The sequence below is a fragment of the Amblyraja radiata genome, chromosome 4 (genome assembly GCF_010909765.2).
Source record: "Amblyraja radiata isolate CabotCenter1 chromosome 4, sAmbRad1.1.pri, whole genome shotgun sequence".
In the NCBI taxonomy this organism is placed as follows: domain Eukaryota; kingdom Metazoa; phylum Chordata; class Chondrichthyes; order Rajiformes; family Rajidae; genus Amblyraja; species Amblyraja radiata.
In genome coordinates, this window is record NC_045959.1 from 26,255,727 (window position 1) to 26,477,639 (window position 221,913).

At 42.7% G+C, this 221,913-nt stretch overlaps 3 protein-coding genes across 7 annotated transcripts; 2 read left to right on the forward strand and 1 right to left on the reverse strand.

Moving 5' to 3' along the window:
• Positions 1-18,352: 18,352 nt before the first annotated feature.
• Positions 18,353-59,159, forward strand: snrk (SNF related kinase). Its single transcript, XM_033019109.1, has 6 exons — positions 18,353-18,485; positions 33,664-34,374; positions 47,442-47,583; positions 48,162-48,374; positions 52,886-53,017; positions 56,157-59,159. The coding sequence occupies exons 2-6, from the start codon at positions 33,786-33,788 to the stop codon at positions 57,334-57,336; spliced, it is 2,256 nt and encodes a 751-aa protein (XP_032875000.1). The 5' UTR covers positions 18,353-18,485; positions 33,664-33,785; the 3' UTR covers positions 57,337-59,159.
• A 3,931-nt stretch (positions 59,160-63,090) lies between these two features.
• On the reverse strand, positions 63,091-105,764 carry ano10 (anoctamin 10). Of its 3 annotated transcripts, none has more exons than XM_033019111.1 (13): positions 105,660-105,764; positions 103,592-103,744; positions 99,778-99,960; positions 99,124-99,258; positions 97,249-97,368; positions 93,207-93,776; positions 89,340-89,395; positions 87,744-87,818; positions 86,119-86,298; positions 83,436-83,627; positions 81,234-81,362; positions 70,618-70,734; positions 63,091-63,605 (listed from the first exon to the last, which is right to left on the reverse strand). In XM_033019111.1, exons 2-13 carry the CDS (start codon positions 103,734-103,736, stop codon positions 63,528-63,530), a joined length of 1,980 nt encoding a protein of 659 aa, XP_032875002.1. In that variant the 5' UTR covers positions 103,737-103,744; positions 105,660-105,764; the 3' UTR covers positions 63,091-63,527. The 3 variants fall into 3 exon arrangements, with proteins under 3 accessions (XP_032875002.1, XP_032875003.1, XP_032875001.1); XM_033019112.1 differs by lacking the exon at positions 105,660-105,764 and adding an exon at positions 105,580-105,601; XM_033019110.1 differs by lacking the exon at positions 105,660-105,764 and adding an exon at positions 105,484-105,565.
• Positions 105,765-106,421: 657 nt separating this feature from the next.
• Positions 106,422-138,852, forward strand: abhd5 (abhydrolase domain containing 5, lysophosphatidic acid acyltransferase). 3 transcript variants are annotated; one of them, XM_033019114.1, is made up of 7 exons: positions 106,422-106,444; positions 120,638-120,723; positions 122,035-122,407; positions 128,398-128,552; positions 129,031-129,145; positions 134,750-134,936; positions 138,143-138,852. In XM_033019114.1, the coding sequence occupies exons 1-7, from the start codon at positions 106,437-106,439 to the stop codon at positions 138,230-138,232; spliced, it is 1,014 nt and encodes a 337-aa protein (XP_032875005.1). In that variant the 5' UTR covers positions 106,422-106,436; the 3' UTR covers positions 138,233-138,852. The 3 variants fall into 3 exon arrangements, with proteins under 3 accessions (XP_032875005.1, XP_032875004.1, XP_032875007.1); XM_033019113.1 differs by lacking the exon at positions 106,422-106,444 and adding an exon at positions 115,992-116,136; XM_033019116.1 differs by lacking the exon at positions 106,422-106,444 and adding an exon at positions 116,084-116,136 and having other exon boundaries at positions 120,643-120,723.
• Positions 138,853-221,913: the final 83,061 nt, after the last annotated feature.

The window sequence follows — 221,913 nt, forward strand, 5'->3', positions numbered from 1 at the left end:
TCTCCAGTCTCACCCTCCAATGGACCAACGTTCACCTTAGCCACCCTTTTTCTTTTTATATAGCTATAAAAACTCTTACTATTAGTTTTTATGTTGTTCGCTAAATTCCTTTCATAGTCTATTTTCCCCGTCTTAATTAATCTCTTAGTTATTCTTTGCTGACCTTTAAATGCTTCCCAATCCTCTACCCTCCCACTATCTCTGGCTACCTTATATGCCCTTGCCTTCAGCCGAATACTATCCTTTATAGTTTTACTGAGCCATGGCTGACTGTTCTTACCCTTACCCCTTTTTTTCTTCATAGGAATAAATTTTTCTTGAAGGTTATACAGTAGATCCTTAAACGTACACCACTGCTCATGTACCGTCTTATTCTTGAGTCTGCTATCCCAGTCAACTTTGATCAGCTCAGTCCTCATACCTTCATAATCCCCCTTATTTAGACTAAGCACCCTAGCCTGAGTTTCAACCTGCTCCCCTTCTATTTGAATATGGAATTCGACCATATTGTGGTCACTTGTTCCCAACGAGTCCCTAACTATGACATTTTTAATCAATCCTGCTTCATTACACAGGACCAGATCCAAGATTGCCTCCCCCCTTGTCGGTTCTGTGACATACTGTTCTAGGAACCCGTCTCTAATACATTCTATAAACTCTTCCTCTAGTCTACCCTGCCCAGTTTGGTTTGCCCAATTAATATGAAAATTGAAGTCCCCCATGATTACAGCAGTTCCCTTTTTACATGCGTCAACTATTTGCAGATTTATGTTCTGACTAACAGCGTCACAGCTATTTGGAGGTCTATAAATTACACCCACTAGTGTTTTTTTCCCCTTGTTATTCTCTATCTGTACCCAAGCTGTTACACTATCCTGATCCTTCAACGCAATATCCTTCCTCTCTATTGCCGTTATTCCCTCCCTTATTAAAAGGGCCACCCCTCCTCCCTTTCTTTCCTGTCTATCTTTTCTAATTGTCGAGTACCCCTCTATATTTAACTCCCAGTCCTGATCCCCTTGCAGCCATGTCTCCGTAATGGCCACGATATCATAACCATATATACTTAATTGCACCGTTAATTCATCTATCTTATTTCGAATACTCCGTGCATTTAGATAAAGCACTTTCAGATGATTTTTACTACCCTTCCTTTCCGTTTTTGCCCCTTTTACATCTAGAGCTTTATCTTCACACATTCTGGATCCTCCTGTCACATTTTGATTTTCCGCTTCCCTAGCCTCCCTAGATGAGCCCTCCAATCTATCCTTCCAAAGCACTGCTGTAATATCTTCCCTGACTAGCAATGCAACACCACCACCTCTTGCCCCTCCAATTCTATCACACCTGAAGCAACGAAATCCTGGAATATTTAGTTTCCAATCACAGCCCTCCTGCAACCATGTTTCACTGATCGCCACAACATCATACTTCCATGTGTCTATCCAGACTCTAAGCCCATCCACCTTTCTTACAATGCTCCTAGCATTAAAATATGCACATTTAAGAAACCCCCCGTCTCTTCTTCTCTGTTTATTTCCTTTTTTTTCTTTCTCCTCTTGTGTCCGAGTGCTTCCCTTTTCTGCTTCCTGCCTCCCATTCGGTCTACTAGCTTTCTCTATTTGAGTCCCTCGCCCCAACCATTCTAGTTTAAAGTCCCCCCAGTGACCTTTGCAAATTTCCCCGCCAGGATGTTGGTCCCCCTCGGGTTCAAGTGCAACCCATCCTCTCTGTACAGGTCCCACCTTCCCCAAAAGAAGTCCCAATGATCCAGAAACTTGAATCCCTGCCCTCTGCACCAGTCTTTCAGCCACGCATTTATCCTCCACCTCGCTCCATTCTTACTCTCACTGTCGCGTGGTACAGGCAGTAATCCTGAGATTGCTACCTTTTTGGTCCTTTTCCTTAACTCTCCTCCCAACACCCTAAATCCTCCCTTCAAGACCTCTTCACTTTTTTTACCTATGTCATTTGTACCAATATGTACCACGACCTCAGGCTCCTCTCCCTCTGATTTCAGGATATCTTGGATGCGTTGAGACACGTCCGAGACCTTGGCACCAGGGAGGCAGATCACCATCCTGGTCTCCCGACTGCGTCCACAGAAACGCCTATCCGACCCCCTAACAATAGAGTCCCCAATTACTATTGCCCTCTTCTTTTTTTCCCTACCTTTCGGAGCAACAGGGCCGGTCTCTGTGCTGGAGGCCCGTCCACTGTCGCTACCCCCGGGCAGGCTGTCATCCTCATCCGTACTCAAACAGGAGTACTTATTTGCAAGGTGTACCGACATTGGAGTACTCCCTCGTTCCTGCCTCTGCCCCTTCCCCTTCCTTAGTGTGACCCATATGTCTCTCTCCTGTGGTTTTGGAGTGACCACCTCCCTATAACTCCCCTCTATGACCTCGTCACTCTCCCTGACAAGACAGAGGTCATCGAGCTGCTGCTCCAGGAACCTAATACGGTCCCTTAGGAGCCCCATCTCTCTGCACCTGGTGCAGATGTGGACGTCTGGAGGGCCATCCGACACCATGACCTCCCACATCTGACATCCAGAACAGTACACTGCTCTGACTGTCATTCTCTCACCTTACCCTGGATCCGATACCAGTACAATACGATAGAAACTGCTGGGAGAAATCAGCAGGTATCTGACTCACAACAACTGCTCCCTCTTGCCCTTTAAACTGTACCTTTATTATATAAACAAAAAGCACTGTACCTTTAGCCCACTGTACCCTTAGCCCACTTTACCTTTACTAAAGCACTGAACCTTTAACCATAAAGCATAAATGCTAACCTGAGGGCGCACCCAATCAGCTGCTTCCTCTAGTCTGCTTCCACCAATCAGCGGCTTCCCCAGAAACCCTCCCTATGGAGTGTGGAACGTTACGGGATTTGGTAACCGCCCTGACCCTCCTCTGCTGTCTCCAACGGTCCCGGGCCTCTGTGAAAACAAGCCCCGTGCCCGATTTAAGTACTCACCGCCCTGACCCTCCTCTGCTGTCTCCAACGGTCCCGGGCCTCTGTGAAAACAAGCCCCGTGCCCGATTTAAGTACTCACCGCCCTGACCCTCCTCTGCTGTCTCCAACGGTCCCGGGCCTCTGTGAAAACAAGCCCCGTGCCCGATTTAAGTACTCACCGCCCTGACCCTCCTCTGCTGTCTCCAACGGTCCCGGGCCTCTGTGAAAACAAGCCCCGTGCCCGATTTAAGTACTCACCGCCCTGACCCTCCTCTGCTGTCTCCAACGGTCCCGGGCCTCTGTGAAAACAAGCCCCGTGCCCGATTTAAGTACTCACCGCCCTGACCCTCCTCTGCTGTCTCCAACGGTCCCCATGCATGCATGGTGGGGATTCTTGAAAGATGCTGCCTTCTTGAGGCAACACCTCATGTTGCTACATTTGATGGTGGAGAAGATTGTGCCAGTGATAGATTGCACTGTATCCACCACTCTCCAGCATTCCAAGATTCTCCTGTCCGAGAAAGGCATGTGCTTACTTTGCAATAAATTTCCACTACATGAACTGACAACTCAATAAGGGTCTCAACCCGAAACGTCACCCATTCCTTCTCTCCAGAGATGCTGCCTGTCCTGCTGATTTACTCCAGCATTTTGTGTCAACACTTAATAATACTATTTTTTCCATGTTTTTCTGATTTAAAATGTTCAAAATTAATGCGGAAAACGTGCAGGGAAAACAAAGTTCATTTGAATGACTTATCAAGCGGTAATTTGTTTACATTTTCCAGGGCATTCACTAGTTGCAATGTCATTCAAGGGCACCAAAGACCACCACGATTCTGACATATTCAGATGCACTCTGATGGAACAAGCTAAAGTGAATTGCAGAAATTGGGACCGAGAGACTTGTGCTGCAAGACGTGCAATGGGATGAAGCAGGCTGCAGGGTATGACAAAGCTGTGTGAATTCTAATAGATGATTGGCCCCATTATGTCTGTTTGAATCAACTACATTTAGTGCAAAATAAGTTTAGCAGGAAAATGGAATATTGCCAAATGTTCTGTGGTGAGAAAGTCACACAGTTACATCATTCCCTCACTCTGCGGTTGACAAATGCACACTTTTATTTATATTACATTACCTTGGGTTGACAGCACAGAAAGATCATTCAGCACCACAAACACCTTTTCTACCGTCTGTGCTTCACATTAAACATTCTCCATTTGCTTCATTTATTCCATCCTTTCATTCCTTTTGCCTTCATGCACCCCCCTGAAATTGATCTTTGGTATTCATCTCCCTCACTGACAGAATTTCATATTGTCATCATTCTTTGCCAAAGGAAGTTTTTCCTCCAATTCCATACTGGATTTATTGGCAACTATATTCAACTTATGCCCCGCTAGGTTTGGAACCAAAGTACTGAGGTAGTTTGTGGTAAGAGAATTTAACAACTGCAAATAGGCGCAAATTTAAAAAAAAAATTAATCCTAACAAGCGAGAAGAATGAAAACGAACTCAATACTTAATAGGAGATTAGGGGATCCTGTATCAAGTTACATAATTTCTGGAGGGGAATTTTTGAAATTTTTTCTAAAATACTTAAATAAAGTTGGACCCCGACACAGAATTGATGACTCTAGGTACGTCTGTCAGAAGCCTGCTCTGAGCTAACATTATTTCAAAGATGTTTCCTTAACTATGGCCTGATAATAGCAAAAAAACTAATACTTAAATTTTGGAAAAACACATCAGTCCCTACTGTGAAGATGTGGATTACAAACATGTCCGAGACACTACATTTGGAAAATATTAGGCTTGTCTTGGCAGAAAAACCAGATCAATTTTTCAAGACATGGACACCCTTTACCGAATTCTTACAAGGATAGTATGGCGCAACACAAATTTGGATTTAAATCCGATTCTGGGTTGGGCGGGGGGGCAGGTATAACCATATAACCATATAACAATTACAGCACGGAAACAGGCCATCTCAGCCCTTCAAGTCCGTGCCGAACACTTACTCTCACCTAGTCCCATCTACCTGCACTCAGACCATAACCCTCCATTCCTTTCCCGTCTATATACCTATCCAATTTATTTTTAAATGATAAAATCGAACCTGCCTCCACCACTTCCACTAGAAGCTCATTCCACACAGCTACCACTCTCTGAGTAAAGAAGTTCCCCCTCATGTTACCCCTAAACCTTTGTCCCTTCATTCTCAAATCATGTCCTCTTGTTTGAATCTTCCCTACGCTCAATGGAAAGAGCTTATCCACATCAACTCTGTCTATCCCTCTCATAATTATAAAGACCTCCATCAAGTCCCCCCTTAACCTTCTGTGCTCCAAAGAATAAAGACCTATCTTCAACCTTTCTCTGTAACTTAGGTGCTGAAACTCAGGCAACATTCTAGTAAATCTCCTCTGTACTTTCTCTATTTTGTTGACATCTTTCCTATAATTTGGCGATCAAAATTGTACACCATATTCCAGAATTGGCCTCACCAATGCCTTGTACAATTTTAACATTACATCCCAACTTCTATACTCAATGTTCTGATTTATAAAGACCAGCACACCAAAAGCTTTCTTTACCACCCTATCTACATGAGATTCCACCTTCAGGGAACTATGCACAGTTATTCCTAGATCCCTCTGTTCAACTGCATTCCTCAATTCGCTACCATTTACCATGTACGTCCTATTTTGATTTGTCCTGCCAAGATGTACTTATCAGCATTAATCTTCATCTGCCATCTTTCAGCCCACTTTTCCAAATGGCCTAAATCTCTCTGTAGACTTTGAAAATATACTTCATTATCCACAACACCACCTATCTTAGTATCATCTGCATACTTACTAATCCAATTTACCACACCATCATCCAGATCATTGATGTATATGACAAACAACAGTGGACCCAACACAGATCCCTGAGGCACCCCACTAGTCACCGTCCTCCAACCTGACAAACAGTTATCCACCATTATTCTCCCATTCAGCCACTGTTGAATCCATCTTGCTACTCCACTATTAATACCCAACAATTGAACCTTCTTAACAACCTTCCATGTGGAACCTTGTCAAAGGCCTTACTGCAGTCCATATAGACAACATCCATCGCTTTACCCTCATCAATTTCCCTAGTAACCTCTTCAGAAAATTCTAGAAGATTAGTCAAACATGACCTTCCAAGTACAAATCCATGTTGACTGTTCCTAATCAGGCCCTGTTTATCCAGATGCTTATATATATTATCTCTGAGTATCCTTTCCATTAATGTGCCCAACACTGACGTCAAACGAATAGGTCTATAATTGCTAGGTTTACTCTTAGAACCCTTTTTAAACAATGGAACAACATGCGCAGTACACCAATCCTCCGGCACCATTCCTGCTTCTAATGGCATTTGAAATATTTCTGTCATAGCCCCTGCTATTTCTACACTAACTTCCCTCAATGTCCTAGGGAATATCCTGTCAGGACACGGAGACTTATCCACTTTTATATTTTTCAAAATGTCAGTACTTCCTCTTCTTTGATCCTCATAGTTTCCATAGCTACCCTACTTGTTTCCCTTACCTCACATAATTCAATATCCTTCTCCTTGGTGAATACCGAAGAAAAGAAATTGTTCAATATCTCCCCCATCTCTTTTGGCTCTGCAGATAGCTGTCCACTCTGACTCTCTAATGGACCAATTTTATCCCTTGTTATCCTTTTGCTATTAATATAACTGTAGAAATCCTTTGGATTTACTTTCACCTTACTTGCCAAAGCAACCTCATATCTTCTTTTAGCTTTTCTAATTTATTTCTTAAGATTCTTTTTACATTCTTTATACTCCTCAAGCACCTCATTTACTCCATGCCGCCTATAATTATTGTAGATCTCTCTCTTTTTCCGTACCAAATATCCAATTTCCCTTGAAAACCATGGCTCTTTCCAATTATTACTCTTTCCTTTCAATCGAACAGGGACATAAAGATTCTGTACTCTTAAAATTTCACCTTTCAATGTCCTCCATTTCTCTACTACATTTTTCCCATAAAACAAAATGTCCCAATTCACTCCTTTTAAATCCTTTCGCATCTCCTCAAAGTTAGCCTTTCTCCAATCAAAAATCTCAACCCTTGGTCCAGTTCTGACCTTCTCCGTAATTATATTGAAACTAATGGTATTGTGATCACCGGACCCGAAGTGCTTCCCAACACATACCTCCGTCACCTGACCCGTCTAATTTCCTAACAGGAGGTCCAGCACTGTCCCATCCCTGCAAAAACTATCCTGCACACATTTTACAAACTCCAAACCATCCAGCCCTTTTACAGAATGTGTTTCCCAGTCTATGTGTGGAAAATTGAAATCTCCCACAATCACTACCTTGCGCTTACTACTAATATCTGCTATCTCCTTACATATTTGCTCTTCCAATTCTCGCTCCCCATTAGGCGGTTTATAATACACCCCTATAAGTATTGCTACACCTTTCCCATTTCTCAGTTCCACCCAAATAGCCTCCCTCAACGAGCCCTCTAATCTATCCTGCCAAAGCACTGCTGTAATATCTTCCCTGACAAGCAATGCAACACCTCCACCTCTTGCTCCTCCAATTTTATCACACCTGAAGCAACGAAATCCTGGAATATTTAGTTTCCAATCACAGCCCTCCTGCAACCATGTTTCACTAGTCACCACAACATCATACTTCCAGGTGTCAATCCAGGCTCTAAGCTCATCCACCTTTCTTACAATGCTCCTAGCATTAAAATATACACATTTAAGAAACCCACCACCTACCATATAACCATATAACCATATAACAATTACAGCACGGAAACAGGCCATCTCGGCCCTTCTAGTCCGTGCCGAACACGTATTCTCCCCTAGTCCCATCTACCTGCACTCAGACCATAACCCTCCATTCCTTTCCCATCCATATAACTATCCAATTTATTTTTAAATGATAAAATCGAATCTGCCTCCACCACCTTCACTGGAAGCTCATTCCACACAGCTACCACTCTCTGAGTAAAGAAGTTCCCCCTCATGTTACCCCTAAACTTCTGTCCCTTAATTCTCAAGTCATGTCCTCTTGTTTGAATCTTCCCTACTCTCAGTGGGAAAAGCTTATCCACGTCAACTCTGTCTATCCCTCTCATCATTTTAAAGACCTCTATCAAGTCCCCCCTTAACCTTCTGCGCTCCAAAGAATAAAGACCTAACTTGTTCAACCTTTCTCTGTAACTTAGTTGCTGAAACCCAGGCAACATTCTAGTAAATCTCCTCTGTGCTCTCTCTATTTTGTTGACATCCTTCCTATAATTAGGCGACCAAAATTGTACACCATGCTCCAGAATTGGCCTCACGAATGCCTTGTACAATTTTAACATTACATCCCAACTTCTATACTCAATGCTCTGATTTATAAAGGCCAGCACACCAAAAGCTTTATTTACCACCCTATCTACATGAGATTCCACTTTCAGGGAACTGTGCACAGTTATACCTAGATCCCTCTGTTCAACTGCATTCCTCAATTCCCTACCATTTACCATGCACGTCCTATTTTGATTTGTCCTGCCAAGATGTAGCACCTCACACTTATCAGCATTAAACTCCATCTGCCATCTTTCAGCCCACTCTTCCTAAATCTCTCTGTAGACTTTGAAAATCTACTTCATTATCCACAACACCACCTATCTTAGTATCATCTGCATACTTACTAATCCAATTTACCACACCATCATCCAGATCATTGATGTACATGACAAACAGTGGACCCAACACAGATCCCTGTGGCACCCCACTAGTCACTGGCCTCCAACCTGACAAACAGCCATCCACCATTACTCTCTGGCATCTCCCATTCAGCCACTGTTGAATCCATCTTGCTACTCCACCATTAATACCCAACAATTGAACCTTCTTAACCAACCTTCCATGAGGAACCTTGTCAAAGGCCTTACTGAAGTCCATATATACAACATCCACTGCTTTACCCTCATCAATTTCCCGAGTAACCTCTTCAAAAAATTCAAGAAGATTAGTCAAACATGACCTTCCAGGCACAAATCCATGTTGACGGTTCCTAATCAGACCCTGTTTATCCAGATGCTTATATATATTATCTCTAAGTATCCTTTCCATTAATTTGCCCACCACTGACATCAAACTAACAGGTCTATAATTGCTATAATTGCTACCTCTTATTCTCTGTTTATTATCTTTTTCTTTTTTCTCCCCTACATGTTGGGTCTGAGTGCTTCCCTTCTCTGCCTCCTGCCTCACGCACTGTCTACTTGCTTTCTCTATTTGAGTCCCTCCCCCCAACCGTTCTAGTTTAAAGTCTCCCCAGTAGCCTTTGCAAATCTCCCCGCCAGGATATTGGTTCCCCTCGGGTTCAAGTACAACCCGTCTTTTTTGTACAGGTCACACCTTCCCCAAAAGAGGTCCCAATGATCCAGAAACTTGAATCCCTGCCCTCTGCACGTCCCTCAGCCACGCATTTATCCTCCACCTCACTCCATTCCTACTCTCACTGTCGCGTGGCACAGGCAGTAATCCCGAGATTGTTACTTTTGCGGTCCTTCTCCTTAACATTTTTTTTTTGTCAAAATGTAGTCCTGTAGGTCTGTGTCCAAGATGACTACCGTGAAGAGAGAGTGGACGCTGGCGCGCTTTGGCTGCCGCTGCTCTCTTTTCACACTGTTTTTGATTTTCTGTTTTTGGATTGAATTCTGTTTTTAATTTGTGTCACTGTGATGTCTTTAATTACTTGTTTTATTCCGATTATATGTTTTTATTCCGATTACTATGTAAGGTGTCCTTGAGATGTATGAAAGGCGCCCATTAAATAAAATTTATTATTATTATTATTAACTCTCTTCCTAACTCCCTAAATTCTCCTTTCAGGACCTCTTCTCTTTTTCTACCTATGTCGTTGGTACCTATATGTACCACGACCTCAGGCTCCTCTCCCTCTGATTTCAGGATATCTTGGACACGTTCAGACACATCCCAGACCCTGGCACCAGGGAGGCAAACTACCATCCGGGTCTCCTGACTGCGTCCACAGAATCGCCTATCTGACCCCCTAACTATAGAGTCCCCTATTACTATTGCCGTCCTCTTCTTTTCCCTACCCTTCTGAGCAACAGGGCCAGTCTCTGTACCGGAGGCCCGGCCGCTGTCGCTACCCCCAGGTAGGCTGTCCCCCCCAACAGTACTCAAACAGTACTTATTGCCAAGGTGTACAGCCACCGGGGTACTCTCTCTAGTCCCTGCCTCTGCCCCTTGCCCCTCCTAAGCGTGACCCACTTGTCTGCCTCCCGTGGTCTTGGAGTGACCACCTCTCTATAACTCCTCTCTATGACCTCCTCACTCTCCCTGATCAGACGAAGGTCATCGAGCTGCTGTTCCAGGTTCCTAATACTGTCCCTTAGGAGCCCCATCTCGACGCACCTGGCGCAGATGTGGACGTCTGGAAGGCAATCAGACTCCATGACTTCCCACATCTGACATCCAGAACAATAAACTGCCCTGGCACTCATACTCCCCCTTACCTTAATTAACGGGGGAGTGCAGGGAGTGCAAAAAGGAACTGCAGATGCTGAACCCCGGAACAAAATACAAAGTGCTGGAAGAAATCAGCAGGGCCAGCAGTATCTGGGGTTACTCCCAATCAGCTTCTTCCTCTACTCCACTTTTTTCTTTTTTTCCCCCTCTCATATCTTTATTCACTCTTTTGGCCACACTACTTTGGTAGTCTAGGGGTCTTATCTTTTCACTTTTCACTTTTTCCCTCTCTTATTCTTTCTCTCTTCTTTTCTCTCAATTTCAGGTTAAAAGGTTAAAATTGTACGATAATTGTATAATTTTACATGCAAATTTTTTATTCTTGTACAATTGCTTCTAATAAAAATAATTAAAAAAAAAAAAAAAAACTTTAAAAAAACAAACTTAATAGGAGATAATGAGAAATCAAGGAATCAGAGGGTACATGTTTCACATCCACATCCTAACAAGGAGCTTTAGATATCAGAGAAACATATGAATCATTTTTCCAGATGAGCCAAAGCAGAATATTGTACTTAGTAAAATAGTTTGCAAGATCCAATTTCACATTTTAAAAGATAAATAATATGCCAACAAAAGTACATAGGTGCTTTAAAGGGTTAGTTTCATGTGGCTTTGAGTGTGGCACAAACAGGTTGGAGCAGCAGCAACACAATTGTTCTTTGTGCTTGCATGGTTCTGCATCAGCAGCAGGATACAATGGCCCCCCCCCCCCCCCCCCCTCTCCGCACCAGATATAGAGGAGTCTCCACTGTACCAAGAGCGGCCACTGTCCCAGAAATGTTCCCTCATCTGTATTGTAAACCAAGTATTATGCAACTTGTGAAGCGTCATGCGATGATAGTTACAGATGTTTCCAGTCACCCAGGATGTTTAAAACCATGGTTGCTGTCTTCAAAGAAGAGTATGGACATTCATGATGAACAATTGGGGCAGTGGAGGCACATTCTTTGATTACAAGTACAAAATAGAGATTTCTAGACATTAAACAGACATAATGGATATATAGAAAATTGCACTATGGCAGATGATCAACCATGATCTCACTAAATGGCAACTTTTCATTGTTGTCTGGTATGATCTTGCACAGTCTGATATTAACTTTGATTAACAACACCAACCAGTAGAATAACTTAGCAAGCATTTGCAAATTCAATTAAATCTGGCTAGTCTTAGTTAATCGCCCACCCATCTGCCTATACAAGCTTCCCTTGTATCCACCTATCACTTGCCAAATATAGACACAAAATGCTGGAATAACTCAGTGGGTCAGGCAGCATCTCTGGAGAAAAGGAATAGGTGATGTTTTGGGTCGAGGCCCTTAATTAAGGCTGAGAATCAGGGGAGAGGGAAACTAGAGTTATCAAAAGGTACAATGAATAAATGAATGAAGTATGAAAAGAACAAATCAAAACTAGCAACGATGATCAAGGAAAGGCAGAGCCTACAATGGTCCATTGTTGGCTGTGAAAAAGGTGATGAGTAATAATATATCTTTTATTGTCATTGCACGTCAGTGCAACGAGATTTAGTAGATACAAACAGTGAAACTAAGCGGGGTGACAGTGAAACTAGTAGGATGACTACTACTGGCTGAAGGAAGGTGAGTTTCAGTGAGGGAGTTTTAAAAAAGTGCACCCGGTACAGCTTTGAGCAATTAACGTGAAGGTCAGCAGAGGAGCAGCAGCCAGACCAGATTACCTCAGGCAGGGAGTTACTCCACCAACTTGGGTCTCTCTTTACATTCAGCAGCTGGATGTGCAGGCATATTGCTTGGATCACTGGGCCCTCAAAACAAACACTTAAACCAAGCAATGTCAAAGTTTGAGATTACCAGAAGGATAGAAACAATTCAGAGATTTTCTCAAAGATTCCTTGAAAAATTATCTTTAATCGAATTCCAGGAACTCTAGCCCTAGATAAAGAGCAATTGCCTTGCCTTTGAAGACTACAGGTTCCTTTATCAGAAACAAGTAGTCTCTCATACTGCCTATATATCAAGCGTCTCCAACTTCACCCATGGCACAGTGGACAATCTCCACATCAGTCAGCACTGAATCCATAGAACTGAAGTCAGCAATAACTCCCTGGTCAACTCGTCCCATCCCACCCAAACCACCCCCTCCCCAGGTACTTTCCCCTGTAACTGCAGGCGATGCAACACCTGTCCCTTTAGCTCCCCCCTCGACTCCATCCAAGGACCTAAACAGTCTTTCCAGGTGAGGCAGAGGTTCACTTGCACCTCCTCCAACCTCATCTACTGTATCCGCTATTCTAGGTGTCATCTTCTCTACATCAGCGAGACCAAGCGCAGCCTCAGCGATTATTTCGTTGAACACCTCTGCGCAGTCCTTAACCTACCTGATCTCCCATTGGCTCAGCACTTCAACTCCCCCTCCCATTCCCAATCTGACATTTCTGCCCTGGGCCTCCTCCATTGTCAGAGTGAGGCCCAGCACAAATTGGAGGAACAGGACCTCATATTTCGCTTGGGTAGTTTACACCTCAGTGGTATGAACATTGACTTCTCTAACTTCAGATAGCCCTTGCTTTCTCTCTCCATCCCCCCCCCCTTCCCAGTTCCCCCACTAGTCTTACTGTCTCCACCTAATTTCTATCTTTGTTCCACCCCCTCCCCTGACATCAGTCTGAAGAAGGGTCTCGACCTGAAACGTCGCCATTCCTTTTCTCCAGAGATGCTGCCTCACCCGCTGAGTTACTCCAGCATTTTGTGTCTACCTTCAGCAATCCTCACACTGAGAACTGCCTAGGAAAGCAAATGTTATAAACATTCAGTAGTCAGAAAGCACGTGGAAGGGGAAACCTAAAACATTTCACTAGATCACTTTCCTCAAATGATGCTTAATCTGCAGAGTGCTTCCAGCAAATTCTGTTTTTATTTAAAACACAAAGTGCTTGAGGAACTCAGCAGGTCAGGCAGTATCTGGGGATGGGGGGTGAAATGGACAGGTGACATTTCGTGTCAGGACTCTTCTTTAGACTGATTGAAGGGGGAGAAAATTGGAAAAGAGAGGTGGGAGTAAGGAAACGTCTGCGAGTGATGTGTGGGTACAGATGAGTGAGCTTCCTGTCTTTGGCCTCCTCCATTGCCAGAGTGGGGGTCACATTAAAACTGCAGGAACAGCTCCTCATATTCCTCTTGGGTAGCTTACATTAAGTAATACATCCCCCTCCCCTCTTTCTTTCACCTTTATCCTAGTACACTTCCAATTTATCCCCCTCCCCCCATCTCATCCTGCTCCTTCACACACTAATCTCCCATACCTCTTCCACATTTCCTTTCTACCCGCCACGTGCCCTTCCATCCACATCTTTCTGGCTTTACATTTCACCCCTCCTCTTCTTATCTGAGACTTTTTAATCTCTTTCTCAGATCCAACTTGTCACCTACTCCAGCGATTTGCCAATTCAACCAACCTCACCTGTATCCACCCATCACTTGGCTCGTTTTGTTCTTCCCCCCACCTCCCTTTTCCAACTTTCTCTCCCCTACTGCATTGTCGACCAGAAAGGTCGCTTGTCCATTATTCCCCAGATGCTGCCTGACCTTCTGAATTCCTCCAGCACTGTGTTTTGCTCAAGATTCCAGTACCTGCAATCTCTTATGTCTTCTGTTTAAGAAGGAACTGCAGATGCTGGAAAATCGAAGGTAGTCAAAAATGCTGGAGAAACTCAGCGGGTGAGGCAGTATCTATGGAGCGAAGGAAATAGGCAATGTTTCAGGCCGAAACCCTTCTTCAGACTGATGTGAGGGTGGGGGAGGGGGGGGCCGGGAAGAAGACAGGAGGAGGTGGAGCCAGTGGGCTGAGGGAGAGCTGAGAAGGGGAGGAGAAAGTAAGGTCTACCAGAAATTAGAGAAGTCAATGTTCATACTGCTGGGGTGCAAACTGCCCAAGTGAAATATGAGGTGCTGCTCCTCCAATTTACGGTGGTCCTCACTCTGGCCATGGAGGAGGCCGAGGACAGAAAGGTCGGATTCGGAATGGGAGGGGGAGTTGAAGTTGTCTTCTGTATTTGTTTCTGAGTTTAGTAATGGTATATTACCTGTGCGGACCAACTGGCTGGAGTTTTCAACCTCGCACTTCTGAGGTCTGAGGTTCCCACCTGCTTTAAAAGGGCATCAATTATACAGATGCCCAAGAAGAGCAAGGTGACTGTGCCTCAATGACTATCGACCAGTGAGTGGCACTAACCTCAGGTGGTGATGAAGTGCTTTGAGAGGTTGATCATGGCGCAAATCAACTCCTACCTCGACAAAAACCTGGACTAACTGCAGTTCGCTTACCACCACAACAGATCAACGGTGGATGCAATCTCGCTGGCTCTCCACTCCGCTCTGGACCACTTGGACAACAAAAACTCATATGTCAGGCTGTTATTCATTGACTACAGCTCGGCATTTAATACAATCATCCCCTCCAAGCTGGTTACCAAACTTTCAGAACTGGGTCTCTGCGCATCCCTCTGCAATTGGATCCTCGACTTCTTCATTCACAGACCACAGACTGTCCGTATTGGTGGAAATGTGTCAGCCTCAATAACAATCAGCACGGGAGCACCTCAAGGCTGCGTGCTCAGCCCCCTGCTGTACTCACTCTATACTCATGACTGCGTAGCTGGTCATAGTGCGAACTCCGTCATCAAGTTCGCTGACGACACCACTGTTGTGGGACGTATCACTGATGGAGATGAGTCAGAGTGTAGAAGTGAGATTGACCGTTTGACCAAATGGTGCCAGCACAATAACCTGTCTCTCAACACCAGCAAAACCAAGGAACTGATTGTGGACTTTGGAGGATGGGGACCCATAGTCCCGTTTATATCAACGGGTCTATGGTGGAGAGGGTCAAGAGCTTCAAATTCCTGGGTGTGCATGTCTCGGAAGATCTCTCCTGGTCTGAGAACACTGATGCAATTATAAAGAAAGCACATCAGCGCCTCTACTTCCTGAGAAGATTACGGAGAGTCGGTATGTCAAGGAGGACTCTCTCGAACGTCTACAGGTGCACAGTAGAGAGCATGCTGAGCATCGTGGCTTGGTTCGGCAACTTGAGCGCCCAGGAGCGGAAAAGACTGCAAAATGTTGTAAACACTGCCCAGTCCATCATCGGCTCTGACCTCCCTACCATTGAGGGGATCTATCGCAGTCGCTGCCTCAAAAAGGCTGCCAGCATCATCAAGGATCCACACCATCCTGGTCACTCACTCATCTCCCCGCTGCCTTCAGGTAGAAGGTACAGGAACCTGAAATCTGCAACATCCAGGTTCAGGAACAGCTACTTCCCCACAGCCATCAGGCTATTAAACTCAACTCAAACGTAACTTTGAACATTAATAGCCCAATGCACTATATCTGCTTATTTATGTGTATATATACATATATTCAATGGTATATGGTCACACTGATCTGTTCTGTATTTATTTATGCCTACTATATTCTGTTGTGCTGAAGCAAAGCAAGAATTTCATTGTCCTATCTGGGACACATGACAATAAACTCTCTTGAATCTTATATCTTTTGAAAGTCATCATGAACGATGCTTTTAGGTTTGCCATTTTACCATAAAACACTTGGTAAAGTATCATTGCCATTTTCCCATAAAACATTTTACCATAAAACACATAAAACAGCCTCCTCTTGAACATCAAAAAAACTAAGGAGCTAATCGTGGACATTAGGAGGGCACATCATCCGAGGACGTACACACCATTGGGGATAAATGGGGATATTGTGGATAGGGTGAGCTGTTTTAAATATCTGGTTGTCCACATCTCTGAGGATATGACATGGACATCACACGCCGCAGCACTCGTGAGTAAGGCAAGGCTGCGCGTTTACCACCTCAGGCAATTGAGGAAATTCAGAGTGTCTCTGAGGATCCTCCAGTGCTTCTACTCAGCGGGTGTGGAAAGCATCTTGTCCGGAAATATTACCATCTGGTTTGGGAATTGCTCTGCCCAGGACAAGAAGGCTCTGCAGAGAGTAGTGCGTTCGGCCGAACGCACTATGGGAACTTCACTCGCCCCCCTGCAGGAACAATACATCAGGAGGTGCAACTCCTGAGCCAATAAAATCATGGGAGATCCCTTCCAACCCTGCAACGGACTGTTACAGCTGCTACAGTCAGGCAAACGCCTCCGTTGCCATGCTGTGAGAACGGAGAGGTTGAGAAGGAGTTTCTTCCCAGAGGCCATTAGGACTGTAAACTCCTATCTCACCAGGGACTAACTTTTACTGTACCACACTACTGCTTTTTTTTTTTAATTGCTGTTTTTTCCCATTTTTCCTTCCGCCCACAATATTTAATGTAAAAGAATATATGATTCTGTTCCATTCTGTTTGTAGTTTGTTTGGTTGTTTGTTTGTTTGTCTTTTTGCACAAAGTCCGCGAGCATTGCCACTTTTCATTTCACTGCACATCTCGTATGTGCATGTGACGAATAAACTTGACTTTGTATAAAAGTTTGCGGACAAGACATAGGTATGTTACAATACCTACCTTCAACGGCGCTGCAGTTCTGCCACTGGCCGTGTGCCCGACTTTGGTGCCTTTGAGAGGGGGGGGGGGGGGCGGGTTTAAAATGCCGTTTTCTCCAGCCTGTTGAAATCGATCTTTGTCAGGCTGTTTAGCTGCTGAAGAATAATCGCTCCGAAATCAGTTTTATCAAATTTTTTTTAAACTGCGTTGGATAATTAAATAGCAGGAGTAAAATAAAATTTGACTTCTAAAGCCGTCAACGCCGACAACGGGACGGATCTCACGTATGGGACAAAGCAAGGTAAGCCGTTTATTTTTACATATAAACGTGCTTCTTTAATCAAAATTTCACGTTGCGAAAAGGTGATTTAGGCAACGTTTCAATCGATCGCGTTCCACAAAATCCCACTCGCAAGATGATTTAAATGGCCATTAATTTACGGGAATTAAACACTAAATTCCTTCCATTTTCCCAATAAATTCATGACAATGAGATTTTAAAATCATGTTATATTGTGAATTCTTGTGTGAATGTTATTTGGACACTTAGGCTATTTAAAAATGTTAACCTTTTCTTAAGAAATGGATAGATGTTTAGATCTAGTAATTGAATTTTGTAATTAGCTTCAATTAGGTAACTAACTAATTATATGCTTTAATTTCAGGTCATCCAAGTAAGATTGTTCCATATTTGTTTAAGAATGCTTCAATCTATAATAACTGAAAATTTCATTCAGTTTTCTTACTTTTTAAGAAAGTTATAGGCTTTTGACTGTCGATCACAGCTTTTGAGTTATGTCAATGGAAAAGCAATAGGGAACAAGATGCTAATTTCCGAGTATGAAAATGGTCATCACTTTTTTAATACTGAAGATATGAAAGTGAATTAGGTGTCAAATTAAACTTCTTTTTATGCTTTATCTGATGGGATAAATTGCAGACTTGATTTTTTTATATCTTAAAATTTTGTAACATTGCTACAAGACAGGAAGCATTTTTTACATCAACCTTTGGCGTTTGCTGACAGGAAACGGGTTTTGTTAAAGATTGGCATAATTTTGCAGATTTTATCTGACTTCCGTATGGTAGTTAAAAATTATTCATGCCAAAAGCGTGTGAAGGCAAAACCTTTACTCGTCGCCTTGGCTACCTGCTCCCTCGCCTTTGCAGGTTAGTTGGTCTAAACCTGCTGCCTGTCTTTCACATCGATCTCAAAGCCCGAACCAACCACGCTGTGACGTAGCGGAGCACACGTCATAGCCCCACCCCCGTCCCGAGCTGCCTTTGACGTAGAACGGGCTGCGCAATGGAGCAGTGCGCATGTTGCTCGAGCGCCGCCCGCCCGCTCGCTCGCCTGCCCGCCCGCCTGTGTTTGCAGCTGTCGGTTTGCGCGGCCGGCGGACAGGACGGGACTGACTGACTGACGGAATTGTGCCGGTAAGGAATTAAAATAATTCGCATCAGAGGCCGGGAACATGCCTGCGCCATTTTGCTCCTCCTCACGACCGCTGCGCGGTTGAAGCGGGAGAGGATTAAATCGAGCAAACGCTAACTTCGATTCAGGTGAGCGGGCGCGAAGCTGTGCTCGGAGCCAGGTGAGGGGGGGAAGTGTCGTTCCTCATCACCTCTTGCTCGCATCTCCTGCTCGGTTGCAGCTTTTGATTCGGCGCCTGTTGCTTCTGGGGAAGGGGGAGAGAGAGAGAGCATCGCCACCTTCGTCGTTCACCGAACACTACGCGAGAGAGAGTCACTCGCCATCCGGGGCCTGAAACGGCCCCTGCGCCGCGGGCAACGGAGCACCCGGAGGCTACGGTCGCCACGGCAACTGGTGCGATCGGGGGGGGGGGTGTGGGACTGGGTCTCCCAGGCTTGTTGTGGACATTCAGCTGAGGGACCCATAATACAGGGGTTTATATGGCACAATTTAAATGATTCGTTTACCCCCATCCAATCGCTGGCCCAGGCATTTCAATGACGAAAACGTATGAAAATATTTCATTTTCCTTAAATACATCTTGTCTTGATACAAGAGCCAAACATTTGAATAATAGTCATCGGCCTACAGATGCCTACTGACTATCCTCAGCACTTTCTGTGTTTATTTCAGATTCCGAGTATCTGCAGCTTTTGCTTTCTATACTTTCCCAATCTGTTAGATGAGTCTGACTCATAGCATCGGAGCATAGCATAGTTCAGTAGCAACGCTGACCTTCGTCTTCCTTGGCTCGTCATTTACTGAAAGTATCTTCGATGCCATTATTTTTGCCTGATTAATACATTGTATTCCTGACCTGCCTCCCTTGTCCTACTCTTCATGTAATTATGCGCAACTATGCTATGTGGTACCGATCCCTGATCACTCATCAAACCCATGTTCATTGACCCACATTGCTTGCTGGTTAAGTAGTGCAGTAGATTATCTTATAAACTCCTGCTGGCCTTATCCTTTCTATTTTTTGCAATCTTCACAATATCTTTCGAAGATATCTCCAATTCTTCTGTTCTCTTGGACAATCATAATTTTATTCCTTTTCTATTGGTGATACCTTCCTTTGCTAATGCCCTAAACTCTGAAATGTACATGCTCAACCATGACAGACAGTGGTAAATTAATTTTCATTCTTTAGGAAACAGGGGTTCCCCTCTTCGACTATAGATGAGGCTCTTACCAGGGTCTCCCCTATATCCCATAGCTCTGCTCTCACTCCCCATCCTCCCCCACTCATAACAAGGACAGAGTTCCCCTTGTCCTCACCTTCCACCCTACCAACCGTCACATACAACAGATAATCCTCCGACATTTTCGCCACCTCCAACGGTATCCCACCACTGGTCACATCTTCCCATCTCCTCCCCTTTCGGCTTTCCGCAGAGACCGTTCCCTCCGTAACTCCTTGGTCAATTTGTCCCTTCCCACCCAAACCACCCATCCCCTAGTACTTTCCCTTGCAACCGCAGGAAATGCTACACTTGTCGCTATACCTCGCCCCTCAACTCCATCCAAGGAACCAAGCAATCTTTCCAGGTGAGGCAGAGATTCACTTGCACCTCCTCCAACCTCATCTATTGCATCCGCTGCTCTAGGTGTCAACTGGATTGCCTCAGCGCAAAGGGAGAGCAAGGAGGGAAGAGACAATGACATTGGGACTTTAAACTGTGTTGAGTGTTTGTTTTGTTATTTATTCTATGTTATGACTGCAGGCTGAACCATTTCGTTGCACTGAAAAGTGCAATGACAATAAAATTGAATCCAATCCAATCCAAACTGCTCTACATCGGTGAGACCAAGTGCAGGCTTGGCGATCGCTTCGCCCAACACCTCGGCACAGTTTGCATTCTCCCTCCTTCCCCTCCCCAGCTCTACCACAGCCTACTGTCTCCGCCTCTTCCTTTCTTCTTACTGCTCCCCCCACCTCCACCCCCACATCAGTCTGAAGAAGGGTCTTGATCCGAAACGTCACCTCCATAGATGCTGCCTCACCCGCTCAGTTTCTCCAGCATTTTTGTCTACCTGTGGTAAATTAACAAATCATTCTTATCTTTAAAATTTCTTTAAAATCTGCAACTTTAACAGCTAGCTTGGTTTTTGAAATTCAAATCAAGTCAACTTTATATGTCACATACATATACAAGATGTACAGTAAAATAAAAGTGGCAATGCCTGCGGGATTGTGCAAAACAACAGAACAGAACCAGTATTCACATTTTTTTTTTAAAAGACACAACAGTAATTGCGCCCCTCGGTGAGACCAGAGTTTACAGTCCTGATGGCCTGTGGGAAGAAACTACGTCTCATCTTCTTTGTTTTCGCAGCGTGTCAGCGGAGGCGCTTGCCTGACCGTAGCAGCTGGGACAGCCCGTTGCTGGGGTGGTAGGGGTCCTTCATGATCTTGCTGGCTCTGGATCTGCACCTCCTGGTGTATAGGTGCTGCAGTGGGGGTGGGGGGGGGGGGGAGTGTATTTCCCGTGTTGCGTTCGGCCGAACGCCCTACTCTGCAGAGCCTTCCAGTCCTGGGCAGAGCTATTGCCAAACCAGATTGAGATGGTTCCAGTCAGGATACTTTCTACAGTATCCTGCAGTAGAAGGATTGAAGGATCCTCAGAGAGACTCTGAATTTCCTCAGCTGCCTGAGATGGTAAAGGCACTGCCTTGCCTTACTCACCAGTGCGGAAGTGTGTGTTGTCCATGTCAGATCCTCTGTGATGTGGACTCCCAGGTATTTAAAGCTGCTCACCTAGTCCCATTTATCCCCAGTGGCGTGTATATCCTCGGTTGTTGTGGTCCTTAGTCAGCTCCTTAAAGCCCTGTCCCACTGTACGAAGTCATTCAAAGAGTTCTCCCGAGTTTGCCCTGATTCGAACTCGGAGATTTACAGTAATGGCCGCTCGCAGGTGCTCGGAGCTCTCGTGGACATTTTTCAACATGTTGAAAAATCTTCACGAGTCTTCCTGAGCTTACCGCGTTTTCCGAGTACCTTCCGTTAGCGTAACCAGCCGCTAAGAGACGTCCCCGAGCTCCGACGTACCCGCTACGTTCATTCTACGTGCCTAACACGAGTTCGATTTTTTTTTAAAACTCGGGAGAGCACTTGAATTAACTCGTACAGTGGGACAGGGCTATTAGTTTTCGTGACATTCAAGAGGAGGCTGTTGTTCTGACACCAGAGTGCCAGGTCAGCTGCTTCCTCCAGGTAGGCCTTCTCATCGTTAACAGAGATCAGGCCCACCACCACTGTGTCATCAGCAAACTTGATGATGGAGTTGGAGCTGAACCTGGCCACACAGTCATGTGTGTACAGGGAGTACAGTAAGGGGCTGAGGAAGCAGCCCTGGGGGGGATCCTGTGTTCAGGGTGAGGGGTTGGAGGTATATCTCCCCATCTTGACCACCTGGGGCCTGGTAGTCAGAAAGTCCAGGACCCAGGAACACAGGGGAGTGTTCACTCCCAGTTCCAGCAGCTTATCAGCATTACTGCGAAGCATCCTGAATTTATCATATTTCAAATGCTTACAATGAATATGATGTTTTCTTCTGCATTAAATTAGTTTACTTTTTTGTAACTGATATTTCCTAGGTCAGTTATGGCATTGATTATGTTGTGTGATCAGCTATTCATTTTCCTGGTGCATTACTTACAATAATTCAAATGTTGCATCAGTCATGTCATGTTATAAACGCATTATGTGTTTTGTGCCCTTTTCTGGCGCCAGAATTTAATTGCATTGCAGTCTCAGCTTTAAAAGAGTAGTGAATCTCTCCTGATCCATGCCACTGATGTTGCACATTTGTCACCTTCCATACTTCATGTAACCCCCAGAACAATTATTTTGAATTAACATAAGATTCTGGTGCAACTTTAAAGCAACTGCTGATTTATTTTTTAATTTAAATTAAAAAAAAATTTTTTTGTATAGTTGTTACTGATTGTTGACAGGATCCTTTAACCAGCAGGTATAGTGGCTCAGCCCAGCTGTAAAAATAGGCATACTTATCTACTGTTTGCTTCAGCCTATGATGCTGTATAATTGCAACAATGCCAAAAGGATTTTCACACGAAAGTCAAAACAAATAATGAAGGAAACGACACCCTTCAGCATCTGTGATATGAAGCCAGGAATGCATTCTCAGCTGAATTACTGAAAAAAGAGGTGGGGCGCGATCTGTGGTTTAATCAGTGAGCAATGGAAATGATCTGTTCATCATTCAGACATGGCTGAACTTTGCTGCCTTTTATTAAATATGAAGATTTGACACTTTGATTACTAAATCAGTTTTACAAATGTACCAATGGCTTTAATTTGAAAAATAATCAAAATGTTTATTGTGATTGGGGTATAGTTTTCTGGCAGTAGTTTGTGTTAAAATAAGTATGTAAGAAGGAATTATGTCAGAGGCTGATATTTTACCTCCGAACTGTTACATGTTCAGAGATAAAATATCAGCTTGCTGCCTGAACTAATCCATGTGTTTCTTTATGTCCATTTTAATATTACTCATTGCATTCCTATAAAAGCATTTTTCAACTTCAAATGAAATCATTCAAGATTCAAGATAGATTTAATTGTCACATGTGCCAGATGGCACAGTGAAATGAAATTCCCATACAGCCATACAATAAAAATAAAGGACACAACACACTATAGAATTTAACATAAAACATCCCCCCCACACAGCAGAATCAAAGTTCCCCATTGTGTGGGAAGGCACCAAAGTCAGTCTCTTCCTCCACTGTTCCCCGTGGTCAGGGCCTCCCCAAGCCCTCCGCAGTTGCAGCTACGGGCGGCCCGATGTCCAGGACCGCTCGCCGGGGTGATACAAGTCCGACATCGGGGCTGCGGGACGTCCTCAGCGGCGTGGACGCCAGAGTCGGCCCCCTCCTACCGGAGTCGGCGGCTTCCAAAGTCCGTAGGCCGCGCCGGATGGAGACCCGCTGCTGCAGACCCTCTGCAAGGCGCCCCAGGACTCCTCGATGTTGTTCAGCGCCGCCCGCGTTGGAAGCTCTCCGCACTAGAGCTCCACGATGTTGGAGCAACGGCTCAACGCTCCGGAGCTCCAGACGACGACCCAGGTAGGCATCGCCCGCTCCGCAGTGACTCCAGCGCTGCGCCGCCGCTGTAGCAGCCCTGGTCCGGTTCCCGGTCCCCGGCAGGAAAGGCGGCTCCGATCCAGGTGGTAAGCCGCGAGGTGGGGGGCGAGGACGCGACTCGGAGAAATAGTCGCGTCCCCGCCAGGAAGAGACTGGGAGACGGTTTCCCCCTTACTCTGCCCCCCTCCCCCACATAGAAAAGTTAAAGTTTCCCCCTAAAACAGACTTTGGACTAACTGAAAAAAAAAAAAAAAAGATAGAAATGACAGACAGGCTGTAGGTAGAGGCTGCTGCCTCTACCTGTGGACTAATTTCCATATAACTACACTGGCAAATGAAATTGTATGGCGATTTCTTAAATCAATTCTGTAGTCAGGTCCGTGTCAATATTCTGTGGTATTATGTACACCTATGCACCCTGGACAACGTGCTTTTTGGGCCAAGTTAAGTCTCTACTATTTTAACATGGAACCATGAAGGAGAGAATATGGTGCTGAAAACATGCCGACTTTTGTGTGCTCTCTTAGTGTGATCTACTATTCTTACACTCTTATACTTTGATATGATTGTCTGTGTCCTTCCTTGGTTACCGAGGGTTTGCATTCTGTGAAAAATCTTTAATGAGTTTTCTCGAACATTTCTGAAAGCTACAGTATTGATGATAAATTTGGACAATACATCACATGGTAAAAATTGATCCAGTTCATTTCAAAGTGAATAATTTTGAAAATCTCAGTCTTACATTTCATCAGAATAGGTCAAGAGACTAAGTTTATCTTTCATAATGATATTTATCTGGCAAAATAGTAATTAATCTCGTATTGTACACTTTTCATCTGAGAGCATGGAGTTGCTTAGTGATTCTTGAGAATACAATTCTGACGTGTGTTTTGAAATTGTCATGTGAAATTTCCATTGGGCTTTGTAATGTTATGTTACAGAAACATTTAATTTTTAAAATATTTTATTATGCACACATTAACAAGCAAACCATTTTGATATGTGGCCTATATGCTAAGAGCTGGCTTCTTTGAGTTTAAGACCAATCTTATTATTTTGCCAAATGTATTATGATAATTGCTTGACTCTTGGGCAAGCATGGCTAATTTTTTGTGAACATTATAAAATAAATGCTTATATAGGAGTAATTCTTGATTTTGGATAGTGAGAAATGTTTTTTCCTTTATTTTAAGTCATTAATTGCAAAGCAGTAACGTGATTATGACAATTTGTGTAAGTGTAGAAAATAAATGATAATAAAACATGTAGAGCTAAGACCCAAGATACTTGAGGAAAAACATGACAGAATCATGCTAATAAGTTATACACATTTATGAAGGTACATTGCCCTCCGTAATGTTTGGGACAAAGATACATCATTTATTTATTTGCCTTTGTACTCCACAATTTGAGATTTGTAGTAGAAAAAAATCACATGTGGTTAAAGTGCACATTGTCAGATTTTAATAAAGGCCATTTTTATACATGTTGGTTTCACCATGTAGAAATTACAGCAGTGTTTATACATAGTCCCCCCATTTCAGGGTGCCATAATGTTTGGGACATGGCTTCATGGTGTTTCAAAGGTTCTTTATTAGTCGCATACACCAATTGGTGTAGTGAAATCCTTATTGCCAATGCAGCACATAAAAAAAGAATACAGACATAACAATAATAAAGAAATTTAAACATAAAAAAACATCCCCCCACAATGGTTCCCATTGTGAGGGAAGGCACAATGTCCAGTCCCCATCCCCATGTCCACCCATAGTCAGTCCTATTTTGGCCTCCGCAGTTGACTTTACAGAGGCCCAATGTTCCAGGCCCTTCTTGCCGGATGATGGTGCTCCGGCGTCGGGAGAATCCTCACAGTGGCATAGGAAACCTGGAACGGCTGCTTCTTACCGGAGACCGCGGCTTCCAAAGCCGACAGGCCACGCTGGATGGAGCTCCACCACTGGCGATCTCGGTGAGAGATCCCAGGCTCTCGATGTAAAGTTCAGCGCCGCCGCCCGCGGCTGTCTGCTCCACAGACCTGCAGCTTTGCAATGTTTTTATTGGCGGTCTCAGCTCACTGGAGCTCCTGCGTGGCGAATCGGGCAAGGCATCGCCTGCTCCGCGATAGAGCTCCAGCGCTGTGCTGCCACCGAAGCCGAGGTTCTGGCCGGTCCCTACAGGAAATGCCGCTCCAGGCCCGCTGGTAGGCCGCGAGGACGGGTCGAAGGAACTGCCCGGAGAAAAGCCGCCTCTCCGACCAGGTAGGGACCCTGAAAAGCAGTTACTCCCTTCCCCCCACCCCCCACATAAAAAAGACTAGAGCTCCAGAAACAAAACACTTTAACTCACTAAAAATTCAAAAAAGAGGTCAAAAACGGACAGCTGCAGGCTGGGCAGCCATGCCCATACGGCGCCCCCTATTTGTTCAGGTGTGCCTCCTTAATGCAGGTATAAGAGAGCTCTCAGCACTTGTCTTTCCTCCAGTCTTTCCATCACCTTTTGGAAACTTATTGCTGTTTATCATCATGAGGACCAAAGATGTGCCAACGAAAGTCAAAGAAGCCATTATGAGACTGAGAAACAAGAATGAAACTCAGAGACATCAGCCAACCCATAGGTCTTACCAAAATCAACTGTTTGGAACATCATTAAGAAGAAAGAGAGCACTGGTGAGCTTACTAATTGCAAGGGGACTTGCAGGCCAAGGAAGACCTCCACAGCTGATGAGAGAAGAATTTTCTCTATAATAAAGGAAAATCCCCAAACACCTGTCAGAAAGATCAGAAACACTCTTCAGGAGTCGGGTATGGATTTGTCAATGACCACTGTCCGCAGAAAACTTCATGAACAGAAGAAGCAAACCACTGGTTAGCCGCAAAAATAGGATGGCCAGGTTTCAATTTGCCAGGAAGTACTTAAAAGAGCAACCACAGTTCTGGAAAAAGGTCTTGTGGACAGATGAGATGAAGATTAACTTATATCAGAGTGATGACAAGAGCAAAGTATGGAGGAGAGAAGGAATTGTCCAAGATCCAAAGCATACCACCTCATCTGTGAAACACAGTAGTGGGGGTGTTATGGCCTGGGCATGTATGGCTGCTGAAGGTACTGGCTCACTTATCTTCATTGATGATACAATGGCTGAGGGTGGTAGCATAATGAATTCTGAAGTGCATCGACGCATCCTATCTGCTCAAGTTCAAACAAATGCCTCAAAACTCATTGGCCGGCGGTTCATTCTACAGCAAGGCAATGATCCCAAACAAGGTACACAAAAATGCTGGAGAAACTCAGCGGGTGCAGCAGCATCTATGGAGCGAAGGAAATAGGCGACGTTTCGGGCCGAAACCCTTCTTCAGACTGATGGGGGGTGGGGGGGAGAAGGAAGGAAAAAGGGAGGAGGAGGAGCCCGAGTGCGGGGGGGATGGGAGGAGACAGCTCGAGGGTTAAGGAAGGGGAGGAGACAGCAAGGGCTAGCAAAACTGGGAGAATTCAACGTTCATGTCATCCGGACGCAAGCAACCCAGGCGGAATATGAGGTGCTGTTCCTCCAATTTCCGGTGTTGCTCACTCTGGCAATGGAGGAGACCCAGGACAGAGAGGTCGGATTGGGAATGGGAGTTGAAATGCTGAGCCACCGGGAGTTCAGGTAGGTTATTGCGGACTGAGCGGAGGTGTTCGGCGAAACGATCGCCCAACCTCCGCTTAGTCTCCCCAATGTAAATCAGCTGACATCTAGAGCAGCGGATGCAGTAGATGAGGTTGGAGGAGATACAGGTGAACCTTTGTCGCACCTGGAACGACTGCTTGGGTCCTTGAATGGAGTCGAGGGGGGAGGTGTGCCTGCGGACTCGGGAGCTGCGGACTCCGGCTGCGGGAGGCGGCTGATCAGGAGGTCCGGGCCGCTGAGGAGGAGGATGTTCACTGTCGGGGATCGGCGTCGGCGTTCCACCAGCCCGGCGTGAGGGCCTGAACATCGGGCCGCCCGGTGCGGCGACTGCGGGTGCTCGGAAGGCCCAGACCAAGGATGAACATCTGGGAAGATCGGAGGGGAGGCTGGCTGGACTATGGTGCCTTCCTCACCTTGGTGCCACTGTGTTATGTTGTGTCGTGGAATTTCTGTGTTTGTGCTTTTCTTTTTTTAACTCAATTTCAATTTCAATTTTATTTTTAATATGTTTCATTATTTATTATTTATTTATTTTTATGATACTGCCTGTAAGGAAAATTCATTTCGTTGTCTCTAATTGAGACAGTGACAATAAATTTGAATACAATACAACAATACAATACAAAGGTGAAGGGACAGGTGTTGCATTTCTGGCGGTTGCAACGGAAAGTGTCCGGGGAGGGGGTGGTACGGGAGGGTGCGCAATTGACAAGGGAGTTGCGGAGGGTGCGCAAAAAGCAAAGGAGTTTTTGAAAGCTAAACAAGGGTCAGTTCTTGAGTGACCAAGTCAATCATCTGATCTGAACCCAATTGAACATGCCTTTTATATGCTGAAGAGAAACTGAAGGGGAATAGCCCCCAAAACAAGCATAAGCTAAAGATGGCTGCAATACAGGCCTGACAGAATATCACCAGAGAAGACACCCAGCAGCTGGTGATGTTCATGACTTCAAGCAGTCATTGCACGCAATGGATATGCAACAAAATACTAAACATGACTACTTTCATTTACATGCCATTGCTGTGTCCCAAACATTCTGGTGCCCTGAAATGGGGGGGGACTATGTGTAAACACTGCTGTAATTTCTACATGGTGAAACCAAATGTATAAAAATGGCCTTTATTAAAATCTGACAATGTGCACTTTAACCACATGTGATTTTATTTTCTATTACAAATCTCAAATTGTGGAGTACAGAGGCAAATAAATAAATGATGGTTCTTTGTCCCAAACATTATGGAAGGCACTGACGTGTCAAAAATTGTAATTGCACTCCTCCCACATTACAGTGAGAAAATAATTACTGAGTGCAAATAGTTCCAGTCTATTGGCAATAGGACAAGGATATTCAGAAATATTTGGCCAAGAATAGTGACCTATAAGCCACCCTCATCTATAATTAAAGCAAATTTCATGACTAAACCATATGTGTAAATATATGCATTTGTATTACTAATTTTGATTTTGTTATGAGGAATATATAACCAGTTCATTGAGAAAGATTACAAAGTGTTGTTTATGTGTAGATTGGCTTAAAATCTGTGTGGAGATAAATATTTGTTATTTCTGAAAATAGTATTTTGGAATGTGGAGAGTTTGATTATCGCACCACTATTCTTCATGAAAGTGCTGGTAGTTCCTTGAGTCTGCTTGAACATTTGCAAATGCTCTTAAGAGGCAAATGTTCATTTTCAGGTAAATGTGGTAACTCATGAAAGTAATTGAAAAATATTTCTAAATTGGTTGGCAATATACCAGCTCATTATTTGTAAATCTGGAATTGATAAGGATCCAAGCAGCCTTAAAACATGAAAGGACCTGATGAGCAAGTTATTCACAATCGGGATGGTGGTGAGGAATGGGCTTCTAGAGGAAATGGTAGAGGTGTGTGTACATTTACAACATTTAAAAAACGTTTAGATGGATAGGAAAGGTTTGGAACAAGGGTTCCCAACCTGGGGTAAATTTTGCCTACCCGGGGGTAAATTTGTTGATTCTGGATTTGTACATATTTTTTCTCATTGACAGACTGTTTGGTTCTGGTATACAGGTGCACAACCTTTTATCCGAAAGCCTTGGGACCAGACACTTTTCGTAATTCAGAATTTGTCGGTCTTCGGAATGGATTTTTTTTAGCGTAGATTTTAATGGCTGGCTCAGTGGTAGAGTGCTCGGCTCATATCCGCAAGGTCGCGAGTTTGCGCCTTGATCCCGGCAGTAAACTCGGTCGCGAGTTTGAGTCTTCAATGTAGTTTTTTCTTGCAGAATAAATGTTTGTATGAAATACAGTGTAGGAGAGGTGTACTGACTGTGTGGGCAGAACTTTGGAAGTGATTGCCCACCAGTCTAAAAAGCCGCTGTGTCTCCCTGTCCCTGGGATAGCAGGGGGCGATCAAACAGCACAATACCCCCCTCCCCCTCCAGAGGAATCCGCTCCCCGATGGGCCGCTACGGCGACAAGTGGCAGTTTGCCCACAGCCCGAGCTGCGCCCCCTCATCCGCCACCCCAAGAACAAGACGCACCTTGCACACCATCAGCTTCTGCCCCTACGTGTTCCTCTGGAGTTGGAGCGGGGCTGGGCTGGAGTTGCTGCTGGCTGTGGGTCTCTGGGATCTCCGTGCTTGCAGTGGGCCTGGGGGTCGGTGTCCCGTTGGTCCTGACGTCTCCGGCCACCCCCCTGGACTGGAGCTGAGACTGGGAAATGTACCGCCCTTGACCCCTCCCTCTGTAACTGCAAACAACCCCACTCTCCTGCAAGGGCGGTACAGTTCCTGGAGGATGGCAGGTGGCCGGAGACATCAAGACCAACAGGAACCCGCTCCCCGATGGGCCCCTACGACGCCCCGAGCTGCGCCCCGTCATCCGCAACCCAGGTTCCTCTGTAGTTGGAGCGGGGCTGGGCTGCTGTTGGCTGTGGGTCTCTGGGATCTCCGTGCTTGCAGTGGGCCTGGGGGTCGGTGTCCCGATGAGGGGGCGCAGCTCGGGGAACGGCTTCTGGTGGTCCTGACGTCTCCGGCCAGTTTGCAGTTTTCCTCTGGAGTTGGAACGGGGCTGGGCTGCTGCTGGCTGTGGGTCTCTGGGATCTCTGTGCTTGCAGTGGGCCTGGGGGTCGGTGTCCCGTTGGTCCTGACGTCTCCGGTGACTGGCACGGTCCTGCTGGTATCGCCGACTTGAAGACAGTGCAAAGCCCCCGCGCCGGTGCAGAGGGGAGGGAAGGGGTCACACACATGGCCGGGAAGCAGAGGGGTGTAGGTGGGGTGAAACTGAAGCGAGCGACAATCTGCTGCTGCCTGCCCCGCTGAGTTAAAAAGTTCCCACGCAAGACTCACGATACACTGTGTATCGTGAGTCTACCGTGGGAACTTTTTAACTCAGCGGGCAGGCAGCAGCATATTGTCAATTATTAACCCTCCCGCGCAATATACCCTCACCTTCTCTTTTATGAATGGGGATTTAGTTCCCCTTTCTTCGAGGACCGACCGGAGGTTCCGCTGTCACCTCTGCGGGCCGCCCTCGGTGAACGTTTTTAAGGACCTTTCTTCAAGGACCGAAAAAATGGCCGCTATTTGGAGGTTTTCGTTATTTGGATCTTCGGATAAAAGGTTGTGCACCTGTACCAGTATCTGTTCATCATTAGTTGTTCATAAATAAATGAAATAACATTGTTATGTGCTATTAAATTTGCCAGGGCTAAACGGGATGAAAAAGGTTGGGAACCCCTGGATTAGAGGGACATGGGACTAACTATGGAAGGCAGCTTGGTCAGTATGGACCGAAAGGGCCTATTTCCGTGCTGCATAACTTCATGACTCTGATTTAAAAATTCAATTTCTGATTTGAGTGCTATACCATTTAGTATTTGTGCTAAATAGCAATTTCAGTGGAAGAACTTTAAATAACTAGAGTTAGGAAATTCAAAGTGATAACAGATGACGACATTTAACAGAAAAACAAACCAAAGGAAATGTGGTTCTGATGTTTCAACATCACTTGTGCAGATTGCTCGATGCAATTATTTTCTCAAATTATATTAGTTAGGGAACTTTATATGGTGTTCCTTATTCTTGGTAAGTTCTGTGGCACCTAAACACTATTCATAATTGTAATCTTAAATTGTAAAACCTGAAAAATAAAACATCATTGGTGATGTCAACATTTTGCTATGAACTGATCCTTATCAAGACTAGTAACATCGTAGCATGCATCGGGTGGTAAATCTGAATTGTTTTAATATCCTTGATAACTCTTCATTTTTTAAAGTTTTTCATTTGAAATCCATTTACTATCTGACAGATACTCTAAAGGAAATAAACAAGTTCAGTACAGATGATATTCTGTTCTTTGATTTAGACTCTTAAAGCCCTGTCCCACTGTACGAGTTCATTCAAGAGCTCTCCCGAGTTTAAGAAAAAAAATCAAACTCATGGTAAGCACGTAGAATGAACGTAGCGGGTACATCGGAGCTCGGGGACGTCTCTTAACGCTCGTAACGCTAACGGCAGGTACTCGGGAAACGCGGTAAGCTCGGGAAGACTCGTGAAGATTTTTCAACATGTTGAAAAATGTCCACGAGAGCCCCGAGTACCTGCGAGCGGCCATTACCGTAAATCTCCGAGTTCGAATCAGGCCAAACTCGAGAGAACTTTTGAATGCACTCATACAGTGGGACAGGGCTTTAAGATTTACCGCAGGAAATGATGCAGGGTATGTCAGAGGAGTGATCCTGGTGATTATTAGATCTTACAGAAATTATAGTACCAAATGTTGCCTTGGTAGAGATAATTCCAGAAAAAAGGCGCCGAGGAACAGGGATGGGTGTAAACGAGTCGAGGGGAAAAAACAGTTTGGCAGAACTTCAAACCAAAAAAGCATGAAATAAGTGAGATTGAGAAGAGACTTGTAAATTAGGGCAAAATCTGACTGGAGCTATTGGTGCTTGGGGTGAACGATCTAAATCCGTGTGCACAGGCCATGTGCTAGGATGTTTTGAAGTGTCTTCATTTGGAAATTTGCATGAAAAAAATATTAATTGGGTTATCTGGATAAAAATTTTGTTCCAAAATTCTTTTTTCGTGTATCAAATCACATTCCATTGTTTGTGAATTAACACTTAACATCTGCTGGGGTAAGTGATTAGGATTATAAATTCATTTCTTTTTTAGTGGTTTTTCAGGATGAAGGTGAACTTCCTTCCCCACAGGTGGTAAATCTGAATAGTTTTGAGGTGCCTGCTGAGGGCAGTTTGCCACAGTTGGAGTTGTGTGACTGCACGCTGAATGGTATTTGTGATTTGTGTGCCTTTGGTTTTTAGGCTGGGCTTTTGTATGCTTCTAAAAATGGGATGGGATTAAGGACCTCAAGACCAAGTGACTTCTACAATTTAAGAGGTCATGGGCAAGGGGTTTCCATGAATTGGGAGCACACCATAAATAACAGAAGAACACACCACCTTTCATACTATCGCTCGTCTTTTCACACTTTCGCCCACCAAAGATTGAGTCTGCAGTTCCTACATTAACCTCATTAGCTACCTTACTACAACACCAGTTCTGTGGGTTCTAAGTCACTCTTGATTCGAGGGGACTGCCTGAGAAGATAGCCATTTCTAAACCAAGCTCTTTCAACATTAATTCAAGAAAATTGAATGAAATGTGGAGTGTGGCCAGGAGCATAGTTTTCAGGCCATCGAGGTGGCAGTTGTTGCATAACAGTAGCTTTTTTCTCTATCAATTATGGTACCAGCTCCAGTGTTTAATCATGATGAATGGTCAATAACCTGAAACGTTATTTGTGGGAAGATAAACATATAGTCTGATCTCCTGAGTATACCCACTACTTTCTGTTTTATTGCAGTGTTGCATAATGGTTTGTAATTTTTACATCACAAGTTTTGTGCCTGACGAATGCAGCGTAGTAATGATTTGGATGCCATTCCTGCGATTAGAGCATTTGATGTTTCATTTTCATTTTTGTTGCATTACCTTTCTTTTGCAAAATGTATAGTACTTAATAGTTTCCTATTACATTTCAGTACAGAATATTATATGATACTACGGAGTAGCATTGTTTTTTGCAGCTTAGTTTGCACAGTCAGTAATATAGATTGAAACTTTGATCAGGTAACTTTTTTCGGCACTATTTTATTGTGTGCAAGTATATACATTGTAAAATACATAATTGTGAAATAAATTATCTTGTTTTCAGATAAGAGTACAATGAATTGAAAAGTGCATAACATTTTTAACCTGGAATTGCAATGTTTCTATTGCAGACATTGATGATATTGTGCTGTAGAGCATTCATACAGTGCTGCAATAGTATTTACATGTGAATTAACAATGTTTTCCTTCTGTATTGCAGGGTTCATCATAATAAACAGCAAGGAAAAAATGGGTCCTTTCGACATTTTTAAATGATTGTAAACTAACAGATTTTATCAACTACTGGATATAAACTCTTCCACTGCCAATTTTCAAAACAGAATGGCAGGTTTTAAACGTGGATATGATGGAAAAATTGCTGGGCTATATGATTTAGATAAAACATTGGGCAGGGGTCATTTCGCTGTTGTAAAATTAGCACGACATGTTTTCACCGGAGAAAAAGTAGCAGTGAAAGTCATCGATAAAACAAAACTTGACTCTGTTGCTACAGGGCATTTGTTCCAGGAAGTCCGATGCATGAAACTGGTGCAGCATCCCAATATTGTCCGTTTATATGAAGTAATTGACACTCAAACAAAACTTTATCTTATTCTGGAATTAGGAGATGGAGGTGATATGTTTGATTACATCATGAAACATGAAGATGGTCTCAGTGAAGAACAAGCAAAAAAATACTTTGCACAGATAGTCCATGCCATATCTTATTGCCATAAGCTGCATGTTGTTCACAGGGATCTGAAGCCAGAAAATGTTGTTTTCTTTGAACATCAAGGAATTGTTAAACTTACAGATTTTGGGTTTAGCAACAAGTTTCAACCTGGAAAGAAGTTAACAACAAGCTGTGGGTCACTTGCATATTCGGCACCAGAAATTCTACTTGGAGATGAATATGATGCACCTGCAGTAGGTATGTTCCTTTTAAATGGGGGCTTTTAAGATTTTTTTTGTGATTTGAAAATCACTTTAACCATTATGAGCTGTTCAGTTTTGATTTGGTGGTGCTTCTGGTATTGAAACAATACTGGGGGTGGGGGATGAAAAAAAATCTGTTGTTTAATGTTTACCATTTTCAGTCATGATGCTTCTACAGTATTTTCTGATAAAGAGAAATGGGTAACCATTTGGTAAATTCAGAATCCAGGAAATACTTTTAACCATGAAAGGCAATTGGCAACCTGTACCTATGGTGACTGGTATTACTGGATCCACATAATGCTACAAATTAGAAATTTCTACAAGCAGGGACTTGCCTGGCTTCCTTTTTCAACTGTTTTAAATATGTGATCAATCGTTGATAAAGAAGAGGATTGAAGCGAGTACTTGACAGTGATAATTTAGCAGTGGAGATCCAAATAGATTTGCCTATCCATCTGTGATTAAAATATGGAAAATAATCCAAATGGCTTGAGGAATGCTGGCCTTTTCCGTATCTATCCCATCCCATTCAAATCATATATGGAGTAACTGAACAGGTCTCATCGCTTCACTTCAAGGGCCCTTGAAAATAGTGACACAGGCACTCCTATATTTATCGGTCAGGGGATTGAGTACAAGAGTTGGGATATCATGTTACAACTGTATAAGTCGTTGGTGAGACTGCACTTGGAGTAAAATTAGAATGTTTAAAAGCAATTGGACAAGAATATGTCTAAAGGATCACTGACAGGAGGACTGGAAAAGAGAGGGTAGAAAAAATAACTGTAGGTCAATTGCTTTAAATTTGGCTTTGGGCATACTTTTTGGAATCCATTCTGAGGAATGGTATGGTTTCATTGTGAAAGACAGTTTTTGGAGACAGCAGCAATCAGCTAAGGTGGGGTCATATCTACTAATTGATTAATTTTCCTTGGTATCTCATATTGAAAAAGTGTAGTTGATGCATTTGATGTGATCTACTACAACTCAGCAGGTTTTTGACAAGACTTGGCAGGTTGATCAAAACAAAATTCAAAGGAGAGTGGATCCAATTGGTTCCGTTTTTTGTGGTTGGAGGCAATGGGTAATGGTTTACGTGTTGGCTGGAAGGCCATTATCAGTAGGAGTCAGTACTGTACTTTTTATAATATGATGATTTCAAGGTGTCACGGTCAGTTTATTGTCACATGTACCAATTAAGGTACAGTGAAATTTGAATTGCCATACAGCCATACTAAATGAAAAGCAGCAACACACAACCACATAAATGTTAACATAAACATCCGCCACATTCCTCACTCTGATGGAAGGCAATAAAGTTCAATCTTCTTCCTCTATGTTCTCCCGTGGTCGGGGCAGTCAAATCATCCGCTGCCGGGACCATCAAAGGCCTCACAGCCGACGATCGAAGCCCCCGTCGGGGTGATCGAAACTCCCGCTTCGGGGCGGTTGAAACTCTCTGCGGCATGGAGCTCCCGAGTCGGCCTGGTCTTACCAGAGACCGAGGGCTTCACGATTTTAAAGTCGACAGGCCCGCGGTTAGAGCTTCGATCCCCGGCAAAGGGATCGCATGCTCTGCGATGTTAAAGACCAGGAGACTCCCGCGGCTTGGAACGCCCGTTGGTCTCCAGGAAAGGCTTCAAACTCCACTATGTTAAGCCCCAGTGGAGAGTGAGATACGATACAGAAAAAAAATCGCATTTCCGTCGAGGTAAGAGATTGAAAAAAAGTTTCCCCCAACCCCACTCCCTCCCACCCCCCACATAAAACAAACGAAGGAACACTAAAACATTATTTTTAAACCCCGCCCTCCACATACAACAAACCAAGGAACACTAAAACATACTTTTTAACACATACTAAAAATAAGAAAGAACAGACAGACTGTTAGCGAGGCAGCCACTGCTGATGGTGCCACCCGGTGTTTAGAGGTGTATGTAGGAGCAGAATAAATACTTTTGTGGATGATAAAACAATTGATTGTGAGGAGGGAAGTTCTAAACTGTATGGGAAAAGTGAAAGAAGGCAAAGGAATATACAATGAATGAAAGATGAAGGAACCGAAGAACCTTAGCATGAACATCCACGTATCCTAAAGATAAAGTTGCCAAAATATACAGGCTGCTTTCCTTTTACAGACAAAGCATAGAATATTATAGAATCGATGTTATGGTGTAACTTTGTACACACTTTAGATCACAGCTTCTGTATTGCATGCAGTTCTGGTCACTACTTCATTGCTTTGAAGTGGATGCAGTAGAGATTTCTGAGGATGTTGATTCTCTAAGATTGTAGCCTAAAGTAGGTACAGGATACTGAGTTGGATGATCAGCCATGATCATATTGAATGGCGGTGCAGGCTCGAAGGGCCGAATGGCCTACTCCTGCACCTATTTTCTATGTCTATGTCTAAGTAACAGTTTGTATAAGTAAAAATTGTTTTCAACTTGTTTGATCAACTTTTAATATGGCCTTAAAATATTAGGTTATATGAAATCTAAAGATTGTTTAGAAGCATTGCTTGGAATATTCTTTATTGGATTTTTGTAGCTGTATGCACTCAGCAAATAAAACAGTTGCCTCGGGTCAAATTCTTGGATCAGACTACACTTGACTGGCCAATCCAGCTTGCATCCATCAATTTTATAAATTGGTCTGGGCATCTGTGTTGCCTTATAACTGAGATAATGTTATAACTAGCGCATGTTTGTTCTTTTCATTCTCTGCTGACCTGTAAAGTCAGTTACAAAATAACGTGACGTCTGTTCACACTGATTATAGCCACTGAAACATTATTGTGGGGTACAGATATATTTGGGGAATGCTGTTGGATCATGCTGCTTCAGGATTAAATATATTAAATGCAGTTCCCTGCTCCAATCCATGGTGTTATTATAAAAATAGAACAAAACTATCTTGCATTTTCGCCAGTCTTACTTAGCAGTGAACCCAAGCACAATTGAGCTATAGTTTGAATGGGTCCAGCGTTGCTCAAATAAAAAAAAAAAAATTTGAGTAGATGTTATTCCTTGGATTTCTTTGCAATTTTTTAAAGATCAAGCTAAATTAATATCTCGTTTACTAGTATGCTCTAATATTAACAGTAACCATTCTTGTTGTTTAAGTGTATGTTTGGTCAACAAATATTTCCATTCATTAACTTGGCGATCTGAAAATGTCAATAGTCGATAGTCAGTTTTATTCATCACATACACATATAAGTGCAGTGAAGTAAATTTGCCAGTAGCGGTACAATTAAAAAAGAACACACAATACACAATAAGTTTTAACACAAACATCCACCACAGCTTTCTTCACTGTGGTGGAAGGCACAAAGTTCAGTCAGTCCTCCTCCATTGTTCACCCGTGGTCGGGGCCATAAACCTCCGCAGTCGCCGCTGCGGGCGGCCGGATGTACAGGCCCTCTCGTCGGGACGGTCGAATACACTCTGCGGCTTGGAGTGTGCCGGAGACCGCGGCCTGAGAATGTTGTAGACCCCAGGCCGGCGGTCGGAACTCTTCTCTAGCTATCCCCGGCGAGGGATCCCATTCCGGATGGTAAGTCCAAGCGGCGCCCGCTGCTAGAAGCTCCGCAGACCGCAGCTTCAGGATGTTATAGGCCGTGGGCCAATGGTCGGAGCTCTTCTCTGGGGATCCCCGATGAGGGATCCCTGGCTCCGGACGCCGCGCCCACGACTAGAAGCTCCGCAGACCTCGGCTTCATGATGTAACAGTCAGCGGGGCCAGCGGTTGGAGCACTCCCTTCTGGCGACCCCGGCAAGGGCTCGCCCGCTCCGTGATGAAAAGTCCACGCTGCACCAGCTGCTGAAACTCCGGGCCCGACTCCAGGAAAGGCCGCTCCAATCCATGGTGTTAGGCCGTGAGGGAGGCGACATGGAAAAAGTCACCTCTCCGTCGAGGAGGCGACTGAAAACGGATCCCCCTCATCCACCCCCCACACAAGACACACCGAGAGACACTAAAACAAACATTTGGACACACTAAAAAAAATAATAAAAGTAGAAATAACGAACATGCTGCAGCAGGGCAGCCGTCTCGCAGCGCCCCCACCTATTGTGATCTTTGTACCATTTTTCTGCCGTGCACACAAAAGTTTAAAGCGCACAAGTTATAAATGAGTTAATAAATCACCTGCCCAACTTATTACTTATTGGCTATTTTGTTTATATCTTTGTCTTATAAGTTAACCTTTTTTTCGATGGATCAGAGCATTTGTTTGCAGCAAGAAATTGAAAAGGGGACACATTCAGCTGTGCTTGTTCCTGTTCCTGGTAAATAATTGAGCCATATAAATAGGAAGGTCACATGTTCAATTGCCAGAATGCTAACATAGCTGATCTTGGTCTATGTCATTGGTGGGCATGAACAAGTAGAAGGGTAATATTGCTGCTTATTGCTAGAAAAAGAAACTGCAGTTGGACACAAAATGTTGGACTAACTCAGCGGGTGAGGCAGCATCTATGGAGAGAAGGAATGGGTGACGTTTCGGGTCGAGACCCTTCTTCAGACTGCTGTCAGCAGGGAGCGGGACAAAGGTAGAATGTAGGCGGTGACAATAAGACTAGTGGGAGAACTGGAAAGGGGAAGGAGAGAGAAAGCAAGGGCTATCTGAAGTTAGAGAAGTCAATGTTCATACTGCTGGGGTGTAAACTACCCAAGCGAAATATCAGGTGCTGTTCCTCCAATTTGCGCTGGGCCTCACTCTGACAATGGAGGAGGCCATGGACAGAAAGGTCAGATTGGGAATGGGAGGAGTTGAAGTGCTGCGTCACCGGGAGATCAGATAGGTTAAGACGGACTGAGCGGAGGTGTTCAGCGAAGCGATCGTCGAGCCTGCGCTTAGTCTCGCCGATGTAGAGAAGTTGACACCTGGAACAGCGGATACAGTAGATGAGGTTGGAGGAGGTGCAAGTGAACCTCTGCCTCACCTGGAAAGACTGTTTAAGTCCTTGGATGGAGTCGAGGGGGAAGGTAAAGGGACAGGTGTTGCATCTCCTGCGGTTTCAGGGGAAAGTACTTGGGGAATGGGTGGGATGGGGCAAGTTGACCAGGGAGTTACGGAGGGAACAGTCTCTGCGGAAAGCAGAAAGGGGTGGAGATGGAAAGATGTTGCCGGTTGTGGGATCCTGTTGGAGGTGGCGAAAATGTTGGAGAATTATATGCTGTATACGACGGCTGATGGGGTGGAAGGTGAGGACAAGGGGGACTCTGCCCTTGTTACGAATGGGGGGAAGGGGAATAAGAGCAGAGCTGTGGGATATCGAGGGGACCCAAGTGAGAGCCTTGTCTGTAATGGAACAGGGAAACCCTCGTTCCCTAAAGAATGAGGACCTCTCCAATGAAACTGGTATGAAACACCTCATCTTGGGCGCAGATGTGGCATAGAAGGAGGAATTGGGAGTAGGGGATAGAGTCTTTACAGGAAGCAGGGTGGGAAGAAGTGTAGTCAAGATAACTCTGTGAGTCAGTAGGTTTGTAGTAGATGTCGGTCAAAAGTCTGTTTCCTGTAATGGAAATGGTGAGATGGTCCAAGTGAATTTGAGTGCAGGATGGAAATTAGTGGCGAAGTCGATGAGGTTGGTGAGTTCTGCATGGGTGCAGGAGGTAGCACCAATGCAGTAGGCAATGTAGCGGAGGTAGAGTTCAGGGATAGGGCCAGTGTACGCCTGGAACAGGGATTGTTCGATGTACCCTACAAAGAGGCAGGCATTTCTAGGGTGAGTGCCCATAGCTACGCCTTGGATCTGGAGGAGTCGAAGGAGAAGTTGTGGAGGGTAAGGAGCAGCTCTGCTAGGCGGAGGAGAGTATTGGTGGACTGAAATTGGCTGGTTCTGCGGTCTGAGGAAGAAACAGAGGGCTTTAAAACCCTCCTGGTGGGGGATGGAGGTCTAGAGTGACTGGACATCCATAGTAAAGATGAGGGAGTGGGGCCTGGAAAACGGAAGTCTTTGAGGAGACTAAGAGCGTGTGAGGTGTCTTGGACATAGGTTGGGAGAGATTGGACCAGGGGGGATAGGATGGAGTCGACAAAATTAATTTGGTGGGGCATGAACAAGCAGAAACAATGGGTCTGTCGGGACAGTTCTGTTTGTGGATTTTGGGGAGGACATAAAACGGGCCGTGCGGGGCTGGGGAACGATAAGGTTGGAGGCTTTGGAGGGCAGAGAGCCGGAAGTGATGAAGTCAGTAATGCTGCTTGAGATTAAGGCTTGGTGCTCATCTTTTGGGTCTAAGGATAAATAGGAGGAGATGTCTGCGAGTTGTCACCTGGCCTCAGTCTGGTAGAGGTCAGCGTGCCAGAATACCGCAGTTGCTGGTTTACAAAAACATAAAGTGCTGTTGTAACTCAGCGGGTCAGGTACTGCCTCTGGAGATATGGATAAATTACATTTTGGATCGGATCTTTTCAATTTGAAGAAGGGTTCGGCCTATCCATGTTCTTCAGGGATGTTGCCTGACCCGGTGAGTTACACCAGCACTTTGTGTCTTTTTGCCGCTTGTTGCTGTTTGGTAATCCCAGGGAGTTGTGCGTTTCGGCTTCAGTTTGGCGTACAATATAATTCTAATGAGTTGCATTCCACGATTAAAAGACTAATATCTAGAGGGCACGTACTGGAATATAGTAGCTCGGATATTACAGAAGGCCGGGTACTGGTGGGAATTATGAAATTGGTTATTTATTCAAAGGAGATGTAATGTAATGTCACTCCTGTCTATGTCAAAGTATGTATAAGTGAATTCCAGAATCTTTCAATTATCTGAATGAGGAAATTCAACTTGGTCCTTATGTTAGGGTTCCAAAACATGTAATATCTAATTGTGTGTTTCTTTGCTTGAGGTATTGTTAGGGGTGTGGTTGGAATGTACTATAGACATGTTTTCATTTGTTGCAATGAGAGCTTTTGTTCTGTATGACTGTCCTAACTTGTTAAGATGCCATGGGTGTTTCTGACTACATACTTGCAAAGGAAGGAATGCTGAACATAGCTAATATAACCTGTTGTCCCACATTCTAAAAATATTCTTAAAACCTTTTTTCCCTTGTTTGTAGCAGTTGTTACTAATTATGATTTTTGTATGCAGTGTTCAGTTTTTAATGCCAAAAGCATTGGCGCCTTATTCATCTTATCGGAATTGAACACTCCCATATCAAAAATGAGGTGCAGTGTGCAACTGACGTGTGCTTCACCTGAGTCATGGAACACGTTCTGATTAATCAGTGTGGAATTGAGCTGTTATTAATAAACTATGTATTTTATTTAAGCTAAACCCACAATTTCCCTTTCTCCAGATAAGGAAAACTGCTTTATAACTGACAGTAATATAGCTAGGAAATAGGACCTTTTTGTCCTATGTTATCCTTGGACATGTACACCTAAGTTCCTTACATCCTTGCATTATTGTACATTACCAGGCAGTAATTAACGGCTCTTCTAACATACGTCATGCTGCATTTTGCAGAATTGAATTCCTTCTGCCATTGATTGTCTATTTTACCAATTCTTAAGATTATTCTGAAGCCGAGGGCATCATCCTCGTTATTGAAAACACTACTAATTTGTTGTGCCACCTGCTATTCGTACCTACCTTCATATCTATCTCATTCAGGTAGATAGCAAACAGCAAGGAGCTCCACATCAATCATTGCAGTATACCATCAATCGCCGTCTTCTAAAATCTCCAAGTCATTTTTAGATTGCACTAGTGAAATAGCCCTGGATCCCATGGCTCTAACTTTTAGCCCAGTCACCTATGTGTGATTTTTCTTTTTCAAAACCGTACTAATGTACTAATGACAAATTACTATCCTCATCTACCTGCCATAAAATTTGATTAAATTAGTCATACATGATATTCCCTTTACAAAGCCATGCTATCTTTGATAATTCCTCAAGAATCAAGTCAAGTGCGTTTATTTGTCGTGTGTACCGAAAATGGGGGGAAATGAAATTCTTACTTGCGGCAGCGTAACAGGTCTGTAAACACAAAACTCATAGATAACACAGTAAACAATAGAAAGTTCAATAAATTAAAAATGAACAATATTAGTGCAATATAAAAGCCCCAAAGCCTTGGTGCAACCAAAACAGTTCGTAGTTTAGATAGTGTTTGTCATGTTCACGAGCCCTTTGGTTGTTGGGAAGAAGCTGTTCCTGAACCAAGACGTTTACAGTCTCTTGTATCTTCTTTCCAAAGGCAGAAGTGAAATGAGAGCTTAGCCAGGGTGGTGCGTGTCCTTGATGCCTTTTTGAGGCAGCGCCTCCTATGATCCATTTGGTGGTGGAGAGATCAGTGCCTGTGATGGACAGGGCATTGTCCACCACTTTTTATAATGTCTTTCATTCCTGGGCATTAGTTTCTGCCTTTCCAAGTGTTGCTCATAATATCTTCCAGTAATTTCTGTTCTTCTGACGTTAGACACCAGTTGTGGTTGCTGCTTTATCATTGCTACCCTTATTAGAATAATGGCATATTTTCTGTCCTCCAGTCATAGACACCGCTTCTGTAGCCAGAGAAAATTTGAAATGTTGAGAGTCCTAGCAATCTCTTCCCTTGCTTCTCTTTGCGGCCTAAACACAATTTATCCATGCGTTATTATTGAGACTTTATGCAAAATAATTTCCTTCTTTCCTTTCATATCTGACTTTCAATTGAATGAAAGGGATGAAATAATTTATGAAGTTTTAGACCTAAAAAACTTGAGTACCTGAAGAAATTAAAAATCTACATTCAGTATTGAAAATACCATTTGTGGTACACTGGAGGACACATTTCTTTTCCCCTCTTGGTAAAAGAGATAAAAATAGTGTGGCTTTGTGATGTATACTCTTTTTTCATCCTTTACTTGAACAAACATTTTGTTAATGTATGTATCCTAAGAAATGTCAAGACAAAATTACAATGCAAATACATTTTGGATGATAGGAGAAATTGATGGTCTGATCAGGAGAAAGAAGGAGGTATGGGTAGGATAAAATGTAGGAAGGAACGGCAAATGTTGGTTTAAATCGAACATAGACACAAAATGCTGTACTAACTGTGGGACAGGCAGCATCAGTGGAGAGAAGTTTCGGATCGAGACCCTTCTTCAGACTAGGATAAAGGCAGCTGTGATCAAGTATATTTCTGTTGGAGTAGAGGGGATCGAGGAGCAGACATAAGGAAATCAGTAGGGCAAAAATGGGTTGTGAGATAGCCCTAGTTTCCCAGTTATTATATTCCGGACAGCAGAATGAAGAACAAGACTTACTGGTTGCCTGGATCATGAGAGAGAGAGATTTATTACCCAGCATTCCCTGCTTATATTAAACACCAACTCATTAACATACATATGAATATGTATCAATATATTACACTAGAGTCCTTGAATATTTCTGATCTTTCTTCATATGTCCAGCAGATCAGATTAATCCAAAAAGTTTTTATTTTAAGGGGAAAAAGGTAACTAGAGATACAATAGATCACCTCAGAAACCAAAGTGCATGCATGAAATAGGCAAGATCCTCAATGAATATTTCTTGTCCATTTCTACTATGGAGAAAGAAGTGATGACTCAGAAACTTGAAGCAATTAATGGTGATGTCTCAAGGATGGTCTGTATTACAGTCGAGGAGGTGCCTAAGACCTATGAAGGTAGATAAATCTTCTTGGCCTGATCAGAGATATCCAAGGACACTGGGAATCTAGGGAAGAAATTGCAGGAGATCTGACTGAGATATCTTGTCCTTTATAATGCTTTTCACTGACTAACCAAGGTGAACTTTTGTACATTATATACTTGTAAGGAGCCTTTTTCAAAAAATAAAATGACCATGGAGTTTTGTTAACTCATTGGGTTACAATTGTGGATTGATGGTATATTTTACGTTATTGACATTTTAAACTTTACAAAAATCACTTTTCAAATCAGTTTTCCTTGTGCCCTGCCCGTCAGCCGCATTCAACGTCACAATCACGTCACAATGGGATCCTGATTCTCATTTACATACAAAAATCTTGATTTAATAAAATTTAATCAAATTCCTCCGTTTTCATTAACATTGTGTTTAGGTGATTTTAAAGAACAATCGCGATTTTCATTGTGGGGATGGGATGGGGGGGGGGGCTTCATTTTGGAAAAAAAAACCACAATTTTCATTGGGGGGGGGGGCGTGTAGGGGGGTTTCATTTAGACTAACTGATTTTCATTGTGTTTTATGGGGAGCAGGGGGATAGAGGGAAAGGAGGGGAGTGGGGAGAGGAAGGGGAAAGTGGGGGGGATAGAGGGGGTGGGGAGGGGGATAGAGGGAGAGGAGAGCAGTGGGGAAGGTGAGGTGGGGGAGTGGTATAGGTGGGAGGGGAAAGTTGGGGGGGAGGAGGGGGATAGAGGAAGTGGAGGGGGTGGGGAGGGGGATAGAGGGAGAGGAGAGCAGTGGGGAAGATGAGGTGGGGGAGTGGGATAGGTGGGAGGTGAGGAATGTGGGGGGGCAGGGAGACAGAGGGAGAGGAGGAGGGGAGTGGGGTTATGGAGGGAAGGGGTGACAGGGTAGCGGAAAGGAGAGGGAGTAGGGGAGGGGTGGAGGAGAGGGGAAAGAAGAGGGAGGGTGAAGAGGAGAGGAGGGAGTGCTGGGGATGAGGGGTAATGGCGGATGATAGGGATAGGAAGGGGAATGGCGAGGCGCAGTTAGGGAGGGTTTCCCTGACTTGCGTCACAACGGGAACCCCTCAACCGTACCTGCGCAGTTGGGGTCTATGGGTGAGTGGTGGAATATTGCATTGAGGGAACGGGTCCCATGGATCCCGCTTGGTTTAGTATTTAATAAACTCGGAAGGATAACAAAATACTTGCAAGAAGTGTACATACAACAAAAATATTGGAAAATATCCAGTATTTCTAGTCAAACTAATGCCACCTGTCTGAGACGTTCAATTCTGGACATATTGCAGGAAACAACTATTTTGAGCATTTGGGTTGCCTGTGGAAACTAACTTTCAGTTCATGCAAGAGTCAGATTTTAGAATAAATAGATACAAATATAGTTTTAACCTCTTGTTTGATGGGAAACTAACTAGAACAGCTATGTCTGGTTTTTTTATTTCCCTTGAAATCAATTTAAACTAAGTTTGAATGGAGGTGTGTTTATTTTTAAACTGGCAAGCAGACCCAGTTGGTTAGCTCTTGCGCCTCTATTACTGCTATAGGAGTCTCAACTCAAGCATTTTACTTGTTCTCATCAACGTAGAGATCACTGGAGAGTAATAATCAGATGTGAATAAAATTGATCATTACAGTAAATTGCAAGAAAACTTAATCAGCTGAGCTTAATTAACAAATATTGAATTCAAAACCTAATGGGGAAGAGGTAGAAACATGCAAATATAAATGTTTATATGTTGGATGAACCCGGAACAAAATAGGAGCAGTCCAATTTTATCACAGATCTTCAGATCTGCTTCTGAAGTAGAGGGAACAAATATTCTGAACTAATTGTCTCATTTTTAACTTTAACTAGACCAAGTGCAGACCCGTTGGGTCTGTTCCCCCAACATGCGGTTGAGGAGGGGGGGGGGGAGTGGGTGGCATGCGGCATCACACACATTAACCACCCCCACACACACACACACTAACTCCCCCCGCACATACGCTAACTACCACCCTTGTTAATATATTAATATTATTAATTTGCTCCTTTTACCCCATAATCGCCTTATCTACTGACGCATAGCCCCCAACTCGCAGGCGCGTCTAGAGAGGGAGGGGGGGTGTAGAGAGGAGGGGGAGGGGGATGGGGTGGGGAGACGGAGGGGGCATGGGGGAGGGGGGGCGACAGGGAGGGAGGGGGGAGAGAGAGAGGTGGGGGAGAGAGAGAGAGGTGGGGGGAGAGAGAGAGAGAGGAGGGGAGAGAGAGAGAGAGAGAGGGGGGGTCGCAAGGTTTTTTATCAAAGGACTTGCGAGAGGCGCGACTGCAGCACTTTGGGTTTGCAGAGAGAGGGAGCGGGGAGAGGGAAGGAGGATGGGGAGAGAGAGATGGAGAGGGCGGACCTGAACTCGGTGAGCGGGCGGCTCTGGCGGCGTGGAGAGCCTCGGCAGCTCTCGCGTGATGATTCCCCATGTCCCTGCGATCAACGGAGGAATTTCAGGTTTCCCAGAGTAATGGGAGTAATGCCCCGCGCGACAATAACTGCCGCCGCCATGTTCAAACCGGTGACCGGCTGTGACCTCCCGATCTGCAGAGCATTTTGAGAATGGGGGGGGGGGGGGGGGCAGGCGGGCGTGGGAGTCCCGCTGCAGGAGGCATGCAGGCGGGTGTGGGAGTCCAGCTGCGGGAGGCTTGGCGCGAGCGTACTGGGGCTGGGCGCGGGGCTTTAATCCACTGCGGCGGGGGGACGGCGCCTGGAGGCGGGTGGGCCTGGATTGGTCGGCATGTGGGCATTGTGACGTCAGCAGCTGGTGAGCGCCGTTTAAATTTAAAAAAATTGTGTTTTGTGATCAGTTTTATTCAAAATCTGGGGAAATAATTGACCAAGGAGTGGATTTCTGAACTCATAAGTTAAATCCTTATCGAAATATCATAAAAATCTCAGCATTTTGCGTCTGGTTTTCGAGAAGATACGTTTCACATGCAAAATAACACACACACACACACACACACACACAGTTTATAATATACATATATATGAAGACAACTAATTTAAACATTGTGGATTTATTTTAAGAGGAAATGAATGGTCCCTTTTACTGCTAAGTAAAGTTTGCAATGTTTAGAATCAAGGGATTTGTGGAGAAGGCAGGAACGGGGTACTGATTGTGGATGAGCAGCCATGATCGCATTGAATGGCAGTGCTGGCTCGAAGGGCCAAATTGCCTCCTCCTGCACCTATTGTCTATGTATCTATGGAATAGTAATGTAATTAAGTATTCTGGAATGTGTATTTAGGCAAATATTACACAAATCCAAGTGCAAAATTCTATGAAAAAAATTATATCAAATTTAGACATGGATGTGTTTTTATATATGTAAGTTTACAGTTTAGAGTTTTTGTGCGCTATTTTTACAGATATCTGGAGCCTGGGTGTTATTCTCTTCATGTTGGTATGTGGCCAGCCTCCATTTCAAGAGGCAAATGACAGTGAGACTCTCACCATGATTATGGACTGCAAGTATACAGTGCCAGCCCATGTCTCCAAAGAATGCAAGGAGTAAGTCATTGGTATTGTTTTTATGAATACTATTTTGTAAATCTTTACTAATTCTAAATAATGTAAAATAAGATTCTACATTTAAAACATCTGCAACACATCTGTGCAACGTGACAAGGAGATTACAAAGCAATAATTTAAAATAAATACGACATGATGTCAATAGATATCCTTAGATATTATTTTTCATTTATATATAAATGTTGGCTCACTTCTTGATTAGTCAGAGTGTCAAAGTGAGAAGGCAAAAAATGAGGTTGAGAGGGGTAAAATAGATCAGCCTTAATTGAATGGTGGAGCAGACCAGATGGGTTGAATGGTCTAATTCTGCTCCTATGTCTTATGATCACGGCAGGTTTGGGCACACATATCCATTTAATACAGTAACGTAAGTCTCTCAGGAATGGTAATGAATAGAACATTGAACACAGATTTTCTTGAGAACTTCTGAAATCTAGTTTCATTTAAGGCCAAAACAATAGTTTAGATGTCTTCTTCTCTCAATCACTGAAGGCAGTGATTCCAAATAGTTTAAACGGCCACAAGTTAAATGATTTTTTTAATGTTATTTCCATCAGTCTTATCAATCGCATGCTGCAGAGAGATCCAAAACGAAGAGCCTCACTGGAGGAGATTGAGAATCACCGCTGGCTGCTAGGAATTGATCCTTCACCTGCAACGAAGTGCAATGTACCTCTTGTCTCTTACAAGAATCTATCTGATGAAGAGCACAATGGCATCATCCAGCGCATGGTGCTTGGTGATATTGCAGATCGGGAAACTATAATTGAGTAGGTATAGTGGAACCCTCCACACAAGAAGCAAGTAATTATCAATACTGGCTTTTTTTCCCAAAGTATATTATGAAAATACTATTTAATTGAAGTATAAATTTCTTCTTGAAATACTATTTACTTGAAAAGTATAAAATATATTAATAGATACTAAACTTTTAAAGGAGTTAAACATTTAAGTATTGAAACCTCATCACCACCAAATATATTTGCATTTCAGGATAACATGTTAAAAACGTTACCACTCTACTCATAAAATATAATTGCCGATCTTCACAGGTGGATAGAAATTAAAATAGTCATTAGAATAAAACAAAAAATGCTGAAAATACTCGGATTAGGCAGCATCCATAGATATAAAGGGTTAATACATCAGTTTGTTGATAAGGTTCTGGAGTTGGTAACTTCAATGACTTTCAAAAATTGCAATCTGGTTTCACATGTGCAATTGAAAACATTGAAATGTCATTGAATAATAATTAATAATGCTCAGTGCATTATGCTCGAGTACCTAATGTGTAAAGTATTATGCAATTAATAGAAAATCAAAAAATACAGCACAGGAACAGGCCACTTCGGCCCACAATGTCAGTGCAGAATATGATACCGTGATAAACTAATCTCTTCTAGCTTGTACAATATCCATATCTCTCCTTTCCTTGCATATCTATGTACCAGTTTAAAAATCTCTTAAATGCTACTATTGTATTCGCTTCTACCGCCACCTTTGGCAGTGTGTTTCAGGCACTCTTCACCCTTTGCCTGAAAAAAACCACTCCACACATCTCCTTAAACTTTGGTCCTCTTACCTTAAAGCTATGCCATCTAGTCTTTGACATTTCCACCCTGGGCGAAAATGTTCTACCCTTTGTATAATTTTACATACTGCTATCAGGTCTTTCATCAATCTCTCATGTTTTCGGGAAAACTATCCAAGTTTGTCCATTCTCTCCTTATATCTCCCCTAATCCAGGCAGTATTCTAGTAAACCTCTACTGCACCATTTCCAAAGCCTCCCCATTTTAAGACCACTGACTCTTTAGATCACATTTGTAACAAAATGCAATATCAAAAATATTAAAGTTGTGGACAGATGCATGTTTGTACAAAAACACAATATGCATCTCAAACTTTTTGCAAGATTCTGTAGCATTATGTTCCAAATGGCTAATTGTCCTCAGTTTTGAGAAGGGACCTCTCGGCACTTGATATTGGCCACTTTTGACCTGAAGGCAGGAACATGTCAACTTACCAACACACTCAATCAGCACACTGGCTTAATGGACCAACACTGGACTAAGGAGTGAACCAGATGCCAAATCTTCTGTATTTCTGATTATTTTTAATATTTAGCTTTGTTAATGCCAAATGTTTTATTTATATGTTACTATTAAATGTATCTAGAAAATCAAGATGCTGTGACACTATGGTGAAAATACATTAACTTTGACAAAGATGTGACTCAGTGTGCCATCAGTTGATTTCCACATTTCCTTCTGATTTAGAAGGTGGTCACGTGCCCCCAAAGGCTATGCTGGCTCTGGCTCTAACCTACCCTCTCTCACTTGTTCATTAACACTTCCGCTGATTTTCCCACTATTCACTTAAACTAGTGTTGATTTGCTGTCATCCATTAATAGTATAATCAGTATGTCATTGGGATGTGGTAGGAAACTGCAGTACAACATTGAACATAGAACGATGCAGCACAAACTTGTTTTGGCCCACAGTGTCTATGCTGAACTTGATGCCAGTATAAACTTACCTCCTCTGCCTGCATGTGATCCATGTCCCCACATTCTCTGCACATCCATGTACATATTTAAAACCTTTTTAAATGTCACTATCGTATCTGCCTCCACCATCACTCCAGCCGATGCGTTTCAGGCCCCCACCATTCTGTGTAAAGGGAAGAAAACCATGCCTCACACCTGACCGTTGAACTTTACCCCTCTCACCTTAAAGCTATGCTCTCTTGTCTTAACATTTCCACATCGGGGGAAAAGGTTCTGACTACCCTATCTTTGTCTATCATAATTTTACCTAGAAGGATACACATGCAATCATAGGGATAGCAGCCAAATTCCACACAGAGCACTGAAGGTTTTGGTTCATGTTTATTGTCATATTAACAAGTATAGTGGGGTACAGATGCAATTAAATTTTGCAACAACATCACAGGCATATAGACTCCAGATAAATCCAAGAATATATTATACATAAATGACACATAAATTGAACATATCATAGTAAAGTAAAGAAGTGTGCAAAATAAACAAGACCATAGTGCAAAATACATAATTAAGAAACAAAAACTGATATATAGTAATGCATAAGTGCTAATATTCCGTTGTCGAGATAAAGTTAGGGTTGTCTAAGCTGCTTCAGGAACCTGGAAGTTGTATGAAAGTAGTTGTTTCTGAACCAGGTGGCATGGGATTTAAGGCTTCTGAACTTCCTGCCTTATTGTAGCTATGAGAAGAGGGCATGGTCCAAAAGGTGGGAATTCTTGATGATAGAAGACTCATTCAAGCCCCGCAGAGGTGTTTTCAATGGAGGGGAGGTTGGCGCCCGTAATAGGCAGTGCTGAGTGCACCACTTTCTGAAGCTTTTTGCATCCCTGTGCATTGGAATTGCCTAACCAGGCCATGATGCATCCAGTCAGGATTCATTCTATAGTATATCTATCAAAGTTTGTTTGAGTATTCTGAGACATACGAAATCTCTCTAAACCTCCAGGAAAGTGGAGGTGCTGGTGAGCCTTCTTTGCGATTGCATCTCTGTGCTGGGCCCAGGGCATGTCATCTGAGATGTTAACATCCAGGAATTTGAAAAGGTTTCCAAGATTTTCTTTGGCACCGATGCCTTTTGTAGTGGCTGAGAACCTCCGAGCACACCACTGAGCAGTTAACGATTTCCTGATACCATTTGATCTGTACAGGACTCTAGCTCTTTGGACGCTTTTCGTAAATTCACCATTTTAAGGATTCTCTAACATCGGCCTCAGCGACTGAGATCATGGAGTTGGCAGGGGCTCTGGGAACTCACATAGGTGTGGCATTGTTTTCCCTTCCAAAGTGTGCATGGAAGGTGTTCAACTCATCTGGAAGAGATATGTCATTACCACTTGTGCTACTTAGTTTAACCTTGTAGGAGGTGATGGTGTGGAAGACCTGCTATAGCTGTTGAGCATCCGTCTGTGATTCCAGATTAGCTCACAATTATCGATTAGCCATCGTCAGGAATTCATACTTGGATTTCTTGTCTGATGGATTGCCAGTCTTAGACACACAGAATTAGCCCATTGAGTCTCCTGGTTCCTCCAGGACTTACGGTTGGGGAAAACTAGGAATATTTTTGTAGGTACATACTCGTCCAGACATTTCTTTATGAAGTGACGACTGTGGCATGTTTATTTAGATTGCTGATGAGTTGATCATGGCCCTGTCCTCAAACTAGTCCTGAAACCACTCCTCCTGTCTCCTTGACTAGCTCTTTGTAGTCCTCTTCACCAATGCTGTGCTCTTCTGTCTCTGTCTGCAGGCTGGAAGGAGCTCAGTAGGTTGTCAAATTTTCCAAAATACAGGCGAGGTATGGAGGAATAGGCATTCCTGATGGTGGTACAGCAATGGTTGAGTGTTTCGGTTATGTGTTAATGGTAGTTTGGCAGATACATTTTCAAGCTAGCGTGGCTGAATTCCCCATTGATGAAGTGGAAGGCACTGGAATAGGTTAATTTGTGCCCGTTGATCATGGTACCCAATTCTTCAACTGCCAGCTTGATGTCTGCCTGAGTAGAAATGTAGACTGTGGTCAGGATGAGAGTGGAGAACTCCCTGAGAAGGTAGAATGGTTAGCACTTGACCATCAGACATTCAAGGCAGGAGGAGCAGGAATGGGACATGATTGACAATGCCAAACACCATGAAGTGTTCAATAAGAAGCAGATGCCGCTGCCTCTTTCATTTCTTGACTCCGTGGTCCAGTCAATGTGGATGGAAAAATCCTTGGGTTGGTGTGCCCATGTGCAGAGAATTGGGGGTGAGTCATGTTTCTGCAACAGAGTACACAACAGGCTCTCATGTCTTCTATCTTGTTCGTGTGACTAATATTGGCCAGAATGATGCTCCGGAGGGGGTAGCATGCCTCGATGCTTGTCTTACCCAAAGGCCTCCTCATTGTCCGATCCAAACCCAGGTTGCTGACGTATGAGACTTCTCTACCTGCAGACCACAGTGTGCCTATATCAAACTATATTTGATATAGTTATTTTTATTTGTGAGAAGGAATTTTAAATAAATAAGTCTTTTGCAACCTACCTCAAATTTATTTGTAAGATAATGGACATTAATTTCTATAAAATCTATTTATATTCGGGACATCCAAAAACTCTTAAGTAAAACATGGGTGTTTAACTACTTTTGAAATGTGGTCACTTGTGTTGTAGGGGTTTCTCAAAGGATATGCTGAATACGTTTCTTATTCTAAATAGTTGTTTGTTCTTTTAGGTCACTGGAAAGTAATAAATACAATCACATCACTGCCACTTACTTTTTGCTGGCTGAAAGGACCTTAAAGGAGAAACAGGAGAAAGAAGTCACCCGTTCTTCCAGTCCAAGCCACATCAAAGCTCAGTTCAGGTACAGATACGTGGGCTGCACTTGTTGGTTAACATATATATTTTGAACTTTGAGGCAAAGTGTATTTTTAATGTAAATATAAATTCCTTGTTTCTAGATCTGTCATTTTCTGTGGCGTGGGACGTGCATATGCACATACACGTAGTAACATTACCTGCAACTTAGTCACATGCAGTTTTTAAAAAATTGGACACTGCCATAGAATGGGAAGGATAAATTTCCTCGGTGAAACTGCTTCCCTTTGCAGTCTACTAGAGAGAGGTGTCTGTTTTGGAGTCTGAAACACTTACTTCTAGGATACCTAAATGTTATGCAGAGGTAGACACAAAAAGCTGGAGTAACTCAGCGGGACAGGCATCATCTCTGGAGAGAAGGACTGAATTTAAACCAGCATCTGCATTTCTTTCTTACACATGTTATGCAGAGGTGTTTGAAACAGCATTTTTCTTCCAGTTTAGACGAAGGAGCTTCTTTGGAAAGAGCTAAATGTACCTTCTACTATAGGTTCAGGGGGAAGGAAAGTTGAGTAGTTAGTTTTCACCTGAGGAGTCCTTTTCTCCGTGAGTGCTTATCACCCTGCTCCATGAGCGAACCACCCAGTCCGCTCCGACCAGCGATCCCCGCGCATAAACCCAACCCTACACATACTAGAAACGATTTTTACATTTACACCAAGCCAATTAACCTACAAACCTGTACGTCTTTGGAGTGTTGGAGGAAACCGAAGATCTCGGAGAAAATCCATGCAGGTCACGGGGAGAACGTGCAAACTCTGTAGAGACAAGCATCCATGATCAGGTTCTAACCTGGGTCGCTGGCGCTGTAAGGCAGTAGCTCTACCGCTACCCTGGTATATAAAGCGCTTAAATCTTGGATTAAATTAAATCAAAATTTAAGAAATAAATGTATACCTCTAACTCGTGTATCTTTTAAAATCTAGATGGAGCTTGGTGATAAGCATTTTGAATACATTGCTTGAAGGCAGAGTACATGGACTGATTTAAGATTTCCTAGGGTGGTTGCATGTGGATTGGTGATGCAGAGTCTGGTTCAATGTCCATTTAGCTTGGAGATTGCTTTCTAACTCCATAATTTGTGACTCCATGCCCAAAGGCATGTTTTAAGCAAGTAATCTAGGTTGACTGGGACATAATGTATTTTTTCAGAGATGCTGTTTTAAATTTAACATAGGTTCTGATTTATTCACAGGATGTCATCTATGTCAGGACAGTATCGGAAGAGTAGGAATGTTAACAAATTAATTTGGACCTTCAAGATTTATTGCTCATGCAAAGATCAATATAGAAGTGAACAGGATCGCCTCATTCTGTGCATATAAACTTTAGACAATTCCAAGGTTGTGCAAGGCACCATTAAAAATGCCACAGCTTGTTTTAAAAATACTTTTGCTTTTGGTATCAAAGTTTGGGATCTAATGTGGTCTTATTTGTTGTATTCCCCGGGATGGTTTCAGGTGTCCTTACTTGTCTGTTTTGGTTTGTTGTGTGGTTGGTCTGGACAGGTGTTCTGTTGCACCAAAGGCAGAAAGGCCCAAATTGCATTAGATTGGGTTTTTTCATGTTGGTGCTGGAGCTACATGTTTGATATGGAGGATGTTTTGGTGTCCCCAGCATCCGAAAGATGCATCTTTACCCTGGCTGTCTGTGTTTTCCACTGAATAGAAAAGGCCTTTGAGGTTTGACCCTGAGATCAAGCCAATAATATGCTGGAGCACAAATAAAAACTTGATTATGTCAGTATCTATGTACAACAGTTGGATGGAGTAGTAATGCATGTATTTGTAGTTGTGGGTCTTCCTTGGCTAAATGCATGGGATCCTTTTTTTGATCTTGGAGACATTCTTATAACATGCAGTGCATGCATTGTGAACCCAGGGGTTTGCACATTGAGGGTTTATCAAAGGCCCCCAATCAATCTAAAGCTCATTTCGACAGCCAGTTTTCACAGTAGAACTTGGTTTGCATCTGTGAAGATCACAGATTTACAACCTTTCAGAAGATATAACATGGAAGGGATAAATGAATGGAACTATTAAATATGGAATGCCGTAGAGTATACTTCAGAGACCAGAAAGGTTTGTGGTAAAGATTGACAGGCTCGGACTGGAAGAACAAAAAACTGGTCGAATTCTAGAACTACAAGACCATAGGACCAGATTCTGGTGAACCTTTTTCTCTGTAAGTTTTGTTTCTGAGCTTTCCCAATTTAATTTGCAGGTGATAATGAGATTCTCTAAATTTCAATAATCTATATCATTGTGTCTTGTTTCCCCAAAACAGTTGATTCAGTCTTGCATTACTTTAGGCTGAAAGATGACTTTAAGTCTTGTAAATGCATTATCATATTTTCATATTTATGTTTTAATTTATTCAGTGCAAGCCATAGCCACATCTTATTGCGCCTTCCGATTTAGCTTGTAGCTTTTTCCATGACTTGTATTTGTGAAAATCTCACTTCAAGAATGACTCCTTTATATCAATGACCTTCACACTGTTCACTGAAACTGAGACAACAGTATCATAATTGTCATCGGTTCCAGTCATGGTATTTATCAACATTTTAAATGGTAATCTCATCGCACCAGATTATGTAGAGTGTTTCCTCTCCATTTGTGGGTGCATTAGTCGCACCTAGATTAATCATATAAAGAGACTGGTTGTTACAATTTTATAAATAGCATTATCGGGCTGGGAGCTTTTGATTCTTTGCCACCTAAATTTTGATCTTTCTGAACTGGATAAACACGATGACTATGGAAGAGACCTCAAGGTATTTTCAACTGTTGTGTCTCAGTAGGTGTATTTGTACCATGAATACCAACATTAAGTGTCCCTTTGAATTTGGGAATCGTTTAAGTAGTTATTCAGTTCTTCATGTTTTCTTTATTACCTGCATAACATTGAGTTTTAGCACAAATAAAATTTCTGATGGATTTGCTGTAAGAAATAAGCAGGCTGGATGTTTAATAATAAACATTCTGTTGGCATGAATTCTGTATTAAATAACTTTTAACTAATAAACCCAATTTTACATTTATTACCATAAAACCTCATAGGAAATTAAAGAAAGTGACTGAAGATTTTGTTTCCCTTTTTCTCTTCTTTGTTTTTGAAATTAGGCAGTCCTGGCCTACAAAAAATGAAGTGGCCAAAGATATTGAAGACATCACATCATCACCCATTATCCATCCTGTGTCAATTACTGGAGTCTGTTCCTCAGCCCGCACTGTGGAGTCCACCATTAATGGGCACCGAATGAAAGCTGGTGAGCCAGCGAAGAAAGAAGAGTCATCAACAATTGGAACAACTGGAAAGCCTGCTGCAAACAATAGGACGTGTCTATTCAGAGTGGAAGAGGATGAAGAGGATGATGAGGATGATAGAAGTATAATTCCTCTTCCCACTCCAGTGGTTTTGCGACGTAAACCTTCCATAACAAACCGGCTTACCACCAGGAAGAGTGCTCCTGTTCTTAATCAAATATTTGAGGAAGGAGAGTCTGATGATGATTTTGACATGGATGATAACCTACCACCCAAGCTTAGTCGATTAAAGATGAACATAGCTTCGCCAAGTACTGTGAATAAACGGTACCATAAACGGAAAAGTCAAGGCCGTGGATCAAGTTGCAGCAGTTCAGAAACCAGTGATGATGATTCGGAAAGTCGCCGGCTTCTTGACAAAGACGGTGGGTTCACTTACTCCTGGCACCGCCGCGATAGCAGCGAAGGGCCTCCAGGGAGTGGAGGAGATGGAAGCGGGCAAGGTAAATCAAGTGATGGGAATGCTGGTGTTGACAAGAGCAGCCCAAGTGAAGGCAATAAAGGTGGTAGTAGCCCTTCCAATGATCCCAGTGGGAGCACCAACAACACGGGAACAAGAACTCGCAATTGTGCAACCCAAGGACATTCTACCCAGTCACCCAAAGCGGCAGAGGATTTGGTAGAGAGCCTGAAACTGATGAGCCTATGTCTTAGTTCCCAATTACAGGGAGGCATCAGTAGTAGATACATTATTGAACCAACATCTGGGACTCGAATTAATGAGAAATCAACCTGGAAAATGTGCATCACCTCGAGCAATGTTATAGAACGAACTTCTCCCTTGACCAAGTCCTATTCTGACCAAATGGCTGATCTGCTGAATGTGCTTGAAATGTCAAAAGAGAACAACATGAACTTGAAGAATAATGTTCTACAGCTACCTCTTTGTGAGAAAACTCTTTCTGTGAACATTCAACGGAATCCTAAGGATGGGCTGTTTTCCTCCAGTCAAACCAGCTGCTGTCAAGTTATTTAAATATATTTAAACTTGATTTAACTGTTATTCTTGCTGGTTACACTTTGACTTTCTTAGCAAAGTGAAATTATTTTAGTCTTGAGCTTTCTAAATGGACTTCCAGAATTATTTATTGCAATGTTTGAATTGGTTTGCTCAATATCTTGACAATGCATGGTCTTTGTGCATGCTGCTCGCTGCTGCTTTAATTTTCCAACAAGAAAAAAAAACTGGGGCAGATTTTTAATTTCTTGGGAGTTTAGCATCAGCCTTTAGGCTGTATGTTGTTAATGGAGCTAAATGCAGTTAAGTAAATTGTTCACTTTGTAGCTCTTTATGTTGCACATGAAAGGATAGAGTACATCTATATGGTTTAAACCATTTGATCAAAGAGTATTAGGTTTTATTACATACTCTAGTGTACGTGACATAAAAGAACCAAAGCAATAAATGAAATATTGCAGCTCTTGTGAAAACATTTCAATATTCCAAGCCTGGTGAAATGCTCTCTAAAATAAATAATGGAGAGTCTTAATTTGTTGAAAGATTGCAGAGCGCTCACTTTAGGGCGGGTTAGTCTATATTGACTTAAACTCAGGATAAGGCAAACTTGAGCAAGGTGCTATCATTGGACAGGGTTGGGTTGAACTAAGTTTTCTGGTTATTAGTGTCCATGACACAATGTTGCCCCTTTAGTGAGAAAGCACTGCACTTAGGCTAGCTTGTTTCTTCATCTGTATATATGTTTGGATCTATTTGTTCTGTCAGTTCTGTGGGATAGGCCATGGTGTAGTGATTGGAAATAAAGCAAAATTGCATTGTCCTTTGCAGGCCAATAAGATGCTTTTGTTGGAAGGACAATGTTAGAGTAGCTATGATTAAAATGTGAAGTACTTCTGCTTCTGACCTGCAGTGTGAGATTTGAAATACTACCTGCTCTCTTCTTGCAATTGAAGGGTCCTCCACTGACGCAGAGAATCACATTAATGCTTCAGATGAGGAGAGATTTTCAATGTTGATCTATAATGGGAACTTGTCTTTTATTAAAAATGGTTTGTGAATGGTTTCTATTAAACTGTAGTTTATGAAAATTTTTAAACCTTTCCTATTCCATAGGTAAATCAGCTATGCTTTTGTCAATAGGGAGTATTTATCCTCTAATATTGAAAAGCTTCCTTGAAATATAGATCTGAATAGCACTGGCAATCACTTTCCATCCAGTTATTTGGCAGTATATGTATATTCCAAATTAAATGCTGCAGGAGAAATTGGGTGGGTTGGGGTATTTCAAGTTGCTCTTAAAGTATATTGGCATTCCAGTTTTTAATGATTTGATTTTCATTGTGGGAAATAACAAATAGTGTACGGAATTCATAGCAATTGTGTAGATGCAGTTGTTTTTGGATTATTGTAAATAGTTTTGTTTATATTTTATGTATAGCCTTGTGATGGCACCTTTTAGAACTCGTATCTTGTGTATTTGTACAAGAACTGTAAATTTGTGTATACACAGTACTGGAGAATTACAGTGGTGTACAGTTGTCAGATTGAACTAGATTAATGTCGGTGGAAACACCCACTGTTTAACTGTCTGTATTCTATATATTCTAGTTGTCCCAAGTGAATGACCGGTAATGTATTGTATGTTGTGCAGCATCGTTTGGTGCAATGAAAGAAAAGAGTAACCACTACTTATGAATGTTATTGGACCAAATAATGTAACAGTCTGAAAATGTGACATCCCATGGCCAACTTGTCTTCAAAATGGTAATTTCATGTGTAATAAAATAGTGGCTGATTTCTAGTCAGTTGTAACTTTCAAACCATTAAATATGTTAAATTAATTGAAGTAGAAAGAAAACTGAGCTCATTTTGGGATTGACTCATTACATGTGTAGATGACAACAAAACCTTAAACTACCATATTTACTTAATAGTTTAAGGTTATTGTTATCTCTCTGATAACAATTGGTATTGTTTAATTATAACCATGGGTTCTGAGATAGTGAAAACCTTTGTTTTGTACTCTATTCAGGCATATGCAAGTACAATCAAAGCATACACAAATACAGCTGGTAGTACAAAGAGCAAAGTAAACAGTGTATAATATAGTATTACATTGCAGTGGAATAAAAGTACAAGGGCTGCAACAAGATGATAGATTAGAGATTGGGAATTCATCCCTAGTATACAAGAGGTCAGTTCAACAGGCTGATAGGGGAAGCAGCTGTCCCCGAGTCTGGTGTTCAAGCTTTTGTACCGTCAGCCCAATGGGAGAGGGTAGAATGGGAAATGATCGGGTTATGAGCAGTCCTTGATTATGTTTGTTGCTTTCCAAAGGCAGCATGAATTGTAGGTGGAGTTAGTGGGGAGATTGTTTTTGCGAGATAGACTGGGCTGCATCCACAACTCTATGCAATTTCTTGCGATCCTAGACCGATGAATTGCCAAACCAACTTATGATGCAAATTGAGTTATATTTGCTCCTACATACGCTCCCGACCATCTCTACTTTAGCACCATTGATGCAGACCACCCCGTCTCGTGAACTCTTGTTTTGCTGAGATTGCTTACACTAGCTCCTTCCTCGACTCTGTCTCATCATAAAAAGTCACAGACTAGTTCCTTCCCTGTTGCTACCCTGGTATTTATGAAAACATCCCCACTTTTTTGGCAGGAGGTAGCGGCTGTTTAAAGAAAGGAAATTGTGGAAATTATTTAGACAATTATATAACCATTAGAGTAATCTGAACAAAATCCAAACCTGTCATTTTTCCTTCAACCGCTGCATGACCTATTGAGTTCCTCCAGCAGTTTGTTTTTTGCTCAAGGATGCCAGTATCTGCAATCTCGGGTCTGCATTAGAGTGATCTGCACAGCTCCCCTGTGCCATTAGTCTTCCAAACTCAAAATGGCATTACCACAAATAAACTAGGAACTTTAAAAAGCAACCTCTGCACATTATATCTCTCCTACCTGTTCCTGAAATCATATTGCCAGAGGGGGGTATGGTGTTATTAGATATCAGTACACCATGACTGTTTTGGAGGATCTGTCCTCACTGCTGATATCCCTTAATGAGCTGATCCAGCAGGAGAAACATGTCAAAGTTTTATGTACCAAAAATGGTATTTTAAATGGAGACTCGACTCACTATTTTTGCAAGGCATTCAAATCAATCCTTCAGGAAACTGTGATGCTTACAATAATTTAAAGATTGTATATTTCACCTACAGATTCTGCTGAGGCAGACATGAGCATGCTCAATCTTATTTGCTGTTTCCATAAATGAAAACTTCAGTTCATCCAAAACCCTGATAATTGTATCCAAATTTCATCCTATCAGCCTTTGAGTTTGTACTGAACCTGGCAATTTAAAAATGTCATGCTTAATTAAGAACTGTTCCCTGGCCTCTATTCCACATACAACCTTTATTTAGTTTTTAACTACAAGATCAATGGCATTAAAGAATCATTTATCAGGCCTCCATAGACATCTAGAAAGACTTCAACTACCCTGCCCCAAGTTTTGGAATTTGCACCCTAAATCTCCACCACATCCATTTAAGACTAAACTGCATTTATCTTCTCCAATAGTGTTAGATTTTCATTAATGTTGCTGGTGCAAGCCTCGATATCTTTTGTCATCTTACTGGTGATTAAAAACTGAAAGTTTGAGACTGGGATCTTCACCAAAATAACTGCAGTGGAACCAGCACATGATACAACTAGTCAGCTTGAATGGGAGATGATCGATGCTAAGCTCTAATTGTATAACTGAATGATCTAAAGACGTTGAATTGATGGCACGTTATTCATGTAAAACGTTAGCTCTTCTGTTCCATTTTACTTACAAGTTTCAAATCTGTACATTAGGTTAAAAGCTGTTGTCATTTGGTAGAGTTAAGAAAGTAAAGACCTGCAAGCCATGTGTCCTCTAAAGCTTGTAACCATGCAAGACTCCCTTTGGCCCAGCTGAATATGAAATGTTCACCGCTTCCCATTTTAACCTTTTTTTGTATCAATTTTTTTTCCTTTGGGTAAGTAACTTAGTTTCCACTTCTGAACTAGCTTTTACTATTCTCCTTTATATTCTTGGCTAGCTTACCTTTGTACCTCATCTTTTCTCCTCGTATTGACTTTTTAGTTATCTTCTGTTGCTCTTTAAACATTACCCAATCCTCTTACTTCCCACTCATCTTTGCTACATTGTACTTCTCTTTTATTTTTATACTGTCCCTGACATCCCTTGTCAGCCACGGTCACCCCTTACTCCCCTTGGAATCTTTCTTCCTCTTTGGAATGAACTAATCCTGCACCTTCTGTATTATTCACAGAAATAGCTGCCATTGTTATTCCACTGTCATCCCTGCTAGGGTATCTTTCCAGTCAACTGTGGCCAGCTCCTCCCTCATGGCTCCATAGTCCCCTTTGTTCAACTAACACTGACACCTCCAATTTACCCTTCTCCTTCTCAAATTGTAGATTAAAACTTACCATATTATGGTCACTACCTCCTAATGGCTCCTTAACATCAAGTTTCCTTATCAAATCCGGTCATTACACAACACTAAATCCAGAATTGCCCTCTTCCTGGTAGACTCCAATACAAGCTGCTCTAAGAATCCATCACGGAAGCACTCCACAAATCCCCTTCCTTGGGTCCATTACCAACCTGATTTCAACCTGCATGTTGAAACCTCCCATAACCACCGTAGCATTACCTTTACTACATGCCAATTTTAACTCTCGTTTCAACTTGCACCCTATATCCAGACTACTGTTTGGGGGCCTGTAGATAAGTCCCATTAGGTTCTTTTTACCCTTACAATTCCTTAGTTCTATCCATACTGACTCCACATCTCCTGTTTCAATGTCACCCCTTGCAATACTGAATTTCATCCCTCACCAACAGAGCTACCCCACCCCCTCTGCCCACCTGTCTGTCTTTTCAATAGGAGGTATACCCTTGAATATTGAGTTCCCAGCCCTGGCCCTCTTGCAGCCATGTCTCTGTAATTCCCACAACATCATACTTGCCAATTTCGAACTGAGCCTCAAGCGCGTCCACTTTATTCCTTATACTTCGCGCATTCATATACAACACTTTGACCTCGGTATTCACCTCCCCTCTTGCACCGCTTACAATTGGCCCTGACCTTACTCTCTTATCCCTTCTCGAACTTTCCTTCCCATTAATTTGAGAATCTTTTGTAACTTTTCCTGTACTCACTTCCCCTTCAACTCCATCTTTATACTCCCAATTTGTCAATCTCTCTTTCCCTTCCCCACCCCCCCCCCACTCCACTATTTAGTTTAAACCCACAGATGTAGCCCTAGCAAACGTGCCTGCCAGAACGTCGGTCCCCCTCCAGTTAAGGTGCAACCCGTCCCTTTTGTCACACCTACCCCAGAAGAGATCCTAGTGGTCTCTAAATCTAAATCCTCGCTCCCTGCACCAGCCCCTCAGCCACACATTTAGATCCCCTCTCTCCCTGTTCCTGTCCTCACTAGCATGATTATGTTCTTCATTCTTTGTAAATAAATGTCTTAAGATTCCCTATCACCATTATGGGGATTCCACAGTGGCACCCTCAATACAGAACTGAAGCAGAACTAGCTCAAGCTGCTCAAATGAAAGTGCATGGGTAACTTTGAGGTCTACATTCACATCTGCATTAGGAAATTGTCAAAGTTGTTAACAGTTTTATATGCAGATTTAATTACGGCAAACAACCTATAACGCTGAACAATTTGGAGCCAGAATGCAATTGCTTAGTGCACAATTTGAGGAAAGTTATAGGGCGAGAGGTGCAGTCTCATTTATTGTATTCTATACAAGGATTTCTCTTAAACCCAAGCTTGTTACATAGTTCAAGACAGCAATTTTTATACACATGTTATCATTCAACTGTGGCACAATACCAGTGACTGAGAATTACTCCAGCTATATCAAAATTATGCCAGGTAGATGTAGTTCAAATGTTAATCTCAAATTTTCAAATATTTCTCCACCCTGTTCTGGTATATGCTTTGTTCTGTGCCACACAACAAATTATCCTCATGCAAAATCACATCGATTCATGCAAGACTATTAATGGGATACATTTAACACCATGCTGATATTTTCCTGCTAAATATAATGTCACATCTATTACAAATTTTAATCTTTGTATATGGCTTAATCCACTCAAGGCCAATCACAGATCTCTTCATATTTTTTTCTTTCCTTCCCATGTTTTTTCAAGTTGCTCTTCCATTTCCATTGATTCATCAGCTTCCTTTATTTGCTGTGGGAACAAATATCAGATTATTAAAAAGGCACAACATGTGGTGGTGCCTGCCTTAAGCAGGGCAAGGATATCTCTTACATTGTCTTACAACCAAAAGGTAAGTAGATCTTGGAGGAAACACAGTAGAACTGGTGTTCCACCTCTGCAACATTTCACTCCACAATCAGTCTGAAGAGTCCCAACCCAAAATGTCACCTATCCATGTTCTCCAAGATGCTGCCCGACCTGTTGAGTTACTCCAGCACTTGGTGCCATTTCATGTAAACCTTGTTTCTACTGTTGACAAGCTGGATGCCAAGAGGCCGTTTCCTCAACCCAGAGATTCTAAAACTAGGAATCACTGAGGATAAGGGGTCAGCCTTCTGGGACCAAGATGTGGAGATATTTTGAAAGACTTTAAATCTTTGTGATACTGTGCAAAGGCTTATAGATAGTTGGTTGTTGAATATATTCAAGTCTGACAATAAGATTTTGAACATTAAAGGAATCTGAAGATGGAGACGAGATAAAATGGATAAGACAGTAAAGCAATCTCAGGAGATTGTATGGCCTAGTTCTTCTATGCTTATGAATGCAAAATGAAATCTATTGAGACCAAAGACTTGCTTGTTTACAGCATTTTTCACTGCCTCATTGTATCCTGCACCTCTGAAGTACACGGAGGAGATCTGAGTAAATGAACTGATGATCTGAGCCCATTATTGCCACATAACTTAGTATTCATACCTCAACCCTTCTTTCTTTACAAAGTTGCTAAACACAACTAAAGTGGTGCATAGAACACGCAGTAAATTAGCAGATTTGAAGAGAAGCAACGACACACAGCAGGTAAAATAAAACGTGAACATTGAGGAAAGCATCATGGTGGAGGATTGAGGGAAAGATTGGGGGATAAAATTGAGAATGAAAGTCCAATTGGTACACATACACAAAGGGTCATTGAACTCTGGTCTAAAATGTTCATTTATGTTTACCGACACTAATACAATAAATGCTACAATTATATATATGCTGAAGATTTAAGATTCAAACAATTCCTAATTTAGGGAATAATGCCTGTGCTGTGTTTTGTTTTCAAGTCTGTTGCATCTAAATCAAAGTATCTTGTATCTCCTATCTCAGATGAGTCCAAAACCTGTATTCCTGACCAACACTTTACCGCTACTGACCAGCTTCTCAATCCACTAAGAATAATGCTACCACGCCCCACCAGTGCGACAAAACACTCCATTCACACCTCAGGACCAAGAACCCCTATCCCAACACTTCACAGTGGTGTAAATAAGAGGATTCATCCAAAGTCATTCAATTGGCTCCTTGAGCCTACCCCTGCAATCAATCTTGGATGATCTAACATTGGACTCAATTCTGCATTCTTATCTCTTGTTCATAACCTTGATCTGTTTACACACCGTATTAACTTAAAATTCGGTCTTCCGTCTTTCCATATTGCTTGGTGTGAAAAACCACATAACCCGCCCTCATTAAGCCTCGGCTTGTCCCACTGATACAAGTTCCATGTTTGTTTTCATAACAGAATCCAGCCTGATACTCCAGTATGTATTAAGGGAGCAGTGCAACGTCACAGACATTTTTTAAATTATAGATATTAACCTATGATCATGCTTGCTTTTTTAATGTAGATGAAAAATGTACAGAGCAGAGTTTAAGAGGAGTAGTTATTCTCCTCGTCTTAACCAAAAAGACTTCAGCCAATACATTGGTGCTTTGTTGAATGCAAGAGTCTGCTGCACACAGGTTAATTGCTGCATTGCCTCCATCACCATGGTGACAAGACTTAAAAAAGTGCATCACTGCATACAAAACACTTTCAGGTGTGAAGTTGGAATAGGCATCATATAACTTCAAATTTTGTTTATTCAATTCTATTAAACTTGCGTTTAAAACAGAAATGCAATGTTGCAAGTAAATTTTAAACATTAGTTATAAAACATCCTTGTTTGTGCAAGATTGGTTTCACTCCTTGCCATATAAAGTGGCCTGATTGTGTGCTCCATTCATCTCATTGCCTCTGTTGGTTTGGCCCAGTTTCATAACGTATCACGCAGCTGCATTACTGAGAAGCATTTGGAGGCTATGGGTAATGTGCAGGAATATTGAATAGTTTCATTTGGTGAAATGACTCCTACCCTAAACATTGCTCGTCTTGCAGGTTCTGGTTCTGGGAAATAAGGGTGCCATTATCAAAATGCAAGTCTACTAATTAAGGATTATTTTTAGGTCATTATAATATGATATCCTCATTAAATCTAATAATAAAAAAATCAGTTTACAATATGGTTTTTATAAGATGGTAAAAATGAATTCACTGCATAGGTGCAAGGAGTGAAACCAATCTTGCACAAACAAGGATATTTATTATGTAAAGGTATATGTGTGTTATGATTGTGTTTATAGTTTGTTTGGTTGTTTGTCTTTTTGCACAAAAGTCCGCGAGCATTGCCACTTTCATTTCACTGCATATCTCGTATGTGTATGTGACAAATAAACTTGACTTGAATTGACTAGGTATGTCATGGGTCAGACTACCACATTGCCTTTCTCCAAGAGTTTTGAGTCAACTATGTTGGTGTGGAAATACAGCCACATTCAAGGCTTGAATGGCCAAGGAAAGCAGAATTCCTTCATGAAGTACAGTAACGAGTTGAATCTTTATAACCATTTCAATATTCCTTTCTGTAACATTTTTCCCCAACTTAGATCACTATCACTCATATTCTCCAATCACTGAGAAACACAACAAATCTGCTAGCATCCTGACAAAGCAACTATTCCTAAATTTCCACTTACAATGAACAGAAGAGCTTCTGATAGTTTAAGAATATACTAAGTGCATAATCCTAATTAAGACCCACCTATTATAAATATCACAGATATCAGGCAGCTTTGAATTATTTACAATCCCCTACACCCTGCAGCAGGACTCACACAGCCTGATCACACTCATTTACAAACATATTATACACAATTATCTATTATCTCAGAACCTTTATCCTACAGAAATAAAATAATGAGATACAAGGAACTGCAGATGCTGGTTAAATACAAAAAAAAAGACAAAGTTCAGGAGTAAATATGCAAGTCAGGCATCATCTCTGGAGAACATGGATAGGTGAATACAGATAGACAGATGGGGTCCCTGGATGGATACGGGGGAGGAGGTATAGGGATAGGTGCTATATCTCCTGAAATTGCAGGGGAAAGTACCTGGGGATGGGGTGGTTTGGATGGGAAGGGATGAGTGTACCAAGAACGAATGAATGAATAAGTTTATAGGCCAAGTATTCACATACAAGGAATTTGCCTTGATGCTCCGCCCACAAGTGACAACATGACATACAGTAACAGTTAAGAATGATACATAAAACATTAAACAATAATAAAACATTATAGAAACATAGAAAATAGGTGCAGGAGTAGGCCATTCGAGCCTGCACCGCCATTCAATATGATCATGGCTGATCATCCAACTCAGTATCCCATCCCTGCCTCTCTCCATACCCCCTGATCCCTTTAGCCACAAGGGCCACATCTAACTCCCTCTTAAATATAGCCAATGAACTGGCCTCAACTACCTTCTGTGGCAGAGAATTCCACAGATTCACCACTCTCTGTGTAAAAAATGATTTTCTCATCTCGGTCCTAAAAGACTTCCCTCTTATCCTTAAACTGTGACCCCTTCACATAATTCACACAAACATGTGAATTAAATAAAATACCAGTGCAAAAGGAGGCTACAGATTTTTGGTTATTGAGTAGAGCTACTACTCGTGGAAAAAAGCTGTTTTTATGTCTGGCTGTGGCGGCTTTGACAGTCCGGAGTCGCCTTATAGAGGGAAGTGATTCAAAGAGTTTGTGGCCAGGGTGAGAGGGGTCAGAGATGATCTTGCCTGCTCGCTTCCTAGCCCTTGCAGTATACAATTCATCACTGGAGGGAAGGTTGCAGCCAACAACCTCAGCTGATCAGACAATTCGCTGCAGCCTCCAGATGTCGTGCTTGGTGGCTGAGCCAAACCAGACCATGATGGAGAAGGTGAGGACAGACTGTACGATGGCCGTGTAGAATTGGACCATCATTGCCTGTGGCAGATTGTGCTTCCTCAGCTGCCGCAGGAAGTACATCCTCTGTTGTGCCTTTTTGACTGTGGAGTCGATGGTAGCCCCCCACTTAAGGTCCTTGGAGATGATGGTTCCCAGGAACTTAAAAGACTCCACAGATGTGACTGTGGTGCTGTTGATGGTGAGTGGGGTGAGGGGAGGGGGAGCTCTCCTAAAGTCTACAATCAATTCCACTGTCTTAAGAGCATTGAGCTCCAGGTTGTTGCGATGGCACCAGGATGCCATTGCAACAAGAAGTTGCAAAGGCAATGATCCCCCCAGAAGATGGAAAAGGGGTGAAGGTGGGAAGATGTGACTGGTGCTGGGAGCACGTTGAAGGTGGGAGAAATGTTGGAGAATGTGTGGTATACGTGGCATGAAAGGCAAGGACCAGAGGAACTCTATCCTTGTTCCATCCGGGGGGAGAAGAAATAAGAGGATAACTACAGGACACAGAGGAGACACAAGTGAGGAATCCAGATAAGATAGCAAGGGGAAACAACGTTTACATCTTGGATGTCCTAGAACGGAAAGCCGATGCTTTCCTAGGGAGCAGATGCGGCAGAAACAGAAATTAAGAGTAAGGAATAGTGTCTTTGTAAGAGGCAGGTTGGGAGGAGGAGTAGTAACTGCAGGGGTTGGTGGCTTTGTAGTAGATGTCTGTTGATGGTCTCCTTCACAGGGGACAGACTGAGAGATCAAGAAATGGAATCGAGGTATCAGAGATAATCCAAGTGAATTTGATGGCAGGGTGGAACCTAATTGTAAAGCTACTGAAATCAACGAGTTCTGCTTGAGCGCAGCAGGCAGTCCCGGTGCAGTTGTCAATGTAGCAGATAAAGAAGGGGAATTATGCCAGTGTACCTATGGAACAAAGACTTTCAATGTAACCAACAAAAAGGCAGGCCCATGCGAGTACCCATGGATACATCTTTAACGTGAAGAAAATGAGAGGAGGCAAAAGAGAAGTTGTTGAGGGCGAGGATAAATTCTGGTAGACAGAGATAGTGTTAGTAGAGAGAAACTAATTATCTGTTCAAAGAACTGGAAGACCTTGAGACGTTCCCGGTGGTGAGTGGAAGTGTAAATGGTCAGGACTTTCAAGGTAAAGATGTTAATAGGGGCCGAGGAACTGAGAGTTAAAGAATTGAAGGACATGCGAGGCATCGCTGATGTAGGGCAGAAGGGACTGGGAATGGGGTGATAGTATGAAATCACTGTATTTGGAGATGAGTTCTGTGGGGCAGAAGCAGGCAGAAATAATGGGTATGCCAGGGCAGTCGTGTTTGTGCATGTTGGGAAGGAGATACAAGTGTGGGGATGGGGAACTATACAGTTGGAGGCTGTGGTGGGGAGATCAGCAGAGGTAATGAGATTAGTAATAACCTGGGAGATGATGGCCTGGTGTTCGGCTGTGGGGTCACAGTCAAGGGGTAGGTATGAAGAGGTGTCTGAGATTTGGCATCTGGTGGAGGTCAACCTGCCAAACTCCAATGGCACCTCCCTCCTGATTTGATACCAACGTTGGGATTGTTGCTGTGTGAATGGAGGGCTGTGCATTTAGAGCGGGCAAGACTGGAGTGGGCCAGGAGAGTGGAGGTCAGGCAGTTGATGTCACTCCAGCAGTTGGAAATTAAAAGGATCAGAGAGGGTAGAAATAATATTGATTTAGTACAACTTTGCACATAAATAATTAACATTTCCACTTAAGCAGCATCTCATTATGTTGAAAGTCTTAAAGTTTCTGATAGTGAATCATTCTGAAATGCTGAGTATGAGCCTTTCAGTTTTTGTGTCTCCCTATACCTTTTAATTCTGATCCAAAAATTAATTTAAGCCAGTCTGCACTCAACTATTTCAGTCAAAAGGTTTTCTGCTGGGTCGGTGATTTAGTGAACAATTTCTCCCAAGCCACAACTAGCAGTTCCAGCTCTCCACTAAGTTACCTTCCTCCTATTTATACTTTAAAATAAAAAATGAATTGTTCATTTCTGCTAGCTTTTTCAGAAAATGAAATCATGAAATCAGAAAGAATGACTGCCAGCCATTCCCCTCAGCAAATATTTTTATGTAGCAAACTTCGATGCTACATGAATAAATGTTGATATTTCTAAATGTCAGCAAGCCATATTTCAAAGGTCATTGATCTTCACGCATTCTAATCACAAAGTATGGGGAATAGTGACATCATAAGCAACATCAACATAGCGAAGGGCTTCTACTGCCCAAATTGCAGAGTATGTTGACTTCCAGTCGGTGCTTTAACTGAGAGACTACCTGCCCTTCTGGTGGCAGTATTCAGAGGCACTGGTGCTGTCTGCACTGTCCTGGTCAATACAATGCAAGAGTTTCTCATTTCTATTATGAAACACTTCAGCAATCACATTTTCCATCTTATTATTCTGACTACTTGTTTAAGAAGGAACTGCAGATGCTGGAAGATCGAAAGTACACATAAATGCTGGAGAAACTCAGCGGGTGCAGCAGCATCTATGGAACGAAGGAAATAGGCAATGTTTCGGGCCGAAACCCTTCTTCAGATTCTGACTACTTGAACTGTATGGCCAACTGTCCAGAAAACAATGTCATTGAGCATTTAGAAAAGTCTTAATAAAATGCATATAAACTCTTTTCACAAATAAAAACGTTTGCATTTAACCAAGAAATTTGGTGATCTACTAACTCCTACAGCACTCAGTTCAAGCTCAAAGTCCACACTTCACCTGGATAAGTGGTCGTTTGCCACTGCCATGGTAGACTGTGCAGAAAAAGGAAAAGAAAGCCTCTACTTATGCCAAACATATATGCGATAGAAATGCATGATAGAAATAAGCTGTAACATCTTAAATCTAATTCATTATTAACTATTGCAGCCAAACTCCTTCCTTACCTTTCGCTTGAATGCCTCCAAGGACTCAAATTCCATCTTGGCCACTTTGGTACGGATATCACTGGGTATGTCAGAGATAGCAAGTGCCAGGATAAATTTCAAAGCCAACAAGGCATGCTGCAAAATGTAATTTAAACATTAAACATTAACATGAATGGAAATACTCTAAATTAAAAAGTAAAATTTACAATTACATATTTAAAATTATTCCACAATATCCAACATGCAAGAACATGCACACTTTATTTCCGATCTCAACAATGCCCTAAATAATTGTAGCAGGACATGCTTACACTTGTACTCAAATCCTCATTCAATAAAGATCAAAACTCCATTTACCTTCTTAAATGCTTGTTGCATCTGCATGTTACCTTTCAGTAAATTGTGCACAAGAATAACCAGATCTATGAATATTTCCCAATCTTTTGCACTAAAAAGATACTCCATATCTTTTGTTCTTTTGCCAAAATGCATGAGCTCAAGTTTTTTCCATGTTAAGATACATCTGCCAAGCTGTTTCACACAAGAATGCCTCTTCCGGCACCCGCTGTTAATCTTTGCTCTTAATCACAGAGCGGGGCGAGGAGAATAAAGCCCTGGAGGCGGGGCTAAGTCCACATGCCCGCTGTGAGTCCCCATCGCATCCCCAACCCCTTCCCCTCTTGTCCCCCTCGCTGGATCCTGCCCCCGTCCCCCGTGATACCGCATCTCCCCATGGCTCTCTCCCCCACACCCGAACCCGCCTCCCACACACCCCTCCCTTCCACACAACGCTCCCCAAACCCCACCCTGCCCACACATACCCCCCCACACACACACCACCCCTCTTCCCACACATACACCCCCCCCCACAACCCCTCCCCACCACAATCGATCCCGGCCCACACACCCTCCCAAAATGCACCCCCCCCCCACAATGCCACACTCCCCGCCCACACACCCCCCTCCCCCCCACACCTCTCCCTCACCCACAAACCCCTCCTCCACAACACCCCCTGCCTACAACCCCCCCCCCCCGCCCACACATACACTCCTCCCCAAACCACCCCCTCCCACATCCTCCTCCCCTCCTCGCAAACCCCTCCAGCCCACATATGCACTTCCTCACCCCCCCCACAATGCCACACTCCCTTATACTCAAACACTCAAATATACCACATATTATAAATTCCAATGATTTTCCAATGACCAATGTCAAGCTGACAGATCAGAAGTTCACAGTTTTCTCCATCCTTCCTTCCTTCAATATTGGTTATAATTGCAACAATCTAATCTGCAAGAACCAGTCCAGAATCCATAAAAAGTTGCATAGTGATAACCAGAGCATCAACTACCCCCATGAACACCACCTTAAAACCTCTAGAATGTAGATCATCGGCTTCTTGTAATTCATCAGTCATCAGGCAGATTAACCTTTCTAGTTGTTCTGAACTTCACTGATACTACTTTCTTTACTTTCTCATTTGTAAGTATCTTGGTTCTCCAGTTCATCTAGAATGTTTTTTATACTTTCTTCTACGGAAAACAGTCAAAAAGTTTTAATTTCTCTGCCAACTCTTTATTCCCCAAGAGAAATATTTACTTGGGCTAGCACTGGACAAACCAACATTAAATTGAGCAAAAGTTGGTGATGATATAGAGACCACAATGAGAATGAGAGGCTGAAAGATTTTAAGGATAGGATAAGGAGGGGTAGGGGAAGGCTGCTGTGGAGCATGGAATTTCTTGAGTCAGAAGGCTGTGGAGGCAAAGTCAATGGATACTTTTAAGGCAGAGATAAATAGATTCTTGATTAGAATGGCCGCCAGGGGTTATGGTGAGAAGGCAGGAAAATGGGGCTAGGAAGGAGAGATAGATCAGCCATGGTTGAATGGCAGAGTAGACGATGGGCTGAATGGGCTAATTCTGCACCTATCACAGGAGCAGAATTCTGAAAGAATTTCCTTATAGAAACTTACAAAATTCTTAAGGGGTTGGACAGGCTAGATGCAGGAAGATTGTTCCCGATGTTGGGGAAGTCTAGAACAAGGGGTCACAGTTTAAGGATAAGGGGGAAATCTTTTAGGACCGAGATGAGAAAAAAAAATTTCACACAGAGAGTGGTGAATCTGTGGAATTCTCTGCCACAGAAGGTAGCTGAGGCCAGTTAATTGGATATATTTAAGAGGGAGTTAGATGTGGCCCTTGTGGCTAAAGGGATCAGGGGGTATGGAGAGAAGGCAGGTACAGGATACTGAGTTGGATGATCAGCCATGATCATATTGAATGGCGGTGCAGGCTCGAAGGGCCGAATGGCAACAATGAAACCTATTTTCTATGTTTCTATGATCCTTATGACAGGAGAAGAATTAGGCCGTTCGGCCCATCAAGTCTACTCCGCTATTCAATCATGGCTGAGTATAAGGGTAACAAGCATTAAGCACTTTAGGCCAACCCAAGATAGTAGAATTCAGCTAATTTATCATAACTTTTACCAAAGCTACCAGACTACCAGCTGCAAACTTAACTCATTTTGGAAACACTCACATAGGAGCAACCAAAAAGCTCCAGGGCCAACTAAAGAAATTGTCCTCATCACGTAAAAAAAATAATATATATATATACCTTTACACAAACCTTCCCAATTTTAAGGTTTCTCAAGTAGGTTTTTTTTTATTGAAGAAAAAAAGGAAAATGAACAAAATTAAGGTTAGTCTGTTAAAAATGGTAAAGTCAGCATTTCCATGGTGGTTAACAGGCACCTCGTGGGCAGATCTTTTCACATTTAGGTTCATATGATAATTGTACACGAGAAATTTCAAGGCACAGGTGTTAGTATAAGATTTCTAAACAAATGTTGAATGAAGCTTATGCACGGGGGAGTCCTTGCTGCTGGCAGAACCTGCAGGGAAGGATTTGAGGACGTGTACCACAATATTATGATGAAGATACTGGATACTTGTATTCAGAAGACCAAAACCCTCCAACAGTGACAAATCCGAATCCCACCAGTGAAATTTAATTCAAGAAATTAAATCCAGAATTAGAAACTAATATTAGTAAGGGTAAAACCTCTGTGGTCACTGAAGTTCTCCTGGGGAAGAAATCACCGTTATCACATACTTTGGCCCACATGCTAGATGGGGTTTACTCTGAACTCTCCAATGGCATGACATGGCAAGCTCCTCAGTTCAGAAATAATTAAGTTTGGACAATAAATGCCAGTGATAACCACATGCCATTAAATAGTCAAAGAGATAATTATCATCGCATCAAAGCCAAACCAATAAAGCATGAACATTTATCCCAATGCTTTCGCCCACAATCCTCCACATTAGATTGGAATGTACACCGTTACTTTCCCTGTCCATTCATGACCAAGATTGCTTCAGTGAGGTATCACAGCTTCCATTTCCAGTAACTTAAACTAAATCAATTATTAAACACATTTTTCAAGGCCAAGTCTAACATTGAACATGAGCAACTGGATGCCTTACTACAGAAAAACCCACATTCACTAATGACATACTGTAGTGATCCCACGGCCCCCTCTGCTGGCAGCAAATGTGTTAGTGGGTAAAATAACAAACTTTATCACAACTGAAAGGAGTGCGCTTTATTATTCTAGTGCTAATGTCATCATGTATTAGGGAGGCAGTTGGTCGTAGAATTGATACTCAAAAATTAACTACCATGAGGCACAGACCATAAAAAAACGATGAGCATGATGTCTCAGCATTTTACAGCCCAATTAAACATATTTGAAGCGTAGTCACAACTGTAATTAGACAAGTACAGCATAGCAAAATCCTCCATAGCACAGTGTGACAATAGCAACAAGATAATCAATTTCTGGTGATGTTGAAGTACAAATACTACCCAAAACACCAGGGAGGACTTCTAGAAACATAGAAAATAGGTGCAGGAGGAGGCCATTCGGCACGTCAAGCCAGCAACGCCATTCATTGTGATCATGACTGATCGTCCCCTATCAATAACCCATGCCTGCATTCTCCCCATATCCCTTGACTCCGCTAGCCCCTAGAGCTCTATCTAACTCTCTCTTAAATCCATCCAGTGACTTGGCCTCCACTGCCCTCTGTGGCAGGGAATTCCATAAATTCACAACTCTGAGTGAAAAAGTTTTTCTCACCTCAGTCTTAAGTGACCTCCCCTTTATTCTAAGACTGTGGCCCCTGGTTCTGGACTCGCCCCACATTGGGAAAATGTTTCCTGCATCTAGCTTGTCCAGTCCTTTTATAATTTTATATGTTTCTATAAGATCACCCTCATCCTTCAAAACTCCAGTGAATACAAGGCTAGTCCTTTCAATCTTTCCTCAAATGACAGTCCCGCCATCCCAGGGATCAATCTCGTGAACCTACGCTGCACTGCCTCAATCACAAGGATGTCCTTCCTCAAATTAGGAGACCAAAACTGTACACAATACTCCAGATGTGGTCTCACCATTTCTCTGCCATTTTTCAAAATGGTGTCATGGATCTATCATGTCCACCAACCCAATATGGGCAGAATATAATGAGAATATTAGTGTCCAGAAAAGTGTATCCAGTTGGTTGTAAAGGTATAGGTCACTCAACCTCTCAAAAGCATTTCCCCAGTCCAATCGTGGCTGAATTATTTATCAGTTCCCTTGATAACTAAAGATGATAACTATCTTATGATCTCCATTCCAATCCAAATTGATAGCCACCATCTACAATCTTTTGAGGTTAGCTTCAAAATTTCTAGTACAAGACAATGTATTTCCCGATTGTTCTGGCAGAAGAAAATCTTAACAGATTCTACAGGTATAATAAGAGTAATAGAATAACAAGGCACATAATAGTCCCTGTTAAGTATAAGCATGGCTGTCTGTGTAGGAAGGAATTGCAGATGCTGGTTTAAACCGAAGATAGACACAAAAAGCTGGAGTAACTCAGCGGGTCAAGCAGCATCTCTGGAGAAAAGCAATAGGTTACATTTTGGGTCGAGACCTTTCCTCAGATTGAGAGTCAGGGGAAATGGAAATGAAAAATATAGACGGTGATGTAAAGAGATACAGGAGATCGCCCAGTTGCCAAACACTTTAATCCCCCTTCCCATTCCCACACTGATCTTTCTGTCCCAGGCCTTCTCCAGTGTCAGAGTGCGGCCAAATGCAAATTGGAGGAACAGCATCTCATATTTCGCTTGGGCAGCTTGGGTGGTATGAATATTGATTTCTGTAACTTCAAGTAACCCCTACATTCCCTCTCTCCATCCCTTCCCCACGTCATACCAGTTTTAAAGTCATCTTGTCGAGTCTCATGGTCTGTACTCGTTCTCACCTAACAAATAGCTAACAATGACCCATTTCCTTTATCATCATTACTTTTTTGCATATCTTTCATTCATTTGTTCTATATCTCTCAACATCAGCGTCTATATTTCTTGTTTTCCTTTCCTTTGACTGTCTGAAGGATCTTGACTCAAAACGTCACAGTTTCTCCAGAGACCCTGCCTGACCTGCTGTTAACCAGCTTCTAGTGTCAAACATGGCTGTCTAACCATGGGAGCAGGGATAGGAGGTAACTAAATTATTTTTAATCTGATTTACTGAAGAGGGGTCAAGGAAGCAAAGAAACTAAGGTAAATTAGTTATCCAAGATAAATTTAAAAGTGAAGGATCCAGTGGAATATTAAAGTGGATAATTCCTCAGGACTTGGGCCCATGTGTATTCTCAAACACTGTGAGAAGAAATTGCTCAGGCATTGGCAGAGATATTTGCATCACCTTTAGCCACGGCGGAAGTAGTGGAAAACTGAAGGATGCCGAATGCTGTACCTTTAATTAAGAAGGGCAGAAGGACAAGCCATAGAACAGGTCAGTGAGCGTGACATCAGTGACAAATAAATGACTGGAGCGGACTCGGAGGGACAGGAATTACCAGTATTTGCTTAAGCAAGGACTGATGTACAGGACTATGTGCATGGAAATTCAAGTTTTTACTTTGAAGTGTTCAGCAAGAGGATCAATGAGGGCAGGACAGTAAATATTGTCGATATGGACTTTAGCAAGACCTTTGACAAGGCCCCACATGGTAGATGTGATCTAGCCAACTGGATTCAAAATTGGCTTGTTGGAAGGAGGAGGGTTGTTTTTCAAATTGGTGAGGCACAGTGGGGCAGCTGCCGCCCGAGAGTGCCAGAGCCCAAGGTTCGATCCTGACCTTGGGCGCTGTCCAAGCTCCACAAAGCAAAGATCTGTGGTTAATTGGTCTCTGGAAATTGCCCCCAGCGTGTAGGGAATGGATGCAAAAGTGGGAATAGTGTGAATGGGTGATCGATGGTCAGCATAAACTTGGCGGGCTGAAACAATTGTTTTTATGATGCATCTCTAAGCTAAAATTGGAGGCATGTGAGTGGTGGTGCGTTACAGCGATCGTTGCAGGGTATCTTGCTTGTCCATCTATATTAATGAATTGAATGACAACGTGAATGATCAGAGTCTTTTTCCCAGGATAGGATCCAGGGCTAGAGGATATGAGTATAATGTGAGAGAGGAAGGAGCAAGAGAGTTCTTCAGTGTGGAAATTCAGCCCAACTTGCTCACGCCGACCAACATGCCCCATCTGCCTCAGGTTGGCCTATATCATTCTAAACATCCTATCCATGTACTTGTCCAAATGTCTTTTAAACATTGTCATTGTACCTGCCCCAACTGCCTCCTCTGGCAGCACTTCCCATACACCCACCACCCTTTATGTAAAAAAGTTGCCCCTCAGATTCCTATTAAATCTTTCCCCCCCCCCCCCCCCCCCCACCTTAAACCCATGTTATCTGGTTCTCCATTCACCTAGAAATAAATACACTGTATTTACCCTATCAAATCCCCTCGTGATTTTATATACCTCTATAAGATCACCCCTCATTCTCCTATACTGCTCAACCTCTCTATAGCTCAGGCCTTTGAGTCCTGACAATATCTGCGCAAATCTTTTCTGCGCCCTTTCCAGCTGAACACCATCTTTCATATCCAGGGTGATCAAAACTGAACACAATACTCTAAACGAGGCCTCGCCAATGTCTTGTACAACTGTAACATAACTTATTTCCACAAAAGAAGATAAGACACGAAATGCTGATGTAACTCAACGGGACAGGCAGCAGCCCTGGAGAGAAGGAATGGGTGACATTTTTGGGCCAGGCCCTTTTTCAGACTGATGAAGGCCAATGTGCTGAAAGCCTACTTGACCACCCTATCGACCTGTAACAACACTTTCAAGGAAATATGTAGCTGCACTCCTAGATCCCTCTGCTCTACAATATTCCCAGAGCCCTCATATTAATTGTGAAGGTCCTGCCCTGGCTTGATTCCCCCAAATGCAACACTTTGCACTTACCACCCTCTAATTAAACCCCATTAACCATTTCTCAGCCCACCCACCCGAGCAAGATCCTGCCACAATTTGTGCCACAAGAGAGGGGGGGGGTTTAAATGTGCATATTTTAATGCTAGGAGCATTGTAAGAAAAGTGGATGAACTTAGAGCCTGGATTGACACCTGGAAGTATGATGTTGTGGCGATCAGTGAAACATGGTTGCAGGAGGGCTGTGATTGGAAACTAAATATTCCAGGATTTCGTTGCTTCAGGTGTGATAGAATTGGAGGGGCAAGAGGTGGAGGTGTTGCATTGCTTATCAGGGAAGATATTACAGCAGTGCTTTGGCAGGATAGATTAGCGGGCTCGTCTAGGGAGGCTATTTGGGTGGAACTGAGAAATGGGAAAGGGGTAGCAACACTTATAGGGGTGTATTATAGACCGCCAAATGGGGAGCGAGAATTGGAAGAGCAAATATGTAAGGAGATTGCAGATATTAGTAGTAAGCACAAGGTAGTGATTGTGGGAGATTTCAATTTTCCACACATAGACTGGGAAACACATTCTGTAAATGGGCTGGATGGGTTGGAGTTTGTAAAATGTGTGCAGGATAGTTTTTTGCAACAATACATAGAAGTACCTACTAGAGAAGGGGCGGTACTGGACCTCCTGTTAGGAAATGAGATGGGTCAGGTGGCAGAGGTATGCGTTGGGGAACAGTTCGGGTCCAGTGATCACAATACCATTAGTTTCAATATAATTATGGAGAGGGACAAAACTGGACCTAGGGTTGAGATTTTTGATTGGAGAAAGGCTAACTTTGAGGAGATGCGAAAGGATTTAAAAGGAGTAAATTGGGACAGTTTGTTTTATGGGAAAGATGTGGAAGAGAAATGGAGTACATTTAAAGGTGAAATTTTAAGAGTACAGAATCTTTATGTCCCTGTTCGGTTGAAAGGAAATCGTAAAAATTGTAAAGAGCCATGGTTTTCAAGGGAAATTGGACACTTGGTTCGGAAAAAGAGGGAGATCTACAATAGTTATAGGCAGCATGGAGTAAATGAGGTGCTTGAGGAGTATAAAGAATGTAAAAAGAATCTTAAGAAAGAAATTAGAAAAGCTAAAAGAAGATATGAGGTTGCTTTGGCAAGTAAGGTAAAAGTAAATCCGAAGGGTTTCTACCGCTATATTAATAGCAAAAGGATAACGAGGGATAAAATTGGTCCATTAGAGAGTCAGAGTGGCCAACTATCTGCAGAGCCAAAAGAGATGGGGGAGATATTGAACAGTTTCTTTTCTTCGGTATTCACCAAGGAGAAGGATATTGAATTATGTGAGGTAAGGGAAACAAGTAGAGTAGCTATGGAAACTATGAGGATCAAAGAAGAGGAAGTACTGACACTTTTGAGAAATATAAAAGTGGATAAGTCTCCAGGTCTGGACAGGATATTCCCTAGGACATTGAGGGAAGTTAGTGTAGAAATAGCAGGGGCTATGGCAGAAATATTTCAAATGTCATTAGAAACGGGAATAGTGCCGGAGGATTGGCGTACTGCGCATGTTGTTCCATTGTTTAAAAAGGGGTCTAAGAGTAAACCTAGCAATTATAGACCTGTTAGTTTGACGTCAGTGGTGGGCAAATTAATGGAAAGAATACTTAGAGATAATATATATAAGCATCTGGATAAACAGGGTCTGATTAGGAACAGTCAACATGGATTTGTGCCTGGAAGGTCATGTTTAACTAATCTTCTTGAATTTTTTGAAGATGTTACTCGGGAAATTGATGAGGGTAAAGCAGTGGATGTTGTGTATATGGACTTCAGTAAGGCCTTTGACAAGGTTCCTCATGGAAGGTTGGTTAAGAAGGTTCAATGGTTGGGTATTAATGGTGGAGTAGCAAGATGGATTCAACAGTGGCTGAATGGGAGATGCCAGAGAGTAATGGTGGATGGTTGTTTGTCAGGTTGGAGGCCAGTGACGAGTGGGGTGCCACAGGGATCTGTGTTGGGTCCACTGTTGTTTGTCATGTACATCAATGATCTGGACGATGGTGTGGTAAATTGGATTAGTAAGTATGCAGATGATACTAAGATAGGTGGGGTTGCGGGTAATGAAGTAGAGTTTCAAAGTCTACAGAGAGATTTATGCCAGTTGGAAGAGTGGGCTGAAAGATGGCAGATGGAGTTTAATGCTGATAAGTGTGAGGTGCTACATTTTGGCAGGACAAATCAAAATAGGACGTACATGGTAAATGGTAGGGAATTGAAGAATGTAGGTGAACAGAGGGATCTGGGAATAACTGTGCACAGTTCCCTGAAAGTGGAATCTCATGTAGATAGGGTAGTAAAGAAAGCTTTTGGTGTGCTGGCCTTTATAAATCAGAGCATTGAGTATAGAAGTTGGGATGTAATGTTAAAATTGTACAAGGCATTGGTGAGGCCAATTCTGGAGTATGGTGTACAATTTTGGTCGCCTAATTATAGGAAGGATGTCAACAAAATAGAGAGAGTACAGAGGAGATTTATTAGAATGTTGCCTGGGTTTCAGCAACTAAGTTACAGAGAAAGGTTGAACAAGTTAGGGCTTTATTCTTTGGAGCGCAGAAGGTTAAGGGGGGACTTGATAGAGGTTTTTAAAATGATGAGAGGGATAGACAGAGTTGACGTGGAAAAGCTTTTCCCACTGAGAGTAGGGAAGATTCAAACAAGGGGACATGACTTGAGAATTAAGGGACTGAAGTTTAGGGGTAACATGAGGGGGAACTTCTTTACTCAGAGAGTGGTAGCTGTGTGGAATGAGCTTCCAGTGAAGGTGGTGGAGGCAGGTTCGTTTTTATCATTTAAAAATAAATTGGATAGTTATATGGATGGGAAAGGAATGGAGGGTTATGGTCTGAGCGCAGGTATATGGGACTAGGGGAGATTATGTGTTCGGCACGGACTAGAAGGGTCGAGATGGCCTGTTTCCGTGCTGTAATTGTTATATGGTTATATGGTAATAACCTTCTTCACTATAAACCATCCCGAGTTGAGTTAGAGATGGCCAAACACAGTTTAATCAGACATGATCTATTTAATGCTTCCTGCTTGTCCACGTGCCAAGTCTATCCGTTCCAAGTGAGATTTGAATAATCTGTTCACAGATGCCATTAATCCTTTTTCTTTCTCGCATTAATTAAATAACAAAAATGGTGGGGGAGAAATTCCTCAATGAATATATACAGCACACTCCATCCCATTTAAGTCCATGAGTAGCAAATGTTTAACTTACCTCGATAGCCACAATGAGCAAGACAAGCTCTATGCCATTTGTATGAAAAAGATCCTTAATTTGGGGAGATATTCCAATCAATGCACAATTCGTCATCACCGAAATAATTCCCATTGTTTCAAAGGCTATCTACAAAATTAGGAAAATGTTCAATAAAACATACAATATTAAAATGGCGTCACACACACACAATGGGGGGGGGGGGGGAATAGGGAGAGGGGGAAGTAGGGGGAGAGGGGGAGAAGTGGGGGGAAAGGAGGGGGGGGAAGGAGGAGGGGGCAGAGGAGTGGGGCTGGAGGGGAAGAGAGAGGAGGGGAAGAGGACGGGGAGAGAGGGGGGGAGAGGAGGGGAGAGAGGAGGGGAAGAGAGGAGGGAAGAGAGGAGGGGAGAGAGGAGGGGAAGAGAGGAGGGGAAGAGAGGAGGGGAAGAGAGGAGGGGAAGAGAGGAGGGGAAGAGAGGAGGGGAAGAGAGGAGGGGAGGGGAAGAGAGGAGAGGAGGGGAAGAGAGGAGGGGAAGAGAGGAGGGGAAGAGAGGAGGGGAAGAGAGGAGGGGAAGAGAGGAGGGGAAGAGAGGAGGGGAAGAGAGGAGGGGAAGAGAGGAGGGGAAGAGAGGAGGGGAAGAGAGGAGGGGAAGAGAGGAGGGGAAGAGAGGAGGGGAAGAGAGGAGGGGAAGAGAGGAGGGGAAGAGAGGAGGGGAAGAGAGGAGGGGAAGAGAGGAGGGGAAGAGAGGAGGGGAAGAGAGGAGGGGAAGAGAGGAGGGGAAGAGAGGAGGGGAAGAGAGGAGGGGAAGAGAGGAGGGGAAGAGAGGAGGGGAAGAGAGGAGGGGAAGAGAGGAGGGGAAGAGAGGAGGGGAAGAGAGGAGGGGAAGAGAGGAGGGGAAGAGAGGAGGGGAAGAGAGGAGGGGAGAGGGGTGGGGGGGAGGAGAGGCAGAGGGTGGGAGGTGGAGGAGGGAGAGGAGGGAGAGAAGGGGGTTAGAGGGGGAGGAAGGGCGACTGGGCCTCGGGCGGGGCGGGGCGGCGCTTGGAGCGCTGCGGACGGCAGGCCGGTTGACTGTGAGCGAGAGGAACCATTGTGACGTCATGCAACTTGTTAGATTTTTAAAAGATATCAGATCGGTGAACAATTTTAGTAAAAAACTCAGGAAATAATTAATCAAACTTGAGGTGATTTTTGAAATCTCTACCGGAATATGTAAAAATGTCACCGTTGCTGCGTCGTGTTGTTAAAGACAATAAAGCACTCAAAGTAAATAAGTTGCAAATATGTTGTTTAACTTTAAATCTTGACAGTGAGTATCGAGTACAAATAACAGATTAAAGTACATTTCGTTGCATTTGCTCTGATCTGCCTCCCACAACATGACAACCTTGTAAGTTACTTCTTGGGTTTTAAACTCTTGTAACATCACCAACTAACCAGTGGATGAAACAATGCTCACATACAACTAGAACTTAAGGATTTAATAGTAAAATCTTGAAACATCATCTGTGCCAAAGCATGGGAGGTTTCAAAGGGGTGAAGGAAATTGCAGTCATATGTCTTGCAGGCCGACAGTGTGTGGACTATTTGTTGAACACAGCTTGAAGAATGTTAGTCGTGGAGTGCATTATTTTATTGTTCATAGCTTCTGTTTGACAAAGTAACATAATCCTAAATTTGAATTGATCTAAAATACCAATATATAAGTATAAAGCAAGAACAGTGAATAATGGAAACAACCAGCATGTCAAACAACGGCTGAGCGTTCCAATGAAAGGTCATCACCCGAAATGTGAACTCAGTTTGAAACAGAATAGAATACAAGAACATAAAAATGGAAGCATTCATGAGTTATTTGGTTAAACAAGCCGTTCCATCATTCATAGGGGCCCTGCTTTGTGTCTCACCTACTTGGATTCCTTAACGTTTTTTAATGCCCAAAGTTCTATCTGTCTCAGTTTTAAGTATACTCAAATGGCATTCACTATGGGGCGAAAAGTCCCAGCGATTCACTATGCTCTGCATAAGAGGATAATTTCATTAATGCTTAATAACCACCCCTTTTTTTGAGACCATGATCCTGTGACTCCAGGCTCTCCAGTCTGAGGGAACAACCTCTCAGCATCGATCATGTGTCAATCCGTCCCATAAGCAAACTTATTTCAGTGTAAGCACCTCTCATTCTTCTCAAATACACCAGGAAAATAGCAAGCTGTCAACTTACCAACCATACTCCTATGTCAGCTACAGGCTCAGAGAACGGCCGTTGAAAGACGGAGCACATTTTAAGTGCATCAGAGTAGACTTCAGTGATATTGTTCAAAACTGCCAATATGGCAGCAAGTGGATAGACGCATGAGAAAAGACTGACAAAGCCAAACTGCTGAAACAATTCCAAGTAATCATCAAATGTTCCCTGTGAGAAAGTAGAGAAAAATTTTAAAACACATTTACTGCACATGCCTCAGAAGATGACACTACAACCTGAACTACAAGTGTTTAAGCCTCATTCTCGACAGATCCCGTGCTGCATTGGAGTAAAACAATTAACAACATTATCAAGCAGGAGGTTCCAAGGGTACACAGGGAGTAATTGCTATTAGGCAAGTCCACATCCGACAGGCGGGAGTCATTTAAAAGATGCATTGAAGAAGTTCAGAGCCAGCATATTCCAGTAAGGAGGAAGGATAAGGGTGGCAAAACAAGGGAACCTTGAATGACCAAAGAGGTTGTAAATGTGGTCAAAATGAAAAAGGAAGCACTTGCAATGTTTGAGAATAGAATCAGACAAGACCTTTGTGGAATATAAAGAAAGGGGGAAATAACTCTTGTGGGCAATTGGAGAGGCCAAAACAATAGCGTTGATGTGTCAGATGAAAGAAAATCCCAAACCTTTTTATACCTAGGTTAAAGACAAGAGGGTAACCAGGGAGAAGGTAGGACGGCTCAAGGATAAAGGAGTGAATTTGGAGACTGGGGATACTAAATGGGTACTTTATTTCTGTTGTGGAGAATAGTAATATGCAAGGGCATTTTTAGAATAAGGTGGTGGTGTTGGGGCTCTTGGTGTGGATAAATCCCCAGGAACCGATTGTGGATTTTGGAAGAGGAAGGATGAGGACCCACAATCCTGTTCATATCAATGGGGTGATGGTGGAGAGAGTGAAAAACTTCAAATTCCTGGGCGTGCATATTTCCGAAGATCTTTCCTGGACCCAGCACACCGATGCAATTATAAAGAAAGCACATCAGAGCCTCTACTTCCAGAGAAGATTACGGAGATTCAGTATGTCAAAAAGGATTCTCCTGAACTTCAACAGGTGTGCAGTAGAGAGCATATTGACTGGTTGCATCATAGCTTGGTTCGGCAACTTGAACATCCAGGAACGGAAAAGACTGCAAAAAGTTGTGAGCACTGCCCATTCAATCAATGGCTCTGACCTTCCCTTCATCGAAGGGATTTCTCGGAGTCACTGCTTCAAAAAGGCAGCTAACCATCATCAGAGACGCACCTGGGCCACACACTCATTTCACCATTGCCATAGGGGAGAAGGTACATGAGCCTGAAAACTGTAACGTCCAGGTACAGCTTCTTTCCTTCAGCCATCAGGCTATTAAACACAACAACAAATAAGCTCTGAACTACAACAGACTACTATTATTATTATTGCACTATAATTGTTTGTTTTGAGTATGCGTGTGTACGTGTATACTTACATACACACACACATATACACACACACACACACATATATACACATATACACACACACACACATAGTGAACTTTTTTTCTCTCATTTATGTAGTATGTTTACATATTCTGTTGTGCTGCAGCAAGTAAGAATTTAATTGACATATGACAATAAAGCACTCTTGACCCAATGTGATATATCGCAGGTTATTGAGAGGGGCAAAAGAGAAGATTGCAGAAGCCTTAATGGAGATCTTTGTGTTTCTCTAGCTAGTGGCGAGGTCCGGGAGGACCAGAGTTGAGTTAATGCTGTTCTTTTAAGAAGTAGAGATAATCCATGGAATTGCATGCTGGTGAGCCTCACGTCAATGGTAAGGAAGCTATTGGAGAGAAATTGGGATATAATTTACTCCTATTTGGGGGTATTAGCTACAGGGAGAGGTTGGACAGGCTTGGATTGTTTACTCCTGTAACAATGAGGTTACAAAGAGGTAGAACTGATAGAAGTATATAAAATTACAAGAGACATTGATAGACAGTCAGAACCTTTTCCCTAGAAAGGAAAAATCAAATACTAGAGGGCACAATTTCAAGGTGAGAGGGGCAAAGTTTAAAGGAGATGTGCAGGGCATTTTTATTTTATTACAGCGGGTGGTGTGCATGGAACATGCTGCCGGGGGTGGTGTTTGAGGCAGATAGGATTGTGGCATTTAAGAGACTTTTGGATAGACATATGGATATGAAGGGAATGTATGGATGTGGATTGTGTACAGGCAGATAAGAGATGGTCTTGACATCGTGTTCAGCATAGACGTAAATGGCTGAAGGGCCTGTTCCTGTGCTGTTCTATGTTCCACACAGGCAATTGTGCCATTCTTACTCACATGATGTCAATTTAAACTCAGCCCAAGATTCCTTGCATACAATATCAGAACTCAATATTAATAATAGAGACAAAAGATTGCAGATGCCGGAATCTAGAGTAACTATCTGGATGGAAAGGAATATTTGAATGATCAGACTGGTGCAAGGTTTCGACCTAAACCATCGACCATTCCTTTCCATCCATAGATCCTACTCGACCTGATCTCCTCCAGCAGATTGCTTGTTGCTCAATGTTAACAATTGGCGTTAGCCCGGAGGTAAAAATCATTAAGAATCTGATGGCCATTGATGAAACTTTGCACAACTTTATAATTGTGACAGATACATACCAAATATTGTCCCATTTCTCCTTGCATTTGGATTTGATCGGCCAATGGAAGTTTTTCTATACTTGTTATGTGAAGTTTCTTCTTGATCCTTCTGATACGATGTTTTTGTAACCAATAAGGAAGCACTGATTCCATAAATTGATTGAGTATCTGTGAGGTGATGAGTAAGGCAGCCAGATTCTATAAGCACAAAATAAATCAGGGAAGTTATTGAGTAATTTACATTTTAGTAAAGATCTATTTTGTTTTATAGAGCTCTTTCCCTTTGACCTAACGAGGTCCAGACAAAACTGGGTGGCATTGTATAAATCAGCCAAGCAGCAATTGTTCACAACATATACTTGGTTGCATGCACATGGCACTAGTTCTCTAATATCATTAGATGGAAGACTTCACATAATATTAATTTTATGTGATCACACAGCATAGAAACATAGAAAATAGGTGCAGGAGTAGGCCATAGGAGGCTGTTGAGCCCATTTTGTCATTGTTCTTCTGTGAAAGCGCTGCATAATTTATGCCTTCCATCAGTTCATTCCTTACAAACATGCAAGCATGTAAATTCTTATTTTGAGGATGAATTGAATTCTAATTTGAATTTTTTCCTTTTATTCTGCTTTCATCACTTTCAGCAGCACAGCTAGTGGAAATAGTTTCTCATTTGAAACCTCAATTCAAATCTCCTTAATATTTTTGCTCCTGTCCCTCCACATAACTGAAGTCTCTCATCACTGGTATTATTCCGATTTATTTTCACTGTCGGATCTCCAAAATCTTAAGAGCATTTTTAAACTATAGGCCAAGAATCAGATACTACGCCATTTGGGCTAAACCAGTAACTGATGAAAAGTTTACCATCATTTCCTTGCTTTTATTTTCTGTGCTCCATATGTGCAACCAAAAATCAGGTTTTAGCTTGTACCACTTTCTTCAAAGATTTGTAGAAATTAATTCTGAATCCCATTGTTCCAGCATTAATTTTTCAATTGTACGCAACACAGAGCAGGTTAGATCTAGGAAGCGAATTGTGAGCCAGTTTTTAAAATTCCCCAGCATTAACCAAATCAGAGGTGATACCTTAGATTTGTTAAAAGGTCTGGACAATGTGATGAGATAAAGATTGTTCCTATCAGCTGAAGAGTGAGGATAGTCAGTGGCAAACGACCAGGAGATGAAAAGAGTTGAAATCTTTGCACACAACAGCTAGTCATTGATCTGAGTGGTGGAAGCAGTTCAATGGCTGCTTTCCAAAAATAAAATTAATAAAGAGAAAATTTTGCAAGAAAAGAGAAAACAAATTGGGTTGTCCTTGCAGAGAACCGCCATGGCCTCAAGGCAGATTTCCTTCAAGTTTTGATGGTTTTGATAATATGATTCTAAGAGAGGAAATTATTGGGGATATGTACACTTTGACTGTTATTTACCCATTAGGATAACTAATGGCCTAAAACGACAAATGTGGAGGGAAGCCACTTTTAGCAAAATGTTGAATAACTATGGACTATGCAACACAACTGAAGTTTTTATATACTCCTCACGTACACAAATCCAAGTTTTTATTACTTGTCCAGCCATGACACTCAACAACCAAATTAGTCAAGTCACTTACTTTCAAAATTATTTACCTGCCGTAGAAGTTTCATATCCTGAAGAACAAATGCGATGTAGAAGAGGGATGCAAAACAGTTTATGAAATTGAACTGCAAAGATGAAAAATGTGTGTAAGTAAATAAATGAAACAGGATAACAGAATTCTAAATTGGAATAAGTTAACACTTTAGTTCCTCATCTTTATTTTGATGGTGGTTACTTTGATACTGTTGCTTCAGCAGCAGAGATTAGCAAAAATTAATCCTATCAACGAAAGTTCTAGCAATTATGAATGCTTGTTGAAATATCAGATTTTTTGGTGCCTCCATATTTCCCGTTATTCTCCCTCTGCATGATTTGTTAAACCTTCCTTTTATGCAACAAAGTGGGCAGGCATTTTTTTTTCAGGATAACCAGTAATGGAGCTTTACCCCTTGAGATGATGCCTGGCTAACTCTGTTTTGAGATGTTATTTGGCATCACCAGTTACATTCATTTCCTGTTTTTCTTTCCCCTCCTAGACATTCACTGCCACCTCCTTTCACTTTTGTCCATCGATGATAAACTCCTCACGTACTCAAATAATATTCCTACAGAGATTTGTAAATACCTGAAAGCTATATCACTGTGGTACCCAAGACCACTACTGTCAATGTTCAACATGAAAGTTTGGTCACTGACAAATAGATAGAAGAGAAGGAAAGCTGTTAACTATTTAACCACTCCAGTTTACAACTTGGGGAAATTCAGGAAACACCATAGCTGTTGTAATTCTTACATAGATTTACAGACAAAAATCAGGCCATTCAGTCTAATTTTAATCCAACAGTCCATTCTGGTATTTACACTCCTCTTTGTCTAATGCTAAGAGCACATTTATCTAGTCATTCCTTCACTGTGTTAATGTAGTTCCCAGTTGAAAGCCACAAGTTTTTAACTTCAACTCTTCCATTTTCATAATTTTTCAAGCAGTTTCTCTTTGACTTCCTTATTTGATTTATGCTTGACTAATTTACATTTTGATCCCTTATATTGGATGACTCGATATCTAACCCATCAAACCCCTTCATAATCCAAAACCTCCAATGTGTTCTTCGACGGCAGAGGCACAGCTGAACTGATTTTATTACAAAAATGTAGAGCTAGGTTACCTAAAGATGATCCATGAAGGGTGCAAGTATAAATGATGCACTGCCAACAGATTAAACATGCATTCAAAACTTCCTAACTTGCCAGCAGCCAGTTGAGATCAACTGGTTTTCTCCACTCAGGGGGGTCAAAGAAATATTAAACCTCTGCTGCAATTGAATAAGATGATGACTGATGTGCACCTTAAGTCTGCACTCCAGCCATAGATTCAAATTATATTATTTTATAAACCACGAAACATCAACCAATGTCCAATTTAAAATTGATCGACATCTAACATCTACTGCATCTTGTGGAACACAGTTCCATTCCGCACTTTTTATAAAGAAACTTTTACTCATCAATCTTTTCAATAAAATCACCCTTTTAACTTTTCACACAATGCTAGCCAATGTAATATTTCTTCAATCCAACCCTCAGAGTCTGGGTCTTTTGAATACTGTGTGACATTTGATGAAACATAGCACTTTTATTAAACTTACCACTAATACTTTGAGAACCAAATGATTCTGATACGATGATTCGAGCCTGTGGTTTTCTACAAACACAGAATATGTACATCTATCAACCGTACAGTCAAATGGCTGGCAAACAATTAAAACCCGAGAAAACGTGGACAAATATTTCTTCCTGAAGAACAATGATAGACCCACATCGAATATATAGCACAGAAACAAGCCATTCAGTCCACAGAAATGGCGTCTCTCCTCCCATCCCTTTATCTTGAGCCTTTCCCACATCTTTCAATTTATTTAATGTGTCAACCTTCATCTGGTTTACTTCTAAAATCAGTGCTGTTATTTATCTCAATTGCAGCTTGTCCCCACATTCTAATCAATTTCCATGCACAGTGATACATTATTGATTACTTACATATTCAAGATCAGGTTTAATTGACTTATCATTTGTGATGCCATCCATAGCTCACCTAGTTGCATTTTTACCTCAAAGCTGAAAGATTATGGGTTCAAGTTCCTTGAGCACAAACATTGAGTCTGATATTATCAGTGCAGCACTGAAGGGGTGCTGCACTGTTGTAGGTAGTGTCTTTCAGATGAGATATTAAGCCTGGGGCCTTGTCTATTCTCTCAAGTGAACTAAAATTATTACCCAATATCACACACATAATGCCTGGTAATTTCTCAAACCGTTATCATGAAATCCTTTTCTGCAGAAAGAACTACTGAAATTAAAACGGTGACTGTTTTAATGGCTGCAAAATGCTCTGTGCTATCCTGAGATCAAGACAAGCTCTGTAAAAAAGGTGCACAAAAATACACGAAACCCTTGTTTTCGGCCCGAAACATTGCCTGTTTCCTTCGCTCCATAGATGCTGCTGCACCCGCTGAGTTTCTCCAGCATTTTTGTGTACCTTCGATTTTCCAGCATCTGCAGTTCCTTCTTAGACACAAGCTCTGTAAAAATACAGCTTTGCCGATCCTAGATGTTATTAGTCAGTTAATATTGGATCTGCACAATTACTGCTCCAAAGGTTCATGAAACAATTCCAAAGATAACAAACTATAGAAACAAACAAACAAACGGAACAATGCATTCTACGCACAGTTTGAACAGAAGGTTGGTGGTGGAATGCCACCCACCCCACCCGTCTCAGATACGGGGTTAACGTGGCAGATGCAAGATTGACTTTCCCGAGTGTGAATCAGCAGAAAGCAACTGTTCCGAATGGAGTCCCTGGCCAAGGCCTTTGCACATCATCTGGCAGAAGTATTCACAGATATCTTGAATCTCTCACTACTCGATTCCAAGGTTCCAACCTGCTTCAAAAAGACCACTGCCATCCACGTGCCAAAGAAAAGTAAGGTTGCATGCCTTAATAACTACTGTCAGTGGCTCTGACATTCATCATCATAAAGTGCTTCGAGAGACTGGTGACAGTGCACATTAATTCCAGCCCCCCAGTTAGCCTTGATCCACTGTAGTTTGCTTAACGTTGTAACAGTTTACAGCAGACATCATCTCCCTGGCCCTAAACTCATGTCTGGAACAACTAGATAACAAGTGCTACATTGGACTCTGATTTATCAACTATAGGACTGCCTTAAGTGCCATAATCCCATCCAAACTTATCTCCAAACTCTGGGACTTAGGAATCGGTTGTCGTCGTCCCCCAACTCCACCACTGTATCCTCGACCTCCTGACCCACAGACCCCAATCAGTGAGGAGAGGTGTCAACACCACTCCCACAATAACTCTCAACACTGGTACCTCGCGAGGATGCGTTGTCAGTCTTCTACTATACCGTCTTCGCTCACGACCGTACGGCCAAAGACGGCTCTAATTCCATTTACAAGTTTGCAGACGACACCACTGTGGTGGGCCAAATCAAAGCCAATGATGAGATGGAGTACAGGAAGGAAATGGAGAACTTAGTGAAATGGTGTCAGGACAATAACCACTCCCTCAAAGTCAACAAGACAAAGTTATTGACTTCAGGAAGCATGGAGTACATGTCCCAATCAGCATCAATGGTGCACAATGAGAAATGGTGGAAAGCTTCAAGTTCTTTGTCATTAATATTATTATCATGATCTGTCGTGAACCAACCAAATTGATGCAATAGCCAAAAAAAGCTCCCCAATTTGTTACAAAAACCTGAACTATTTTATTCAATAGCAGCATATTTAAACATTTGAAGATATTATTTATACTACCAATTGTTAAAATTCTTTCAGAAATTCTAATGAAGATGCAAGATTTCCCATTTCATGGCAACCCTCCAGCAGAAATGGCATCAGCAATTCACATCAGGAAATGAAAGTTCTATTATTAAAAAAAACAGGAAGTGCTGAAAATATTTAGCAAGGCAACAAGCATCTGCAGAGGAAAATGGGTAATTTTTTACATCGATTTTCATCAGAAACTTCTAAAAGGGACATTGCATTTTGACATCTTTTTTAACTGGAGCATGGTCCAAAAGTTTGACAGGCAACAATGTTAATAAACTGGGAATGCTGTCTGAATGCAGTAAGTTTGTTTTAAAGTGACATCAGTGCCATCAGTTCAGAACAATCGATAAAAATCTTTAATTAGTGCAGTGCCGTGAGACCTATTCACAAATGAAGGCAGGATTTTGATTTAACATCCACAGAACAGCACCTGGCAGACTTTATGTTCATTAGTACAGCATCAAATGATTCATGGATGACACCTCAAAGCCACATTTAATAAACTCTTGTCTGTCGAACTATATTCAATCACCTTCACTAATATTCTGTGCACTCATCTTCACCTCAATCCATGTATAATAATTTAATTCGTTTATGATAATCTGTTAGAGCCAATTGAAGAGGGTGCAATAATATCTTAGCTCTCATCAGATCACATTACAACTTAGATTGACACAAAGCCTTTAACTTAGTAAATTACCAAAGCATTTCATAAGAATCAAACTTGTCTGAAAATGACGTTATGAAATATTACATGCTACCCATCATTACCCTGTACTGGTACACTGTAATATTACTCTATCCGGTCTCTTTAAATTTCCCCTCTTCTGAATGCTCCTTCCACTATTTAGATCAAAGTGTTATCTACATTCCCAGTTTGTCAGTACAAAAGCACAGATCCATTGGAATGATTTGCCTCCTGCATGTGTTGTGATTCAGTTTAATCTCTTGCAATGGCTTACGTTCTCATAAATGTTTCCATATTCTGGAACTAGTATATAGCAAGTTGACTGGCTGAGGGTCTCACTGATTGCTGAGGCAGTAAATCATTTATTTCATAAGTTCATAAGTGATAAGGTATAACTAGGCCATTCGGGCCATCAAGTCTACTCAGCCATTCTATCACGGCTGATCTATCTCTCGCTCCTAATCCTATCCTGCTGCCTTCTCCCCATAACCCCCGACACACATTTCTCCAATGTTCTTAAAATGCTTTTTTCTCCCCAATCCAAACATACAAAGGACAGCTGGGCAAACTATGATTGGCAGCACATGAGATAAATGTGAACTTCCTTCCCAAGATCTCCACATTAGCAGTCAATCAGAGTAACATATGGCATTGGACACCATTTGGTATCCTGGTGCTTATACCAACTTTCTCAAACAGCCAAATAGTCCAACTGCCACAGGTCTGTGGTGTTTTTCCCTACAGATGTTAATGACTTTCTCTTTTGAAAAAGTGTTTCTGCCACCCTATTCAGTAGTGTGGAACAGATCATAAACTGTTAGGCGTCCCATCATCTTGCTCAGTTTTGTCTGTTAACCACCTTAGGAATTACTGACTCCTTCAAATAACGTGAAAGCTTTCAGTGAAGATTTTAACATGTGCAAGAACTGAGCGTGAAGTGTTTAGGTCATCGATGCGGATGTACACTTACCCCAAGAGGTTAACCATTCAGCAGCATACTTGTAGATGCGATTCATAACTTCAATGACTACTGCGTAAAATATACTGGGGCAAAATATCAAGATGGAGCTAAAATGTGATTGGACCTCATTATTATAGACTCTGGCTAGGTCCTCCATCAGAAAGTAGATCATCATAACAAAAATGCTGATGTAAATGCTCAGACAGACAAAAGGCACGGAAATAAGATAGATGCGCAACTGCCTCTTGTAATTTGGGTAGGTTGGCTCCTTTCTCCCGGTTGCTGGGTTTAGTCCCAATTGTCCATGAAAACCAGGCCGAGGTTCTTCAAACTTTCTCTTCATCAACAGCGTCCCCCAATTGTAGGAAAGTTTAGCGCACCAACGTTTCCACACTTCCAGGACAATGGTCGACCACAGGAGGTTGAAGGTGGCAAATATTATATACTTATCATAATCTTCCCAAGCAAAGATATAGTAAGGCACTCCAATTAGGGCCATTGGAAACAAGGCAATGGTGAAATACTCCAAAAATGCAAAATAGAGTGCAATGTTCTGTCCAAAATATTTATCGATGTCATCTACAAGAAAAAAAAGAAAAAGGAACAGAGTTATTGCGTCTTGATCTGCTAATTGTTTCTGGTTTATTTCAGATTTCCAGCATCTCTATTTTTTTAAATTTCAGGAAAGAACATACAGTGCCCTCCATAATGTTTGGGACAAACACCCATCATTTATTTATTTGCCTCTGTACTCCACAATTTGAGATTTGTAATAGAAAAAATGTATTAGATTTTAATAAAGGCCATTTTTATACATTTTGGTTTCACCATGTAGAAATTACAGCAGTGTTTATACATAGAGCCCCCATTTCAGGGCACAATAATGTTTGGGACACAGCAATGTCATGTAAATTAAAGTAGTCATGTTTAGTATTTTGTTGCATATCCTTTCCATGCAATGGCTGCTTGAAGTCTGCGATTCATGGACATCACCAGTTGCCTTCAGTTTTCTCGTCAGCATATAAAAAGCATGCTCAATTAGGTTCAGATCAGGTGATTGACTTGGCCACTCAAGAATTAATCATTTTTTAGCTTTGCTTTAGCAGTATGTTTTGGATCATTGTCTTGCTGTGGATTGAACCGCCAGCCAACGAGTTTTGAGGCATTTGTTTGAACTTGAGCAGATAGGATGTGTCTATACATTTCAGAATTCATTATGCTTCTACCATCAGCAGATGTATCATCAATGAAGATAAGTGAGCCAGTAACTTCAGCAGCCATACATGCCCAGGCCATACATGCACAGATGATGCGGTATGCTTTGGATCTTGGGCAGTTCCTTCTCTCCTCCATACTTTGCTCTTGCCATCACTCTGATTTAAGTTAATCTTCATCTCGTCTGTTCACAAGACCTTTTTCCGGAACTGTGATTGCTCTTTTAAGTACTTCTTGGCTAACTGGAACCAGGCCATCCTATTTTTGTGGCTAACCAGTGTTTTGCATCTTGTAGTGTAGCCTCTGTATTTCTGTTCATGAAGTCTTCTGCGGACAGCGGTCATTGACAAATCCACACTTGACTTCTAAAGATTGTTTCTGATCTGTTGGACAGGTGTTTGGGGATTTTTCTTTATCATAGAGAGAATTCTTCTTCTGTTGGGGAGATCTTCCTTGGCCTGCCAGTCCCTTTGCGATTAGTAACCGCACCAGTGCTCTCTTTCTTCTTAATGATGTTCCAAACAGTTGATTTTGGCAAGCCTAATGTTTGGCTGATGACTAACAGTTGTATTCCTACCTGCCTTGCTCCTCCCCATCCCATTAAACTTGCTGTCATTGACTTCACCACAAACTACCTGCCTCCCACCTGTCTCACTATTGCGTTGAATCTAATTCCCCTGTCAATCTAGTTTAAACTCTCAAAAGTTGCACCAGCAAACGTGCCCAGCAGTTCAGGTGCAACCCATCCCACTTGTACATGTGACTTATGCCCCTGAAGAAATCCCTATGGTCAAAAAGTCTGAAACCCTGCCCACTGCAGCACTCCTCAGTCACACCTTTTCCCTCATAGATTATCTGTCAATGAATGAGCTCCAAATATTCTCCCGGATGCAGTTTCACTCTCTTCAAACTTTCACACTAAAATGATCCCAGTTAATCCAGGGGACACTGAAACACCCTACTACCATAACCCTATCATTCTTACACCATTCACTGAACTGCACAAATGCCTGCTTTATTTCCAGCTGACTATTTGAGGTGCAGAACCCGCCCTGTCTACCCACCCCCACCTCCAGCAAGTGATCACTTTATTCTTGTATCCCAGCTCTAACTGTATGACCTAATTTGAACGATCTTCTCAAACATCCTCCCTCATTACTGTGGTAACAGACACTTGATCAACAGTGCAATACTACCACCTCTTTTACATTTACCTTGACATGCCTGAAGATTCTATATCCTGGAAACTTAAGTAGCCATTCCAGCTTTTCTTTCAACAATATCCACTGCTGATCAACCATCACAATTATAAGTGAGATTCCTTGCACAAAAATAGATGCAATTTAGCCTTCCATTCCTCCCAAGTGCCTTGTAATACCTTTATACTCTGATTTTCAGACTCAGGTTTTATTTCTATATTTAACTGTTCATAAAGTCACTTGCAACCTGCAGACAAGGAATTTATGCCACTAGTGCTCCATATTCTGAGAATGACAAAAAAAACAACCCGATTGTGTTAAGTATTGGCGAGATAGAGCTGCATGCTGGCAAAAAAAAAGAAATGGAATGACGGAGAGGCCACATACAGACAAAAATCACTCAGCAACTCTAATCTGGGGAAAGAAGACAGTGATCTTGCTAATGTACAGCAGGAAGGAACGAAGACACAGGACAGCCTCATGGTGATATTTGTGGAGGGGACAGGGCTGTTGACTGTTTTGTAGTAGTCGGTGCAGAGGACTAGCCACAGTTGGTGACAATTACATCACTGGCAATTACGTCATTAAAACCTCTCAGCATATCATTCATCCTCTTCATTTCATAGGCTACCTTGGCATTGAACTTCTTTAGCCAAGGAGTTTAGCTCCTTATTGTGGCCCTAGCTGCATGTACTTGTCAGTTAATATTTCATTGTTTTTTCGTATGTAGCAATTCCTGATCAATGAGACCACAAATCAAAGTTGCAGTCCAACATATTAAGTACTGACAACATGGTGTCAGTCAACAAGTTATTGCCAAGACATGCAGCAGGACTAACAGCAAACATTTTATTTTATAAAGGGGTCTCCACAAATGTGTTCCTTGTGTTCTGGAATAAATAAGAGACATTTGTGAAATGCATTAAAGAGATCCAAATTAGGCCCAGGACAATCGTTCTAGATACAATCTGATGTACATCGAGATTGATCTGGAATGCATGGTTTGACTAGTAATTTCCATAAGGGAATGGAGGAAATATTTGGAGGAAAACATTTGCAGGTATTGGGAAAAGGACATAGGTATTCGTACTAATTGCAGAACACTTTAAACGAGCCAGCAAAAAAACAATGTGCAAACGGTGACCTCGTGGGCTGTAACATTCCAGCCAAAGTAATATAGAGGTCACAACCAAATTATTGTAGACTTTGTGATAAACTGATTTCTGAAGAAACATGTCACAAATTGAGTACAAAGGATGTAAATCATCAATGCAGCAACTATTAAGATTCATAGAACCATTCAGTACTTGAGATCTGACGAAGAATCAATTCCAATTACTTAGAGCATTGCAATTTCACGAACATTTCATCTTTAATCTAGCTGTAAATTGTGATCCCATTCTGTACAGTCAATTAAATATCAGGAAAACAAATGCCAGTTAGCAGATCACAGTAGTTCCTGGCCAGAAGCAGAGGGCAGCAAATCAGCTGTTACAACATATTGTAAAAAGTGACTGTCTGACCCAAGGAACAAATGCTCATTCAGATGCATCTGGCTGCATAATTGGTGGCATCAGGCCGATTATTTTAGACAAACGCAAATAGGGATTTACCATTTACCAAATTTATGGACTTACTGAGTGGCTGCAAGGCAACATGAAAGCGCTTATACCAGATGCTGCTGAGCTTTTCCAATTCTATTTTATTATGCAGTGGATAAAGCTGAAGGAGAAGTCCACTGGTTTGTAAACGGCGAACTGGATGAAAACAAAAATTACTTTTAATGCATAAATAATTTATTTGCAAATTTTCACTGAGAAACTCAAAATGACGCAGTACATAAAACTCAGAAAAAAATCCATTCCTCTGGTGCCGTTCTAAATTTTAGGATACCAGAAAGCAGTTTACAGCGAACATGCCTTTGAAGGGTATTCATTTTGTTACGTAGGAAGTATATTTTTGCAGCTAATTTGTGCTACAAAAGCTTTATGAACACGATGAAGATTAGTTAGTTAACATTTTATTTTAAGATAACAATATTGCTGAAATAGTGAAAATATTGACTGGGATTGATATATCTAGAGCAGTAGTGCTGCTCTTCAAAACAACCTCATGCAAACTTATACAACCATTACCAGAGACCTGACTGAGCTTCTATTTAACATCCCAAACTTTTGAATTTGCAATATTATCAGACCCATGCAGAAGCGTCAGGCTGGACTTTTGTATGAAGCATCTGAAATAGGATTCGAATGTTGTGACCCGAGTCATGCCAGACACCAATTTTGCACAGACCATGGAGTTGATTGTTGACTTTAGAAGGCCAAGGATCCACAAACCTGTCTTCATCAACGGGTCAATGGTGGACAGAATCCACAACTTTGAGTTCCTGGGCACGCATATCTCGCCTGGACCCAGCACATTGATGTAATCATAAAGAAAGCTTATCAAAGGCTCTACTTCCTTAGAAGGTTAGGAATTGTGATGAATATTCTCATGTATGGTAGAGAGAATCGTGACTGGTTGCATAACAGCCTGTTTCAGCAATTCGAACAGCCAGGAATGAAGGAGATTTAAAAAAATAAAATAAAATAAAAAAAGTGGATGCTGCCTGGACCATCATGGGTACTGACCTCCCGACCATAAAAAGATGTATACCAAATGCACACTGCTTCATCAAGGACCCTCATCACCTGACCATGTTCTCATTTCAATCCTGTCATTAGGAAGAATGTAAAGGAGTCTGAAAACTGTAACCTCCAGGTTCAGGAATGCCTTCTTCCCAACAGCCATCAGCTTATTATTAAACATTACAAACACCAACTAAACCTCGAACTATCTTGGTTGCACTAAAGACTTTGGGGTTTTGTTTTGCACTATATCTTTTTAAATGTATTTAACTTTTTTTGTTTGCTTCTATTATCCATTCAGTACTGTGCTTACAAACCTGTTGTGCTGCGGCAAGTAAGAATTTCATTGTTCTGCTTTGGTACATTTCACCATTAAACACTCTTGAATTTATCAAGACTCCAGCAGGAAACTGCAAAGTAGTTTTTATTAATAGACAATAGGTGCAGGAGAAGGCCATTCGGACCTTCGAGCCAGCACCGCCATTCAATGTGATCATGGCTGATCATCCCCAATCAGTACCCCATTCCAGCCTTCTCCCCATATCCCCTGACTCCGCTTTCTTTAAGAGCCCTATCTAGCTCCCTCTTCTCCCAAACAGGGGGAATTGCATGTTTGAAATTCCTTTGGGGTGCCATCTTCAGCACACTATATGTTATCTGTAAACACCTCGGAAGCTATCACTCATTGGTAATCCCTCAGAACACTCCAAAACTGAGGTGATTACACAAACCCAAATTTTCTATTCAATGGATCAGAGATGGTTGAAAATTACACAGGTGAACATGGATACCTAATCCATGTTGCATTATTCATCTTCCCCATCCCCATTTTGTTATTCCCGAGTGAGAAATTGATAAAAATCGTAAATCAAAGTAACTTACTGATTGATTTCCCAGGATACAGTTTTGCTTGTGGGTGACCAGGAACCATAGTTTCATCTATTGCCCTCAGATTTTCTAATTCACGTTTGATAATGTACTGACGTTCGGCCATTGTTAGAAAATCATAGCTGTCACCTGTAAAAAAACAATTTGGATTTATACATTGCCTTTGCCATGGTTCAATTTCACGTTGGTTAAAAAATAAATAAACAAAATGTAATACTGAGCCATCTATGCTAGGATAAGGAAGTGAATTATCAAAGAGGCAATTATTTAAAAAAAAGCACCATTCACAGGAGTAAGAGGGAGATATTGTGATTTATGTAGGAAATTTCAGATCTGTTCCTGTGCTGTACTTCTGTCTGTTCTCTTGGAAGACTGCTGATATCTTGGATGGTTCTAATAGCTGCAGAAGATAATAAATAGCAAAAAGTGACACCGTAAAGAAACTTGAAATCAAAGACAAGAATTTTTAAAACAGCTGTATTGCCATACATGGATGGAATACCTCAATTGCCAATTATGGTATTTCCACGAGAATTCAGTTACTACGCAAGGGTAAAGGCACTGGCTAAATTATTTTCTACAGATATAATCTTTCATAATATTCAAATTGATTTGCAACTTATTATATTGTTTTAATGATAAACTTACCTGAAAAGTATTTGTAGTCTTCTTTGTTCTGGTAAGTAAAGGCTCTCATAGACCCATCCTGATACTCTTTAACTAAACCCAGGGCTTCCGCTCCCACCAATAACCTTCTCCAAGATGCTCCAAGAAGATATACTTGAGAGTTTCCAGCTTGGTCATCCATAGGTTTAATTTTCAAGTGGGCTCCTTTGAAATAAAAGGTATAATCCTTAAACATGCAGGGTCTTAATGAAAATGTAGATGATGAACGGAAAAGTTTGAAGGGCTGGAGGTTCAGACACAAATCCCAAAGGATTTAAGCATATGTCTGAGAAATGTTAACTCAAGAAATAAAGGTCCTCCTAGGTACCAACCTACACAATGAAGCATAGGGCTAAAGGAGAATAAGTCTTGAAGGTTAGTGAGGACTGCAGCTTCGTAACAGTTGAAGTTTCGAGCGCAGATGGCTTCAGTAATACATCGGCAGAGTAGGGGCAGCCGTTGCCGCAATGGTAATTGCAAAAATAAAAAGTCAATCCACACGGAGTGGCGGGAAAGCGCCCGCATTGGGAGCACCTTTCGCAATATCAACCAAGCGAAACTGTGCAGAACAGTGTTAACGGGGCAGACGGCTGATGAGGAATGGGATGGAAAAGGGTGTAACCTCACGGGATGTCAGAGATTTTGCTGGGGAATGTGAAGGGGGCCAAAAACCTCTTGCGGGGAAGATGGGCGTGGGTTTGGAGGAACACCAACTGAACCATCCAGTGGATCCCTTCATTATTTCCAGCAGCGAGGCAGTCAGGCGTTGCAACAACAGTGGCCTTGCTCACCCACTATCAGAACACTCACCCCATTGTAATGAAGGAGCAAGGACTCTATCTGAGCAATGGCGTGGCATCACAGGCTGCTACCACAGGGCACAGCAACACACGGTCTTAACATAGATGGTCAATCAGCTGATTATAATAGCTGCAATCTATTAAATTATTTTGTTTGATCAAAGTCCAAATGCAAGCAGAGACATGTATTGCCCAGGAATTGAGTGTTATAGGGGTCTTGAATGATTGGAGCAGAATTAGGTAATTCGGCCCATCAAGCCCACTCCTCTATTCATAATCATAATCGTGATTTATTAGTCAAGTATGTTTTGCAACATACGAGGAATTTGGTTTGCCATAGTCAAACCAAAAAGCAACAAGACACACAACTACGTCATTAAAATTTGACATAAACATCCAGCACAGCGGTTCCTCCCCATTCCTCACTGTGATGGAAGGCAATAAAGTCTTATCTTCTTTCCTCCTTTTCTCCCGCGGTAGGGGGGAGTCGAACCAACCACAGTTGGGGCGATTGAAGCTCCCGCAGCCGGCGATCGAAGCTCCCATGTTGGGGCGATCGAAGGTCCTAGAATCAGGGTGGTTGAAGCTCACACGTTGAGGCAATCAAAGCTCCCACGTCGGAACGAGCGAAGCTCCTGCGGTTGGAGCTCCCGAAGTCGATCGCTAAGCAACTCCACGTTATTAGATTCAATCATAGCTGTTCTACCTCTCCCTCCTAACCCAATTCTCCTGCCTTCACCCCATAACCCCTGACACCCGTACGAATCTAGAATCTATCTATCTCTGCCTTAAAAATATCCATACTGCTTTCTGTGGCAAAGAATTCCAGATTCACCACTCGGACTAAAGAAATTCCTCCTCATCTCCTTCCTAAATGAGTGTCCTTTAATTCTGAGGCCATGACCTCTAGTCCTAGATTCTCCCACGCGTGGAAACATCCTCTCCACATCCACTGTACCCAAGCCTTTCACTATTCAATAAGTTTCAATGAGGTCCCCCTCATCCTTCTAAACTCCCGCGAGTACAGGCACAGTGCTGTCAAATCTCACTCATTCCTGAGATCATTCTTGTAAACCTCCTCTGGACCCCCTGCAGAGCCAGCACACCCTTTCTCAGGTATGGTGCCCAAAATTGCTCACAATACTCCAAATGCAGCCCAACCAGCACTTTATAGAGCCTCAGCATTACATCCCTATTTTTGTATTCTACCACTCTTGAAATAAATGCTAGCATTGGTTTGTCTTCCTTACTACCAATTTGACTTGCAAATTTACTTTTAGAGTATCCTGCACTCCCAAGTCCCTTTGTACCCAATTTCTACATTCTCTTCCCATTTAGAAAATAGTCTATGCCATTATTCCTACTACCAAAATGCATGGCCACATACTTTGCTACACAATATTCCATCTGCCACTTCTCTGCCCACTCTACCAACCTGTCCAAGTCCTTCTGCAGAGTTCCTGCTTTCTCTACAATACCTGCCCCTCTACCTATTTTCGTATCATCTGCAAACTTGGCCACAAAGCCTTCAATCCCCTCATCCAAACCATTGATATACATCGTGCAGAGTCGCGGCCCCAGCATCGACCCCTGCGGAACTCTGCTAGTCACTGGCAGCCAACCAGAAAAAAAAAACACCCTTTATTGCCACTCTTTGCCTCCTGCCATCCAGCCAACCTGCTATCCGTGCCAGTATCTGCCCTTTGATACCATGGGCTCTCATCTTCCTTAGCAGCCTCACATGCAGCACCTTATCAAACGCTTTCTGAAAATCTAGATAAACACCTGCTGACTCTCCTTTGTCTGTCCTGCTATTTACTAAAGAATTCCAGCAGATTCATCAGGCAAAATCTCCCCTTCACAAAACCATGCCGACTTTGGCTTATTTTATCAAGTACTCCATAACGTCATCCTTTATAATGGACTCTAAAATCTTCCCAATCACTGAAGTCAGACTAATGAGCCTATAATTTACACTATTCTGCTTTGCTCCCTATCAAGACCTGGAGTGCGGCCTTGCATCGCCCGGCGCGGCTTTAATGGCCGCGGGACTTATTTACCATCGCCCGCTGGGGGCTTTGACTTTTACATCGGGAGGAGAATGGGGAGTGCAGGGAGAGATATGACTTTGCCTTCCATCACAGGGAGGAGGTTCGCTGTGATGGATGTTTGTGTAAATTCTGTTGTGTCTTGATTCTTCTTCTTGTTTGTATGACTGCAGAAACTAAATTTCGTTTGAACCTCTGGGTTCAAATGACAACAAATAAAATCTAATCTAATTCTTGTACAACAGGATAATATTTGGCAATTTTCCAATCGTCTGGAACCCTTCCGGACTCTAGTGATTCCTGAAATATCACTATCTGTGCCTCCACAATCTCTAAAGTCACCTCTTTCAGAACCTTAGGTTGCAGTATAACTGGTCCAAGTGACTTATCCATCTTCAGCCCTTTCAGCTTCCCAAGCACCTTCTCCTTAGTAATAGTTTAGAGAGGATTGGATTCCTTACAGAGTCAGCCATCTTAATTGTCTTCAAAGCCCCAGTTTATCCATTCATCACTGTTATACATTATGAAAAGGCGAGGTTCAAGCATCAGTCCCTGCAGCACTGCACCAATCATGGCCTTGCAACCTACAAGTGACAAGTTTCCTACCCCAATTATTATCACCAGTATATTATCCTCAATACCATGTGTTCTCATTTTGTTTAATAATCTATGCGACATCTTATCAACTTTTTTTTATGTGTTAGTCATATCTTTTGGTGTTTACCTTTAATGACGATCACAAGCTTACTCATTCTACTTCCTTTCTTTATCAATGCCTTAAAAGGAACCAGACAAAGGCTTTTAAGGGTGAGCTTCCAGATACAAGGGCCTCAAAAGTAGATGATATGGTTACCAAATCTGATGTCTCTTCAATATGAATAATAATCAGCAACAGCTGCAAAAAGTTTAGTAATTCAACAGCATTGTACACATGTGCTGTTTACTCACCACCCAGGTGCTTTTTCTCTTTGATTCTTTGAGTGAACCATTCTATTGCCTTGTCGTTTGTGTCTTTCGCAAGTTCCAGAACTACTAGTGGGGTGAAAATAAATTCAATGTCTTCAGAAACAGAGCTGTGTCTTTTCATCTTCATGCCACTTTCTGAAAAGGTAAATAATGGCAGTTAACAAACTCCATAATGATGGTGGACTATTCCAATTACAGCAGATTCCCATAACTGAGGGTTTGCTGCTGGGCCATATTGTTATGGGGTGGCACTCTGGGGAAAGAGCATGTGAACAAGAATGGCCCTCAATGAGGTTGATCATTGCTTGCACTCAAATAAACCTCCATTATAGCACCGGCACATCATGCTTCCAACCGTTATATTTAAATCTTGTTTAAGACTAAAGTAAAGAACTAGCGTTTCAGTGTTAATATCTCCTTTTTTTCATGGCATGAACGATGTGCAAAGGTTATACCTATGCATCAAGGGTGAGCTCATTGAATGAGATAACCTTGGAACTCCTGGTGTACTCGGGGATGGAAACTATTTGAAAACTAAAGATGTAATCAAAGAGGGAAAAGGATTACAAAAGCAAGATCATGTGGATGCTAGATACCTGAAATAAAAATACATGAGAACACTCAGCAGGTTAGGCAGCATATGTGGAGAGAGAGAAAACAGAATTAATGCTTTAATTCAGACCTTTCAACCTCAAATGCAAGTTTTTTTTCCACCAGATAACTCATGTTCCCTGTATCTTCCCAATACAACATCTGAGTTTGAGGCATTGCCAAGTTCATCAATTACTCCAAATGAAAAGCTATTCGACAACTTCCCCAAGCAACCACCAACAATAATGAATTGCAATTATATTGCATGTTGTGAACCAGGACACTTCTAAAAGATTCAAGGCTAATGCAATTGCTCAAAGCTAGAGATTAGGATGATAAGACTGAGATTGAAAGGCTGAGTTTTAAAGTGGTTCAAAGGGATGGGAGAAATAAGAAGTGCTTGCAAAGGGAATTAAAGAACCAGGGTATTAGTCATTGTTTTGCAGTTACCAAGGTAGATAAAAAGGCAGTGCATGTGCAAATGACTCAAAAGAAAATAAAAGTTTAAAGGACTGGTTTAGACACAAATCCCAAAGGAATAAGCATATGTCTGAGAAATGTTAACTCAAGAAAGTAAGGTCCTGGGTATCAATGTACAATGGAGGGTAGACAAAAATGCTGGAGAAACTCAGCGGATGAGACAGCATAGATGCTGCCTCACCCGCTGAGTTTCTCCAGCATTTTTGTCTACGTTCGATTTTTCCAGCATCTGCAGTCCTTTCTCAAACAAATGTACAATGGAGCAGAAGGCAATAGACGAATAAATCTCGGAACAGGTTACAGTGAGGGCTGCAACATTTTGTAACAGCTGAAGTTTCGAGCGCAGACGGCAAGAGTACGTGCGGCCGTTGCCACAATGGCAATTGTAAAAAATAAAAAAGTCAATCCACAGGGAGTGGCGAGAAAGCGCCCGCATTGGGAGCACCTTTTGCTATATCAACCAAGCAAGCGAACTTGTGCTGAACTTTGTTAACGGGACAGGCGGCGAATGTACCGCAGAAGAGGAATGGGAGGAAGCGTGTATGACCTAACGGGATCACCATGTCAGATATTTTGCAGAGGGGTGTGAAGGGGCCAAAAACCTCTTGCGGGGAAGTTGGGCGTGGGTTTGGGGGGGACATCAACTGAACCATTCAGTAGATTCCCTTCGTTCACTCCAACAGCGATGCAGCCAGGCGGTGCAACAACAGCGGACTGTCAGAACACCCACCCTGCTGCTGTTGTAATGAAGGAGCAAGGACTCCCACTGAGATAGTATGTGGCGCGGCATTCCAGGCCCCTACCACGCCGCACGGTCCGGTCCTGTCCAGCCCTGTTCACTACCGATAAATCCCAGTACCAATTATCCATAGCCTCGGGTCAACCGAATTACGACCGACTTTCCCCGTTACCACAAGACAGGGTGGCACCTGTCGCCTTTACTGTCCAATTATGGATGGTATCGCAGCGCTCCACTCACCGGGGAGCCCGACGCTCAGCCGCTCAACACGCCCGGGGCAACGTCGCCGCCGGCGGCAACGTCACACCCCACCCACCCTCGAGAGATCTGAGTACGTCAGTCATGTAGCCCCGCCTCAACGTGTCATCTAGACCCGCCCCTCCATCCACAGCCGTCTCACGGCCCGCCCACCCCCACCTCAACGTCAGTCATGTAGCCCCGCCTCAACGTGTCATCTAGACCCGCCCCTCCATCCACAGCCGTCTCACGGCCCGCCCACCATCTCCACCTCAACGTGTCATGTAGCCCCGCCTCAACGTGTCATCTAGACCCGCCCCTCCATCCTCAGTCATCACCAAAGATTATAGAGCTCCTCTAATATCTTTGGTCATCACGGCCCGCCCAGTCCCGCCTCAACGTCAGTCATCTAATGTCCCTCCCACTCCCGTATCTAGACCAGCCCCTTCAATCTCAACGTCGATTCTGGCCCCACCCACTTGCGCTTCAGCGTCAGTCGTATTGCCCCGCCCCCCGCCACCACCTCATATACGTCAATCCTTCACGTCAGCCAACTCGGCCCCGCCACCCCCCCACGCGCCTGTACGTCAAACCCCGACCCTCCCACCGGCAACGTCAGCCGTCTAGCCCCGCCCCCCCCACGCACCTCAACGTGAGCTGGATGATGAGTTTGAAGTCCAGCAACAGGGAGATGGAAGGAACTGCAGATGCCGGTTGATTTAAAAAAAAGACACAAAACGCTGGAGTAACTAAGCGGGTCAGGCAGCATCCCTTGAAGACATGGAGAGGTGAGGATTCGGGTCGTCTAGCGCTTCCCCACACGTCAGTCGTCCAGCCCCGCCCAGCGAAGCGCAGTCTGCTGACCACAGCCAGCGCTCAAAAGGATAGGATGTGCTGAAGTAAATTAGACAATAGACAATAGGTGCAGGAGTAGGCCATTCGGCCCTTCGAGCCAGCACTGCCATTCAATGTGATCATGGCTGATCATCCCCAATCAGTATCCCGGTCCTGCCTTCTCCCCATATCCCCTGACTCCGCTATTTTTAAGAGCCCCATTTAGCTCTCTCTTGAAAGTATCCAGAGAACCTGCCTCCACTGAGGCAGAGAATTCCACAGACTCACCACTCTGTTTCCCCATCTCCGTTCTAAATGGCTTACTCTTTATTCTTAAACTGTGGCCCCTGGTTCTGGACTCTCCCAACATCGGGAACATGTTTCCTGCCTCTAGCGCGTCCAAGTCCTTAATAATCTTATATGTTTCAATAAGATCCTCACTCATCCTTCTAAACTCCACAGTATACAAGCCCAGCCGCTCCATTCTCTCAGCATATGACAGTCCCGCCATCCCGGGAATTAACCTTGTAAACCTACGCTGCACTCCCTGAATAGCAAGAATGTCCCTCCTCAAATTAGGGGACCAAAATTGCCCTATGCAACTGCAGAAGGACCTATTTGCTCCGATACTCAACTCTTCTTGTTATGAAGGCCAACATGCCATTTGCTTTCTTCACTGCCTGCTGTACCTGCATGCTTACTTTCATTGACTGATGAACTTATAGAGGTGTACAAAATCCTGGGAGGAATAGATTAGATAGATGCACAAAGTCTATTGTCTGTTGTCTACTGTCTAAATATTTTCCCCTTCACCTTGAACCTATGTCCTCTGGTCCTCAATTCCCCTACTCTGGGCAAGAGACTCTGTGCATCTACCCGAGCTATTCCTCCCATGATTTTGTACACCTCTATAAGATCACACCTCATCCTCCTGCGCTCCGTGGAACAGAGACCTAGCCTACTCAACCTCTCCCTATAGCCTGGCAACATCCTCGTAAATCTTTTCTGAACCCTTTCAAGCTTGACAATATCTTTCCTGTAACATGGTGCCCAGAACTGAACACAATATTTTAAATGCGGTCTCACCGACGTCTTATACAACTGCAACATGACCTCCCAACTTCTATACTCAATACTCTGACTGATTCAATACCAGAAGCCTACCATTTACTATGTTGGTCCTGTTCGACGTCCTAAAATGCAACACCTCACACTTCTCAGTATTAAATTCCATCAACCATTCTGCTGCCCACATGGCAATCGATCCAGATCCTACTGCAATCTTTCACAACCATCTTCACTATCTGCAAAACCACTCACTTTTGTATCATCAGCAAACTTGCTAATTTTGCCCTGTATGTTCTCATCCAAATTATTGATGTAGATGACAAACAGTAACGGGTCCAGCACCGAATCCTGAGGCACAGCACTAGTCACAGGCCTCCAGTCCGAGAAGCAACCTTCCACTATTACCCTCTGCTTCCTTCACATGGAGCCAATTTGCTATCCATTCAGCTATCTCTCCTTGGATCCCATGCAATCTGACCTTCCAGAGCAGCCTACCATGCAGAACCTTATCGAATGCCTTACTGAAATTCATGTACATATCTAAAGCTCTGCCCTCATCAACCTTTTTGGTCACGTCTTCAAAAAAATCAGCAGAGTTTTGAGACACGACATCCCACGTACAAAACCATGCTGGCTATCCTAATACTTGCCCATCCTAATGCCTGTATAACCAGGGCCGGCCTTAAGCCAATTGGACCAATTGCTCCCAATTGGGCCCCGCGCCTAAGGGGGCTCCGCGCCAGAGTAATCCACTCTCGGCTCGGGTAGATCTACCCCGGGTGGAGGGGGGTGAGAGGGGTGGAGAGAGAGTAGAGAGGTGGAGGGGGAAGAAAGGGGTAGACGGGGAGGGGGTGTGAGGGGGAATGGAGAAGGGGGAGAGGGGGACGTGGGTCGTTCCCTCACGGTCCCGGAGCAGCGATCCTGATCTCCAGTCGCCGTGCTTCACGCACACAACCCCGGCTCCACCCCTCTCTCTCCCTGGGGAGACGTAGTGAACAATACAGGGAGGGCCAGGCCGGGGATTGGAGCAACATTTACAAACCTCGGCCTCAGCTCACACCCGTCCGCCCGGATCCCGGCATCCGCTCCTGCCGCCAGCCCTCTCCCCTTACCTCCCCTCCCTTCCCTTCTTCCCTCCCTCCCTTCTCTCCTTCCCGCCCTCCTTCCTCTCTCTCTTTTCCCTTCTCTCCTTCCCTCCCTCCCTTCTTCCTCTCCTTTCCTACGTTTCCTACGTATGCAATTTTATATTAAAATATAGCTTAGTTCTGTTTGGTCCATTAACTCGCAGGCACTTTTTAAGCGCACATTTTGATTACTTTCCATTCTACCATAGAGATATAAAGTCTATAATAGACTTTATTTCTATTTCTATGATTCTACAGACCTTGGCTGGGAACCTGGGGCTCACCAAATGTTTTGCCAATTGGGCCCCGCACCTCCTAAGGCCGGCCCTGTGTATAACCTATCCCTCAGAATACTCTTGTAACTTTCCAACTACAGATGTTAAGCTCACCGGCCTATAGTTCCCAGCATTTTCCTTGCAGCCCTTCTTGAAAAGAGGCACAACATTTGCCACCCTCCACCTCTCCTGTATTTAAGGACGACTCATAAATTTCAACCAGGGCTCCCGCAATTTCCTTTCTAGTTTCTCGCAATGTCCTCGGATATATCTGATCAGGCCCCGGAGATTTGTCTACTTTCATACACGACAGTACCTTCAGTACTTCTTCGACGGTGACACTGACTGCTCTCAAGACACTTCCATTATCTGCCCCAAGTTCCTCCGCCCTACTGTCTTTCTCCTCGGTGAATACAGAAGGAGAAATACTCATTGAGGACCTTGCCCATCCCTGTGGCTCCTCACAGAGGTGACCGCTTTGATTCCTGAGAGGCCCCACTCTCTCTCTCTGGTTACCCTTTTCCCCCTTATGCATTTATAAAATCTTTTGGGATTGTCCTTAATGCTACCCGCCAGAGCTATATTCTAGCCCCTTTTTGTACTTCTGATCTCCTTTTTCAGTTTACTCCTTAGCTCCCGAAAGTCCTTCAAGGATGCACTTGATCCCAGCTGCCTATACCTGTCCCGTGCATCCTTCTTGTTTTTGACCAACGCCTCAATTTACCTCGTCTGCCAAGCGGTCTTTCTTTTGTTTGCCTGCTTTGCTCTTCACTCTAACGGGGATGTAAAATATCCTGAGCTTTCATCAGCACACTTTTAAAAACATCCCACTTGGCCGAACATTATAGAGACATAGATTAAGTGAGTAAGCAAAATTGTGGCAGATAGATTTCAACACAGATAACTGGGAAGTCTTCTAATTTGAATAACATTTATTTTTAATTAAATTGTACAATGCTCAGAAGAAGGGAGGTTCATAGTAATTTAGCAGTTTACGCACTCATGTCTTGAATAAGGAGCAGTCAGCTACGACAAATGTCAACATTCTTTTGGAATGTTAGTCCATAAAAAAAAGGGCATATTAAACAGAGATAAAATATAAAGAGATAAGGTATTTTTCCCTGGAGCACAAATCTCCTGTACAATGTACACAGTTATAAAAACAAACAAATATGCTGCAAAACCCTCAGGAGGTCAGGCAGGATATGTGTTAAGTGAAATGGACTTAACATTTCCAGTTAAAACTCTTTGTCAGAAATGGGAAAGGAAGAAAATAATAAAAAACAAAAATATGTAGATGTTGTAAATTTGAAATAAAAACAGAAATTAATGGAAATAGTCAATGCATCAGGCCATATCGGTGGAAAGAGAAACAAAGTTAGTTTCACATCGAGTTTCAAGAGATTTTCCCTCTATCCTATTTATTGCTCCTCACCTTTCTAAGTAGGTAGGAAGCAATGGATAGGACTAAGGGAATATTTATGATAGGTTAAGACCAGGATAGGAATAGGATTAGAATGTTTGATAAAAGCAGTATCATATTCAATCAGCACAAACTCTTCTCCATTCCTTTCACACAATGCTAACATAAAAGTTGGACATGACTGGCAGTCATTAAGATGTGAAATCATGTAAGACATGTTACATATTGTTCACTTGGGTACTATGTGCTCTCGTGTTGAACATGTGGTGTCAGCTATGACTCGATGTTATCACTATTTTGTTGTATCATCCAGCCTACACCTTCCCCTACTCCTGTCCCTTCCCCTATCAACTCTATCTACACTTCATGCTGTCTCTGGAAAGAAGCCAATGTAATCATGGGCTAATTACGTCAGGAAGCATTTTTGGAGATGACGGATAGGCTTCATTTTGGATCGGGACCCTTCTCCAGACTGAAGAAGTCTCAAGTGGGATCCGGACCCAAAACATTGCTAATCAATATTCTCCAGAGATGCTGTCTGAGTTACTGCAGCAATTTGTGTCTGTTTTTCTAAACCAGCATCTGCAGCTCCTATATCTACCAATTATACCTCAATCATTCCCCTTCTCTCATCTCCCATTAGACAGAAGGTAAAATCAAAGCTTGAAATCATATACCTCCAGATTCAGGTGGCCATTGCTATCAGACAACTGAACAGTCCACTCATAAGCTTTGAGTATAGAAGCTGGGATGTAATGTTAAAATTGTACAAGGCATTGGTGAGACCAAATCTGGAGTATGGTGTACAATTTTGGTCGCCCAATTATAGGAAGGATGTCAACAAAATAGAGAGAGTACAGAGGAGATTTACTAGAATGTTGCCTGGGTTTCAACAACTAAGTTACAGAGAAAGGTTGAATAAGTTAGGTCTTTATTCTCTGGAGCGCAGAAGGTTAAGGGGGGACTTGATAGAGGTCTTTAAAATGATGAGAGGGATAGACAGAGTTGATGTGGACAAGCTTTTCCCTTTGAGAATAGGGAAGATTCAAACAAGAGAACATGACTTCAGAATTAAGGGACAGAAGTTTAGAGGTAACATGAGGGGGAACTTCTTTACTCAGAGAGTGGTAGCGGTGTGGAATGAACTTCCAGTGGAAGTGGTGGAGGCAGGTTCGTTGGTATCATTTAAAAATAAATTGGATAGGCATATGGATGAGAAGGGAATGGAGGGTTATGGTATGAGTGCAGGCAGGTGGGACTAAGGGAAAATTATTGTTCGGCATGGACTTGTAGGGCCGAGATGGCCTGTTTCCGTGCTGTAATTGTTATATGGTTAAGCTAAGGATGTAGACTCCATTTCCCAACCTACCTCATTGCGGTCCTTGCACTTAAAAAAAAACACTTTCTATGCAGCTGTTACACTGTAATGCTGCTATTTGTTTTATCTTTGCAGTACATGCTGTACTTCCATATTGCTGGATTGTATTCATATATGTAATAATTGTCTGGATAGCATGGATATATAGCTTTTCACTATATCAGTACACATGACAATAATAAACCAACATCAATACCAATTCTGGTATTCAATACTTTTCAATTAAAGCGATGAAGGTGCTGACTCATGCTGGAGTATAGTTCCTCCAACATTCACCATCTTCTGATACTTCCACCTGGTGACTTTTCTTGAGAATCTGAAGATTGCTGCTGACCTACCCATCCCCTCACTTGCCAATAAAGCCAATTGTCCAAGCTGAGATCAATTGGTTCCTCATAACGCAGGAGCCTTCTTGTTGCATGGTGGGCTTAATTCTACAATAGATGGTGAACAAACAATGTTAGAAATCTCAGAAGAAGATCATGCAATTTCTAAGTTCTAAATTCATTTAGTGCATCATCAAATGATATTATTTTTCTGCTCCAGGAATTACTCAGCACTTACAGTGCAGTCATCCATTACTTAATTCCCAGGGGATGTCTGAAAGACGAAATGGAAACAATCCAGCAGTGCCAACTGCTAATCACTCACTCAATACTAATGAGATAGCTCAAATGATATTTTAAAATATCTGTTGTTAAAAGTGTCCTTTCTGGATTGGCTAAGAGAAATAGCCTTGCAATTCTATGTTTAATGTGTCATGACCACAGATCAGACAGGCAATCGGAAGAGTATGAGACAATTGGAACAAAATAATCCAATGGTTAATTATTCCTAATTTAATTATTCATGGAGAAATAAAGATTTTTTTTTCATTCATGGGATGTAAGCATTAATAGCAAATCCAACATATATTGCCATCCCAAATTGCTCTCCTTAAAGGATAAGGGTTCAGTGTGTTTTTACCCTCTAACACTCTCTATTGCAGATTGTGCTGATTTATACCTGTGACACACAAGGAGCTGAAAGAAAGTGTGTGCAAATTGTTCAACGGCTCTTTCCAAATTGTCTCTGGAACTTTCTGTGAACATTGTTACAGCTCCCATAGCAGTTATATGCCACAACCCCTAAAGAGCAACAGTCAGTAATGATTAGATGTGTAGGAAGGAACTGCAGATACTGGTTTAAACCGAAGATAGACACAAAAAGCTGGAGTAACTCAGCAGGTCCGACAACATCCCTGGAGAAAAGTAATAGGTGACGTTTTAGGTTGAGACCTTTCTTCAGACTGAAGAAGGGTCTTGACCCAAAATGAACCCTATTCATTTTCTCCAGAGATGTTGTCTGACCCGCTAAGTTACTCCAGCATTTTGTGTCTATGGTCAGCAGTGATCGTTGTTTACAATAAAAACGACCACCATGTAACAGCAGAGGGAGAGGAAGAGAATCGGGTTACCATCCTTGAGAGCAGTCCATATTGTGATTTTCAGTAACATACAGCTGTGTCATCTGCATGCATTAAGAAATGTGAGTTGAAATTAAAAAAACAAATTATTTCACATATATTCTGTGAGAACAAATGTAATTCCCTATCTCAAATATTTAGGTAGTGATTTGAGAATTCTGTTACGGAAAATTTATTTTATTTGAACGGTGATAATGCAGGGGTGGCCTGGACAACATATACTGGATTCCTAAATTACTCCAGCATTTTTTGTCTATCTACATATACTGGATCCTTGAGAAGATGGAGGGTAGCTGTGAATTGTTGTAATCCACACGATAATCCCACGGTCCAATAATGTGGGGAACATTTGTAAGAAAACAGAGAGTTCTACGTTTTTCAGTTTTCACCATTTAGGTTGTGAGCAAAAACTGTCTTTCCATTAGTTAAGCTACCAGAGGATGTAGATGAGGCAGGCAATATAAGAATAGTAAAACAATATTTGGGCAGGTACATGTATAGGAAAGGTTTAGAGGGATTTGGGCCAAAATGCAGGCAGATGGGACTAGTGGAGGGGCGTCTTGGTTGGCATGGGCAAGTTGGGCTGAAGGGCTTGTTTCTATGCTGTATGACTATCACTTTAAGATGGCTGCAAAGTATGCTAATAATTTGTGCCAACCCTCTATATAATTAAGCTTTGCGTTTTAGCCAAACAGGTCATAAAATATAGATCATTGCAGGCATTAAGGCATACAGATTTGTTGAACCACTTCAAGGACACCTAGTTAGCACAAAAGGCATGCCATTCCTAGTGTAGGAAAGTTTTACATTTGTTCAATATGTTCCTGAATAATGCACAAGATTCAGACTATATTAAAGAGAGAAAATGTTAGTTGTGCGAGCAAACAAACAACTAACAAAACAATAGCACCACCATCTGAAACACAGTGCATCACTATAGTTTTTGTGTTCTCTGTTAAATACAAATTCCAGGGAACTGAAGGAAATTCTGATACTTTGTGGTGCTTTCTCTGATTTCACAAGTAATTTAAAACTTACTAGAGCTGGACCTAATCTCCAAATTCTGAGCATAATAGAAAATACATTTTATCAGAACAAAACACAGTATGGCTAAGCTAGGACAGTCCTCTCTGGATCAGAGAAAGATGTGGTTAGATGTAATAGTAATGTTATGCAGATGCTGGTTTAAACCGAAGAAAGACACAAAAGCTGGAGTAACACAGCGGGACAGGCAGCATCTCTGGAGAGGAATGAGTGACGTTTCGGGTCGAGACCCTTCTTCAGACTGGGTTTAGCTGGCAAAGGAAAGAGGATGGGTGGGAACATTAAAAAAAATTACAATATGTGCACTGTTGAAATTCAATCAGAATATCAAAAAGGTAATAGATAAATGCTTAAAAAGGAAAATAATTGTAAGGCTACATTAAAAGTACAGAGGAAGGAGTCTGATTGAAGGGGTCTTCAAAATGTCACGAAAAGCCACTCAAATTGTTTTTTTTTCCTGCTGTAGGGTCCTCATGCAAAACATCGCCTGTCCAACCTGGGTTCCACCAGTACTTTTGTGTTTTGCTCAAGATTCCAGCATCTGCAGTTTCTAGTGTCTCCAGAAAGGAGAGATTGTATTTGCTATAGTTGTTTTCTTTGCAACTGTGGAGGCTGAGGGAGACTTAAATGTACAACATTTTGAAGGGATCATTTTTAATTAAGATGAAGGAATAATTTCCATTAACAAAGGAGCTAAAGGTCAGATTTTAAAAACCAGAGAGAATGCGAGGAAAATAACAGTCATCCAGAGTGCAGAGATAACTGCTCAATGGCAAAAAGCAACCGTCACGCTTATTTGAGTGTAGTTTTTTGTCACGTATACTGAGGTACAGTGAAAGCTTTTGCTGCGTGCTAACCAGACAGCGGAAAGACAATACATGATTACAATCAAGCCATCCACAGTGTACAGATACATGATCAAGTGGATAACGTTTAGTGCAAGATAAAATCCAGTAAAGTCTGATCAAAGTTTGTCTGAGGGACGCCAATAAGGTAGATAATTGTTGGTATTTGTTGGCAGAATGGTTCAGTTGTTTGATAACAGCTGGGATGCATTTTCAAACCTATGCCTTTTCCCTGATGGGAGAAGAGAGAGTGGCCGGGGTGTGATTGGTCCTTGATTATGCTGGTGGCCTTGCCCAAAGATCTTATAGCTATAAGATCTTTGGCCTTGCCGAGGCAGCGTGAGGTGTAAATGGAGTCAATGGAAGGGGTGTTAGTGTGTGTGATGGTCGGGGCTACCTTTACATTTACTTGGGTGAGAATTTGAAGAACTGTGACATTCAGAAAATGAAGTTGTTCTTTGTTGACTTGCAGACGCGATGGGCTCAGTGGACCATCGCCTGCACCAGTCACCATCCCTTAGCTGGACACAGCGATGCTGGATTTCAGGGAGCGCCACCGCAACAGGTTGGAGAAGGGGGGGGGGGGGGGGGGGGGGTAAATATAATGACAATTGAAGGGAAAGACCAGTGAAAACCACCGCATTTTGTCAATTTTCTGAATAGATCGAACATCCGAGTAGTACTGAGAATCGACCTGACAATTACATTTGAAGGTACACAAAAAAGTGGAGAAACTCAGCGGGTGCAGCAGCATCTATGGAGCGAAGGAAATAGGCAACGTTTCGGGTTTCTGCCCGAAACGTTGCCTATTTCCTTCGCTCCATAGATGTACCTTTTGTGCACCTTCGATTTTCCAGCATCTGCAATTTCTACTTGAACAAGTACATTTGAATCCTCCCGCGCTGCCCCTCCAGTCCCTCTGGTCACCTCCTTGTTCTCGCTCGGGCTCGGGGTGACGTCACTGGGCGGGGCGATGACGACAGATGCCGGACAATATGGCGGCCGAATCGTCGGGAGCGGGATTGTGAGTAAACAGAGGGTTTGTTGTGCGGCAGCGGACGCCTTGTTGCTCTGATCCCGGTGCTTACACGATCCATTCTAGCTTAGCGGGCGGAGCTGCGGCTAAACGGGCAGGCAGAAACTGCCAGCGATCGCCCGGTGCAGGTTGAGCCGACGCCCTTTATATAATGTACAGTAACAGCCATGAATTGGGACCGGCTTTATGCACTTTGCAACGTACAGTGCCACAACACATTTGGATATGGGACATACACATTCTTTATACCATGTACAGCCGCATCGTGTACAACACAACACATTTGGACATAGGACATACACATTCGTTATACCATGTACAGCCGCATTGTGTAAAAGACCATCGTATAATATTAGATTCCTTTATTTGTCATTCAGACCTTTCGGTGACCATAGTGGGAGTGACCTATGCTATTTGTATAATATATATAGCATCGCAGTTGGTTGTTCTCAGCTTATGCCCCCTTTAATGTATAGTAATACCCACAGAGATAGAAATAAGACTTTCATAAATATGTAGTGATACCCAAAGTATATGCCCTGCATATAATATACAGTAATTGTTACAGAGTGAGTCTATACCATTCATATTATACAGGGTAAATACCCAGAGCATGGGACTGAGCACAAATCCTTTATAAAATATGTAGTATTACCTACAGTGGGAATAAATATATACCTTTTATATAATTTGCAGCGTTCTCCAGAGAATGAAGACAATTGGTTTTCCTTTGTGCAATTTACAGTAATACCCAGAGAGTTGGACTGAGTGTGCACCTTATATATAATGCAGAGTAACACCCAGAGCATTCGAGTGCACTTCTGGTATAATTCATTAAATTTATTTTTTGAACCACCATTTATTATACATTGTTATATGGCCATGAGAAAGTGGTGGTGAACCATTGTGTATTGGTGCTTGTGAGTATGAATGTTTATAGTGGTTAATGGGGTGCCAGATGAAATATGTAGGAAGGAACTGCAGATGCTGATTTACACTGAAGATTGACAGGCAGCATCGCTGGAGAGAAGGAATGGGGACGTTTCAGGTTGAAACGCTTCTTCAGACTGAAAGTCAGAGGAGAGGGAAACTAGAGAAATGGAAGGGTACGGAGAGAATGTAAGGTGTGAAAATGACAGATCAAAGCAGACGATAATCAAGGAAATTTAAAATGGTTAATTGTTGGCTGAGGTGAAGGTGACAACGAGGTATACAAACAGTAAAATTAATCAGGAGAACAGTGAAACTAGTCGACGAATTAGGATGGGGAGGGACGGAGGGATAGAGGGAAAGCAAGGGTTACTTGGAAGTTAGAGAAATATAATTAACACTGTTGGGTTGTGAACGGCCCAAGAGATATTTGAGGTGCTGTTCCGCCAATTTGCATATAGCCTCACTCTGACAACGGAGGAGGCCCAGGACAGAAGGTCAGTATGGGAATGGGAGGGGGAGTTAAAGTGTTTAGCAACCAGGTGATCGCATAGGCCTACTCAGACTGAGCGAAGGTATTATGTTACCGTTGTTCAAGACATTGGAGAAGCAATACTTGTGATATTGTGTTCAATTTTGGTCACCCTGCTGTAGGAAAGATACCATTTAGAAAGGGTGCAAAAAATACTATTGAGGATGTTACTGAGACTCGAGGGCTTGAGCTATAGGGAGTGATTGGGCAAGCTAGGACTTTATTTATTGATGCGCAGGGGGCTGGCGGCTCAGTCACTCAAGCCTGTTGTGCTGGCAGCTCACTCACGGCTGGTGGGCTGGCAGTTGACTCACGGCAATTCCTTGAATTTCCATTTCAAGCAGAGTGCAAGGTCACTAAAGACAGCGAGTTGTGACCTCTCCCTCCTCCATCTTGCAGAGACTGAGCCACGCCCACACTACTGGGTTTTATAGTCCCTTCCCCTCCTACCAGAAGGGGCGTGGCCTTCATGGCATGATTGACAGGATAGAGAATCTCAACATTTTTTAAACACTAATAACTCTTTTATTTTTAATCGATGGGAAAAATCCTCGGCACCTGATGAGCGGGGGGGGCTCTGAGTAAGATGGCCAAAAATCACAGCTGTACGTGGTAGCGTTTTTTCTAAAATCAATATAAAGCGCAAACAGGAAGTGGTCAAGATTAGACATTTAATTATATATAGAAGGCAAGGCAACTTTAATTAGGCAAGGCAACTTTAATTAGGCAAGGTAACTTTAATTAGGCAACACAGCTTTAACATTTCCAAACCAAAGGCAACACAGGTTTAGCATTTCCAAACCAAAGGCAACACAGCTTTAGCATTTCCAAACCAAAGGCAACACAGCTTTAGCATTTCCAAACCAAAGGCAACACAGCTTTAGCATTTCCAAACCAAAGGCAAACAGCTTTAGCATTTCCAAACTATATTTTCAAACCACCTTAAAGGCACTGACAGGTCAGTAAAACCACTCACAGTTTAGTAGACATGTGTTCAGTATTATTCACAGATCAGACTGAGAGACGTGACCCTCCCGCTCCCCCATCTTGCAGAGACTGACTGAGGCACTCAACACTTCTGGGTTTTATAGTCCCTCCGGAAGGGGCGTGGCCTTCAGGAGAGAGAATCTCAACAGTTTTAAACATTAATAACTCTTTTATTTTTAATCAATGGGAAAAATCCTCTTGTCCTGCTCAGCGGAAGGGGACTCTGAGTAAGATGGCCAAAAATCACAGCCGTAAGTGGCAGCGTTTTTTCTAAAATAAATATACAGAACAGCAGGAAGTGGTCAAGTTCAGACTTTTAGTAATATAGATAGATAAACTCATGAGAGGAATAGATAGGGCGAATGCATAGAGTCTTGTTCCCAGGGTAGGTGAACCAAGAACTAGATGGTGCAGGTTTAAGGTGAGATGGGAAAGATTTATCAGGAACCAAAGGGGCAAATTGTTCACAGAGAATATAGTGGGTGTGTAGAACGAACTTCCAAAGGAAATAGTTGAGGCAGGTACGATAACAACTTTAAAAATACATTTGGATAGGTACATCTATGGGAAAGGTTCATAGGCATCTGGACCAAACACAGGCAAATTGAACCTTAGATGGGGCAACTTGATCGGCATGGATACATTGGGCCAAAGGGCCTTTCTCTGAGCTGTATGACTCTACTGTCCAGAGAGTGAGACCTCAAATTATCCCTGTTTTCTATGCACATTTAGATGCAGGTATTGCAATTGATTGCATTCTTGAAAAATGTACAATAATATCAATGGAGTGGTACTAACCATGAATGCGACTTTCCTGAACCCCGCTAGCTCGGCTCGGGCGCCCCCGCTCTGTCAGCCTTGCTTTTATTCAGGCCCCGCTCATTCATTTTATTCACTTGCTCGGGCCCCGCTCGCTGGGCTCGGCCCGGGTTGCGTTGGAGGAACGGGTGATGGGGGTGATTGGCTCCGGGGCGCCTATCTCCAGGGTGAGCGCCAACGCCGCGTTCGGAGACCAGACCTGCTGTGTTATGCCGCGCTCCCCCACCCCCCCCCCCTGACGTTTAGGGACGGGACCCAATGGGTCCCACTTGGTCTAGTATGTAGTAAAACTGAGAAAATAGAACTTCACACTCTATAATGTAATGTAATACCCGGACATTCCGACTAAGTCTGTATAAAAGGGACTGTGCTCCCTTGTTACAGTACACCTGTTAATGTCCATCTAAGTTCACACCCTGAAAGTAACCTTCAACAACTGACACCAATTTCTTTAGATGCTGTCAGGCTGCACCAGTACATCTATGGATCACCTCCACATAAGTTATAGGAGCAGAATTAGACCATTCATTAAATCTACTCCACCATTCAACCATAACTGATCTATCTTTCCCTCTCAATTTCATTCTTCTGTCTTCTCCCCGTGACCCCTGACACCCATACTAATCAAACCCGTACCCACCCCGTCCTCTTTTACTACCATGAACATGTTTCTATTCTGCTTTTGCACTGTCTTTTTATGTGGCCTTTTTCTTTTCACTGTCTTGTATAATTTATGTATAATTATGTTATGTTATGTTATCTAAGTCTATGTACCTGTGATACTACTACAAGCAAGCTTTTCATTGCACCTGTATCTCACTGCACCTATGCACATGACAATAAACTCAACTTGAATGGAGGAAGTTATAGGCTATCTGTCACTATTTGCAATGTTGGCAGAGTCAGTGTTCTATATCCCAGGTGGGTTCAGATTGGATGAGAACAGTTGTGTTTTTGATAGTGGAGGGATGGATGGTTGTCAATGTTCAATGTGTACAGCAGGATTGAGATTGGACCCTCGTTGGAGTTATCAAAATAACCAGCATTCCATTAGTTTGTGATTGTAATCTTCAGTTGACCCTCCTGCCTGTTGAGACCAATCTGTTCCCATAACGATGATTCTCAGTTTTAGGCACATAGAATGTATAACAATTTAAGTGGCCAGTTGCTGTTGAATACGATATATTCATATTTCTCAATTATTAATTTTATTTTTGTTAGGTTAGGATGGCTTGTTAGTTGGCTGCCAACTTGGTGTCCCACATCGTTATCCCTTCTCAAGGATGCAGAGAATAAAATGTTGCAGGGTAAGAAACAATTGTTTAATACTCCAGCCTATTTAATATTCTTCTTTTGCTTTTTACTCAGTCCTGCACTAAAAGCACCAAGGATTAAGAACAGAAAAGTAATACGTTCTACAGCAGTTATATGTAGTTAGCTCAAATTTGGATTATCGTGGAGAGAAAAATGGAGTCAACATTTCAGGTTGATGACTTTCAGAACGAATAAAATTAGAAGGCGAACATGCTTTAAGTTTCAGAGAAGTGGGAGAGTTCGAGAGAGAGCAGTAAGAGTGCCTCAATCAAAGAAAGGACCATGATCTTCTCAGCACTTGTTACTGCAACTGTTGGCCAACTACCAGGAATTGTGGCCTGGAATCTGGGCTGCACAACCCAACTCATTTCCATTCTCTTGTAATTTCCACCCCCATCACGGACATTTGATTTGATTTCTAAGTTTCATCTGGAAATCCGCATAGCACCAGATACCTGGGTTCAAACCTGACCTTGGATGCTGCCTGCGTGGAGTTTGCATGTTCTCGCCGTGACCGCCTGGGTTTCCTCCCGAGTATTCCCGTTTCCTTTCACATCCCAAAGATGCGTGGACTCGAAGGGCTAAAGGGCCTGCTTTATGCTGTATCTTTCAATCAATCAATATTTGTCTCTGTTCCATGTCATCTAATCTACCTACCCTGAATGTTTTGAGGATCTTTTACTTTGCATGACGAGGGCGGCGAAAGGATAAGGACAAACTGTCATTTGGCATCAAACTTCAACTGGTTTAAAACACTAGTTTAAAACACGACATCATCAGTGAACATCAGATCTAGGTTGGTGTGATGTTTGGCACTACTTTGAATAAATGAAATCTCCAGGACTTTCCTTCAATACCTTGTTTAGTTGGTCTTTTCGGTCTCTTATTCATTTAAATTAACTTTGAGTGTTTCAGAAGCATCAAGGAAATTGTAAGTTCCTTCAATGTCCCAAAGGCATATGAAGGAAATTTTCAGTACATTAAGGAGTTCAATATCTCTCACACAAAATAAGAATGATATTAGATGCAAGACTAAGGTACTATATTTCCAGGGAACTTAGTAAAACAAAATGGCCACATATTGGTTGCACTGAATAAAATGTATCAATCATTACTAATTCATTTTAGTATCCAAAAGGACTTTGGGCCTAATGGGTTTTAAATAGACTAAATTAGATCAAGTCAAAGGTCTGAATTTATGATGGATTGTTGATTCATCAGCATGTTTACGGCAAATGTGCTAAATTAAGAAAGTGTTTAGATAAGCAAATCAGATTGATTTGTATACCCTTTATATTTTGCAGGTGTCCAAAGTAATTTTACGAAAGCGTATGTTTTGGTACCAAGTGGCAACAAGATATGGACATTAATATTTAGTCAGGATACTCCAAACAAAACTCCACTTGTTCTGATACATGGATTTGGAGGAGGTGTTGGACTATGGTCTTTGAATTTTGATGCTCTCAGTCTACAACGCACTGTTTGTGCTTTTGATCTTGTGGGATTTGGTCAAAGTAGCAGGCCACATTTCAGCAATGACTCTGCACTGGCAGAAACTCAGTTTGTGGAGTCTATAGAGGAATGGAGGGAAAAGATGGAAATGGAGAATATGATTTTATTGGGTCACAACTTTGGAGGGTATTTGGCAGCAGCGTACACAATTAAATACCCGCAAAGGTAGGTAGCAAACATTTTAGATAAATAACAGCTTGGAAGAATGAGCATGAAGAGTCGGAGTTGAAGGATTCAGCAAATGGCTTGCTAATACAAGTAGTTCTGTTATAATACAATAGTTGCATTCCTAAGAAACATCATGTTATAGAAAATCACTTTATGTGTCAATTGGGTAAAGGTTTAGGGGCATAAGAGTTCCAGAATTGCAAAATAGTTACTTTTTAATAGCAACAAGTTCACTTTTGTTACCACAAGATAAAGATTATAAACCCTGCCTGTTATATTATTTATTAAATAATCTTTGCACAAGTGACAATAGGTTTGTCAATTTCAGTGACCGTCCACAATGGAAGGTAGTCAAAAATGCTGGAGAAACTCAGCGGGTGGGGACGCGTCCATGGAGCTAAGGAATAGGTGACATTTTGGGTCGAGACCTTTCTTCAGACTGATGTGGGGTGGGGGAGGGGGGGTGGGTGGGAAGAAGAAAGGAAGAGGTGGAAACAGTATGCTGTGGGAGAGCTGGGAAGGGGAGGGGAAGGAGGGAGAAAGCAAGGACTACCTGAAATTGGAGATCATACCACTGGGGTGTAAACTACCCAAGTGAAATATGAGGTGCCGCTCCTCCAAATTGCGGTGGGACTCACTCTGGCCATGGAGGAGGCCCAGGACAGAAAGGTGAAGTAACAGTGGTGTTCTTAAGGCACAATGGTGTCTGATTACTATGGGGAGGTTGCATGGAAACAGTTTAGCCCCCTTGTACTGTTTAAATATAAGACAGCTTTTTTTTGTATTCGTCAATTTCCAAAGAAACAAGCGACTCTAGTTCCTGATCAAAAATGCATTATAACCAAATCAGCCCATGTATTGCAAATAATGTTCCTTCATTATTGATTTATGTTATATCCATTTGTGCTATGATAATGTGTGTTAAAGCAGAACTTCCTATAGTTACCATCAGTTCAAAAGTCAAAGTTACAATTTTTTTTCTGATTTAATGTTCTGGCAACTATTGTTGCTATCAGCAGACAAGATACTTCAGTCGTAAGTGTGACTTCAGTTTTCACTTTATTATCATTTATTGGCCATATGTTTCTCCTTATTCCCAGACTCTGGGCAGCTGATCTCCCCACATTCTCAATCGCTGTGTGACAGACCTCTCCTCATTCCCAGTAACTGGGCCATAGGCCTTTCCTCAGTCCCAGTCAGTGGGCTTCTGTTCTCACTTCATTTCTGATCAGGTGGTTCTGCCCTCTCTTCATTTCCCGTCACTGGACTACAGGTTTCTCTTCAGTCCTGGTATATGGTGCAGGTCTCCCTTCATGATCATATTGAATGGCGTTGCAGGCTCGAAGGGCCGAATGGCCTATTCCTGCACCTATTTTCTATGTTTCTATGTTTCATTCCCAGTCAACGGGCCTCAGATTTATTTTCTTTTTCAGTCATTTGTGGAAGGTTACCTTCCTTCTCAGTGAGTACTACACATTTCTCCATAGTCTTGGAAAGTGTTGACCACTGCTTTTCAATTATTATTCCAGTAGCTGTTTTTCTATTTTGTGATGAATTGAATAATTTTTGTTTTGTTTAGAGATACAGTTTGGAAACAGGCCCTTTGGCCCACCAAGTCCGCACCAAACAAAAAACCAATACATTAGTTCAACCCTACGCGCTAAGGACAATTTACAGAAGCCAATTAACCTGCTGGTCTTTGGAATGTGAGAGGAAACCAGAGCACCCAGAGAAAATCTATACGGTCACATGGAGAACGTACAAACTGTACAGATAGCACCCATAGTCTGAATCTAACTCGGGTCTCTGGGGTTGTAAGGCAGCAACTTTACCATTGTGGATCAATGGATATTTTTAAGGTAGAAATTGACAAATTCTTGATCAGTACAGGTGTCGGGGGTTAAGATGGTAGGAGAACATGGTTGAGAGGGAAAGGTACATCGGCCATGATTGAATGGCGGAGTAGACTTGATGGGCTAAATGGCCTACCACTTATGAACTGTGCCGCCACAAATTCTGAAAATTATTTCTAAGTCTGCTTGCTGAAATTAATTACATGTCAGAACTGTCTTATCAAATATTTTGGCTGCACTGAATTTTATCTGAGTATTAAGTACTGGGAATAATTCTGTGACTTTTAAATTCACAGGTTTGTTTACAATTCCTTTCATAGCCTCACCTCTCCCAATATCAAATCTTCTTCAACCCTATAACTTCCTGATTTCTCCACTCCTCTACTTCTGGCCTCTTTTTAATTTTAATTTTAATTGCTCCACCATTGGCAGTCATATCTTCAGCTCCATATGTCAAAGAATTTGCTGTTTAAATCTTCAATTATTATCTATTCCTTCATATATTCCCTTAAACCTAGCTTTTGGTCATTTTCCAATATCACATTATGTAGTTTGTAACACAACAGTAGGAGTGGGCCTTAGATCCCCCACAGTTCTACGCAGATATATATTTTCATTTCTAAGTGTATGACTGCTTGGCTCTCTACCCCTTATTTCAAGATTTTCCTGTTGGAGGAAACTGTTTCTTCGCATCGAACTTACCAATACCTTTCAAACTCTTGCACATCTTATTGAGATCACTCTGAAGATAGACAAAAAGCTGGAGTAACTCAGCAGGGCAGGCAGCAACTCTGGAGAGAAGGAATGGGTGACGTTTCGGGTCGAGGTCTTTCTTCAGAATTCATTCTCTGATAAATAATTCAACTAATTTTTTACCAAACCCGTCTTCAAGGGGCCACCCACAGGTCCCAGGAATGAATTTAGTACCTTATCTTCATATTAGTTTAATTTCACTCCTGTGGTTTTATTATACTGTCATGGATACCCACAAGTTGTGTTAAAGAATGATGCATAAAATGTAGTAACATTCTGACTCGGTTCCTGTGGAATGATTATACCTACGATTATCACATATGATATTAGCAAATAACCTGAGTTCTAGCTTGTACTGACATTTTTGTTGTAGTCATACAGCAAGGAAAAGGGCCCTTCAGCCCACTGAGTCAATGCTGACCATCAATCACCTGTTCACACTAGTTCTATGATATCCCACTTTCCCATCTGCTCCCATGTACACCAGGGACAATGTACAGTGCCCAATTAACCTACTGCCAAGCATGTCATTGTGAGGTGTCGAAATAAACCAACTGGTCACAGGGAGAATGTGCAAACTCAACACAGACAGCATCCGTGGTCAGGATTCAATCTGGGTTTCTGGTGCTGTGACGCAATGGCCCTACCAGCTGTGCCACCCCCCAAAAAATATTTCTGTACTTGACGACTTGATGCCTGTTGTGAAAGGTATCCATGCGCTGAAGAGTAGGAAAATGCATTCAAAATAAAAATGACCACATTTCAGTTTTTTGGTACATTTTAATAGTAAAATAAAATACAGCTACTTTGAATGAGAGTTTTTGTTAGTACAGGTAACACAGAAATTAATGTGAGTCAGGAGAGAATATTTGATGCTTGTGGTCCACATTAGAGTTGCAATTTGCCATTTAGTTAACCCGGGCCATACTGAATAACCAGCCAACATGTTCAAAGATCTGATTATTTCCATGGAAATAGCCTAAGTAATTATGTTTCAGACAGCAGCATGAGAAGGTAGGGGGGGGGAAATATCTTGTATAATCACAATAACTATTAATTAGTTAATTTATTTACAGGAGAAGGCAAATAATGAATTATTTACTTGCACAGTAACAAAATCTTGCAATTTGATTTGGGAGGTAGAACAGTAAGGAGGTAACTGAGAATGAGAGGTTTGGGGAAGATTAAAACAAGTAATTGTAATTTAAAGTTTTGTAACAGGAACAATGAACAGTGTTACTGATATTATTTCTGCCTATTAAAACTAATGCATTTCCATTAATGACTACTCTTCCCTCTCCTTTGCTCTCACCACTTAGGATCTCGTGTTTTGTCATTGGCATCCATCTCCTTTCATGGGCATGGTATCTTATGTCAATACCAGCACTCACACACACAATTGTGTTTCCAGCTCTTTCTCGCCTCATGCCTCGACCCCACTGACTATTTAAGTTATATCATACAACATGTTTGCTACCAATTTCCAGACAAGTCACTGTCCTGCAGCTGATTAGTCAGGATTGTCATCTTTGGTCACCTATTCTTAACTGTGCTTCCCTTAACTTTGACTCCATTGTCATTCTGTTTGTATTAAGTAGACTAGGTACTGTACTGTCCACTTACCCAAGCTTTCAATCCCACTTCTTATACATTAGGGCAAAGCCTTTCAGGGACAAAATCAGTTCACATCTTTTTCACACAAATTATGGTAGAACAATGGAACTCCAAGCTAAGTACTGGCTGAAAAAAAGTCTCTAGTTCCAATGCAATAAATCAGTAATAATTTAAATTTCTGGAATGTCATCACAGTTATAAAATAAGTTGAAAAATGAACAATCATAATGCCTCAGCAAATGGCATATTAAGCTAAGTGCACACTTGTATTGGTGACTATTGCATTTGTGCATACCTGAAGTGTGAGTTCTTGTCACTGCTGATGCGATCATTAAAACATAAGACATAATGGACAACCACAAAGCATAGGACCATTTCTAATCTGTACAACATCACCTCTAACATAAGGTTTAAAATGAAACTGGAAAATGTAGATCGCCTTTTATACCTTGGTGGCCACTTCTCAGCAAAGACAGCCATCAGTGGTGAAATTCACCACTGCCTCAAGTGCTCTAGCATAGACTTTGACCATTTGCAGAAAAGCACATTCAAAGACCAAGGTTTCGAAAAAGCCACTAAAGTTGTGATCTACTGAGAATCTTGCCCAATCGTGTACATTTTGGAGCTGAACTATTTGCAGCAGGTCGCTTGAAGCACTGGAGAGGTACCACTAATGCGATCTCTGCAGAACTCTTCATTCCACTCATGGGAAATCATTATTAGTGTTCTTTCCTAGACCAATGTTCCCAATATTGAGGGGCTAATTTCGCTTAGCACCTTTCCCTTATGTTCTGATTAGTGGCTTATATCCTTTTCATGTTTAAAAGGATATTGGGATGAGGATAGGTGATTGTGAGTGGGATATTTGTTGTACTGATTGTATTGAGAAGGGTGATTATAGAGTGATGGGTTGTATATATGACTAAGATACTGTATAGTATATGAAAGTTTTTTCTTTTCTTTTTCTTTTTTTCTTTTTTGTATGGCTTTGTAAATATTTGATTAGTGTTCAAATGTAAGTAATTTGGTGTACATATAGTGGCTGGTGTACATATGGTGTACATATAGCTGCTAAATTTTTATAAGATAATTACAAGCAGTTGAATAAGGGGTGGGAATTAATAAGCTTTGGCTTCTTCCTGCTCCTTTTCGGACACATGATTTCATTTATTTATAGATATTGTTTATGACACTTTATAAATATTTTTGTTTTGTTTTTTGTATGCCGTTTCACACTTGCTTTTTATTCTTTTATTCTGTTCGAAATAAATAATAAAATAAAAATAAAAATAATAATAATAAAATGCCTGACCAGACCTCTGAAACAGACGGGCTACCCTGAAACCTACATGGATAGATGAAATAATTTAATGATTTTCTCAATGCCTTCTTGAAATAATGTTATATTCTCACAGACACAAAGGAATTATTGACCCTGGAAAAAAACAAAATGAAGAAGGAGGGAAAGGCAGTGAGCACTTTAATCCCTTTGTCGGGAGCACACATAAACTCAGTGAAACAGCTTCAACAGCTATCACAGCACCCAAAACGGGAGAGAAAGCAAATCATCCTTAACCCAGCAGAACTGCCTGAGAAGAAAATGATTAAACACGGAAAAGAGTGCTTCAAACAGTTTCCATCATTTGATTTCCTTTTTTGTGATTCTTGCATGTTTCTTTACCCCAACTAATCAGTGAAATCAATATGTAGGAAATAGCAGCCGTGATATACAACAACTAATGCATTTAATTTATGTGCTGCTTTCAGGGTGAAGCACCTCATTCTAGTTGAGCCATGGGGATTTCCAGAGCGACTTAACTACGGTCAGCAGGAAAGACCAATGCCAATGTGGATAAAAGCCCTGGGTGCAATCCTGAGTCCTTTTAACCCATTGGCAGGTCTGAGATTTGCTGGGCCCTTGGGTAAGGAAGACTTACTGTTCAATCATAAGCATTGAATATCTATGATCAGTTGAGACAATGTTATTGGTTAGTATTGCCGCAGTGTACATTTAGGTGCAATTAATTATATTGTAACTTCATTCTGCAACATTCCCCATAGATAATGCAGAGTTTTTTAGATAGTTGTAATATAATCTATGTTTGGGCATAATTTATATATATTTGAATACAGTCATTAAAAACAGACTATGTAGTCTAAGCACAAATTGTTTGCCACATTCCCTACTTCAAAAAGTATTTAATTGACTATAAAACACCTTGAGCTATCCTGAGGGCTTGAAAGGTGTTGTACAACTGTAATATTTTAGATACCCCAAAATCCCCATTAAATGCAACATTAGATGTTGACAATCACCTACTTTCATTTGGCAATATGTAAACACTTGTCTGTTGGAATGCAATATTTTTCAGTGATGCTATTTCTTTGCATTTATCACAGGTCCATTTCTAGTTCAGCGATTAAGGCCTGACTTCAAACAGAAGTTCTCTTCTGTATGTGAAGATGAAAATACTGTCACAGAATACATTTATCACTGCAATGCACAGACTCCAAGGTGAGCACTTAAATCAACTGTTGTGCTTTTTCATTGAGTGTTTTATTAATGTTCTACTCTGATGTAGTTTGCACAAATCAACTATTGGAATTAACAATAAATGACGACTGCATAATATAATTACCGGTAGTCACTTCATCTACCTCAGTGACCTTGGTTAGGAGAGTGGGCAGAGAAGGGTCTGATCAAATTCAGTGTAGCAAAGTGCAGAGTCATGCATTTTGGTAATAAGAATAAAGGCATCGATTGTTTTCTAAATGGAGAGAGAATCCAGAAATCAGAGGTGCAAAGGGACTTGGGAGTGCGGGTACAGGTTTCCCAAAAAGTTAATTTACAAGTCGATTTGGTAGTAAGGAAGGCAAATTCAATTTTCCCATTTATATCAAGAGGATTGGAATGCAAAAACGAGATGTAATGCTGAGGCTTTATAGGGCGCTGGTCAGGCTCCATTTGGAGTACTCTGAGCAAATTTGGACCCCCATATCTGGGGAAGGATGTGCTGGCTCTGAAGAGGGTCCAGAGGAGGTTCACAAGAATGATTCCACGAATGAGTGGGTTAGCATATGATGAGCGCTTGACAGAACTGGGCCTCTACTTGCTGGAGTTTAGAAGGTTGAAAGGGGACCTCATTGAAACTTACAGATTAATGAAAGGTATAGAGTAGATGTGGAAAGGATGTTTCCACTGGTGGGAGAGTCTCAGATCAGAGGTCATAGAAACATAGAAAATAGGTGCAGGAGTAGGCCATTCGGCCCTTCGAGCCTGCACCGCCATTCAATATGATCATGGCTGATCATCCAACTCAGTACCTGCCTTCTCTCCATACCCCCTGATCCCTTTAGCCACAAGGGCCACATCTAACTCCCTCTTAAATATAGCCAATGAACTGGCCTCAACTACCTTCTGTGGCAGAGAATTCCAGAGATTCACCACTCTCTGTGTGAAAAATGTTTTCCTCATCTCGGTCATAAAAGATTTCCCCCTTATCCTTAAACTGTGACCCCTTGGTCTGGACTTCCCCAACATCGGGAACAATCTTCCTGCATCTAGCCTGTCCAACCCCGTAAGAATTTTGTAAGTTTCTATAAGATCCCCCCTCAATCTTCTAAATTCTAGCAAGTACAAACCAAGTCTATCCAGTCTTTCTTCATATGAAAGTCCTGACATCCCAGGAATCAGTCTGGTGAACCTGCTCTGTACTCCCTCTATGGCAAGAATGTCCTTCCTCAGATTTTGAGACCAAAACTGTACGCAATATAGTCAGCCCAGTGTGGTTGACTGAGATTAACTATGACCTCATTGCTGGGAATATTGCACTGGGTGAAGGTGCTGATGTAATTCACGTATTTCCTGTCAATTTGAAAGACTTTGTGAAGCCGGTATTCTTAGTACCTTTCCAGCGTTTTGAGATGCTTGTGAGCAGTCCGGGGTCTCAGGAGCATATCGGAACGGGATTACTGCTGATTAGTAGATCTATAAAATTTATAGCATAAGATTTATGCCAGGCCTGAGATCATGATTTGCAAATACCCTTCACCATGAGATGGTGTCGATAAATGGAAATTGGTCCACATTTCCAGGGTCTTATTAGATGGCAGTATGGTACAACAGGAGCAGGTTGGTAGAGGTATTAAAGAGAAGGTACTAACATGGATAGATTGGCTGAATGGCAGAAGACAAAGGGAATAAAGGGGGCTTTTTCTGGTTGGCTGCCAATGACTAGCAGTTACCCGCAAGGGTCGGTGTTAGGGACACAACTCTTCATTTTGTATATGAATTATTTGGATGAGGGAATTGAAGGCTTTGTGGCAAAGTTCACTGATGATACGAAGATATGTGAAGGGGCAGATAGTGTAGAGGAAGCAGGAGGTCTGCAAAAGAACTTGGACAAGTTGGGAGAGTGGGCAAAGAAGTGACAGATGGAATACAGCGTAGCAAAGTGTGCAGTCATCCACTTTGGAATAAAGATGGAGACAATTTTCTATATGAGGAGAGGATTCAGAAATTGGAAGTACAAAGGAACTTGGGAGTGCTGGTGCAGTAATCCCAAGAGGTTAATTTGCAGGTTTAAAAGGTATAGAGTAGATGTGGAAAGGATGTTTCCACTGGTGGGAGAGTCTCAGATCAGAGGTCATAGAAACATAGAAAATAGGTGCAGGAGTAGGCCATTCGGCCCTTCGAGCCTGCACCGCCATTCAATATGATCATGGCTGATCATCCAACTCAGTATCCTGTACCTGCCTTCTCTCCATACCCCCTGATCCCTTTAGCCACAAGGGCCACATCTAACTCCCTCTTAAATATAGCCAATGAACTGGCCTCAACTACCTTCTGCGGCAGAGAATTCCAGAGATTCACCACTCCCTGTGTGAAAAAAGTTTTCCTCATCTCGGTCCTAAAAGATTTCCCCCTTATCCTTAAACTGTGACCCCTTGTTCTGGACTTCCCCAACATCAGGAACAATCTTCCTGCATCTAGCCTGTCCAACCACTTAAGAATTTTGTAAGTTTCTATAAGATCCCCCCTCAATCTTCTAAATTCTAGCGAGTACAAGCCGAGTCTATCCAGTCTTTCTTCATATGAAAGTCCTGACATCCCAGGAATCAGTCTGGTGAACCTTCTCTGTACTCCCTCTATGGCAATAGCCTCAGAATTAAAGGATGCTCTTTTAGAAAGGAGGTGAAGAGGAACTTCTTTAGTCAGAGGGTAGTTAATCTGTGGAACTCATTGCCACAGGGGGCTGTGGAGGACATGTCAGTGGATACTTTTAAGGCAGAGATAGACAAATTCTTGATTAGAATGGGTGTCAAAGGTTATAGGGAGGAGGCAGAAAAATGGGATTAGAAGGCAGAGATCAGCCCTGATTGAATGGCACAGTAAATTTGATGGGCTAAATGGCCTAATTCTATTCCTATAATTTGTGAACTTGCCATTTGTTAATTTACTCCAACATTTGCTAATTTACTTAAAAACTTGTTATTGCTTTAATTAGAACACCCAATGTGGCCAATATTTTTTATTTCCATTCTGATTTCAGCTCATGTGAATGGTAAACTGCACCTGAAGCTGCTCTTTATTTACTACCGAGGGGGCGCCGTCGAGTATGGCTGCCCAGCCTGCAGCTGTCCGTCCTTCCACCCTTTAAATTTTTTTTTAGTATGTTAAAAGTTCGTTTGGAGGTCTAATCTTTTTTATGTGGGGGGGGGAGAGGGGGAAACTATTTTTCTCAGTCCCTACCTGGTCAGAGATGCGACATTTCGCCGGGCTGTATCTTCGCCCCTTCCTCGCGGCCTACCACCGGGACTGGCCAGAACTTCGGTTTCGGCGCAACGCTGGGACGCCATTGCAGCGGGCAGGAGATGCCTTACCCGGATCGCCGTGCGGTAAGCTCCGGAGTGCTGAGACCGGCGACTCCCAACATCGCGGAGCTGTCGTTGTGGAGCGTCCAGCCGCGGTGGCGCTGTCTCTGAACACAGCGGAGCCTGGGATCTCTCGCCGAGATCGTCAGTGTCGGAGCTCCGACCAGCATGGCCTGTGGACTTCGGGAGCCGTGGTCTCTGGCAGCAAGCGGCCGTTCCAGACGCTCCAAGCTGCTGAAGAGTGTTCTCCCGACGCCGAAGCCCGAACATCGGGCCGCAGTTGCGGCGACTTCAATAGGCCCGACCATGGGTGAACAAGGGGAAGAGGACTGGACTTTGTGCCTTCCCTCACAGTGGGAACCATTGTGGGGGGATGTTTTTATGTTTTATGTTCAATTCTTTTTTAATGTGGTGTCTTACTTTTATTGGTGTGCTGCAAATGGCAACTAAAATTTCACTAGACCAGAAATGGTGTGCGTGACAATAAATGTCCTTTGTATTTGAGCTGAACTATTCTCAATTTGAAATGCTCGATTGAGACAATTATTTTTAGTTTCGACACTTTAGTTTTCAAGAACAAACTTTATTTTTGCCAGCCAATTGACAAGCTAAATCTAAATTGAGGTGTTAAACTTCCCTATACTTTCACAAATGTTCCGTTATTTCTTACAATTATTTTTCTGTTTTAAATGGTTAATTTATCCTCCTGCTTTTCCCTGTGAAGCAAAAGGTCATGATATTTTGAAATGAGGCTACAGCTTGTATGGTCATTGTTATGCTCACTCAAGTTAACAAATGAATATTTGTTTTCCTCTAAATAACAAAAATATAATTGCATTTGAAAAGCTTCGATGGACCGACAAAATTGTTCAAATTAGCCCATGAACCATAAATATTTCTATGTATGGCACAGTAATTGCCTTGCCAGGCTTTTCTTTATTTAAATAATACTCAAAAGGAAAAGCCAGAACTCAGACTGGGTTGTATCATGTGAAATGTTAAAGTGTTACACTGCAGTTACACATTATGAGAAAGGATATTGGCTAATACACTTCTCAACCAAATGTATTAATGTAGAACGTCTTAAACTTAAGCAAGAGCATATATTGTGTTTTTTCCAAATTCCTGGGGTCTCATACATCAGTGAGATACTTGATGAAACAGAAAGATTGTTGTGATGTTACAAAAACAGCAACCAATATTAACAGCTGTGATAAGCACATGTGTATCAATAGTGTCTCAAAGAAGTACCAAAAGATTGGCTTATTATTTGGTGAAGCTCCATTCATCCTTTTCAGATGAAGTTTAAATATTTTAAAAATGGTATACGATATAATTGAATGGATTTATAACCGACTCTAGATTGAGTAGAGTAATTGAGGGGAGCACTTCCACAGCTAACACAAAAACTGGGATAATGTGAAGAACAGTACAAAACACAATAAAGGACATCAAAAAAGTTGCACAATACTTTGTTTATTCTTAATGTAATATGACTTGAAGTTTTTCAACTGGGAATGGTGCAGCAGCTGAGCGGGTCCACAATGATCAGAGCATCAGCCAGGAAAGTGACTGGCTTTCTCAGGACTCCAGGATAGGGTGACCCACCTCAGGCTCCATTGAGGATTCTGGCAGACCGTTCGGGGGCTCCAGCCCTTTACAGCGTCATACAGAAGTGATTGGGTTCATAGGTGATGATGGGTGGGAGGTGGGACATGGGTGAGATTCTTGGGCAGCACGATTGATCCAGAAATTGGATAAACTGCTGGTCTGAGTCTGAAGAATGGTCTCAACCCAAAATGTCACCCATTCCTTCTCTCCAAAGATGCTGCCTGTCCTGCTGAGTTACTCCAGCATTTTATGTCTCTTTGGATAAACTGCTGAGTGGAGCTATATACTTGGATTTAAAATGAAATGACAACTTCAAGCAGAAAATCATTGAATTGAGTTTCAGTGCATTATATAACTGGCAAGAAGCTCACTAACCTTGATTTGCTTTCTTAAGTTATTTTGATGATTTAAATTTTATAGAGCACTGTGCATTAATTTGTTTTATCTTGTGAGATGGGTAAATTTGTACAGTTTAACATCCTATTCAAATTCCTTGTATTGATTAAATTGCATGATGGCAGCAATAAAGTGTTGTTGACTTTGCAGCTTTCTTCAGCTGAATAGTAGTTTAAAAAAAATGGGATGGAAAGAAAACTGTAGGAATACTCTAATACCTTTCCCCCCTGTGTTTTAGTGGTGAAACGGCTTTCAAGAATATGACCATTCCTTTCGGTTGGGCTAAGCAGCCAATGCTTTTGAGGATGAATCAAATTCAAGAGGACATCTCCATCACAGTGATTTATGGAGCACGCTCTTGCATAGATAGCATCTCCAGAAAACAGATAAAGGCATTGCGACCAAAATCCTCCGTTGATGTAGTAGTAAGTAAATGAGACCATTCATTCTTAATCAGGCTCCTGTATCAATGCTTCCAGAAATTGGACGATAAACGGGAACGTATCAAATTAACATTCTCTAGGCCATCTGTCCCATTTTTTTTATCAGTGGAAAGTTGGATTTTTGGAACTATACCAGGAATGTCGAGTAAAATTATCATGAAGAAGCAGTATTGTTTATGTATTTTCCTGCTTTAGTGCAGAGACAGACTCTTATCTATTCACCTAATAATCCTTGAAACTACACTCACGAGGATGCTTACTTTACTTTCTCTGCTCATTCATTCTTGCATACAATCAATAAACATAGAGTTGAGCTTTTAAAGCTTATTAAAGTCTCAGTCTTCAAACAGTTTCTCATTTCAACAGCTTGCTACATTCGATATGCAATTTGCCAGATTTCTCAATCTTTTGCAACCTCATTTCTTTCTGTCATTCTCTGCACAATATACTCTTAACAAGTGCAAAGAAACCAATAATTTAAAATATAATTAAATTAATAAAATAAAATTATTTGATCAATGTTCTGAGGTGATTTTGTTCTGATAACTCCTGTTTTAAATGGCATTCATTTGGGCAGGCACATGTTGGAAATGTTTAATCAGGCCTCAGAGTTGGGTTAATTGTTTCATGCTTCCTGCATATGTCTTAAACATATTAGAAAAAGAGCAGTTCATTACAGTCTTGCCTCCAGAGAAGATAGTTTTAGTTACATGCAATTTTCCCTGGGAATATTCTCATGGTCGTAGAAACATAGAAAATAGGTGCAGGAGTAGACCATTCGGCCCTTCGAGCCTGCACCGCCATTCAATATGATCATGGCTGATCATACAACTCAGTATCCTGTACCTGCTTTATCTCCATACCCCCTGATCCCTTTAGCCACAAGGGCCACATCTAACTCCCTCTTAAATATAGCCAATGAACTGGCCTCATGTTATTGCTTTCGAAGCCTAGTTGTTTAGGGAAGTGACCTTGGTTATCTGAATATTTTAGTTCAGCTACTAGGATCACATGCCACTTCTGAAGTACTTTGCTTAAAGACCTTTGTTGGAACTTCACTGTAATCATACTTTTAACTCTAGATTTTTCCAAAGTGAAACTAAAACATTATTTTCAAGGACATTATCACCAAAATACATTATCAATATCTGATTACATAATTAATCATATATCAATATTTATTAGCTATGAATGCATGATTAATAACATATATTATCAATATATTGAGAAACAGTTTCTAAATAACAATGTCTGTATTTATGGTATTGTTATATTTTTGATCCTTTTGAAGTTTCTTACTGTAGTTCATTTTGGTTTCTTTATTTCAGACTACTCTTCCCAAATTGGCATATCTTTGACTGCTTCTCATCCTTTGTCTCTAATAGATCTGATTGTAGTCTTTAAAAGTGACAAAGCATTATATCAGATCCATTTTGTCCTTACCCACCGTTGGCATACTGGGCATCCTATTTGCCTGCACTTGGCTCATAACCCTCTAAAGAGTTCCTATTCATCTATATTTCCAGAAGATAGACACGAAAAAGTGGAGTAACTCAGTGGGTCACATAGCATCTTGGAGAATAGGAATAGGTGATTCTTCTCCAGAGATGCTGTCTGACCCGCTAAGTTACTCCAGTTTTTTGTGTCTATCTATAGTTTAAAGCGGCATCTGCAGTTCCTTCCTATGCATCTATATTTCTAAATGTCTTTTAAAAGTTGTAATTATATCCACTTTGAAGGCTTCCTCTGGCAGCCCATTCCAAATACAGAACACCCTCTGAGTTAAAAAATTGCCATTGTGGTCCCTCGTGATCTCCCCCCTCTGAGCTTAAGCCTATGCTTTAGGCTCTTCACCCTCTGATATAGGATTCGATTTATTGATGCTTCTTATGGTCTTGTACACCTCAATGAGATTACTTCTCAGCTGCCCACGCTCCAAAGGAAAAAGTTGCAGCCCATCCGACTTCTGCCTATAACTCAAGCCCGCTAGCTCAGGTGACATCCTGGTAAACGTCTTCTGCACCCTTTGCAACTTAATGACATCCTATCTATAGCTGGGCAACCAGGACTGTACACGGTACTTTAAATGTGGTCTCACCAAGGACTTGCATAGCTAATTCATGATGTCCCAACTTTTGTATTCAATATCCTTCCCAATGAAGGCAAGTGTGCTGAAGACCTTCTTTCCCACCTGACTCACCGCTTTCAGGGCCATGCACGTACTCTTAGAACTCTCCATTCTACAACATTCTCCAGGGTCTACCAGCATCCAGATCTTGTATTGGAATTATAATACAAAGCAGATCGAGGGAAAAAATATATTTGTGGGGGGAATAGCACTTGTAGAGGTTATCAATGTAAGTCTAATACAAGATATGGATGGAACTTGGTGAGGAATTAAAGTGGAAAGGATCAAACCTCTAGTCCATTCATTCATCATCATTGAAAACATTAGCAACGCAGTGGTGCTGGTTTCCGACAGGAACGGTGACGGACGCACCACACATCTCTGTCCTCCAGTTCCTGCAGACTTCCGCCGCTGGAAGTATAGGATTTTGATGTGTGTGCTTTATCATAATTCCTTACAATGCTATGTACGACAGTGATCACCACTTCTACTGAATAGTGGATGGCTTTTGGCTCTCTCGAAGCTCATCGCCCTTTGACAGGTCTTATTTTTGGTCCTACAGGGGTCCACAGCCCCTCCTCACCTGGCAAACTAGGTGGGGGAGACGGTTTAGTCGCTGACTCCCTGACCATGGAGCAGATAGCACGGGTTTACATGGTACCCGTGGCGGGGGAACCCCACCTCCCCGCCCCCGATCTGACCTGTCCTGAAGGGTGCAAAACAACACTGATACACAATCTTATTCGGACTGCTGCAGTAACTCATTTGCTCTCACCACATTAGAGATATTCCTTTTGTTCCACCAATCCCATCGTCAACTTCTTTGAAAACAAACTTGTTGTTTTGCTCTTTCCCAGTTCTGATATAGGTCTTGTCCCTGAAATATTAAATCTATTTCTCTTTCCACCAATGTGGACTAACTTGCTGAATAGTTCCAGCAATCGCTTTTTTATTTCAAATTTCCTGCATCTGAAGTTTTTAAAATTTTCAATAATTGTTCTACATACTTTGTTCAAAATAATTGTTCAACATAACACATTTTTTATGCTTTACTCAATAGGCAATTCGAGGTGCTGGGCACTATGTTTATGCTGATCAACCAGAAGACTTCAATCAAACAGTAATGAGAATCTGCAGTACTGTAGATTAGTGACCAGTCAGGATTATGAATGTGCAGTACTGTAGTAATGTCCAGCATAGGCAACACCAGATGTCTAATGGACTAATAGTTATGGAGTACCAGAAATCTACAGTACTGTACATTAACAGATTCTACTGGGAATTTCACAGTTCTGTGGATCATTAAGCAGGCAGAAATGGATATTTACTGTATTGCGTACTAATAGTCGCGTAGTACAGGGAAAACTGCTGTACTGCTTATTAACAAATCAACAGCACAAAACATTGCACATTAACTACACTGAATAGTTTCAGTGCTGTTGACTAATTTATAATTTTTTAATTCAAATGCAATAAATTCAAATAAAAAATTAATATAAACTATTTTAGTTCAGAAACAAAAGTAAAATATAAGGATCTTTGCAGAAAATTTGCAATTTAACATGATGTCAGTACCTTCTAGCTTTGTAAAAATCAGTGCTTTTTTAGTATTACTATACAAAATGTTATTTTTAATTGCCTCTACCATAAGTATTATATTGTGCAATAATACTGATAAATCATAACTATTTAATGATGTTTGCATAATTTCAGTTCAAATGATTCAAAATATATGGTTTGATGGAAAATATAAACAATATTGAAAAAATATCAATTGAAATTGGCAATTGACCTTATTTTGGGTGACTATTTTTGATGGTTGTTTTGCACTAGTGTTATATTCATTATTCCTATTTTTTTCCTATTATATTGCTGCACTCCAGAAAGTAATTGTGGAATACTCAGACACCTTGAGTGGTGTGATCAATTGCAACGCTTCCTATCAAAACTCTATCAAAAGTTATTCAGATCTCTTCACCAGAGATGTTACAAGAAACTTTACATTGGTACTTTCCTTTGTTGCATTTTTTATTGACAGTTTAGTAATAATTTACTACTGGATTAACAAACAGGACAGAAATTAAAATTATAACCGCAAATATTAACATATCACAGAAGTATTAGTATAACCAGGAAGAAGATAAATAGCGGATAGATATAAAATGCTGGAGTAACTCAGCATCTTTGCATATAACCATATAACAATTACAGCACAGAAACAGGCCATCTCGGCCCTACAAGTCCGTGCCGAACACTTATTCTCCCCTAGTCCCATCTACCTGCACTCAGACCATAACCCTCCATTTCTTTCCCATCCATATACCTATCCAATTTATTTTTAAATGATAAAATCGAACCTGCCTCCACCACTTCCACTGGAAGCTCATTCCACACAGCTACCACACTCTGAGTAAAGAAGTCCCCCCTCATGTTACCCCTAAACTTCTGTCTCTTAATTCTGAAGTCATGTCCTCTTGTTCGAATCTTCCCTACTCTCAATGGGAAAAGCGTATCCACGTCAACTCTGTCTATCCCTCTCATCATTTTAAAGACCTCTATCAAGTCCCCCCTTAACCTTCTGCGCTCCAAAGAATAAAGACCTAACTTATTCAACCTTTCTCTGTAACCTAGTTGCTGAAACCTAGGCAACATTCTAGTAAATCTCCTCTGTACTCTCTCTATTTTGTTGACATCCTTCCTATAATTGGGCGACCAAAATTGTACACCATACTCCAGAATTGGTCTCACCAATGCCTTTTACAATTTTAACATTACATCCCAACTTCTATACTCAATGCTCTGATTTATAAAGGCTAGCATACCAAAAGCTTTCTTTACCACCCTATCTACATGAGATTCCACCTTCAGGGAACTATGCACAGTTATTCCTAGATCCCTCTGTTCAACTGCATTCCTCAATTCGCTACCATTTACCATGTACGTCCTATTTTGATTTGTCCTGGCAAGATGTAGCACCTCACACTTATCAGCATTAAACTCCATCTGCCATCTTTCAGCCCATTCTTCCAAATGGACTAAATCTCTCTGTAGACTTTGGAAATCTACTTCATTATCCACAACACCACCTATCTTAGTACCATCTGCATACTTACTAATCCAATTTACCACACCATCATCCAGATCATTGATGTACATGACAAACAACAGTGGACCCAACACACATCTCTGGAGAGAAGGAAGCTATTTCGGGTGGAGACCCTTCTTCAGACCTGACTTCAGAAGATAAATAGCAGCATTTTGTATCTGAATTAATATTTCACTCATATTGTCATAACTAATTAATGGGCAGTGATCAGTAGTTACGCAGCCTTGTCGCCATTACTGCCATTAATCCATGGGAATGCATTGCATTATATGGGCATGGCAAGGAAACCGTGGTATGTTAAAATTGTAAACCAACTTTTTGGGTTTGTCATGAACTATTGTACTCAATTATTTTATAAAGTAATACATTATGGATAATGGTTTTGGATGTTTTGCACATCCATTAATTTTATTATTATTCTCACCCTCGTATGTACATGCACTCTCAAAAGGTTATGCTTAGATAGGCAGCCTTTAGGCCCATTAGATGTAGGCTGGCTCCATGGGAAAATGCTGTTTCTCCCACCACCTCTCATTTCCCTGTATTCCTGCAACCAGAACTCTCCTTTTGTCACTTCCTACACCAAAGGGCAATATGCAGTCGTCAGTGAACCCACCATCTTACCTTTGCGATTGCGTAAAGAAACTGGAGCACCCAGAAGTAACCATGTGATCATGAAGGAAATGTGCATTGTATAATCAGACAGAAATACCAGGGCAAATTTGAAACCGAATCCCTGGAGCAGTGAAGCAGCAGTATTAGTTGTTGCACCAGTGAAGCACAGTGGCATGTGGGTAAGTCACAAGACTAAAAAGCAAAAATCTAGTCCATTGATCCAGAGCCATGAGTTCGGATCCCACTATGGCAGCTGAACAATTCAAATAAATCTGGGCTTGAATAGAAAAAATCTAGTCTCAGTAATGGCAACCATAAAACTACTGTTCTTTCATTGAAAACATATCCATTCTCTTATATAGAAGGAAATCTGCAGTCCTTACTGTTCTCAACATTATGTAACTCCAGACTGACCAATATGCTTGACTTTTATCTACGTCCTAACTTCAAATAAGGATAACTTCTTGGGCAGAGACTCATATCTACATACACTGAAAACTTGTACATGTTTCCTTTTAAACTTGCAAATACATTTGTCCAAATATTACTCTAGAAAATGTGCAATTCTTTATTCACCTGCTCAGGATTCAGCCTTAGTGTTGAAATGATTAAATTCTGTTATTGTAGTTCTAGACAATAGGTGCAGGAGTAGAGTATTCGGCCTTTCGAGCCAGCACTGCCTTTCAATGTGATCATGGCTGATCATCCCCAATCAGTACCCCGTTCCTGCCTTCTCCCCATATCCCTTGACTCCGCTATCTTTAAGAGCCCCATCTAGCTCTCGCTTGAAAGTGTCCAGAGAACCGGCCTCCACCACCCTCTGAGGCAGAGAATTCCACACTCACAACTCTGTGTGAAAAAGTGTTTCCTCATCTCCGTTCTAAATGGCTTACCCCTTATTCTTAAACTGTGGCCCCTGATTCTGGACTCCCCCAACATCAGGAACATGTTTCCTGCTTCTAGAGTGTCCATACCCTTAATAATATTTTATGTTTCAATAAGATTCCCTCTCATCCTTCTAAATTCCAGAGTATACAAGCCCACCATTCCATTCTCTCTGAGGAATTTGCAAAATTAATATTTTATCAGCTACTTTGTTTTTCTTTTGCATTTTATGGATGCTTCTGAGGTAGGAATAGAAGTATGTGGTGAGATAGTGTATATATTGCAGTGAACAAACCCTGCATCAGAAAAGGTACGTCATGTTAAACCATATTTGAATTAGAGCGCATAATCTGCAGATGCCTTTTTACACAATCCTAGGCATCCTGGCTATAAATATCAGGCCATTGCAACGACCGCAACAGGCCTCAGCCCAGTCTTTGGCGGTACCTACATGGCCTTTGCGATTGCAGGTTTCAGAAACATCAATTTATAAAGAAAATTATCTTTTTGTTGACAGTTTTTAACAGTTTGCTTGTGAGGAGCTCTGGTCTCAACAAATGCACACTTTTGGCAGCATTTGAGCGATTCCAAATTTGGCAAAAGTTCTTCAAGTAGATATTAGCTCACTCAGGAAATGTGAAAGTGCATTAAAATGTTTGGATAAAATGGTTAGTTTACTATCCTCTGCGCATCATAATTTGGCACCTTACGCACAAACGTAAAAAGTTATTCTATTTTGATAAGTCTTAGCCTAGTAACAAGTGAGTCTCATCATTCTACCTCACAGAATCATAGTGATACAGTGTGGAAACAGGCCCTTCGGCCAACTAGCCCACACCAGCCAACATGTTCCAGCTACACTAGTCTCACCTGCCAGCATTTGGTCGATATCCCTCCAAACCTATTCTATCCATGCACCTGTCTAACTGTTTCTTAAATGTTGGGATAGTCCCAGCCTCAACTACCTCCTCTGGTGTTCCATACATCTACAACCCTGTGTGAAAAAGGCACCCCTCAGATTCCTATGAAATCTTTTCCCCTTCAACTTAAACCTCTGGTCCTATATTCACCTACACTGGGCAAGAGATTCTGTGCATTTACCCGATCTATTGCTCTCATGATTTTATACACCTCTATAAGATCACCCCTCATCCTGTTTTGCTCCAAGGAATAGTGTCGCAGCTTACTACACCTCTCCCTGCAGCTCAGACCCTCTAGTCCAGGAGTCGGCAACCTTGTTCTGCATAGGGGCCAGGACCCATGTCTATGAGCCACATCTATCGCCATAGTGTGACACTTGGTGTTGTTTTTCGCATTAGTTTTCATGTTTTTCAATTAATTTGCTTCAGTTCCCAGGTCGGCTCGCCTGCCCTGGGACCGACTTTAGCGCCCAGGTCGGCTCCCCTGCCCCGGGGCTGGCTGTAGCGCCCAGGTTGCCTGCGTGACACAGGACTGTCTGCAGTTCCCAGGTCGCCTGCGTGCCCCGGGACAGGCTGCAGTTCCCAGGTCGGCTCGCTTGCCCCAGGTCTGGCTGTAGTGCTCAGGTCGCCTGCGTGCCCCAGGTCTGGCTGCAGCGCCCGGGTTGCTTGCGTGCCCCAGGTCTGGCTGTAGTGCTCAGGTCACCTGCGTGCCCCGGAATTGGCTGCAGTTCTCAGGTCACGAAAACAAAATGGAAAAAAAAATACACCTGCGAACTGGGTGATTTTGGGTTACGGGCCGTAGGTTGCCGACCCTTACTCTAGTCCTGTCAATAGCCTCGTAAATCTTTGTACCCTTTCCAGCTTGACATCTTTCCTATAACACGGTGCCCAGAACTGAACACAATACTTGAAATGTTGCCTCACGAACATATTATACAACTGCATCATAACCTCCCAACTTCTATACTCAATACTCTGGCTGATACAGTACCTGTAAAACAATCATCTCAACTCGCGTCTGAAGAAGGGTATCGACCCGAAACGTCACCCATTCCTTCTCGCCACAGATGTTGCCTCACCCGCTGAGGAACTCCAGCATTTTGTGTCTACCTTCGATTTAATTCAACATCTCAACTCGCATACACATTACTGCAGATTTGGTAAGTTACAACAACAACAACAACAACTTGTATTTATAAAGTGCCATTTATTAAAATGGGCAAAGAAGATTTGCAGAAAATAACCCAACATAAAATGAGTTATTGGGGCAGATGACCAAATCTGGATTAAAGATGAAGAAGGCCAGGTGGAAAAGTTTAGGGAGTAAATTCCACTTAGGATCCAGGTGGCTAAAAGAATGACTGACTGAACAAAGTTGGACAGTAGCAGGATTAGACAGTCAGGAAGACCATTACCCACCCTTCAAGCAGTAGAGTGCAGAAAATATTGTATATACTTGCCTTGCTAATTAACTTCACAGCTAACATATTTACCTTTTTTACCCTCAGTGACAAATAATTTACATTTCATCATTTTCAGATGATGAATATTATTTTCATACTTTTTCCGCAGTAGGAGGATTGGATTCTACAGAATAAACACGTTTGAACCAGAAGTATCTTGAACAAAGTTGTTATTAAACCAGTGTTTCTGATAATGGAATGTATTGTCTGAAAGAGCAGTGGAAGCGGATTCTGGAAATTTTTGAAGGGAACTGGACAACCAGTCAAAAGCAATATAATTACAGCACATAATCCTCTGACATTTTCGCCACCTCCAATGGGATCCCACTACTAGCCACATCTTCCCATCTCCACCTGTTTCCGCAGAGACCGTTCCCTCCGCAACTCCCTGGTCAACTCGCCCCTTCCCACCCAAACCACTCCCTCCCCAGGACTCTCCCCAGCAACCGCAGGAGATGCAACACCTGTCCCTATACCTCCCCCCTCGACTCTGTCCAAGGACCCCGACAATCTTCAGGTGAGCCAGAGGTTCACTTGCTCCTCATCTACTGTATCCGCTGTTCCAGGCGTGGACTCCTGTATATCGGCGAGACCAAGCGCGTAAACCTACCTGATCCCCTGGTTGCTCAACACTTTAACTCCACCTCCCATTCCCACATTGACCTTTCTGTCCTGGGCCTCCTCCATTGTCAGAGTGAGGCCCAGAGCAAATTGGAGGAACAGCACCAAATATTTTGCTTCGACAGCTTACACTCCAGAGGTATGAGCATTGACTTCTCTAACTTCAAGTAGCCCTTGCTTTCCCTCTCTCCATCCGCTCTCCCTTCCCAGTTATCCAACCAGTCTTACTGTCTCTGACTACATTTTATTTCTGCACCACCCACTCCCCTGACATCAGTCTGAAGAAGGGTCACCCATTCCTTCTCTCCAGAGATGCTGCCTGTCCCGCTGAGTTACATCAGCATCTTGTGTCTATCTTCGATTTAAACCAGCATTTGCAGTTCTTTCCTACACAGTCAAAAGTAATGTTGGTTGGATAATGAGGAACAAGTGGGATTGATTGGTACGTCTGCCAAATATTCAGCACTGGCACTCCATTTTTAATTTAATTTCTGTCTTAGAGCATTTCACCTTGACTACGTTATTTGTGGAGACTGTGAGTGTATAAAACATGTTTAATGAAGGTTTCTTCAGAGTATTGCAAGTTGAGGCCAGCATTTTTGTACAATTTCCATGTTTTATTTTACACAAGGCACAGAAGAAATCTTCCATTTATTATTATTTTGCCCTTGAACATCTTAGCGAGATCTCTTATTTCTTCCAGTTGTAAATCTTGTTACAGCTTCTGGAATCTTTGTAAAGTGAAGTCATTGGGTGCAGTTAGTTGAGCTTCAATCGGCCTTCTGGAAAAGGCCAAAACATGCCTGAAGTTGATTTGAAGCGTCATATTTCTTCAGGGTGAGCTACAGGAGCTGATTGATTTTTCAATCTATTTTTAATTTCAAATAACGGTCATTGGATACATTTAGGAAAAACCATTACATAAGCCAACCAGGTTTCAGAATGCTAGGGGAGAGGGTGGGTGAAGGGATGAAGATGGTCAATCCTCTTTGCTTTAGTTCCACAAAAAGGTTATTTTTATTTATAATGATTACAGATTTTTGAGCATGCATCATTCCCTGACTTCAGTTTATAAATGAGTCCTTCAAAAGCATCAGTCTCAGCATTATCATGTTTTTAGTGGCTTAATGCCTGTTTTTATGGGTCCTTCAAATTTATCTGCAGGCCACACATGCATGGCTCAGGCATAGGCTCTCGGACATCTAAATAGCCTTTTACACATTTTAAATACATGCTAATTTCTACACCAAAATAAACCTAATATTGTATCACAACTAGAATTATACAAATTAACGCTCTGCATACATTTGTTATCTTCTTAACCTCTATGCTTCACCCATCTTTGACAAACTCCCCAAGAAAGTGCAATATCGATATCCTACTAGTCAAAGAGAACTTCAGGTTTGAATGAGAAATGCCAGTGTGACTGATCTTGAGTAATTCCTGTAGTTGGTGCTAATGGTAAATAATGATGGGATTGGCTATAAATAGTTGATTTGATTCATTATTTTGCAAATATCTGCATTGAGTTTCAAATCCAATGTAAATCTTTCCGGCCCAACATCAGCTATGTTTTATGTTAAGGCTATTTGGAGACCAATTCAGAAAGAAAGAAATAATCTTGGGAAGCGAGCTAGAGCCTGAACAAATGGTCAACAGTTGTGAGCTTGATTGTGGGGAAGAACAAAGGAGAAACAAGAAAGCAGTGTGGGATTTATTGACTCTCCAATTGACTTTGACCCATTTATTGACCTCTCACTCCAATTGACTTTGGGTAGAGAGGTTATGCTTGCAAACAAGTGAGATGGTTCAACAGATTTGACAATCAATGTCAGATACTCTGATGTCAACAATCCTCCAGATCTGAGGGAACAAAGATTTACCAGGAAGATTATCAAGATTGTGAGTGTAATGTTTAGAAACATGGAACTGCATTTGCTGGTTTATAAAAAAGACTTAAAGTGCTGGAGTAACTCAGCGTGTCAGGCAGTATCTCTGGAGAACATGGATAAGTGAAGTTTTGGCTCTGGCCCGAAAGGTTGTGACCTGAAACGTCACCTATCCAGAGATACTACCTGACCCGCTGAGTTGCTCCTCCACTTTGGATAGAAGCTGTGCTGTGACATCATTTCAAGTTGTCCCTTCAGAACAATATAGAACACAGTACATTCAGGGGCACAAATCTACAAGAAACAATCAAATTGCTTCTCTGCACCTTTAACACTTGTGTATATTGATCTGAACTGACACATAATAATGAAAATTCATGTCAATGTTCAATTTTTCTACTTTTTGTTTCCGCAAATAAATGTAAATTATAATCATAGTGCTTGCTTTCCTTTTCACTGACCTGTTTTAATGTTAATAAAAAATCCAGATCTAAGGATTCTCCTGTAGTTGCAAGTCAGTAAATGTCACACTGGCTGCTAAAATCTCGGTAACTGTGAAAGACTGACTGGACTATTCATCTGCCTCTCAGGACTTTGGGAAATGGGGACATTACTGAAAAAGAGCAAGATTTCTGTTGGATAAGATTACAAAGGAATAGTGATCGAAGGGTGCTAATTAAAGTGTAAATCTACAATAATGTGATTTGCAAAAAGCAGAAACAAAATGCTTTCTTTGTATGTACCAAGTGCCTGCTTATTTTTTTCTAACTTTTAATGATAATCTGTACTGATGCTGTAGTTTGAATCTTATTATCTTATTTATTGTTTTGGATGATTTCCTATGCTGGACATTTTTTCTTATTATTTTCATTGTCATCCATTTTCTTTATCTATACTGTGCAGAAATTATTGCTGAAAGTGTGCTTTATTCAAATGAGAGCAGGTCTTTTTACTCAATGTCACACTTTCATGCCATATCTACTTTTGACGTGAAAAGAACAGCTTGTTTTGTTGACTTGATCTGAAGTAATTTCCAATGAATATTTTGTGCATGATAGAGAGGAGATTGACTTCCATTTGCAACTCCTTAACAAATGATTTGCTTATGCAGGCATTCATCAAACTTGAACTGTATTCAGCCAGGGGCTGATATGTGCAAACATCTTTAGTGCCACGAAAGAGCCAGGCAATAATCATCTCAAGAGAAAGCATCTGACCATTTAACCCTGGTGTTCAACTCAGTTCCTGAGTGTCAATCATCAGCATCCTGGGGATCACCATTGACCAGAAACTCTGAAAGAAGAAGCAGATAAGCAGGACTTTAAAAAAAATCTCCAGTTAATGAAGGTAGACAAAAAAGCTGTAGAAACTCAGCGGGTGAGGCAGTATCTATGGAGCGAAGGAATATGCGACGTTTTGGGTCGAGACCCTTCTTTAGACTGATGTCGGGGGGGGGGGGGGGGGGGAGGGGGGAAGGAGGAGACGGAGACTGTAGGCTGTGGGAGAGCTGGGAAGGAGGGAGAAAGCAAGGACTACCTAAAATTGGAGAAGTCATTGTTCATACGGCTGGAGTGTAAACTGCCCAAGCGAAATATGAGGTGCTGCTCCTCCAATTTATGGCGGGCCTCACTCTGGCCATGGAGGAGGCCCAGAACAGAAAGGTCGGATTCGGAATGGGAGGGGGAGTTGAAGTGCTGAGCCACCGGGAGATCATGTTGGTTATTGAGAACTGAGCGGAGGTGTTGGGCGAAGCGATCGACAAGCCTGCGCTTGGTCCCACCGATGTAGAGCAGTTGGCACCTGGAACAGCGGATGCAATCGATGAGGTTGGAGGAGGTGCGGGTGAAACTCTGCCGCACCTGGAAAGACTGCTTGGGTCCTTGGATGGAGTCGAGGGGGGAGGTAAAGCGACAAATGTAGCATTTCCTGCGGTTGCAAGGGAAAGTACCAGTGGAGGGTGGTGGGGACGAATTGACCAGTGAGTTACGGAGGGAGCGGTCTCTGCGGAAAGCAGAAAGGGGAGATGGGAAGATGTGGCCAGTGGTGTGATCCCGTTGGAGGTGGCGAAAATGTCAGAGTTGTATACATGTTGTATGCGACGGCTGGTAGGGTGGAAGGTGAGGACAAGGGAGACTTTGTCCTTGTTACGAGTAGGGGGATGGGGCGTGGGAGTGAGAGCAGAGCTGCGGGATATTGAGGAGACCCTGGTGAGAGCCTCATCTAAAGTCGGAGGGTAACCCCCGTTCCCTAAAGAATGAGGACATCTCCGATACCCTGGTTTGGAACACCTCATCCTGGGTACAGATGCGGCATAGATGGAGGAATTGGGAGTAGGGGATAGATTCCTTACAGGAAGCAGGGTGGAAGAAGTGTTGTCCAGATAGCCATGGGAGTCAGTGGGTTTGTAGTAGATGTACCTTGACTGCAGAACCAACCAATCCCCGTCTACTAATACTCTCCTTCGCTTTGCGGAGCTGGTCCTTACCCTCAACAACTTTTCCTTTGACTCCTCCCATTTCCTCCAAATCCAAGGCGTAGCTATGGGCACGCGCATGGGCCCCAGCTATGCCTGCCTCTTTGTAGGGTATGTCGAACAATCATTGTTCGAGGTGTACCGTGGCCCTATCCCCGAATTCTACCTCCGCCACATTGACGACTGCATTGGTGCTACCTCCTGCACCCATGCAGAACTCACTGACTTCATCCATTTCACCACTAACTTCCATCCGGCACTCAAATTCACCTGGGCCATTTCCGACATCTCCCTCCCGTTTCTAGACCTCACTATCTCCATTGCATGTAACAGACTACTGACCGGAAAAAATAAAAACCACTGCCCCCCCACACACACACACACAGTTAATGAGGTGAGTTTTAGAGGGACTAAATGCATTCAGCATCCTGGAGTGACTTCTCCCAGTGGGTGAATAACAAGATGTCACTAGTGGTGCAGCTATGTGGAAGTGCCAGATGTCTGGAGGGTGGCTAATGTGCTTCTATTTAAGAAGGGCAGCAAGAGAAAGCCTGTGAACTATAAACCAGTGACATCTGTGGTAGGTAAGTTACTGGAGAGGATTCTGAGGAATAACACAAAAGCATTTTGATAGACAGAGGCTGTTAAGGAATAGTCAGCATAGGTTTGTATGTGGGAGATTGTTTTTTTTGAAAGAGATAACTAAGAAGGTTGACAAGGGCAAGGCCGTCAATATGATCTATATAGACTTCAACAAGGCCGTTGATAAGATTCCCTATGGTAGTCTTCTCTGGAAGGTTGGGACACATGGCTGTCTGGATACAGAATTGGCTTCAAGGAAGCAAGCAGAAGGTGGTGGTGGAAGGTTTTTCAGATTGGAGGCCTATGCCTAGTGGTGTACCTCAGGGATTGGTGTTGGGCCCATTGCTGATTATGGTTTACATTAATAATTTAGATGAGAATGTGCCAGGCCCGATTAGGAAGTTTGCAGATGACACTAAAGTAGGTCATATATATATATATATATATATAACCAAGAGTCTGAAGGGTCTCAACCTGAAATGTCAACCATTCCTTCTATCCAGAGATCCTGCCTGACCCGCTAAGTTACTCCAGCATTTTGTGTCTACCTTCGATTTAACCCAGCATCTGCTGTTCTTTTCTACACACACATATATATATATATATATATATAAAATATCTACAGCGAACATATCAGACAGATCACTATCCTCCCCCTTCATAAATTACAGCAGGAGCTTGATTAACTGGGCAAGTGGACTGAGGAATGACTGATGGAGTTTAATGCAGATTAGTGAGGTGTTGCATTTTGGGAAGCCAAACCAGATCAAGGACCTTCACAGTATTGATAGGGATCTGGGTAGTGCTATAGTGAGGGATCTAGGAGTATAGGTGCACAGTTCCCTGATAGTAGTGTCACAGGTAGACACGGTGATTTACCTCATTACATTTGAGGTATTCCACTATCGATAAGGCAGAAATCAAGAGCATAATGGAATATTCACTATTTGCACTGCCAACATGTCTCAAAAGCTTGACACTTGGAAACACTAAAAAGCTTTCTTTCAAACCTTTGAGCTCTACTATCAAAAACAAGGGTAGCAGGCACATGGGAAGACCATTATATGCTGGTTCCCTCAAGGTGCCCACCATCTTGACTATTGAAATATATTGTTGGTCCTTCATCATTGCTGGGTCTGAATATGGAACTCTCTCCTGCACCTCAAGATCGCCTTCACGAGAAGGACTGCAGTGTTTCAAGAAGGCAGTGCCTTCACCTTTTCAAGGGCAAGTGTACACGGGCAATAAATGTTGGTCTTGTCACTGATGCCCAGATCCTGAAAATAAGCATTGACAAAATATAAAGGTTGACCGCTGCTGTAAAACAAACTATCAGTTCCATTGAAGTTTTTTTTTAAAGAGAACAGTTTCAAAACCTATGCTGAAGCCAAACTATTTGATCCAGTGCCAGTTTCTAAGATTTGTTTAGAGCCGGCCAACTGAGTATTTGGTCTGTCGTGCCAAATCTAAATGTTTGTTTCCGATCAGGCAATTTACAGAAACTCTCAACCCTGATTAAATATTTTGGAATGTAGCAAAAATATCATTGTGAGAAAAGAGTTTTAATATACTGGTATGCGGTAGTAACCTGCATAATCATAGATTTCAAATTTAAATATTTATAAAATACAATTGAAATTTACAAGGTAGACAAAAATGCTGGAGAAACTCAGCGGGTGAGGTAGCATCTATGGAGCGAAGGAGGGTATGATGGTCTCGACCCAAAACGTTGCCTATTTCCTTCGCTCCATAGATGCTGCCTCACCCACTAAGTTTCTCTAGCATTTTTGTCTACCTTTGATTTTCCAGCATCTGCAGTTCCTTCTTAAACATAGAAATTTACAAGGTATTTTTAAACACTTTCATAGTGAAAGAGCCTCATGGAGCCACTTAATTGAAAAGTTTCGGTTCAAATTGTGAACTCATCACTTTAGTTAATTTGCGACCATTGACGTTAGCTTTGGAGATAATAATGGTGTAGGGAGCAGTGCCTTCTAGAAAACTGATTCTCTATAGTAAAGACTGTATTTTTATAAACAAAACCTGATGGACTTGGTGTCACTGTTTATTCCGATTTTACTTGATCAAATTGAAATTGTGTTACTCTTTACCTGCCACCATTCTCTTGCCTTATTTCATTTAGCTTTAATTCATTCAACAGCTGTTTTACCGTTTGCACTCTTTCTACCAGTATCTTCCTGCCCTTCTGTTGTATCTGATTTTAGTGTTCGTACATGTAAAGGATATGTATTTTGAATTAGCTACTGGGGCAGGGCTGAATAAATAGAATTTGAGAAAGCTGATGGTGTATTTTGTACCAGCTTTTATCAAAGTAACATGCATTCACCCGAATCCTGCCACATCAACACCTTACTTTACATACCACCCTTCTCACTCTTCCTCTCCCCCACAGTGGACAAAACATCCAAGCCTCATAGAAAGTCCTGGACACTTAAATAATTGATTAATCAGCTGGACAACTTAAAATGCAGGGAATACTTACTGGATAAGGCAATATCCATTGAAGAAAAAATGTTTTCAGTCAAAAATGGGATAAAGTGGGCTCAAAATGTAGTTGGGAGTTTCATCACCTTGGCTTTTATCAAAATGCCCACTTTATGAAAGTGACAGGCTATCTTTTTAAAAAGACAACCTGATCTCCTTTTCAGATGTGCCATCTATCTCACAGGCAATGGATCTGAAGCCTCACTTCCGCGGTTCTCAATGGTCGAGGCAATATTGTTAAATTTTCATGTTGTGTTTAATAATGGGGGACCAGCCCTCCCGTGTGATGCTGGGACCCAATAGGTCCCACTTAGTCTAGTCTAATTATAAAGGTTCACAAAAGTCAACGGTCATAAAACTGTCTGTGAGATTAAATCCCATGGTAAAATTGAAAGTTTGGTAGTTCCAATGGATTCCTGCCTCCTGCTCACCAAATTTCTAACCAATTCAAAGCCAGTTGTATAATATACTAGACTAAGTGGGACACGCTGGGTCCCAGCATCGCACAGGAGGGCTGGTCCCCCAACGCAATATTCCACCTCTCCACCAATTCCAATATTGGTGGCCAGTGGGGGGGTGGGGGCTTTCTGGAGTGCTAGTATGGGTGTTGTAGACTGATTTCCAGAGGGCTAGTATGGACATTGTGGGTCGAATGGATTCTTGAGCTGGAGGTTTAGTCACTCAAGCCTGTTGTGCTGGCAGCTCACTCACGGCTGGTGGGCTGGCAGTTGACTCACAGCTATTCCTTGAAATTCCATTACAAGCAGGGTGCAAGGCCACCAAATTCAAGTGCAGTTTCTCACCACTTCAAGCAGGGTGCAAGGCCACCAAATTCAAGTGCAGTTTCATACCATTTCAAGCAGGGTGCAAGGCCACTAAAGACAGCGAGTCGTGACCTCTCCCTCATCCATCTTGCAGAGACTGAGCCACGCCCACACTTCCGGGTTTTATAGTCCCTCCCCCCTCAAGCGGCGGGGCCTTCATGGCATGATTGACAGGAGAGAGAATCTCACCATTTTTAAAACACTAATAACTCTTATTTTTCATCAATGGGAAAACATCCTCGGCACCTGATGAGCGGAGGGGGGCTCTGAGTAAGATGGCCAAAAATCACAGCCCTACATGGTAGCATTTGTTCTAAAATCAATATAAAGCGCAAACAGGAAGTGGTCAAGATTAGACTTTTAATTATATAGAAGGCAAGGCAACTTTAATTAGGCGAGGCAACTTTAATTAGGCGAGGCAACTTTAATTAGGCAATACAGCTTTAGCATTTCCAAACCAAAGGCTACACAGTTTGAGCATTTCCAAACCAAAGGCAACACAGCTTTAGCATTTCCAAACCAAAGGCAACACTGACTGAGGCACTCAACACTTCCGGGTTTTATAGTTCCTCCGGAAGGGGCGTGACCTTCAGGAAAGAGAATCTCAGCATTTTTTAAACACTAATAACTCTTTTATTTTTCATCGATGGGAAAAATCCTCTTGTCCTGTGCAGCGGAGGGGGACTGAGTAAGATGGCCAGAAAGTGGCAGCGTTTTTTCTAAAATCAATATACAGAACAGGAAATGGTCAAGATCAGACTTTTAGTAATATGGATGTCAGCTCTGGTTTCAGGAATGGGCTTTCATATCTGAGTTGGAAGTTTTAGACTCAGTTCTCAGTCTTGACCCTAAAACATGCTATTGAGGGAAAGCCATGCCAACTGCGATACCTTTTCACATATGAGAGACTCAAGCAACCTCCTTCTCGCAGCGTATAAAATTGTCCCAGTGTTCTCTCTGGTGTCCGAACCTACATACACCCCTCAAAACACACCAAAACAGATGATCAGTGTATTATCAGATTGTTGTGTGTGAGCTTGTTATGCTCAAAATCAGCCACCAAATTTCCTGCATTTCCAATCCTGAAAAGGGGCGGCGGAATTACCTGCTGTCCATTAGTAATATTTAGAATGCACTCTAGAGCACTTTTCCAGTTCCAAGATAATCCTTCATGTAAATGACGGACTATGAGGTTGTCTGGGGAGATCTGGTGCTCAGGAAACATTGCTAAAAATCAATCAGACATTTGCAACTAATGCAGCTGAGTGTCTCCTCAGGAAGTATTAGGTTATTAGCTTCTGTTGCCAGGGAAGTTAAAATATCATTTATTATTGGATAAATGTACAAAGGTTGCTGCCTGATGGGGAGAAGCAGAAAGCAGGCTATCTGATCTTTAGAGGCAGCAAGTAACCATTTATGGATAATTTTAAGAAACATTGGAATAGGAGCAGGAAGACATTCGGACCCTCAAGGGTGCTCTATCATTTAAGATCACACCCATTCCTTTTTGTTGTCCGCATTTCTGCCCAGCAACCATATTCCTTCAAAAATCCAGATGTCTCAATCTTGAACACACTTAACAACTGAGCAATGAAAATGCTCTGGGTTACAGAATTCAAGATCCGCGAACCTTTGAGTAAAAAGATTTATCTTCCAGGTCCCAAATGAACAATCGTGAGATTATACCTCCTGGTCCAGTCAGAGGAGATGCTCTCAATATCAGTCAAGTTAATCCCTAACAGAATCTAATATGTTGAAATAACATCTATAATTTTTAGAAAGGAAGAGATTGTAGGTTGGTTGCAATCTGCTTCATGGGCATACAGAATCCATTCTACAGGGATGGGCAAGAGGACTGCAGTAGTTCAAGATTGTCCAGCGTGGAGAGTGCAGAGAAGATTTAGGAGGTTGCCAGCACTGGAGGGGTTGACCTCTAGGGAGAGGTTGGCAGGCCAGGACTTTATTCTTTGGAGGCTGAGGAGGTGTATAAAATCATGAGGGGAATTGATATGGTGAATGCACCGTCTTTTACCCGGGTTGGGGAAATTAAAAAAACAGTGGATTTAAGTTTAAGATGAGAGGTGCAAGATATAATAGGAACTGAGGGGCAATGGTTTTATTCAGAAGGTGGTGGGTATATGGAATGAGCTATCAGAGGTTTTTGGGGCAGGCACTATAACAGCATTTAAAAGACACCAAGACAGTTATGTAGTTAATAAATGTTTAGAGCAATTTGGGCCAAATGCCAGCAATAGAGACTAGCTTTGATGGGGCATCTAGGTCAACACGGAAGGGTTGGACCAATGTCCATGCTGTATGGTTTTAGTACATACAAATACCAGCCTTGCTAATGACATTGGCATTCAATTGAGGTGATCTTGGAGGGGAGGATGCTCCTCAAAATGCAGAGCATTTTGGACAATACAGCTCACCCCCTCCATGACACACTGGTCAACCTGAGGAGCACCTTCAGAACAGACTGGTTCCACCAAGATGCAGCACAGAACGCCATAGGAGATCCCTTTTCCCTGTGACTATCAAACTGTACAACTCGTCCCCTTTCTGTCGTGGGGGTAGACTGTCATCCCCAATCCTGGACTTTCCATTCATCATTTTAATTTAATGTTTCATATATCTTGTTGTGTTTTATGACTGTTTGCAGACCAATTTCCCTCCTGGGATAAATAAAGTTCTATCTTATCGTATCCGTTCCCTGAAAAGAGTTTCACATATCCCAGTGAGACTTCTAACTCCACTTCTCTGACTCAGAGGGCAGTGGAGGCGGGTTCTCTGGATGCTTTCAAGAGAGAGCTAGATAGGGCTCTTAAAAATAAGGTAGTCAGTGGATATGGGGAGAAGGCAGGAACGGTGTACTGATTGGGGATTGGGGAGCTTCCAGTGGAAGTGGTGGAGGCAGGTTTGATTTTATCATTTAAAAATAAATTGGATAGGTATATGGATGGGAAAGGAATGGAGGGTTATGGTCTGAGTGTAGGTAGATGGGACTAGGGGAAGATAGGTGTTCGGCACGGACTTGTAGGGCCGAGATGGCCTGTTTCCGTTTCCGTGCTGTAATTGTTATATGGTTATATGGATGATCAGCCATGATCACATTGAATGGCGGTGCTGGCTCGAAGGGCCGAATGGCCTACTCCTGCACCTATTGTCTATTGTCCACCTAAAAATTCTAATGCCAATATGTATTTTCAAAGGGAATTTGGACAAGGGGTTCGCTCATATAAGCAGTGATTGCCTGTTAGAAATATACTGTTTATATTATATATTGATTTTGATGAGTAAAGTAGGAAACATGGCATAATGCAAATTCAGCAATGTGATAATGATCAGTTAGGATGTCTTCACCTCATTGAAAGCGACGTAAATATTAACCCCAAGAACTCCCTTTGACTGATGTAGTGCTGTGTAATCCGTTAGTCACCTTAAAGGTCAGAAATTATGCCAGTTTAATACCCAAATACACAATAGAACGACATGATTGTTACACCACAGGCCATTTGACCCATCAGATGGCTCCAAAGAAAGCAATCCAGCCAGTCCTATCCCTGCATTGCTGGTCCAAAACTAGCCAATTATTTTCTTTCATGCCTATTCCCTTCTTCGCCAAAGCCCCGAATGGTTATATCTTCAACATCAATAAAGGCAGCGAGTTCGATATCATATCCATTATTTGTGAAAAAAATATTTCCTCACATACACTTTGTAATTTCTGTCTGATTTTAAAATGCATGCATCTGACCCTCCAGCCCTGCTTCTCTAATGAATCCTATTCAAACCAGTTTGGTTTTGGTTATCTCCAACAGTGCATTAGTCCCTTTCGAGCAGGAGCAAACTGGATTATGCGCTGAAATGACTTGAACCTAGAACATTTATTTCAGAGGAAAGAAGTACATCATATTGAGCCATATATGACAGTTACTACTGGATAGGTTTCACAACTGCAGTTCCTGAATTCTTCAACAAAAAAAGTGGAAAAAAATATTTTTGTCTTTGTCATACTGCAACCAAAGAAATTCAATGGAAAGCAATGCAAAAATATAAACAGGGAAGTGCCCAGATAACTAGTACTCTGGTGATGAAGTTGCAGTGAAGAGTGACAAGTAATTGTCATTGTGCACTGTAATGTTGCAGAGAGCTCAATATTTTCCAGTCACTATAATTTATTTATATCACAAATCAATTTGTGTTGATGGAAGATATGCTGACAAGACAGGGTCAAACACCTAATTTTAGTAGATTCACCACCGGTTGTGAGACCAAATAAACCAAGTTAGACACAAGTGTGGGGAAATTTGGCAGAACAGCTAATATTAAAGCGCTGCTGCTTGCCATTTATGAAGAAGAGATTTGTATTAATGTAGATAAAATGTTATTTTTATTGGATTAGCCAAAGGTTGCTAGGTGCATGTTTTGAAATGCTAATGTGTGGATGGGGTAGAGGTGAAGATACAAATATCTCTTAGTGAACAATGTGAATAAACAAACTGATTAGACTGCATTTGGCGCAGAGCAAATGATTTTGTTCTCTGTGAATGTAGAATATTATTTATGATATGATAGTTGAGAGGATATATTGAATGTAGATGGAGCAGTTATTTGAAAAAGATGCTAGAATCTGGCAGGATCATGTATTTTGCAAAGTCAGGAGGAACAGAAATTCTCCTTCCTCCTCAAGACCTTTCCCACTCCAGAATCTGCATTGCTCCTTCTCCAATTTGTGACCAACTCAAATCAATTAAAAACATGAAGTGTGAGAAAACTATTAAGGAAGTATCTGGGGTGAAAGTTAAGGGTGTGTCTACTTGATTCATTCACCTTTATTTGGGAGTCTCTTAAGTGGAATAAATTGCAGGATAAAATCATTAAAAGGAGCAGATGGCAATTATTTAGCAGGCAGACATCCTTCGAATGGGATTCTGCCAATAAACACATCTTTATCGGTTCTTGTTAGTGTCTAAATACATACAAATCCTAAAATGTAAAGGTAATTATGTAATTCTGCAATTATCGTGGAAACCAGTTTTGCTATGAGCAATTGTAGTGGTGTAGAACTGAGAGGTCAAATATGGCCAATTCTATAGTGAGCAAGGTTTAAAAAAATAAAACATGCAATTTATAAAGACTGACACAATAAGGGATAAACAATCTTTGTATTTTAGCAATTGGCTGAAAGATTTATATTGACTCAACAGGGCTTGAAATTAACGGTTGCCCGGGTGCCAATGGCAACCTACAGTCCTGCCGGGCAACCTGAAAGCCATGCCATTTTGCCCGACTTGGCAAGCACCCGGGACGCCTCTTGTTTAATTCTGAGCGGGCCCCCTCTCTATCTCTCTATCTCCATCCGCCATTTGTGTCTGGCTCTTGGCTCTCCGCTCGGCATGGCCGGTCACCTTATACATGCGCACTGCCACGGCCTGCACATCCTCCCCCTGCACATGCGCCCAACCACGGCCAGCACATCATCGCCCGTGGTTGTGCGCATGTGCCGCCCTGCACATGTGCACTGCCACGGCAACTGGTCGGCGTCGGCCACTTTCTCCCTCCCTTTGCATTGTGGGAGATCTTGCCGCCATTGCTGTCCGGTCGCCGCTTCACCGCGACCGCTGAAAACAAACGCAGAATTACTCCCTGGAGCTGGAGTAACTCCCTGGAGTAACTCTTGCTTCTTGGTTTCTTGGTCCTCCAAAAATATTCCAAATGGAATTTAAACTGGAGTGGACCCACCACAACCAAACTCTGAAAAAATAACAGCCTATTGCATTTTATCTGTTTATTTATTGTGTATATATATGGTCTGTGGTATATAGACACACTGAACTTTTATCTCATGTTCTGTATTATGTTTACATATTCTGTTGTGCTGCATCAAGCAAGAATTTCATTGCCCTATCTGGGACACATGACAATAAAACTCTCTTGACTCTTGACTTGGACTTAAGCAAAAAAGGGTTCTTGGGGGAAAAAAGAGCTACTTTAAATTTAGTTGCGTCTGGTTGGTACCTTTGGTAGGGTGAAGACTATTCCATGCTTTAATTGTGCGGGGGAATCCATGTAGCAGCCAGCATGTCTGGATAGAAGAGATTGGGTGATGTTTCGGGTAGAGGCCCTTCTTTAGATTTCCTCTGGTTTTAGTTTAATTTAAAGATACAGCATGGAAACAGGCCCACCGAGTCCACGCTGAACACCGATCACCGTACACTAGTTCTATCCCACACATTAGCGACGTAAGTCAAGAGTCAAGATTGTTTTATTCTCTCACGTCCCAGTTAGAACAATGAAATCCTTACTTGCAGCAGCACAACAGAATTTGTAAACATAGTACTCTGTAAACAATGTTATAAATGAGAAAACATAACTCCATACAGACAGCACCCATATTCAGGATCAATTCCGGGTCTCTGGCAATTTTAAGCAGCAACTTTATGGCCAATGTACTGCCCTCTTGAACTGAATTAAAACATACAGTAGCTGTAAAGGGGGACATAGCGTCACAGAGATTTAAGACTGAAAATGGATAGTTTCTTTTTTTTGAGTAACCAAAATTATTAACGTATAATTTTTTGTGTGTTGGAAAATAAAATATAGTGGCACAGCTAGTGGACTTGCTGCCTCACACGCCAGAGATCTGTGTTCGATTCTGTTCTCGGGCACTGTCAGTGTTGAATTTGCACATTCTCCCTGCAAGCATGTGGGTTTCCTATCACATCCCAAAGACGCATTGGCTTTGTAGGTTAACTTGTTTCTGTAAAATTGCCCCTAATGTGTAGGGAGTGGGTGAGGAAAGTGGGTTAACAGAACTGGTGTGAACGGGTAGACAAAAATGCTGGAGAAACTAAGCAGGTGAGGCAGAATCTATGGAGCGAAGGAAATAGGCGACGTTTCGGGTCGAGACCCTTCTTCAGACTGATGTCGGGAGGGGTGGGGGGCGGGTAAAAGAAAGGAAGAGGCGGAGACAGTAGGCTGTGGGAGAGCTGGGAATGGGAGGGGAAGGAGGGAGAAAGCAGGGACTACCTGAAATTGGAGAAGCCAATGTTCATACCGCTGGGGTGTAAACTACCCAAGCAAAATATGAGGTGCTGTTACTCCAATTTGCGGTGGGCCTGTTTCCGCACTGTATTTCTAAACTAAAGCAAGGTTGCAGTAGTGGAGAGAGATTGAATTATCTGAAAGAAAAAAAGAAAGCATTTCCAAGGTTAAGGTTCTTTCCGTGCTGTAATCATTTTATGGCTCACAAACCTAACGTTATAATTTGCTATTTACTAATACACATTAACTTATATATATAGAAACATAGAAATTAGGTGCAGGAGTAGGCCATTCGGCCCTTCGAGCCTGCACCGCCATTCAATATGATCATGGCTGATCATCCAACTCAGTATCCCGTACCTGTCTTCTCTCCATACCCTCTGATCCCCTTAGCCACAAGGGCCACATCTAACTCCCTCTTAAATATAGCCAATGAACTGGCCTCGACTACCCTCTGTGGCAGAGAGTTCCAGAGATTCACCACTCTCTGTGTGAAAAAAGTTCTTCTCATCTCGGTTTTAAAGGATTTCCCCCTTATCCTTAAGCTGTGACCCCTTGCCCTGGACTTCCCCAACATCGGGAGCAATCTTCCTGCATCTAGCCTGTCCAACCCCTTAAGAATTTTGTAAGTTTCTATAAGATCCCCTCTCAATATCCTAAATTCTAGAGAGTATAAACCAAGTCTATCCAGTCTTTCTTCATAAGACAGTCCTGACATCCCAGGAATCAGTCTGGTGAACCTTCTCTGCACTCCCTCTATGGCAATAATGTCCTTCCTCAGATTTGGAGACCAAAACTGTACGCAATACTCCAGGTGTGGTCTCACCAAGACCCTGTACAACTGCAGTAGAACCTCCCTGCTCCTATACTCAAATCCTTTTGCTATGAAAGCTAACATACCATTCGCTTTCTTCACTGCCTGCTGCTCCTGCATGCCCACTTTCAATGACTGGTGTACCATGACACCCAGGTCTCGCTGCATCTCCCCTTTTCCTAATCGGCCACCATTTAGATAATAGTCTGCTTTCCTGTTTTTGCCACCAAAATGGATAACCTCACATTTATCCACATTATACTGCATCTGCCAAACATTTGCCCACTCACCCAGCCTATCCAAGTCACCTTGCAGTCTCCTAGCATCCTCCTCACAACTAACACTGCCCCCCAGCTTAGTGTCATCCGCAAACTTGGAGATATTGCCTTCAATTCCCTCATCCAGATCATTAATATATATTGTAAATAGCTGGGGTCCCAGCACTGAGCCTTGCGGTACCCCACTAGTCACTGCCTGCCATTGTGAAATATTTTCTTATTACTGATATCTTGAAAGAGGCCCATGAATGTTTGGTGATTACTGCAAACCATCATTATAACGGACCATAGGGCCTCGCCTGGCTGCTAGGGGAGAGGCAAAGGTCAGCAGAATCATTGGTCGCAACCCATGGGCAGCCAGAGTGCAGTTAAGCGTCAATAGTGCAGGTGACAGGTGCACCCTGGAAACGGCTGAGGAAGCTGTGTGTGGTGGCAGCAGTACGTCTGGCCTGGAAGCAGTTGGGAAGGCAGTACAGGCTGGCGTCAGCAACATGGCTTGGCCATGAAGGTCGGTAGGTCTGGCCTGGAAATGTCCGGGGAGGCAGTGCGGGTTGTGGATGTCATCGGTAGCCCGGTCTGGTAGTGAAGGTCGGTTGGACTGGTCTGGAAGCAGCTGGGGTGGTGGTGTGGATCGGCAGCAGCTTTGATGGTCCAGGCCTCAGAGAGACCAGGGAGGCAGTGAACGTTGGTGTTGCATCTCCCAGCGTTGCTGCGGGTCTCAACCTCGTGGCGGTTGGGTGCGTGAGCCAGTGGTGGATCTCGACCCAAAACCAGTGCCGGATTTAGATGAAGAGAGGACCTCGGCTATTCCACTTGTGAGGCCCTTCCAAATCCCCCACCCCCAAATTGAAGTTAACGTTTGCCCTCGCTCTCTTGTTAAGTAGGTCAACATGGCATTCCTGTGCTCCTCTGAGTTTTCATGAGTTTGGATAAGACAGAGGTTTTGCCAATCATCAAACCCTTCAGAAGCTAAAGATGTAGCAGAAAATGCAATGTTTGGAAAGAGTTTACAAACAAAGCAATATATCCGGCCTTTTGAGGGAGAATACACAAGCCACTCACGGCTATATGTTTCTCCATTGACTTTTGTTGAATAAAAAAGATTTTGTGCAAAACCTAGACTGCTTTTTATACACTCGCTTGGAATTTGAAAATGGTCCACAATGATGCTGAACTTGAGAGGGGTCCCTTTCTACCCAATAGGTATACGTCCTCATGTGATAATTCTGTCCACAAACCATTGTCTGTTACAGTAGATCTATGTTTGGCATCATCTATATCTGAGTCTGGAATACCTTGGACTTGGCCTACTTTGAGCTGAAAATTCTGACTATCCACATTATTTTCTTGTCACTCTTTAGCTTCTCCCTGTCCATTAAAGTGACTCCTGAATTAGTTCTATATTTTCATTTTGAGCCAGCATAATGGCTGCTTTCTCATATTCAGCTTGCTGTTCCACGTCTTGCTTCGCTGTATCTGTTTCAGGGACGTTTTCTTCTGGTTGAATGCTTGTAGTTGGCTGGATAGCTCCACCACACTGATTTCCTTGTGTTAGTATCGACCCGAAATGTTGCCTATTTCCTTCGCTCCACAGATGCTGCCTCACCCGCTGTGTTTCCCCAGCATTTCTGTCTACCCATTCACACAAGTTCTGTTATCCCACTTTCCGCACCCACTCCCTACACATTTGGGGCAATTTTACAGAGACAAGTTAACCTACAAAGCCAATGCGTCTTTGGGATGTGGGAGGAAACCCACATGCTTGCAGGGAGAATGTGCAAATTCAACACAGACATTGCCAGAGGACAGGATCAAACCCAAATCTCTGGCGTGTGAGGCAGCAAGTCTACCAGATGTGCCACTATATTTTATTTTCCAACACAAAAAATCATACGTTGATAACTATGGTTACTAAAAAAAAGAAACTATCCATTTTCAGTCTTAAATCTCTAAGTGACGCTATGTCCTCCTTTACAGCTACTGTATGTTTTAATTCAGTTCAAGACTATGGGGCAGTACATTGGCCATAAAGTTGCTGCCTAAAGTTGCCAGACACCCGTAATTGATCCTGAATATGGGTGCTGTCTGTATGGAGTTTGCTCCTTTCCCCTTTGATCACATGGGGTTTCTCAGTGTGCTCTTGTTTCCTTCCACATTCCAAAGGTGTGCAGGAACCTTTTTCAGACCCAACCCAAAACGTAATATTTTCCTTTTGTCCAGAGATTCTGTCTGACCTGTTGAGTTACTCCAGCATTTTGTATCTATCTTCAGTATCTGCAGTTCCTTCCTACACACACGATACTATACGATAAAACTTTATTAATCCCAGGAGGAAAATTGTGTGTGTGTGTGTATGGTTATATATTCATTTTTCATATATACGTTTTATTTTCTCGTTTATATCATTGTTTACAGAGTACTATGTTTACATATTCTGTTGTGCTGCTGCAAGTAAGGATTTCATTGTTCTAACTGGGACGTGAGAGAATAAAACACTCTTGACTTACGTCACTAATATGTGGGATAGAACTAGTGTACGGGTGATCGGTGGTCGGCGTGGACTCAGTGGGCCGAAGGGCCTGTTTCCACGTTGTATCTTTAAATAAAACTAAAAATACTAAAACCAGAGGAAATCTAAAGAAGGGTCTCTACCCGAAACGTCACCCAATTTCTTCAATCCAGAGTTGCTGGCTGCTCCATGGAGTTCCCCCGCACAATTAAAACATGGAATAGTCTTCACCCTCCCATAGTTACCCAACCAGACACAATTAAATTTAAGGTAGCTTTTATTTCCCCCCCCAAGAACCCTTTTTTTGCTTAAGTCCAAGTCAAGAGTCAAGAGAGTTTTATTGTCATGTGTCCCAGATAGGTCAATGAAATTCTTGCTTGTTGCAGCACAACAGAATGTATACATAATACAGAACAGGAGATAAAAGTTCAGTGTGTCTCTATACTATAGACTATATATATACACAATAAATAAACAGATAAAGCGCAATAGGCTGTTATTTTTCAGAGTTTGGTGGTGGTGGGTCCACTCCTGTTTAAATTCCATTTCGAATATTTTTGGAGGACCAGGGAACCAAGAAGCAAGAGTTACTCCAGCGAGTGATTCTGCGTTGGTTTTCAGCCGTCGCGGCGAGCGGACAGCAATGGCGGCCATATCTCCCACAATGCAAAGGGAGGGAGAAAGTGGCTGACGCCGACCAGTTGCAGTGGCAGTGCGCATGTGCAGAGAGGCACATGCGCACAACCATGGCCGATGATGTGCTGGCCAAAGATCCTCGCTATAGGATCTTTGGTACTGGTCGTGGTTGTGCGCATGTGGTGGGGGAAGATGTGCAGGCCGTGGCAGTGCGCATGTGTAAGGCGGTCTGCCTTGTGGCGGATAAGGAGCGTGCGGAGAGCGGGGACTTGGACACAGATACGGGTGGCGGGCGGAGACGGAGAGAGAGAAAGAGAGAGAGAGAGAGGGCCCGCTCAGAATTAAACAATAGGTGTCCCGGGTGCTTGCCAAGCTGGGCAAAATTGCATGGATTTTAGGTTGCCCGGCGGGGCTGTAGGTTGCCATTGGCATCCGGGCAACCGCTAATTTCGAGCCCTGCGGTTTACTGTAGTGCTGCATCAGTCATATGTCATCTTCATAAAGTGTCGGATTAATAAAACAAAACATTTGACTGAAATGTCAGAACACTCATAGCTCTAGAAACAGAACGAGAATGCTGAGGAAATCAAAGACCTGTCATCTCTAAATGTGACTACAGATCCTCTCAAAGATGAATAAAAAATCCTCCACTTTTCATGTTCTCAGTTCTGGGTCACAGGCACATGGAGAATAGTGGGAATTGACCTGATTCTCACTTGAAAGGAGAACAGTACTGAATGCACTGTCACTAAGTATGTGCCGAGACAAAATGCACCGTGAACATGTACATACACACTATGAGGATCGATTAACATCGGGTCAGCTTTCCTTCCGCTGACTGGTTTGCACGCAATAAAAGCTTTTCACTGTACCTCGGTACATGTGACAATAAACAAAACTAAACTCATACTCTATATTTTAAAATCATACTAAAATTAGCATAAGCAGAGTGTTGGACATACAGACCATTAATTCTGCTCTGCCATTTTGTGTTTATTCTGCAGGTTAATACTTATCCCTCAACCAACATGACCAAACCAAATTATCCTGTCATTACCACTGCTTTTTGTGGACATATTAGCTATAATTCCCACATCACAGCAGTAAATACAACTGTAACAGATATAAAGTCTATCTCTTCTGAAAGCATTCTAATAATTCAGAGACCTCTATCCAGTCTTTCCTCAGTTACCTTTCTAAAAAGGGTGGTGTCCATACAGGGATTTGGCTTTGGGCAGCACTGGGACATTCTTCACACAATCCAGGCAATGGAATTGTTGATTAATGGTAAGGGATATCATTATTCTGACAACTTCAAATGACTTGGCAGATTTGTGTACCAACTTTGGGTTTAAACCTCAGTTCCAGCCACACTTTTCACTTTTGCCTAGATTTGTCAGATAATTAGCATGTGAGCTTTGGAACAAGATGGAAAAACCTGACCTGAATAACCGAAAGCTAGCTGTGGAGGACAGCAACTGGGATTGAGGAGAAGCTATTGAGCAAGAGTGAAGGGATGACACACTCCTTGGTGGTGTGCAGGTTTGATAGTCCAGTCTGTTGTACGATCTGTTGGTAAAAACTATGCTATATACTTTGGGCCATGTTTCCTTATAATGTTTTGATCACCTAGTGAATGCTGGGGAATATCTGGAATCCTCTCAGCTCAGATTCAAGAAAGATTTAGTTGTTGAAATGTTCAGTGTATACAGTTTCAGACATTCTCCAATTCTCATCCAGCATTAGTTTTTGGAATTTTTAATGCTGTTATACATACTGTTTAAAAATGAAATAGAGCTAATGGTGCAGTGAAGTATGTATGCAGAGAAGTTTATGAGGGTCACCCAATATTGGGAAAATAACGTGTGGAATGTCACTACCAAATATTACAAACACGTCCGAGAAGACTTGCTGCTTTACAAAAAGGACCTTAAGTATTTTCCAGCCAATTAAGTTATTTTTATGTGAAATTAATGACCATTCACTTGGTTCCTTATCTTCTGGTTGAAGGATACGAACTGGCACAGAAGAGATCATTTTACTCTGCATAATCCTGGGGATATTCAAGAGAACATCCAGGATCTCAATTTAACATCTAACCTTAAAATTGGCATCACTCCATTAGAAAAATAAGAATGTGCAGCATTCCTTTTGAGGGGAACTTTGCAAGTCCCCACAATATATGTATGAGAAAGTCAGAAGCACATTGATCTTTGGTGTGCTCCAGTCACCAGCAAACATATTTCTCCTTTGATTTGAGATGAGCAGATTGAATTGATTCATTTTGCTGGAGTCTGATACCTTCAGACTGGGCCAGTTTTATTGCAGGACAAGGAGCTCTCCTGCATCAAGGGGAGAAGTACCACCCTCTCATTTTCATCTGTGCATCAGCAGTTAGGGATAGTGTTCAGAAAATTAATATCTCTTTCTGTGCCCTTACTGGTGCTGTTCACTATTCACAGACTTAATGGCCACAACAAAATGACTGTCACAGACAACAGACCAATCACATCAAAAGGGAATTGAATTTATGCCTGAATTTTTTTTAAATGGCACAACCAAAGGAAAGAGGAATAGCACTAATTGGAATGCCCTTTCAAAAAGGCGAACACAGGCTCAGATGCTGTGAACATCTTCACCAGTGGAACTGCATCCTTTATCCTTTATTATAACCATAAAACTGATCTTGTATGTGGGCGTTTATTTGTTTGTATGTGTTGCCACATCTTTTTGAAAAAACAATGCGCTTTGCTAACGGTAACGTTTTTACATATTCGGGTGAAGATTTACCCCTTGGAGTCCAAAATCGCCTTATCTGAAAATGTTGTGCTTTATTTCTTGAGTTATTAATGAAAATGTTCACAAATCCGATAAAATTTTGAAATCAAAAAGCCAGTTTTTCTGATGATGTCACGATGGATCTGCCTGCCTGCCGCCTGCTCACGCTGCGAGTGACATCACTCCCCCACCCCTCCCTCCTCCCCCCGTTATTCAAAAGTCGGCCCGTCGACTGAAGACCAAAGATCATAGCTGAAGACTGTGCTGCGAGTGAAGAACGAACAAGTCGGGCCCTGTACTCGAGCTCTCGGGTCCGTCTCGGGTCCCTCTCCCCCCTCCTCCTCCTCTCCTCTTCCTCTCCTCCTCCTCTCCTCCCTCCTCACTCCCCCTCCCCCTCCCCTCGCTCCCCCCTCCATCGGCCTCTCTCCCCCTCTCTCCAACCCCCCCTCTCACCCCCCCCTTCTCCTCTCACCCCCCTTCCTCCTCTGCCCCCCTCCTCTCCATCCCCCTCCTCTCACTAGACACGCCTGCGAGTTGGGGGCTATGCGTCAGTGGATAGGACGTGGATGGGGTAAAAGGAGCCAATGAATAATATTAATATAAATATCAAGGGGGGTGGTTAGTGTATGTGTGGGTTGGTGTGTGTGTGACGCCACAGGCCGACCCCCCCCCCCCCAACGGGGCCCAACAGGTTCTACTTGGTCTAGTAAACTATAATCTATCTGAATCTATTGAATTTTAAGGTACCATCTACATTCCTCGTTGTGGCTTCTTAATGGCTGTGGTAAGACCAGAATTGTAATAGGACTGGAAAACTAGCATTACATGATCAATCCAGTGATAATAGTTTCAAGAGGGTGGGAGGCGAGGATTTGCAGCATTGGTATTAATGCTCACATTCAGGTAGGCGCAGGAGTGGACTCATGGACATGTCGTCTTGGACACTCTTGTCACCGCCTACCTCCTGTCTTACTACTCAATTCTTACCCTATCCGTATTCAAACGTTTATCAGGCCTTCTACCTGATCTTTGGATCCAACCACATACCACAAAGGTCTTGACTTCAGGTTTTGGCCACATACTCGACCACTTTCTCAGTCGCCAACTCCAGCTACACAACTAACAACATGGGTCCCAGTCTCCAACCAACAGCCTTAGTTTCACTGTAACATATTTGAAACGTTCTGATCCAAGAAATTATTTACCTTCATAAAAGAGATTAAATCAGAATTGCATGCGCAATGCATTACATTCGAGGATTCCTGTCAGCAGAACCAAGGTTACCCCAACCTCTATGGTGGAGTTGCCATATGATTTGCAGCTCGCATTTGTGCATCTTTAGAGGCTAAATGCCAAGCCATTGCCAATGCCATCACTGAAGCATACTGTATGAGAGAACGGGCTTTACACTCAATTTTCGTAAAGCAGAGGTCATGAATTCATAAGTCATAGGAGTAGAATTAGGCCATTTGGCCCATCGAGACTGCCATTCAAACATGGCTAATATATCTTTCCTTCTCAACCACATTCTCTTGCTTTCTTGCCATAACTTTTGACACCCTTACGAATCAAGAATTTGTCATTCGCTGTTTTAAAATACCTAATGACTTGGCCTTCACTGCTGTCTGTAGCAATGAATTCCACAGATTCACCACACTCTGACTAAAGAAATTCCCCCTCATCTATCTAAAGGTACATCCTATTATTTTGAGCTGAGCCCTCTGGGCCTTGACATTTCCACGAGTGGAAACCTCTCCATATCCATTCTATCCAGCCCTTCCACTATTCGGTCCTCCCTCATCCTTCTAAACTCCAGCGAGTACAGTCGCAGTGCCTTCAAACGCTCATCATACGTGAACGCAATCATCCCCGGGATCATTCGTGTAAACCTGCTCTGGACCATCTCCAATGCCAGCCTACTCAGATTTGGGGCCCAAAACTGCTCACAATACTCCATTCTGACAATATTGCAGTCTGACCATAAAGAAAGCCTCAGCACTATATCCCTGTTTTTTAATATTCTCATCCTCCCGAAACAAATATTAACATTACATTTGTCTTCCTTACTACCGATTAAACTTGCAAATTAACCTCTTGGGATTACTGCACCAGCACTCCCAAGTTCCTTTGTACTTCCAATTTTTGAATCCTCTCCTCATATAGAAAATTGTCTCCATCTTTATTCCAAAGTGGATGACTGCACACCTTGCTACGCTGTATTCCATCTGTCACTTCTTTGCCCACTCCCCCAACTTGTCCAAGTTCTTTTGCAGACCTCCTGCTTCCTCTACACTATCTGCCCCTTCACATATCTTCGTATCGTCTGTGAACTTTGCCACAAAGCCTTCAATTCCCTCATCCAAATCATTCATATACAAAATGAAGAGTTGTGTCCCTAACACCGACCCTTGCGGGTAACCGCTAGTCATTGGCAGCCAACCAGAAAAAGCCCCCTTTATTCCCTTTGTCTTCTGCCATTCAGCTAATCTATCCATGTTAGTACCTTCTCTTTAATACCTCTACCAACCTGCTCCTGTTGTACCATACTGCCATCTAATAAGATCCTGGAAATGTGGACCAATTTCCATTTATCGACACCATCTCATGGTGAAGGGTATTTGCAAATCATGATCTCAGGCCTGGCATAAATCTTATGCTATAAATTTTATAGATCTACTAATCAGCAGTAATCCCGTTCCGATATGCTCATGAGACCCCGGACTGCTCACAAGCATCTCAAAACGCTGGAAAGATACTAAGAATAACGGCTTCACAAAGTCCTTCAAATTGACAGAAAATACGTGAATTACATCAGCACCCTCACCCAGTGCAATATTCCCAGCAATGAGGTCATAGTTAATCTCAGTCAACCACACTGGGCTGACTATGTTGCGTACAGTTTTGGTCTCCAAATCTGAGGAAGGACATTCTTGCCATAGAGGGAGTACAGAGCAGGTTCACCAGACTGATTCCTGGGATGTCAGGACTTTCATATGAAGAAAGACTGGATAGACTTGGTTTGTACTCGCTAGAATTTAGAAGATTGAGGGGGGATCTTATAGAAACTTACAAAATTCTTAAGGGGTTGGACAGGCTAGATGCAGGAAATTTGTTCCCGATGTTGGGGAAGTCCAGACCAAGGGGTCACAGTTTAAGGATAAGGGGGAAATCTTTTATGACCGAGATGAGGAAAACATTTTTCACACAGAGAGTGGTGAATCTCTGGAATTCTCTGCCACAGAAGGTAGTTGAGGCCAGTTCATTGGCTATATTTAAGAGGGAGTTAGATGTGACCCTTGTGGCTAAAGGGATCAGGGGGTATGGAGAGAAGGCAGGTACAGGATACTGAGTTGGATGATCAGCCATGATCATATTGAATGGCGGTGCAGGCTCGAAGGGCCGAATGGCCTACTCCTGCACCTATTTTCGATGTTTCTATATTGCTTGCATGCTTAAGAAAAGACTATCCCAAGCTTTGTTGTGGGAAGAATTTATCAATCAGACAAAGGAAGATGTTCAAGGATGCGCATCATTCCCATGGCTACACAAAGTGGAGTATTTGAATTCAAAGAAGAAATATAGGAGCGGAAGAAGCCACCTGGCTCCTCAAGCGTGCCCAACATTCAATATGATCATTGGTGATCTTCCCCATGCCTCATCTCTTCTATGCCAGTTCCCTATTGCTTTTGATTCCCAGTGTTTCAAAAATATATATAACCATATAACAATTACAGCACGGAAACAGGCCATCTCGACCCTTCTAGTCCGTGCCGAACACGTATTCTCCCCTAGTCCCATATACCTGCGCTCAGACCATAACCCTCCATTCCTTTCCCGTCCATATAACTATCCAATTTATTTTTAAATGATAAAAACGAACCTGCCTCCACCACCTTCCCTGGAAGCTCATTCCACACAGCCACCACTCTCTGAGTAAAGAAGTTCCCCCTCATGTTACCCCTAAACTTCTGTCCCTTAATTCTCAAGTCATGTCCCTTTGTTTGAATCTTCCCTACTCTCAGTGGGAAAAGCTTATCCACGTCAACTCTGTCTATCCCTCTCATCATTTTAAACTTTCTTTAAATAACTTCAATGATCCAGCCTCCACAACCCTCTTGGGGTAGAGAATTCCAGAGACAGGAAGTCAGTGGGTGTGGGAGTCACGGCCTGATCCATCTAATTGGACCTGGGAGGATCAAGATGATCCTGACGAGAGTCGGTTGGGGATATTGGTGGGTAGGATTGGTACTGTTAAGAGCTGTTTGAAAGAGAACTGATAAATACAAAACTTAAATAAAAACTGCTGGAAATCTAAAATAAAATCCCTGCTGGAAATATTCAGCAGACCTGTTGAAAGCGAGTCTGAATGCTGCTCGGAGGGGTTCCTCTCTGGTGCCGCATTACCCAGAACTAATTGACCTCTCTGGTGCAACATTACACAGTCCACGGTGACTAACAGCTAATTAATTTTCCCTGCAAAAGGAGTGCTTCATACAGAATGACATAATTTGATCAACATGTGACCGAAACCACATTGAGCACAAAATGCAACTCAATGCAGAAATATCCAATCGAATTTCAAGAGTGGCATGAAACAGGCGAGAAACAGAAAATACTACATTTCACATGGCTGCAAGTACATTTTCAATTAAGTAAACAGAATAACCCAATTGCATCTTTGGTTTCAATTTGCCATCACATTTTGCAGAGACACAAAAAGAAAAGTTTGATAAAGATTGCAATTCAACCCATAACGTAAACAGGGTAATTGTGGCTCTGTAGGAGTCATTGCAAGACTTTGAGTGCGTTAATATATGATTGAGACACAATGAAAAGGGGAGTATTTTTGGCGGCTGATTCAAAAGCTTGTCTATTTCCTAAAGTGTGGAGTCTGGAATTAGCCTGGTACTCAGAGGGAGTTCAACCAGTGAGATTCATTGTGAGATTCCTTTCCTGTACACTGAAGGACTGGATCTTTTGTTGATCAATTATATATGACAATAGACAATAGGTGCAGGAGTAGGCCATTTGGCCCTTTGAGCCAGCACCGCCATTCAATGTGATCATTCCCAATCCCCTTCAACTCCATCTTTATACTCCCAATTTGCAAATCCCTCCACCCCACTATTTCGTTTAAACTCACATGTGTAGCCCTAGCAAACCTGCCTGCCAGAATGTCAGTCCCCCTCCAGTTAAGGTGTAACCCATTCCTTTTGTACAGGTCACCCCATACCTCAGAAGAGATCCCAGTGGTCTATAAATCGAAATCCTTGCTTCCTGCACCAGCCCCTCAGCCACACATTCAGATCCCCTATCTCCCTGTTCCTGTCCTCACTAGCATGTGGTACTGGAAGCAATACAGAGATAACCACCCTAGAAGTCCGGCATTTCAGTCTTCTTCCCAACTCTCTGAAGTCATGTTGGAGAACCTCCTTCCTCTTCTTCCCGATGTCGTTTGTGCTTGTGTGCACAACTACTGCCGGCTGTTCACCTTCTCTCTCGATATGATAATGCCTTTATTGAAAACTCTATACATCTGAGGGTTAGGAATCTTAATGAAATATTGAGCTTGTATAATGCAGTGATCTACGTGAAGATTATAAACGCAGAAATGCGTGGCTGTTGATTTGGTTTTTAAAACATCCTGCTGCTTACGAGCAGATCTATCCAGTCCCTTGAGTCTGTTCTGTTATTCAATAAGATCACAGTTGATTGCATCTTCTCTCCAATTACGAGTCTTAATTCTGACATCCTCACTAGCCTTATTCAATAAAATCCTTCAACCATAGTTCTGCAATTTCCGATTAACCCTCAACTACAAGGGTTCTTTGGGGGAGACATCCAGATTTTCACATGCTTTGGATGAAAAACTGCCTCGACATCATTCTTGAATGGCCATGGTCTAATTTTAAAGTTTGGTTCCCACCTGAGGAAATAACTCCTCTCCATCCCCTGTTGAATAATTTAATCATCTTAAACATTTTAATCAGGTCATCCCTTAATCTAATGCACTAAAGGGAATAGCAACCTATTCAGTTCAACCAGTGCTGATAATTTAACCATGTTCCTGCATCTTCTTGCAATGAAGATTTATTTGCTAGTTTTTGCAGCTAGTAGAGCTGATGCCCCATCGCTCGAGTGACCTGGATCAACCAACACCTCCAGTGCTTTCAGTGTGCAGTATGCACATTCCCTTTGTGACCCCATGAGTTCATTCCAGTATCCTCCCAAAGATAGACGCAAAATGCTGGAGTAATTTTACGGGACAGGCAGCATCTCTGGAGAGGAATGGGTGACATTTTGGGTCGAGACCCTTCTTCAGACTGAAAATCAGGGGACAGGGGAGTCTAGAGATATGGAAGGGTATGATATGAAAATGGCAGATCAAAGCAGATGCTAATAAGGAAATGGTTCATTGTTAGCTGAGGGGAAGGTGACAATACGGCCACTCATAGATATGTGGATAGGTAGATTAATTGGCTGTTGTAAAGTGTGTAAGTGAGTGGTAGAATAGACAATAGGTGCAGAAGTAGGCCATTCGGCCCTTCGAGCCAGCACCGCCATTTAATGTGATCATCCCCAATACGTATCCCATTCCTGCCTTCTCCCCATATCCCCCGACTCTGCTATTTTTAAGAGCCCTAGCTAGCTCTCTCTTGAAAGCATCCAGAGAACCTGCCTCCACCGCCCTCTGAGGCAGAGAATTCCACAGACTCACCACTCTCTGTGAGAAAAAGTGTTTCCTCGTCTCTAAATGGCTTACTCCTTATTCTTAAACTGTGGCCCCTGGTTCTGGACTCCCCCAACACCGGGAACATGTTTCCTGCCTCTAGCGTGTCCAAATCCTTAACAATCTTATATGTTTCAATGAGATACCCTCTCATCCTTCTAAACTCCAGTGTACAAGCCCAGCTGTTCCAATCTCTCAGCATGACAGTCACGCCATCCCAGAAATTAACCTTGTAAACCTACACTGCACTCCGTCAATAGCAAGGATGTCCTTCCTCAAATTAGGGGGCCAAAACTGCACACAATACTCCAGGTGTGGTCTCACTAGGGCTCTGTACAACTGCAGAATCTTAGGAGAATTGATATAAATGTAGGGAGACTAAAATGGGATGAGTACACGTTGGTGATTCAGTGGGCCTAGGGTCTTGTTTCTAAACCAAATAACTCTATGACTAGATACTTTGAGAATTGGATTGATTAAAACTATATACAAAGGATTTTAATGTGGTAAAGATATGGGAGTTCAATAAGAGGTGATTGTTCCTCATGCTATGTTTGGAGATTTCAATGAGAAATGAATGCAGTATGTACTGGATGAAAGAGTATCGAAACCTTTTGACACTATGGGTCACCAACACAATAATGAAGAATAATGAAGAAATATTTACTCATTGACTACTTCCAAAATCTCATCCTCTCAGCTCCAGAGCTTTAGAGAAAAAGGGAGTGGGGTAGACAATGGTAGTCAGGTTCCCTGTGTTCACTGATAACACTAAACTCTACCTCCTTAATATTTCTCTCAACCCTTCCACTATCTAGTTTAGGGATCCAATATCAACTCTTGGATGTTGCTTAACTTCAACAAGATAAAGATGGAGACAATCAGAGGTGTTGTCTTTGACTTCCACCATATTCCTCTTCCCTACCACTGTGTGAGGTTGAAGGAAGCAGACAATTTATAAACTTGGCATCCTATTTGATTCTAAGCTGAGCTTCTGACCCCAGTTCCATCCCATTCCAAAGACCATAATCTCCCACACTCAAAACAGTATCTAACTTGCCACAGCCTATCTATTGCCACAGCTATAGTTTCCTCTGGCTGCTCATTCCATATAACTACCATCCTCTGCGTGAAAAAGTTGCTCTTCAGTTCCCTTTTAAATCTTTCTCCCCTCGCCTTAAACCTGTACCATCTAGTTTTAGACAAAGAGGCGGAATAACTGAGTGGGTCAGGCAGCATCTGAGGAGAGCACTGGGTGAGCACATATGGGAAGATGAGTACTTTAAAGACGAAAGTATGGGTATACTGGTGTTAGGTTGGTGATGTACGAGTGTGATTCTAATCACTAGTTTACCCAATAATCATTACATCTTTGCGATCTGGGAGGAATACAGAATATGCAGGGGGGGTCTTCTGTAACCAGGTTCAATCCTGACATGCTGTCTGTGTGCATGTTCTATGTTCTAATCATGACTGTGTGGTGTTGAGGGCTCCCCTGGCATGCTCTGGTTTTCTCCCACATCCCAAAGACATGATGATTGTTAGGTAAGCTGGCAACTACAGGTGACAGGTAGGTGAACTGGTGTGTGAGAGAGACAAAGAGAGCGAGCGATAATGCTGTTAATGGGCATGCAAGACACAACAGGCTCCACAGAAATAAGTGAAGGAATGGAATAGATAGGATTCCTCTGAGAGCCAGTATTGATTGGATGGGCTAAATGACCTCCCGTATCATGAGGAAAGATAAGAAGATAATGAGAAGATCTCTGTTGCTCGGATCCAGTTGTCCAAATCTCACACACGTACACCAACCTAATTCCAGTGTACCCTCGTGTTGCAAGTTGGTGCAAACTACCACTGCTGTGCTTGATCCTGTAGATATAATTAACTGAATCAATTTAAATCAGATAACGATCAGAGAATTATATTTCGTGATGTTGATTATTATACAGCCAGGCACCATGCCTTTAGATGCTTAAAATCTATCTTAGAGTATAAAGATGGGATTCTAACAATGCAGCACTCAGTCAGTGGTGGTTTAAAGCATCAGCATAAATTACTGCAGTTAAGTCTCTTCAATGAAACTGAAGAGACTTAAATCCAAATATATTTTTTTGAATCCAAAGCACATTGACGTGAAGATTGCAATGCTGCTCAATAAAAAGCCTCTCAAACACATAATTGTGTATTGTTCAAAGAGGCACCATGGCTTGCAATGGTGCCTTATACATAATGTTCTAACAATACAATATGTAGACTGGCAGTACTATATATGTAAAGAAAGCCATGCATTGGTCGTTATATTTCTTGTATATGTAGTTTTATTAATAAAATTTGCTTTTGAAATTAAAAACTGAATGAACTACTTCATCATTTTGATTTGCTCCAGAATATCACAATTCTTCCCCTGAACTCACAAACTTCCATGTCTATGATAAATACACACTGGTCATAAAACTGTTGACTGAATCTTCATCTTCAGCCTTTTAAATTTACTAGAGTGCAACTGGATCTGATGGTTATTCTGGGAATTCATTAACATGTTAGTTATTTGGATCTGGCATTCTAGAAGACCCAACGTTGGACTAAAACATGCAGGATGAAATGGCTTCTCCTCGTTTCACAATGATGCCTCGTACTCTTGATTTCCACATAATGTGCTGGCAATAACGTTGTCTACCAAACTTACTACTTTGCTTCCCAATTTGACACATCTGGGGCACAATGAAGATATAAATTATCTCTAGTGTTCTTACATGGTACCTTCCCTCTTGGTGCATTTATAGCAGCAGAATTTCCAAAGGACCTTTGTTTAAAACAGGAGTTGCAGCTGCCACACAGAAATCAGCCATTCAGCCTAACTGGTGTTTATGCTTCACATAAGCCTTTCCCAATCCTCTTCAACCCACTTCTTTCTCCCACATGTGCATATCTAGTCTTCTCATCAATTGATTTCTGCTTTTTGCCTCAAATACTTTTTGTGAGAGGGAATTTCCCATTCTCATCACTCTCAAGGGAATGAAGTTTCTCCTGTACAATAAATATATTCATTTATTGGTATATATATTATATATTATGGGGTCCAGTTTTGAACTACCCCAGAAGGGCAAACAGCTTCCCTACCTACCCTTATCAAACCCTTACAATATGTCAAAATCCATTATCAAATTATCCCTTGGTCTTCAATCATTTGCAATAGCTGTAACCCCTTGATTTTGATATTAACTTCAAAACATTTTCTTGCATCTTCTCCAGTGCCCAGTATCTGGTTTATAATATGGAGGCCAAAAATGTGCACAGTACTTAGTATTTCCTTCTGCTTGAAACACAGACTGCAGTTCTAACAGTTTTAAATCCTGAGATCACACACACCCTTTGACACTGTTATTTCCCACTTACCAGTCTTCCAAACCTTGTATAACTGATGCAAAGTGGCGTGATTAAAAAGCTAACCCTGCATTTTCTGGGAAAGGGAGGGGTAAATTGCTGGAAAATTTCAGAAATCAATTTGCAAGCCCTCCCTTTCTGCTGTATCATGTTGGGTTTTTTTTTTTAAATGGGGGAGGTGAGCAATTCTAATCAGGTTGCTCATGGAATGATTTAAGATCAGAACCACTTCTTAGAAAGGGTGATGTATAGCTGGTTAACCTGCAATGATTCTATTCTGAGCCTGCTATTTTCCCCCTCGGCATCACTGAACTTGGTGCAGGCCAGCAGATTATAAAATGCTCCTTGTGTCACTCTGATCGCAGTACCAGGGTGTAGCAAACTCATCCGATTCTGCAGGCAGAGCGGCATGTAGTTCCTGATATCAGAAGATACTGCCAAGATCATGTCGAACAGCACACAGGTGAGTCTCATTAAAAAAGACTGGTCCAAGACCTCAAGTACATAGCTATAGTATTTTTTTATTTTTTAAGATTTTGGATTAAAATGCAATATTCACCACTGAATAATTTTTAAAGATTTTTTTTACTTTTTCACACACTCTGCCCAATTAAGCACTCTGCTGTTGATCTGTACTTGCCCATATTGCTAGTCATAATAACTATATCAAAATTAAGAGTGATTAAATTACAATCACTATGGGATGTTTATATAAAACAGCAACATTATGTTTTAATTATTATTGCAATATTAAAGCTAACCTCTATTGTTATTAGGTAGCCAATTGTTAAAATGTGGTACCTCAAAATGTAAATTGCAATTGTACAAGTAGCTCAAGAATGAAGAAATTCTAAAATGTTCTCTATGCATCATCAGTTCAGTATGAGTCTCTGCAGACTCTTCCCTTTGCCCTTTCACACAACTGTATAATTGCTAGATACACAGTGGGCCAGTCAGCATCCGCAGAGATACGAGACAAAAGCAATGATTTTGGGTGTGTATTCCTTCATTACAGCTTCTTCTTGCATCCTGCCCCACCCTATAAATCATGACTGCTTTACTCTCACAGTCTGACAAGTGCAGACGAACAAAATTAATAACGCATTGCAAATGAAGTGGCTGCACGACTTGAGACATTTATCAGGATTGGCTTATCAGATTCCTGTCTGGAGTGTACATTTGCTGGGTTTTAATTGAAATCTGGCATAACAGGGAAAAGTAGAACCATGGACAGCTGTGGATACCTGTAGGTTTCCTTTGTGCTGTTTCCTTTTCTAACTGCAGGAATGAGTTTGAGCTGGCAGTCATCTGTAGCAAAATGAATGGCTATTCATTACTCAACCTATTTAAAGGCTAAACAGATTTCTCATCTCGCACCTTCCAGAGAGTGGTTGCATCTCTGTGGCAGTGCAATAATTTTCTTGCTTCATTTTGGAACTGGCCGATTCAGAAATGTAATGGGGCAATTCTGCCTAGACTTCTGCCCAATATTTATTATCCACCACTATAAAAATGTGGTCATTACTTTAATGTCATTTGTGAGACTTTGTTGTCTACAGACTGCTTTTTTCATTGCAACAGAGTCTATATTACAAAATGTTCTTCATTGTTTGTGGAAGGCCTTGAGAAATCCAAAGACCATGAAAGTTTTGCAGTAAATTCTGAGTATAAATCTATCCTACTTTTCCCACATTTGGAGCTGGAAGACATGCATACATATATAAGAGTATTGGATTAAAAGACACACTTTAAAACTGTTTGGGATTCAGTTTTCCAATCTAGTTTGGAACTGCTAACTCACGGTTAATCAATTTATTCATTTGGTCTACAGAGCAGGAAACAGCTGGCGATCAATCATTGGCATAAAAAGGATATAAAATAAAGCTAATGCAAATGAACTGCCCAATGGGCATAATGCCAGCATAGTTTGTGAGGATAATATTTCACAGTAACTATAAATAACTATAAATAGGCACTATTAGTAATCAGTAAAAAGCTAGAATAGATATTAGTTAGTTTAGTTGTAATACACAATGAACAAAGGACCTTAATAATAAAAATCAGATGCACTTTGTGACGATCACAGAATAGTTTTCATGGCAAAAGATATAGAATAATATCCAGTGATAATTAATTTAAGATTAGCAAAAATGATAACGTGCAGAACTGTATTATTAATAATTGAATGATTTGCATTAATGGATATTTATATTTGTTACAGGTCGATAAATAAGACTAACATTAATATAATTGCTTTCATAATAAGAAATGTGAGGGTACCTTTAACAAACATGGCAGTTCTCTTCTTGGTAACAAATACATGGACAATTTATATATATGAATCTATCATTCAGAGTTATGAAAGGGTTGGCAATAATGAAATGAACACAGAACCAGTAATAAAAATGTCCAAAATTGTTAGATAGGAGTGCACAACCAGTATTATTTGCAACGGGACAATGGATATAGGGGAAGTGCTAATGGTTAATGAATACAGATGTAACATTAATTGCAGCAAACACACAGCTGGTATTATTGCTGGCGCATCTAGGACCAATGCAGATACTAAATACAGTGTAATGGACTGTATTTAGTATCTGCATTATTGCATGGCCATGCATACAAACATTAATTATAGCAAATTCTGCATTATTGCCTTTGTAAATGGACCAGTATTAATTACAGGCCAATCATCAATGGTGATAAATATATGGTTAGCATAAGTAATAATGGATATGGTGCCAACATTAATGGTAATTAATATACATCCAACATTAATAATAAAGATGATTCGTACTAACAACATTGGATAACACTATTGGCAACATATAGGGGCAATATTATTGATAATAATTATTATGTATTATTTGCATTAATATACTGATGTTATATCTGATAATTATCATTTATTCATGACAAATATAATTTTAATTATGTTATTGGTGACTATATTGATAATTGTTTACACATGGTAGCTTTATTAATGGTGAAATAACGTAAGTTGTAATGAATAAAAATGTTCTATCCAACTCTAAGACGACTTTGGAAATTTCAGCTGCTCTTGCATCAGAATCTCAAATACTTTAGCCACTCCTTCACCCCTTTAGCCTCCGGACTGGAGTACATCACTGCTCTACTGGCCATCCTCATGCCCTATACAGTATGTATACCTCAGTTCAAGGTTCTTTGTCTGCATCGTCTCACACTCTCCTAGTTTTCATCAACGACCAACTCCCATTGACCCCCACGTCCAAATACCTGAAATGCTGATTCATTACTTAAATCTTTCCACAGCTTTACCTCCTCCACCTCTATAATCCCACTGCCCCCAAGACCTCTCCTTTTGTCTGCAATATGTGTAACCTCTCCCATTTATCTCTCAATCTGGTTACACCTTCAGAGCCTAAGGTCCATACTCTTAATTTTACCCTGATCCTTATAAATGGGTGAAGTGCTTTGGGAAATTCTCTGTCAAATGTTTCTGTAAATGTAGCCTGCTGTTTCTCCGTATCTGCCTTTCGCAGTGGAAAGGAGATGTGCCTCTGAGTTAGGAGATTTTGTCCTAGAAATGGAGCAAATATACTAAAGCCAGCACTCACTGCAGCAGCAAGTTGAAGTGTCAGCTGTAGTAAATTCAGCTGCACTGTTAGAAATACCAAAATTTGGATAGGATATGAAATTGAGGTTTCTCAGGCAGACAACATTGATCCTGTGCTATTACTTCAAAATGGCATCCTAGGTCCAATATTTATCTCTCGGCTAACATCACAGAATATCTTGATAAAGTGAATAATCGATTCTCAAGTGGATTTCTCTTTTAATCTTATCAAGCAATAACCATGTGGGAAACGTTCTTGGAATGTTATAAATTATTCCATTGCCTCGCTTTCTTCTTCTCGTGTTGTAAACTAAACTTTCCTCCTGTGTAACCAGTTGCTATTACTACTGGCGTCTAAACATTCAGTTCAGTAAACTCTGAAATTTCCCTCCACCATACCCCGTTCCCCAACGTCCACCATCAAACCAGGGCTTTCCTTTCTCCTTTAAGACACACCTGGAAACCTACCTCTTCGATTACATTTTTAGTCATCTGTCCTAATTTCATGGTTGAAAATTCCTCTGCAAAGTATCCTGGGATATTTTATGAGATGAAAGGTACTAGATGACATACAAGATTTCTTGTTTAAGTACAGTTTATAGAGTATCACAGAGGGGAGCGATACTGGAACTCATCAAATGCACAACGTCTACACCAGGGGTTTCCAACCTTTTTCATCCCGTTTACCCCTGGCAACTTTAATAGTATCATAACAATGTTATTTCAGTTATTTATGAACAAATGATGAACAGATATCAGTATACCAGAACCAAACACAGTCAGTCAGTGAGAAAAAATATGTACAAATCCAGAATCAACACATTTACCCCCTGGGTAGGCAGAATTTACCTCCTGGGGGTAAATTTACCCCAGGTAGGGAACCCTTGATCTACACCATGACAGCAGTAGGGGTACATTGTATTCAGAAAGTATTCAAACCCCTTCACTTTTTCCACATTTAGTTATGTTACAACCATATTCTAAAATGGATCCATTTTTTTTTTTAATCATCGATATACACGCAATACCCCATAATAAAAAAGCGAAAACAGGTGTTTAGAACTTATTGCAAAGTAATTAAAAAATAACTGAAATATCACATTTACATAAATATTCAGACCCATTAAGGGCCTGCCCCACTTATGCTATTTTTAGGCGACTGTCATGGTTGTAGCAGGTCGCTGAAAACCGGCGACTGGACCCCCCCTTCGATGTAAAATTTGAAATAGAATCATTACTTTAACAAAAAAAAACCCAAGTCAGCACCGGTGACAACTTACATTAACCTGGCGACAACTACGATAGCACCTACGTCAGGAGAAGTCAAGCTACGCTCATTGGCGTCAAACCCACTGTCGCCGACTGTCTCAGAAATTTTTTGAAAATGTTGAAAATCCAGCGGCAACCAGACAGACTCTTTGGGCGACTGAGGAGACTACTCATGACCATATAGGCGACACCCCAGCGACAATGTGGCGACAGCCTAGTCGCCTAAAAAATAGCCTAAGTGGGACAGGCCCTTTACTCAGTACTTTGTTGAGGCACCTTTGGCAACGATTACAGCCTCAAGCCTTCTTGGGTATGATACTACAAGCTTGGCACACCTGTAGCTGGGTAATTTCTCCCATTCTTCTCTGCAGATCCTCTCAAGCTCTGTCAGGTTGGATGGGGAGCGTTGATGTGCAGCTATTTTCAGGTCACTCCAGAGATGTTCGATCAGGTTCAAGGCTGGGCCACTAATGACATTCACAGACTTGTCACAAAGCCAATCCAGCGTTGTCTTGGCTGTGTGCTTAGGGTCGTTGTCCTGTTGTAAGATGAACCTCCATCCCAGTCTGAGGTCCAGAACACACTGGTTTTCATCAAGGATCTATCTGTACTTTACTCCATTCATCTTTCCCTCGATCCTGACTAGTTTCCCAATTCCTGCCGCTGAAAAACATCCCCACACCATGATGCTGCCATCACTATGCTTCAACTTAGGTATGGTATAGGCCAGATGATGAGCAGAGCCTGGTTTCCTCCAGACGTGACGCCTGGCATACAGTCAAATAATTCAATCTTGGTTTCATCAGACCAGAGCACCAGAGAAAACAACCCTTTTGGCAAACTCCAAGGGCCTCCAGGTTTTGTGACTTTTACTGAGGAGTGGCTTCCATCCGGCCACTCTACCATAAAGGCCTGATTGGTGGAGTGCTGCAGATATAGTTGTCCTTCCGAAAGGTTCTCCCATCTCCACAGAGGAACTCCGGAGCTCTGTCAGAGTGACCATCGGGTTCTTGGTCTCCTCCCTGACCAAGGACCTTCTCCCCTGATTGCTCAGTTTGGCCGGGTGGCCAGCTCTATGAAGAGTCCTGGTGGTTCCAAAGTTCTTCCATTTAAGAATGACAGAGGCCACTGTGCTCTTCGGGACCTGCAATGCTGCAGAAATTGTTTCATACCCTTCCCCAGATTTGTGTCTCGACACATTCCTGTCTCGGTGATCTACGGACAATTCCTTCATCTTCATGGCTTGGTTTTTGCTCTGACATGCACTGTCACCTGTGGGACCTTATATAGACAGGTGTGTGCCTTTCCAAATCATGTCCAATCAATTTAATTTACCACTGGTGGACTCCAATCAAGTTGTAGAAACATATCAAGTATAATCAATGGAAACAGGATGAACCTAAGCTCAATTTTGAGTGTCATAGCAAAGGGTCTGAATACTTATGTAAATGTGATATTTCAGTAATTTCTTTTTAATTACTTTTCAAAAATGTCTAAACATCTGTTTTTGCTTCTTCATTCTGCGGTATTGTGTGTAGTTGATGATTTAAAAAATGAATTTAATCCATTTGAAAATAAGGCTGTAACTTAACAAAATGAAGGGGTCTGAATACTTTCTGAATGTACTGTACATCCGATGGCCGTTATTTATTTTCATGTTGCATCAACACTGCAGAAACGGCTCCAGAAATACTTGGTGCATCAGTAGGATTAAGCAGTGTCCTTCGGATACCCTTTCACTGGAAACCGCAGCAATTTAACAGCGATTTTGATAATTCTAACAAAGTGTGATAAAATATTTTAAAGGATTTTTGCTTAATCAAATGTGTCATTCATGAAACTCAAAAGGAAAAGCCACAAGAATAATGACCACATTATTCTTGGTTTCAGTAACTGGTATCATTGGAAATCAAGCCTGCTAATATTATTCTAGAACAATCGTTGGTTAACTATGTCTTTACCAAGGAAATGTGGGAACTGCATTGTTGCAGACTAATGGCACGCAGCCACATTTAAACTCCGTAAAAGCTGATTAATAAATACCGGGCGATTCAGTTCAGTGATGTCTCATCGGTAGTTTCTATAAATAATGAGCAAAAAGGTACTCTGCTACAATGCAGAGATAATTGCCTTCAAATTTCTGGTTACTGTTTTTTAAGCACATTTAAAAAATATTCACTCCTAAGATGGGAAGTCTGGCATTGCGGTATTTGTTGTCTCATTGAGGCAGTAAAAATTCATTGATAGGCCTGGAGTTGAATATAGGGCAGACCGGTTAAGGAAAGCAGATATCTTTCCCGAAAGGACACTAGTAAACCAGATTATTTTTAAATTACAACCATCCCATAGTTTTATGGTTGCTTTCATTTAAACCTGCATTTTCAAAAAGGAAAAAAAATCTAGATTTATTGAATTGCATGAATTAAAATGTCCCAGTTCCTACACGAGATTCAATTCTATGTCAACAGGATTGCCACTGTGTATTCATGCTAAATATTGTTTCTATTTGTTTGCAGCTCTCTTTTCGAGAACCAAACGGCAGTGAATATCAGACAAATCTAAGATACAAGATGAACATTTTAAAGTTGTTTGTATACTCGTGATGGTTTTGACGGGTTTGGGGGGGAAGAGAATAGAAATAGACATCAAATTGTGAACGTGCAAACTGGTTTCAGGAATGGTCAGTCCATATCCTAATCTAATACAATTGATCATGCAACATTTATAAAAACATTAATTATCATTCCAGGATTGCAGGTCCTGGTAACTAGGGAAAGAACTTGGTACCTGTCTATCATGTGATAGCATTTCTTACTGGATTCATCTCACAAGAGCACTTATTTTCTCTAAACCTCATTTGTGATCAGAATATACTCTCTGGATATTATTTCATTATTTCTTGGATGTTACTGCAATTGTTCTATCCCACAAAGAAATATCTCATGCAAAACAACTTAATAGAACTCTACCCCAGATAGCAATCAAACTATTCAACTTGCCATTGTTTTTCTCTCCCAAGACCCACCAATTCTACCCTGTGCCTAACCCGCAGTACCATGTTAATGCACCATCCTTGTCCATATATCACCAGTTATGTTTGTTCAAGGCTTCTGCAACAGGCGTCTGGGGCATAATTCTCACGTCCGGAGTCGGACCCAAGAATATACTGTGGACGATCTGATAATCAAGTTTAGCCAAATAGATTTTTTTTCCTGCTCTCCTGCGAAGACGCATTCTGTTTGGTTGCCTCTGCTAGTCAACCTCTCGGTTTATAAGATAGTCAATGAACAATGATAAATAAATTAGATTCAAAATAGAGCCCTCAATTTGGGCATAAGGAATAGTAGAATTAGGCCATTCAGCCCATCAAGTCCATTCCGCCATTCAATCGTGGCTGATCTATTGCTCCCTCCTAACCCCTCTCCTGCCTTCTCCCCATAACCTCTGACACCTCTACTAATCAAGAATCTATTCTTAAAAAAAATCCAGACTTGACCTCCACAGCGTTCTTTGGCAAAGAATTCCACAGGTTCACCACCCTGACAAAAATAAATTTCTCCTCGTCTCCTTACTAAATTAACATTCTTTAATTCTGAGGCAATGACCTCTAGTCCTAGACGCTCCCACTAGTGGAAACATCCACTCCACATCCACTCTATCCAAGTATTTTACTATTCTGTATATGAAACTAGCAGACACCTTTTCTTGTTATTAGGTTTAATGACAATACATTGTAGTTTTTTTTCCATTGATATTTGTGAAGGTGTCTGCAAGATGACCATTGTCAAGGAATCGTGAGTGATGTGCAACTAAATGGTAAGGTGTTGCAGCTGGTGTTGTGAATCAGGCCGTCACCACTAAGCATCCGGCTACTTCATAACACCAGGGTTGCACCAGACTACTGGCAACACTAATACATCAGTGCATTGGGAAGCATGTTCAATGCTAATATTCTTTTACTATAGCTCAAATAATAAAGTTCATGGTTTTAAATATATCCTTTCCTGATTCACACCTGTTTAAAATATCTTTTGACTTTTCTTTTGTGGTTTGCAAATGTGAACAGCTTGTGGGAAGTTAATTATTTAAAAAATTCTAATAAATTCCTGTTAAAATAAAAATGGCCCTCAAGTACTTTAGTCGTTTGTAATGCAAAGCCAGCGGAATACAAGGAAATAGGTTCCACTTCACGACCGGGTTTGTACTGGTTACGTTTAAGAAATGTATTTTACAGGAGTGAAAGAAAACAGATCTGAAAAGTTACGGTTTGGTGGTGGTGTTATAATTTGTGTTCTCTCCATTATTTCAGCCTATATTTATTACTGAACTAATATTTATGAAATGATAATGCAGTCATAACCACATTACCATTAATTGTGCATATCTGGCTACTGTGCTTCCTTCATTACAACAGTGACCACATGTGCAAGTATGCAATCAGCGGTGGTTGCTTTGGTTGTGATGCCTTGAATCTCAACTGCGAAGGAAAATGGGTATTATTTTGAAGATCTGAGAAGAATCCTAACCATACATCCAGCCTGGGTGTGGAAGGCGCGTTCATTGGATGAACATTAAAAAATTTGTAAGAATATCTGATGTGCAAACCAAGCATTCAGGACTGTTACTATAAAGAGTAACAAATTTACAGGCATCAAACCGAATGGTTTACATGAATATTTTTATCAATAAAGAGAATCGCACCTCAGCTTTACCTAATCTTTTGACTTTTCTTAAAGAAATAACTAATGATTTATTCTGAAAATCAACCTTATTTTGTTACATATTGCAGTATTACATGTTTTTTTGGGTCTAGAAATTGTCTCTGGATTAGTATTTCTGGCGCAAACCTTGTAAACAAATAGGATTGGACTTGCATTTATAGAATGAAACATCCTGCCTGTTAATAACCCTCATTCAAAGATATTGGAACATTTAAATTTGATTGTATTACTTTTGAAATGTAACAGAAGTCATTGTAAACATTTTTAAATTAGTTAAAATAGTAGCAAATGGGCCATGTGAAGATCGCTAAACAATGATAATGCAAATAAAAATAAAGAAATTATAGATCCATTGAAATAATTGCTGTGCATTGATGTTTATGATGCTGGAAAAGGATACCATCCTTGATATCCACCGGGTGGTGCCAGCAATTGCTGCCTCGCCAACAGTCTGTCTGTCCCTTCCTTCTTTGTGTTTAAAAAGTATGTGTTAAATGTATGTTTTTAGTGTTCTTTAGTTTTTTTTATGTGGGGGGAAACTTTTTCTTATCTCTTACCTTGATGAAGATGCGATCCCCTCCCCCCCGTATCGTATCTTCATTCACACTGCGTCCTAACATCAAGGAGTTGGCGGCCTTTGCTGGAGACCGACTTTTGAGAGCTCCACAGCGGATGCCTATGGGACTATGGTCCCGCGATCCCCTTGCCATGGATTGACCTCGGAGCTCCAACCGTGGGTGCTTGCAGACTTAACATCACGAGACCCGCGGTCTCGGGTTAGAGACTGACTTCGGGAACTCCAAGCCACAGGAGCTTTGATCACGCTGACGCAGGAGTTTTGATCGCATCTGAACCGTTGAAATTAATATTCGATGAGGATAATTGGCACGCCAAAATATCATAATCAAAGTAACAGTTATGAAGATAATGCGTGACAAATTCCCAGGATCAAATGATTTACTTGCAAAGATTTAAAGGATGAGAACATTGAAGGAAAAATCATATATTTTTATTCACGAAAGACGAGAGGGAAACCAGGGAATTATAGCTCAATTAGTCTAATATCTATGGAAATTATTAGCATGTCTATTATTATGGGTAACATAATTGAACACCTCAATTTCTATTAATATAACAGTGCGAGTGTTCCAGGCCGCGGAGCCGTCGGAAGCGTTGTGCTGCTGCCGCGAGATTCTCTGTGCCAAAGGGACAGACTCTCAAAGGGAGGTGGAGAGAGAGAGAGGGGAGGGAGACAGGGGGGAGGGAGAGAGGGGGGAGAGACAGAGGGGGCGTGAATGGAGAGAGAGAAGAGGGAGAGGGGGGGAGAGAGAGGTAGGGGAGAGAGAGGGGTGAGAGTGAGGTGGGAGAGGGGGGGAAGAGAGAGAGAGTGAGAGAGGGGTGAGAGGGAAGAAAGAGGGAAGAGAGAGGGGGTGGAGAGGGAGGAGAGGGTAGGAGAGAATGGGAGAGAGAGGGGGAAGAGAGAGGGGTGGTAAAAGAGAGAGGGAGAGAGGGGGGAAGAGAGAGAGAGATGGGGGGGCATAGAGAAAGAGGATAGAGAGAGGAGAAAGAGAGAGGGGAGAGAGAGCTAGAGGGAGAGTGAGGTGAGAGAGAAATGGGGGAGAGAGGGAGAGAGGGAGTGATGGGGGAAGAGAGAGAGGTGAGAGGAGAGACACAGAGAGAGGGGAGTGTGTAGAGAGGGAGAGATAGAGAGGGAGAAAGAGAGGAGGGAGAGAGAGAAGAGGGGGAGAGAGAGAAGAAAGAGAGGGGGAGAGAGAGAGGGGGGGGGAGAGAGGTAGGGGAAAGAGAGGGGAGAGAGAGTTAGGGGAAAGAGGGGAGAGAGAGCTAGGGGAAAGAGAAGGGAGACAGGGGGGGAGAGAGGAGAGGGGACGAGGAGACGAGGGTGAGAATGAGATGGTAGGGAGAGAGGGGGAAGAGAGAGGGAGAGAGAGAGGGGAGAGAGAGATGGGAAGAGAGGAGAGAGAGGGGGGAGAGTTAGGGAAAGAGAGGGGAGAGAGAGTTAGGGGGAAAAAGAGGGGGGGAGAGAGGAGAGAGGGGACGAGAGAGGGGGAGAGTGAGGTGGGAGGGAGAGAGGGGGAAGAGAGAGGGGGGGAGAGAGGGGAAGAGAGGAGAGAGAAGGGGGGGGAGAGAGGGGGAGAGAGAGAGGGAGAGAAGAGAGAGGGAGGTGGAGAGAGTGAGAGGGGTGAGACGGGGAGAGAGGAGAGAGAGAAGGAGAGAGAGAGAGTGGGAGGGGGGGAGAAGGGGAGAGGGAGAGGGGAGGGGAGAGAGGGAGAGGGAGGGAGGGGGGGGGGGGAGAGAGAGAGGGGTTGAGAGGAGAGAGAGCGGAAGAGAGGGGGAGAGAGAGAGGGGAGAGAGAGAGGGACGGGAGTGAGGTGGGAGAGAGAAAGGGGAGAGAAAGTAAGGCGGAGAGAGAGGGGAGGAAGAGAGAGGCAGGGCTGCCAATTCCCATGCATTGAGCGTGAGAATCACGCATTTCACCAAATTCTCACGCTGATCACAAATTTCTCTCGCACTGTTGTGAGAAATTCTGTGATCAACGAAAATTTCAAAACTCATATCAACTGCATGGGCCGCTGGGTGTTGGAAGCGGAAGCAGCGGCGGGGACAGATGCGGACGGGGAGTGGGGCTGGAGAGTGTTTTCCGGGCTGGCGAGTCGCTCACTGCAGCTCCGGCCATGGAGCAGCCTCAGTGCAAGAGTCCCGGGTCGTCGTAGGTGTCGAAGCGTTGCGCCGCTGCCGTGAGAGTCTCTGTGCCGAATTCGCCCAGGTGGCCGGCATGGATCAGGCTGCGGCTCAGTGCATCCTGGAGGACAACCAGTGGCTGCTGGAAGTAAGTACCAAGCACTGGGTAGATACGGTGGAAGATAGTGGACTTCAAATGGGGGTGGTTGGTGAAACCATCCTGCTTGCCTGCTAGATTTTCACTTACTGTAACTGCAGGAAAAATGTTCCCGATGTAGGGGGCGCTCAGAACCATGGGTCACAGTTTAAGAATAAAGGGGGGGCCAGTTAGGACTGAGATGAGAACAAACTTTCTTCACGCAGAGAGTTGTGAATCTGTGGAATTCTCTGCCACAGAAGGCAGTGCAGGCCAATTCACTGGATGTTTTCAAGAGAGAGTTACATTTAGTTCTTGGGACTAACGACATCAGGGATATGGGGGAAAACAGGAAAGAGGTACTGATTTTAGATGAATAGCCATGATCATATTGAATGGCAGTGCTGGCTCGAAGGGCCGATGGCCTATTCTTGCACCTATTTTCTATGTTTCTATGCTTGAGTATATGGCAATAAAACTCGATCACTTGATTTTGAAGCATTCATGCATGGTGGAGGTATAATGTAGTCATAGAGTGATACAGTGTGAAAACAGGCCCTTCGGCGCAACTTGCCCACACCCATCAACATGTCCCAGCTACGCTACCTGCTTTTGGTCCATACCTCCAAACCTGTCCTATCCATGTATCAGTCTAACTTTTTCTTAAATGTTGGGATAGTCCCTGCCTCAACTATCTCCTCTGGCAGCTTGTTCCATACACCCATCACCCTTTGTGTGGATAAAGTTACCCCTTAAAAAGTTACCTCTTAAAAATACTTCATACAAAAAACATTGAAATCATACTTCTACAGTGCACTAAAACATGATTTTAATACATAAAATTTCAAAATGTTCCTACCCTGGGAGGGAGGACACCCTTCTTCCACACCCTCTCCCCACTCGGTTGCTCCACTCCCTCACCGGGTACCCCCAAGGCCGGTGATCAGTGATCGCACAACCTCCCCCCTTTCAAAAACGCTCCAATCCAATTTAAAGCATATATATTGCATTCAAGTGTAAGTAAAGTGATAAAAGACGCTACAGTATGCACCATATTGCACAATTTCAAGCTGAGAAATGCAAATGTTCCGTACCAATGGGAGGGGGACATCCTCCCCCCCCCCCCCAACACCTTTTCTTGTTATTAGGTTTAATGACAATACATTGTAGTTTCTTTTCCATTGATATTTGTGAAGGTGTCTGCAAGATGACCGTTGTCAAGGAATCGTGAGTGATGTGCAACTAAATGGTAAGGTGTTGCAGCTGGTGTTGTGAATCAGGCCGTCACCACTAAGCATCCGGCTACTTCATAACACCAGGGTTGCACCAGACTACTGGCAACACTAATACATCAGTGCATTGGGAAGCATGTTCAATGCTAATATTCTTTTACTATAGCTCAAATAATAAAGTTCATGGTTTTAAATATATCCTTTCCTGATTCACACCTGTTTAAAATATCTTTTGACTTTTCTTAAAGAAATAACTAATGATTTATTCTGAAAATCAACCTTATTTTGTTACATATTGCAGTATTACATGTTTTTTTGGGTCTAGAAATTGTCTCTGGATTAGTATTTCTGGCGCAATCCTTGTAAACAAAAAGGATTGGACTTGCATTTATAGAATGAAACATCCTGCCTGTTAATAACCCTCATTCAAAGATATTGGAACATTTAAATTTGATTGTATTACTTTTGAAATGTAACAGAAGTCATTGTAAACATTTTTAAATTAGTTAAAATAGTAGCAAATGGGCCATGTGAAGATTGCTAAACAATGATAATGCAAATAAAAATAAAGAAATTATAGATCCATTGAAATAATTGCTGTGCATTGATGTTTATGATGCTGGAAAAGGATACCATCCTTGATATCCACCGGGTGGTGCCAGCAATTGCTGCCTCGCCAACAGTCTGTCTGTCCCTTCCTTCTTTGTGTTTAAAAAGTATGTGTTAAATGTATGTTTTTAGTGTTCTTTAGTTTTTTTTATGTGGGGGGAAACTTTTTCTTATCTCTTACCTTGATGAAGATGCGATCCCCCCCCCCCGTATCGTATCTTCATTCACACTGCGTCCTAACATCAAGGAGTTGGCGGCCTTTGCTGGAGACCGACTTTTGAGAGCTCCACAGCGGATGCCTATGGGACTATGGTCCCGCGATCCCCTTGCCATGGATTGACCTCGGAGCTCCAACCGTGGGTGCTTGCAGACTTAACATCACGAGACCCGCGGTCTCGGGTTAGAGACTGACTTCGGGAACTCCAAGCCACAGGAGCTTTGATCACGCTGACGCAGGAGTTTTGATCGCATCTGAACCGTTGAAATTAATATTCGATGAGGATAATTGGCACGCCAAAATATCATAATCAAAGTAACAGTTATGAAGATAATGCGTGACAAATTCCCAGGATCAAATGATTTACTTGCAAAGATTTAAAGGATGAGAACATTGAAGGAAAAATCATATATTTTTATTCACGAAAGACGAGAGGGAAACCAGGGAATTATAGCTCAATTAGTCTAATATCTATGGAAATTATTAGCATGTCTATTATTATGGGTAATATAATTGAACACCTCAATTTCTATTAATATAACAGTGCGAGTGTTCCAGGCCGCGGAGCCGTCGGAAGCGTTGTGCTGCTGCCGCGAGATTCTCTGTGCCAAAGGGACAGACTCTCAAAGGGAGGTGGAGAGAGAGAGAGGGGAGGGAGACAGGGGGGAGGGAGAGAGGGGGGAGAGACAGAGGGGGCGTGAATGGAGAGAGAGAAGAGGGAGAGGGGGGGGGAGAGAGGTAGGGGAGAGAGAGGGGTGAGAGTGAGGTGGGAGAGGGGGGGAAGAGAGAGAGAGAGAGGGGTGAGAGGGAAGAAAGAGGGAAGAGAGAGGGGGTGGAGAGGGAGGAGAGGGTAGGAGAGAATGGGAGAGAGAGGGGGAAGAGAGAGGGGTGGTAAAAGAGAGAGGGAGAGAGGGGGGAAGAGAGAGAGATGGGGGGGCATAGAGAAAGAGGATAGAGAGAGGAGAAAGAGAGAGGGGAGAGAGAGCTAGAGGGAGAGTGAGGTGAGAGAGAAATGGGGGAGAGAGGGAGAGAGGGAGTGATGGGGGAAGAGAGAGAGGTGAGAGGAGAGACACAGAGAGAGGGGAGTGTGTAGAGAGGGAGAGATAGAGAGGGAGAAAGAGAGAGAGGGGGAGAGAGGGAGAGAGAGAGAAGAGGGGGAGAGAGAGAAGAAAGAGAGGGGGAGAGAGAGAGGGGGAGGAGAGAGTTAGGGGAAAGAGAGGGGAGAGAGAGTTAGGGGAAAGAGAGGGGAGAGAGAGTTAGGGGAAAGAGGGGAGAGAGAGCTAGGGGAAAGAGAAGGGAGACAGGGGGGGAGAGAGGAGAGGGGACGAGAGAGATGGTGAGAATGAGATGGTAGGGAGAGAGGGGGAAGAGAGAGGGAGAGAGAGAGGGGGAGAGAGATGGGAAGAGAGGAGAGAGAGGGGGGAGAGTTAGGGAAAGAGAGGGGAGAGAGAGTTAGGGGGAAAAGAGGGGGGGAGAGAGGAGAGAGGGGACGAGAGAGGGGGAGAGTGAGGTGGGAGGGAGAGAGGGGGAAGAGAGAGGGGGGGAGAGAGAGGGGAAGAGAGGAGAGAGAAGGGGGGGGAGAGAGGGGGAGAGAAGAGAGAGGGAAATGGAGAGAGTGAGAGGGGTGAGACAGGGGAGAGAGGAGAGAGAGGAGAGAGAGAGAGAGAGGGGAGGGGAGGGGAGAGAGAGAGGGGAGGGGAGAGAGAGAGGGGGAGGGGAGAGGGAGGGGGAGAGAGAGAGGGGTTGAGAGGAGAGAGAGCGGAAGAGAGGGGGAGAGAGAGAGGGGAGAGAGAGAGGGACGAGTGAGGTGGGAGAGAGAAAGGGGAGAGAAAGTAAGGCGGAGAGAGAGGGGAGGAAGAGAGGCAGGGCTGCCAATTCCCATGCATTGAGCGTGAGAATCACGCATTTCACCAAATTCTCACGCTGATCACAAATTTCTCTCGCACTGTTGTGAGAAATTCTGTGATCAACGAAAATTTCAAAACTCATATCAACTGCATGGGCCGCTGGGTGTTGGAAGCGGAAGCAGCGGCGGGGACTGATGCGGACGGGGAGTGGGGCTGGAGAGTGTTTTCCGGGCTGGCGAGTCGCTCACTGCAGCTCCGGCCATGGAGCAGCCTCAGTGCAAGAGTCCCGGGTCGTCGTAGGTGTCGAAGCGTTGCGCCGCTGCCGTGAGAGTCTCTGTGCCGAATTCGCCCAGGTGGCCGGCATGGATCAGGCTGCGGCTCAGTGAATCCTGGAGGACAACCAGTGGCTGCTGGAAGTAAGTACCAAGCACTGGGTAGATACGGTGGAAGATAGTGGACTTCAAATGGGGGTGGTTGGTGAAACCATCCTGCTTGCCTGCTAGATTTTCACTTACTGTAACTGCAGGAAAAATGTTCCCGATGTAGGGGGCGCTCAGAACCATGGGTCACAGTTTAAGAATAAAGGGGGGGCCAGTTAGGACTGAGATGAGAACAAACTTTCTTCACGCAGAGAGTTGTGAATCTGTGGAATTCTCTGCCACAGAAGGCAGTGCAGGCCAATTCACTGGATGTTTTCAAGAGAGAGTTACATTTAGTTCTTGGGGCTAACGACATCAAGGGATATGGGGGAAAAACAGGAAAGAGGTACTGATTTTAGATGAATAGCCATGATCATATTGAATGGCAGTGCTGGCTCGAAGGGCCGATGGCCTATTCTTGCACCTATTTTCTATGTTTCTATGCTTGAGTATATGGCAATAAAACTCGATCACTTGATTTTGAAGCATTCATGCATGGTGGAGGTATAATGTAGTCATAGAGTGATACAGTGTGAAAACAGGCCCTTCGGCGCAACTTGCCCACACCCGTCAACATGTCCCAGCTACGCTACCTGCTTTTGGTCCATACCTCCAAACCTGTCCTATCCATGTATCAGTCTAACTTTTTCTTAAATGTTGGGATAGTCCCTGCCTCAACTATCTCCTCTGGCAGCTTGTTCCATACACCCATCACCCTTTGTGTGGATAAAGTTACCCCTTAAAAAGTTACCTCTTAAAAATACTTCATACAAAAAACATTGAAATCATACTTCTACAGTGCACTAAAACATGATTTTAATACATAAAATTTCAAAATGTTCCTACCCTGGGAGGGAGGACACCCTTCTTCCACACCCTCTCCCCACTCGGTTGCTCCACTCCCTCACCGGGTACCCCCAAGGCCAGTGATCAGTGATCGCACAACCTCCCCCCTTTCAAAAACGCTCCAATCCAATTTAAAGCATATATATTGCATTCAAGTGTAAGTTAAAAGACGCTACAGTATGCACCATATTGCACAATTTCAAGCTGAGAAATGCAAATGTTCCGTACCAATGGGAGGGGGACATCCTCCCCCACCCAACACCTTTTCTTGTTATTAGGTTTAATGACAATACATTGTAGTTTCTTTTCCATTGATATTTGTGAAGGTGTCTGCAAGATGACCGTTGTCAAGGAATCGTGAGTGATGTGCAACTAAATGGTAAGGTGTTGCAGCTGGTGTTGTGAATCAGGCCGTCACCACTAAGCATCCGGCTACTTCATAACACCAGGGTTGCACCAGACTACTGGCAACACTAATACATCAGTGCATTGGGAAGCATGTTCAATGCTAATATTCTTTTACTATAGCTCAAATAATAAAGTTCATGGTTTTAAATATATCCTTTCCTGATTCACACCTGTTTAAAATATCTTTTGACTTTTCTTAAAGAAATAACTAATGATTTATTCTGAAAATCAACCTTATTTTGTTACATATTGCAGTATTACATGTTTTTGTGGGTCTAGAAATTGTCTCTGGATTAGTATTTCTGGCGCAATCCTTGTAAACAAAAAGGATTGGACTTGCATTTATAGAATGAAACATCCTGCCTGTTAATAACCCTCATTCAAAGATATTGGAACATTTAAATTTGATTGTATTACTTTTGAAATGTAACAGAAGTCATTGTAAACATTTTTAAATTAGTTAAAATAGTAGCAAATGGGCCATGTGAAGATTGCTAAACAATGATAATGCAAATAAAAATAAAGAAATTATAGATCCATTGAAATAATTGCTGTGCATTGATGTTTATGATGCTGGAAAAGGATACCATCCTTGATATCCACCGGGTGGTGCCAGCAATTGCTGCCTCGCCAACAGTCTGTCTGTCCCTTCCTTCTTTGTGTTTAAAAGGTATGTGTTAAATGTATGTTTTTGGTGTTCTTTAGTTTTTTGTATGTGGGGGGTGGGGGGAAACTTTTTCTTATCTCTTACCTTGATGAAGATGCGATCCCCCCCCCCCGTATCGTATCTTCATTCACACTGCTCCACCGCGGATGCCTATGGGACTATGGTCCCGCGATCCCCTTGCCATGGATTGACCTCGGAGCTCCAACCGTGGGTGCTTGCAGACTTAACATCTCGAGACCCGCGGTCTCGGGTTAGAGACTGACTTCAGGAACTCCAAGCCACAGGAGCTTTGATCACGCTGACGCAGGAGTTTTGTTCGCATCTGAACCTTTGAAATTAATATTCGATGAGGATAATTGGCACGCCAAAATATCATAATCAAAGTAACAGTTATGAAGATAATGCGTGACAAATTCCCAGGATCAAATGATTTACTTGCAAAGATTTAAAGGATGAGAACATTGAAGGAAAAATCATATATTTTTATTCATGAAAGACGAGAGGGAAACAAGGGAATTATAGCTCAATTAGCCTAATATCTATGGAAATTATTAGCATGTCTATTATTACAGGGTAATATAATTGAACACCTCAATTTATATTAATCAGAGAAAATTAGCATATGTTAGTAAAGTGGAAGTCAAGTCTAAAAAAACCTGATTGGATTTTTGTTTTGAAGAGATCACTGAGTAGAACACAAGGTGTTATCTATCTGTTATTCCAATGGACTGCCAGAAGGCTTTTGGTAAAGTTTCTCTTTAGATACCATTAACTCAAGTTGAAGGTCACAGAATTGATTGGCATAGTGAGCAAAAAGCTGAGCCACAAAAAAATCGAGTCAGTACAATGGCTGACAGTTCCAATTTTTAGGGTGTCATGCACAGATCTGTGCTGGGTCTGCAATTACTCACTGTATTTGTTAACAACTTATATGAGAGAAGGCACAGCCACTCATCCAGGTTTCTGAATGTCATAGGCAGACGCAACTGTGGGTATTGTGAAGTGAAAATATATTAATTGACCAACAAATGTGAGTTATTTTTTGATCTGGAAATTGATACCTAATTGATAAAATGTATGAAACAGTAAAAGTTCAAAAGAGGTTTTGGCATTCATCTGTATGTGTGCCCTGGGCAAGCACAGAGAATAGGCAAAACGATAAATGGAAATATGATAAGATGTGAGTGTGTCGATTAATCAAAAAGATACTTGGACTCTAAAGGATAAACGTTTTGGAGATTCTACAAATGTATTATATTCCCTGAGATATGGAAGTTTAAGGTTGATTTGATCACTTAAAACCATCAAGTGAACATGCAGTTTTAGTCTAAATACTTTGTTATTTGGGTATCATGGCAATAGGAGTCAATAATTTAAAGATCACGATGAGCCTTTCAGGATTTAAATTAGGAAATACTTTCAAAGGCAGAGCTTGAAGGAAAATTTGAACTCTCTTTCATTAAGCAAACTTGAAACAGGATTAAATGTTAATTATAAATTTGAGATTGATCAGATTCTTATAATAAGGGATTTGTAGAGGTATAAAATTAAGGTGGAAATATGAAGTTAGATCACAGCACTGCAATAATCTAATTGAATAACAGTTTCAGGAATTTAGTTTAGATACAGTAAAAATAAGCCCATTGGCCCATCGAGTCTGCACCTACCAGCGATCACCCGACCTGGAGGAAACCCCTGGCGATCTCAGGGGGAACCTACAAACTAGCTAAGGCAGCAGCTTTACCTCTGTGTCACTGTACCACCCTCAAATACACAGTTGCAGTGTATTCTTTCATATGCAGATGCTGGTTTAAAATCAAAAATAGACACAGAATACTTAAGTAACTCAGCGGGACAGGCAGCATCTCTGGTGAGAAGGAATGGGTGGCGTTTCGAGGAAGGGTCTCGACCCGAAACATCACCCATTCCAGGGCTGCCAACTCTCACGCTTTGAGCGTGAGACTCACGCCCTCAAGCAAACTCTCACGCCCTCACGCTGATCAGAAATTTCTCACGCTCAGTGGTGAGAAATTTTGTGATCAACGAAAATGTAAAAACTCGGATAAACTGCATGGTCCGTGGGTGTTGGAGAGCCGGGGCTGCGGGAGGGATGGGAGCAGAAGCAGTGGCGGGAACAGATGAGGGGAGCCGGGACTTGCGAGTATTTGCGGCGCTGTCGAGTGTTTGCGGGGCTGACGCTGCAGCTCTGGCCATGGAGCACTCCGGACAGTGCGAGTGTTCCAGGCCGCGGAGCCGTCGGAAGCGTTGTGCTGCTGCCGCGAGAGTCTCTGTGCCAAAGGGACAGACTCTCAAAGGGAGGTGGAGAGAGAGAGAGGGGAGGGAGACAGGGGGGAGAGAGAGAGGGGGGAGAGACAGAGGGGGCGTGAATGGAGAGAGAGAAGAGGGAGAGGGGGGGGAGAGAGGTAGGGGGAGAGAGGTAGGGGAGAGAGAGGGGGGAGAGTGAGGTGGGAGAGGGGGGGGGGAAGAGAGAGAGAGAGGGGTGAGAGGGAAGAAAGAGGGGGTGGAGAGGGAGGAGAGGGTAGGAGAGAATGGGAGAGAGGGGGAAGAGAGAGGGGTGGTAAAAGAGAGAGGGAGAGAGGGGGGAAGAGAGAGAGATAGATGGGGTCAAAGAGAAAGAGGAGATAGAGACAGAGGAGAAAGAGAGAGGGGAGAGTGAGGTGAGAGAGAAATGGGGGAGAGAGAGATGAGAGAGCGAGGGGAGGAAGAGAGAGAGGTGAGAGGAGAGACACAGAGAGAGGGGAGTGTGTAGAGAGGGAGAGATAGAGAGAGAAAGAGAGGAGTGAGAGAGGGAGAGAGAGAGAAGAGGGGGAGAGAGAGAAGAAAGAGAGTGGGAGAGAGAGGGGGAGGAGAGAGTTAGGGGAAAGAGAGGGGAGAGAGAGTTAGGGGAAAGAGAGGGGAGAGAGAGTTTAGGGGAAAGAGAGGGGAGAGAGAGTTAGGGGAAAGAGAGGGGAGAGAGAGCTAGGGGAAAGAGGGGAGAGAGAGCTAGGGGAAAGAGGGGAGAGAGAGCTAGGGGAAAGAGAAGGGAGACAGAGGGGGGGAGAGAGGAGAGGGGACGAGAGAGAGGGTGAGAATGAGATGGTAGGGAGAAAGGGGGGAAGAGAGAGAGGGAGAGAGAGAGAGAGAGAGAGAGAGAGAGAGAGAGGGGGGAGAGATGGGAAGAGAGGAGAGAGAGGGGGAGAGGTAGGGAAAGAGAGAGAGTTAGGGGAAAAAGAGGGGAGGGGGGAGAGAGAGGAGGAGAGGGGGAGAGTGAGGTGGGAGGGAGAGAGGGGGAAGAGAGAGGGGGGGAGAGAGAGGGGAAGAGAGGAGAGAGAGGGGAAGAGAGGAGAGAGAGGGGAAGAGAGGAGAGAGAAGGGGGGGAGAGAGGGGGAGAGAAGAGAGAGGGAAGTGGAGAGAGTGAGAGGGGTGAGAGGAGAGAGAGGAGAGAGAGAGAGGGGAGAGAGTGGGAGGGGAGAGAGAGAGGGTGGAGATGGAGGGAGGGGAGAGAGAGAGGGGGAGAGAGAGAGGGGTTGAGAGGAGAGAGAGCGGAAGAGAGGGGGAGAGAGAGAGGGGAGAGAGAGAGGGACGGGAGTGAGGTGGGAGAGAGAAAGGGGAGAGAAAGTAAGGCGGAGAGAGAGGGGAGGAAGAGAGGCAGGGCTGCCAATTCCCATGCATTGAGCGTGAGAATCACGCATTTCACCAAATTCTCACGCTGATCACAAATTTCTCTCGCACTGTTGTGAGAAATTCTGTGATCAACGAAAATTTCAAAACTCATATCAACTGCATGGGCCGCTGGGTGTTGGAAGCGGAAGCAGCGGCGGGGACAGATGCGGACGGGGAGTGGGGCTGGAGAGTGTTTTCCGGGCTGGCGAGTCGCTCACTGCAGCTCCGGCCATGGAGCAGCCTCAGTGCAAGAGTCCCGGGTCGTCGTAGGTGTCGAAGCGTTGCGCCGCTGCCGTGAGAGTCTCTGTGCCGAATTCGCCCAGGTGACCGGCATGGATCAGGCTGCGGCTCACTGCATCCTGGAGGACAACCAGTGGCTGCTGGAAGTAAGTACCAAGCACTGGGTAGATACGGTGGAAGATAGTGGACTTCAAATGGGGGTGGTTGGTGTAACCATCCTGGTTGCCTGCTAGATTTTCACTTACTGTAACTGCAGGAAAAATGTTCCCGATGTTGGGGGTGCTCAGAACCATGGGTCACAGTTTAAGAATAAAGGGGGGGCCAGTTAGGACTGAGATGAGAACAAACTTTCTTCACGCAGAGAGTTGTGAATCTGTGGAATTCTCTGCCACAGAAGGCAGTGCAGGCGAATTCACTAAATGTTTTCAAGAGAGAGTTACATTTAGTTCTTGGGGCTAACGACATCAAGGGATATGGGGGAAAACAGGAAAGAGGTACTGATTTTAGATGAATAGCCATGATCATATTGAATGGCAGTGCTGGCTCGAAGGGCCGATGGCCTATTCTTGCACCTATTTTCTATGTTTCTATGCTTGAGTATATGGCAATAAAACTCGATCTCTTGATTTTGAAGCATTCATGCATGGTGGAGGTATAATGTAGTCATAGAGTGATACAGTGTGAAAACAGGCCCTTCGGCGCAACTTGCCCACACCCGTCAACATGTCCCAGCTACGCTACCTGCTTTTGGTCCATACCTCCAAACCTGTCCTATCCATGTATCAGTCTAACTTTTTCTTAAATGTTGGGATGGTCCCTGCCTCAACTACCTCCTCTGGCAGCTTGTTCCATACACCCATCACCCTTTGTGTGGATAAAGTTACCCCTTAAAAAGTTACCTCTTAAAAATACTTCATACAAAAAACATTGAAATCATACTTCTACAGTGCACTAAAACATGATTTCAAAATGTTCCTACCCTGGGAGGGGGGACACCCTTCTTCCACACCCTCTCCCCACTCGGTTGCTCCACTCCCTCACCGGGTACCCCCAAGGCCAGTGATCAGTGATTGCACAACCTCCCCCCTTTCAAATATGCTCCAATCCAATTTAAAGCATATATATTGCATTCAAGTGTGAGTTAAAAGACTTGCTACAGTATGCACCATATTGCACAATTTCAAGCTGAAAAATGCAAATGTTCCGTACCAATGGGAGGGGGACATCCTCCCCCCCCCCCCCCCCATCGCTATACTCCCTCGGGCTTGGTCTCTCGCAATTTCTCACTCCCAACTCTCACCCAATGTTGGCAGCCCTGCCCATTCCTTCTCTCCAGATATGCTGTCTGTCCCCGCTGAGTTACTCCAATAATTTGTGTCTATCTTCGAAGAAATAGCACTGATCTACAGCACTAACCCGAAACTATCTGCCCTGGAACATGCGCTGTAAAAAGGGTTCTTCTTCTTCTTGCGTATGGCGTGCACAGCCTAAAGTTGCAAGACAACTTGTTCTGTTTGATCTTCTGTTTGTGCACGCCAGGTTGATTGCATTTGTTGAAACAGGGTGGACCACGTGAAGGTTGCAATCTCCCACTCCGTAAAAAAGGGTTTAAACTGGGCAACTCTTTTTCTTAATGGTTGTGAAAAAAATGGGCCAAATGTCCCTTTTCTGTAAATATTGGGGAAGCTGAGTGAGAAGAAAGAACAGGGGAGGGAAGGAAGGGGGGACATTACATCCCACATCAGTTCACTTTTCATTTTATTCCCCCAACACTTTAATCGCTTTACTTTCCCATGTCCCCTCTCGCAGTCAAAGAGTAATACTGCGTGGAAACAGGCCCTACGACCCAACTTGCCAACATGGCCCATATACACTAGTCCCATCTGCTTGCGTTTGGCCCATATCCCTGTCCTATCCATTTACCTGTACAACTGTTTCTTAAACGTTGCGATAATACTAATGCCTCAACTACCTCCTCTGGCAGCTCGTTCCATACACCCACCACCCTTTGTGTGAAAAAAACAAACATCTCAGGTTTCCCCCTTCACCTTAAATCAATTCAATGTCCTCTTGTTCTCCATTCCCCTACTCTGGGCACGAGACTCTGCGCATCTACCCGATAATATGTCTTTTCCACCTCCTTCGTGTGTCCTTACGTAATTTTCGTAAATATTTACAATGCAGGTAGTGTACAGTCAACATCGCGTAAATATTTACCTACTCAGTAGTGTAGTCACCATGGCGTAAATATTTACCTACTCAGTAGTGTAGTCACCATGGCGTAAATATTTACCTACTCAGTAGTGTAGTCACCATGGCGTAAATATTTACCTACTCAGTAGTGTAGTCACCATGGCGTAAATATTTACCTACTCAGTAGTAATAATAATGATAAACTTTATTACGGACTCAAGGTCCAGACAAGGGGCAACATTACATTAAAAATGTATTGCATATCAAATATCATAAATACATACAAAATCTTGGTATATCACTTATAAAAACATCATAATTTATATATTTTTAAAAACACAATACATAAGTTAAAAATCCAGATTAAAAGATGATCAATGTCCTACAACGAGACAACGATACCAGTGTCTCCACAGCTGGGATTCGTGTAGTGCTAACCCTTATGTTTGACAAGGCCACAATAAGCACATTTTTAGAGTCATTTATCCTGCAAATGAATTTATACATGTGATGTCTTAGGATAGCTTCTAAAGTACTGACTCCTGCAGCCACAAACATATTACTGTGTAGTCACCATCGCGTAAATATTTACCTACTCTGTAGTGTAGTCACCATCGCGTAAATATTTACCCATTCAGGAAGTGATGGATCACCCCCTTGTTGAGACCCACCACTCGGTCAGCGGCCATGGCCATGGCGCAGGTTCAACCAACGGCTTCACTCAGTCCACCCAGCCCGACTGACTGACGTCACTCTCCCGCCCAACCCCACAATGCGCCGCGTGCGTGGGCTCGCTCGCCGGCCCTGCCCCGCCTCTGCCGTCGACGTCCTGGTGCCTTCGGCCTCCCGCCGTTTGTCTCTCTCTCCTTGTCCTCAGCCCGGCCTCGAGTCTCCCGCCTCAACCCCGATTCCCCGGCCCTGCACCACCACCACTCACCCACCCCGCCTCCTGCATCCCCACGCCGCCTCGCTCTCGGTATGTCGGCGGGCCGCGCTGCTCAGCCTGGAGCGGATAGGAAACGCCCCTGCTCGCCGGCGGACATGTCGAGTAGTCGGGGCTGCGTGAAGAAACGGGCGCGGAACGCTGCCACCTCCAGCCCGACGCCCGCCGATTGCCGGCGCCAACTCCGCAGATCAAGTAAGGGCAGCGTTCTGGCGGAGTGTGAGGGCGTGAGGTAGTGAGGTAGTGGTAACGTCTCCCAACATCGCTATCCCCAGCTGAAGTATTGGCACTCTCAGAGGCCGGTTGGGAGTGGGAGTAGCCGAGATTTCGGTTTCAGGCAGTGGTTCATCTGGGCACACTTTAGAAGGAGGAATCTGAATCACATAATCAGGAGCGGCACATGTGGAACTTTCTTTGCCAAAAACGGATAATTATCAACATAATGAGGGGTCAGTATAAGGTGGATGGTCATGGTCTTCTTCCCTAGAGTAGCGGTGCCTAAGGTAAAGAGGGCATGATTGATGGTTGAGTCAGGTGGGTGGCCGAAGGATGGAGACAGTAACCATGGCAGGAGGCATTCGTCTGCCTCCTGATGAATGGAGACAAAAAGGTACAAATGGTGGAATATGATAAGAAATTAAGTTGAGAGTGATATATAGAACCAGAGGTTAATATGGTAGGAAGAAGGGAACACAGAATGGTAAGACACAATGGGACCACAATTAGGGAGGGGTGGATAATGAGCAGGTGCAGGAAGGGGGAGAAAATGGGTATACAGTCCCTGTAGTGAAGATGTTGATCACAAAAATGTCCGAGACACTACATTTGAAAAACATTAGACTTGTCTTGGCGGAAAAACCAGATCAATTTCTTAAGACATGGACACACGTTACCGAATTCTTACAACAATAGCATGGTGGAACACAAATTTAAATTTAAATTTAAATCCGATGCAGGATTGGGTAAGGCGGGGGGACGGGGACGAGGGGCAAGGTATATCTCCACCTTTTTATTTTTCTTATTTCTATATCTTTCTGCCACACTACTTTGGTAGTTTAGGGGACTTTCTTTTGTTCTTTTTCGATCTATCTTTTCACTTTCTACTTTTTTTCTTTCTTGTTTTTTTCTCTTTTTTTCATTTTCATAGTTTAGGTTATAGGGGGGTTGCACGTAAGGTCACTGGGTCATAGGGCTCGACGCACGGAGCCGCTAAATCCATCTGGAGGACATCCGTCACTTCCGGTATATGTTATTAATGCAAGAAATGCGTACTTTCCTACCTGTTAAAAACCGCCAAAATGTTGAATTTTTACGCTGAAAAAAAATTGTGGGAGTCGGGGTAAGTGTGAGAGACATGTACCCAACTTCCAATGAATTCCAAAAGTGAAGCGAAATGAAGGTATAGAGAAGCGAGAACTGAAGGGAGAACAGCAGCTAAAGTGCTTGGTAAACATTGGCCGTGCAGATATCGGAATTGAAAATATTGGGAATTATCGCGTTTGCTCACTGCATTTCATCAAGTAAGGCATTATTTGTGTTTTATCTTGATTCCTTTGGTATCTAAAAATTCTCAGAAGTGATAAATCTGGCTGTAAATTTTTCTTCAGATGCGTTTTCATTTTGTATGTAAAAACCCACTTGAGAACCATGGGCGATTTAAAAAAAATTACAGCCAGATTTATCACTTCTGAAACTTTTTAGATGCCAAAGGAATCAAGAAAAAACACAAATAATGCCTTAGTTGATGAAATGCAGTGAGCAAACGGCCAATGTTCGCCAAGCACTCTGGCTGTTGTTGTCCCTTCAGCTCTCGCTTCTATCTACCGTCATTTCTCCTCACTTTTGGAATTCTGAAGTAGGCTAAATGTCTCACACGCTTAACCCGATTTCCATAATTATTTACAGCGCAAAAATTGACAATTTCAGCGGGTTTTAACGGGCCCGCTATGCTGGAAACAATGGTAAGTGCCTACCTGCAGTTCATCGCGTGTAATCCATTTGGAGTAGCGTAGCAACAGCATGGGTCATGGATCATGACCCGACTGCCGTGAAACCTCCCTATAATAATAATAATGGATGGGATTTATATAGCGCCTTTCTAATACTCAAGGCGCTTTACATCGCATTATTCATTCACTCCTCAGTCACACTCGGTGGTGGTAAGCTACTTCTGTAGCCACAGCTGCCCTGGGGCAGACTGACGGAAGCGTGGCTGCCAATCTGCGCCTACGGCCCCTCCGACCACCACCAATCACTCACACACATTCACACACAGGCAAAGGTGGGTGAAGTGTCTTGCCCAAGGACACAACGACAGTATGCACTCCAAGCGGGATTCGAACCGGCTACCTTCCGGTTGCCAGACGAACACTTAGCCCATTGTGCCATCTGTCATCCTTATAAGGTTAAAAATGAAGCTGTACAATAATTGTATAATTTTAGATGCCGAATGTGTTATCTCTGTACAATTGCCGCTAATAGACATAACTAAATAAATAATAAGAGGATGGGTATACAGGGAACTGCAGATGCTGGTTTGCAACAAAAAAAACCCCAAATGCAGGAGTATCTCAGCAGATCAGGTGCTGTGGAGAATGGAAAGAAAAGTGTTTGCTGGGGGGGGGGAGAGAAAGGTGAACAGATGAGGAGGTTGGTGGGTTTACCTGAAATGGGAGAATTTAATATTCATGCAGTTGGGTTGTAGGGGACCCAAGTGGAATATGAGATGCTGTTCTATTAGTTTGCATGTAGCCACACTTTTGCAGTGGATGAGGCTAAGGACAGACTGGTCGGAATGGAATCCAACATGTGCAAATTCTTATGCCAAAATTTAAAAGCCATTTGGGCAGGTACATGGATAGGACAGCTTTAGTGGGATTTGTGCTAAAAGCGAGCAAGTGGGCTTTGAATTGTGCTGAATGGTCTGTTTTCAAACCATAGTACTCTGACCCCATGACGTGTCTATTTGTTGTTATCACCTCTTTTCACGGTGCATCGTGCCCATTGCTTCTATGCAGCAGAATATTGGAGTGCCCATTTCCCACAATTTTGTATTGTTGTAGGTAGAAACATAGAAAATAGTGCAGGAGTAGGCCATTAGGCCCTTCGAGCCAGCACCACCATTCAATATGATCATGGTTGATCATCCAAAATCAGTACCCCGTTCCAGCTTTTTCCCCATATTCCTTAATTGCCTTAGCCCTAAGAGCTAAATCTAGTTCTCTCTCTAACAAAAACATCCAGTGAATTGGCCTCCACTGCCTTCTGTGGCAGAGAATTCCACAGATTCACAACTCTCTGGGTGAAAGTTTTTCCTCATCTCAGTCCTAAATAGCCTACCCCTTAAGAATTTTATATATGTTTCTATAAGATACCCTCTCATCCTTCTAAATTCCAGCAAATATAAGCCCAGTCGACCCATTCTTTCATCATGTGTCAGTTCTGCCATCCCGGGCATTAACTTGGTGAACCAACACTGCACTTCCTCAATTGCAATTCCTCAAATTAGGAGACCAAAATTGCACACAATACTCCTTGTGCGGTCTCACCAGAGCCCTGTACAACTGCAGTAGGACCTCCTTGCTCCTAAACTCAATTCCTCTCGCAATGAAGGCCAACATGCCATTAGCTTTCTTCACTGTCTGCTGTACCTGCATGCTTACTTTCAGTGACTGATGTACAAGCACACCCAGATCTCTTGTTCCTCCCCTTCTCCTAATCTGATACCATTCAGTTAATAATCTGCCTTCCTGTTCTTGCCACCAAAGTGGATAACCTCACATTTATCCACATTATATTGCATCTGCCATGCTTCTGCTCACTCACCCAACCTATCCAAGTCACCCTGCAGCCTCATAGCATCCTAGCTACACTACGCCTCGCAACTACACTGCCACCCAGCTTTGTGTCATCCACAAACTTAGCGATGTTACATTTAATTCCCTCGTCTAAATCGTTATATATTGTAAACAACTGGGGTCTCAGCATCGAGCCTTGCGGCACCCCACTAGTCACTGCTGGGGTTACTGCTAAAGAGGGATGGTCCTCGCTTCTATTATATACTAGACCAAGTGCAGACCGATTGGGTCTGCTCCCCCAATGCATGATTCCACCACTCACCTGTTCCCCCAACACAACCTGTTCCCCCAACACAACCTGTTCCCCCAACACAACCTGTTTCCCCCAACACAACCTGTTCCCCCAACGCAATATTGCACCACTCACACAGAGCCCCCAACTGCGCAGACGCGGCTCATTTTTCCTCATCCCCCAGCACTCCCTCCTCCTCCTCTTCACTCTCCCTCTTCAATCCCTAAAGAGCGAGGGTGGGTCGAGAGGGATGGGGGGGGGGGGGGTAGAGAGGGAGAGGGAGGAGGTAGAGTGGGAGAGGGATGGGGGGTAGAGAGGGGGGGGGAGGGGAGTAGAGAGGGAGGGTAGAGGGAGATGGGCAGAGAGGGTGAGGGGCAGAGAGGGGGGGGAGTAGAGAGAGAGAGAGAGGGAGGGGGTAGAGTGGAGGCACGTGGCAACTGCCCTCCTTACCCCCTCCTCTCTCCCTCATTTCCCTCATCATCCTCCTCCCCTCAGTCCCATTCCGTGCCCGAGCACCTACCCAGGTCGTAGAGCAGCGCCAGGACTTGGAACTCGGTATAGTTCTTGTACTCGGGCCGGCACTGGCTGTAGACAGCAGCCGCTAGCATGGCCGCTGCCTGGGCTCCAGTCCAGGCCGCAACTTCACTCCGGGTTCGTCCCTGACACCGGACCCAAGCTCGCCCTTGGTTCCAGCGGCAGCTTCTTTCTCAGTCCTGGTCACGACCCCATCCCAAGACTGGGCTCTGCCCTCACTCTAGCTCCAGCACTAGAACCAGGCTGGGCTCCAGCCCAGGCTCAGGCCCCAGGCTCGGCCCGTGGCACCACCCTCCCCGTTGGGCGCCGGCAGCCGCCGCCACTCCTCGTTCACCGTGAGCGCTGGAGTGCCCTCCCTCTTGGAGTGTCCTGCCTTGCGAGTGTATTGTGATGATTTTTTTCCACCAAAGTGGGTGAGTTTGAGCTGTTTTTAAAATTTAAAGGATCAATAACTTCGGGAATGTAGGTGGAAATGCGACGGGAAGACGTTTATCGCCTCCACGGAAAAAATGTGAGTAGGATGTGTGAAAATGGGAAGGCTATGGCCTAGCGTTTGGAAGAAAATAGGAATTAACCAGATTGTGAGAGAGAGAGAGAGAGAGAGAGAGAGAGACACGCGCACACACACACACACACACACCTCTTAGTTATATAGAGATGGCATTTAAATTGTACTTCAAGTATTTTCATCTCCATGTACCCGTTCAAGGGTGTCTGCTAAGTTGGAACATTCTTTCTAATGTATTGCTATCAATATTAAATCATGACAGACCGACTAGAGTTCAGGGGGACAGAGATATAATCTGGAAAATTTACAATTGAATTTATTTATTGGCAACTGATATTTTACTTCACACCATTGATGGCTGGGATGCTTAATAGTATATTTAATGATATATTGCTGAGTTCCTCCAACACTCTGTTTTTGTTGAAGATCAATCTGAAACCAGAATTTAATATTGAAACACAGAGAGCAATTAAGGTATGAGATGAGTTGCCTATAAAAATAGAAAATTACTTTTAAGGTTATGACAGTAAATGGCCATGATTGACATTTAAAGCACTAATGATTAGCTTAAAGCTTAATGATTAGCATAACCTTTTATTATAGGAACGAAAGCTACCACATGGTGTCCAAATTTGTAGTCAATGATGCAGAATAAGTAAATATTAGTAGCAAAGATAATATTATGAATATATAATAATTAAATGTTCCGTTAGAATGGAAGCTTGCTAAAATAATCCTGCTGTTTAAGAAAGCAGAGAAATAGACCAGTTAGCTTGACAGAGATGGGAAGGAAAATATTAGAATATTTTATTCTCCACTACCTATGTCAGCCAAACTGGTACATGGTACCCTCTTTTCATTTGCCTGCCTTTATAAATAATGGGAGTTATGTTGAGTTATGAAAGGAATGCGAAAGGTCCATGAATCTGTCTTCACTGTCGGGATGGTGGTAGAGAAAGTCAACAGCTTCAAGTTCCTGAATTCAAGTTCCTGAATGAAATCCCAAGAAAGCTCATCATCTATTTCCTCAAATTTGAGGAGATTTGGCACGTTGCAGAATATGCTAATCTGAGGAAAGACATTCTTGCCATAGAGGGAGTACAGAGAAGGTTCACCAGACTGATTCCTGGGATGGCAGGACTTGAAAGACTGGATAGACTCGGCTTGTACACGCTGGAATTCAGAAGATTGAGGGGGTTCTTATAGAAACTTACAACATTCTTAAAGGGTTGGACAGGCTAGATGCAGGAAGATTATTCCCGATGTTGGGGAAGTCCAGAACTAGGGGTCACAGTTTAAGGATAAGAGGGAAGTCTTTTAGGACCGAGATGAGAAAATCATTTTTTACACAGAGAGTGGTGAATCTGTGGAATTCTCTGCCACAGAAGGTAGTTGAGGCCAGTTCATTGGCTATATTTAAGAGGGAGTTAGATGTGGCCCTTGTGGCTAAAGGGATCAGGGGGTATGGAGAGAAGGCAGGGATGGGATACTGAGTTGGATGATCAGCCATGATCATATCGAATGGCGGTGCAGGCTCGAAGGGCCGAATGGCCTACTCCTGCACCTATTTTCTATGTCTATGTTTCTATGCTGTCGGACTTCCACAGGTAGAGAGCTTACATGATGACCTGGTTCAGTAACCTGCTAAAAAATGAAGAAGGCTGCAGAAAGTGGCTCATTTTATCTGGTCTATAATGGGTATTCACCTGCCCACCATTGAAGGGATCTACAGGAAGCGTTGCCTCAAGAAATCAGCTAATAACACAAAGACACACACACCGCTCATCTCGCTTCTACCATCAGGAAAAATGCATTTGAGCCGGAGAACTATGACCTCCAGATTCACGAATAGCTTCTTCAACCATTTGCCTCTTGCACCACACAACACAATCCTAACCACAACCTTGCCTTGGCAATGAACTACTGTAGACATTTAATAAGATGCACTATGTTCAAGATTCAAGAGAGTTTATTGTCGTGTGTCCCAGATAGGACAATGAAATTCTTGCTTTGCTTTAGCACAACAGAATATAGTAGGCATGAATACAGAACAGATCAGTGTGTCCATATACCATTATATAAATATATACACACATGAATAAATAAACAGATAAAGTGCAAATAAACAGATAATGATCTATTAATGTTCAGAGTTTTGTTTCAGTTGAGTTTAATAGCCTGATGGCTGTGGGGAAGAGCTGTTCCTGAACCTGGACGTTGCTGTCCTCAGGCTCAAGTACCTTCTACCTGAAGGTAGCAGCGAGATGAGTGTGTGGCCAGGATGGCGTGGGTCCTTGATGATGCTGCCAGCCTTTTTGAGGCAGCGACTGTGATAGATCCCCTCGATGGTAGGGTGGTCAGAGCCGATGATGGACTGGACACTGTTTACTACTTTTTGTAGTCTTTTCCGCTCCTGGGCGCTAAAGTTACCGAACCAAGCCACGATGCAACCGGTTAGCATGCTCTCTACTGTGCACCTGTAGAAGTTAGAGAGAGTCCTCTTTGACATAACGACTCTCCGTACTCTTCTCAGGAAGTAGAGGCACTGATGTGCTTTCTTTATAATTGCATCAGTGTTCTCGGACCAGGAGAGATCTTCAGAAATATGCACGCCCAGGAATTTGAAGCTCTTGACCCTCTCCACCATCGACCTGTTGATATAAACGGGACTGTGGGTCAACTATATACTTTGGCTTGCACTATTATGGTCTGGTTAACTAGTTTAAATGGTCATTTATTGAATTTGTTGTATGTTACTGTAAAGCTGCAGCAAGTAAAAAATTAATTGCTCTGTTTCCAGTGCATATGACACTTGAATGATGTTTAGCAAAATTCTGTGAGACTGACCTGACGATGTTACTAGCAGGATTGGTAGTGAGGAACCAGTGATGATTTGAACTTTCAGAAAGCCTATAAAGTCCTAAGTGGGGCTATTAAACAAAACTAGTAACATGGAATTGCATATAATGTAATGGGATGGATTAATAATTGGTCAATGGACAGAATTACTATTTTGGTTTTAAAATGATGGAATTGTGCAGCAGGCAGAATGTGTGGAGGAGCAGTCAGTAAAATGGGGAACAATATTTTATCTCTGCACCAATTACCTACATCAATTTTATATTTAATTCTCTTAATATCCACCAATCTTCATATTGAGATGATCACACATTAGTTAACCAGACCATAATAGTGCAGTCCAAAGTACGCACTGCAACCTATGAGTGACCAAAGGTATTAATACAAATGGATAGCAGTGCGTTAATGATGCAGAGGAATCCAAATGTGATAATGAAGAAAAAGGAAGTCATAATTTTTCATTGCTGAGAGGAACAATAATTATAGGCAGCATGAAGTAAACGAGGTGCTTGAGGAGTATAAGGAATGTAAAAAGAATCTTAAGAAAGAAATTAGAAAAGCTAAAAGAAGATATGAGGTTGCTTTGGCAAGTAAGGTGAAAGTAAATCCAAAGGGTTTCTACAGCTATATTAATAGCAAAAGGATAACGAGGGATAAAATTGGTCCATTGGAGAGAGAGTGAACAGCTATCTGCAGAGCCAAAAGAGATGGGGGAGATATTGAACAATTTATTTTCTTCGGTATTCACCAAGGAGAAGGATATGGAATTATGTGAGGTAAGGGAAACTAGTAGAGTAGCTATGGATACTATGAGTTTCAAAGTAAAAGAAGTACTGACACTTTTGAAAAATATAAAAGTGGATAAGTCTCCAGGTCCTGACAGGATATTCCCTAGGACATTGAGGGAAGTTAGTGTAGAAATAGCCGGGGCTATGACAGAAATATTGTCATCAGAAACGGGAATAGTCCCCGAGGATTGGCGTACTGCGCATGTTGTTCCATTGTTTAAAAAGGGTTCTAAGAGTAAACCTAGCAATTATAGACCTGTTAGTTTGACTTCAGTGGTGGGCAAATTAATGGAAAAGATACTTAGAGATAATATATATAAACATCTGGATAAACAGGGTCTGATTAGGAACAGTCAGCATGGATTTGTGCCTGGAAGGTCATGTTTGACTAATCTTCTTGAATTTTTTGAAGAGGTTACTGGGGAAATTGACGAGGGTAAAGCAGTGGATGTTGTCTATATGGACTTTAGTAAGGCCTTTGACAAGGTTCCTCATGGAAGGTTGGTTAAGAAGGTTCAACTGTTGGGTATAAATGCAGGAGTAGCAAGATGGATTCAACAGTGGCTGAATGGGAGAAGCCAGAGGGTAATGGTGGATGGTTGTTTGTCGGGTTGGAGGCAGGTGACTAGTGGGGTGCCTCAGGGATCTGTGTTGGGTCCTTTGTTGTTTGTCATGTACAGCAATGATCTGGATGAAGGTGTGGTAAATTGGATTAGTAAGTATGCAGATGATACCAAGATAGGGGGTGTTGTGGATAATGAAGAGGATTTCCAAAGTCTACAGAGTGATTTAGGCCATTTGGAAGAATGGGCTGAAAGATGGCAGATGGAGTTTAATGCTGATAAATGTGAGGTGCTACACCTTGGCAGGACAAATCAAAATAGGACGTACATGGTAAATGGTAGGGAATTGAAGAATGCAGTTGAACAGAGGGATCTGGGAATAACCATGCATAGTTCCTTGAAGGTGGAATCTCATATAGACAGGGTGGTAAAGAAAGCTTTTGGTATGCTAGCCTTTATAAATCAGAGCATTGAGTATAGAAGCTGGGATGTAATGTTAAAATTGTACACGGCATTGGTGAGACCAAATCTGGAGTATGGTGTACAATTTTGGTTGCCCAATTATAGGAAGGATGTCAACAAAATAGAGAGAGTACAGAGGAGATTTACTAGAATGTTGCCTGGGTTTCAACAACTAAGTTACAGAGAAAGGTTGAATAAGTTAGGTCTTTATTCTCTGGAGCGCAGAAGGTTAAGGGGGGACTTGATAGAGGTCTTTAAAATGATTTCAATTTCAATTCAATTTCAATTCAATTTCAATTCAACTTTAATGTCATTGCACAGATACAAGTATGGGTACAACAAAATGCAGTTTAGCGTCAGTCCGTAGTAATAGTGCAATATAGAAATAAAAATACAGAGTAAGCAAACAATGTGGACGGAGAGACTGGAGAAATCTATCGGCGGGACTCCGAGTTCAGCAGTGTGATAGTGTTGTTGTAGAAGCTGTTCCTCATCCTACTAGTACGAGACCTGAGGCTCCTGTACCGCCTCCCTGATGGGAGGAGGGCAAACAGTCCATGGTTGGGGTGGGAGGGGTCTTTGATGATCTTCCTGGCCCGTCTCAGACACCGTTTTCGGTGGAGGGCATCCTTGGCAGGGAGCGGGGCACCGATGATGTACTGAGCGGTTTTCACCACCCGTTGTAGTGCCTTCCTGTCTGCTACGGTGCAACTGCTGTACCATACCGTGAAGCAGGTGGTCAGGATGCTTTCGATGGTACAGCGGTAAAAGTTGGTCAGGATCTGGGGGGACAGGTGAGCTTTCTTGAGCCTCCTCAGGAAGTAAAGGCGCTGCTGCGCCTTTTTGATCAGCTTGGAGGTGTTGCGGGACCAGGACAGATCCTCCGAGATGTGTACCCCGAGGAATTTGTAGTTGGAGACGCGCTCCACCTCAGTCCCGTTTATATGGATGGGGGTATGTCTGCCCCCTCTGAAGTCAACAATAATTTCCTTCGTCTTCTTGGAGTTGAGGACGAGGTTATTGTTGGCACACCAGGTTGTCAGGTGCTAGACCTCATCCCTGTAGGCTGACTCGTCGTTGTCACTGATCAGTCCTACCACCGTGATGTCGTCGGCAAATTTAATGATGGCGTTGGAGCCATTCTTAGGGATGCAGCCAAGTCTGCTGAGTTTGGTGATCAAGCTGGCGGGGATGACAGTGTTAAAGGCAGAGCTGAAATCAATGAACAGCATCCTGATGTAGGTGTTATTGCTGTCCAGGTGGGTCAGGGCAGAGTGTAGGGCCGCCGATATGGCGTCCTCTGTAGACCTGTTGGTCCGGTAGGCAAACTGATGGGGGTCCAGTGTGGGGGGGAGGCTGGCTTTGAGGTGAGCCAAGATCAGCCGCTCAAAGCACTTTGCAATGACAGGGGTGAGTGCCACTGGGCGGAAATCGTTGAGACTCCCTGTAGCTGATTGTTTGGGCACTGGCACAATGGTTGATGTCTTGAGGCAAGTGGGGACAACACCCTGGGCCAGTGACAGATTGAGAGGGATAGACAGAGTTGACGTGGACAAGCTTTTCCCTTTGAGAATAGGGAAGATTCAAACAAGAGGACATGACTTCAGAATTAAGGGACAGAAGTTTAGGGGTAACATGATGGGGAACTTCTTTACTCAGAGAGTGGTAGCGGTGTGGAATGAGCTTCCAGTGGAAGTGGTGGAGGCAGGTTCGTTGGTATCATTTAAAAATAAATTGGATAGGCATATGGATGAGAAGGGAATGGAGGGTTATGGTATGAGTGCAGGCAGGTGGGACTAAGGGAAAATAATTGTTCGGCACGGACTTGTAGGGCCGAGATGGCCTGTTTCCGTGCTGTAAGTGTTATATGGTTATATGAAACCCTGAAAGTTAACATACATAGCAGTAGTTAGAAAGGCAGTCAGTAAGTTGGCTTTTGCATAAAGAATTGGGTGTAAAATAAACATGTCATGCGACATTTATATGGGGCCTTGGTGAGATTGCATGTGGTATATTGTTTACATCTTCTCTCCCAAGCTATTGAAGGAAATTCTTGTGATAGAGAGAGTACAATGAAGATTTGCCAAATTGATTCTTGAGTTGAGATGGCAGGAAGGGGGTGGATTATCCTGTTTGGTGAGATTCAGCATATTGAAGAGGAGGTGATAACATTGAAATGTACTACATTCTGCTGGGATTTGACAGGATGGTTGCAGGGATGTCTTTCCCTGGATGATGTCTACAACTAGAGTTCACATTCTTAGGATAGCAGGAGTGAGATGTTTCTTTGCCCGAAAGGAGGTACTTTTATAGAATTCTTTGCTAAGAGCTGTGGAGCTTCAGTGACTAACTATATTCAAGTCAGAGGCTAGTGAATTTTTAGATATTAAGGAAATTATAGACATGGGACTAATGCAGGAAAATGGCTGATCTTTGTCTCTGCACCATTTGATTACTCTAGGCCAAGTGTCTTCCCTATGGTTTAATTCTCTTACATTCTTGCATGGGATTGTGAACCCTAACTTAAAATTTACGTATTAAAGCTAACATAGAGGTTCACCATTACATTTCTTTGCATCAAAGTTTAGCCTATCTACCACGTGACATGTCTTTCAATTTCTCAAAAATCTTGGGTGTTGCAGTTTAGAACCAGATGTACTGGAGTTTATTAACCATTAGTTCTTTTTTGCTCAAAATGGAAGCTCAAAAAGTGAAGGGGTCGTGGGGAGGAAGGTGTGAAAGCCTGACAATGTAAGGACTCTTTGGTGTGAGAGAAATGTAAATGATGTGAAATGGAGGTGTAGAGGAATTGTACATCTATGGTGAAGATGAAACTGAAAACTCTAAAGTGGTGGCAGGGATCAGATGTTTTACTATTGAGGTTATTCAAGCTTTCTAACTATGCTAAATTTCTAACATTGGCAAAATGGTACAAATTATTGTAATTACAATACATACAAGAATAGCTGCAAATATGTCTTATGACCAAAATTGCAATCTTATGTGCTCGGCTTTTGTTATTTTGTCTGAGGTGAATGGAAAACTGCAGCCACAATATGGAGTTTCAAATCAATTAACTTAGAATTATGAATATCTCAGTCCACTTTCTACTCTGGGTCTGGCTGGGCACCCATCTGTTTAACTTCCCCCATTCCCATGCATTAATTTGCACATTTTTACAAAAGTTGCTGGATAGAAAATATACTTAAATTTAAAATAGTTGCAAGGGCAATTAGGCTTGTTCAATATTCTGGCAGCTAATATTCTGGAGAGTAAACATACATGGTAAGAAAGTGATATTTGTCTGAATTGTCTCGTGTTCTTAAGTTTGAGTATATCTTTCCATCTGTCCTTGCTCATAGCAATTCAACAAAGAATGAAGATTGTGCAAAGGAATTCAACTGAGAATGATTCTCTGCACTCCATTAATATGATGGATCCCAACAGAGATCTCAATGTGGTTTCTGCAAAGAAGATAATCAGAAGATCCGTTCAACAGACATGTTTTAAACGAGGAACTGAAGTAAGAATTTTTAGTTGGGAACATGATGAATATGTATTACAAGAAATATTCCAAATTAATGTGAATTGAGAAGATGTTCCTTTTTGTATAGGGAGACAAAAGCTGGATGGTATTAATCAGGGCTGTGGAGTCGACACCCAAAACACCCGACTCCGACCCCTAGGTATAATAATTCTAAATCTGCTATGTTGATATTGCACAAGATGGCATTCATAAGAACCACATGAATCATCAGGCTACCTTTTAAACCCATGTACTTAAAGTTTTCAGTCTAATGGTTGTAGCTATGCTATTGTGGATTTTTTATTGTTCTCGTGCAATAGAAATTAAAAGTAAATGCATAGGTAGTTAAGTTTGCTACAAAAGTACATACCTAAAATTTATTAATAACTTGTCTTTAGGAACAAAATTGCTTCTGCCAGATCCTCTTTCATCGAAGCCCTTAAATCAGATTTAATTATTTTCAGTGCGGAGAACAGTATCTCCACGCAGATCTGAGTGGGTGGTGTGGCTGTTACTCTCATTTCTGGATAAGCAGGGATGACGGGGAATTATAGACCAGTTAGTCTGACATCGGTGGTGGGGAAGATGCTGGGGTCAATTATTAAAGAAGAAATAACGGCGCATTTGGATAACAGTAAAAGGACTGGTCCAAGTCAACATGGATTTATGAAGGGGAAATCCTGCTTGACTAATCTTCTGGAATTTTTTGAGAATGTGACAAGTAAAATGGATGAAGGGGAGCCAGTGGATGTAGTGTATCTGCACTTTCAGAAAGCCTTTGATAAGGTCCCACAGGAGATTAGTGGGCAAAATTAGAGCATATGGCATTGGGGGTAGTGTATTGACATGATAGAAAATTGGTTGGCAGACAGGAAACAAAGAGTAGGAATAAACGGGCCCCAGTCAGAATGGCAGGCAGTGGCGAGTGGAGTGTCGCAAGGCTTGGTACCGGGGCCGCAACTATTTACAATATATATTAATGATTTAGATGATGAAATTAAAAGTAACACTAGCAAATTTGCAGATGACACAAAGCTGAGTGGCAGTGTGAACTGCGAAGAGGATGCTAGGAGGTTGCAGGGTGACTTGGACAGGTTGAGTGAGTGGGCAGATGCATGGCAGATGCAGTATAATGTGTATAAATGTGAGGTTATCCACTTTGGCGCCAAGAACAACGAGGCAACTTATCTCAATGGTGTCAGATTAGGAAAAAGGGAAGTGCAACGAGACCTGGGTATCCTTGTACACCAGCCACTGAAAGTAAACATGCAGGTACAGCAGGCAGTGAAGAAAGCTAATGGCATGTTGGCCTTAAATTTCATAACGAGAACTTGAGTATAGGAGTAAAGAGGCCCTTCTGCAGTTGTACAGGGCCCTGGTGAGACTACATCTGGAGTATTGTGTGCAGTTTTGGTCTCCTAATTTGCGGAAGGACATCCTTGCTATTGAGGCAGTGCAGCTTAGGTTCACGAGGTTAATCCCCGGGATGGCGGGACTGTCATATGAGGAAAGATTGAATGACTGGGCTTGTATTCACTGGAATTTAGAAGAATGAGAGGGGATCTTATAGAAACATATACAATTATAAAATGTTCAAGAAGGAACTGCAGATGCTGGAAGATCGAAGGTACACAAAAATGCTGGAGAAACTCGGCGGGTGCAGCAGCATCTATGGAGCGAAGGAAATAGGCGACGTTTCGGGCCGAAACGTCGCCTATTTCCTTCGCTCCATAGATGCTGCTGCACCCGCTGAGTTTCTCCAGCATTTTTGTGTACCTACAATTATAAAATGACTGGGCAAGCTAGATGCAGGAAAAATGTTCCCAATGTTGGGGGAGTCCAGAACCAGGGGCCACAGTCTAAGAATGAAGGGCAGACCATTTAGAAATGAGATGAGAAAAAAACATTTTCGCCAAGAAGTGAATTTGTGGAATTCTCTGCCACCGAATGCAGTGGAGGCCAATTCACTGGATTAATTTGAAAGAGAGTTAGATAGAGCTCTTGGGGTTAGCGGAATCAAGGGGTATGCGGAGAGGGCAGGCACGGGTTCCTGATTGTGGATGATTAGCCATAATCACAATGAATGGTGGTGCTGGCTCGAAGGGCCCAATGGCCTCCTCCTGCTCATATTTTCTATGTTTCGATGCCCCATCTGCACTATTCCTCTAAACTTTTTTTTTGCACTTGTAGGGCAATTTTATGCAATAGTACTAGTGTTATTAATTTATTGAATTTTTGGTTATTGCATGGTATCTAGGTATATTAGGTCAATAGGCCTGTAAATTTGCACTGTAAAAATGTAATTGTTCCACTGTCAATACATCCAAGGAAAGATAGCTGAATGGATAGAAAATTGGCTTCAAGGAAGGAAGCAGAGGGTGAAGGTGGAAGGTTGCTTCTCGGACTGGAGGCCTGTTACTAGTGGTGTGCCTCAGGGTTCGGTGCTGGGCCCGTTACTGTTTGTCATCTACATCAATGATTTGGATGAAAACATACAGGGCAAGATTAGCAAGTTTGCTGATGATACAAAAGTGGGTAGTTTTGCAGATAGTGAAGATGATTGTGAAAAATTGCAGTGGGATCTGGATCGATTGGCCAGGAGGGCTGAAGAATGGTTGATGGAATTTAATACAGAGAAATGTGAGGTGTTGCATTTTGGGAAGTCTAACATGGGCAGGACCTACACAGTGAATAGTAGGCCTCTGGGTAGTGTTGTAGAGCAGAGGGATCTGGGAGTACAGGAACTTAGTTCATTGAAAGTGGCATCACAGGTAGACAAGGTGGTCAAAGAGGCTTTTGGCACATTGGCCTTTATCAGTAAGAGTATATTGAGTATAGAATTGGGCGGTCATGTTGCAGTTGTATAAGACGTTGGTGAGGCCAAATTTAGAGTTTTGTGTTTAAATTTGGTCACTATATTATAGGAAAGATGTCATCAAGCTGGAAAGGGCACAGAAAGGATTTACAAGGATGTTGCCAGGACTAGAGGGTCTGAACTATAGGGAGAGGCTGTGTAGGCTAGGACTCTATTCCTTGGAGCGCAGGAGCATGAGGGGTGATAAGTAAAATCATGAGAGGAATAGATGCACAGTCTCTTGCCCACTCCACCTATTATTGTGGATAATTGGCCTAAACGTTGCGTGTGACAATAGACAATTGATAATAGCTGCAGGAGTAGGCCAATCGGCCCTTCGAGCCAGCACCACAATTCAATGTGATCATGGCTGATCATCCACAATCAGTACCCTGTTCCTGCCTTCACCCCATATCCCCTTACTCCGCTATCTTTAAGAGCCATATCTAGCTCTCTCTTGAAAGTATCCAGAGAACCGGCCTCCACCGCCCTCTGAGGCAGGGAATTCCACACTCACAACTCTACGGACCCATCTCACAGCTGTGCGTTCCATACAAGCTCCTGGAACGTCTCCTCCACACACGTCTCAATCTAGTGATCGACCCCCAGCTGCCTAAAGAACAGGCTGACTTCCGAAGCGGTAGGTCAACGGCGGACCAGGTGACCCTCCTGTGCCAAGACATAGAGGACAGCTTCCAGGCAGGGAAGAAGGCTGGCGCTGTCTTCTTGGACCTCACAGCTGCATATGATACTGTCCGGCTGCGTGGACTACACATGAAGCTTCTGGAAACCATCCCAGCAAGCACATGGTGAGCTTCATCATGGAGATGCTGAGCAACCGCAGCTTCAGGGTACACACCAGCAACGGGCAATGCAGCAGGGTGAGGAAACTTAAGAACGGCGTCCCTCAGGGCTCAGTGCTGGCACCAATGCTGTTCAACATCTATATCCATGATCTGCCTGCAACCCAGTCAAAGAAGTATGGCTATGCTGATGACCTGGCCATGCTACTCACTAAGCCATCCTGGGAAGCAGCAGAAGAGGGCCTCTCTGAAGACATGAACATCCTGTCTTCATACCTGAGGAACTGGCGCCTCAAGCTCAGCATGGGTAAGACAACATCTTCAATGTTCCACCTCAACAACAGGGAAGCGACCCGCGAGATGAACATCATGGTGGATAACGCCCGGTTACGGTCCCAGCCCGTCCCCACGTACCTCGGTGTGAAGCTCGACAGAACGTTGTAATTCAAACAACACCTGGAAAGTGCGAAGGCAAAGACAAGTGCCCGTGCCGCACTGATACGCCGCCTAGCCGGCACCACATGGGGAGCCACGACGAAGACACTGCGCATGTTCACAGTGGCCCTGGTGTTCTCAGCCGCCGAGTACTGCGCCCCGGTCTGGTGCCATAGCCCTCACGCCAAGAAGCAGGATGCTGCCCTCAACAGCGCCTTGCGGACTGTCTCCGGATGCCTACGAGCCACCCCAGTAAACCAACTGCCCGTCCTCGCTGGCATCGCGCCGGCCAATATCAGACGAGAAGCAGCCACGCTGGCCCTCTCTCGAAAGGCACAGACCAGTGAATCCCGCCTCCTCCATCAGATCATCACAGAGACACCACGACGTATGCGCCTCAAGTCACGACGCCCCTTCGCCACGCAAGCCCAAGAGCTGCTCTGCACAACAGCGGCTGACGCTTCCAAGGCCGCCTGGGTCAAGACGAGATGGAGAGACCAGTGGAAGTCAGCAGAACCATCTAGGCTACACCATTACATCAATGACCCCATGGACGTCCCTGGCCAGGACCTGCTCTGAAAGCAGTGGACAACCCTCAACCGCTTGAGGACAGGCGTCGGACGCTATGGAGTAGCGATGAAGAGGTGGGGCCTCGTGGACAGCGCCTCCTGCGAGTGTGGGGACCCAACACAGACAGTGGAGCACATCGTCACCAGTAGCCCCAAACACCGTCCACCGGATGGTGAACGAGGTCTGATTGACCTGGACGATCACACATTGGCCTGGCTCGCCTCAACGGAGATGCAGGTCTAAAAGACATACGACAGAAGAAGAAGACAACTCTGTGTGAAAACGCGTTTCCTCATCTCCGTTCTAAATGGCTTACCCTTTATTCTTAAACTTTGGCCCCGGGTTCTGGACTTCTCCAACATCTGGAACATGTTTCCTGCCTCTAGCGTGTCTAAATCTTATACGTTTCAGTAAGTGGGAGAGGTGCCTCCTGTGTTTTTAAAAACAGGTTATTGTTTGTGATCCAAATTCAATTGCAGGTACGTGGCTCCTTGAAAGTGGTGTCACAGGTAGACAAGGTGGTCAAGAAGGCTTTCGGTAAATTGGCCTTCATCAGTCAGAGCATTGAGTATAGAGTATTGTGTTCAGTTTTGGTCACCGTATTATAGGAAAGATGTTGTGAAGCTGGAAAAGGTGGGCCGAAGGGCCTCTTTCCATGCTTTATGTCTCTACGAAGAAACATTGAATAAAATGAAGAAATTGGATGTTATTTGCATCATGTTCAACACGGACATTTTCGGCCGAAGGGCCAGTTCCTGTGCTGGACTGTTCTATGCCCTATTCTATTCCATAACAAAGGCTATATTCTACAACAATATGCTATATTCTGTTCTATAATAATTATGTTATTTATATTCTTATGCATCAATATATGTCATAAAGTCATGTGATAGGAATAGAATTAGGCCATTCGTCCCATCATGTCTACACCGTTCAATCATTGCTGATCTATCTCTCCCTCCGAACCCCATTCTCCTGCCTTCTCCCCATAACCCCTGACACCCGTAGTAATCAAGAATCTATCTATCTCTGCCTTAAACATATCCACTGACGGCCTCCACAGCCTTCTG

Bases quoted from the DNA above. Each gene is read 5' to 3' on its own strand.
- snrk (XM_033019109.1), top strand. From the start codon at position 33,786: ATGGCAGGTTTTAAACGTGGATATGATGGAAAAATTGCTGGGCTATAT. The intron at 47,584-48,161 runs GTAAGTCATTGG...TATTTCCATCAG, and splicing joins GTCTCCAAAGAATGCAAGGA to TCTTATCAATCGCATGCTGC. The intron at 48,375-52,885 runs GTAGGTATAGTG...TTGTTCTTTTAG, and splicing joins GATCGGGAAACTATAATTGA to GTCACTGGAAAGTAATAAAT.
- ano10 (XM_033019110.1), bottom strand. From the start codon at position 105,550: ATGGATAATTGGTACTGGGATTTATCGGTAGTGAACAGGGCTGGACAG. The intron at 93,777-97,248 runs GTAAGTCCATAA...TTTTTCTTGTAG, and splicing joins TGTTGCCTTGCAGCCACTCA to ATGACATCGATAAATATTTT. The intron at 89,396-93,206 runs GTAAGTGTACAT...CTGTGTTTGTAG, and splicing joins TGAATGGTTAACCTCTTGGG to AAAACCACAGGCTCGAATCA.
- abhd5 (XM_033019113.1), top strand. From the start codon at position 116,096: ATGCCGGACAATATGGCGGCCGAATCGTCGGGAGCGGGATT. The intron at 122,408-128,397 runs GTAGGTAGCAAA...TGCTGCTTTCAG, and splicing joins ACAATTAAATACCCGCAAAG to GGTGAAGCACCTCATTCTAG. The intron at 134,937-138,142 runs GTAAGTAAATGA...TTTACTCAATAG, and splicing joins AATCCTCCGTTGATGTAGTA to GCAATTCGAGGTGCTGGGCA.